The sequence below is a fragment of the Clarias gariepinus genome, chromosome 6 (genome assembly GCF_024256425.1).
Source record: "Clarias gariepinus isolate MV-2021 ecotype Netherlands chromosome 6, CGAR_prim_01v2, whole genome shotgun sequence".
NCBI lineage: Eukaryota > Metazoa > Chordata > Actinopteri > Siluriformes > Clariidae > Clarias > Clarias gariepinus.
This window is the reverse complement of record NC_071105.1, coordinates 17,123,798-17,361,056: the sequence shown is the minus strand read 5'-3', so window position 1 is coordinate 17,361,056 and position 237,259 is coordinate 17,123,798. Positions and strand designations below refer to the sequence as shown.

General features: G+C 36.8%; 11 protein-coding genes across 24 annotated transcripts; 3 read left to right on the top strand and 8 right to left on the bottom strand.

Annotated features, from left to right (window-relative positions):
* The first annotated feature begins 3,133 nt into the window (after positions 1 to 3,133).
* Positions 3,134 to 22,107, top strand: hemk1 (HemK methyltransferase family member 1). 2 transcript variants are annotated; one of them, XM_053499394.1, is made up of 11 exons: positions 3,134 to 3,297; positions 8,537 to 8,713; positions 10,698 to 10,789; positions 12,619 to 12,712; positions 12,909 to 13,031; positions 14,238 to 14,302; positions 15,255 to 15,304; positions 17,142 to 17,247; positions 18,303 to 18,398; positions 19,118 to 19,228; positions 21,457 to 22,107. In XM_053499394.1, the coding sequence occupies exons 1-11, from the start codon at positions 3,205 to 3,207 to the stop codon at positions 21,488 to 21,490; spliced, it is 1,041 nt and encodes a 346-aa protein (XP_053355369.1). In that variant the 5' UTR covers positions 3,134 to 3,204; the 3' UTR covers positions 21,491 to 22,107. The 2 variants fall into 2 exon arrangements, with proteins under 2 accessions (XP_053355369.1, XP_053355370.1); XM_053499395.1 differs by lacking the exon at positions 8,537 to 8,713.
* A 2,898-nt stretch (positions 22,108 to 25,005) lies between these two features.
* cish (cytokine inducible SH2-containing protein) lies at positions 25,006 to 28,734 on the bottom strand. The gene is made up of 3 exons (XM_053499510.1): positions 28,347 to 28,734; positions 27,574 to 27,731; positions 25,006 to 27,151 (listed from the first exon to the last, which is right to left on the bottom strand). Exons 1-3 carry the CDS (start codon positions 28,364 to 28,366, stop codon positions 26,661 to 26,663), a joined length of 669 nt encoding a protein of 222 aa, XP_053355485.1. The 5' UTR covers positions 28,367 to 28,734; the 3' UTR covers positions 25,006 to 26,660.
* Positions 28,735 to 33,491: 4,757 nt separating this feature from the next.
* On the bottom strand, positions 33,492 to 45,492 carry LOC128526912 (twinfilin-2). Of its 2 annotated transcripts, XM_053499136.1 has the most exons (10): positions 45,414 to 45,492; positions 45,195 to 45,321; positions 41,234 to 41,412; positions 41,014 to 41,109; positions 39,659 to 39,763; positions 39,507 to 39,521; positions 38,098 to 38,223; positions 36,962 to 37,112; positions 36,061 to 36,182; positions 33,492 to 34,469 (listed from the first exon to the last, which is right to left on the bottom strand). In XM_053499136.1, exons 2-10 carry the CDS (start codon positions 45,289 to 45,291, stop codon positions 34,302 to 34,304), a joined length of 1,059 nt encoding a protein of 352 aa, XP_053355111.1. In that variant the 5' UTR covers positions 45,292 to 45,321; positions 45,414 to 45,492; the 3' UTR covers positions 33,492 to 34,301. The 2 variants fall into 2 exon arrangements, with proteins under 2 accessions (XP_053355111.1, XP_053355110.1); XM_053499135.1 differs by having other exon boundaries at positions 45,195 to 45,491.
* Positions 45,493 to 47,969: 2,477 nt separating this feature from the next.
* On the bottom strand, positions 47,970 to 53,883 carry wdr82 (WD repeat domain 82). The gene is made up of 9 exons (XM_053499137.1): positions 53,499 to 53,883; positions 52,290 to 52,387; positions 51,470 to 51,536; positions 51,250 to 51,349; positions 51,048 to 51,164; positions 50,578 to 50,733; positions 49,966 to 50,035; positions 49,732 to 49,874; positions 47,970 to 49,041 (listed from the first exon to the last, which is right to left on the bottom strand). The coding sequence occupies exons 1-9, from the start codon at positions 53,657 to 53,659 to the stop codon at positions 49,012 to 49,014; spliced, it is 942 nt and encodes a 313-aa protein (XP_053355112.1). The 5' UTR covers positions 53,660 to 53,883; the 3' UTR covers positions 47,970 to 49,011.
* A 2,425-nt stretch (positions 53,884 to 56,308) lies between these two features.
* Positions 56,309 to 58,909, top strand: LOC128526232 (heat shock protein beta-7-like). The gene is made up of 4 exons (XM_053497857.1): positions 56,309 to 56,403; positions 57,071 to 57,187; positions 57,349 to 57,439; positions 58,819 to 58,909. The coding sequence occupies exons 1-4, from the start codon at positions 56,383 to 56,385 to the stop codon at positions 58,836 to 58,838; spliced, it is 249 nt and encodes an 82-aa protein (XP_053353832.1). The 5' UTR covers positions 56,309 to 56,382; the 3' UTR covers positions 58,839 to 58,909.
* cplane2 (ciliogenesis and planar polarity effector 2) lies at positions 58,630 to 62,451 on the bottom strand. Its single transcript, XM_053497855.1, has 5 exons — positions 62,288 to 62,451; positions 60,579 to 60,731; positions 59,453 to 59,577; positions 59,220 to 59,356; positions 58,630 to 59,014 (listed from the first exon to the last, which is right to left on the bottom strand). Exons 1-5 carry the CDS (start codon positions 62,394 to 62,396, stop codon positions 58,786 to 58,788), a joined length of 753 nt encoding a protein of 250 aa, XP_053353830.1. The 5' UTR covers positions 62,397 to 62,451; the 3' UTR covers positions 58,630 to 58,785.
* Positions 62,452 to 63,919: 1,468 nt separating this feature from the next.
* cadpsb (Ca2+-dependent activator protein for secretion b) lies at positions 63,920 to 156,178 on the bottom strand. 11 transcript variants are annotated; one of them, XM_053498503.1, is made up of 32 exons: positions 155,665 to 156,178; positions 135,142 to 135,255; positions 127,768 to 128,100; positions 116,709 to 116,789; positions 116,000 to 116,233; positions 109,963 to 110,084; positions 104,317 to 104,428; positions 100,873 to 101,012; positions 100,551 to 100,617; positions 100,254 to 100,362; positions 99,183 to 99,395; positions 92,534 to 92,670; positions 91,525 to 91,712; positions 91,091 to 91,195; positions 89,049 to 89,150; positions 88,853 to 88,916; positions 88,103 to 88,226; positions 85,859 to 85,927; positions 84,315 to 84,347; positions 82,593 to 82,699; positions 82,150 to 82,179; positions 79,110 to 79,266; positions 78,829 to 78,970; positions 77,566 to 77,727; positions 75,268 to 75,423; positions 74,890 to 75,037; positions 73,255 to 73,329; positions 73,043 to 73,126; positions 72,838 to 72,870; positions 72,634 to 72,741; positions 67,030 to 67,134; positions 63,920 to 65,275 (listed from the first exon to the last, which is right to left on the bottom strand). In XM_053498503.1, exons 1-32 carry the CDS (start codon positions 156,001 to 156,003, stop codon positions 65,099 to 65,101), a joined length of 4,170 nt encoding a protein of 1,389 aa, XP_053354478.1. In that variant the 5' UTR covers positions 156,004 to 156,178; the 3' UTR covers positions 63,920 to 65,098. The 11 variants fall into 11 exon arrangements, with proteins under 11 accessions (XP_053354478.1, XP_053354467.1, XP_053354473.1 ...); XM_053498492.1 differs by lacking the exon at positions 91,091 to 91,195; XM_053498498.1 differs by lacking the exons at positions 77,566 to 77,727; positions 91,091 to 91,195.
* A 14,968-nt stretch (positions 156,179 to 171,146) lies between these two features.
* Positions 171,147 to 175,012, top strand: synprb (synaptoporin b). The gene is made up of 5 exons (XM_053499295.1): positions 171,147 to 171,281; positions 171,984 to 172,102; positions 173,118 to 173,316; positions 173,901 to 174,092; positions 174,527 to 175,012. The coding sequence occupies exons 1-5, from the start codon at positions 171,258 to 171,260 to the stop codon at positions 174,848 to 174,850; spliced, it is 858 nt and encodes a 285-aa protein (XP_053355270.1). The 5' UTR covers positions 171,147 to 171,257; the 3' UTR covers positions 174,851 to 175,012.
* Positions 175,013 to 185,756: 10,744 nt separating this feature from the next.
* LOC128526093 (sodium- and chloride-dependent GABA transporter 2-like) lies at positions 185,757 to 194,908 on the bottom strand. 2 transcript variants are annotated; one of them, XM_053497669.1, is made up of 15 exons: positions 194,855 to 194,908; positions 193,501 to 193,703; positions 193,093 to 193,227; positions 192,794 to 192,934; positions 192,449 to 192,530; positions 191,387 to 191,519; positions 191,135 to 191,269; positions 190,910 to 191,013; positions 190,609 to 190,733; positions 190,294 to 190,406; positions 189,450 to 189,587; positions 189,202 to 189,304; positions 188,148 to 188,248; positions 187,592 to 187,759; positions 185,757 to 186,147 (listed from the first exon to the last, which is right to left on the bottom strand). In XM_053497669.1, exons 2-15 carry the CDS (start codon positions 193,694 to 193,696, stop codon positions 186,013 to 186,015), a joined length of 1,809 nt encoding a protein of 602 aa, XP_053353644.1. In that variant the 5' UTR covers positions 193,697 to 193,703; positions 194,855 to 194,908; the 3' UTR covers positions 185,757 to 186,012. The 2 variants fall into 2 exon arrangements, with proteins under 2 accessions (XP_053353644.1, XP_053353645.1); XM_053497670.1 differs by lacking the exon at positions 194,855 to 194,908 and having other exon boundaries at positions 193,093 to 193,162; positions 193,501 to 193,579.
* Positions 194,909 to 196,781: 1,873 nt separating this feature from the next.
* LOC128526095 (sodium- and chloride-dependent GABA transporter 2-like) lies at positions 196,782 to 208,970 on the bottom strand. Its single transcript, XM_053497671.1, has 15 exons — positions 208,891 to 208,970; positions 207,490 to 207,695; positions 205,799 to 205,933; positions 205,374 to 205,514; positions 205,172 to 205,256; positions 204,945 to 205,077; positions 204,526 to 204,660; positions 202,642 to 202,745; positions 202,133 to 202,257; positions 201,911 to 202,023; positions 200,560 to 200,697; positions 199,928 to 200,030; positions 199,677 to 199,777; positions 197,173 to 197,343; positions 196,782 to 197,017 (listed from the first exon to the last, which is right to left on the bottom strand). The coding sequence occupies exons 2-15, from the start codon at positions 207,689 to 207,691 to the stop codon at positions 196,916 to 196,918; spliced, it is 1,788 nt and encodes a 595-aa protein (XP_053353646.1). The 5' UTR covers positions 207,692 to 207,695; positions 208,891 to 208,970; the 3' UTR covers positions 196,782 to 196,915.
* A 2,300-nt stretch (positions 208,971 to 211,270) lies between these two features.
* LOC128526638 (sodium- and chloride-dependent GABA transporter 2-like) lies at positions 211,271 to 221,901 on the bottom strand. Its single transcript, XM_053498709.1, has 14 exons — positions 221,698 to 221,901; positions 220,629 to 220,763; positions 219,497 to 219,637; positions 218,152 to 218,239; positions 217,933 to 218,065; positions 217,685 to 217,819; positions 216,492 to 216,595; positions 215,133 to 215,257; positions 214,922 to 215,034; positions 214,636 to 214,773; positions 214,257 to 214,359; positions 214,037 to 214,137; positions 212,530 to 212,700; positions 211,271 to 212,416 (listed from the first exon to the last, which is right to left on the bottom strand). The coding sequence occupies exons 1-14, from the start codon at positions 221,897 to 221,899 to the stop codon at positions 212,300 to 212,302; spliced, it is 1,806 nt and encodes a 601-aa protein (XP_053354684.1). The 5' UTR covers positions 221,900 to 221,901; the 3' UTR covers positions 211,271 to 212,299.
* Between the last annotated feature and the right edge of the window lie 15,358 nt (positions 221,902 to 237,259).

Here is a 237,259-nt window from a genome sequence, read left to right as displayed (position 1 = left end):
GTTGCATGTGTCTTTTGGTTATGCCTTTCTTTTTGCAATGCTTGCTCTGAGAGTAATCATAGTTTATTGAGGATGATTTCTCCTAATAATTTTTTTTGGTCCTTTCTTTTTAAGACTTCAAACACTTTTTGGATATTTTTACTGATATTATTTGAAAATTTTACAAATAACCATCTGATTTCGATCCTATCAGGAGAAAGTGATGAAAATGAGTTTCTTAAGGAAATAATTTTAGTTTACATAACAAAAACATAAAATATCAAATTATGCAGTATGAACTTGATAAAATGAATAATCAAGTTATGCAATAAGTAACTGCTAAATGAAAGGATTGCATAATATAAAACCTGCTAAAATGAACATGAAGAACTACTAGGACAGGATCAGTGGACAACAGTCCTGAAGATCACAGAGGGACAAAAACAAAAAAGAAAGCGTGTTATCAGGTGGCCTGCTATATGGACCTGTAAACAAATGTACAATTTTATATTGTACAATAAAATTACAAAACACTAAAGAACAGTATTGTACTTTAGAAATTACAGAAAATTGTCAAAGTGTTTGCATGTTTATAACAGTGCAATGACCATAAATGGACAAAAACAGGCAGACCTAAGGAACCGAATCTTATAACACTTTCAGAATCTTAATATTAGGTCAAGGTTTGAAAAAGGAACCCTACTCCAGAACACTCACATGTTGAGACGTCAAAAGCCCCAAAGGGACCGAGAACCTTTACATGTTTTACACTGAACCTTTTCTCTAGGCATCTATATGAGTCCTAGTCAAATGTCAAATTTACACAACCCTGAGGAAGTGCAAAGGAGGAACTCTGTATTTGCTTTGTCGCTGCTCTACATTGATACTAACAATCATCAGAGAACAAAAGGTTACACATTAAACTCAAATCATCAAGCAAGGAAAGTTTCCCATCAGAGGAAAGGTGTATAAATTTAAAAGTGTTTTGAGATCAACAATCCTGTTTAGTCCTCTGCTTTTCCAATGTTAGAGTATTTATTTAGACTTCAAACACAATTAAGATTAAGTTCCAACTTCTGCACAATAAACCATTGCTAATAGTCTGTTAAAGACAGCATGATCTTTTAATGCATCTCAGGTTAGTCCTTCACTCTCTCTTTCCAATTCAGTATTTCTTCAGAGTAGTAAATTGTTGGCTGGAGGACTGTGTGCAGTAATCGACTCCTGCCCAGCATATCAGTGAAACATTTATATGAGAACTTTAGCAAATTCCCTGACTGTAATTACAAACAGCATAGGAGTAAAACCCAGGCACGCCTCTGTGAGAGATGCATATCAAATAAACTTTACACTTGATTCACACGCTTTCCTTAAATCACTTTTTTTCATTTTAACGTTATTAATTTCCTAAGCTTTTTCCTTTTTTTGCTTTCCTTTCTTGTCCCATTTCCTTCCTTTACTTTATTTCTCATTTCCTTTCATCTTTCCTTTACTTCCTTTCTATGTTTCTGTCACATTTCCTGTATATGTGTGTGTGTGTGTGTGTGTGTGTGAGTAAGCAAGCATTTATGTGATGTATTTGGAGTAAATATTGGCACTATAGAAGGACTTAGACAGAACAATACTGATTTTTTCACTTCACAACAACAATCAGTACTATCAGTACCATTTTTTTTTCTTACATCAGCAAATCATGACAGTCATGGCTGTTTCCATAGACAAAAGGAAGTCTTCCCTAATTCCCGTCTGCAAAGCAGTGCTGCATTTTTTTCCCCTCAAAAAGAATTGGAATTGCTTGATTTCAGTGTCGGGTTTTTGCAGTTGGTTTTTACTGCAATAACAGTAAGCATGTTTGCAGCTGAACTGTCAGTGTTCGTGTAGGCTTGATGCAATGACCCCAGGTTAGTCTAAATAAAATGTCATTTCATTAAGATTACTTCCTGTTTCTTGTGAAGTGTGTCTCTACTTATATTTTTAAGTAAAAATTTGGTTTGGACTACGGGATCATGCATCCTTTCATTAGACATTATTTATTGATTCACTTTTGTTCCTGGTCCACGGTGGCGTAGTAGTTAGCACTGTGGCTGTGCACCTCTAGAGTTAAGAGTTTGAGCCCTGCCTCGGGTCTGTGTGTGTAAGATCACATGTTCATGCTTGGTGGGCTTTCTCCAGGTACTCCGGCTTCCTACCACAGTTCAAAGTCATGCAGATTAGGCTAACTGGCGTAAGTGTGTGTATGTGTATGTCCTGTAATGGATTGGCACACTGTCCAGGGTGTATCCTAAGTCTCACCAAGCACGGGGAGAACATACACATACAAGTCCACACATAGACCTAAGGAGGGAACTGAACCCTTGATCCTGGAGCTAGGCCACAGTGCTAATCACTAAACCACCACACCGTGGGCAGACCAACCAGTCGATGTGAATTTGTGTTTGAATGGTGTTCTGTCGAGGACTGGTGTCCCATCCTAGGCGAATTTTCTCACCTTATGCCCATTGTTACTGAGACGGGCACCAAATCTTCTGCGACTGTGATAAAGCAGATACAGACGAATAAATTATGAGTGCGAACCAACCAAATGTTCCCACAAGGTCAAAACTGTTAGAATTGCCTGTCTTTTTGGATATCACTCACACACACACACACACACACTGATTGCTGTTTGTTATATAATTATTATTATTATTATTATTATTATTATATGCAGAACTTTCTGTTTTATTCTCTCTTCTTATTATTTTATTTATCTATTTATTATTATTATTATTATTGTTATCTTCTTGGTACTTATTTCTAAGCTTTGGCAATACTACAGTTAATATTTCTTATGCCAATAAAGCCCTTTGAATCTTAAATCTGGAAAGAAAGAGAGAGAGAGAGAGAGAGAGAGAGAGAGCAGCTAAACGCGCTAATGTGTTGGCGCCACCTGGCGTTCAATCACTAACAAGGACGGTATGGGTAAAGGTTTAATTGTTCCTTTATTTCATTTTACGTTCATAAAACTATTTTCTTGTCATATCATTTGAGATACTGGCGTTTATATCTCTATTTTTCTCGACTAGGTGTACGGTATTTGGTGTGAAATTCTCAGGCTTATATTTTGAAATTTGCTGGCGTTTAGCTTCCGTGTTCGAGTGTAACGCTGCGAGCGGCCTGGGCCTCGTGCTCCTCTAATCACACTGCCGTTTATTCCCATGTTAAGATGCTGACCTGCAGATGTGAATGATGTTAAGTTTGACGTCATTAATGAGCAGATCTGTCTGGACTTACAGGAGCCTTACTGAGCGAATAGGAAGAGGAATAATACAGCAGCAGGTGAGACAGAGGACCCAAAGCGTTAAAGTCTTAATTAGGCAATTTGCAATTCAACAAAACTAACGCCAATAACACACACACATGTATATAAAATCATAATCATTAGCAGTAGTACGAGCGGTGTCAAAGTCAAACCAGGACCTGGATTGTGCAGAATACCACAACACAGTTATGAGAGTAAAAACTCTTTATTTCTCTATACACACTCACCTAAAGGATTATTAGGAACACCATACTAATACAGTGTTTGACCACCTTTAGCCTTCAGAACTGCCTTAATTCTACGTGGGATTGATGTAACAAGGTGCTAAAAGCATTCTTTAGAAATGCAAGGCATGATGAATCCATGTTCTCATTCTGTTTACGCCAATTTCTGACTTTACCATTTAAATGTCTTAACAGAAATCGAGACTCATCAGACCAGGCAACATTTTTTTAGTCTTCAACTGTCCAATTTTGGTGAGCTCATGCAAATTGTAGCCTCTTTTTCCTATTTGTAGTGGAGATGAGTGGTACCCGGTGGGGTCTTCTGCTGTTGTAGCTTATCCGCCTCAAGGTTGTGCGTGTTGTGGCTTCACAAATGCTCTGCTGCATACCTCAGTTGTAACGAGTCTTTATTTCAGTCAAAGTTGCTCTTCTATCAGCTTGAATCAGTCGGCCCATTCTCCTCTGACCTCTAGCATCAACAAGGCATTTTCGCCCACAGGACTGCTGCAACCTGAATGTTTTTTCCCTTTTCACACCATTTTTTGTAAACCCTAGTAATGGTTGTGGGTGAAAATCCCAGTAACTGAGCAGATGTGAAATACTCAGACCAGCCCGTCTGGCACCAACGAACCTGCTATGCTCAAAATTGCTTAAATCACCTTTCTTTCCCATTCTGACATTCAGTTTGGAGTTCAGGAGATTGCCTTGACCAGGACCACACCCCTAAATGCATTGAAGCAACTGCCATGTGATTGGTTGATTAGATAATTGCATTAATGAGAAATTGAACAGGTGTTCCTAATAATCCTTTGGGTGAGTGTATAATCTCAATGTATCACTAGTGCTTTGAAAGTAGAAAGTTTTCTCAGCATCTGCTTTAAGACAGAAACACTGGCCTCCCACGAACTCCTTTAATGGCTCCAACATGTAGAAATGGCTTTTTAGTGAGGTCAGGACTGTATTCCTGTATGGTAGAAGTGGTGCTCCTGCTTGATTGTGTGTACAGATCTCACAGAAAGATGTGTTTCTTCTGCAAGTTGGAGACGAGTTATCCATCCAAGTTTCAAGGATCAGGTGTTCCACTTGCTGAATGTTCATGGGATGGACCAGTCAAAATTCACTGTGAAATGCACTGTGATTAATCACTGTACTGTATTTGAATTCTTTTTTTTTTTTTTTTTCTCTTTAAATTTAGTCCTGTCCAATCCTTTTTTTCCCCGATTTTCTCCCCAATCTAGTCGTGGCCAATTTCTCCCCGTCACTAGGAGGCTCCCACATTAAGGCTACTACCACCACTCAGTCGGGAGGACGAAAGCTATCCCGTGTTTCCTCCGAACCACGTGACGCGAGCCGACCGCATCTTTTCGAACTGCTCGCTCATGCACCGTTAGGGGCGGAGTAACACACTCGGAGGAAAGCGCTAGCCGCTCCTTACGTGTACGCGAGCTCACAGACGCCCCTGATTGGCTGTAGAGCCGTGGTTAATGTGGGAGCACAAGTACCTCTCATCCCTCCCCCCTGAGAGAGCTCGGCCAATCAGCTCTCTCTGTGCCTCCGGCTGTGAGAGGAAAACAGCGTCATCTGGGGTTCGAACCAGCGATCTCCGGATGATAGGGCGAGCGCTTTACCACTGCGCCACTCGGAGGTCCCGAATTCTTTTTTTAAATGGACATTTACCAGGAAGTTATTGTTCGGTTTGATGTGAACGCCCCTCGTAGTATGTAACTATGTGTAGTTATTTATTAACAAACAGTGGGCATTGGTGGGCACTGATCACACATCAGTGATACAGTAGGTTTTTCACCTGCCATGCGGAAGGCCTGGGTTTGGTTCCCAACCAGTGCCTTAACCCCAGCTACTGGATGCAGGGCTGGTCCAAAGCCCGGATAAAATAGGAGGGTTGCGTCAGGAAGGGCATCTGGTGAAAACTTGCCGAGTTGTGTGCAAAAAGTTGATGGTCTGCTGTGGCGACCCCTTTGATGGGAGCAGCCTGAACGATTAACCACATTTATTAACAAACAATATAAACAAATAAGTCATAAAACTCCAGGAATACAGTGCATACAGTTATGATAATTGTGTAGTATTTTTTTTTTGTGACACAAATGTGATTTAAACAGTAAAATTCATTAATCTAGATATTTCTAATAGAAACAATATGGTATAGTCATTCTTGAGAAGTCCTGTCCAGGCATTTTCAAATAGCTAAAAAAAAATAACATTTATTGTGTGCAAGGAATTCATTGAATTTTTTAACTCTAATCTTTAATTTGCTGAATTTGTGTCTTGAGTTTCTGTCAACACTGTCAGACATTTTTTGAAAATAATTCAGAATCTTGTGGTTCACTGAAACACTAAGGACCCCTTCAGAACTCAGTGTTAGTTCTATAACCAGTTTAGCTGCTCAGGTTCTTGTAACATTTATATATTTTTTTATATTTTAAAGATTTGACGTTGATGCTGCTATGGTCACAACCATTAAATGTTAACACCATATCTCCTAAATTACTTTAAATTTGGGGTAATTTGTTTAGTAATGGTAGGTCTCTCGCCTGCCATGTATAAGGCCCGGGTTCGATTCCCACCCAGTGCACAAACCTCGGCCGCTGGATTCAGTGTCGATCCCAAGCCCGGATAAAATAAGAGGGTCATGAAGTGCATTCGGTGTAAAAGCTGTGCCAAGTTGTTGTGCGGTTTTAATGTTCTGCTGTGCCGACCCCTCAATGGGAGCAGCCAAAAGATCACCAACCACACTGACGTACATTGATTAATTTCAAGTTTCAAGTTTTTTTTTAAATTTATTGTTAGTTTTCTTTTTTTTTGTTTGATTTATTGGTATGATTAGTATGATTTGATTCTGCATGGTTGGTAGCCTTCAGCTGTTCCTGTCTAGGGGGTCGCCACAGCGGACCATCCCATCTGCACAACAACTTGGCACAGGTTGTACGCCAGATGCCCTTCCTGACACAACCCTATCATTTTATCTGGACTTGGAACTGGTTGGCTGGGATTTGGGCTTTGGATGGGAATTCTGCTTAAAAGTTGTGAATTACAATTCACTCACTCTCTTTCACTCATCGCCTATACCGCTTTATACGCTGTACTGGGTCGCAGTTTATCCCAGGAGGCAGGAGGTGGGATACACCTGCCTGACAAGCCTACAGAATGACATAAAAATTGATGATCACATGTGACTTCCTGTGCAAACATCACCATCCTCATGGCCATGTACCATCCTCATGATTATCTATCGCCCTCTGCCCATGTACCATTCTCTATCTGTTTTTTTTTTGTATATATAGATGTCAATGCTGTCAGGTGGGAATTTGTGGTGTTTATATATTTATTTTTTAGTAAATTGTTCCTATAATAGTGTATTTATAATGATGTATACAGTGTGTAGTCCTTTATTAATAGAATGACTACTTTACGGTTTTTAGGTAAAAAAAAAACAACTTTTTTAAAAATCCTTTTTATTCTTATTAAATGCTATTTAAAAGGTAATGGTGTATAAAATTTTGAAAAAGTTTTATGACAGTTAGACAAAACATATGTTTTAAGAAAATAAATATAATTTAATATAATTTTACATCTTTTAATGTCTGAATGTAGTGACAAAATCCCGTAATGCACTCAAAAGGTTGTTATTTGTACAAAAATGTTCAACAGGGTTTGTGGCCATCCACAAATGCTTGGGTCATTAAGCAAGACATGTTTTTTTTTTTTTTTTGAGTTTTACAAATATGTTCTTTTTATACAGGTAATTAGTTTAAGTGTATAAACTAATTTTATTGCATGTCAATATTTCATTACATTTCACAGTAGCTTAGTGGTTAGCACTGTCACCTTGCACCTCTAGTGTCCAGGTTCGATTCACACCTCGGGGTCTATGTGCATGGAGTTTACATGTTTGTCTCTGTGTTTTGTGGGTTTCCTCTGAAATGCAGATTAGGCAAATTGGCAAATTGTTCGCAACAAACTGAACTTCATGGTCAAGTGTTTACAAACCTTTGGCCATATCATGTTGAAATCCATTAGCCTGAGCATTAGTCTTACTAAGTTGGAGATTTTAAATTAATCTCTCTCGTCAAGTTAAATGTATATATTATTTGAGCAATATGACAAGACAGATTTCTATTGAAATGCTTAAGCTGAGTGTGAGGTAAGATGCTCATTTAAGTGTCAGCACATATAGAATACACACAGAGGCGTAAGCAAGGTACAGTAAACGGGTGTGTGAAAGTTATACTCTATATCCATGGTACCCTGTCTAGGGTCTAAACCCCCCTCTAGGGGGCGCCAAGGATCACAGGGGGGAGGAAGGAGGGTGCACGATCCTTTGTCTGTCCTGTGAGGTTGTCAGAATGAGGTTCGCACATGTTAAATAAGATCAGAATTACACATGTGGTGAAAATTCTCAAAACATTATAAAGACAAGTAATTCATACATTGAGTAAGAGCAAAGTAACAAAGGTTTTATTTAAACTTCTGCAGAAGAACCAGTCTCATACAGCAAACAGTTGCAGCAAGGAGAAAGTTGATCTCTTTCTCTCAGCTGTTCTATTTTATACACAAACATCTCTGCTAACATAATCAACACCCTGTACATAAAGTTCCTACATTCAAACTCACAACTCTTTATCTGACCCAGACCGAATGTGCTCGCCTTATCATTTATTCAGAAGCAACTACAATCAGTTTGTTTCTGCTCTATTTCCGGCCTTGTCTTTCTATGTTTCATCAGACAGGTTTAAAGCTTCTATAGTCTACGTGGCACACTTACTACAAAGATCAGAAATAATACATGATTCAAATGGGATTTTTCCATTACACATACTTGCAGCATAATTAAAATTGTACATAAAAACTATTCTAAAATATCAGTGTATTATTTTGTTAGTTTGTTTGCAGTTTAAAGAGAAGCAAATCTTGTGCTGATGAAAATACATATAGTTGTATACAATTATAGAAACATTTTTTGTTGCATAAAAGCAAGGTAAATGAAAATATAGATAACAGTTTCTTTTCTCAGGCTCGGTTGTGTTTGCCGTGTGGAGGTGTAGGTGGCGCTCTTGCTCCTCCTGTAGACTGCAGTGTTACGGCAGAGCAGGCGGTGAGAGTGTGGGCGCAGTGCTTCCAGGAACATGGAATTTCTGAGCCTCTCCTCTCCTCACACTACATCATAGCTCACGTCCTGGGAAAGAAAACTGTAAGTCACACACGCTGTCTTTCTCTGTGCCACTGTCACCAATGCTTATGTGAGTAAATGAACACTGACTAATTAAAGGAAAACAAAGCCTTTATTTTTGATACATATATTCCAGCCTGTTATGAAGTTGGGGTCAGAGCCAACAGTGGCAACATGTGGGGCCTAAGCCCCTGGCCACAGCCTTAACCTGTGAAGGCACCACTGGCCTTGACTCAGGTGTTTATAGTATTAACTTTATAAAATGCAGAATATTAGCTTTTAGTTTGAGAGTATTTTTTTTATCAGTTTTGAGTGAAACATAAAGGAATCAAAGCTAATGATAAATGTCCAGATCCTGATTATGTGTGTTGCAAGAGTAAAAAAGTTTGATTAGTCTGGAGCAAACCGTTTGAGGTTATTATAAATGCAAGACAGCTGTCCTGTCTTACAGTTTCAATCCTATGGATTCATTGAACAGCTCTTTTCTGTCTCTTAATGTTTTTCTGTTTCTTATTTCAGCGGTCAGTTCTGCTTCTTGTATTCACACAAACCTATAGCGCATGTTGTTTATACTTTTTATATTTTAAATGTTAATCTGTCTCCTGTAGTGTAATAAACTTTTTATATAGCACACCACAAATTTGCTTTATATTTAAAATTTTAGAACAAAATAGGGTTGGGGACTCGGGGTTGGGGCCTCAGACGAGCGAGCGATTGAACTTCAGACACTTCAGATCAGCATTTCAGACGAGAAGCAGGCAGTCGGAGCATGGCACTGGCGTAATGAAAGAGGCACAACTGCGTAGTGGTTAGCACTGTCACCTTGCACCTCCAGGGTCTGAGTTCGATTTCCGCCTCATGGTGCATGGAGTTTACATGTTCTCCACGTGCTTGGTGGATTTACTCTATGTACTTCAGTTTCCTCCCACAAATATGAAGATTAAATTAAGTTGGCCATAATGTGTGAATGCGCAGGTGAATGTTGACCAGATGTCCCGGTCGTAAAATGGGAATAAATACAATGGTAATCATCATTGTCCTTTACAGTCCCTAGTTGGACTACAGAGGTTCCTAGATGGATGGGTATATTGTGATACATATAATCCATTATAGGAATGTTTTCCACAAATGTTATGATATATATTTTTGTCATATTTTTGTCAGCCCTGGGCAACAACTAGGTTAATTTTTCTCCCCATCCCAAATGTGGTGCAGTGGTGTATTTTCTAGTTAGCTTGGAAGAATATCAGCAGCGCCCTCTGGGGGTAGTTCTTATGCAAAAATAAAATAAAAAATAATTTCGTAGTCCACTCTTCGTTATTCAGGTGTTTTAGCATACCATTGTGTCATTAAGCATTTCATCTTAGCCTGTTCCATCTGATACACATTTTAGGCTTGCATAGTCGCTTTAACCATGGCAGTATTTTTTCAGGTACTTGGTAGTTCTTGAGTTAAGTAAGTATTTAGGATTGAATATGAAACATCCCTTCCCCGAAACAAAAAACAAAATTCCAGTCAGTATGAAATAATGGACTTATTGTTTATCCTCCATATCAAATGACCTAGCTTATCAGACTGCACCCAAATGAGAAACAGGACACTCTATGACCTTCATGGATGAGTGGGTATGACGCAACTCAGGACTGTGAATCTGAAAAAAGCCTCTATTTATAAACTCTGTCAGCTTCCTTTATGAGGCTTATGGCAGTTTTTATTTGCATTAGTTCATTACATTTTTACTGTGTTTTATTGTGTTTTAGTGTGTGTGTGTGTGTGTGTGTGTGTGTGTGTGTGTGAGAGAGAGAGAGAAAGAGAGAGAGAGAATGTGCGTGGTAAACAGCAACACACTCTTTTTAAAAAACACACCATGACCTTCTCTGACACAATTAGTGTATGTTTGTGCTGAAACTTCTAGGAAACAAATTATATTTTCAGCCACTATCACACCTCTTATGTTTTTTTTCTTTTTTATTCTTTGTAATACATCATCCTCTATGTGTTAAAGCTGCAATGCGTGAAGAAGAGGAAACTCCAAGACAGACTGAGTGACAAAGAACGAGAGAATGTGTGGGAGCTATGTTCCAAACGTCTGACAAGGTACTGCGTCCCGAGTCTCCCTTTTAAGATTTACAAGCCAAACAAAAAGCATGTTTACATGCACACTAGTAATCTGATCATAATATGATTTAGGCAGATTCCTGATTACCCAGCTGGTCATGGTGGACGACAAGCTGTGATCTTTTAATCAGATTGCAGCTGTTATCTGATAGGCATACATGGAGTTTGGCACAATAATTGGGTCATTCAGTGCATGGATATTGCCTATGTGTGTAAAATCAACAGAGAGAAGAGGGCAAGATTCATCCTGTCTGGAACTGTGAATCATAGGTGGACTGTTGATTCGTTTTCTTTTTCGATTTTTTCTTATTTTTTATTGGCTAGCACATACAGGTTTAGAGATATAGTTGCTTTGAAAATCTACAGATCAATTCAATAAGTAGAATTATTAATAAAAAAAATTTAAATTTTATTGCATAATCGATTGAATTAGAAGCTCTTATCCTGCCTGCTGTAAACCCCAGAGACGTCAGAGATCAGAAGTGTTGTTTGCGACGTGCTTTGCATGTCGGGTTAATGATGGGTTGGATTACATATTATTTAAATGTAATTTTATTATTACATACAAAGTTTTCTTAGCATCCGGAATTTCTGGTTCTAAGTATTAGATTGTTTTCTCTAACGAAACACCTGGGGAGTGTTCACCTTTAATAACAGGTTAAATGTGAAATAATAGGTTATGATTTTCTAAAAATACAAAATGCAAATTAAAAGAAAATACACATTTTATGTAAATCATTTCTTTTGTTCATATAGAATTGTCTGTAGACAAATAATATTTTTTTTTTGCCAAGCTATTATATACTGCAGCGTTGATTGTTGCTGTGCTACCAAAGAATTTCTCAGAATTTTTATCAGGTTCCTTGAATTTTGGCAGGATGTTGTAGTTGTTAGTGATTAGAATTCTGGCTCTCTAAAAAAAAATAGCTTAGCTCAGCCATAAGAGGCGGCTTTTCCGTTCCCAGACTGCTTTTTTTGTAGTGATACTTCTAGCTTTTAGAATTCAGCCAAATGTAGATCAATGTTTTGACCTATTATTGGTATGCGTGCACTTATAATCACTTACATTATTTAATATAATTATATACAAAATCTTAGAAATTCCAGAAACCATTATTTCAAATAATGTTTGGTTTACATGATTAATGTCCAAACATCTTACATCATTACATATGTTTAGTGAGTGTTTTATTTCTTTATTTACCTTTTTGGTAAATAAAGTGTTTTGCTACGAACTCTAAAGAAATAGTTTCTGGCCCAAGTGTACAATTCTAAGAGTTGTGAGATTTCCAGATTTAAATAAAACAAATACATAAAATAAAACAATAAAAATAATAAACTATTGAAACCGGATAAAATGAATCACACTTAAAACAAAACGTTCATTCAGTACGTGGAGAGCCTGTGATTGACCAGTGTGGTGAAAAGATCACCTAACATTCTGTAAAGTGTTTTAACAACAACAAAATCTTTCACATCTCACGTCTTTGCCATTATCAGTCAAGAAAAATGGCTGCGATTTCCTGTCTGACATCACAGTAGTATCACATGGGTGATGTCCCGGTGTTTCTACAAGTTTGAGAAAATGAGCATGGCAGCAGACCGGTAACACAATAACACAACGCACGATCAGCGTTAATCTTTAATTCGATCAGTTTATTTACAGACAATAGATTGTCTGTTTTTAACATGTCCCTACATAAACATTATCCAAGTTCAATCTGGAATGCAGTCGTTATGCTGTAATCCAGTATTTTATGTATCTCTTTGTAACACAGCTTTGTATGTTTGTGTATTGTGCGATTCAGGATGCCGGTACAGTATGTGATTGAGGAGTGGGACTTCAGAGATCTGACGCTGAAGATGAGACCTCCAGTGTTCATTCCCCGCCCAGAGACAGAGGTCCAGCATACTCGTGCACATTCCTCTGACACCACACGAATATTTCCCAACAGGACGCAGTGTCCTTTACAGTGTTTGCAAACACAGTAGTGTCACTTCTAATGATCTAGAAACATGTAGTGACTTATGGGATAAACAAACTGTCTATGTGGGCATACAGGTAGACGTGATCTTTGTGTGTGTGTGTGTTTTGCAGGAACTAGTTAGTTTGGTGTTGAAGCATCTGCGCTCACAGTGGAGAGAGCATCCTTTGCGATGCCTGGAGGTGGGCTGTGGATCAGGTGCCATCTCTCTAAGCCTACTGCAAAGTATACCACAGGTTAGCCCTCTGATCACTTTATTTATATCATACCCTGTTACCAAGGTGCCAACATTAACACTTTAGCCAAAGTATTTATAATGTTTGTCTCCACGGTGATGTTTTTCAGCTTGTTTACAGAAACGATTAGAATTATTGAACGGACCTGAAATGCCAGTAAACTTTGACCCATGAATTCACCAGCCTTATGTTTGTGAGCCAGTCGAAAACAAGAAAGTTGTTGAAAACCTGTGGTATTTTTGGGAAGGTTAAAAAGTGGAGAAGCTTCTTGCTATTTTATTAGTAGTATTATTTTTTTAATATTGTTTGGCGCTCATCTAGGGAAAAAATTGGTAGATAAAATTTCAAAAGCACATAAGCCTACACGTGTTACACGTGTTGTGTAAAAGCACGTGTTAGTCTACAGGCTAATAAAGAAAAGCTGAAGTCTGGAAAACAGAATCTGCAATGTAGGATTTTTTTTTTGTTCAGCAGTCTAATCTTGCCAGTCATCAAGGCAAGAGGATGGCAGTAAAAATTTGCTGATGACTCCAAACAAACCCCTCTTTGTCAAGCTTTGTACCGTTTCTTCCCCGGACGCTCTTCAGTTACTTACTGTAACCGCCCTGGTCCATAACCACTCTTACTGAAACACCTCATATATATACATACACACACGTATAATTTTTTTTTTGTATTGCAGGTCGTAAACACTGACATCATGTCTTATGTTTCAGACATAAGTTTCGCCTCCTATCTTATCCTACTTACTGCATGTTGCTGCTTCGTCTGTTGTTGCTGTTGCACTGTATTTGACATATTGTTGCACGCTGAGACTAAACCAAAACCATTTCCTGTGTGCGTGACTCATAAGCATAAAGTGTTTAGGATTCTGACTCAGTTTTTATTATTTTTATTTTTTTATTTGCAGTACACACTTTCTCATTTTGAGTGTATAAAGTCTATGTTTGGAAAAATTGGTTGTTTAATTTATTTGAGAATTTCCTGCTATGGAAGGCCAAAAATTGTTTTTTTTTTTTCTATTGAGTAATTACCAATATTGAGAATGCATTGCAATGCAATTTAATTAGCATTATTAGCACCTCTGCTCTCATTAAGGCAGCCAAAAAGAACTTAATTACCACAACATACCTAAATTATTGGTATTCATAATGGGTGTTAATATTGATATATGTCTCATAATAAGCTGTGTTTGTTGTTTCTAAGCTCAAGGCAGTTGCCTTGGACCAAAGCCAGGAAGCAGTGTGTCTAACTAAGGAAAATGCAGAAAGGTGAGTGCAGCTGCTTTAAGAGTTTATGATAAAAACACTGGAATGTTATATATTTGCTTCTGAAACACTGCACAGATACATAGAGACACTTCATACCTTGTCAGATCTCATAATATGAACATTTTAGTTATTAGTAGGCGTACGCCTACTGTAAACCAGTTTAAGTTTGAAGAAAGCCATAAGTAAAGGTATGATAGTGATAGTTCTCTTTAGTTCTAATCAGGTTAAACAAAATAACAAAGTTGAGACAGTCGTTTTTGCAGCATAAGTCCTTGACCAGCCAGCTGCTGTTGATATTCAGTAGGAGGGAAAAAAATCTACAGTGGAAAATTTTTCTACAAACAGAAAAACGTCAGTTCTCTGATATATTTGCCGTTAGCCAGCGCTTTGTTCAAATAATAAAAAAACCCACAAAACCCTCTTTCATCTTTATTACACCTGCTTGTATTTAAAACATGCCTCCTCCATCACTATGTTATGGATGTATCAGTGAAGCGGTTACTGCTGCCGTTAGTAGTGTTGGTTCAACAAAATTTCAAGGTGTTTGTTAACAGCAGATAAGCTGATATGGAAGCCAGAATGAAACATTGATTGCATTGAAGTCTAGTCTCCTTGTACGAGAAAGAAGGCTTGTCCTTGCAAACCTGTTTATATCCTTTTGTCCTTCAGCCAGCCTGTGGCGTCCTCGGACTGACATATAACCATCAATACTAATACCACAGTAACAACGTGCTAATACCATGGTCTTAATATCACTCTTTCCTGGTTCAGAGGTTACCACAGTAAAACCATACAGTAGTTAACAATAATTAACCATAGTTAAAACCATAGTTATTACTAGTAAAAACAAATGTAAATGGTATATTATTTACTGCAAGAGGAACTGTGTTTCATTCATGCATTTGATGCTAATTAGTTCTTTTGGTTTGGTTGGATTCTTATTTTTTAATAGACTTGGGCTTCTGGACCGACTGGAAGTTTATCATCTAGATATTATGAAGGGTAAGTTAGTGATGTGTAAACGTGTTGCATTTTTGACCACCAAAGTTTTACTAATTAAATAATTGACTGGTTTTCGAAGCATAGTAACTTTTCCAAGTGGACTATTATTCACAGTGACTATGAGTAGAATTGAACAGTGAGGTACGGTAGTAGTGTAGTGTATCTGGTTCTGAAGGCTCAAATGGCACTTGTTATTCTTAATCTAAACATGGATCAAACAAACAAGTCTGATCCAAGGAGTGCACCCCCTGCAATCCACCGCACACAGAGTTGGTCCATTTCCAACGTACTGGTGCCAGACCTCGTAGCACACCCATGTCTCAGGGTCCAAAGCCACCCCAGTGGCACAAGGGCAGCCCAAAACCTAGGTGGTTGCAATAATGTTTTATGGCGGACCGTTTCCATGACCGTGCCAACAAATACCTTTCCTGATTTGTAACAGACAAAATATAGCACTATTTCAACAACCTAATTCAAAATGGATTTTACAGTTCAGTAGCATATACATATCTACATTAGTGTTAGACAGTGTTAGTGCCTATCCCAAGAAACTCATGGCACATGGTGGGGGACACCCAGGTTGTGGTCCCAACTAGAGCTGTGCAGTTTAATTACTTAGGTAAACTTTTAAATGTTAAATGTACAACTTTTTTTTTTTACCAGACAATAGACAGTGCTTAAATCAGTTGTTTAATCTTCTTGTTCTTTTAAATGAACTGTGGAGCAGAATTTGGCAGAAAAAAAAAAGATTATTGCTTTGTATAAGACATGGAAAACAATAAACAACTCAAGATACACAATTTTGGTGCTTATTTTAAATTGTAATACTTGTTTGAAATCTAGCAACTTAAAAAAAAAGTCAGATAGTGAACTTTTCTTTATTGCAGGATTAAATAAAAAATGGCAAATTTCCAAAATCAAATCGAAATGGATTGGCAGTCTACCAATGATTCATAGGTCTAATGCCAACCAATCACAGGGCACCATCTCTCTCTCTCTTTTTCTCTCTGTCTCTGTGCACACACACCCACGTGCGCACACACATACATCTAATCATACTATGGGCAATTTGGAAATGCCCATCAGCCTTCATGTGGTAGAAAACCCGCATGCAATTTCCACAAACGCAGACTGGAGGCAAGATTTAAAAAATAAATTTAATTTGTGGTGTTTTAAATAAAGCCACTGTGCCAGTTGAAATTAATATAATTTTTTTTATTTGACCATTATGTTTGATATTACCATAAATATTTAGGATTAAAATAAAATAAATCTATGTGATTCAAACTACGTGTTATTCTTGATTTCTCCTAATTTCACATGTTGATCTGAGTTGTGTTAAGTTGTGTTTGGGTTAGCTGGGCCACAGGGCTCTTTCATTAAGTATTTAAAAAATGTATTTCATCATTTTAGATTCATTTTGGAGCAAAAGGTGTAATGGAGGATCTTTAAGGACTTGAAGGGCTAACATGTACTGACTCCTCTGAACGTATTAGAAAGGTATTTAGGTACTGTATAAAAAAATGATTTGTACACAGTGGGTTTCTGAAATGAACTTATTCCTGCTTTGTATTTCTCTTCGGTTGGAGTGTAGTGGAAATTTTGTCTGCTTGACTGGAATGACAGTAATTTCCAAAGCATTCAAAAGATGCAGCTGCTCCTGTTATTGCATAATGTTTCTGCAGACTCTGTTCTCCAACTGTTAATTTCCTCTTTACTATAAGCTCAGGCTGATTGTGTTGTCTAGGCAAGGTCAATTGGCATGTTAGTGAGGTGCTTTAATCCCACAAGCTCTGCTAATAAATATTGGGTAAATGTGTGTGTCTATTATTCTTAGATGCTGATTTGACCCTGAGAAGCTGCGCTCCTGTTGATGTAATTGTTAGCAACCCTCCTTACTTATTTTCTCAGGACATGGAGTCTCTGCAGGAAGAAATACTCAGGTACTCAAAGCACACACAGAAATACAGTAAATTATTTTTACATGTTAATTTGTGTCTTTTTAATTAGAAACACTTGTACACAGGCACGTTCATGCAATTATTTAATCAGACAATTATGGTGCGAAAGTGCAATGCATACAATCATGCAGATACAGGTCAAGAGCTCAAAATGGAGAAAAAGTAAATGACTGACCATAACAAAGTTCTTGGTGCCAGAGAGGCTGGATAGAATATATCAGCACCTGCTGTTCTCCTGGGATTTTTCAAAATCTTTACATTTTTACACAGAAACAGGAAGCAAACAAAAGCCTCTAGTTTGCAACAGTTCTGCAGATGGAAATGCCGTGTTGGTAAAAGAGGTTAGAGGATAATTGAGATCACAGGAAGGCTACTGTGTGGATTCTTTGGGGGCTGTGGGTTGCAGCATGGGGTCTCTGATGATCGGACTTGTTCATCTGGCGCATCTCATGGGTGCTCGTCTGGGTTGGGATTTGAGGAGTATGGTGGCCGGGGCTTGGTCCTTTACCCTGCTGTTGCAAAGCTCTGGGTGTTCTGCTGCCTTGTAAGCAAGTGTGTGCCTTGAGTGTCCATGACCGTGTCAACAGTTTGCTGGTGTATAGTTGGTGATCAATTTTGTTCACTCCATCTGATGATGGTTATAATGTTATGGCTGATCGGTGTATATGTTTGTGTACGCCATATTGCTTTATTTAGGGGTGGTAATATTTTCTTTAAAAAAAAAATAGGAGGATAACAATATTCAATATGTTAAATATTGTTCAACATAACAATTTACAATTTAATTCATCTATAGACTATGAATAAAGATAGACACAGTCTCATGGTATTATTTCAAAGCATTTCTTATATTAAATTAAGTGCAAATAGAATCATTTGTTTTTGTGTGTTTTAGTGGGTTTGGAATGTTGTTGTTGTTGTTTTTGTTTTGTTTTTTCAAATTAAAATTAAATGTTACAATAATTTTTGCCTAGTTTTTTTTTCTTTTTAAGCAAGCTGATAATTCTGATGCTGATTATTTATCTTCATCGCTGCAGATTCGAAGACCACTCAGCATTGGATGGGGGTTTTGATGGCATGTCAGTAATCAGGCAGATTCTAACACTAGCTCCAAGACTCCTTACAGATGAAGGGTAAGAGGAGGGGTGTGTGAGTGTGTGTAAATGTGTGGTTGTTTTAAGGATCCCCTGCAGTATGTCTTTTGCTCAGTGAATATGATCTGATGTCTGAGACCTAGGAGACAGCGTATACTTCAGCAAAGTATAAATAGAATGCTCTAATCTCACTAAGGAGCTTAACCAGCACTTCTTAAGTGCTTCAAGGAATCCTGATCCTGGTCACGGTTGTCCACACTTTCATGGAAGCGGATACTTGTGTTCTCAGGATTATAGGGCTCCTTTCCAGTAATTTGGCTCCATAATTCACAAAATGGTAAAGTGTGTTACTTGTTTATGAAAATAAGTTAAATGTCTAATTTTCCACCTTTTTGTTCCAAGAAAAGAAAAAATACACAACAAAATTGGCAATAATAGCTTGCATCTGTGAGAGTCTGTGCATGTGTCAGCACTGAATGTTTTCTTGTTTTAAGAATCTTTCTAAACATCTTGTTTGTCTCACAAACATTATCACTCTGTCGAGGCCACTAAATCTGAAGTCTGCATTCCTTTCCTAGAAAGGCCGCTTATTCTACGAAATCCAAATTCCATCGAATCTCACGTGTATTGTGACTAAAACTTTATGCTAAAAATATATATTACTGTGACTGTAATAAAATCTCCTTCTTATAATTGTAGGTCCTCTCAGCTCTCCTTCCTGCAGTTGTTCATTTGCTTTCTGTCTGCTTGCATTTCAGTCATTTGTATTTGGAGGTGGATCCACGCCATCCTCCATGCATAAAGCATGAGGTCGAGGAAAGCACGCTGGGGTTGCAGTATTTGGAAACACACTGTGATTTCACTAACAGGTCAGAACTTGTGTAAAAAAAAAAAAAAAAAAAAGTAATTTTATCCTATCTTAGGCAAATAAGGTAGGATAAAATAAAAATGTAATATTATTAGGATAAAAATGGCCTAATAAGAAATAAATAAATTATTGTGTATGTGCTATTATGAGTTAAAGTATTTTAATGTGTGGGGTTTAGTGTTCCCTTGGTGATCTGAGTGCTGTATTTAATACCAGTCTTCAGTCCTATAGTTTGAGTCCTTAAAGTAGCAGTGCCTGTTAACTTTTATTGGCATCCTGGTACGTGATTCCACTAAAAAATTATGAGGGCTGTGCTTAAAGTCCCAATTCCACAGAATGTTTATGGAGATGCCATCACAGACAAGGGCAACGTACACAGATAGATAAAGAAGTATAAAGAAGTGGAAACCAACACCTAAGATCATTTATGCGGTGGGAGACCATCAGCTGTGACAAAGGGGATTTTCAAAGTGGAAATGACGGGTGCAAATGCATCGCTTGTGATGGAGACTAAATTGAGTAGTACCTTTGTATAGAGCAGTGTTTCATAAAGTGTGAGTGAGACATTAGGTTACAGGTGACATTTTGTAATTAGGATTAAAATTTCAGTTTAAAACGTTACTAGAACTAATCGAACAAAGAAAACATGATATTTTTAGTTTCATGTATTGATCAGAGTTGTGAATAAGGCACAGAAGATTTACATTGATGAAGAGTTACATTACTAACATGTTTAATATGAACGACCTATGTCAGTTAATAAAAAAGTGATGTCCGGTTTTGCATTACGTCCATCTTGACCACATTTGTCATCTAGTACACTGGTATAAATTAAATTAAAAATTCCAAATGATTTACTTTACCGATCCTAGATGAGATAATCTGTTGGATAAATGGAGAAATTAATTGATTATGCATGCATATTCCTTACCGATCCAACATAATGTAGTATTTAATTACATTCCTCCAGCAGCCAAATCCAATGAGGTGGAATCAAAAGGTTTTGACATTAGTTCTGTTTTTAAGCTCTGTTTTCCCCGCCAAGTGTCGTCCTTCAGATGCCTTAAAACCTGTTAATAGAATTCGCAATTGACGGTCTGGCCTCTGGGGATGACCTCTTGATGCACAAAGCCGCGAATGTCGGAAAAGACGATGAGCATGCAATTGGTTGAACCTGTCTTGCCTTTTTGGTCTGGGAAAAAATGGAAAGATAAGGTGCTAGGGTGTATAATCCCTTATCCCACACACCAATTAGTGCCCTTGGTCAGGGATTTAGAGAACTGTTTGGGATTCAGCCTTGTGTTAGAGATTAGTTAGTTTTATAGCTGTAAATAAAAGAACACACATGGTTTACCGGCTATTTACTGGCAATTACAATACTTAGGATGACAAAGTTTTGTTTTTTTTATCACAAAGTTATCAGATGTGCTTTCTTGCTAAAAGTCCTTCTGTGAATGTGGGTTTCAGCAAGTAGTTCCCCTCTCAGTATTGACCTACTTTCACCCATGCTGATGACCGAGTAGTGTAATTATCAGTTATTGGGACACCTGTGACATGGAGCGATACAAATAGTTAAACCTTCCAGTGGTGTTATTGTCTATTATCACCACTTGTGAAATGCCTCTCGTCCAATCAGATTGCTCAGTCGGAACTAACTGTTGTATAATTGTTAATATGGCGAGGTCTTCTGTGAAAGGTTCATTTATTATTTTGGAAGCAGTCTCCAGTGCCAGTTCTTCATAAGAGTCTTAGCAACATGGGAATAGGTTTAGCAACATGGGAAAGTATTTAGAATAGAGGACTTCTCAAACATTTTGTATTTTCTTTTAACTTTTTATGTGAAAGAAAGAAGAGGCTGGTGAGGAAACAGCTATTTATAGCTATGCGTAAGTGTTAACAGGAACTGACTCACAGGACCGTACACAACATTAAACATAATTTAAAGTGGGTGAAAAATAGGGCCTGTCCTTAATGAATAAATAAAACTTTGTAAGAGGTAGTGAATTGCCACGGTTTGATAAAAGATAACCTACTTTTATATGTGGTGTTGTAGGAAACTAAGCAACTTCAGTGTGGCGTCTGTCCACTCCTTGCCATCGCTTTTTTTTTTTTTTAATAAGAGCATACTCTGTCATTATTTATTCCTTACATAGGCATCAGTACAATAAGCAAATTAGAGATGAAGCCTTTCTTAATGAGCACCGGCACTTTTTCTGGTTCCTTTTACAGGTTGCGGTTCTGCATTCTTCAGAAGGGAGGATGAACTAAAAGAGGAACCTGTGGACTTGAGGCACTTAGACAGCACATAGCTTGAGAGAAAGCTGATCTTAAAGTGATGGCTCAAGCGACATATGTGAAGAAGCGAATTCTGCACCGTTCTGCCAAAATGTATTACTTACACCACACCTCCTGCCATAGCGTACTGTGATTCTGGTGGGTGTTTAAGGTTTGAGTTTTATTCCCGAAATGGGTTATAATAGAAAGACAGACCTGCCAAAGCACTGAGATTTAGGCTTTTCAGCAGTTTCTTTATTTGCATAGTGTTGTTAGAAGGAAACCCTGACCATAAATGGTAGTAACACAAAAGTAAAAGTAACACAGTATGACCTGTTTGAGGGCTATTAACACTTTGAAGGTGTTGTCATGCTCGTAGGATTATTTGTTTAATAAACCTGTCTTGTTCATGGGGGTGTGTTCATGTTGTGGTGTAAGACTCTCTGCCAGGAATGGAAGCTGCTGGTCTAAATTCCAGTCAGTATTTGTATCAGATGACAGGCGACTCTAGTGTTTCGTCATTTCTTCTGACTACTGCAGTTATGCACTTGCATAAAAAATATGGTGTAGCCCAATGACTTTAAAAAAATAAATTCCTGAGCTCTATCTGTAATTGAATTTGCATTTATATTGGAATATTATTACCATTATCCTAAAAATACATAATTATATTTTATTATTATACTATAATATCATTGTGATCTTTTCAGACAAATATTTAAAACATTCAACAAAATTTCCAATGAAGACACAGTGTAAATTTAGTTTGTATAGAAATAAAAGAAATTGTGTGAATTGAGCTCAATGCTCTAAATATGACCTTAGCCACAGTAGGTCAAGTTGTCCCTCCCAAATGATCTCAAAAGTTTCCTTAAATATAGTGTGATTTGTGAAATCCAGCTTCTTCTTTTTTGTAGTAACTAGTAAGTCAAATGGGAAATACTTTGACGTTACATTTGCTTAAATCGCGTGACAAGCATCTGTGCTTTCTGCCGTTCTGATTGTTAAAATTGTTGAATGCTTCATTCTGCATATTGTATAATCGAAATCACTATATTGTAGGCACTTCACAATCTGTGTATAATTCATTCATTTATTATTATAAAAACAAAAATTAAATGAGAGAAAATCTTTTTTTTTTATTTGTTCCCAAATGTTTCCAAAAAAAGGGAAAACAGCTTATTTTCCAAATTTCTATTTTGAGCTCAAATCACAAAATGGAATAAACAGATGTAACACATGCCAACTTAATAAGAGCTCACAAGTGTAATACAAATCTGCAGCTTTTGATGTAAAAATCCCACAACACTTCCCAGAAACGTAAAAAAAACCCTTCTTAAATGTTTGTGGAAAATGTATTACATTTGTGGGAAATTTTTATTATGTTTGGGATTATCACATTAAAAGTTACAGATTCATTTGTTGATTTGTATAATTATTATTTTTATTACAAATGTTTTTATTAAAATTATTATTTTTACTTTCTTAAAAAAATATTATTTTTAGATTTTTTTGTCTATGATGCAAGCCAATTTTTGTGACATTTAAGGAAGCTCAAGTGTGAGTGTGAGTGAATGGCTGAGGTGCCTCACTACAAGAAACATAGAAGCAGAATTAATCAGCTACACAGGGCTTTTACGGGCATGGCTTTTATACATTTAGCATTAACAGCTCTGAAATTGTAGACAAGCGTCCGTAAGCTTTTCATCTGCTTACTTATAGGCCATTTGACATACTATACTATACTATACTATAGGTACAACAGTAATGCATTACTTTAGATAGTACATATATGTATAATTGTAATATATTGCATTGTTAAAGAAATGTAATAAGTAATAATAATATATTACTTTGACTGAAATAGTAACTTATTACTTTTACTAGTAACTAGCACAAGACTGGTAAGAGTGACACTGAACTCGTCTGCCATGTGTGTTTTGAGCTGAAGTCACACTTTGTTCAGGAGGAAATTCTGCAAAATACTCGCCTCTGAGAGTCAGGATCATTGATTGTGACCCTGTGTCTTTGATGTTTTATTACAGACTGAACTTGTAGTTTGAACTTTATGAATGACACTCTAAAGTTTGCAATTCCGTAATTGTGTAATTGTTGCTACTATTGTAGTGTGATCTATTGTGAACATGTATAAACCGAAAACTCAAAGCCTGTGATTGCTTTTAGAAATCCTCTGTCATGTAGAATACCTGGCAACCCAGATAAACACGATTGTTTATTTCCGTTGTTGTGTTTTCATTTTTTCTTCCTTGTAAACCTCGTTATGCACTGCTTCATACATTTGTGTATCTGGCTGAGGGTTCTTGCATGTGGTTATAGTTTATTGCGGTGAGACTGAGTTCTGTGAGCTTGTGTATGTGTGTGGAAGGGTGCAGTAGGCTGAAGGTAATTAGTTTCTGAGAACTTCCCCTCCCGATGCTGCGCTAGCCATTCCCTAGAAGCACTGCACACATTCTGCGAAACAGCTGGCGGCCTGCCACATGCTGACTTGCTCCAGAACAAACACACACACGTACACACGTACAGAGAAAGACATATTCTCTGCAGTACTGTTTTAAGTGTACACTTTGTTTTGTCTAACTGCCTGCCAGACATGCAGGTTAATCACTTGTTTCCTTTGTAGCAGGTTTGAACAATGCATTTTAAAACCCAGTGTAGCTGATGTAAATACACTTATGTTTACATCAAATACTTGTCATATAACCTTCAAAATCAGCATCAAAAGCTTCAGTTAAACTCCTAATAAAAACAAAACCAAAGCATCTAGAGTAAACAGAGGTATGAACTTTAAATATGCCTTTATTAATAGGGTTTAATTAAGTAGCTCAGCTTCAGGTTTTAGTGTGTGCGTATATACATATATAATAAAAAAAAAAAATTATGCCAAAACAGTGATTCCTATAATGCCCCCTAACACACGCAGCCTCTTTTAATTTGTGATTTTTTAAAATTTATTTTAGTGCCACATTGCTGTTTGTTTTTTGATCTAATAAGCTTTTGAACACTCTGTGGAAATACTCAGGTGAATAGGACTGCAGTGTGAATAAAAAGATAAGTTTTAATGGTTTCAGTTTTGTCAGGCTGGTTCTGTTCATGCTGATAAACATAATCTGATTGCGTGTGGAAAGCCAATTCGAACATCCCCGCAGGTGTTTACTGAGCATCTAGTACCCGGAATACAAGTGATTTGGCTAAGATTCTGTTATTTATTAATGTAGTTCAGCTCATCCTCTTTCCGAGATCTGCCTTGTTTTCCTAGAGCTCTCTGCTGGGTCTAGGAACAATAACGTGCAGCTCTTTATGCTTCAGTCTTCGAGCTCAGATACAGAGATAAACGTTAGATATAAATGTTAAATCAGTCTTAATACTGTCCTTATTATGCATAAAATGTCACTTTAAATATAGGAACTCAGATCAAAGTTAATAAATAAATATATTTATTAACATAAATATATTTAATAAGATCACATAAAAGAGCTTAAATGGTTCAGTATTTTTCTTTTATTACAAAATAAAAAGGATCTTTGTCCATAAATATATACAAACACCCACATTGTGGGGATAGAAAAAAAATAAATTATTCTGGACTGATTATATAGTAGTACGTACCAGAACGAATTTCGCATAGAAAAAAGTAAAAAGGAAAGAAAGCGAGACATCACAGTGCTTTGACTTTATGTTGGTTTGAATCGGGCAGCCATGTTGCAAGCTGTAGTGCTCACTGGCAGCCCCTCACCCTTGATTGTCTCTTTATTAAACTTAAGGACTTAAGGCCAAAAATGAAATGTACGCATTTTTTCATTAACTGTGAGCCCCAGAATTTTGTGTTTGCTCCTTGAGTTTTGTAGCTAACAAGAAAGACAGGCTAGTCGCTAGTTTAGCACTGTGCAAACGGAACTCCAAAATAATCGCATGCTCAGCAAAAAGGATATCTGACTAAGTAATGGTTCCTATAAACAAAAAAAAAATCATTACATGACTTTAAAAAATAACAATAAATTAAAAGATTACTATTAGATTTCAAAGTTTGTGTGAGCATGTTGATAATGTAAACAGTAACTAGCTGGCCTAAGTCAACTAGCTACAATTGTTTTGTTTGTGTTCTAAATACAAAGAAAAAAAAAGATTTTCAAAGATGTCGTCAGGATTCGTATATGTAATCATAAAAACACACCTAAATCTGCTGTTTTGTTGTTTTCTTTCTGTGAAATCTACCTCTGAGCAGTAAACCTGAAGTAAACATTGTTTATTTTGGTTTTATATTGGTATATCTATATATCCTGTTATCTTGTTTTATATGGATCACTTTTTAGCTAGCTAAAGTTAGCTAGTCCAAATCTAATTATAGTGCAGAGTGATATTCTCTGAGGAAAAAAAATCTGAGGAAATCGTGGTCTTCAATGTTTAAATTAATGTTAAAGGTTAAAAATTACTGTCTTCAATGTTGCAATGTCGGTATTTACTTATTTAAAAAAATAAAAAGGAAGAGAGTGTCATACAATGTATGAAATCACAGTACCAATTCTATTTCAAATGACACCATAGATTTAGGCAAAGTGTGCGATGATTTAGGCATGGAGTTTATGCCAAAACACCTCTATATGTGTCAGTTAATTAGCTATATTAACCTCTTAGCTAAAACCAGGGGAAAAACTGGGCAGTGTAGCTTTCTTTCTTTTCTTTTTTTTTTTTTTAAATCAAACACTGTAGATAAGTGATGTGACCGGCTATATGTTGAAGGGAAAATTGAACATACAGTAGTCTTCAAGTCTTTTAAAGGTTCAATGAGTTAAACCATGTCTATTTTTCTTTTAAATATTAAAATGCTGACATCAGTAAGCTAAAAACGTTCTTTTGGTTGTTGTTTGAAATGCTGTTAGGTTCCAGTAAATTTCCAATGTAGTCACCATTTGAGAAAAGAAAATATTATTTATCCCACAGGAAAACAAAGATTGTCCAAATCATAAATTAAGTACAAGTCCAAAGGAAAAAAGGTGTTCTTGAGCTTTAAATATAGCCACCAATATTGGTTAGTGAGCCAAAGCTCCATTTGTCTCAAAACGAGCTTTCATCTGCATCATTTTCATTAATGACATCAGCATCCTCTCTTTTATGTTCAAGTCGGTGTTTCCATGGTGATGTCAGAGCTTGAAAGGGTACTTCTGTAGGTACTGCAGTAATGGCTTCGGTAAAGGCAGCTTCTCAGGGAAGGCTGTGTACTGATTAATTGCCAAGCGTGCAAGATGCTGTAGAGATGGAAAAGCCTTGGGCTGGCGGAGTGGATGTTTCAGCTTGAGCAGCACAGCACACTCCTTAGGTACCGGGGGAGTTACTGGATCACACTCATTGTCCTGAGGTGTGTCACATCCCCTTGCTGAGGTAGCGTAATGCTGCACCAGACTCAGAACGTCAGGGAAAGAGAGGAGACGTGCTCGTGCTGGGGAACTCGAGTCGAGCTGGAAGCGCCCGTGATTGTACTCGATGCGCACATTAGTGGGGCCACGTCCAGTTTTGACAGATAGGGTCAGCATGTAGAGAGGATGACTGCTGTCCCTAATGAGGAAAGTACCCTCTGGTGCTGCCTCAAGGAGTGAATGGGCCTCGCTGGCTGTAATGGTGCCCCAGTACCACCCTAAAACAAAAAAGGAGCCAAAAAAACTATGAAGCTTTGTCACTTGGTAATTTAGTCTTATGAGTTTAAATTTTAGTACAGCCAGAGAAATGTCTAAACCCTTGTGCAAGACACTCAGGTGCTCAGTTTTATGCATGGATTCTGGATCAAAGACAATTGAATGAATTTAAGTGATGTAAATATAAGTTTTTGCAGGAGAGTCAATATTCATGACACAAAAGTGCCTACATCAAATCCAAGCTCTATGCTACAACATTTGCCATTTTGTCCATAAGTAACACTGCTTAGGCTGAACGAACGTGTAGCTCTCATTCCAAAACCTGTGGCTCTAAATGTGATCTGGAATACTCTGATATATTTCTCGAAAACAATGTAATATTCATTTGCAAAGAAAATGCCCAAGACCTTGTTAAAGAGGTTACCTGATGCATCGAGGTAACAAAAGTTGCTGGTGATGGTGCACAGGTCTTTGTTGGGGTCCCAGAACTTGGGGGTGCTGTGAAGGCAACGTGCTGATGACGACGAGATAACTGAAACCCCGAGAGGAACCACCTGAAACTGCGAGTCTCCTAACAGAGCTCTGGGATTAGAAAACAAAGAAGAGAAAACACGTCAGCGAAAGGGCGAGTGATCTGAAGATTACTTTAAAATGACACCGAGGCACATGCATTATTCACAGCTACATCTGTTGCTATTTTTATAAATGGAAAGAATCAAATCTGGCAGTAGATCATAGACGCAGAGAAGCTCTTTGTTCTTGAGCTGACTGTCTATTGATTTAGTGTGTTGGTAAGCTGAATGGATCGAACACAGCATGTAATAAGCGCAGTGATATATCTGATAAACAACTATATAAAATAAAGTTTAGGTAATATGTGATTATATATATATATATATATATATATATATATTACCCAAATTTTATATATATATATATATATATATATATATATATAGTGTGTGTGTTTATTTATAAAAAACTATTTGAAAGACCACATTTGTTTTTTACTACAAGTGACTGCAAACAATCAATAATTGTAATGAAATGTAATGGCTGTAATGAATACATCTGATAAAGCCACACTAATATCATACAGAATTACTACTGGGAATAATAGGAAGCAGTAGATTGGGTTGATCAATCAGTCAGTTTCTGTTTAAATCCCTTACATGCAGTTGATCTATCAGGACTCACCCTTGAACGCAGAGGATCATTGTATGAGTAAAAGCTTCAGTCAGGTTCCTCGAGAACTTGTGGTAAAGTTTCTCAGTCGCTCCTGAGCTGCTGCCGGTCGGGACTCGGTGCCTCGCCGCGATCTGAAACCCTTCCTGCCCCGAGGCGCATTAACAGGACCGCAGCTCTCTTTGAGAGAATCGCAGACGTTATAAATGAATAACACAGGAGCGAAGATGTGTCTGAAACGGCATCCGGTACGATTTGCGCTAATGAAGCGTGTTACCAGCCTAAAAGTGTGCAGTCGAAACAACTGCGGGCTCTGGTGTGCTGATTCCGCCTGAGTTCCAGGAACGACTATTCTCCGAATCAGCGCGCGCGTCTCAGCGCCTCTGACGCCATCAGTGACTGTCTCAGAGTCGCGCCCCCTCCCCCCCTCCCTCACCCCCACCCCAATAATTCCTAGTACAACTCCCATTTTTAGTCTGTTTTTATTTATTTCACAAAAGGTTCAAACCAGTTATGCGACTAGTTGAATCCTAAAAAAAAGTTTATTGCAAAATGTAATGTGTTTCCTTCCCCCCCCCTTCATAAACACCGCATAGATACAAGCCTTTCCTTTGAGCTTCTCGTAAAGCCGTTCTAAGAACTTTCCAAGAAAAACCGAGCGTTCTAGGGATCCTGACCAATCCCTGTGCGTGTTGCTTCCCTGAAGCCCCGCCTCCGCTCTGTTGATCGCACCAATCAGCGGCAGGCGCTCCACCTTCAGCGCTTCAGCTCTGTTAGATATTTACTAATGACAGGAATTCCGACTCGATTCGGTGCATCAAAAGAATCGGCTCAGCTCATCTATAACACCCGAGTGTTTACACAGTCGCCCAAACAGTTACCGTTTTCCCCCCCAAACGTCTGCTCGTTCGAAATCTTTTTTGATGAACGAAATATAAACAGAACATAAGCATTAAAATGACGTAATACTTGTCTTTGTGTCAAATCACATTTACTGCACACATTTCTTTTTGATGAAGTAAAATCTGAAGATGTTTCCTAACCAGTTATCATCATCACCTCCTTAATGCACGATATTATTACAACAAAAAGCAGTGCAGTCACACACACACACACATGCGCGGGCGTGCAGAGTCAACTCCACCTTCATTCTCACTGGAACTGACAAACTTTATACTGCATTATTAGAGAATCATGAGAAACACAACAGTATCATTTCCATTCCAGTCCTTTATATTGTTTAATAAATGAAATAAATAAATAACTGAATACATAAAGTAAATTAAGAGACAGCTTTTTAATACGCAAGTCGACTAGAAACAGTCAGCGTAAAATGCATCCATCCTTATGTAGACTAGGAGCGCCTGCTGCAGTGCCGAGTATCCAAGTGCAGTTTTTGTGATTTTCCGCCCCCTACCGACAAAAGTGTAGCAGTGCCTACGTAGATCACGAGAAAACGAGCAGCTGCAGTTTCAGGATTTGTTGAGATACTATTTTTGTGCAACCACTAACGAGGTGGATAATAATAATAATAATAATAATAATAATAATAATAAAAGTGCTCAAAAACAACCAAATAATAAGGATTCAGTCTAGAACTGCTAGAGTGCTCAGTTTGTAGTTTTTGTATGTTTTGGGGCTGAAGGAGTCAGAAGAATATCTGGTGGTGACACTATTGAACTTAAGCAATATTTTGATCAAGGTATATCTTACAACGGATTTACTATGACCTTAAAACACAGAGCATTTTAGACATTTTTTTGTTTTTAATATATAGGGCTCCAGATTGTGCAGTATAAAGTGACAGTCATTTTATCAGCACTACCCTGCCAATATGATAAACTGAATTAAATTTTAACCTCTGAAGCTTCTCCATTAGCACACATCAGCAAGCCTTCTATATAAGCACACACACACACACACACACATATATATATATATATATATATATATATATATATATATATAAATCATCATCAACCTATGATGTGTTGCTAGCACAGATCTGTGCTGCTTGGGTACAGTTCTCCTTATCTAAAGTTTATTGCTCTTTTGCTGTTATACCAGCCTCTTCATTCCACTGAAAAATCCCAGTGGGGATATTTTTAATATTTTTTATATTTTTAATATTTATGTTACATATGTTACATATGTTACGCCTGGCAGAAATTATGAAATCACCACACTTGTGTTCATTCAGTTTAAATGAATTCACTAATTAATTTGATGTTGGAAAATTGATGAGGATAGAATCACATTTATAAAACAAATGCAAGCATGAGTCTCAATGTTCAAATTATTCTGTAAATAAGTTCGAGTGCTCACAGACCTTAATTAGTGGGTTCTGCTAATTGAAAGGAAACTATGAGAAGGATTATAAAAGTCATAAAAAACAGAAATACAACACAGAGTGTGGCTAAAGATGGCTATTCCCAAAAATTTGCAAGTATAAACCAAATGGGAATTATATATACAATGCAGTCAAAAGTTTTGACACACCTTCTCCTATAGTATTTTTCTTTATTTTTCTTATCTTCAACATTGCACATTAATACCAAAGACACCCAAACTATGAAAGAGCATGTATGGGATTATCTAGTAAACAAAATAAGTGTTAAACAACCAGAATCTTTTTTTTATTTTAGATCCAAAATAGCTAGATTTAACTTTGAAGACAGCCTGGCGCACTCATAATATTTTCTCATCAGATTCACAAGCTAGTCACCTAGAATGTTTTCATTTCATGTGGGTGCCTTGTCCGTAGTTAATTTGTGACATTTCTTGCTGTTTTGTTTTGCCTAGTTGTTTTTTTACAGAAAAATAGTGCCCTCTTAGTGCTGCTACAACCATAACCATCAAGTGCTTTGGCTCTCTTGAGGAACACCCCAGGAAGGAAGACCAAGAGCTACCTTTGCTGCAGAGGATCCGTTTATTAGAATGACCAGCCTTAGAAACTGCCACATTACAGCATCTCAGATTAGAGCTCCAACAAATGCTTTTCAAGTGGCAGTTTTAAGACGCAGACATATTTCAACATCCAATATTTCTACGAGATTGCGTGAGTCAGGCTTTTATGGTTGAATTGTGGCAAAGAAACCATTACTTTAAAGAACAACAAGCAAAGGAGACTTACTTGGAACAAGAAACAAAAGGGCTGGACATTAGATCAATGGAAAATTATCTAATGGTCTGATGAGTACAAATTTGTGATTGTTAGACGTCGAAAAATGTCAAAGTGCCAGTATACCAAACAAAAAATTTGTCTTGAAAATAGGAAATGCAAATGAAGTAGAAATAGGAGTCACCCTTTGTAGCAGAACTGTAAAAAATCTGTCTAATAAAATAGGATTTAAATATAGAAAAGTCATAAGAAAACTAACACTAAAAACCTAACCATTAGGAAACAGAAGAAAAGCATTAATAGAGTGAATGGAAGAATGGAGTAAAGTGAAGCTCGGTAAAGAATCATGAACTTGCATTAGCTAAGGAGATGATGATGATGATGAAGATATCTGAAGACCCTTTTCCCAGTGTGATATGGGGTTGCATGTCAGGTGAAAGACCAGGGGAGCTGCCATCAGCAGGCAACAGTCAATGCACACAGGTACATTGAAATTTGGGAAACTTTTCTCATTCCATTGATAGAAAATAATTTTGGTGATAAAGAAATCTGGATAAGGAATTTTCAGGATGATAATGCATATTGTCACAAAGCAAAGACTGTTGAAACCTCTCTCAATCTGATTAAAAATTATTTTCATTTTTAATTTTGTTGAAGATATATGTTTCATGAAGCCATATATTCATATGTTCATATATATAAAAAAACTTTGCTTTGTATTATGTGTAATTTATATGCTACCGTACCAAGAAAAAAGATAGCACTTTTTAAATGTGGTGATTTCATAATTCTTAGCAATTAAATTAATAAGTGTGTGTCTGGGGCGATTACCAAACAATAAGAGTGGTGATGAATGTTGACAGTTCTACTGAAAATGACTCATATTGGATCTATATGGCTTTTAGACAGAAAATAAAAATTTTATGATCCTGATATAAAAGATAAGACAGTTAATCTTGCATCTTGACAAGCTTTGTGGGAAACCACCCAAACCTAAACAGTTTAAACAACCAGACAAAGACTCAACAGCGAAATAAATAATAATATTAAAAAAAAAAAATAAAGGAGGAGTTGGCCAAAATCTCTGCTGCCTACCAAGCACATGAAACTGGGCATTTACCACTTATATTTTAGACATTTACATGCTGTGTAATGTATCTGCAAAACCCGTTTCTAGGTATTTAAGACCAAGGCATGAAATTGACCCTGTGCTCTGACCCCAGCCTACTAACAAAGATGGGATATGTGACGAATTTCAGTGTGCAATAATGCATATGTGTCAAATAAAGGCTGAACTTTAGGTCTTTACTTTGGTTAAACCTTAATGGCGGTTTATTAATTATTTGATTTTTTTTTTTTTTAACTAACCTCCTGTGGGCATATTGTGTAAGAATGTTCCAAGAACTTTCACTTTTGTAAGGTTAGAGTCTAACACTATAAATCTTACCACAAATTACCTTTTGACAGTTCCACTGAAAATGATTCAGATTGGAGCTATTTGGCTTATAAAACAGGCCATTGTATTATCCTGATAAAAAAGATGACCAAGTTAATCTGTCATGTTGATGAGTTTCTTGGTAAACTAACCAAACCTGAATAGTTTAAACAGCCAGACAAAGACTCAACAGTAAAATATTTTTTTTTAACAAAATCAGAATGGAGGAGCAGTTGGCCATTATGCCATTAACCAATTAAAATGCATGTGGGGAACATGCAAAGAATAATCTTTTTGACCTGTTACAACACTGTGTACTTGTATCTGTAAAAAATACTAAAGATGGGCACAGGCTTTCCATCAATGCCTTTAAGCACCATGTCTGAGGCTTCATAGGTGATTTTCATGCAGGCTGCACTGTCCACCAAAACATTTTAAGTGAAGTCAATAAGTAATGTGATATTGTAGTTTGATATATAAGCATTTAATTTGCTCAATTTGAAATGTCACTGTGGCTGAAATTTTCAATGAAGGATGCTTTAAATTAGTCACATTTGTACAGTAGATACAGGGTTTTAAAAAAATGTCTACAAAAGTGTAGTTGTTTTGGTGAAAATTCATTAAATTATCAGTGATTATAGAGTTATCTGGAAAGGTAATAAATTCTCTGAGTTAAGTTTACATACCCTCTTCACATTTTCTTTCAATGTTAAAACATTGGTTTACATTATTTTCCTCATCATTATATGGCCAACTATCTTCATCCTAAATCATATAAATAATTTGTTCTTTAGTTCCTATTTTCATTTGGAACAGCTACAGTATTTGCACAAATGAATATGACACAAAACAGTGAGAAAGATTTACATGTCACTGAAATAAATATGCATACACGGTTTAGCTTTTCAAAGCCAATACAATAAAGCAAATTATCACCAATTCAATCAGTCATAAAACACAGCTGGAGTAAGTCTTTCTGATTCATACAAAATTCACATTCTACTGAGTCCAGATCTGCTATTTTTGGTAATGTTTTATAGTGCTGTGCATAATAAAATCAATAAACACATTTAAATATGAATTGTACACCAGTCCGCTCAGAATTAACTATCAAGTTATGTGTTGATTTCTAACTGAATAAAAAGTGGAAACAATTTACAAATATAGAATCCATTCCTGAGTTTTCTTTTTTCTTTATGCGTATACACAAATTTAAATAAAAGAAATATAATGTATGAAACTCAAGTTATTAAAGATAAAAGGCATTTTTTAAAAAAAGCATCACAATCAAAAGAATAAAAACAACTGGAAAGGACATTACAACCTCTTTCATCTTTTATGCCCTAACACAGCAAAATCCTCATATTTTTTGAGGGAAGAATGGGGACCTGTTCCTATTGTTAGTGCCAGTCTAGCTGTTCACGCCATTCTCTCCCACTCCTTTAATCAGCCGTTTATGTCCTCTCTTCCCTGCGGGACCACGAGGTTTGGCGAATGCCTCTTTGTGAGCCTGCTGCTTAGGATGGATCTCCTCATACAAGTACTGCTCCGTTAACTCATCCCCGCTGTCTATCTCCAACTACACACACACACACACACACACACACACACACTATTTATACAGCATATGCATATAGTATACAGCTTAGACAGATTGATGTTGTAAACGTCAGTACATGTAAGAACAACGCTAGATATTTAAGCTATTGCATATGGTGATGCTGGATTATTTAAATTTTAACCAGTCACAAGATGATTCTTGTCTTTTGTACAATTTAATGCATGCATGAATTCCTATATAAACTTCATGATTTTCGCTTGTAGACCTCTGAAGTAAGGTAAAGTATCAGTGAAAGTATGCTTGTGATTTTGTAATCTGTAGGCTGATTACCATGACTAGACCAACTGATCAGTCTGGTCAAGTAAGTAGGGGGACATTAGTAATTTGTTTCGGCTGATCAGCCTGCAAGCATGACAGAGTAAGTAAAAATCAAGTAATCAAAATCAAAATTAAGTTTCACCAAGCAATCACAAACTATTAAACAATTAAACACTGGCACGGAAATTCTTAGGAAACAAATGTTAAAGCTGGATTGCTTGCTCTTAAAGAATTACAGGAATTATTTTAACATCACCCAAGGCCTATCTATACCCGTGGGGACCAAAGGCCAGCACATCCAGCCACAAAAAGCCAATGCACTAAAAAAAGTCAACATTGACAATGAAACAAAGGTATCTGAACACCCAGTGCACCACAGCCTACTGCATATGGGGCTTAGCAGAAAATTAGTTCAAGGGTGTTGATCTGGTGTCCTAATTCCCAATCTGATTAAGCATTCGTGGAATGCACCGGACAAACGTCCACAGAGACCCCATTCCACAATCCACAGCACCCAATGGACCCGCTGCTATCTTCCAGGTTCCAGACCCCCTGAGGTCCCATGGGATCAGAGCGCAAGGGGAACCCCAAAACCTAGGTGGGTTTAATGTTATTTGTTTTAAAGTTATGGTTGATCAGTATAAATATACATACAGTAGCCCATATACTGCAGTCAAGTTCTTCCAATTAGAGTCAAATGTGTGTTCTATATGAATGGTTTACTATTGATTTGTGCTGATTCATTCCCCGCAAAAAATGAGGGTGAAATGATGGGTGTTTTGCAGATGAAATGTTCAGAATTTTAACAAATATGATTGCTTTTATAATTACTAGTTATGTTTCTCAATAAGTATTACTTTGACACGGACATTTATTTATAGATTTTGCAGTTCCATGTAATCTTGTTATTGTTGATTCCTGTTATATAAATTACCGGTAACTTTACACAGACCTAATTAGACTATTATAATATTTATTCTTTATCAATTCATAGCAGATTTAAAAGTATGAATGGAAAGAAAAAACACTTGGTCAGCACTAGCAATGCTTGGTCTATGATCATTTATGTCCAAGTATACATTAACATCAATATTGTTTCCAGCAGCTAGACTCAATCAGCATGTTAAAATTACTCAGCTCGGTTTTTCTAGTCCATAAACTTCTTTATTAAATTTAGAGCCAGCTGATTTTCACATTTAAGTGTTAGCCATGCAGTCATCCATCCCTGGCTTCTATCATTATGAAACACAAAAATGAGGCAAGTTTGATTGTTACACAGTGTCCATTGTACCTTTTTGACCAGCTCGATATGGTAGTCTCGCTCCACCTCCTCCAGCAGTCGACTCTTACAGCTGGAATACAGCATCCTCTCTTTCACGGCACAGCAATCGCCTGGCATTGAGTAGATGAACACTGATAGAGAAGCATAAAATAAAGGCAAAATAATCATCACAAGGGTGCACATTCATTAATACATTCTTGCTCAGTTTACCAAAACGTACACTATAGCTAATGTACACTCACTTTCCTATACAATAGTGCATTTATATTATGTAGCAGAGTTTACAATCAGAAACCCTAATTTTTAGATAAATACATCATGACTCTTCAGTTCATTTAAGTATATATAAATATATACGTTTATATATATTACTGGATTTGACTGGATAAATCTGGCTAAGAGGAAAGTCCCACTCTCACTCTCAGAATTATCCTACAGAGATAAAAATGTTTTTCTCAGGTGGATCGTTACACTGTCACTTAAAGGGTTTTTTGTTTTACTACAATTTAAACCACTATTACTGTCATGAACCAAACAAAAAATGAGCAATTAGATAATTAAATAAAGAGGGTTTTGCAGAACATATTAACTGGTCATGCTCAGATCCAGATGCTGTATTATAGCAATATTAATACTGTAATTAAATTAACTGTGACCATCTACAGTTAAATGTCTCATATACAGTAAGACAACTTTTTCCCCCAAATTTATTTAATTGCTAGTAGTTTGTTTGTTTACTTACTTAAGCTATCATATTCACTTAAATACTTACTTACAAACATACTTACCTACTTACTAATATTTCTGCTATGAAAGCTATGAGGTTATAAGAGCAGAGCCAACTATATTCTTAATTATTAATGCCCGTGGAAACTGCAAGTAAACCCTTGTAAAAGACATTGCTACTGACCAAAAGACTCTAGGTAGACTCCATCATGCAAGTGCTTATAGAGGAAGAAATGATAACGTGGTGTGTCTGTAGGAATCCTGCTGCGAAGATCATGTGTCTCTGTGGGTCGGGTGTGCACCAGCTCAATGGTCTCTTTCTCAGTGTCCAACCTCTGACATAGGACAAACAGACAAAATGTACAGTACATATTAAAAATTATATATTAAAATCTTTCGACAGCTCCAGGTTATTTACACAAGCTGCATTTTAATAAAAATCTAAATACAGTAACTAGTGCATTCAAGCCAAATGAATTTGTGGCTCCATCATGGGAAGACTGTGTATGTGCTAACTAAGTTATTTTTTGCTTTTCGGACATGCTGTACTAGAACAGATATTCAACAATGAAAATGACACAAGTACTGTAAAACCTTGTGAAGACTTATGGAAAACGTTTGACTTCTGTCATTGTCAACAAAGGGTACAGTATATACTGTAACAATGTATTAAGATGAAATTTTGTTATTGACCAAATACTTATTTTCCACCATAATTTGCAAATAAATTCTTTAAAAATCCTACAATGTGATTTTCTAATTTTTTTTTTATTTTGTCTCTCATAGCTGAGATATACCTATGATAAAAATTACAGGTCCTCTCATCTTTTTAAGTGGGAGGACTTGCACAATTGGTGGCTGACTAAATACTTTTTTGCCCCACTGTATTGTGAAAAATTCTGCCCAGAAACATGACTAAAAAAATAGGGAAAAACCAAAATCATTCCTGTCTAGCAGAATTATATTGTAAACCGGGGTGGCCAGATGTTTCTGCGTGTGCACTGAATTCTGTTTGCAAAAAAATAGAGCATGTTGGGCTGGAATAGGAAAATAATCTGTAGTAACGCCACCCTTTATCAGACCACCACAAGTTATAGTTTATTTCCTTATGCAATTTTTAAAGCTGGCAGAAATGCAGAAATGATTCCAACACCTCCTGTTTAAAAATGCAAGCACACCCTTCCGACTAGACTGGTAAGTAAATTCACACCCTTTCATATAAAATTCATGTCCATTCGCCCAAATGTCTGGGAATCTGTGCACTAGTGTGTGTGAATATCATTATGGAGAAAGTGTGTATCCTCTGTGTTGCAGTCTCACCAGCTGGATGTAATTAATGCGTTTCTTAGCAAGTTGCTGTAAAGCGTGTTTAGCCTCTGGCTGTAGCGGAAAGGCCAGGCCCTGTAAGGTCTGAGGCTTAGTTTCCACACTCATCTCTGTAATAACCTGCAAAGGAAGATAAACACACACAGATAGCAGCGATATGTAAGAATCATCCATCCACACTAATCTCTAATGAGGGCATGACTATGCTGTGCTATATGTAGGAAAGAACATATGCACGGCTTGTTGCCCAGTCCTTACGTTCATAGTGCACTTAATTTGCAGGATAAAATAATACCAGCCAAATAAAGCAGAATAATTCAAAAGCAAGCACACATACATTAGCAAACACGTGCAAACATTTCACTAGTACAAATTCACTTTAAAATAGGATATAATTGTGTTTATTTGTTTTTGAATACAGCATTGACCAATCATTTGGGATGTTAAAATATTGTCCCCCCAATGTGAGCAGACTGGTATATCATACATCAAACATGTGAACAGTTTTATAGCAAAATGAGATAAATCCATTTTTGAGGTTTTGAGATATTTCGGCAAATTAAAGCATGATGTTTGGTTAAATAATACAACAATAACATTAGTTGGGTTTTCACAGACTGGGTCACAAATGTTGGCAGCAATTTAGATGAAGCAGATGAAACTTGATTTTTTATGTATGCAAACTCCTTTTTAATTATAAATATTGTAGAAAATCATGAGAAACATTATAAGCAGTTTCAGCTTCACTTTGGTACTTAAAGACACGTCACTATCATAGTGCAGGTTCACAATGCTTTGTTAATTAGATAACATGGTGTTCATATAACATTCACTTATTCACAGAACATAGAGCATGCATTAAGAATTGCATACTTCTAATTCATTACTACTGAAGTGGCTGCAATAGAAGTAATAAAGTGGACATTGCGTTTTCTTGGTTTAAACATTCTCCAAAAATCGAGTAAACACATTTAAACAGTCACATCAGGCTGGCGTGTTAAACAGGAGTTATCTTCACTTTACTGACCATGTGACAGGAAGAAACCATGAGACTGACTCATCTTTTTTTTTGCATTTGCTTGAAAATGTGGTGCCTAACATGAAAGTTTAACATTTCTAAATTAAGGTTGTATAGCACTTTTAAGTTAATTGTTTTGTCATAGACAACTTATGTGGCAGAACATAATTTGTCAACATGAAAATGGTATTTACCGTTTCCTGCTGTCTAACTGTTCATATGTAAAAACTAAAAATAATTTCTTATTATTAAATTCATAGATTGTCTTTTAAATAAAGTGTTTCATTAAACCCACTTAACATGCATAAACTCTTGTGTCTTTCACACTCCAAAGTGCACAGTGAACTAAACACACCACTAAAGACAGGAACTTAAACCCACTCACCTGCTTAACTTTGCACTGGAACAATCAAAATAAAAACAGTTTAAATTAAATGTTCTTATAGGTCCAGTCTAAAAACATTCAGTAAACAGATCCAATGTTATTATTTCAACAAGCTAAAATAATGGATACATTTAAAAATCAAGACTTCTCACCTCTGTGGTTTTGATTCTCTGCAGCTCCTGCTCAGCATGTGTGAGAGGAGCAGGAGCAGAGATTGATGATACATGACGCAGGTAACCCTGAAGACATACATCCTCCTAATGGTGATGACACAAAACATATGCATATCAAAGCCAGATTCTAAAGGACCAAATGTCTTGTGTTTACTCCAGCTTGGCTTTGTATTTTGTGAACTATTAAGTATCATTGTGGTGCAAATACGTCTTAATTTTTTTTCATGGTATTTCTTTATGTTATGTTTTAAAGATAAAGATTATCATGCTTATACACACTGGGCCAAACCAAGTACTGTAAGTAAAACCAGGTAACTACTGTAGAGCACTACTATCCGTCCTGTGTCATGCCAACAGTAAAGTATCCTGAGATCATTTATGTGTGGGGTTGCTTCTCTGCAGAATGGGCTCACTCACAATTTCTGCCTAAGAACACAGCTATGAATAAATAAGGGTACAAAAACATACGCAGAGAGTGATTTTTTCCAACCATCCAACAGTTTGGTGACGAACAATGCTTTTTCCAGCACAATGGAGCACCTTGCCCTAAGGCAAAAATGATGACTAAGTGGTCAGGGGAACAAAACAGACATTTTGGGTCCATGGCCTAGAAACTCCCCAGGCCTTAATCCCAAATTAAATTAAAAACCCCACAAATTATGACAAACTAAAATAAAACCCCCACAGATTATGACAAACTTCAAGCATTGATTATACAAGAATGAGCTGCCATCAGTGAGGATGTGGCCCAGATGTTGAATGTGGCCCTGAATTACAATGGTTTTTAAAAAAAAGGGGTCAACTCTGCAAATATTGACTTAATGTAATCTGCAATAAAAGCCTTTGACACTTATGAGATGCTTGTCATTATACTTCAGTATACCAAAGTAAATGGTATACTGAACTATGGTATACATAGTAGAAAGATCTGACAAAAAGATCTAAAAACACTAAAGAGGCCAACTTTGTGAAAATGAATATTTGTGTCATTCTCAAAACCTTTTGCCACAGCTCTGTATACACACGCCAAGAGTGTGCCAAGGCTAGTGTAGAAGAAGGAGGAGTGTCCCGCACAGAACCTTGACCTCATCCCCACTAAATACCTTTGGAATGAACAGAGTGGATCCAAAAGTGAAGGTTACAATACCAGCAAAAGAAAACTAAATCTTGCATGGGACATTTAAATTGAGTCTGGTGTCCACATACTGTATAGTACTTTTCGCCACAAAATGCAGCTCAGTGTACCTTATTCATCATAACCTCTTTGTGACTTAGTAGCTTTGGTCTCTTTTGTAATATCTGTATAGAGTAATGGAATAATGAACAGGACATACCACCACATTGCCAAACAGCTCATCTTTAACATGTCCTCCGCCAAATTCCTTCTTTATTGTCGCACGAGTGGCAGCATACAGCATCTTCTGTCTGGTCTAAAGTAAGATTCACACACAATTGAGATCAAAACTGTCTGCACTGAACAGCGTTGTGATATATTCACTCATATATAGTATGTCAAACATATTTGGACAAAAAATTGTAATGTAAATTACACACTGGAGACTGGTCAGGTGACCAAGAAACAAAGATCCACTCGTATCCCTGTGCATTGTGGGAATCAAGGCGATACAGAATGTAGCAAGGCTCCAGGGGGTCAAGTAGAGGAAGCAGGAAGCGGTCATAATCTTTGTCCCAGGACTGAGATGGCTCACGGTATGCACCCAGAACCAGCTGCTCTGAAATAAAATAAATAAAAGCTCATATGACACACCTAATAAAAAGAAATGCATCCATTGATGTGTCATCCAGAACATTCAGGTCCCAGCCTAATTCATTGCATTGCCTTCAAATTGAAGCCTTTTTTTTTATTATTAGTTTCACTAACAAGTGGTTTTCTTATACCAATACAGCTGTTTAGTCCCAATCCTGTGAGTTCTCATCACATTGTGTGTGAATACACAGGAGTATTCATACCAATGCATTATAGAAACAAAGAGGAAAACCATTACCACCAAAGTAGCACGCGATATGTCAGCAAAGTGATATCAAAATATCTTAATTTATCTTTTCCGCACAGTGGTTAGCGCTGTCACCCTGCACAGCCTGGGTCCGGGTTCAATTCCCGGCCAGGTTTGATTCCCGCGTTTGTGTGCAAGGAGTTTACATGTTCTCTCCGTGCTTGGTGGGTTTCCTTTTGGTACTCCAGTTTCCTCCAATAGTCCAAGGACATGCAGATTATTGGCGCTCCCAAATCACTCATAGTGTGTATGTGTGTGTGCCCTTCGATGGATTGGCACCCTGTCCAGGGTGTACCCCCGCCTCGTGCCCTAAGTCTCCTGAGATAGGCTACAGGCCGCCCACAACCCTATCCACAGGATAGTGCTCTTTACTGTTTGAATTCAAAATTACATGTGATTGCTTTAGTTGGACTTATATGTAGGACTCCTATGTTTAAATATTACAATATCTCAAATAATTTTTGGTCCCATAAAATAAGTGAAATGTGTATACAGTTTACAATAAACAATACAATTTTCTTAAAATGTTGGAAGATAAATTTTGTATTGAACCAGATATACTGTTTTATGGTAGGTGGAGTGTGCCATAAATAAATAAATAAATAAATAAATAAAACAAATAATAAAAAACCTTTGCTTACTGTTTACCTAGTTGCTAGCTACTCATATCAGTGACAATCTAGGCTTCTACGCAACAGCAAAGAAAACTCAGTTAAATATAGACGGTTAATGTTAGTAGATAGTAAAATTAGTGAACCTTCCTTTAACACGTGGCTTATGCATGTTTAAATGCACTCAGATGGCTGTTAACTACCGTACATTGTGTATGAGAAGGACATTATTAGTGACAGCGATATCATTGACCCTAATTAGATGCTAAATTGAAACAACTGAATCCAATACTAAGCACATTGTAATGATAGGTAGTGTACAGCCTATGGCTAGATAAAAGAAAAAGACACCTTCAATATTTTTAAGAAAATGTGCAACTATTCAGTTTTGCCAATACTAAAATGCATAATAAATACAGCAATATAAAACTTAAGCATATTAACAAAGAACAATTTCTCAAGTATTTCCCCAAATGCCTCATTATGTAAAACAAATGAATCAAAAAATTGCAAAGAATATGCACTTGCATTAAAATAACCAGAGACTAAGCACACAGTCAGAGAGCTGTCCTAGCCTGTCAATACATGTTCATGTCATGCACACACAGGCAGAAGTGTGACCTTGGTGGGGGATTTCCTGAATGTCTCTTGCAGCAACTTCTATTCTAAGCCTGCACACATTCCAATTATCGGTACGGATGCATACTTTCCATTAGCCATTCATTTACCCATGAGAGCATGCTGGCACCCACACCTTTATAAAGTTATCTATGCACAAGCACATCTCTTACATTAATCATTTTGAAAAAAAAACCTAGAATGTCATAAACACACACACACACACACACACACACAACACAAGGTGCTGAAAGAGCCTGAAATTCTTCCTGCTCTGTGTCACACGTAAGCAAAGCCCCATATGATGGACGCCAAACAACAGTGTACTCTGTCATAGCCAATCAAATACCATTTACTCATATGACTTAAGAGATCAGCAAATCATAAGCGGTGTGACTGTTTCAGTCTAAATCTCCTACTGAATCACTCTGAAGCTACCTGTCATCAAATGGCTGTCCATGTAACAGATCAACACAGATCAAGTGGCAAACAAACACATCTCAGACAACACATACAAAACACCCAGAAAAACAAAAATCCAGACATGTACATCTGACACCAACAATCACATGGTGTGTCAAAGAGAAATGGTAGAGACAGTGTCTTCTGAGTCATACTTGCTTGAAGGCAGGACAATACCGGCAAGCATTTGAGTCTGATAAGACCTCCTGCATTTCAGTGCCTAGTTATCTGATCATTCTGAATAAACTGTCTGACTATCATAGTGTCCATGCAATATGATAGTGGCCTATGACATATAATCAGTCCAGTAAATGTTCAGAACACAACATTGATACCACATAATGTAAACGATACACAGAATGACACTCAATAGAAAAGTCAAACACACAGCATTCAGCCAGAAAGACATTTTATTCGCGTCTACTCTACTTGATTGGCACTTCACCTGACTATACACACAGACACACACACACAGAAGGCCCTCTGGTGTCAGACATTCACATTCTTGATTATCCACCTAAATCAGTGGATGAAACTACACAGTTACCACATGTGACTCAAAGAGGATGTCTTCAGTAACTCTCTCAGAAAATTTTTTGTTTTTTATCATTTGGGATTTTACTGTAGTTGCCACAAACCCAGGCACACAGAGGACATGGTCATTTAATCTTGCTGTGCATATTCTAGTATGGAATAAATCCGTTTTGGACATGTCAACCTCAGTGTCATCTGTTGTGTCACCTGACCTGACCTTACACAATCTAAGTACACTGATATATGTTTGTCCCTTACTACAAATTCCATCATCATCTTGGCTGTAAAACCCAAACAAGTAAACAAGAAATGAAAAACACACTCAAAGTCATGACAGTGAAAAAATTATTAAGTGTGTTGTTATTAATCAATTGACTGGATATTAACTAATTATACACATAACCCTTTATTTTTCATCTCGAGCTAGTAGATTGGGATAGTTGAACACAGTTAATATTTTTTTTAGGCCTTATTAATGAAATGTTGATTAACTGCCAATACTCATCTTTTTTAAATGATCTTATCAACTTTTTTAAATGGCTGTTTCATATAACTTTATTTATTCATTTATTTATTCATTTTATTACTTATATTATTGTTTTGACTTTTACATATCGATATATAATCAATCTTGCAGATCCTAATTGTCAATTATTTGATATTTAATGATTTTATTCTTAGTTCTTTATTAAATGCTCTTTTTAGTTTCTTACCTTTTAAGTCCAATGTAAAATGTCCTTGGGGGCTTGTAAGGCACTTATAAATAAAATGAATTATTATAGACTTATTTAAATGGTATGTGTGTATGTGTTGGAATGTGCGCTGTCATGCGTACGGAAAGGCTGTAACTCAAGAACATTAGCCATAACATAAGACAAAAACTATAATGTGTAAAAAAAATATTTAAGCTGTTAAAAGCCATTCAAGTATACATCTGCCCCAAACACATATACAAACATTTTTCAGTTGTACAGATAAATAGATAAATAGTTTACTTTAGGACTTGCCATTTTACCATCTCTTAGAGACCAACTTTAAAGTCAGGGTTTTTTTTATGTTCACCTTGTTTATCGTAAGTAATAAAATATGGTTTTAACATACATAACATGAAACTGACATAAAAAAAATCTTTACCTTCTCCTTATTGATAACTATTTGATTAAAGTTGTAGATGTAAAATTGACTGGTAGCTTAAACCACATTACCCCGTTGGAGATTGGACTTAACTGCTAAGGTTCAAGGTAATTATTCATTCTACCTCCACAGCTCACTCACCGTTTCGAATCAACACCTGGATGAGACGCCCAGTCCCACTCCGTGCCCTGGCCAGGAGCTGCCTCAACTCATCGGTCACCACCAAAACCAGAAACATGGCGGGTCAGCAATTCTACCCGCCAAGGAGCTACACGTGTGTACAAGAAGAAAACTGTGCAGTCAGGTGAAGGCCACCCTAAAGATCTCAACTGGAAGCAAATGTAAGAATTAAAATGAGACCTTCTCAAACTTCTCTCCAGAGACCGGTATAAAGCAAGAGTGTTTCACGTTTACAGCATGAGCGAGCAGTGTGTGTGACTGAGGGAGAGGGGTCTTGTAACTAGGGCAGGATTGGGTGAGCTGGGCAGAAGGAACCTGATCCTGTTGTCCCCAAATTTAGCAGTCACAGGCTCGGTGTGTCTGGTCTTGGGTAACAGAGCCATTAGACGTGACGTACAGTGAGCAATCAGAGAGGAGGCGCTAAAGAGAGAGCTCACCTGAGATCCATTAAAGGTTGATCTCATATGCATAAACATGTAACATTAAGCATTACTCTGAAATAGAAACATGATAACACTGTTGACTTGTGCTGAGGTACTCAATTATATTATTGAATTTTTCATCTACTGCAAAACAAGCGTACAGGTTTTGCATCTAACTTTGAGTAAAACAGGCTGGATTAAAAATGACTGTTCCCAATAAATTACTGAAATTATTATTATTTTTTTAAAATCACCACAAACAATTTACATATTCATCTATATATTAACATATGATCATCAAGAGTATCCCAGATTTATCATATAATGAATCTCTGAGTTTCATATACTACCTACTATAATCACACTTAAGGTCGTGCTGTTGTGCTGGATATCAGCACAGCAGTGATGCAGTTGTTTTTACCGCAATACCAAATGTGATTTTGCTTTGTTGAAATGTGCTTTTATATAACAGTTCCACAAATACCATTTAAGATCAACCGATTATGATTTGTTTGTTTATTTAACCTATTATTTTCCCTAAAAACACACATCCTTCTGGTGATGACTAATAGTTAGTGTAATTTACAGAATTTAATTGAAATTTAAATTCTTACTGATACTATGGTGCCAAAAGGTGAGGAGAATAAAACATGGAGGGTTTCTCCGAAGTTTCTCTTTATATACTGTATAAATTTAATATATAAATTTCTCTTTATATATAATATATATATTAGTTTTTCTCCCTACTTTAGTCGTGTCCAATTCCTCCCCGTCACTAGGGGGCTCCCACATTAAGTCTACTACTACCACAGTCGAGCGGGCCAAAGACTATCACGTGACGCCAGCCGACTACATCTTTTCGAAATGCTGGCTCACACACCGTTGGGGGTGGGGCATAACGTACTCAGACGACAGCGTTATCCGCTCCTTCCGCTTGCGTGAGCTCACAGACGGCCCTGCTTGGCTGTAGAGCCGTGGTTAATGTGGGAGCACTAAGTAGCTCTCATCCCTCCCCTCTGAGGGGGAGAGCTCGGTTAAATCAGCTTTCTCTAGGCCTCCGGCTGCGAGAGGTTACAGTTTCTCTTTATATTTTGACTGATATTCTAATGTAGAATGTCTTAATTTCTATGTTCCGGGTTTAAATTTCAAATAGCATTAAATGTAAAGCTAGTGTGCTAAGGTGTACAATTACTTGTTCAACACACGAAGAAGAGATTAAAGCTTAAAAAGAGATTTGAGATTCAGCCTTGTGTAAAAAGCTAGGTAGCTTTGTAACTCAGCTTAGGTGCAAAAAACAACAAGACTGCTTTTGAATGTGGATGTTGGCAGGTGACCGTTCTCTTCAGTACTGTGAACCATACCCCATGCTGCGTCCAAGAGTTAGTGTAATTAACATTCGTACAACACCTGGGACGCAGAGTTTATCCGAGTTAAGTTGTGTTGCATTCCGGAGACAGGTGTTATGCTCTAAAATGCCCCCCTGCCACGGATTGCCCCCCCCAATAAACTTTTCCAAATAATATATTAGAACATAAATTCATAGGTTTGTGGTTTACAAATTATAACAAACGAATTTAATTATAAAATAAGCAATATAAAAAAATGTTGTACAGGGGGAAAATACATAAATTATATTTTTTTCATATACAACATGTATATTTTTATATTGCTTAGTTTATAATAAAAATCGTTTCCTATAATTTTTTTTACCACAAACAATATTTATTTAGTGTAATTTGTGATAAATAATTTATTTGTACACTGACAAACCCCTGCAAAATAAATGTGCCATAAAATAATCATTTTGGGGGATTTGTATTAATCGTCTCGACGGCTATCACGTGCCTAGGGTTAATTATAATAGTAATAATATATTTGATAATAATAAACCTTTGAATGTATGTCCTAATATAATATTTGATAGAGATTATGTAGGGGGGCAATCCGTGGCAGGGGGGAATTTTAGCGCATAACACCGGTGTTGGACATCTCTACTTCTACGAGGTGTGCTCAAGTCAAACCGGGTTTTGTGGTGAAATTCTTTGTGAATGAAGTCATAAAACTGATTGACATTTACAGAAGACTTCAAGCACAGTACTGTGATGACCACTCCCAGCTGCAGTAAAATATATGAATAGTGCAAACACTTTAAATAAAGGCCTTACATCTGTGAGATTTAGTGAAACAAAGGCAGTTTTAACTCAATTGTTCTGCTTCTCTGCACAATCAAAAGATGAACTAGAAGGCCTGCAAGGACAACATACAGTACCAAACGAGCAGAATTGCTAAGCACAACAACAACAAAAAAATAATATAAATTTAATGCATTTAATAATATTGCTTTCTTTAACCTTTTTTTTTGAATGTCTGGACACATATTACAAATTCATACTTTGGACAATTTTCCCCACTTCCTGTAATCATAAAACATGAATAATGAAAAATGAGCCAGCACTGAGAAAACAGCAGTGTGCCACTCAAATAAAATAACACCATATTACAATCTACAACTTCAGCAGAAATTGTATACAAGTTTAAAACCTGGTGATGAATTTGCAGTAGAAAGTCTGCATATTTACATTTGCATAAATATAAATATTTTTGGGCAGTGTACTCCTGGTTTTATAAATTGATTTAGTAAGAAAGGAGAATGAGATTATAATCTTTAGCACGAGTTAAACACCAGGATGCACATGATTTTTGAGTCCTAAAGCAATGATTTGACAAAACCACAGAATTTACCCAGGTTGATATGTGATCAACTTTGTTTAGAAATCAGGGTAGGTCCACTGTTAATTCACCTGTAATGATGGAGGAGTATTTTAAGTATCTGGGAATACACCTTGCTGGTCAATTGACACACCAGACTATTAGAATTATGACATTAGAATTATTATTTCCATGGCTCAGTAAAGAGAAATAATCATAATACTTTTTGCCACTTCTTTATCCAATTAAGTTTTAGCCATTTTGGTCTAGAACATACCTTCCAAAACCAACATTCAGATTGTTTCTTCCATTAGTGTTCATAAATATTTATTGAGCACACGTCTTACAAAACAGTTCTCCTGACCGCACTTATTTCTGACACAAACCAAAACCCTTACCCAAGACCCGTTTGAGGGTAAACAAAATCATCTTAAATGAATGCACAGCACTGATAACACCAAATTTACAAAAGAACATGATTTAATGATAGAGGTATAAAATGGAAAAAAGCAACAATATGGCCTCAGGGTCAGCCTATTTACAGTCCACAAAAAGCAGTCCCAGTGATCCAGAGGCAGTGCAAATGCTGACATCTGCTGGATCACAAAAACAGTCAAACTTAAATTCTTCAGTGCACAGCTTCTTCATCAGTCATCTATTGTTGGTAACCAGAATGCCTGTGGAGGTAGGAAAGCAAAAACAAGTCAAACAACAACTGAAAATAAATAGATATTAAGTGTTCTATCTTGCTAGGTGTAATGTAAGGTACTAAAGGTTATAGGTATAAGGTTCTAATAATAAAATAAATTGAGGTAAAAAAAAATTAAATGCTGGGTACAAAAATGTAAGCTGCATCAAATATCAGAATATGACACTTAAGTTAAGTACACACTAACTCAAATAGTGCAGAAAAAATGGCATATATTTATTTTTGATACTGAAGTAAACGTAATATTCACTATAGGTTTCGTAATCATTATAATAAGTAAGACAGTGCCCTTTATGTGGCTAAATTATAAAACATTTATGAAGGAAATAATAATAATGATATTTTTGAAAGATGCTACTTATGATTAGACTGCAAAATGGGAACAATAGATGTTTTAGCCTGGGACGAAACCTGTAGCTCTTAATAAAAAGAAGCAGCAATTCTGCTACTACTACTACTACAAAAAAAAAGAATGTTACGCCAACCCCTTTAAAATAATGTAAACAACTAAATTTGATGTTCATGAAATTTTTCTTTGACAAACACATTCTCTAAGCTACTTGTTTCAAATTTCCTGATGAAACATAGGTGTAAAATGAAGAGGTCAAAAGACCATGATCTCAGGTTGTGACCTAGTACCGCTAGAACATCATCTCACCATGTTAGAACAGGCGCTGGCAAAGGTCATGAATTTGGGGTTAAACTGTAGGCAGGTGACGGGTCCTGTGTGTTTCCCATCCAACACTGCTACTTTCATTCCACTCTCCGCATTCCACACATGGATTTTACCATCCTCCGAACCTACAAAAAAAAAAAATAAATAAAAAAAAAAAAACATAAATTGGATGTATTTTTCCAAAACGGGTAAGTACTAACTTTCGTTTGAACTCACCAATCATGACAAACTGAGAGTCTGGGGTGAAGGAAGCTTCCAGAACCACACCTTTACTGTTGTTGTAGCCCTGCAAAGCAGAACAATTAGAACAAATTAAGACTAAAAGACTTAAAATGACTTATATTTTGCCTGAAAATATAAATCCCAAACTTTTTCATGAACATAAAATGTATTTTTGCATATAATAAATATAGTAAATAAAAACGCAGTGGCACAGACAAAAATTTTTTAATTTTTGATCCAGTCATGAATAAAGTGTGCACACGCACCCATTGCATTTTCCACATTAAATAAAGACTAACAAACTACTTGTAAGACTTTATAATAATAAAAATGTCGCTTTTAATAATTTCTCATATTTGTAAAAGTGGTAGATTACACTTTCATTAAATCACGGCATCTTTTTTTTTGGTCAAATGTTAAACGGACCGTAAAAAAAACATCCCGGTTTATAACATGCATTTGCAACTATGACCTTTGAATTATAATAAAGCTACAAAAAAATTATCTTAAACATAAGAAGACAAACATTTGTAAAATACTATTTTTTATTTATTTTATTATTTATCATTGGAAGAGGCTGCCTTCAGTAAATCACAACAATCTTACCGAAAATGAATGTAGCACAGCACCTTTGAAAGCATCGAGCAGCCTGAGTGTTCCACCATTGCTGGAGATCAAAATGAGTTTACCATCGTTACTGAACTTCAGGCCGGTCCACTCACATGAACGCTCGTACTGCAGCTTAAATGTAGCAAATGGGCCCTAAAAGAAACATTAAGACTATAAAACTATCTAGCAAGAGCACACTAGAACTGCACAGAACTGTTTGGTACACATGTTGCTAAAAGCTGCAACCAAAAATCTGAACATGAAGCTGATGCTCCTAGCATTCATAAGGGTTAAATGGAAAAGTTTATATTTGAATAAATGCAAAAGCAGATTTGATCATTCTTCACAGGTCTAAAGCATGCACATGGATACCCCTGTGACTAATTACATTTTAAACTGGCAAATCAGTTGTGCATTAAAAACATCAACCCACCCAGAAGGTGAATTTTTTTACAACAGTCTCTTACCTTATCGAATGAGCGCAAGTCATAGAGTTTGACCATCTCTGAATTAACTCCTGCAGCAAATATCAGACCCTCAGGATCAAATGAACACACTGGCTTCCCCTGAAGATGCATTAGACCCTGTGACAAAAAAGATGATTCAAATCAAGCTTCAAAATTATGAACCATCTATAGAGCAATAGCAAACAGCCAGCCTATGGCTTACCTGACAATTGGGAGAGCGAAGATCCCATAGCCGGATTGTTTTATCCAAGGAGCCAGAGATGAATGTGTCATCAACAGGGGACATGGACAGAGCAACAACCCTGGTTCATTCAAGACAAAAGCCATGAGCTCAACAAGAGAAAAACAAATATGACTTTTAAAAATTAAACAGTGATAGTTCAAAATCAATGTTGCATAAGCAACATGTGAAAATTCCTTACCTCTTATTGTGCCCAGGAAAGTAACGAATGTACTTATTGTCATGAAGAGACAAGTACCGTATTGTATCTGCAATAATAAGGTGAGAGCAGTCAGAACTAAAAAATTTACTCCCAACTAACTGTCAATCATGTGAAAGTCTGCTCCAACAATCATACATCATGACTGCTTATAATTGGCAGCCAAGAAATACCGCCACTTGTAGAACGTAATTAAATTAAATCCAAAAACAATCCAGAGGAACTACTACTACATTTAAATTGGTGCAGATGTCCAGGCAAGAGTCTGAGATGAGCGGGCAACACCCTGGGCAAGGCAGTAGTCTGTACAGTTAGCTCCTTGAAAGGGCAGAATCACAGACCCTCAAACTGTACAAACAACTACCTCAACCCAGAGCGGGCACAGACAGGCCTCCCTGCATGAAAAGCGAGCATTGTGAGAGGAGACAACCAATCCAAACATAAGATCAACGTTTATGGATGACGGAGATATACAGCTTCCTTACCATCATAAATTGACACATTTCTCTTTATCACGGTTAGCAATTCCACAACACCAAATAACACCTGTTGTTACTCATAATAATAATCAATTTAACAATTAGCAACTAAACATTTTTCTCTCATTTTTAACATATGAAATCATTGGGCTTATATATTTAAACTCCCATGTTAATACATCTCAAAGTTAATTGTGAAGCATAGAAAAATCTTAAGTATAACTGGTTCGGTCACATTATTATAAGTTACATTATTATACCCCATTATCAAACATGCTTCAAAGTCAACTTGAATGCATTTGGTGTTAATGAAATGAGCTTACCATCAATCTTGTTGGAGCTGTAGACAACCGTATTGGCGGCGTGTGTGTATCTGATGAGATCCACGCCATATTTCTTACTGTAGAGAGTTCGCTTGGGTCTGTGTTACAGGAAAAGACACATGTAAAAGCAACATTAGGTAAATATTTAGTTTTACTAATAGCTTTAGCTTCATTAAGAAGCACCTCTAAACAGGTAAATTACAAGAACAAAGACTAGGTTTTAAAAAATCCTGAAGTATTATAAGTATATTATCCTGATATTATGCAGTTATGCAAATGTTAAGTTGCTGATATTCTTTATCCCGTGTATCCCTGGCTTTACTTTTTGTAAAGTCATGTTTTGTAAACTAATTTAAAAGAAAGCACCACAGGCAGAAATAATGATTTTTTTGGTCATTAAATTGCAACTTTTCTCAATGGATTTATTCTCACTGCATTTTTTTTTTTTTGTAGGGAACTCTATTTTATTTTTCCACATCAATTATTCCCTTATCATATCGTGTACAGTTGTGCATGTGACTATTAAATTTGATTTAATGATTTTTTTTTTTTTACTCAACAAATTTGCAGTAGGCAGCGTCATCAACTTTTATACCATACTGTGAGGTAATATGTATATACATATGTATCTGGATATGTGCATATACACAGTATATAAAAAAATAACCTGTATGAGAAATTTGTTAATATAATTTATATTAAAATACATAATGACATAAAATTAATGAATAATATATCATTAATACGAATAAACAAATCGATGCAAAAAAGGTGCAATTTATCTTATCTGAAATAAATAAATAAATAAATCGAAAAAGAAAATCCAGAATTCAGTTGCATTCATGATCATTAAGACAGACTCATGGCCGGGATGAATTGAAAATTAAACCCAGATGCTGCAGTAAAGCAGTGGCGCCGAAGAAGCGCTAACTGTAGCCCCATATGCTAACAGCCCAGATTATTAGGATTTTGGCTGGCGATGATACTAAAAGAAATATGCTCTCTCAGACATCAGTGTTTTTGCAGCGATACCTGGCCAAATTCACCCTGGCACAACTTCTTGTACCATTTTCTCCCTGCACCTCGCCTAATAACGGAAGCTGTGTGATGAGCCAGCGGGGCGGACAGAACAGAACTCGAGGCCGAGGCTTTTCAAACTGTCAGGCCTCAACGCCGTTTATAATTAAAAACAAACCCTTGTTCACTTACTTCCCCTCCTGGCAGTCGTATAAGACAATAGAGTCGTCGTCGCTGCTCGATATCACCGTTTCGCCATTTGAACTGAAGTCAAAGCAGTTGATTTTGTCCGAATTCTCTCGGAAAACCTTAGCGACCCTGAAACTCCGCAGCACATTGTCTGTTAGCTTCATGTTGCCGCGCTGCTTTATGCCTGGCAAGGCGCAGGCTCCCCGCTCTCTGCCAACTCAAATAGACCAGGGTCTGTTTTAAACGATTTGTTTAAAACAATCGCACCGTAAAGTTTTTTCTGAAAATATTAAGCGCCCTATCGTATATATTTCATAATGTAAGGGAAAGCCCGCCGTACAAGCGTGTGAACTGGGTACCGGAAGTTGCCTACGCGTGAGGTAGGTGGGAAAAGAAGGCGTGTACTGCTGTACTACACCGCGTCTGAGGATCTTTTTAGTATGCACTGTAGGGTGTGTGAATGCACACATGCTGCTTCTCCCAGTAGTACACAACACCCAGACAAATCATTTGGTATAGTTACATCAGAATTGCGCGAGGCTGCTTTATTTAGAGTATGTGGCACAGACTCACTGTTCTGTGCGTGTGTTTTCTTTCCCTCATAAAAACATACCAGTTGGTTGATCAGCTATAATACAATGCCCCAGGTGTAAATAAGTGTGGGTGTTGTGCCCTGTGATTGACTGGTGTCCCATTCAGGGTGAAGACCTGGCACTGTCCAGGATAAAATGATAAACCAAACCTACATAAAAACAGGCATTCTGATTGTTTATTACCACAAGTTTGTGTGTTTTCGCACAGATTGTTCCTTTACAGGCGTGTCTTCATCTTCTTTGTTTTTGTTTAACGGCGGTTGGAATCCTGCAAGTTATTTACATGATCACCAACTGTCACTCATCAACACCATTGTCACTCATCATCCCGGCTTCTTAAAGCCGATTTTTTGCTGACCAACCTTCTTTAAAACTTACTTCCCTGATCTTGTCTTGACTTGTTTAAACTCTGTCTATTTTATCCAGTACTTCCACATGCACTTACCTCTCAGTACCACTCAGCATCTAGTTGGAGTTCTGCAGGTTGCCTCAACGCCATTCCTCAACTTCCCTGTCCTTTAAGCCCGACTTTTCAGTCCAGTCTACCACAAAAATAACATTAAATGCTTCCTTCCCTGATCAGTGCTGCCCCATTCAAGATTCTTAACATTGCTTTCTACTCATAGGCGTTTTTTACTGGGATGTTTTTTATACATCCTGTTCTAGATGGAGTCCATATCCTCCACTCCACAAAGCCTTTCCAGAAGAGTGGAGCATTAGTGAGGTCAGGCACTCTTTTGGGGTGTGAAAGCCTGGGGTTCTGTCCGCCTTTCAGTTCATACCGAAAGGAAGTTTATACTGTACCACACTTGGCAAACCATGTCTTCAAAGAGGTTGCTTTGTGAGGCAGGTTAGATAACTGTACCTGATAAACTGGCCACTATTATTATTTTTAATTCAAAATGTTATTGTGGCTTCCAAATGACCCTTATTAGGCCACATTGCAATATCATGTTTGATATAAAAATATCAAGATATGAAAATGAATCAGCCTGGCTTAATGTGTTTATTACATCCCACCTGTAAAAAGATGTTTGAGATCATTTCATTTTTTTCCCCTAATTCAGCTGCAGGGTATTACTAGTGCACAACAGGGTAGCATTTAGTAACTGAGTTTGCACAGTCTGTGAATTTTAGAGCTGGAGTCGCAGAGATACAGCCAGCTGGACATCCGTTCCACCTCTTCAATTTCATTCATTTTCAAAATGTTTATTTTTATAGTACATTTAACAATTGTGTTATGTAGAGTATGAGCTATCTGACACTGGCTAATTAAAGTAATATTATATAATGAGCCAAAGTGGACTGCATATACTGTAAATCTTATCATACAAAAAGATGCACTTTTGATGCATTATAAAATTTATTTTCACATGACAAAATTCATTTCTGAGAATATGTTTAAGAGTGATGATTGTTTTTCTGGGCTAATTTGCTTAGATGCAAGACATCTACAAGCCACACTGTCAATGGACAACTAATAACTGATAAAAGCATCACATTGAAAAAGTAAGCTATTTAGTTTGTCGCTAAATAAAAATAATCAACTGAAAATGTTTTTTTTTTCCCCCTGACCTGTGACATTTTAATGCAGCCACTTGGGCATTGCTGGCTTAATGGTTAAGACTCAGAGTCAGAGTTCAAGCCCCATCACCATGCTGAATACTGTATGCTTTTTGTGGTTTATTATTAACAACATTTCTCCTATGTTATTTCATAAACAACCATAGTGACAAGATAACAAAATGGTTGCTACCCAAAAAGGTTATCTTCAGAATAAAAGCTCTAGCATACTCCACTTTAGAAATGACTCACATCACTCTGCTACACTGAGCATTCCATTCTGTTTACAAGACAAGCCCAAAGTGATGCTTAATTAGAGCTGGTGTGATAAATGTCATGTGTGCAAAAACATTCACGTCACATAATAATAATGCTCTGTTGCACAATTGTAATCTTGCTGTATTTCGGTCCTTAAAGCATTTAGAAATTAGGCACACAACATCAATTCGGTAATTACAATAATGGCAATTTTATGAATAGCTTGCCATTATACATAATTCCTAAACTGACTACACAAACACAAGAAACAGATAAATATTATTAGTTACTTATATTCATTTCTCTCCAGTGTGATAAATACTACGCATGGACATCATAAGAATCTCAGTTATATAAACCCACCACCAAACTCAGGTAGTAAAATGGAGAACTAAAATGTGAAGCAACTGGACAGCTTTTTTGATTTTTAGTCTATTTAATTTTTTGGTCTATTCATTCTTTCCATAAACATCATGACAAGCAAAGACACAAAGGTAAGTTAAGGAGATTTTTTAGACTATGCCTAAATACATTTAGTACATACAGTAAGTTACACATATAATAAACGTGTTTAAATAAAAATATTTAATTTTTTGCTTATGTAATTAGTAAAAACTAAATAACATTCATTTTACAGTAATAGTTGTAGGTTACTGGATCTGTCTCATTGATTTTGCTTTTGATTTCAATAATTAATCCAGCCTTGAGTCTAGTAAAACCATTAATGTCTTTTATTTGCAACTGAATTTTCTATTGTGATTGGTGGTTTTGTGGAACATTAATACAATATGTATAAATACGGCACAATGTGTCTGTCATTAGTAATTATAATAAATTAGAATTTAGTAAATTACAAAATATAAATGGCAAGTGAAATAACACCTTAGGACATGCGGTTTTAAAAATAAATAACTTTGGGTTCATCAAACTTTCCTATTGTTAACTATGTTCCTATAACAGCATGGCCTGTTATAGGCATCTTAGCCCATTCTACAAGGGGCATTTAAGTTAAACTGGGACTTTTGATTGCAGAATAACAGAACCAATTTAATACATTGATAAACATTAACTAGAAATGTAACACAAATTACAGTTTGGCTAGAATGCCCATTGTAAATCAAAGTTTATTAATTTAAATATGCTCATCTATTTGTTTTAAAGGGGACAGTAGATGCTGTAGGAGACATGTACACATTTACAGCGGATCTAAGTAGGTTCTCACCAGAGCAAGTAATCGTCACCTCCTCAAATAATCTCATCCATGTTTCTGCTGAGAAGGTAAATATATCTATAGTACTGCATCTGCATTTGTATGCAGTTTTTAAGGTCAGTGTTTAAAAGACTAGCTGGTTTGTGCCATACAGAATGTATTTACTGACCTGTGTACCATTTATCATGTTGTGTTCATTTTTTCCAAATCACTTGTTGATGGGGACTAGTTGGAGTCAGACGGGACAATCGTGGACACGTTTTCACACAAATGCCAGTTTCCAGCAGATGCAGACCCCATATCTGTGACCTCGTCCTTGGGTAACAGTGGTACACTGACGGTTAGGGCTTGGAAACAGAAAGCTAAAGTTTAGACAGCAAATCCAGGAGTGTGGACTTGTAGTATTGGTCTCTAAAACATCTGGAGATTAATCAGGTTTATTTCACACACTAAAGTTAAATGTTTTCTTTTTGTAAGGGGGTCACAACTTATGCAAATATATTTCTCAAACTGAACTTTTCATTTTTTCTGTATGTGATTTAGATCATCTAGATTATATGCTTAATTAAATAAATGGTGCATCAGTATCCCTTTTAAAAATAGCATCAGCATATCTAATAAAAGTTTACACATTTAATGCATTATTATTTATAACAGTTTCACTTATGTAATAAGTGATTATGAACCATTAATGATAGTAAATATCTGTTGTGCGTGTTATTAATAAATTAACGATATAAATTCATAATATTGGTAACAGCACTGTCAACTTTTATTTTTGACTAAAAGTTGAACTGTATCTTTATTACACATGCCTACCTTGTATTCGACTAAAATCGACTCAAAATTACTTAGAAAAAAAAAAAAACTAAGAAAACCCAGAATTCTTACTCAGGAATAAACTTTTATGAATCCTGAGGTAAAAAAAAAAACTCACACCATCAACATTATGCAAATTCGCACATCTTTACTTTTCACTTTACAGTTATACGCAGTAGTGGCTAAAAGTATTGAGATGAAAGTGAAATTCAATACTGTATTTTAATGACAAAAATTTTTGTATATAATTTTTATTTTATACACTGAAATTGCTTTACAAAAATCAGTATTTAGTTTTCAGTATAAAGGTTTGACATCATTCTGACCTCCCACTTAAAAAGATCTAGCAGTCATTAAATTGAAAATAACATTATTAAAAGATGGCACATTGATACAGAAAGTAGTGCTGCAAGTTCATGCTCCAGTGATCCCTATTTACTCCTTGCTGTTTGTGTTTACATGCGAGTTTGCATACAGGAGCCCCTTTCCTTTTTTTTTTTTCAACCTCCTAAAACATTCCAAAAGTAACAGTGGCTACAGTAAACTGCCCCTATGTGTGAATGTGTGTATGTGTCATAATTTGCGGTCACATCCAGACTCATGCCCAGGGTTTCTGCGATAGACTCCAGATCCACTGTGAGCGTGACCAGGATGAAACGGTTACTGAAGATAAATACATGATTCTACTACATTTAACACAGTTTTTTTTATGTAATAGTAGTGCAATGCATATATAAATGAGGTATATTTTTAATACAGTACAAGTCTGTGAGTTGAAGTCCTACAAAGTGTATACTAGATTCAGTGTTTAACATGAACACAATCAATGTGCTTTACAAATATGAGCTTATACAATAATTTCTGGGCCACTGTGTCCTAGGTAAGATGGTACTGACGTGAAGGCATGCATACAGTCCTGGTGCCACAGGTTTTCTGCCAAGGCATTTAAAAGAGGTGCAATTTCACCAAAGCCTCCGCTCACATCACCTCCAACCCGAAACACCGGCACACCCCACACCTCCTGAAAGCATGTGATGTCACTGTCTGTCACATCTGTATGCATAAACAAGTCAAATCTATACAGTTAAGGTTGATATGTGTAACCTAAGCACATTGTACAGTAACATGCTAAGGTATAAATGAAGATTGTAAAAAACAAAAACAACAAGTCTGAGATTCTGGGGTCTGGTTGTTCATTTAATTGTTTACATTTATTCTTTAATCAGTCAAAAAATCCAATCTAAAATTTAAGTGTTAATATCAGCTTGGATTCAAGGATACTTGGTCCCAACCACCAATCTGACTAGTCTGTCTGATGGATCTGTAATCCGAGACATTTGATTGGAAAGATCCTCAAAAGATCCACGGTCAGTAAAGGAGAACAAGAAGAGAATGGCATCCACACGTTCCTTACAGGACTGTTGGAAAACCATCAAGTAAATGTTGGGTCGCAAAAAGGCATCAGGAATTAATTTGAAAATTAAAAAAATCATATACTAAAAAGATATAGTCACCGGCAGCATGTGGTCAAATCTGCGCATGGCATTTTCGCCACAGTCCCAGAGCTGGAAGTGGAAGTAAAGCACGCGGCCACTCTCCCTGAGCTTCACAGGCCAAAACCCCACGCACGTTTCCATGCCTAAAGAGGGCGTGGTTTATGGGTTATAAAATTCATTACACAGTTTCATTACACAACCACAGATATTAAGTTACAGTGGAACCTTGGATTACGAGCATAATTCGTTCCGGAAGTATTCAAGTTAAACTGGGACTTTTGACTGCAGAAAAACAGAATCCATTTAAATCAAAATAAAATTTTCCCGAAAGAAATAATGGAAATTCTAATTATTCGTTCCACCGCCCCAAAACATATTACATAAAATAATTAACACAAAATATAAAGTCAAAGTAAAAACAAATTAATCTGCACTTTACCTTTAAAAAAAAAAATCCTGAGGGATAAGTGTTTCCTTTTGTGCGTGCAGGCATGGTGTATGTGTGTGAAGCTAAAGTGTGTGTCTGAAGGCGAAAGAAGGAGAGGTGTGTGTGTGGCATGGTGTTCAATGACGTGCGCGCACACAGACACAAAGAGCAGGCTGATACAGAGAGAGAAAATGAAAAACCTTTTTAATGAGACTTGCTTTTGCTTTACACGCACGCATACAGAAACAAAATAAAATATGTTTTACGTGCACACATGGTCACAGTGTTGTAGTAAACAGTACACGCGTAGCCGATTACCCACAATTCCACAGCACAACAGAGAGAAAAACCTCATTTGGCATAGTTGTGATCATGTGGCGCTTGGCGTCAAAACAAGAAGCACATGCAGGATACATGACACTTGGTACTCGTAAACCAAAACTTGTTTGTTTTTCCAAGTCAAAATTTATTTTAAAATCTTTGCTCGTCTTGTGGAACACTCGCAAACTGCGTTACTCACAATTCACTGTATTTTCAAAATTAAAGATGTATAATAATAATTCAAAAGTGTTGCAACTCCAAACTGTCTTCCCATAATGGTGTCCTAAATTAGCATAAGGCATAAAAGTTTCTCATCTGTTGCTCTTTCATATTTCAAATGTATTCACACTGTGGGGTTTAAACAAATGTGTGCAATTTGGCACTTAAGTCACATACCTGTGGTCTCATAGTGTGTGTTGGGCATGTCTAGACCAGCAAGGCGAGCGGCTAGAGTCGTTTTCCCCACTCCACTTTTACCTGACAGGAACACTTTATAACGAACTATGTCTGCTTTCAAATGTGGAGGCATCGCAGGAGCTTCCAGCAGACCTAAAATAAAATATGAATTTTACTGTCAGTTATTGTGAGCGGACAGCATTCTGGTATATTGTGCAACATTGCCGTCACACAGTTTCAGGGTTCAATCCTGAGCTAGATGCTGGAGTTTCTGTGCATGTTCTTCCCATGCTTATGTGGCTTCCCTCCCATGATTACAGTACAGTACCAAGTACAATTATTACAATTGTAATAAACTCCAGTTTATCACTAGCTGTAAGTCAACACATACACGGCAACTGAGTTAATGACATTGCTTAATTAATATCCAAAAGATTACCCATGACTTTGGTCAGATGAAAGTGAGATTAAAGAAAGGTGGCACTATAGCCTGGATTGGAGAACAGTCCATTGCAGGCAATCACACACAATTTAGAGGAGTCAAACCAGCATGCTTTTGAGAGAAAATTTAAGAGCCCAGAAAAAGAACTATGCACACATAGTAACAGAATCAACCGGTGAGGCAACAACACAGGACTGTGGGTCCAGCGTGTGCATGGAGTTTACACATTCTCCCCGTTCTTGGTGGATTTCCTATGTGTACTCCAGTTTCCTCACACAATCCAAAGATATGCAGATTATGCTCACTGATATTTCTAAATGGCTTGTGTGTGCCCTGCAATGGATTGGAACCCAGTCCAGAGTTTCCCCGGATAGGCTCCTGGCCTTCCACAACCCTGTATACAGGATAAAGCGGTATAGTAAGAGAATAGAGAATAGAGTAAGTGAATAGAAGGATGTGAAACATAAATCATTAGCTACTGTATGTAGTTTCATTTAGAATGTGGTGATATACTTTGAAGACCAAATGCATCCTTTAGTTTGAGAATCTGAAGCGTGAATAATGTGATTAGATTAGACAAGATAGATAGATGGATAGATAGATAAACAGACTACAAAGCCAAAAGGTTTTAGACACATGTCCATTACACTTCCACATGAACTGAAACCAACAATTGTAGAGAATGCTTTTCTTTGCTCCTACATGTTTAAGCTCCTACCATGAAAACATGTCTGAAAAAGTCAAGTGACCCGCACTGAACTTGACTGAACACCTCAACCCTACTGAACACCTTTTGGCTGAATTGTAATGCTGACTGGGCACCGGGCACTGCTTCATCCAACATAAAGGATTGACCTCTGTAACACTCCTGTGGCTCAATGTGCACAAATCCTCAGCACCACACTTCAAAATCTAGTGAAAAACCTCCCTAGAAGAGTGGGGGTTATTACTACAGTAAAGGGGGCTTGATCTGTAATGGGGTGTTCCACACGTACATATTGGTGTGATGATCAGGTGTCCATAAACCTTTGGCCAGATAGTGTACAGACAAACACCCCAACAGATAGATAGATAGACAAACTTTAAAATAAAATAAAAAAGGATGAAACAATAAAGAGTCTCTGATCTATATAGAGATGCTTTACATCTCCCTTAATTCTAAACAAATACAACGAGCCTGAAGCTCGGCTAATCACGTGACAAACATACAGACCAATAATCAAACCGTCTTGATGGTATCCATGGAAACACCACGACGGCAACGTACCGAATTTTCTCCGCTTTTTCTTGTGCAGTATCTTGCTGAAAAATTCCCGGCTTTCGGGGCTTCGGTGCCAGTCTGACACCACTAGCGAGCCTGCGGCTACACACGCCATGTCAGAATGAGCTTATAAATCAGCATACAGACTAAAACAGCACACAGACTGACACACTTTACGACCGGAAGGAAGCACGCTTATGTTTATTTATCAAAATAAAAGTCCAAAAATGCGATATACCGCAAAGGTTTATTTTATTTAAATCGGTAGAAAAGAAAAGAAATGCGCATTGAAACTCGCTACTAAATCATCGAAAAAGATCAAACAAACAAATTGAATAATTGAATCTTAAAACAGTTATTAAGATAAAATTTATTTGTCACATGAACTTTACAGCACTGTGAAATTATTATTTTTTTAATATCAAAAGTTAGGAAGCTGTGGTCAGAGCACAGGATCAATCAGGATACAGATAGGGTTAAGGGCCGTGCTCTTAATCTCCCTTTATTTCTCTGTTTACCCCCCTGCCACACTTAAGCGCTTATCCCAGCATTTTACTATTGCCCAAATACTAACAACATAGAAAGTTTCCTCAGTACGCCAGAGCCATGATGAAGTATTTTGAATTATTTTGTAAATGTCAATTGGTTTTATGCCTTCATGCATGAGAAATTATCTCAAGTCCTGGTACTGTACAATGATGGATACTGCTTCATGTCTGAAATGCTGGCCTCCCAGGAACTCCTTTAATGGCACAGACATGTGGAAAGTGAGGTCAGTACTGGGGATGTGGCAATAACTCCTCGCTGTCCCTGTAATGGGCAAGTGCTGTTTGTGAATGCTTGACTAGACCATTCCCTTAGACAGATGTGTTTCTTTGGCAAGTTGATATCAAGTTATCTATTGATTTTTAAGGCTCATGTATTCCACTCAGGTGTTTATGAGAATGACTGTGGAGGGCTCTGAGCCAGCTTGGCCTTGTTCATTATTCACAGACATACATCTTGAATGCTTTTCAGTAAGAATAATCTTTCTAACTATAGAGCATTAAACTCCTAATTGTTTGGAAATAGTTTTTATAAACTTTTCCAGATTGATGTGCAGCAACAATTGCTTCTCCAAGACCATTGTATATGTCTTTCCCTCTTGGCAATGTATTAACATACACTTGAATGCTCCAGACTAACTAACTGCAAAAACTTCTGCTTTTATAGAGGTCTGCACACCTGCTGATGATCAATTAATCAAGGGCTGATGATTAGCAGCACCTTGCTGAATTTACCCTCTTACATCCTGTGGAAGCAGTAAGGGCAATAATAGCACAATAAAAAAAGTAATATGTTGTTTGTCTGAAGTGGTATTTGCCTAATACTAAGCTATAATCAGATGATTTTTTTATTGTTTTTAGACAAAAAATAAACGAAAGGGCACTAACATTTTTATATGCTTGTAGGTTCAGATGGGATTGTATATACTGTACACATACAGTGCATAGACCACATCCATAGCTTTTTAAGCCCAGAGTTATGAACTATAAAACAAATACTATTTGCCTTTCATGTCGGAGTTTGTGTATTGTATATGACCTAATATGGATGGACAATAAAAATTTTAAATCACACAGACAGAGGCACTGTGCGTATTTGTACAGTTATATTTATTGAGAGGCCACAGCTCTTGCATATAACAACTGTTGGCTTTAATAAGGCAAACGCAAGAATGAATCCACCAGCTAACTGACACAGAAAAGAAAAACGAAGAGCTTTCGGAGAAGGTGGAACCCACAGGCATGCAGTGATGGCTCAGAGTGCAATGTACAGCTGTGTATATACAAAACAATAGTGAGACCCCCCCAGAATGGCACATATCTCTGGCTTTTTAAGTAATAACCCAAAAGATTGCTTCGAATAAAACATAAAACAAACAAAAAAAAAGAGGCAAGAATCGCTTTGCTTTGTAAAAGTTAAACTGAACAAAAATATATTATTTGGTAGTCATTTCTGACATCTAAATAAAAGACGTCTCCAATGAGATATCAAAATGGAGCTAAGAGAATATTGCCTTTCTAGAATACCAATTTATATTATTTTTTAAATGAAGGTGAGACAATGTCTTGGTGAAATGCAACATAAGATTCTCGTAAGAGTCACAGAGCCTCAGCACAAGGAAAGAAAAAAAATCATTACATTTTTAATGAGAATGTGCAGACACAGAGGACATTTACAGGTAACAACTTTTAACTTAAGTACAGAGGATCATTTGCAGTTTTGAAGCAGTTGGCATCCACTTTAGAAACAGACAAGACAAAGAAAAGGATTCATACACTCATCTTTTACGACAATGTACCATAAATGTATGTAAGAGTACGTCAAAGAAGCGCCATATATGTTATCGCATTGGACAGGGACACACCTAATAATCTCACTCGACATTGTCAAACAAATGGTACTCCATATTGCTTAGGAACACATAGAAATAAATCCCCAAATAAATTAGTCCAAAAAATCTTTTTTTTGTTTTGTTTCCATTCTTAATTATATATCATAACACAGCTAAAATTTTTATTTAATTTAATTTAAAATTTAATGTTCTTCATAACTCTTTTTAACTTTTCTTTTTACTCATTATAATTACTAGATTTTTCTTGACTTTAGCTCTGTTTTGGGCACATCGAGCGGATGATGGAAGGTCCTAGGGTGGCTAACTGGAGTAATCAGAGTGGGTACATGCATCTTCTTTTACCAGGCTAAGGGGAAAGGGTAGGGTGGTGGACGGGTCAGGGAGGCTCAAGTTTAGAGCACATGACATGGCTTGGAGCTCTAATCGTCCTCCTCATCCTCTTCATCGCTGTCCTTCATGGTAATGCCCTGCATGCCGCCCTCTCGAACAGAGGCAGTCGCCTCTTCTAGAGTGAGCCGGTTCCGTACCGTGTCGTACATCTTGCTGTTCAGCGTTGAGTCAAGAACACCTTGCAGCCTAAAATCTCGGTATTTTTTCTATAAAGTACAAAAAAGTCCAATACTACTGAACACGCTAAATAAGACAGATGTTCAATATTACATTCATACAAATACTTCATTTACTTTCTCTCTCTCTCTCTCTTTCTCTCTCTCTCTCTCTCTCTCTCTCTCTATATATATATATATATATATATACACACACACATACACTCATCTAAAAGATTATTAGGAACACAATACTAATACGGTGTTTGACCCCCTTTTGCCTTCAGAACTGCATTAATTCTACATGGCATAGATTTAACAAGGTGCTGAAAGCATTCTTTAGAAATGTTAGCCCATATTGATAGGATAGCATCTTGCAGTTGATGGAGATTTGTGGGATGCACATCCAGGGCGCGAAGCTCCCGTTCCACCACATCCCAAAGATGCTCTATTGGGTTGAGATCTGGTGACTGTGGGAGCTAATTTAGTACAGTGAACTCATTGTCATGTTCAAGAAACCAATTTGAAATGATTTGAGCTTTGTGACATGGTGCATTATTCTGCTGGAAGTAGCCATCAGAAGATGGGTACATGGTGGTCATAAGGGGATGGACATGGTCAGAAACATTTAAGTGATGCCAAATTGGCAGAAAGGGGTCTAAAGTGTGCCAAGAAAACATCCCCCACACCATTACACCACCACCAGCCTGCACAGTGGTGACAAGGCATGATGGATCCATGTTCTCATTCTGTTTACACCAAATTCTGACTCTACCATTTGAATGTCTCAACAGAAATCGAGACTCATTAGACCAGGCAACATTTTTTTAGTCTTCAACTGTCCAATTTTGGTGAGCTCGTGCAAATTGTAGCCTCTTTTTCCTATTTGTAGTGGAGATGAGTGGTACCCGGTGGGGTCTTCTGCTGTTGTAGCCCATCCGCCTCAAGGTTGTGCGTGTTGTGGCTTCACAAATGCTTTGCTGCATACCTCGGTTGTAACGAGTGGTTATTTCAGTCAAAGTTGCTCTCCTATCAGCTTGAATCAGTCGGCCCATTCTCCTCTGACCTCTAGCATCAACAAGGCATTTTCGCCCACAGGACTGCCCCATACTGGATGTTTTTCCCTTTTCACACCATTCTTTGTAAACTCTAGAAATGGTTGTGGGTGAAAATCCCAGTAACTGAACAGATTGTGAAATACTCAGAAAATTGCTTAAATCACCTTTCTTTCCCATTCTGATATTCAGTTTGGAGTTCAGGAGATTGTCTTGACCAGGACCACACCCCTAAATGCATTAAAGCAACTTCCATGTGATCGGTTGATTGGATAATTGCATTAATGAGAAATTGAACAGGTGTTCCTAATAATCCTTTAGGTGTGTGTGTGTGTGTGTATATATATATATATATATATATATAGAGAGAGAGAGAGAGATAGAAAGAAAGATAGATTAGATAGAGTAATCAGCTTCAGAAAAAAACATTTGTCTTTATAGTGTCGGCTGTCCATATTATGATGGATAACAAAGAGCATATATGCAATTTTACATTTATATTCTTTTGCCTGAGAACATAAAATAAAAAATATATATATATATATATATATATATATATATATATATATATATATAATTAAGGATGACAATTTGTTTTAAAATGGCATCCTTAAAAAATTTAATTAAAATGTAATTTCAAATTAATTAAAATAAACTAATTTAAATAATAAAAATAAATAAATAAAAATAATACAAAATTGAAGCTCTCATAAGATTGCCGTAAGCGTGATATTTCTCAGTACACAGTACCTTTACAATCCTGATGAGGATTTTGAGCTGGTACACATGGAGCTGTTGGTCCATGCGATCAGTGAGCCAAGTCCCCAGCAGATTCATGGTGGCTGTATACCATTGCTGTAATGCACACAAACACAAGGTTCTCCAGCAAAACACACACACACACACTCACACAAACGAACCCATGCAAGAGACTATAATGTCTAGACATATACATATATATAGACGTATATATCCAGTAACATTCCATACATACACATAGACGTGGTCACACTACAGTACTCAGGACTAACGTAAATGCTCACTTTCGAAAACATACAGATATACAGGCACCCACACACCTCACACACACGCCTACAAAACACATACAGAGACAAATACACAGTCTCACACACAAAAAACACAAAATGCACACCAACACAGACACAGTCACACCCTCACTAAGCACTAGGTTAGTCAAGCAATTTAAACTTAATTTACAGAGGCAGCAATATGACCATCTGCAAAAAAGTACAAAAATCATGCATGAATTAATTGCATAATTAATAAAAAAACAAACTGCTAACTTGTATTATTATTAGTTTATATACAGCATAGTCTTAAATCTAAAACATGTTAGATAAAATTCTTTAGCTTTAAATAAGCATATATTATTTTATATACTCAGAGTATATTATCTGAATGAATGAATCAGATTCTGATCAGAGAAATTTGATTAAAATGTAAAAAGTTACAGAAACTATTTCTTCTTTTTTGGGGCGGGGGGGGGGGGGGCAGTCTGTGTGAACAGAACTATGCTGAGTGTTTACACAAAACCTTGAAATGAAATAATTTGTCCATGCTATGGGCTTTAAGTTCATATTTAAACATCTCCAAATTCAACAAAACATTCTTTCTCAAAGCAGTGAACTTCAATATGACCATAACTGGAAAATTGGAAATTAATATATAAGTGAAAATGAGAAGAATTTGCAGGCAAGGCGATTTGTACTGTTATCTTAAACCATTTCTAAGCTTATAAATATATATATATATATATATATATATATATATATATATAATGTGCAGTATACTGCAAATCTGAAAACCCAGGTGTAGTCAAATTCTCAGCAAACATTTTATGTATAGTTCAAAGAGAACAGCACAGGTTTTGTGTAATGGTTGATGCCATAGTTTCTTATGTCTCTTATAGTGAAAGGAGGAGTCAGTAGCAGGGGTCCTGTAGAATAACTTGGTATAACTGTGGCTTGTAATGTGTCTTTTCCCGTATAGTCATTGTCCAGTCAAGCTACTGTCTCTTGCTCTTCAAGATATAATCTCATTAACTGTCATTACTAACTCCAGACTTTCCATATCAATGCTTGCGTTCAGCAAATACTGTATATACGGTACAGTGCAAAAGTCCTAATTCATGCCTCATTTCTTCATATTTATTTAAATTATGAAAAGTAAATTATTAAAATAATTTTTTACTAGGACATGTTGCGAAGTACCTGAAAAAATAACATTTAAAAATTGGTTGTGTATTTACCAATCTCAGCAGCAACCTCATTTCCCCTCTCATTTGTTCAAACCACTTAGCATTTAGCATCAACAGTATACTAAACACCGGTCTGATTATCTGTCATCATATGCACCTGTTTTTCACTGGATCATGTCTTACGTTAGATCTTTATTTATGCTTAAATAAATGAGTGTTTTGTCTGTACATTGGTCAGAACTCGCTCTTTCAATGATATCTTAATCTTTATCTATATTTCATACATTGGACGCCTAGAAACCAGTCTCAGAAAAATTTCTGTCTGCCTGTCTGTCTGTCCAGCTGATTTTGTCACAGCCTCACACAAAACTGGTTGGACAGAATTAATAAAACTTTGCCAGTCTTTCTGTATTTGCTTGAAGTTAAATCTGCACCATAAATAAAGTAAATTTGTTGAGTAGAATAGACATTATGAGCATTAACGTGCCAGATTACGTCACAGCAGGCAGCGCTTCATTAGACCAATATAATGCTTTTTCCCTTAAGGGAACAGATCATTGTAGGTTTATTCTTCCTGCAGAAAGTTTAAAACTATTTTGTCTCACATGTAATGTTTAGCGCCACTATGAGATAAAACACGGGTCGTTAGAGCAAACATATCCGCAGCAGTCCGAGGTGAGGGCGTGTAAAATACCCGAACTAATATGGAGTATATTTGGCGACAAAAGAAGTACAACTTAGCGTAAACAAGGCATAAGATACTCATTTCCTTTTTGTTCTGTTTGAGGTGATAAGCTTATTTCTAAACTATTTTTTTTCTAAATTAACTATTTCTAAAAAACTCTTCACCCAGGTACTAACACCGATTAAAAATTCAAGAAAGTCTGGCTGTTTGGAAGCAAAGTTATGAAGATGAGCTGTGGCTCAAGACTTTTGCACAATACAGTACATTTTATATATATATATATATATATATATATATATATATATGAGCAGTACAGTACATTTTGTGGCTGAACTCGCACAATTGGTGGCTGATTTAATACTTTTTTTCCCACTGTATTATATATATACACACAAAATGTACTGTACTGCTTATATATATATATATAATACAGTGGGGAAAAAAAGTATTTAATCAGCCACCAATTGTGTGAGTGGTGTAGTGGTTAGCATTATCGCCTTGCACCTCTAGGGTGTTCGATTCCCGTCTGTGTGTTTGCATGTTCTCCCCGTGCTTGTTTCCTCCCACAGTCCAAAGACATGTAGGTTAGACTAATTGCCGTTCCCAAATTGCCCGTAGTGTGTGAATGAAAGTATATGTGTGTGCCCTGCGATAGATTGGCATCCTGTCCAGGGTGTACCCTGCCTCGTGCCCTAAGTCTCCTGGGATAGGCTCCAGGTCCCCCGTGACCCTGAATACAGGATAAGGCAGTATAGATAATGAGTGAGTGTGTTAGTTGAGGTATACCTATGATGAAAATTGAAGGCCTTTCTCATCTTTTTAAGTCGGAGAACTTGCACAATTGGTGGCTGGGTACTTTTTTACCCCACTGTATTACAGCTGCTGTACCGACATGATACAAAGATGACTGTTCTGTGTTTGCTGATGTCTGACCAGGCAGGTTTTTGTCAATGGCAGCAAAAATTATGGCATAAAAAAAAGAGAACAAATTTCATCTTGGATGTTTACATGTTTTTTTTTAAATTCAGTTTATAACTCATACCAATTATATTTGCGATGTCAGTGATTTTGTGTAAAAGCCATGGATTTTCCCAAGTTGTGTTTTTAGATATGTATTTATTTCCCGCATTTTCTTAAGTGTGTGTGTGTGTGTGTGCATGTGTGTGTGTGTGTGTGTGTGTGTTTGTGTGTATTTATTTTAAGAAAACAATATTTGATGGCTATTTGCTGATAAGTATTAGGCTATCTGATACTCCAGATTCCAATATCAGTATCAGGAAAAAAAGTGAAATTGTGCCATCTGTATTCCTAATACATAATGTCTACTGCTTAACTATTGCTTACAAAAGCACATGTCACTGATCTACTCTTTACAACCTCAGAATGTGTCTAAATTGAATTATAAACTGTTCAGATTGTATAATTCTATTGAAATGCCAGTCTTATTTCCAACAATTCCAAAACACATGAGCTCAGCAATGGTAGGCTATTTCAATGAGTGAATTATTTGAGTGATCAATGACTGCTTTGACCAGTAAAGGAAAAAACCTATGCCGGCATTGGCTGATTTAAATAATGATTAGGTACGTGATTGGTTGAGTTAATTAGGGTTGGGTGGTTTGGTTGGTCCACTTTAAGCAGTCAGTTGGTCCGAGCGTGCAGTGCATGCAGAAGGAGCAGGTGAGTCAGTGGGTAGGTGTTTGTGTATGATGTGAGAATTTTAGGAGGTGGTCATGCTAGTAGATGTACACAGGAAGATTATTTGATTAGAAATCATGCCACTCAACAGAATGTGATCAAACAGTAGGACATCTAGAGATAAGTTCCACTTTGTTATAAAAAGAGAGCATGGTGGAGGTGGTGTCCTTAGAGTAGAGAGTTAAAACATGAAAAGAGAAGACACAGAGAAGGACTGAGAAGTCCAGATGAGGAAAACTTTAAGACACTTGTTTATCACAAATGCGTTCTTGCTTCCATGCTAAACACTGTGTGTGTTTAAAGGTTATTAAATATTCTTGGCAATGTGTTGCTTTAAGCATTCTTAGCAATAATGATTTGTAGCACTTATTTAATTATCTCAAAGGCTTGGGGTGTAAATTATAGTACATCTAAAATAGGTTTTAAAGAGCAAGCAAGTACGCAGATTATGAAACAGTTTGTACATACATATATGAGATGCTTAAAATGGGCAGGGAAAGGTGTATGTCCTTTAGTGTCTCGTTGGAATTTAAAGATTAACAATCTATATATACTCCTACAAAAATCAAGGCTAAACCTTGAAACCTTGAAAATTCAAAGAACATTTTTTCTATGAGTAAGTCCATTGTGTATGTTCTGTCCCTTTTAGAACTCAGTAATATATTTAGTGATTGGCTCAAGATGCGCTTGTTTTTTTTTTCTTCACACATGGGTTATGAGATTAGGACTTTTTGGTTAGAGAATTCACCTAGGACATATAACCTCCCATGTACTGTAAATACCCCCATATTAATGAGATTTGAAAAAAAATAATAGTGAGATGACAATGGATTGTAAATGTGTTTTACAATGATTAGAAAAGTACAAGCCGACAAACATGCTTTAGCATATGGTGCTTTTTAAATATCCTGAAAACACGGCAAAAGTAGCAGCAGAAAAGCACACTAAACCTCTTTACAACAAACCAAACTCAGACACACTCACAAACACACTGCTCTCCGCTACAGACACATGCTAAGTGCACCTTAATGCACTGTGCTGCATTGAGTCAAAAATACAACCTTAACCACACTCATACACACTCGCACGTGCACACACTTGACAGCAAGTTCCGCACATATAAATAGCACAAATCTACTGGACATGGAATAAAACACCTCCCACTATACACATAGAACACTGTGCAAGACTGGAAGTAAGAGAATGATCCACCGAGGATTATTTCTAAATTTAACAGTGCTCTCCAGTTGGCATCAATATTTACATAACTTTTATTATCTAATGCCAAGTTACATGTTCATATTTCACCACAAATATGATTTAATAGTGACATAATTATGAATATGGAAAAATATACCAAGAGGTATATCATATTATTCAAAAATCCCATTGACCGTTTGAGAGCACTGCCGTAAATAATCCACTTGGTGGTGATAGTGACACTTTGCCTTGTGAGTTCTAAGCACAAAGGTCCAACAAACAGCTAATGCGACACTGGAGCACACAGGTGCATCTGGTTGTGTTTAATGCAAAGCCAGTGCACAGAGAACAAGAATTCACAGTAATGAGACACTGAGAAGTGAGAGCCTGAGAGCCTCAGGATAAGGCTGGCCATTATTTTTTTTAAATCATGATGAAAGAATTCAGAGCTCAGCACTCAAAATGTGACTTATCCCTCATATGCCCCATTGTTTTGCCACATTTTGGATGGAACCTCCCTTGTCAGGCATGGAGGAGACGGCATCTTACTTACATCAAATAACCTCTCTATATACACCTCCTCATTGACCTTATCTCGCAGTATGTCCTGAGAGTGACGAACAAAGGTCACATAACCATCAGCAACATCCATTCCTGGCTTCTGTAGAGGACAGATTGGAGATGAAGTTAGTTAAGACACTCCTGTGACAAAAAGACAGGTAGTAAATCATTTACATTACTTCTCTTAAGTACTTACGGGCACATCTACGTATTTTGAAGCTGCTTTCACCTAAAAATAAATAACCCAGGTTATAATGGGACCTACTGAAATAATAATGATACTACTACTGATAATAATGGACAGATAGATAGATAGATAGATAGATAGATAGATAAATAACAGAACATAGTTAATAGTATAGTCAGGGAAATTATTATTCTCTAAATCTAATTATTCTCACCGTGAAGGACAGGAAGGAGGAGAAGAGAGTTCCCTCATCATACCTAGAGATCTTGGCTAGAACACTTTCAAGAATCACCACAAACTGCACATGACAAAAAAAACAAACATCTAAAACAGGTCAGTGACCACACACCAACACAACTGGAATTATAAAATATTCACCATATTACACACTTGCAACAATATTACACTGGCAACTAAAACTTTTACCTTGGCCACCAAAAGTGCAATCATATCCTTCACACTCTCTTCAATGAGGTCATCGATTTTAGAGTGATACTGTTTCTGAAAAGTAACAACACATTTTCAAGCTAACTAACCAGTGAACTCTTGATAAAAGATGATCTAATATGAGTGATTTAACACTTCATGTCAGGGATTGTTCTAATGATTAAAGTTTTAATATACAAAGGTAAGTCAAAAATGATCTGCCTTCTGGATGTAGAATTTACTTTAATTAACCTTTAAAAAAACGAATACATAATCTTTTGACAAAATCTCCTTGCTTTTCATAGACTTTGCCAATTTGTTAACAAGCTTTCGTACTGCTTTGTTGTAATGTTGTAGGCTGAGCTGCCAGCCATGAATGCACCGCTGTCCTCACTTCATCAGAAGTTGTCTGAATCTTCGTCCTCATAGAGCTGTTTTCAGAGAACAAAACGGGTGAGTCTAAAAGGAGCAGGATAAGGACTACAGAGGATGCTTTAACGCCTAAAAAAAGATTTGGCAGAGTGTCGACAATATGAGCAAATGTGAGCGGACGTCATTTTTCATGAATGATCACAACGCCCTGCATTTAATCCCAAGTTTAGGCTTCAGCTCTTCAATAAGCATCTCACTATAACAAGCACTATTGATTGTTGAACCTTATTCCTGATAATGTTCCAATACTGGCTCTTGATAATCCCTTAAAAAACTGTAAGAATACAATTTCCAAAACTTTTGAACTTTTGCGATTGAAGATTTTTCAACTTCATATGTTTATTCTCTAGCTCATTTTAATGAATCCATGTCTCATCATCAGTAATGATTAACTTAAAAAAACTTTGACCTTGCCTAAGGTATTGGTCTGAACAGGTGGACACTTTCTCTATACCGTGCAGAATGATCTTTGATAAATAACGGCAACAGGACCACCCTCAGACCCCAAAAAATGAATCCCTGCACTCTGTTCTTCTTTCATGCAAATCACAAGTGGGGCATTTCTTGCTCTGCAGTTACAAATGATTTGATGTAACATGTTCACACCTGCACAGATGCGGCCAAAAGAAGTTTTAATATAACCAGAGTGCGGATCATTTTTGGCATAACGTCGTACATGTATATCAGTCAAATGCGGCTTTGAGCAATTTTGAACCTGTAATATTAATCTCAGTATATATTAGTATATATCTTTTTTTTGCATATTTTTAATCATCCACATTTGGAGACCACTGATACTAAGTGTATGAATGTAATGTTTGTGGATGTATGTGACTGTTATAATGTTCATTGTTACAACACTGTATAAATAGACATGGAACAAACTACCTCCCACTACACTCACAGAACACTGTGAGATTTTTTAAATACTTTTGATTAGCTAATATCTAATGCTATGTTACCTGTACATATTGCACCACAAATATAATTCAATAGTGACATAATTCCAAATAAAGAAAAAATATGCCAATTGGTATATTAGATTATTCAAGGATCCCATTGACTGTTCAACACAAGCTTTATTTGTGTACATGCTTTAGAAATAGAATCTACTGACTTACTATAGTACTGTAATCTTTATTTTTGTTCCTCTGCAGATCAATTAGATTGATTTTTTTTTAATTAGATTACACCTTTTATTACCTCCTGGCCCATCTCCATGGCACAAAGTTTAGCTGACTGGTCCTTGGCATCCACCATCACGTTGAACATGGTGCATAAGGAGAGTGGGATGCGGAAATCTGTAGAACGGCTACTCTTGGTCAGCTTGGACTCAAATGCTCCCCTGGTGCTAAAGACATGCAAAGAGTTGACCAGAAGAGTGTTAATTATTTTTTTTACCGCAGTATGAAGGTGCACCCATCATTGGTTGGTGGACACTTAATGTTTTGTGGTATGTTTATTTTCTGGTGGGCACGGTGGACTTATTTCACTTATTAAATTTCAAATAGCTGCTCAAATAATGACAGTATATTAATATATCTTTGCATCTTTCGTTTTGAAACTCATACATGCATGTACCGTTTAACACACGACTCAATCATGTCGCTGGACATGAGCTTCATCCGGTTTTCAAGGTGCTTGGCAAACTCCTCCTCAGGCCAGTGCAGGTCCCTAATGAATGTTTGCAGGGCATCCAGCTTCCAGAACAGATCCTCTGATGTCCCCGAGCCATTACTGCCAGGCACATTGACACATCAAGGGTCAGAGTCTTTATTGATAGGCAAAAGGGTGGCATTATCTGTATGACTCAACTCATTGCATTATATTTCTCTGATTATTTTATGCATACACTGACTGAAAGTCAATATCTGGTTAACTCCCAGGAATGTCTTTCTCATGTTCCGTCAGTGTATGGTAAAATAGAGACATGTTAATAACCTCGCACAGTTGCGTGGTTATTCCACCCTCAAAAGGGTCTGAAATCATGCACATGTTAATCAGTCACACTTCTCTAAAAGGGGGAAAGGCTTGGGAATGTCATGGTGAGAGAAGGCATGTAAGAGATCTAGACCGAAGATTTTGAATATTACTGGGTGACTAAAACCTGACACTATTGCTTTTCAGGAACACAGGAACACATACTGTACATCATTCATCTGCATACCTGCACAGGCTGTGTACTTTACTACTCTAAAACCCTACCATTATTTAGTTAGTGCTACACACCTTTCTGAGAGCCCAAAAACAATTTGATTTGCATGGACTTGAATTTCGAGTGAAAGAGGACACTATGGGAGTCCAGATGAGAAACAGAAACACAAAGATCAGGCTCTCTCTCACCACCCATGCCCGACGAGGTTGACGGAGTTCCTGAAGTCAACACACACCATGCAGTCAACTCTGAAGACGTTGCCATCCTGAGTGGAGATAGATGGGAGAGGAGGAGGAGGAGGAGTGTTGTAAGGGTCAGGGAGGGGGTGGTAGCCTACCATAGAGTTAAAACATAAGAGTGACTGGAGGTTCTCAAAGTATCTAACGGCAGCCATCTTGGGTAGGGTGAAAGCCTTAAAGCAGAATATGTCCTGTATACCACAATGAAGTGTTAAGAAATATTTGGATGGAATTTACCAGTCCAGGATCTTCAATGATCTCATGGTCTTGACGATGGAATTGAGTGTGCTTTTTGGGAAACATGTATAAATATCTGAAGCCTGCCCTTATGTTTAAACTCCACAAGAGTGGATTACTGCTTCAGAGTTCTTATTTTTTCTAAAGCAAAGACCAGGCAGAGAGGTCCACCAACCCACACCCACTAACCTTTCCTAACCTTCCAGGCAGACCTGAAATCAGTGTTGGCCCTTTAGAAAAACCCTTCACTTCAAGAAATGGATTTCTTACCTCAGATGCCAAAGCCAGCTATTTAATTCTTAAAAGAAAGAGGGCTATTATAGGTCATTAAGATTTGTCTTTGTCACTTCAAAGAGCTAACACAGCACAGGTGGGTAAGTAAAACTGTGGTCCTACTTGTAGACACCGTTTTAAATGGGGAAATTTTTTCTTTGTTGGGAACTTAAGACTGACTGATTGTAGGTTTGGGTTGCAATCCAGATCTCACCACCTCAGTCCTACCTCAATGGCATGCACATTGAGGAAAATGAAAAGCTTTTCAGTTCTCATTTCAAGTGAACAAACAACTTGGGATTGACCCAAATCTCTTGCAACCTACTTGGCATGAAAATGACTTGAAAGCCAATCACTGCTTTGTGCATGTGTTGCATTTTTATGCAAATCAAAACTGCCTAATTAGTAGATATACAATTTTTTAAAATCCTCCTTTGAGAGGCCAATGCATAATTTATATGGATATATTTGTATAAATATTAGATGACATACTGAAGCCTAATTATGAAAGCTTGACAAACATTTTTAAATCTCTTCTTTTTTTATGCTGTAGACAAATCATGTTGACTTTCACATCAAAGCTTGATAAAGATCAAACACCAACCTTCCACTAGTCTCTAGTGAGGTTACACATGGGAGACTCTGAAGTTAGATGTTTAACCTTAGATTAAGCTTTATCATTATAAAGAGAAATCATAGTTTGTATAATTGTTCCTTTATCATTTGTATGTTATTTGTTGAATCATAATTCCTGTCTGACTCCTTTTTACAATCCAATACATGTGGCATCTCTCTTAAGGTTATATTCCAATGTATTTTTAATAATGTTTGTCAAGACACTACTGTTTTGACTTTAAATCATTCCTCCCATTTACGTTTTCACCCCAGAGATAACACACAGCTTCAAGAGGACATCTTCATGCCAAGGATATATTTGAATTAATCAGATCTGAGGTAAACTCATTGAATACACACTCAGAGTCATAAATAGCAGTCATCCAGGATGGAGTGGAAAAGCTAGGCATTTGTGGAAGGTTAACAGATAGTCCTGCTACTGGCACAGGAAGATTTGGTACTTTGGGAATTTGGAGGTTCACATTTGGTAGATTCACATTGGGTAGATTACTTGTTAAACTCCTGCAGAAACAGACAAAAAAAGAAACAAAAAAATCCATAACAGTGGCAATGTGGAATGCTGCAAAAAAGCAATGTAAGACATACAGTAAAAAAGTAACAAGTAAGAAAAGTTGTAAAGGAAATGCTTTAGACATTCAAAAGGAGCAGACATAAAGGATCAGTTGTTAAATGTAGGGAAGGTCTCTAAAACATTTAAACACAGGACCTACAGTAAAACTGAAACATGGTTGATAACTGGGACAAGAGCACACATATACAGATAAACAAAAGAAAAGAAGCAGCATAGTTTAGCAGCTTGGAAGGTAAGACATGAAGTGGTGGGAAATTGAAAACACGAGACGTAGATGACAGACGAATAAAGGATCTATTTCCTGTTTTATTACTAAAGGGGACTTAGTAAAGGGCACCGTCCAGGTTATCAACACGCCTTTTTGTACAAGCCTACAAAGCTCTAAGCTGATCGTTTTCATGGTACATCTGTTGAAAAATATTGATAAAATAAGATTATTAAGGAAAAGGCTAGACAGCCCTTCATCTAGATGAGATTAGATTGCCTATGTGAAAAAGGGTAAAATGCATATGCAAAGGAAAAATCTGAGGCATGAAAGACAAATTGATTAGCACAAAAAAGGCATCCTATTTCCTTTAAGCGTGCGAAATGAGGGTTAATTTACAAAAAAAAAAAAAAAAAAAAGATGAGAACATGAAAGGCATTGACTGGAGTCTGAAAGAGCGAGTTTTCATTTGGCCTGAAGTTATCTAGTGTAAACTGATGAACAGCTTAATGAAAAAGCTTAAATGTTCTTGGAAATTAAATCTGCAATTCTTCCACCATATACTGAATATATAAAACATTTTTTAAATACTTTAAAACTGTAGGCAAAACTTAGGTGGCTGATTTGTTCTCATGAAAACTTAAGTGAAGTTTTTTAATATTTAACTGTGATGCCTCCGGACAGTGAAAATCTACACGTTGACTGTACGGTTGTCCTCACTGCTTGCTGCAGGAATAGGTGCCCTACATTTTTTATTTATCTCATGAAATACCCTGTGTTACAATCACTCCCAGCCCTGTGGATTCAGCAGGAAGTGGTGTCTTACTTTACAGGTTCCCAGGACTCGCGCTCAAAGCCCCTGTGAATGGACTGAGCAATGGAGGACTCCATTAGATCGACATATCGCACCACCAGCGGTGCGTACAGGTCCTGCAAGTGCTTGTGAAACTTTCCATTGCAAAGATGGTCTAGAACAGAAGGAGCAAGCAATAAATCAAGGCCATTCTCATTAAAGACCATCCCATGTAAATATTTTCCATGATCACACACTGCAACTGCTGTGTCGCCATTAATATTTTAATCATTTCTTATAAAAACAGGGCTTACAGTCCATCCGTAGGAAGTCATTGAGAAGCTGGAAGAGAGGGAAACTATCCCAGCTTTCAGGAGACTGGATCTCAAGAGCTGCATCCATATCGACACTGTAAAGGGATAAGAAGTGCTCGGCATGCTCCACCATCAGATCTGACCACCAGGCAAAGGCCTTGATTATTAGGAAAGGAGGTAGTGAGAAGGGAAAAAAAGGACAGATTGAAAGACTTTTAGAGTGAAATGAGGTAAAAGGGAATCAAACTGGTTCTTGCATGTGGTGTTTTAACTTTAGAAAATTGGAAGTTACTGAGTAAGTGGCTGATGGTGCTACGTTACCTGTATTAAATGACTATTTTCCCATCAAAAGCCTCTGAAGCATTTGTGCCTATAAACTCAATTATACTGTACAAGACATCCATATTGATTTTGCAGCAATTACCGTTTTGGATGGAAAACAAACTATCTATTAGTAAGAAATGACCACACTGCTTTACCCAGGGAAGAGATAAGAGATAATATGTTTAGCCTGGTTGACAAAACCGACAGAACTGATTTCTGCAGCAGAGGCCCTGATTTACTACAGATGTACAAACTTGATCACAAAGCTGATTTATCATAAGGGTCTAGGAGACTGTACAAAATAGCTCATCTTACCCATTTTGCACATTGATTTACTAAATGCTGTATGCAATTTAGGGCATTTCTGCCTAAAAAAAAACACACGCAAGGGAAGATTGTGGTTTTACTTGGCCTGAAAATTGAAGTTGTTTCATATTTAGTATTCGCTGCACATACATTATGTACCTCCCGTGTTAAAACCATTTATAGTGAGTCCATTAAAAGGTTTTCTTTCCATACAGTGTACCATATGCTCCAAGCACCTTTTCCTGGTATAATACATTATGTGTTTTATATATGTGGGGCAAGATTCTGTTTACTCTTAAAGAAATCCATTTGAAATCCACTGCAGCGACTGAGAACAACAGAACCATGCAAGTCCTCTTTTAAATATTGTCTTCTCCCCTTACTATGCATTAGCAAATTAGTCTTTGTGAGTACTCTGCAATATGCTCGACAGCTGCACTCGCAATTTATCTGACTGCACAACCAAAGCAGCTCTTCAGTGATTTATATGAGATCTTAGTAAATCAGGGCCTGAAAGTCTCTTTATCACGCATCTACACACTATTTCTGTACTGTGCAAAACACCTCATGTATACTTCCTTTTACTTTAGATATGTTATTTATCTCAAAATAGCCTTCAGACCCACTGATTTAATAGTAACTATAAATATGTTAAAGTAATAATTGTCTAATTTGTTATTATTATTATTATTAGTAGTAGTAGTAGTAGAAGGAGTAATCCTACACATTTTAAAAGCTTACATATGACAGTGGCATAAATACCAGAAGTAAATCACTATTTAATATTGTGTTGCATACATCCTTGCACATGGTGAGATTACTCCACTGTATAGCAACCTTTCCTTCATTTAAATCTATAGCCAATAGAGTCAAGATGCCAGAAAATGTGCAGTTCTCATGCAGGTGGAAGTAAAAATCGCTGCATGCTTTTGCTCTTCAAATGGAAGATGTATTATTTTCGACCATTCACATCACTGCATCCCTGCCATCAGGATGGGGATGTGACTCATGCAACCTTGCAATCCCTGGCATGCCTTAGACTGCAAGCATGCAACAAGCTTCATAAAAAAGGGCATTGTTTTTTATTATGATGTTTTAGTATTTCTTTTTTTTTAATTATTATTATTTTTATCTTTTCTCCAAGAGTGCTGTTCAGTTTAAGACACATGGCAAGATGGAAGAAAATGCAAAACAAGGTTCTGCATATAAACTGAAGTGTTAAAATTGTTTAGGGAACTGATCAGCATTGGAGACGGTTCATCCTTTTCTTCGGCAGTATGCTGTTTAGATGCCGTACCCTGTAAACACACTTAAAAAAATAATATAGCTGAGGATGAACTTACCATTTGCCTAAGCTTTAAGGACACTACACAAAGCGTAATGTCTTAGGTTAGGGACAAAAAACAAAGCATTCGCTGGAGCATCAGGGCAATGTGTATGGCCAAGGTTAACCAGACACACAAATAGAAGGAGAAAAAGATAGAAAGAGGGTAGCAATGTCAAATCCAAACAACTCCAAGATCCTTCCCCAAGTCCTTTCTTGCAGAACTATACTGGGTAGATCAAAGCAATATGGGAATATGTTGAATGGTTTAGTCTCTGTCAAATGACCATCATATTTAAAATTGGCAAGGCAAGCCAAGGGGAGGGAGCCAGGCTATGGCTTTGGATTATGATGTATAGAGACAAAGTAGACTTTAAATTTGAAAACATTAGCAGGAAGGGGCAAACTGACATAGCAAACTCTGACACGCTTGGGATGACAAAACTAGGGGGTGGGGTGGTGCGAGTACATAGACATTCCCTTTGGAAGAAAAAAAAACTTTCCATTAGACCAAACCCCTGAAAGTGGGAATGCAAGCCTTACAATTACCTCCTTCAAAAAAAGACTGGACAGAAACAGCGCTAACATACTGAGACGGACCATAGGCAGACATAATGCTTAAATTCCCCGAACTGAAAGGAACAGGGAATAAAAGGAATAAAGGTCCCACAGAATTCATGCACAAACCATTACTGGGGAAGAAAGGGGCTGCTTAATTGCATTCAGATTGCTCACGTACCTCTTTTCCCTGCCCAAGTACATGTGGATTGAATGGTAAGAAAAACATGGAAATATTGCTCAGCAGATAAGAGACAGGGATAAACTTAGACTTATTTGGCTCAATGGGATACTTTTGGACTGTTGATAATTAAGGTGAAGTTCACACTGATTGCAGGCCCTTCTGAATAATTGAGCTGCTAGATTTAATTTCATCAATTCCAGACCATGTCTAGATACTTTACTGAACCGCCCCATTCGCCCACCCCAAAATGACAGTTAAGCCTCTTGCGTGGCTTGGCATGCTTGAGGGGAAAGGTACAATATGTGATGAGGACTTGAGAAGAAAGGAAACAATTGATACTGTACCGACTGGTCTCCTGTACTTGTGACCGCAGCCTGTTAAGCATATTCAAAAAAATAGAATAAATCTATAGAACTCAGGAAGACCACGGATTATCTAAATAATCTAAATATAAACTCCATGTACCGAAGGCATGCCAAGCATGGACATCTCTCACCAGCTGGTGGATGGAAATAACTAATGAATCATGCAAAATATTATAAGTGACTGATTTGTTTTCCTGAATTGGCCACTTTTCATTTTACATGGTATGCTTTTCCAAAGCATAAATAAATAGAACAGGACTTGTTTTTAAGAGCAGAGACTGGAAAATCAGTGCGTGTCAACTCTGTCAAACACTATTTAACAAAGTTATAGAAGAAATGTTTGTCTTAAAAAGCAGATTTTTTTTTTTTACAGCATGAGGTGTGATAAATTGGCTGGATAAAAGACAGTAATGACAGCTCACCTCAGCATGATGGTCCTGATTCTGCTGAAGAACCTCAATGACTAACTCCGCCAGACGGATGACATGCTCCAGTTTTTTGGCAGGAGTAGCTAGGTTTGCTACATTCTCTGGAGCAGAATATTCAGACAGGACACAGATCAACAGCGGTGCAGTGTAACCTTCTGGCCAAATTAACTAGGGACATAACATCAAACTGCTTCATTCTGCATGCAGGAACAGTAATATGGTTGATGGCATACAATATATTAAACAGAAATTCCTATGTAAAGTTAGTAATGCTTAGTCGGGAAACTAATATGGCTTTTCAGAGTCTGCAAATTAGACTAACTAAGGGGCTCAACTACATGGCGTTGTAGAACATATGGTTGGAGGTAAATTTTAAAATAATTCCTGATGTAACAACAGATAAAGACTTGTTTACAAATTTTACTATATTTTTATTTCAGAAATCTAAACGAATAAGAAACTAGCTTTAAAAATCCTATACATCTTATTATACTTAAGACTTGTAATGCCACAGTTGAGACAAACAAACTGTCAGACATTTGATTTAATGAAATGAATGCAGGACAAACAATGCTTTGTGTTTTCACATATAGTACACAATTGTCTGAACACACAACTTTAAAAAGACAGGAGAACAAAATACAAAGTGATGATAAGCAGCGAAGTCCTCCTTTCCATGGAAATGTGGACCAGTTGATTAGTTACTGGATATGCAAGTTACATCCCCTGGCTCCGGGGTGTAGTGTGTGAGGATTAGAAGGGTGTAATAGTGGCTGAATTAGAAAATTATCCAGATGTTTTAAACTAATTTCATAATAAGACTTAGGGCACAAGGCGAGGTACACTCTGGACAAATTGGCTGGACAGGGTGCCAATCCCTCACAGGACACACTCACGACAATTTGGTAGTGCCAATTAGCCTAACTTGCATGTCTTTGGGAGGAAACCCACCACGCACTGGGAGAACATGCAAACTCCATCCACACAGACCCCAAGGCGGGAATCGAACCCAGACCCTGGAAGTGCAAGGTGACAGTGCTAACCACTAAGCCAACGTGCCACCATATATATGCATGGTATCACTCCTACAGTATAACACTACCGATCAGTGATTTCTGAGCCTTTAAAGTTAATTGTATACAAGTCACGATGCAATCAACACAAGATGATGAAGTAATGATAATCATGGATTATCATAATCCAGGTTCATACTTCATTCATATTCAGTGTGGTAAATTGTTTGTAGTTCTCAATAGTTTGTCTGTGGAGATACCCGGGGTATAGTGCATTGTGCAGTTAGGGTCGAAAAAAGGGTGGAAGAAATTATTTTTAAAAAACCCATTTGATCACACTTTAACACACTGAAAATACAGTCACTGCTATATTTGTGATAGATAGTATTGCACAACTGACCAGTCACAAAGAATCATTAGGACCCTTTGTTCATACCTTTAAAATAACAATACAATAACACAAATGTTGTGCAAGCTTTGAAAAGCATACTATCTTCACATACAGTTTTCAACATTCAGTATGGTGCAAGGAGAGAGACAGACCATGCCATAGTAGCACAAGGGAAATACTTGTGTCAAAGGGAAGTGCATGGGGTTTAGACAGTATGCTTGTATTTAAGTGTTATATATATATATATATAATGTGTGTTAAGATAAATGTTAGAGGGCGAAGGTCATAGGTCAATGTCAAATATAGCTTCACCTGGATCCCTTTGATCCTTTAGAGTTTTCTCAACTTGGAAGAGAGAGAGGGAGAGAGAGAAAGATAAAAAAATGAAAATAAAATATTTGGCATTATGCGGTGTTTAAGTCAGTGTCAGGAATCATCTTTTGTAAGCTGAATCTTCTGTGGACTCCAAAGGATTTTCATGTATTAATATGCAGACAAGTATCTTGAAAAAAATACGCACACAGTGGTAAACAAGGACACAGATGACAAACAGTAAAAAAAAAAGCACCAAAGAGCTGTTGATCCTCATGAGAAAAATAATAAAATATGCAGACAAATATAAAACAAGTCAAACATTTAATGACACACGTTAACTTGGCAGAAATAAACCTTGCAGTGAAAAAAAGAAAGACACACTTGACAAATAGAGCACAGGATTGTTGACCCTCACAAAACACTGATGGCTGCTCACGTAGTCGAGAACAGAACAAACGTATGACACCGGTTTAAACACACATGACTCATTGCTCCATTGCTCTAGTCCAGTTCTCCTGGAATCTGAGTCAGCTGCTGAAGTGCTCTGGAATCCCCAGTGAAACCAGCTAGTACAGTACAGCACAGACACACGAGCAGACGACTGAGGGAGATAACAAGTGAGAAAAGCAAAAATGCATTCAAGTCATGAGCATGAGCTTCAAACCAAAAAAAAAAGGACAAGAAGAAGCTGAACAGATGCGTAATCGTGTTATGTCACAAACAGATGTGGCCATAACCAGCACAACTTCCTGTCCACTCCATGGAATTATAATGGATTGCCTATAAATCATAGACGGTAATGCTAAAAACAGATACATTCATTCTATTGTACTGTATTAGCCTGGTCCAGCTTAAGCCTAATACTGTATATGCATGTGTGCAGCAGACTGATTTGTATAAGAAAAATGTTTTAAATGAGAAAGCAACTTTTTAAATCGGTTTGTTATTGGTGCCTTTCTCCAATAAATGTAGAAGATTTTGTGCCAGAGCAAAAAAAGCAATCACACTGGTTTAACACTGCAGAAGGATTGAAGAAATAATGAGCCAATAAAAAATTATAATGCGTATTTTCATATATGGGCCTGTCTCCCCTACTCTAATCATAACCACACGCCGCAACAAATGCTAGAGGGCTGTGACTGGACAGATTGCATTTCAGTGTAACAATTTTTGTCACTAATGAAAACCAGTACCGTTTGTTAATTGTATTTCCTGTTTTTCAGCAGTGTGGTTACTTTATGCCCTGAAACATGCTCTTCTCCATAAATAATTTTAATCTATAGAAGGTCATCTTGCTAATTTGGCTGATGGCACACCTGGTCTAACTACATTACCACTGCTGACCTGGAATAATCAAATTCTTCAACTTCGTTTGCAGTGAATGCTTCCTATAGCATTAGAAAATTGACATACTGTAAACATTTAATTTTCATACAATTTTACCTTCTATCTAAAAAAAAAAAAGGCTGGAGATATCATGAAAGACAGGATGTACAAGAGTGAAGAAAGAGCGATGAATAGGGTGAGAAGAAATTACTCACGGATGGTTAAATCCATCACTTGTGTAGCCAAGGAGTAGACAGGGTGATCATACATTTCCCTCTTTTTTCCTGAAGAAAAAGAGGATTTGGGCATGCAAGAGTTTGGGGTCAGAAATCAAGGGGTTAAGGGCTAATGATGGTGAAGGGCATGTCTGGTGGTCCTTATGCAAACTCATTTGTGATATATAATAGCACCAAAATTATTTTAACAAGGCAAAGAGCAGACAGTGCTCCAGTTTGCATACTTTTTAGTTCACCATTTTAACCCTCAAATATCACAAATTATAAGGGAAAAATATTAACAGGAAAGAGCCAATGATATATGGTATAAGGCAACCAGTTAAGGGGTAAGGAGAGTGAGGTGTGAGTTGGGATCAAAAGACAGGGGGGTACTCAATTAATCAGGACCCCATGTCTTTTGAAAGGGAAAAAAAGCCCAATTCTAAATAGACCATCATCATCTTCCTGTAATGTTCTTATAGCTGGCTCAACAGTAAAAACAATCTATCATCCCTGTCTTTTCTGTCCTAAATATCTGCCATTACTCACTATTTCTTTTCCTCTTGCCCCACTGTGTAATTTAATTCATCTCTATTGCTTAAGGTAGGGCACCTATTCCCCCAATACTGTACCAATGTAACAATACTGTTTCCCTTTCAACACTTTCCCTAGCCTAGACTTTGTTGCATCTTCCCTGCTTACCTTAATTAAGTCCCTTCCTTAAGTCTCTATCTAATAGAATGACTTCCTTAGTCTATGACATGGCTTGAAGGGAAGGAAATTCCATAGGGGCAATGAGTGATCTTGGAAGATTTACTTTAATCCAGCCATTGCAAGGAAGGATGGATCTTGGCTTTAGAATTGGGCAGAACTGTACACAAAGAAACAGAAAAGTGCAGGGTAATGGAAGATATTTTACGTCTTTACATCGTGTACCTATGCTTCATTTTCCATGTCACCTCAAGTGAATGGAAGGGATCAGAAGCTTTTTACTCTGTGAATTTGAATGCATTTTTACTCACAAGGTAATGTGCACAAAAGCATCTAAGCTATGAATAAACAGCTTGTAATTTGTTCCGAAGTCAACCATGATGATCTCTGAAAATACAATAGATACAGTGCATTCGGTAATAGTTTTTGTTGTTTTGTTACTTGTGCAAAAATATTTTCACGCACAGCATCTGGAGATGGACTAGTATTTATAGACATCCTTCGGAGTGAAAAAATAAATTTTCTGCAGGATTCCAGCAGGCACAGACCTACAGACATTTTAAATATACTTTACTTCGGTTTAGTCATTAATAAGTATATGAATCATTTATAATGTGTCTAAATGAAAACGTTGTAACTAACATTCTTACGGATCGATTCGGTATAAAGAGCAGGTAAATATTACCAGGAATTAAGATGGACCTATATACAAATTCCTTTACAGTTAACCTGATTATCTTGACATAAAGTTGGATCATAAAACAAGATGCTACATTAAACATAATTGATTTAAGGAAAACACTATATGCTATATGTATGTAAATAATCTATACATACATATACATATAAACACTGTGTGACCCCCAAAAAAGTCATACACTCCATAAGATTTTTTTTTCCAAGCATTGATCACGGTGCACAATAAGGTAGGCAATTTATGTGTGACAGTGAATCCTCATGCTCTCAGAACTACTCTTTTTCAATTTGAATTTGGGAATATAAAGTAAGTCTGGACTCATCAGACCATATGATCTCGCCAAAGTCAAATTTTATCCCATATTTAATTAGACTGTGCGTGTGGAAATGCCCTTAGTTTTACTATTAAACATAGGTGATTTCTCCAATAGGTTTTTTTTTTACAATCCAATTTAACCAAGCATTTAAGTGATCTCTGATCAGAGTCATTTATGATTTTTCTCTGACTGAAATTTCTTCCATAAAGTTGACGGATCAGCACTATCCTTCCAGGTTTTAATAATGTGTTGGAAATTTATTACACAATTTCCAGTAATGGTGACCTTCTTAAACGGTGACTTTTTTCTGGCCAGGCAGTGCATATGGTATATTTAATTAATGAACTGCGAACAAATCTTTGGAATATAGACTTGTTAAAAGAGCAAGAGAGAGAGAGATAGCGAGAGAGAGGTGTCATAGTACAAGGCAATCAGCTGCTCTTCCTACTGCATAGGTTAAGCTGGAGGATAAAAAGGTTAAAGACATAATAGTGAGAAACATAAAGACATTGATAGTCACCTTCCACTCTGGCGTACTCAGTAATGCGCTGGTAGTTGATTTGAGCTGCCTGCTCCAGGCATTTACGGATGACACCCTTCACGTCTTCCTGTGGCACTGGGGTCACAATGTCCTTCATCAGCACCTGAGAATAGACGGTATCCAGAGACAGGCTGTATATGTTTACTATTGCTTATTACTTTAAGAAGAAATGCTTTAATTAAAAAAAAATCACTGTTCTCCCTGTTCACATATACCGATCAGCCATAACTTTCAAACTATTACCAATAAAACCACCTAGGTTTTAAGTTCCCATTGTGCTGGTGGCTCTGGCATCTTGGGTATGGTTACATGGGACCTCTGGGGGTGTCCTGTGGTGCCTGTCACTGGGACATTAGCAGTGGATCCTTTGGGTTATGTGGGTTAGAAGTGGGCTCCCATGGTTGCTCAGTCAGAGTGGAATCTAGGGAATCTGGGGGCTGGGACACCCTTAAACTCGATTCCTACTATGCCCCTCTACATGGCTTCTATCGTGGCCAGCGTTTTATGGCGGTTTGTTCTGAATAAGCTTTTTTTGTAGGATTGGGTGGAGCTGGCTGGCCTTTGGACCCCACAGGTGTAGATAAGCCTTGGATGCCCATGATCCTTGCGCCAGTTTACTACTATATAATTGACAATCAATGTTATTCAATTCACCTTGCAGTGGTGTTAATATTATGGCTCATCAGTGTAATACAGGAATGTGTCAGTTGAAAATAATAGAATCATTACCCTCTCCAGCAGAGACAGTGTGGCTTTTAGAGCTCCCTCAGGACGACCAAATGGAAAGCAATACCTATGGCAGGAACAAAACCTCAGTGAGTAATATTGTGGGTGGTATATTTGTGTGATAGAAAAAAAAAAAATTAAGACAGCTAAATAAACTGCACTCATAAACATGCTATGTATCCTAAAAGCAACTAGTCACCTGAAGTTTGTAATCTGGTTCTCCAGCAAAACACGTAACCGTTCTTTGATGTCCTCGAAGCGATCTTTTTCTTCCACTATCACGGTTCCAAGACCATCAGGTCTATTTCAAAAAAGCAAGGTCTTTAGAGATCACGCAGGTTCTGCTGAATTAGGTTATCAGATCTTATATGTGTAGTGGTCTGGCAAAACCCTTTGCATGTTGGTATGGCTGAATTTTGTGCCAAAAAAGATCAGATTTTGAATAAATTACGTTTTTTTTTTAAGATTTTTTACTCCAAAAAAACATTGAAACACAGAATATATTTCAACAAAATTTAATTTTTTATTTTACCATGCCTAGGACCGTTTATCTGCGATGCCCCTGACCTATTACATAATTAAAACAGATTATTTCACTACCAGTGTGAAGTAAACAATTGAACAAATGTTCCCCAGTTTCTGTATGCCATGATTGCGTTTCTTCGCTAACACTTCAGATTTCCTTATAAAACACACACCCTCCTGCGTTTTCAAGTCTCAAGTTCGGGGGGTGTATTCATGTATGAGAGCCTCAGCATGAGGGAGAGTTCTAGCTCTTTTAGTTGCAAATAAAACAACTAAAGATATAGCAGTTTCCCTGTGTATACTGTGTCCACTGTTAATATCTTCTCCCATTTTCTATTTATCTACTGTAACCTAATTCAAACCTACTTGATCTGTTCTGTAATTTGTCCCAGGAGTTGAGCATTTTAGGGTATTATTGTTTTCAGCTTTATGAGAGATTTTTTTTAGGGTTTTTTGTTATGTTATATAGTTCACATGTAAAAAAAGAAATAAATGTCCAAAAAAAGAGAAAAGAAATAAATGTCCAAAATTGTGCATGTAAAGGGTTTTTCCCAGGCTGTCACACAAACTGACATAACACACCATATTTTTTTTAGGTCAAATTATCTGATGTGAATGGAATTTTAAACATTTACAGAACAAAATGGAAAGGTTTGGAATGAACAAAAAGACAAAACTGACTCAATATGAAGAATGTGCCCTCAATTATTAAACAAATCTCACAAGATATTAAGATTGCATGAGATGTTAATCAAAAACCTTTTTTGCATAACATGAGGAGAAAATCTAGTTAAAATGAAAGAATCATAAAGAATTTAACTTATTTCTTTCAAGTATTAATGGGATATAGGAACAAGTGCCTTTAACCATCAGGCATCACTCATACATGAAAATACGATCACTTCTTCACACACTCTGGGTATCTTATGTACAGCTATTAATGTGATTATTCTCATCTTCTGGATCATGTACTAGATTGCGGCGCACACTTCACCTGTATGCATTAGGCTTCAATTTAATTTACAATTTGGCCCAATTTAGATTTTTGTGAACATGTCTCCAATGTTTAAGGGATTGTGCTTTGTACCCCAAATCACCATCGAGAATGCTTACTAATATGTATTGAAATATATATATATATATTTAAATATAAATGAAGCCAAACCCATCCTGAGGGTGGCAGCAGAGACACATCCTTAACTGAGACATTCAATTAATGTTTTTTTCTTCTTCCTAAACTGCAGCAGTAAATTGAGTTTTCCATGAAGAACTGCATCAGTTTCATCTGCCTGTACAGACTGTCCATTAAACCTTTACCTAAGCTTCCTTATAAACGAACAAGTCATCACTAATGTAAAGACCAACAAAAAATATTCCTTAAAAAAAAAAAAAAAAAGATTTATTATTAGTGCTAAAAGTACTACATTCATTGTAATTTCAAAATTTTTTGGAATCCAAGGGGAGCCTTAAACCTGCATTATTTTCTTTTAATAACTCAAAATCAGTCCTATTTTACTGTTCCAAATGTATAGTGTAGGACTAAATATACTTTTCATTGACTCTTACATCGTTATTTTAATTCTGTTTTAAATTAACTTTTTGCAGACCATTTTCTTAGACCATTCTACATTCTGGGTACAGTATGTCTTGTATATGTATTTTTAAATAAAGGGTTCAAATGTAATTATAATTTCCTTGCATTTAAAGTCCTCTTACCTTTGGAACACTGGGACTTGGTGAGATTTAAAGCTCCTCTTTTTTTTAGACTCCGATTTCCCTTCCGGCTTAGAGCCACCCACTTGTAACTCAGACCCCCTCTGACTATCAGGAACATATGATGAGGTGAGCAGCAGTGAAGCAATACGATTCAGAAATAAAAACAATGAATGAAAAAATATGATGTCTTTATGGGTTAATGAAAACTATTAGGATAAATAAGAAAAAATGAATTAATGTCAGAAACAAAGCAGAAATAATCAATGAAAGAAATCATACATGGTATATGAAAGCAAGTAACGTAAAAATATTAATAAAAGGGCGAATACTAAATAAAAACTGATGAAGCAGCGTTGATGACTCTCTGGTAATGTATTCTTTTCCAGATTTCTCTTGAACCACCCCAGTAGTATCATCATGGACCATTCTGATACCTGTTGCCATGGACATGGGAGGCACAGAAAGCGAAGCTGTAGTGTAGCAGTGTTGGGTCAATCATGTGACCTGTGTCTGCTCGTTCCAGCAGGTCCCTAAGGTAGCACAAGTGCCTGTGGCATCCTCTCACACCATTTCGAGCACAGTATTCATCCAGAACAAAGACCTGACCTGGGCTAAACCAACCCTGGAAGCAAAAGGGAGTAGAAAAAGATTGAGGACTGGTAATGCTAAAAAAGCAAAAGGATGCTCACATGCCATGTGGAGTAATGATTGGTCACTCAATCATTCAGCAGTCATGCAGAAACACTGTAAGTCAATACACTTATACATGCAGAAACATTCTTAAATGATGTAAAAGAGTCCACAAACTGTCTCCCAAGTGGGGTGTCCTACATGAAGTTGACTGTTTTAAAATATTTTATTAGTATTTATTGATATAATGCAGTTATTAAAGGTGTATTGGTTGTTTTTCTAATAAATACATACCAAAAGCCATGCATCCATCCACCAATTCAAGCGTTCCTTTTTCATTAATCTATCTTTCCACCCACCCCTTCATCTATACACCTTTCCACCAATTGATTTATTCTTCCATCCAACAACTCATCCACCCACCCAGCCATCCGTCAATCAATCCATCCATCCATCCATCCATCCATCCCCATTACCCATTTATTGATCTATTTATCCATTCATTATTAATTAACAGGTTTTAGGGAAGGTGAAGGTAACCTGTTTTACATGTGATGCCGGACATCAAGATTTTTTCCCATAGAGAGCAAAGATCTACAGTACCTGAGCTTTTTCCACATACATAAGCTAACAGACACTCCTATTTGTCTAGTGTCATTGTGAGTGCCAGGGAACATCATGTATGTAATCCCTCAAAGCCAGAGAGCATGACCAAATTTGCTCCCTGAGCTCCCAGACATCGATGGCTAATAAATATAATTCTTGATAGTGAAGCTGGATATTTGGACCCTTCTGTCCGTCTGTGTCACTTACCAGGCATGCGAAGTTGTCATTGAGCCTGTGGTCCAGTGTGAGCCTCTGCACCATCTCGAACAGTGAGGCGTGGTCAAAATTACACGGGTTAGCTGAGATAAACTCATCCATGCCGTGTTTCTGTGCCCTATCAGCATCTGTCCAGCCAGTCACACAAGCCGCAAGGAGGTGTAAGGAAGATGATGTTAGCAAAACAGTCTATACAAAGGCCTATATTTCTTCAACATAAAAATTGCATCTTAGTCATCTACTCTAAAGCCAACCAAAGACTTTCAGCTTTCACATTGTCAACTTGCAGCAGAAGTCAAGGAGCGTTCAATCAGACCTAGCAATGTGGAACTGGGCAATGCTCAAGTTCAACTCATCAACCCACATTCAGACTGGATGGGCATGCATGGACAGATCTGGGTGCATTTTCTCCAAACTCTCACTAGGTTTGAGCTTGCAAGGACCCCTAATTATAACTTAAGGGAAAGTGGATAGTGGAGGAGTTCGTAATGATGAGCTGTAATGCTTTTTCATTCACATGAGTATAATAGATTCTGCCATTCGCAACGGGTTAATGTCATTCATTTAGAGAGATATGATGGATTGTGTGCTTGTAAAAATGGAGATGTCAGAAAACCTGGGATTTAAAAAAAAGAAAAATTTTATAATTTTATAGTTATTTTGTGGATACACACTTTAAAGGGTTAAAATGTCCAATGTTTAAGGGCAAAAAAGAAAAATCTTTTAATGCCATATGACAGTCCTTCCCAACATATCTTTAAAATATTGTTTATTATAACAATTAGCAGAGCGATCTTACTTAATATGTCTATCTCTTATTTAACATAACATTATAATATTAAAAGCATTACGATAATGTTTTTGAATTATATTTTTTATGTACATTTATTACTGGGGAGTTTTGTGTGTGTTAAATTTAATCATATTAATTAGTTTCTATTTTAAAAAGAAAGACTGAATAATATGTACATAAAAGTTTTAAGGGAGCTAGTGAAAGGAATGATTCCAAACTAGAATCCAAACTAGTGCGGTCATGGTTGTGTGAACAATGTGTGTAGTGTCTTTGAGCTGAAGTCTGTAAGTGTCAGCTCATCATGTTCTATTTTTTACACATAAACAGGGGAAAATGGTTATGAATGTGGTGACAGGACAGAATAATGACTTTTTACATAGAGAAAGAACAGACCTGTAAAAAGTTATCCTCCTTTTTTTATTTAGTCTTGGTGGATTTATGAGATTTTGTGGTGTATTACTTGCAGACTGACAATAATCATTTGTGTGTGAAAATCAGCATTTAGGTGATCCAGAATTATTCGTAAGTGACAAAAAAGGTAGGAAGGGAAGATTCCTTAATGAGTAAAAGTAGATGCAGAAAGGGAACAAGAAAAATGTGGAGTAAACGTAAGGAGGAAGAAAGTGTCATGGCAGTAAAGAAAGAGTCAACATAAAATACATTAAACATTAAAAACGATGCAGGAAACTGTGGAAAATGTTATAGTATGGGTCAATTAAGAACATAATATGTGAGAAAGTTACAAAAAGAACAGTAAAGCTTCTTTAGGGAAGATAGCTAGAAGATATATTTGGACAACAGAATAATAAAAAATAAATAAGAAAAGAAAAAGGATTTGAAAAAGGGGCTTATATCAGGAAAAGATGTATAGTAGCACTTCAGCTATGTTATTTTGCTGTAAATATGTATCTTCTAAAAGCTGTGATGTACAATAAAAAGTTAATCTGGTTAGCTCAATACATATTATACCAATATTTCCCAGGAGATTTTAATATCCCTGTTAAAGCCTACTTACTAGAAGAAGCATAATACATTATTGGTTACATTAATTAAATACATTTCCTTTGAACATGAGTGTATGTAATGCTCCATGAAGATCTAGAATCACATGCGGGAAGACAATGAGTCAAACCACTATGCTTTTCAGTGACATGCAGGAAAAGAATTGTTTATACATTTTCCACTAAAGACTAACTATTTGCATTCCTTCTTTTATATATATATATTTTTATTATTAGCATTTGCAAGTTGACAATACTTCAGGATTTTTCAGTGTGTTCACAACAGTTGCTGAGCACACTAGCAAGCAAGCCACCATGGTGGTACGCTAACAGGCTAGCATTACAGTTCTGTTGCAAGTACATAGGATTAGCATGAAGCCAACAGAGGCTAAAAGTGGGTCATTCATTCTCTGGGAAAACGGGGAACAAAAAAACTAACAGAAACAGAAAATCTTGCCCTTTTGTCACCATCTAAATGAACTACTGTCACATCTGAGTGCTCACCTACTCAAGCAATAAATGGGCAACCAGAACTCAAATTTAAAATGTAGTTTCTCTCTCATTGCTAAAAAAAAAAATAATAAACCTGGGCCTAGTAACAGTCTATAACAGACCCAGAAAATCTGATCAATATTAAAAAACTGGGAGTATTTCATGGAAATAAAAGATGGCAATACCTAGTCCTTGGCATTGACATTCAGAATACTCCGCTTACATATTTGCCAACTCTGGTGAACCGAAACCAAAATGAAATAAATCGGCCTAGAGGTAAATGAACCCTCAAGAGTAAAGTGCTACAGGGTCTGCTGGCAACAGCAGATGATTTAATTAGTCCAAGGTTGATTTGAAATTCAGCTAAGTTCTTTGACTAATAAATACCTGTAGGTCCAGAGATGTTATCTTAATTTTTTTTTTTTTCATTTTACAGAAATAATTAGTAGGATGATTATGAGTTAGGCATTTTCCCCCAGCATCCAATAGAATTGTTTGTTAGCATCTTGAATTATACTTTAACATGTCTTGTTTAGATAAATCCATCTTTCCTTTACTTTGAGGGGTCTCACACCAGTAATACTATGTACAGTAGAGAAGGCAATTATGCAAAACAAATCAGTCATAATATCTGTGCTTTGTAATAACAAGAGACGGATTAGAAATTCATGCATCCTAATCTTGCAAAAAAAAAAAAAAAAGAAGAAAAAAAGTATATTAATAGACCTACATCCATTAAATTAAAGAATCTACTTTGGTCTAAGGCATGGAAATATTTTAGAAAAAATAATAAAGAAATAAAGAAATAAAAAAGAAGGAAAAAAAAGAAAAAAAAAGCACATTATATTTGTCAGATAATGGTTTTAGGATTATCTGACTGGTTCTAGCTAACAGGGAAGCACTTACCCTTAAGTCCAGCTAGAAGACAGCAGGGTAAGAAGGGACAAATCAGAATAACATAAAGACTAGCAACAAGGCTGAAGGAAAAAATGCAGACACGAAAACCCTGACCCCACTACAGCTGCACGACTAAAGAAGGGTACAAGCAAAGCATGAACGAAGAAAAACACAATGTAAAAACGACGACCTGTACCGACATGATAGTGTAGTCTGAGCTGGTGTAGGACAATGTCAGAGAGACAGATAGACAAGGAGAGGGAGGGGGAGATGGGAAGAAAGATAAAGATTGGTGTGTCTTGTGTTGTTGTTGTTTTTTTTCATTGTTATGGTGCAGTTGGTTCTAACAGGATTCTTCAATGTAATATCTATATACGTGCTCTGTAATTTTGTACTGCCTAATATTCTTACCTTTTAGGAGTCCATATTGAAACAGAATCTAATATAATATATAATGTTATGCCAGTAACAGTGACTATGAGGATTATATGAAGGCACTGCATTAATTGAAAAAAAAAAAGGATCTACCTTGTTTAAATTTACTCTGACTTTCTCATTCAAACAATAATAGAAAAAAATGAGAATACTGCCATATAAAATCATCAAAATTAAAGAGAGATTTTAAAATAAAAAAAATTGTCTTAATGTTTTTAGATTTTATCACAATTTTAACATTGTCTTAAAGGAAAATACCACCCTAAACACTTTAAGGATACTTATATTCAAATATATTTATGATGAAATTAAGGATTCTTGTGCTAATACAATGGTTGGTGCTGTATTTTTATTTTTCCCATGAGAAGTTCAACAACATTAAACATAAGGTATAATGGTCAGGCTTTTCTGTTAGCTCCTAAAAGCAAAACAGCAACAGCTTTTTTTTTCTTACTCTTTGTTATTCAGCGACATTTAGTTTTATAATCATTAGAAGTTCAAAGATTGTGAAGACGGTAAATTCTAGACTAGAATGCTAAAAAGTTCTCAGAATGGCGTTGCAGTTACACTCAGTTGCGCTGAGTTATGGCACAGATTTAGCTCGGCTTGATGAGCACAACAGAGTCGACAGTGGTATTATTTTATCATACAGTGGAAGTTTTGGAACATGATAACTTTGAGTAGAGTGTAAGGATGAGAATATAAGATATCTGGACAGGTTAAACGACTACAGCACTGCTGCATTGCTTTCCTTTTGTTGAGATGAAGTGAGAGTGAGAGTTTCTTCTGCTGCCACCATCAGCTAGTTGTCGAACACCATTGTGGGTAATGCAGGATATTGTGGGCCGAAGTGAACACAGACGAAAAAATATTGATAAAACGTGTAAATTACAGATAAAAGTAACTGGACAATTCTCCCTGATGTCAACCATAGGTTTTCTGAAGAGTGGATTTGAAGCTCTACTGTGGGATCTCTGGTTGTTGCCATCGTGGCAGGAGCTGACTGCACCTAAACCCTGGTTAATTCATAAATTGCCATTCATTTTGCCAACCTCTCACCCTATGTTTCCTAATAGGGGTACTGTTGAAGTTTTGTCAAATTTCCATGAATGGTTTAAAGGCGGTTGTGAATAGCATATTTGACCCTCCTCCTTTTGTTGATGTTTAAAAAAAATTTCAGATATAAATATGAAAAAATTTAAATAGCTAGAGCACATCTATGCTTCCTAAAAGATTTTGTAAAGATTTGGTCAAATGCCCACAAATGGTTTAGGTAAAAAGTGTTGTGACAGAAGACGGATGATGTTGACTGATAGTGATTGCTATGTGTCGCCTATGCTTTGCAGGCAGGTGAAACCAAAAGTCAACTCAGAACTTGATTAAAAAAATACAACACTGAAGATATGCAAGTGATTGTCCAGGGTGTACCCTGCCTCATGCCCTAAGCCTCCTGGGATAAGCTCCAGGCCCTCCACGACCCTGAATACACGATAAAGTGGTTTAGACGATAAGTGAGAAGATATGCAAGTGTTGTAGGATGGATTTTTCCTCTAATTTCACCACGTTTTATATAAATCAATCAGAAAACTTCAGAACCTTTACAGCATTCAAGAATCTGTTTGAATCAACTGCACTGAATATTGAAGTGTTTCCTCTGTGTCAAGCGTTTTGTTTGTTTGAGGAATGTAAGTGGTGCATGTTACTTCTCTGTGTCATAAAAACCTATTACTAAGGTGAGTGTACAGTACATCTATAGTATGTGAATGCATTTCAGAGGGAAAAGCTATAATCTGTTTTAGATTGAAGAATCAGAATGACATCAGCTAAATTTGATAAGAACTGATCATAAGAACCATTTTCATACTGAATAATGTAATGTAGCTCAATGAGAAACAGCAAAAACTTGTTTGTTTTTCTTTAGAACAACCTTCCAAAAAGAGTGGTTTGCTTACAAGAAAAGTGCAAAGATGATAACATCTCAGTAGCTTTCAAAAGAAGATTCAGGAGTTTAAATCCTCAGTCTGAACCGATGCTGAGGTTGAAAGATGCACACCAAAAACATGGACTCGGTTCTGAATAGCAGGATCTATTTTTGTTTTGTTTAGACATTCTATTGTCTCTTCAAAATGCTTAATTTGCATATTATCAGAGTTAATTAATGTCTTATTGATAACATATTGTATTACAGACTAGTTGAATTGTAATTCTGGTTAATGTTATTTAGATTGCTTATGAATATGGTGCTCATATAAAGTTTCATGTTTAAAATGTAAAAGATAGAGCACTTTCAGATTATTGCAATCAGGCAAATTTTTAAAGATTTTGATCATTTAGAGGCCATAATCATTAGGTGTATTGATTCACTGTCCACTTTTAGTTGAATAAAGAGCTCTCTGAAGATATGTCTGCAATTAAAAAACTTAAAAACAAAAATAAAGATCAGGTACTAGTCTTTGGGGAAAAATTAATCATTCTGAAACATTTAAGGCATACAGTGCAGTGTATATACTCCGAAAGTGGCTCCATCTTTTTTGTTTTTGGCACACAGGCTAAAACCTAACACAGAAATAGGATACCTTAGAATCAACGAATCAACACACACTCCACTCTATACACTCTTTTCTTACCTTTTGCTACTGCTGCAATCTGTTAAGAATGTAACCTATTGTACAGGTGAGATATTAGATTCTCAGTCGTGACCAGTTTCTCGAATAATATAACGGATGACCTGGGTGAACACTAGGATATATTTAGGATGCCTAAATGGTGTATGCATGTGAGTGTGTGTGGCTATATGTATCACAGTGTCAATAGTGTATCAAATTAGCAGTAAACTAGCTTGTCATTGCTGAGAACTAAGTTTAAATTTATAGTACAAGACATTTTTTCATTTTGATCATAAGTGTAAAAAAAATGGTGGTTTATTGTTTTTTTTTTCATTTAAAAGCTTAAAATAAAATCTATTTTACACTTTTATACATTAATAGTGTGTCAAAATGTACATTTGTGGAACAGAACTTACAGAACTGAGAAATGGGTGCATCCATCTGTGCCGATGCCCCGCCCTTGGAATTGAGTTTTTGAACCTGGGTGGGCGGGACCGGCTTGTGCGATTGGCCGGTAGCCCGGTACATGGCCTGCACCCATAGGATGCGGTCCTGCTCATCATCGCTGGCGAAGATCACAGTGTCGCCCTCCTTGACAGCGTTAAAAAAAGCACGGCCTCCGTCCAAACCTGTACACGAAAAAGAAAAACACACAATTTAAACTGTGCCACAAAGGTTCAGTGATTCTACCAGTGATTCTAAATCAGAATATTTCCAATAAAGTGGTTATAAAAGATGAGTGAACTAATTGATTCGTTAATATTGTAGCCATTTTTAACATAAAGGGCCTTCTTTAAGTTTATTCAAAACACTATTTACTTGCGAAAAGTAAGTCATGCTCTCTGGTGGGTTAAACAGCTGCTTAAGTTGTTTTTCTGGTGCCGATTTAGATTGTGCAACTATACAGTATGTACGCCAACCACTGAATGCAGTGCTCGTCCCAAGCCCGGATAAAATTGGAAGGTTGCGTCAGGAAGGGCATAAAACGTGTGCCAAGCTTGTGTGCGGATCGGATGGTCCGATGTGATGACCCCTTGCCGGGAGCAGCCAAAACACCAAAAACAATTACATGTACTTTTCATATCTAGGATTGCTTGATTTTTCTTGTTCAGTGTTTCAGGTGTAGAAAATTTTATATAGTACAACCTGACCGAGCACTCATTTGCTACAGTATGCTTATAGCTTACATTAAACAAGAGTAGTTCATACTTTTATCTATACCATTCAATCCTCGAGATACGTAGTGTCTCAGACTATGATTCTGTAATTTTTTTTCTTTTTGTATAATAGTTTTTTAAGCAATATACATTTCAGCAAGACATACTGTATTGTGATCCTTTAAATGTCAGGTCAAGTCGATTCAAGGTCAGAATCAGGTGTAACGAGATGCACTTACAATATATTTTAAGTGGTTGTAACCCTATCTAAGCTCTGTCCTGTGTGAGCATATTTCACACAACTGTGTGTGTGTGTGTGTGTGTGTATACCTGGCTGTGGATCAGTATAATCCACAGTATACCCATCCAGCTGTAGCAGCTCCTGTGGCTCTGACTTCTTCTCCCGATAGCTGCACATGGCGAAGGTGTACTGGCTCACCTGCAACATAAAACACACATATATAAATATATACACATGAGGATTTGAGTCTTTGGTGCAGATTGACTTTTATTTCTCTAAAATAACATCATGTTCTGTGCCATATGTCATATTTTCATTCATCACCCATTTCTCTAGACATTTTTTCAGTTGCATGACTCACACAAAAGAAATCTCAAATGACTAACCTGGACCAGAACAAAGAAGCGCTTCTTCCAGCGCTTCCAAACATTCTTTCCAAAAGCCCATAAGTACCTATGCAGTAAAACAGATAAAGTATGGGAATGTGAATTGGATTTAAGGACAATTCATACTATTGCTTTGTGTAGTGTTCAAGTACAATATAGAACAATGTACTGTAAGTCTGTAATGGTGCACTATAAGAGCTCTGTTACAGATACATAATTATTAATTAATTAATTAATTAATTAATTAATTAATTAATTAAAAAAAATTTCAAGACCAACATGAAAGCACTACTCTGTTTTGGATCACCGGTTTCATCCATACCCGCAAGCCTTCATGTTCTGTGGCTTGTCCATGCGAATAGCCAGTTTGATCTTCAGGTCTTGGTCAGGGCAAGCCTTGGTCACAGTCATCTTATGCAGCTCAGACTGCTTTGGACTGTTAGGGGTTGGGTGAAGGACAACCTAATCAACAATCAGAAAGGATATTAGTGGATATTAGATTTATTATTTCTCTTATATGACTGCATGAGATTATGCCCACTCAAACAAAGAACAGAGTGTTTTCACATATGCAGCACTTTGAAGGGCACACAATATCATTCAGATATCTGTTTGAGCTGAGCTAATATGTACATGTTACATTTCCAGTCAGCACTTTTTTCTTTCTCTTTAAATCACAGAATTTTTACTCATCCTCCTGAACGAGGGGATTTGAATGTTGCAAGTGTTGCTGTTCCTAAGGCATCTTATCAGAAGGAAGCAAGCTTCTTTCTTATCGTATCTCATGTCGTCTTTTTCAGTGCACCTTTCTTGTCTGACTCCTCTCTCACCTCACCTTCTGAGCGCCTTTGATGAGTTAGCATAATCTTTGACTTTGCAAAGTTTAAAGAGCTTTGAGCTAGCTTGCTCCTTGGAGGAAACACATCACACTTCCCTGTTAATAGGCAAGTTCAAACTGCACACAGTGTTTCTGGAAAGACTTTAACCAATTTTCTGTGCTCATATTAATGTGGGCTAAAGCTGAATATGTCAGAACTGCTCATGTAGCCAAACATGTGAAATTGACGCTCAGTGGTAAAGAGTTCAAATTCCAGCACCACCAAGCTGCCAGTGTTGAGCTTTTTAAGCAAGGGGCTTTTCGCCTTAACCGGTCAGATGTCTACATGAGATAAATGTATAGTAATGCACAGCAAAATTCCCAGTGTTGAACTCATACCTAGAGGTTTCCATCCATCCATCTAGGAACCTAGGTAGTCCAACCAGAGAGCGTGGAGGCCATTGTACTTATTCCTATTTTGTACAACCATGGTAGGACCTCCACTCAACATTTACTCACACATTCACACACTACCGGCAATTTGGAAACACCGATTAGCCTAATCTGCATGTCTTTGAACTGTGGGAGGTAACCGGAGAATCCACAGGGAGAACATTTAATTCAATTTAATTCATTTCCATTTTATTTATATAACGCTTTTAACAATGGTCATTGTTTTGAAGCAGCTTCACAAAATGAAAAGAAAATTTATGGAAGTGTGTAAGAAAATTTATGGAAGTTTGCAAGAACATGCTAATTCCATGCACACAGACCCAACGTGGAAAGTTTACATAAGTACTCTGAAATGCTTAATCAGGACTATAGATGTTAATTAAACTCTGGGAATTTTGCTGCGTGGATAAGCCAAATGTAAATTTAAGCTTTGTCGTAGTAATCTTAACAGTATCAGTTTGTTTACACACATATATTTTTTTTAATTAAAATGTTCACTGATAAATGGTAATGCCTAACAGAAACAAATGCCAAAACAGTTTTCGATGACAGTTTAGTGATTTTATCATACAGGGGTCTAAGCAGTGAAAGTCACAGTTTGGGTATAAAGTGTGAACTGGACACGTCTCTCCACAGGGAGGTTAACTGAGTCTGAAATAGACCTTTCTACTGTGTGGGTGTTTGTGTTTATGTCAGCAGGGAGCTTAAAAAAAGACAAAGTGAAGTCAGCAAATGGACAGAATGGATAGACTTTCAGTTCGAGCTAAACAGTTTCCTTCCTACAGATGCTTTAAAAATCAAAGAGGGATAAAAGAAGCTAACCATCACTGCTGACATGCTCCTAAAACTGCAGTGTGCTTTAGCCCTTTATAAGAACCAAATATATGATAGCCATAAATCTGTGAATCTAAAATGGTTAAAGAATTATTATTCTTATGCATCATCATTACATTTATTTAGATTTCATACATCCATTTTCTTGACATGATCTTTTTCCACATTAACCTTTACACACTTAAAGAATGGTTAATATTTAATAACATATACATTACTCTGTCTTTATGTTCCCATTTATCTTACTAGACATTTATATCTTTATATTTCTTGTTGCACATTTTTATACTGTTCATATTTTCACTGTATAGAATTAACTGTATCTGTACTTCACTACTATTTGATTAGATGCTAAGCTGGTAAACTTTTACTTGCACCTGCGCTTTGCCCAGTGGTGGCCACAAATCCTGTACTTATGTAAAAACAGAGATTCCCTAGGGCAAGTATTACAAGATATCTTCTATTTACATTTGTACTTAAGTAAAAGTGCAAAAGTACTTATCTTCAAATTTACTTAAGTATCAAAGGTACTGGGTTTGTACTAGCTTTCTGCAAGCAGCTCTCCTTCTGATTTCAAACACCAGTTACTGTATGTTATTAGGGATGGAAAGGCAAATTACGCAGTTACGCATAATAGTCAGCAAATGAAGTATTTTAAAAAGCAAATTCCCACTTCAAATAATAAAAACTATTATGGTTATGTAACTTGATCCCATACAGAAATGTAGTGAAGCAAAAGTATAGATATTTGCTGTAGGATGTGGTGGAGGAAAAGGAAAAAAGGATCCTTCAATAAAACTACTTAAAGAAAAGCATAGATTCATGAAATATGAATTTGAGTACAGTAATAAATTGAATGTACATAAATTACTTACCTGTGATTGAACCAAAGGTAATATAATCCACCTGTTTATATTGGGAGCGTTTAGTGCTCCATATTTTTAAATCTGTTTCTGTATTCAGAGCATGGTCCAAACTTTTTGGTTTTAAATTATTATTAGTAATTTGAATGAACTCCACCACTATACCAAAAGAAACATTAGAACAAAATAGAAATGCATTAAATATCTTTGTTTACTTCTCTACTGTCTGGGATCAATAGGGGCATAACCTGAATTAATGACTTAAACTATTATTATGTTTTTCATATTGTATGAAAATACTGCTATTCAACAAATACTACAAGTTGTTCAGTCACTGCAGCAATATTAAAAGAAAAGTTGTGTTAGTTCAAAAATGAAAAAATATGTACATGTACTTTGGAATCCTGGGAATAGTTAACAAGATAATACCATCCCTAGAAAAACAATGTGAATATAAGACCACTACACAGTCTACCCAAGCTCATTTTTCAAATAGGGGTATGGGTATGATCAGGGGTGTGCTAAAAATATCTAAATACCTAATGCTGTATATATATAAAAAAAAATGTTTAGGAGCACCGATTTTCTTCAGGGTTGATTTACTTATATAATTACTTGTAATTGGTGCAATGACATATTATATAAATGTAATCAAATCACATGATCTTCTGTAGCGATTAATACATTTTCGAGATGGTGATGGTGTTTTTGTTTGCTATCACTTGCTATAAGTGACCTGACCTACCCAAGCCAGAAAAAAAACAGATGCTTCTTTAGCAATAAAAAATGAGATTCTTACCCTGCCCAGCTCCTTGTCCTCCAAGGCCAGCACCCCTGTACTCTCAGTAAACAGTTTGACCTTCACTGCTGGCAAAGGGTGAGTAGTGGTGAAATCTCCTTGAGTCCCCCAGCTAAAACACACAAACACACACCAAACACTCACACTCCACCTTGTCTGAGATATTGTAGCTCCAGAAAGACTTAGCTGATAAAGATTTTCTAAAAGGGGTATTCAAGCCAAACTGGTACTAAAGGCATAAAACTAATTGTGATTATGATTTACAGTAAATAAAGATAAGTAATAAAACAGTGAACATTACAAATGTTTTAAAGCAGGCCATACGTCCGTAAATGACAATTCCAGCTAAAGTGGCTCATTTATTTAGCGAGTCGAACACCTCATCTTTGAAAAGCGACCAAGTCGCCAATTTGTACTGAAGAAGAGATGCCATTTCTGACATCACTTTCCATATGTTTGGGCCTGTAAAGGAGTTCCTGGGAGGCCAGCATTTCAGATGTAAAGTAGGCAGTCCAATCACGACTTCAGCATACTGAACAAACCTTCCGCCTTGATGGTATTTCAGCATTAATGAAACACTGGGATAAGTGCATTAGCAGTGTAATAGGGGATTATATAGTGAAAAAAAGGCAGCTTTTACTGTTATAATTATGTTCTTTTGTTCTGTACAATCAAACGTCTATGGTCTGATTTAAATGTCCTTCGCATAAAAATGAATTGAGCATGATCAAAAAGTAATAAATACATAGTTTAAACAATAAGTAATCCATTTATTATAATGTGGCATGCAGTTTTGGAAAAATACAACAGGATGGCATGATGCATGCCCGATGCATGCAATGCCACCTTGAAGTTGTATAGCAATAACGGCATGCTTTTTTTTCTATGTCATTTACAGACAAAGAGCAACGTCCTCCATCCTGGAGACTCTCACGTGGTAGAACACATCCTTCTCGATTTACAAGACCCCTTGTGGTAAGGTTAAGTTCATTTGGCGTTACAAAAAAATAGTTTTTTTGGGGGGGGTTTTTACTTCAACACTTTTTAAAAATCAGTTATTATTATTGAAGCATACAGTGTAACTATAGTTCAAATTCCTGTGATTGAGCTGTTACTATAGAAACGATAATAATCATTCAAAGATTTTATCCAGACTCCAGGCATTTTATTTCACCTCCCTCCTCATCTACCCTGTTGTCTTTGTTTCTTTTTGCTTTCGTCCTAGCTTCATGCTTTATGCTTGCTTCTCCCCTTTAGCAGATTCTTCCTCATTCTGAGCGAAGCCATCACAAGAGGAGAAGCGCAATAAACGGCAGGCAGGCAGTACCTCACTGCTCTGCTGCAAGCTGGACGTATTATCTGGACAGAGTAGACTCATTTCTAACACTTATATGAATGTGAGATACTGCTACAGTGTGAGCAGACAGAAAGTGAGAGGGTAGGGTAGAAAACATGTAGAACATTTTGCTGCTACTTATAAAGACTGCAGTTGCAAGAGTGCGATTCATCTGATTCTGTTATAGATGCAATAATATCAGGCGGAATGTACCGTAGACAGAAAAGCGGCTAAATCACCACATACTGTATTATGTGGAGTGAGACAGACCATTTCCCAGTGCCGCAATTTAAGTTGGAGGTTTAATACAAGCTTAAAATCACATGTTTAGTGGGTTCACCTGAGCAATCATCCCTCTCTCAATGCATGTGCTTCCACAGCCTTCATAAGAAGCTGAACTGCCCCAGTAAGGAAATGAACACGTGACATCGTCTGCTGCCGTGGAAACAGGCTGCACGTGTCAGAGGCAGCAGTCAAATGAGATTGAGTAAGTGTGTGAGTGACAAAAATAATATGAAGAAATGCTTTAGTGGGAATCAGGAGAGTAGGGTACTGACAAATATAGAGTCTGCACAAAGAAAGGACATTCAGCAAAGACAGCAACCTCAGTCTACCTTCAAAACACAAAGAACTCTGTGGGAAAGGGTCCATAAACATCACCAGGGATCAGCCGATATGATATTATCACAATCATCACAGTATTATTGTGATACGACCTAGGTGTCGATTCGATTTGTATTGTTGATCTGCTAGTATCCCTATACTGTATATACAGAGTCAGACAAAAAATGTATACTCACTTTAGGAAAAGAAAAAGAATATAATGTATAATATAACTGTATAAATATACTCTTTTTATATTATTTTTATTATTATTATTATTGTTATGATATGTTCAGCAATAAATTTAGTTTTAAAATATTAAGTTTTTCTTTTTCCGAAGTACTTATACAATTTTTGGTTGATCTCTTATAAAAGTGAATAAAGGTGAAACTATTAAAAAGCTTTAAAGGACAAGTAGAAAAAATACATTAACACAACTTTATCTAATCTATGACAACCAACTGGGGCATTTGTACCTCAATAGAGAGAGAGAGCCTTAGAAATGTGTCTGTGTGTGTGTGTGTGTGTGTGTGTGTGTGTGTGTGTGTGTGTGTGTGTGTGTGTGTGTGTGTGGATAGGTGAAAGGTTGTGTTTGGTTGTACAGTAGTTAGTGAGGTAAATTGATGGTACTTGCAAGGAGTAATGTCTGTGCGCGAGGCTGTGTGTGTGTGTGTGTGTGTGTGTGTACGTGTGTGTCATTATCACTCTGTCTTTTTGGCTTTCTCTCCGCTGTTGGTCAGGTGGTGTTCATTCCTGGTCCAGAATGTTTGGTTCCTCTTGAGATGGGGTGGTTAACATTCTGGCAGCGAGGGTGCTGACACTGCAATACACTTCGCATCACAGTATTCTGTGTGTGTGTGTGTGTGTGTGTGTGTGTGTGTATGTGTGTGTGTGTGTGTATGTGCGTGTGTGCGCATGTGCACACCTTATTAAATAACACTGGCTTCCTTCTTTCTTTTGTCTAGCTTATTCAGATGGATTACAGTAAGGTTTAAATATAAACCGCAGGCATATATAGCCTATATCATTGTTTGGACCCCACCCCAGCCTCCTCTCGTTCTTTCTGTCTCTTCATTTCTCTCTGTCTCACACGGAAAGAAAGAGATTGGAAGAGAGAGAGAGATAGAGAGAGAGAGAAAGAATGGGATGAATAGAGGAGAGAGTGTCCTTGGTGCTACTTCATGCAGTTTGTCATCAATGCCGCAGACCATGAAGGTGACCTTGTGCGTGAAGCAAAAGAGTACTTTTTTAAGAGAACATTTTATATATTTTTAAGATAAATCTGTACTGTATGTCTTTTGTATGAAGCAGTAATATGTGTTTATGTGAAACTATGCGCTGCATGTGATGATGGATCAAACTAATTCTCCTGTGATGTCATTAGACTTCAGTCCTGGAGGCTTGCTCATTTTCACTCTCAATCTATTTTCCATTCCCTCATCTCTCTCTCTCTCTCTCTCTCTCTCTCTCTCTTTTCACACTCCCTCTGACTCTCTTTCTCACTCTCTCGTTCCTTGTTTTTAATCAGTTTCTCCACAGCTGACTGCACTTGTGATGGGTAAAAGAGGCTGTGCTCTCTCCTTCTTTCTTCCTTTTTCTCTCTCAGTTCTTTCCTTTCCTCCTCTTCCCTCTTTTCAGTTTATTATAAATTGGCACCTGATCCAGTGACAGAATAGGGAGCCCCGAAATAGCTCAAAATCATGTGCTCCTCCCCAGAGCCCCGGAGTGTCCAAATGAGTACAGGCTGGAACACACAGCACCTGAAGCTGCAGTGACGTACAGTATACATACATCCAGGCTGGGATGAGCTGCACTAAGCTAAACACTTTTAATACACAACAAATCTGGGACACTAATTGCAGATTAATTAAAAGTCATACTACAGTGTTATTTTTTTAACATTTTGCAATAAATAAATAAATAATTTTGCTAAACAAATGATTCATTAACAAAGTGTGTGAGCCAAAGACATTTAAATGTCATTCAATTAAAATTTATATTTTCTGTGTTTTTTTAAATTAGGTGAAAATTGCTGTGAGAAAAATATACAGTAACAGCACATTTTTTTTGGAAGTGAATAAATGACATGAATTCTGATTACTGACAAATTGCTCAGGTCTTTGAAGCAGATTTTATTTCTTAGAGATAACAAGCCTATAATTTGTCATTATGACATTATCTGAGTCAGAAATCTGGCTAGATCGTTCTTTCTGCTACTTCAAAGCCAAAGCTACAAAATACTACTGGTCCACCAGAGGAGAAACATCTTTGCATTTATGATGTAAGACTTTGTGCTACAACAACACAAGTGACACCAGAAAGCTAAAGCAGCTAAACAATTTGTCATAAACAGAAACAGAAATAAAATTCCTTCGAAGATCCACTAGAACGAGAAGGAAACAGGATGTTGTGACCCTGTGAAGCCATGATTTTTTGTCTTTTCAGTCAAAAGATATGGGTTTTCTAGCCCACACTGGAAAAAAAAAATTCTCCTCTTTGTCCATAATAATATTTATGGCAATACAAGAACCCATTGAATTGATTAAAAATGCAATTAAAGCTCTTATTCAAATGCATGTATTTAAAATGCATTCTTACGCACTATGACATTAAACACCCATGCGCTATTAGATTAAAACAACCTGCCTAGTATTATGTAGATTTTCCTTTTGCTGCCACAACAGCTTCGACCCGTTGAGGCATGGACGCCACTAGACCTGTGCAGGTCTGCTTGGGTATCTGGCACCAAAATATAAGAAGCAGATCTTTTAAGTCCTATAAGTTGTGAGGTCGGGACTCCATGGATCAGACATGTTTAAATGAGTTGCCAAGTCAACACCTTCATGTTCCTCAAACCATCCCTGAATAATTTGTGCAGAGTAGCAGGCCATATTATCCTGCTGAAAGACGCCACCACCATTATGAAATAATGTCCCCAGGAAGGAGTGTACGGTACTTGGTCTGCAACACTGTTTAGTTAGGTGGTACATGTCAAAGTAATATCCACATGAATGCCAAAACTCAATGTTTCTTGAGTTTTGCCAATCATGAACCTTATCCAGAACATCAAACTGCCTACTCCAGCTTCCCATAATGCATCCTGGTGCCACCTCTTTCTCAGACTTGTATGAATGTTCATTCTAGGATTTATTTTTTTTTGCCAGTGTACAGGGGTGTATCATAGCCAGCAATTTTTTTTCAACGATTTGTGCTGCAGTACCTCATCTATGGGATAGACTTCACTCCCCAGGCACCTTAGTGCTTTCTTGCAAATTAGTCATCCCTTTTTGGACCACTTTTGTTAGGTACTAAACACTGCTTACTAGAAACACCCCACAAGACCTGCTGTTTTGAAGATGTTCTGACCTTGTCATCTAGCCACTGCAATTTGGCGCTAAAGCCTCAGAGTTTTATGCTTGCACATTTTTTCCTTCTTCCAACACATCAACTTAGAGAAATGAATATTCCCTTTCTGCTGAACATATCCCCCATATTAACAGGGGCCACTGTAATCAATGATATTGCTAGTGGTAGTGCTAATGCTAGTGGCTTTTATATCACGGCTAATTGGTGTATGTTGTTGGTTTAAACATTACTTAAGGATAATACATTTGATCAGAGAATGTTACTGAAGAAATTAGAATAATAAAAAAAATAGTCTCAGCTGGTATGGCTTGAGGGTGTAAATAACAGTAAGTGTGTCTTACGTTGGTTTGGAAGCCTCGGCCTGGTCAGTCTGTAGCTTCTCTCCTCCCTCCACCTCCATAGTACAGTAGACGATGCGGTTTGGAGCCAGAGATTTTAGCCCCTGCACCTCCATGATCACTACCTACAGTACACAGGACAGTCACATTTGTCACAATTTATGTCAATACTAATTACTGAGCAGATGAAAGAACTTACTCTTAGATACATGTTTCAACACCCTACTAAACTGATAACTCAAGTATTAAAACTATGTGAAATGAGGGGAAACAGCTATTATGAATTCTTGGTCAAAATAATCATTCTTAACCAGCTCACTGAGCATTCTCCAAATAAAAAACAGTTACCCCTTTTTGGCATCAATCTTCATTAATCATAATACACTTAATAAAAAACGCCATCAGTGTTATCATTACTTTTCATCACGCCTTCTGGATTTGAACCTCTGAAAGTATGGTAGTTTCATTTATTTTTGCAAATGACAGTTACCTTCTTTAACCTGTATTTAAAATGATAAACAGTATCATAAAATATAGAAAAATGTTAAAACTCAAGCAAAGCTGCACTGTGAATATTACATTTCCATGTCAATATGCGTCGCCATGATTGTGCTTTATTGCTCCACTGAGGCAGGAAAACAATTATGTGAGACGATAAGCATACTGAGCAGGATAATTCATAAAAAGCAATAAGACTGACTTACTAAAAAGCTCTGTATACAGTAAATAACTTCAGCATTAAATTTAACAACAGAAGTTAAAGTATTACAATTATGTATAAACATATGGGCATATGTGTTTAAAATAAATATATAGATTTTAAATATAATAAATATCTGTCCTGCCCTGTGATGGATTGGCACCCTGTGCAGGGTGTACCCTGCCTCGTGCCCTAAGCCTCCTGGGATAGGCTCCAGGCCCCCCCACGACCCTGAATACAGGATAAAGAGGTATAGACGATGAGTGGGAGTAAGTGAGTGAGTGAGTAAGTAAATATGTGTCCTTCCTTCAGTCTTAACCACATACATGTTAAAATTACAAATTTCTCTAACGTTTTATTTTGTGGTGAAATTCTGTGTTTGAAAATGTTTTTGTACTGACTCACTAATAAAGTACAAGAAATCTATAACCAACTTTGTACAAAAAAAAAGGGTGCAAAGAACTTTTGCGCATTACTGTACAACCCATGAAATCACACATTGTAATATAATGCAAAAAACGAAACTAAAAAAAAACATTTATCCTGAACCAGCTGCATACCTTTATATTCAATGTGTGGTCACTTTGGTTAACGGTTTGGTTTCCTACAATAGCAGTGCCAGTGGACATTACATCATCTCTCCTGAAGGAGACAAGCAATGCTTTACTCCTTTAGTCTATCCAGCTCACTTATCTCCTCATCTGTGCACTCTGCTCAAACAGATCAGGTTACACGCTTTATTGCTAACACTTCCATCATTGTCGTTGTACTCATCATCTTGTACAATGCTAACAAATCAAGACCTTCTCTGCTATAACGTCAACATTGAGCTTAACATTGTGAAACTCTAAATCCAACTTTTGCTGTCTGCTTCTCCACTTCATTTCTCATTAGGATTGCTGAAAACTGTGAATGTAAAAACGAACTCTTGGTCTTTTTTTTGTAGGTGCTTACGGCAAAATCATAATTTTATCATTCATGTTTAAGATCAATGATCTTGTTTTTTTTTTATTTGACATTATTGTGTTTGTGAACAACAATTAATGTCAGAAATAATGAAAATACAACACAAACACATTAACAACACATAGATTCACTCACTCACTCATTCACTAACTCACAGGGTCATGGGGGCCTGCAGCCTATCCCAGGAGCGGGACGGGGTTCCAATCCATCGCAGGGCACAAACATGCACACACTCATTTACACACTACAGGCAATTTGGGGACACCAATTACACCAATCAGCATGTTTTTGGACTGTGGAAGGAAACCAAAGCACCCAAAGCAAGAAAGATATGAAGAAAAATTACATACTCCATAACCCATAAGCCACCATGCTGCTACACTTAGATTCACTCACTCAATGTTATCTATACTGCTTTATTCTGTATTCAGGACACATATGTATTGCATTTTAAATCTATATATTTATTTTAAACACATCTGCCACTACACTAAGTGCTACACTAAGGTGGTGTATCTAATCATTACTGTGCCACCCACTTAGATTCAATTTAAACATATTTAAATTCTTAAATATTATAAGGACATGAATATTTTCCCCAACTCTATTATCTATATATCCTTGTACAATTCTATTACCTTTTTTTTTTTTTTTTTTGCCTGGAGGCATTGAATAAGTTATTAGACAGAAATTATGTGGAGAAAATGTAATGTACATAAGTGTAGAGTCCAGTTTTCAGAAGGTTAATGGATTTTATAGTGTACTTTCCCTTTAAGACAGCAAGAGTTTTTATAAGAATGATATTGTGGTATTTAAGTTTGTTCCTTTTCACTCCGGAACCTGAACATAAAGCATGTGACGATTTTCTATCCAGTGCCCTTTTTATCAAAGCCACATGCTGTTTCAGCATTTCCCTGAGTAAGCGCTGTTCGTTTCACTGCTGAAAATCAGTTTGACAAAATCAATTTCCCCTCCACCCTTAGAACCCACAAAATCAGGGCACTGACACAAAACAGACATCTCATGTCTCAACCCTGTTTAGATCCATAAATCACTGCTTAGCCAAGTACTATCATGACTGCAGCCCTGCTGTATTATAATAAACAGCCAGGAGGACAATCCAGCAGAAAAGGCTTTAATTTTAGCACAAACGTGGGGAGGAGAATGCTTTTGGGTATTCAATATTCTCTGAGATCATTCATCAAAAAACAGTATTACTCTTTTTAATATACTGCGGTCCTGTCTCCTGTCTGCTTATAGCGCGCCTGTAATTCTACACTCAAGTGTGGAAATCTTGTGAAAATCGAAGTCTTATAAAGGTGTCAAAGTAACACTGTAGCTGCCAGTGTTGCTAAATCTATAACTGTCTCAGATTCTCTATCACAACTATGCTCTTCATGAATTCCTAATGAGGAGCGTCCAACCTTAAAGGCTGGCAGAGGACATTTTATGTAAATGAAGCAAAGACTGGATATTTAAAAATAGCACAGCGCATAGTATGGAAAGACAATCTCATCGGAAGCACCCATCACAGCAAATATTGATTTGCAGTCTACTTATAAATCAGGTTTTGCTGCAAATCACTAAATCTCATTCCCTCATGTATCTGAAAGACATGGCGTTTAATAGGAACAACATTAAAAGCACATTTAGATGATCTTTCCCAGTGACATTAAAAGCACATTTCTGCTTGGCAGAAGAGACGCATTGTGGGCTGTGAGTAATGAAATATTCTTATAAAATGGTCACTGACAGTGACAGAGAGTGACAATGCTATTAGGCTCTGCACCAAGACCACTCTACGTGGTAAATACAGTAATACTGCTTATAGGCCATACACTGGGCTGCAACATGACTCTGTATACAGTATGTTAAAGTTGGTTGTTTACAGCATGCCAAATTTATTTTAGAATAAATTACTAAATTACCGTTGATGCATAAATAATAATCTAAGATCATCATTGTTGCAAGTGCTTTTTTTTTTGTTTTGTATTTTTTAGAAACAACACCATTAACAGCAGATCCACAAGCAATGTAATATTCTTCTAAATTGAACCTACATTAAAAAAACACCTAGGTAAGATTATAATTGATCATATGCAGCAAGCACACATATAATGAGGAGGAGGTAGAGTGAAAAGGATTTTTTACTTTAAATAAAATATAAATGAAATGTTCAGTAAGTTCTAAAAAATAGAGCATGGTTCTTTAAGTAAGGAATAAAGCATGCGCTAGTAGAGTTACAAAACCAATAACAGTAAGTCCCACAATATTATTTTTCTAATACCATGACAATCTGACAATGATTTTGACTATTTTTATTTATTAATCAATGGCAGCTGTTTTACTGTTTTAGTTTTACAATGTGCAACTGACACAAGATAACTTATCACTTATTTTATAGCAGCTATAAACATAATCTAAATATAACAGTCATTCCTTTAATTTTCCTCTTGGGGTTTTTACAACTAAAAAGCCCCAGTTTGTCATGTTACTTAGAAACAGGGAAACTCCTCTGTTCTGAACACTTCCCTGTCAGAAAACTCCCACACAATTACAAAGCACAAAGCCCCTTCTTCCATAAATGTTAAATACCCTTTTAAATCAATAATTATATACATTCTTTTTAAAATAACAACCTGGGAGCACCAACTATGCAAGTCCCTCGTTAATAAGTTATTACAATAGAAAGAATACGTCTTCAGAATGGTAATAAAAACCTGTGCTTTGTCTTGTAGCTGTAAAGTGTTATTGTCAGGGTCATGCTAAGGTTTTATTTTCTAATCCATTTTTTACCAAGAAGAGGCATGAATTTGTCAAATATCGTAAATGTTTGTAACCTTTACATCTAATCAGGAGCCATGTCTCATGTTGTTTCATGCATGCATTTAAAACCTGCTGTTTATGAAGAAGCTGTTAGGGTGAGTTATGGTATAGTAATCATGAAGAAAATATGCCCAAAAAAATCCAAATACACCCAAAAACCATATATACCTAAAAGAAAAAAAGACATTAACTGTGACATTAATTTTTGTTGCTGAGGTGGTACCCTTAAGCGTGCACCTTTTAAAGCATATACTATACATTTATTCTATATAGAAATTTATAGTCTGCTTATGCACTTAAATTATTTATAAGAATCCATATATCCAGGTGAATGGTGCAAATTCAAGGGCAAATACCGTTTAGTATTCTTTAATCTTACAGTTGTATAATGTTTCTTCACAGTATGTAATGTAAAGCTTATGGTATCTAGGGTCGGTTTGAAATGTACAGTAGCCCATGAATAATAAATATTAGCAAGAGTAGACATAAAAACATACTGTAGACTGCTCAAAACAAAAATCTAAAATTTATCTCTTTTATCTTACTTGTGCTGCACAATTAATCACATAAAGATGAAAATCGCAATATGGACTATTGCAGTTATATATAATTGGGAAAGGCTGCAGTTTATTTCAGATAATAATGTATATACTGTAGTCTGGAATTCATGTAGAATATGTTGATGGAATTATTTGTCGATATATTATTTTTATTTATAAATTTTTGTGACAATTCCTAAAAATTCCAGGGAAGGAAGAAGTTAAAAAGATTGTAGCAGTGCGGGGGATGAATCTATTTAACGACAATGCAGCATCACATTCCCATGAAATCCTCAAAAGGAGGCAAAAGCAAGTGTTATTGAGATGTTCCTTGTTCAAGAGGTTTGCCAACTGAGAAGTGATTCCGTTAGTATGTGTGTGAGGTTGTGTTTATCAGCACGCGTGTGTGTGTGTGTGTATGTAAGTCATCCTATACAGTAGCTCCCCTCCCTCCTCCTCTGCTCTCAATCACTACAACTACAATTCTTTTCGAGTTCGGTGAAGTGAAGGTTAATTTTTTTTATTTTTACTTTATATTTTGTTTTAATTATTTTTATAACAATATTTTTGAGTTGTCAAACAAATCATCTAAGATCCTATATTTCGTGAGAGGAAATCTGCTTTGATATATTTAAGTGATTTGATATACAAGCACGTGTCCAGAACGAAGGTGTAACTGTTTATATCCTTTTAATAAGATCCTTTGTCCAGTTATTTTAGGTTAACATGTTTAAATGCAAAATGCCATATTTAATAGTTTACAGTTTAAACTGCAATCATATTAAGTGTCAGAATAATAGCAATGCGATTTTTTTATTAAATTCTGCAGTCCTTTAACTTACTAAGCAAATGATGACTCATGTAACTGTACTTAACATGTGTCTTTTGAACAAAGAGATCATTTTAAATAAACAAGAAAACTCATACTGCACTACATTCTTTGAGAAGTTAAACAGTGAAGTTAAGAAGTTAAGTATTGGGTTCAGCAGGTGAACTCCACACTCTTTACCTCTAGTGTAAAGGAGAGCACCACATCTGACTTGGAGAGCTGGTTCTCGTCCTCCTGGCCCATGTCGATGATGGATGTGTTGTGACCTCTTTTCAGTTTCTGGAGCTTGAACTCTCCTCCTTTGGACACGGGCATGCTCTCAAGGTTAGCCATGAGCTGGTTTACAGAAGACTTCAGCTCCTCAATGTACATAGCCTCCATCTCTTTTGACACAAACTTAGGAAACTTTCCTGCCTTTAGTATTAAAAGAAGTACAAAAAGGAGATGCAGCAAAAACGTATCAGTTTAAGGACCTCTGGATACTCTGGACACAAAGCTGTGTAAGCCTTGCAAGAATGAATAAAAAAAAAATGTAAAATAGAAAACAAAAAGAAAGTACATTTCAATTAGATGTTCAGATTAACAGTGCATGGTGTTTCTGTATCTAGTGGAACATGAAGTCGCAACACAGATTAAGCAGATGGTGTCCAGCATAAACATGTAGTGAGAAGTTGAAATTATGTCAGTATTAAATTTTCCAGGTAATGCATTTTGTATAGTGATAAGCTATCATCACATAATGTGCTACACAATAAAAATTAACTACCTTAGTACTTCCCATTTCGTAAATTAAAGTGTAAGCATTAGTCATTTTTCATATTTAGAGTGCAGGCTGATAAATGTGTACCTAAGGTGTGTGATTATGGACTGATCCAGTAATGAAACTCACCCTGGCAATCTGATCAGCCATCTGCAGACGCCCATCCAACTCCCTCCTGATCTGAGCGGCCTGCTCATCCAGATTATCCAACTATAAAACACACACACACACACACACACACACACATTGAATAATTCTTGTTCCCTCAGCGTGAATCAATCTGTTCTAATTCTAATAAGTTTTCACATCCGTTTATAACACAATTGGGGTTGTCAAAGGTCACGCTTCATTTTTTAACGAGACAGCAGCAGGTCTGCTGTTTTCAGGAAAAGATGGGAGGGTCAAAGGCCAGTTACAGAGTTTAATTTCTAATTAGGTCAGCTGATTAAACTGGAGTGTTATGAATTAAAAGATGGCAGCAGGTCTGATAAAGATACATCGAGAGCACATTCTCATAGGTTCCCACTGCCTGTTCTTTTCCAGTCTTTCAAAAAAAACTCCAAAACTACTGGTCAGGTTCTTACAACAGTTCTCAAAGTCAAAACATAATCTTATAGCTCTGCTCTAAAATAAAGAGAATTTTAATTAAATGATACTTTGATAGCCAACTCAAACAGAATCACAATTATGCTGCAATTATGACATTCACTGCAGATGGTCTTTAAGCAATCAGATGTGATATAAGATTTTGGAAATTCAGCATCAGCATATTATTTCAGCACAATTCCTGCACACAAGCAAGTAAAATGACCGGAGCAGATCTGAGACTGAAATGATAAAAGAAAAAGAAAAAAAATTGCTGCTGCTGGAGTCATATAAGTTCCATTTTATTATTGAACCTTAATCATTTAGTGTAATGAAACATTCAACAATATAATTTTACACCATCTGTGCTTCCAGCACCCCATGGTCTGGATCCTAAAACCTTTTAACTTTTCTGAAGTTGATAAATCTTGCTTCTTCTTCTTCTTCTTCTTTTTTTTTTTTTTTACCTAAATGCAAAGTTCAAATCGGTAATTTACTGGCTCGCAAAATAGTGTTTAAAATAGTGAAACCTAAAGTGATAGTGATAATGACTCTTTATGTCTGTTGTTGTGTAGATTTGCAAGCAAATAAAATACAGCATATACATAAACATACATTAAATACATGTATAAGTCTGTATCATCATGCACCTATTTTTTGAACTGAATTATCTTGCACATTTGTCCTGCCCAGTCAGCCGTCACTTTCTGTGCATGTCACTGTCTTGCTCTCACCCACGCAGGATCTAGGGGCTACAGCGACGCAGCAACCCATGCTGTGGCAACTGTCACTGTGGAGTGGGATACCCCATCACCGGCGGTAAAACACAGTCGTGTCCCCAGAGCCCGCCCTCTGTGGCCCGCTCCCCTGGGGCTCTGCTCTAATTAAACATGGCACGGCATCCACGGGAAACCCTGTGATGCTTTGTGTGTGTGTGTGTGTGTGTGTGTGTGTGTGTGTGTGTGTGGCTAATACTCCACTGAAGGAAAGGACAGTGCTGACAGTAAGTGGGTGGCTGAACTCTAAACAAGAACAGCGCTTGTGGCGAACCCTTACGAAATCTTTGACTTGATGTGAAATCTATTTCTGTACTTTTGTAACATGAGTAAAGAGACAGTGTGTAACAAACACTGCCTGTAACCTTGAATGCTTTTACCTTTTTTAGACCAAATGGTATGCATTAACCAGGACTTGCAGATGGAGTAGGAACATTTTAAATAATAAAACACCAACACCATTATCAAACTCATAAACATGCTTTACTACAGAGGACATCAGGACATGTCACATATTAAAAAAAATAAATAAAAAATAAGGATGCAAAACACATATTGGCATGTAAAAATATTTCTGCAATGCCATTTCCTAAGATGGAAGTCACAACTAATTTCAAACTACGCAGTGACTTAATTAAGCTACAGATGAAAGAAAAAAATGTTCCACTTTCTCTCTGCTCACAGCATGACTCCACTTTGTTTGCTGCATGACTGGCATGATATTTCGACTTGCTCATGGTTCTGGCAGGTGGCCTGCAGTGCAGCAGTATGGCGAGCTGAAGTTCTGCTCCTGTAGTGTACCTGAAGGAGCTGTCACTTGTCTTGCTCAGTTCAGAGACACAGCTGCTGTTTCTATGACGATAATCCACAAAGAAGAAGGCTGGGCTATGGTAAAGATGCACATAGACAGTACAGGGCTACAGTGCCTGACCCTTTTCTTCATATTACATTAAAATACATTTAATTATGTACATTAATGGAAAGAAATGGAAACATATGTTTTACTGTAACAGGCTGCAAAATGCATGAAAATACAATGTAAAAAAAATTGGTTGTTTATGTAACAACAACAGCAGCAACCTCATTTCCCCTCTCGTCTATTCAAACCATTCAGCATCACCAGGATACTAATCACCAGTATCCTGGTTACGCTGATGCAATACCTGATCATCTGATATTATCTCACTGTTTTTTTTACGCTTAAATGATTCATAGGTCACTTTATTAGTGGCTTAAGAAACACGAAATATTCCTTCAAGAATACATAAATAATCTTGGGTCTTTGGAAACAACATATGAAAAAATGAGGGGTGGCCCATGACTTTTGCACAGGACCATATAGCTTTATGAGCTAACACAAAAGGCAGAATTCATTATATTGTTTTTCCTGCCTTTTTAGCTTCTGCATTATAAATTATGAAAAGCTTGTACTACACAACTTACTGCAAAGTACTTACAGCATGCCTGAAGCGTCAAGCCTGATGTTGTAGCTTGCAATCGTGGAAAGCTTTATAAACTCAGGGAATATCTGAAAGGCCTAAGGGAACCTACTGTAGGTTACAGTGGGCATCAGTACAGTAGTATCTCAGTGCTGAGTTTGACTGTATGGCTCATTACTTTAGTAGGCGTGAGATGGTAGTGTCACCAGAGGGAGCTCCTGGCAGCTGTTAGACCAGTTTCATTCACATGGTGATGGAGAGCAGAAAGGCTCCTATGCATTAATAATGGATGCATAGATTTATATTTGCTGACAGCGGTTGTAAACGTGAGGAAAGAAACAACAGATCGCACAACCCGCTGTCTTTCTCAATCTCTATGACTCTTGCTAGGAGAAAGTCCTTTTTTTGTATGTGACCTGACTCACCAGAAAAAATATATCTGGGTGAATGAGAAGACGAGAGAAAAGCTGTCACATGTGTTTACTTCTGGTGAAACCTTTACTGTACCTTATATAGTGTCAATTTAAAAACACAGTACAGTATGAGCCACATTATAGACGATCAGGGTCTGCTACTTTGCTTACACCATCCCAACAATGATTTCTAGCTTAGAAATGCAAACCGGATACATGATATCCAAAAGACTGGGAGGGGTAAGTTATTTTCGACTCCAGAATCTGAGACAAATGTGGACAGGTAATGAGATGTTTTTGTGAAGTACTGTCACCAGTGAGGGTTGTAGAGAAAACCATAGTGTGTTCCAGTCGTGACGAGATTAAAAACACAGCTTCTCACTTGAACATGCCAGGAAACAAAAATAGCCTAACTGCTTTATGCACAACCTAGCAGAACAAAAAAGTTGGACAGATGCTGTTAGACAGATGCTGGAAGGTGGACTTGTTTCCTCCCAGTGTGAAAAAGAAACCCAGAATCTGTGATATTCCCGCAACAATGAAAGCTAATACCAGACTTGCATTGAAAAACTGATTCCCTGCTTACTTTGGATGTATTTTAGAAAAATGATAATGGAAATTTGGAAGCACAGTGGCTTTATGTATGTTATCTCATACCTCAGGCTTGGGGGTTTAAGTCTTCCCTTCGGTCAGGGTGTGTGGAGTTTTCATGTCCTCCGGCTGCTTGCTTGGTTTCATCCAAGTTACCCCACAGTCAAAAGACATGCAGTGTAGGCTGACTGGTATTTCAAAATGGCCGATAATGTATGATTGGGTGTAAGAGTACTGTATGTGTGCTTGTGCCTGGGCATGGGTTGCCACCCCATCCAAGATACCCCACTTTGTACCATGAGCCTCCCAGCCCGCAAAAGGTGTAGACGATTTAAAGATGGAAAGTTGTTTAATCTCTTTTAAGTTAAGTGAAAACCTTTGTTCTTAAATGTAGTTTATATTGTTTGACCAATAACTGTGGAAATAAGGTTATAAGCAATCGGTCATCAGTCATTTTAATTACTCACGTTCATGTTTGATTCGATTGTGAAGATGTTGAATAAAGCTTGAGAGTTATGACTCAAGATTTAAATTCAGAAAGCAAATTTTTGAAATATTAAATTGGAATATTAATAAACTTGTAATACCTACAAATCAGATCCCCACCTCTAAAATCTCTGAACTATTATCTGACATATTTCTGACCTACGGAGGTTGAAACAGATAGAAACCAGTGTAAGGAGGTAAAAGGGTTAAGGACAAAGAGAAGGATAGACAAAGGGGTGAGGACAGGGATAGACAGCTCTCCAAGTCACTAATGGTTTCCACATTAATAATTAAGTATATAGTAGCTACAATAATACCAAAACTACAGTAAATCACTGAGAGATTTACAGATGTGCTACTTTATAGAAAGGAACTCTAACAGAGTGTATGTGTGTGTGTGTGTGTGTGTATGCGTGAGTGCGTGCGAGCATGTGTGTGTCGTAACCCTGTGGTCCTCTCAGAGCTGTTGGTTAGTGGAGCACGTAATTAGCTCCAGCCACCAGCTGCAGAAAGTCACTCTCTTTTTTCTATCTTCTATCAAGTCTGCATCGATTCGTGCCAGCATTTCTCACTTGCACAAACACACTCGCAGACATTTCTTATGTCCATCATGTTGATCTTCCTTCTGGGAAATCAGAAGGATCCCAAACATACTCGGACCATCCCAAGTTATTAATGCACGCGACATAAATGTGTAAACACCTCCTTAAGCAGCTCAGCAGGTCCCTCTAAAGAAAGCAGGTGGTTTGTTTTTTTATAACGTGGAAGGCGACCCAGCAACCTGACTGATTTATTGACCCGTGATGAAGGACTGAGTGGAAGAGGGACAGAGTAAGGCATCCTGGATTCAGTGCTGGCACACATTTTCCTAATGCCTCTTCACGTACAGTAAGAGACTGACGTGTTCATTGCTCTCATGCTCCGTTGATGGTCGTTAACTAATTCAATCAGCACTAGAGTGCTGCAGAGAGAAGTGAGTTGCAAAGCGGATCTTGAGGGGAAATATTCAATGACAGCAGGGAGATGAGTGTGAATCAACCATTTACACACTATTCCACCAAGATATAATAGTATCTTTGAGGGTCAGGGCATTTCAACAAAAACAGTGTGTACGCTTAGAGTATTATAACACATATGGTGTTTAAAGATGGTTTGCACTTTCTATTTTAAAATCTATATATAGGTAGGTGTACGGTTAAATGCCTCTGCTGTGCTTGTTTTTTTTTTTCAGTCAAGGTTTAGTCAAAAACAGAAAAATCGACATGGTTAAAGGTTTACATAGTATACACCGCCTTATACGGCATCAAGTATAGAGTTTTAACAGTTACTGTATATCAACAACATTTAGTGACAGAAGATATATATACTGTAGCAGTGTGCAAAAGTCCTGTTAAACTTAAAGGACATACACTCTCTGCACATTTAATAAGGAACCCTGGCATAACAGCACACATGCACATATCTAACCACTTACAGCAATCAGCCATTACACCTTAAAACATTAAGCTCAATATTGCTCGGTTTTCTCTTGTACCACCAAACAGTTCGACTCCTTGAGGCATGACCCCACAAGACATCTGAAGGTGTGCTGTGGTATCTGGCACCAGAATGTTAACAGCAGATGGCGCCTCCAGGGATCAGACAAGTTTGTTCAGCACAACCCCTGGATGCTCGATCGGACCGAAATCTGGGGAATTTGGAGTCCAGATCAACACAGCAAGCACTGACTACTCTGATACCTTTCTATCACAGTCAGCATGAACTTTTGGTCCCCACATACACAGATAAGTTCCTGAGTGCCTAGAATCTATGTTGACTGGTATATAAATGATAATCAATGTTGATGATATTTGGTGTTAATGTTATGGCTGATCAGTGTACAGTATATCAGACTATTATGTCAGAGCAGTGCAATGCATATACAGATAATGCTTGATTAAACATCAGAATGAAGGAAGAAAATGTGATCTCAGTGACTTTGTGTATGGTATGTTTATTACTTCCAGATGGACGTACATTTATCCCCCACCAAATGTAAATGTTCGATGATTATTAACTGAAGCTTTTGAACTGTCTTTGCATGATTATATGCACTGTATTGCTGGAAAATGATAGGCTGATTATGTTATTGCATTAAGATTATGTATAAGGGTGTTCCTACTAAAATGACTAGTGAGGGTACATCTTATATTAAATGTTTGTAGAAAAGATCAGTAGAAAAGATGTTGGAGGGGGTAGAAGCTGTAAGAAGATTTACACTGTTAAAAAAAGGAGCATGCATTCCTGTTCATATATTAAAATAATAAAAAAAACTTAAAGCTTTGTATATAACCCAGAGCATAAGTAGAAACTGGAGAAAGTTTTGTAGATGTTTAGAACATCCATACCTAAGAAAACCTTCCTAGCAGATTCCATATAAAACTGTATAGCATATAAAAAAAATTATTTCATTATTTTTGAAGACATCATTGCTTTCACAATTTTTTTTCAACCGGTGCCATAGCCATTTGCAACATACCTCTGTGTATACAGTATAATGTCAACTGCATATTATAGCACATCAATTCAAACAGGGTTGTGTTATATCAGGCCGAGTACAAAAGTCTTTATGGTAATCCAGCAGGTTGTACGATATAAAGAGGATCAACAGGAATCGCATACAAGGACATTGCCTTGACATTCACGTGTTAAACCACAGGGGTGGGAAGTAGGAGTGGTGGAAACATTAAAGCCAAAATCCAGTGGGACTACCGGTTTGGGCCAAATGAACAAGCAGTAGTGAACCACCCAGGAATAGTGATGGATGATAAAGGGGGCAGAAAACAACTGTGTTTATAGAAATTACATTGCTGATAGCAACGTCAGAAGAAATAAAAAGGATTGACATGGGCTTGCTCCAGGGTGTGACTTCAAAACTAAAAGAAAGGCTTTAACAATGGCTCTGCGAATCGAGAAAAAGCAAAAATCTCCCAAGAGTGAAGTAAAAATGCCAGGGACAGGATAAAACAGGGTGACAGGTTTATATAGGTATCAATAAATGATTAAACTCAGTGTTGGTGGGTCCAGACTTACACTTCTATCTCCCACACCTATACCTGTACCTAATACCTGTTTTATTAATTTATTTATTAATGTCACTTCATCCTGGCCAGGGTTGCACTGACTCCAGAGTCTCAGGAACACTGGGCATGAGGTGAGAATACACTGGGCATGAGGTGAGAATACACTTTGGATGGGATCCCAGTCTATTTCAGGGCACAATGCATAATCACACAGATTAAAAACTAGGGGAAATTTGGAGTGTGGAGATGAGACTCTGCAGTCGTTTCATGAACATTCAGCAAGTGGAGCGTCTCATCCTTAAAAATCCATGTATAACTTTTTCGCCAATACTGTATGTAAAAGCGATCTGTGAACTGTCATTCACAAACAACACTTGCACATTACAGGAGTTTGGCTGGGAGTTATCGGCACATTCCCTGTACAGTCCTATCCTCACCATTTTTACATTTTTGGGGCATTAAATGAGTTCTTGGGAGGCCAGACTTTTAGAAGCGAAGCATGGCTCCAGTATACTGAGAAAACTTAATGGCTAGTAAAATGCTGGAGTAAGTGCATTAGTGTAGCAGGGGATTATATAGACAAATCAAGTTAGTTTTTACTTTTACACCTGTGTTGTATTATTCTCCAATCGAAAGTCCTGGTTTGACTTGAATGCCCCTCGTAAATGGAAATATTAATTCCTTGATATATTATTATTTGAAAACCTCCAACAAACAAACTCCAGAATGTGAATTAACTGTACTAGCTTCTAAACAATGTCGAACATTTATTCCGCTCTACTGCCTGCAGATGAAAAGTAATAAATGCTATACATCAGTAGGATCAGTAACTGCTGTTTGCATCTGGGTGGTCTCATTAGCTGGATATGTACGTCATCATCGTTACACTACCCTATCTCCGGTGAGGTGCCTCACCAATGGTTTATCTTGCAATATTCAATACCAAAATATACAGAGTCAACAGTAACATAAAATTGGCTCCAGCATCTCTCTCTCTCTCATAGCAGTCAGAAGCTAAAATTCCTGTTGGATGAAGAGTTTGTTAATGTAAGATAATAGGCCTGTTGTTTTATTTGTGATGTGATGTGAATGTGTTTGTGTGTTAGCGTGCGATGGGGCAGACATCAGTGCAGTTGCTCTGGCTGTGTGCACAGAGTGCCAGACAATTTCTGCCAATTACATGTGATTGTGCTTTCATTAAATACACTCCAGGTGGTGTATGAGTCTTCTATTGGCTGGCAGAGAGAAAAATCCTCCTACGCATGGCCTTGAGACCAACATAGGAGCGGGGGGGGTTAGGGGGATGAGACTGAGTGAGCTGTTTTCCACTCACAAAAAGTAAACAAGCTCAGTTTGATGAGTAGAAGACAGTTTGATGTATAAGGGTTACAGACATATTTCATGTGTTTTAATTAATCTTGGGGTGAGGCCAATGGATGACGGATGGGACAAACAAAGGTTTAGTTTAACAGTAGGGTCATGTGCATACAGTATATTATAGATACAGTATGTCTTAGAGCACAAGACATCAAACTGGGTTTCAGAAAGAAATTGCTCTCAAACCAAGTCTGACTTCAAACCTACAGTGTTAAATTATCCATTGCCGTGTTCTGTTGTTTGCATCTTTATTCATATGAACGTACTTAGCCTTAATAGAACACTAAGGATTTTTCTCTATAGTGCAGTCATTACAGTTTTATGATGTGAAATGCTTTTGCTGTCACTAACTGGCAGAGTGATGATGACAGCTAAGCCACTGACTCATCCCTGATGTCTGCCCAATGGAGACAAAAATAGACGCCTGGATTGTTTTATGCTTCAGAGATCTACAGAATGAAAACACGTTCAGTCTGGACCCGTTTGGGGAACTGTAAAAAAAAAAAGAAAAAAAAAAAATCATCCAGACTTTTAGCTGACAATACATTTTTGGGAGGCTGAGCATTGATTGAACTGATATTTCAAGAAAAGTCTGCTCAAATACATGTCACAGTTAATGAAATGTAAATTTGTCTTGGCTTCTTGTTTCATCACCATTTGACAAGGCTTCCTATCAATGTCACAGTTGAATAAATTAACAGTTTGTTTTCGACGGATCTCATTTTAAATGCTGCGAAACATGGTATAAGCATGAATTATGAACTTGATGGCATTAAAATTATGTTTCGTTACTGTTGTACATCACTATATATTCAACATGCATAATTACAGAGGTGGATAAATAGCCAGCACAACACGCACGACAAGAACATTATGTATTCGGGCTATTCGTTTTATTTTTAATTCATGGACAAGCATGTTCAGAAGGCTGGTGATATGTTAGTATGCAGTGTTTTTCTACTAAACGCATACATCAAACAAAAAAAACAATAATTCTGTTTTCAACTGACTTTTGCAAAAAAAAAAAAAAAAAAAAACTTTCATTTAATATGCTTGAACATAACATCCCAAAGGAGACCTTTTTTTTCTCAACATCTTGATGCTGAGGCACACACTAAACTTTAACAAATTTCTCCACATTCTGCACCTGACTCAAGAACTAGCATCTGTACAGATAACAGTATCTTTTTACCTCATCTTTTCCCTCACAGGTAATCTAAAAGTACTAATCAAGTAGTTTTTTTACAATCTGTATCCTTGTCAAACCTTTTCCGTAAGAAATTGTGTATTTACTGCGAATACCTACAGGACTGTGCATCATTTCCTCATATTAAGTGAAATTTAATTATGTACTGTAGATTAATTTAAAAGTAATGGGAATGTTTCATACTTTGACAGGCTGCAAAGTGCCTCAAAATACAATAACAAAAATCAGAGGGTTTATGTAATAACCCTAGCAGCAACCTCATTTACCCTCCTGTCTGTTCCAACCACTCAGCATCTCTCATCATCTGCACCTGTTTCTTACTGGTTCATGCCTTAAATTAGATGTTTTTTTTGTTTTTTTTTTTATACTTTAATGGATCATATTTCACCCTTTACGGAAAAAAATATGGCAACATATTTTACCATATAATGCAATATATTAAATAATAAATTTCCATATATAGAAAACTAGTGCTTATATTTATTAATATATTGCAATATATGAATGGACCATGTCCTTAATATATGAAAAACAGCAATTCCTTATGTATTTTTCAATATATTGTAATATATTAATACAATTATTCTGTATATTTTGAATATATTTTTGAATATGAATATCTTTTTTTCTGTTAATTATTAGTAAGTATCAGTTAACGTAGCAACGGGAAATATTAACATTATAAAATCATTTAAATTTACCAGTAGATCAAAACACTGTTATATATATTGACAGTTATTATATAGAGAAATATATTTTCTCTGCGTAAGGGACTATGTGTCTTACCAAACAAAAACATTCGTCTGAAACTGGTCAGGTTCAAGGATTGGGCTGAAAATAAAAGCCAAAACTCGAGCCAAAAAAGTTTTTCAGAAAGCCTGAAGAACTATTCCTCAAGACTGCATTAAAAATACAAGAAAGTCTGGCTCTGTGGAGGCAAACTACAGGTATGAAGAAATGAGGGGTGGATCAATAATATTGCACAGTACTGTATAAAACATGGTACTGGGCAGGCACACGCTGCCTTGTTGGCCTGGTTATTAGTTTGGATTTGGCACCCCTGGACTTACCCAGCCTGTTTTCTATGTACTGTACTATATATATAATAATTGTTTTCTTTATGTTTTGCCTAAAATATAAAAAGAAAAAATCAGAAAAGGCTAAATTCCCTAAAGCATGTTTGCATAATGTTCAATATAACTAAACTAACATTTGCTCGTCCAACTACTATAGCTCTATACATGACACTCACCTGACAGGCCTGATACAGCAGTTGGTGCTCAAATTTCTTAATGCCAAGGATCTGCTGGAACATCTCATAGAGCTGGTCTTTGCTGAGGATGAGCTCGGATGCGGCACTAGCGGTCATGCGCTGCTGAGCCTTGCGTGGGTCCTCATCCCCACGGTAGATGGTGTCAAACTTAGCCATCCAGGAACTTAGGACCGTCTCTTTACTCAAGCCGTCAATCTCAGGCAGGCTGCGGACACGCTTCTCAATGTGGCGCTTGAACACTTCACGGCAGTCCACAGCAGAAAAACCGCCGGTCTGGACCATCTTAGCCACACGATCGCTCTTCAGAAACACCTAGGAGTCACACGTCCAGATAAAATTAAAATTTAAAGTATGTTAATGAGATACCTCACAAAATATGTATATGTAACTTATATTAAATAAAAATTGTATGAATTTGCTTCGTATGGTGACACCCCGGAAACTAAAATATATGCAGTGTCATATGCTTATGTGATTCTGATAGATTGTTGTCCAGGTAAAATTGCAAAAGTGCTGCTAAACAGCAGTTTTTGTTCCTTGAAGTAATTACTCTTGAAAGGCATCACAGTCTGTTTGTGAACACGTCATGAACAGTGCAACAGTGCTTTCAAATGCCTCGACTCATCAAAGAGGTATGAAGAGCTAAAGTAACCTTAATTTTTAACCTTTGGATGCCCAAAGCCACATACCGACACAAGGACATGCCCATGATTGAAAAATCCTGTATCGTATGAGTGTCTCCGGGTGACTGTGTAGAAACATCTCTAATTACACATCCTGGATTATTTACTACTTCAACAATTTTATCAATACGAACAACATTAGTAATCATATTATAGTGATGTTAGTAATAGTAATATCATGACATTATAATAATATTAGCAATAATAATTTAATACTAATTCTAGCACCATTATTGGGTCCTGACATTACATTATGGTTGTGCAGGACAACATTAATCATCAAATGAAACAAAATTAACACACTTGTGCTAAAACTGTACTTTTATGTAATTTTTAGAAGAACTACACAATAAGCCATTGAGATTTTACAACATACAGTCATCCAGCATGTTTTGAGTGGTTTTAGACATACAGTACCTTAGTTCAACTGTGAGCTAATAACAAAAAACAGGGTAGCCAGTTTCAGCAAAATTTCCAGCCCAAATATGTCTCAAGAAACACACAAAAGCCCTTAAACTAGCTGTAAAAATGGCAGGTGCTGGAAAAGACACATTTTCCCTCTTTATGTGAAAAACATGGGTGTAGACATTTTCCACTCCACAATTCCCCTTTACCTCACACAGTCTCAGTAATGTATCTAACAACAGACTGGGATCTCTTTCAAGAGTACAGAAATGGTTCTGTACATCACAGATACCCTGTCTGCACTTACATTTTGCCTTCGTTTGTAAACATCTGTGTTGGGGGACCATTTATTTATTTATTTATTTTAAAAAAATTTTACATTACAAAATGACCGTCTTTAAAAAGTAATCAGTTACATTACACTGTAACTTTCTGATAAAAGTAACTACAGAGAAATCTTGGATTGCGAGTAAGGCAGTTTGCGAGTGCTCCGCAAGACGAGCAAAGGTTTGTAATAAATTTTGACTTGAAAAACGAGCAAGTCTTGGTTTACGAGTACCGAGTATCATGTATCATGCATGCACTTCTTGTTTTGCTGCCGAGCGTCAAGTAATAACAACTGAGCCAATGGTTTTTCTCTCTCTTGCGCTGCGGAATTGTGGGTAATCGTCTCATCTATTGGGTATTAGTACGCGTCTCTCACTGGTATAATTAACATCCGTGCACACGTGTACTGTTTACTATAACACTGTGACCATGTGTGTGTGTAAATCATATTTTATTTTGTTTTTGTAAGCGCGTGTGTACAGCGCACGTCTACTGTTTCTTATAACACGCGTGTGCGTGTGTGTAAAGCAAAAGAAAGTCTCATTACAGAGGTTAAAAATCGTGTGTGCGTTATGTGTGTGTGCGTGCGTAATTTGACACCGTGCCGGTTCACACTCTCTCTCTTTCTCTCTCTTGCCTTCAGTGTATGTTTGTGTGAAGCAGAGAGTGGGTGCTTCACACACACACAAACACGCAGACACACTAAATGTGAGAGACAGAGAGAGAAAGAGAGAGAGAGAAAGATGGTATCAAATTATGCACACACACACTCTGCTCTACACAGAAACACTGCTCTGTCGCGATTCGTTTCAAAGGTAAAGTGCAGGTTTATTTGTTTGTTTGTTTTACTTTACAGCAGTGATTCCTTAGTATGTGCTCACATTAGCAATGTTCCTTGCTAATTTTTCCGACAAAACAGTCTTTCCGTTAATGTGTATTTATGACATACACAAACACACACACACGCACACACACACACACACACACACACACACACACACACACACACACACACAAACATACAGCGCCTGCGGGCATAAATGGAAACACTTATCTGTCTGGATTTATTTTTCCTTTTTTTACGATAAAGTGCAGGTTAATTTGTTTTATTTATACTTTATATTTTGTATTGGTTTTTTTTATGTATTTATTTTTTGGGCTGTGGAATGAAATATTTGAGTTTCCATTATATCCTATGGGAAAATTAAATTTGGTTTTTACGAGTGTTTTGGAATACGAGCCCGCTTCCGGAACGAATTATGCTCAAAATACAAGGTTCCACTGTAGTTCACACACACACACACACACACACACACACACACACACACACACACACACACACACACACACACACACACACACACACACACACACACCAACGAATTGGGAATGACTGCTGTCTATCTGGCTCAAGGATTACATAAGTTGTCTGAATAACAGATTACATTTTTTAAAAAGTAACTAAATAACTAAGTACTTACTGTAAATGGCGGACCTAATGCATTAAATTACTTGTTACATCAAAAAAATAATCCAAGTACTCTACAGTACACCCAACACTGGTAAACATTTATTAGATTTAATTATGATGATTTGCTATAAAATGGCATCTTGATGGCCAATTTGATCATCTTTCGAAATCTTTCATCTTTGTCATTAATTGGTCTAAATATTCACAGCGTGATTTCTTTATAAAGTGAGTGCTTGATGCATTTCCCAATTTTGACTACTAGGTGTACTAATTACTCTATGGAGCTAAATAGGGCAGATGGGCTGCTATAGAAAAGTGGCCAAATCACTTGGTATTTGTCAATTTCTGAAATTTTTAAATAATTAAAAACTAATCTTTTAATAATATTTTAACCACATTTAAAATGTATGGAACGAACATTGACTTTTTAAGGATTAAAATGTGTTGAACAGCTGATACACGCAGTGGCTTCTTCAGGAAACTGCCAGTGAGTGTTACATAATTCTTCCAGTTCTATTCTTTCTAAATGATTATTTAAAAAAAAAAAAAAAAAAAACATATATATTATATCTGCAGATATATTACTGCAATGTTCGATCTCTATGGTCGTATTATTTGCATGTTTATCACCTGAAATACTGAGAGAATAGAAAGAAAATTAAAACTTGCGCTTGAATAAACCTTTGAGCGTTGCTTCTCTGAGAAGTGCACTTGAGTCAGTGTGTAATCTCCATAATGATGTTAATCAATAATAAATCCAGCTGCAATATGCCTGTGAAAATTGTGTCTCTGGACTTTGGTTTAATCTTCTACAATATGATGGATTTGCCTCCATCTATAGTGATATATTGAAATAATAATATAGCAAGGTCATTATAGCCATGGAAAGTAATGATGAGGATTATGAGAACAAAAATGTTATATTCAAAAAGCTACAAATTCTCCACCTTTCTCCATCGCTCTTGTTTTTTGAATTATTTAGTCTTAATTTTTTTCTTGTCTTCCGTTCTGAAAACAGGCAGAGGAAAAGAAGTGTGATTTGTTCTCTGCTCTTGCTGCAGTGGCAGTCGAGTGAGGTTTAAAGGGGATGACTAACATCCAGACTTTCCGTCCCCCGCCCCCTGAACCACACACACAAACACACAAACAGACACAAACATACACACAAACAGACACAAACATACACACAAACATACACACACACACACACACACACACAATCTTTCTCCTACCCATGTCTCAAATTGAGTTATATAGGCTTGCGAGTGAAATGTGATTTATGTCAGTTTTTTCCACATTGAGAAAGTCTGCTAGATCTGGCAGCTGCTTTTCCCTACTTTAAAAGTCCCTCTCCACTGCTGTATTCAGGAAGACGAATTGGGCTCTAAATTGCTGTCTGGTACCACTCCAAAAGCTGATTTGCCACATGTCGCTTTCTACCTGTGCATAAAGTGTCTAAGCTACTTTGGAAATTAACTCCAGATGAACGTGACTATAGTAATGGTTAGAAAATGCCATCCTATTAATTAAAAAAGGGTTTGATATTCAGATCAGGATAGAATTTTTGATTATGATTTCTTGTATATGATAGAATCATAGTCATATCATCAACATCTATCAAACCATTTATATTATTTCTGTAGTTGCTTTCTGACATTGGTCACAAAAGCCAAATGGTTTGCATGTTAATACTGTGGTACCACTGACGCACATGCACACACACTTTATGTGCAGTGATGCTGTAAAGTGATGGCCGATCTGTCATGATCACAGTGTGTGTTATTGGTGTGTGTGTGTGTCTAAGCTCCGAATACACTGAGTCCATAACCAGCAGAGCGTTGATACTGTAGGTCCTTACACCTCCTGTGTTACAAAGAGACCAGAGGTTTTTAATTTTATTTAATGTAACCACTTCTTTAATGATACAGGTGGCAATCATAAAATTATTATTTCTAAGAAAAATTAATGTAATGAAAACAAATGTTCTTCTCCAAACGATGGATGAGCTGTCTTTAATGAATCCTTCTTTTTGGCTATTGAGAAAAACTTCTACCTTAGTAATCACCTCATCGCCATCTTTGAGACACTTGCAACGAGGTGGTTTGTTTATCACTTGGTGTGGGATCGGGGAGTAAGGAAGGCAGGATTTTTTACCCCAAGTCAATCAGTCCATCGTAAAATCTCCTTCGCATTGTTTCTTTTTACATGCAAGAAATATCAAATTATATATATATAATAAATAAATACATATATATAGGGCTGCAACTAACGATTATTTTTGATAATTGATTAGTTGGCCGATTATTCGGATAAAACCTTAATGCTTCTTTCATTTGATGTTTTGCTTATAACTATAAAAAACATAAATCAGGGTATTATTTATGTATAAAAAAAAAACTTTTAAAAATGCAAAAGCCACATATAGAGTTTAATGATCTTTAATATTGACATTTTAAACCCTAAATGAAATATATATTGTTTAAAAAATACACTGACATATTCAGTTGTTAAGATATATACAGCTAAAATAATGTAATTTTGTATAATAAAATGATGTATGCATAAGTAAAACTTAGTTAACTTTGTAGTGGACTATAAAAAAACCTGTAGAAATGTAAAAAGCTAACAGTCACAAATGTACTGTTATTTGCATTCGCTGAAAACCACAACAATCACTAAATGTAATATTCTACTGTTATTCGCACCGTGTAATTTAAGCTAATCTAAAATAGCGCCATTTAACTAATCACTATCGCTCATGAGGTGATTGCGCAATGTGATGCTAGCGAGTAGCACATGAACAGATCTAGCGCGACTGTCCCGAAGTTAGTAAACAGTTTAAACAAATGAACTTAAACTATACAACTTTTACACGATGAAGAGATACAGTTTTTACTGACCCTGCTGCTGTTTCCCCATCCGTAACACTAACAAGTTTTCTTTGACATGCCATGAAAGCTCGGTCTTGCATAGCGTGCAGGTTACCGTCTTCTTAGACGGCTTAGAGGCATTTAATGTAAATTTCTCCCATACCTTGGAGGACTTGGGGCGCACGCTTTTTCCTGCAGGCGCTTCTGTAACCACCATTGGGCGAGCGGCTGTGTATCTGTGTGTATCTTTGTGTAGTTGTGCATCTTGTGGTCACGCTCCTCAGTGACGTGAGCAGCCCAACTAACGGACCGATAACGGACAACGACTAATTGACAACGAATTTCATTATCGATAATTAGCGTTTGTTTGTGATTAGTTGTTGCAGCCCTCGTACACTGTATACAATACACAATGGAAAATCTTTTCTTTTAAATGCATTTCTATCTGCATTTATGTGTGTGTCCTTGGATACTGCTCAACAAATTAAGGAAACACTTTGTCCCAGTTTGACTTGAACATCCCTTGAGATCAAAGCCATCCCTTAACTTTTTTGAGCAGTATAAATTTGTCATGTAAAATTTGTAAATTTATCACTCATCTGGAATTTCCTTTGGGATTTCTATCTATCTAGCTATCTACAGTAGCTAGCTAGCCATCTAGCTAAAGCAGCATTATAAGGGCTCTACATGTTGTTTAGAAACAGATCCCCCAGTGGTCAGTTACTAGCGCTTATATACTAGAAATTATATTATGGTTGACCTTGTTAAATGCCTGCTGAAATCTGATTAGCTGATGCTGGTCACGATTTAATGCAGACACACCATCTTAGATAAGTCTTAGTATAGTTTACTAAGGTAGGATTAAGGACTACAAACCTAAACAAGTGAAGCTAAATGTTTTTATGGCTAAAAAAATAAAATAAAAATAAAAGATTCCAAGCGCCTTGTGCTTGGACCTAATAACTATGCTCACAAAACAATGATGCACAATCTTCATATTTAAGCAAGAGCTGCACCATAATCCTAAACTCATGGTCTTAGTTATACAATCTGTGATTCTTCGACATGTTTATTAGCACAAGATAATTAGCAACTGTAGAAATCCAAACCAAAGCAACACCAGAGAATGACATTATGACATACAGTAGTGACAACTACAGCAATACTTTATATGCAAAACATGCATATGGGCTAAAAAAAAAGTCATTTGTATGCCATGAGGGCTGTTTAAAGCCGTTACCTCGATGCTCATTTTCTTATACTAAGTCATGTCATAACCCAGGTGTTTGCTGATGATAACAAAATGGAATGCAATTCTAACATAATAACACTATGAAATATTTTATAGTATCATAAAACATCAAAAGCTGTTTTTTAATTATATTGTTTAGTATATTCTATTGCACGGCACCATTATCTAGGACTATCTAGGCTGGAACCAAAATATAATTTTATATTAAACATCTACCATATTTTATTGCCAGACTAAATATCACAGGGTATATTTTTACTACCACACCATGGAGGAAGAAATATAAAAACAGTATACTGTTAGTATACTGATAAAGGCGAACAAAATGGAGGATTCTGTCTGTACCTCAAAGTAGCTCTGAACTGCATTGATGAAGGCCTCATCTGCCACAATCTGAGTGTCTCCTTTGAGAAAAGACTCAAAGCGATCCTTGGTGGTCTGAAGCTGCTGCTTGGTGATCTAGGGAAAAAGAGAAAACAAAACTGCCTCAGTGGCTAAGCCATGATAACACAAACACACAATGAGAGCGTGAGAGAGAGAGAGAGAGAGAGAGAGAGAGAGAGAGAGAGAGAACCGGTGAAAAGAAGAGTCTAGGACAAAATCCATGAATTAATATTTTCTTTACACATTGATTGGTTCTGTCTGCTATGGTAGATTTCATGTATATTTTTATGGATTTTTTTTTTAGGGGTTTGTAGTAATGTCCAATTTAGCCCCATACCAATGAGTTTGAAGAAGATGAACCCAGAAGAAGAAAAAAGATTTATGCAGTGATGAATCAAGACTCTCTTAATCAGTGTGGCCTCTTGTCAAAAAACAAAATACACTGTCTTGTTTGCCTCCAGTATGTTCTATTCATTTCACATCTTATAAAACCACATACTTTAACTCTGCACTAAAGAATCTCTTCCCCATTTCTTTTGTGCCAGAGAAGAAAAAATAAGAGATGGGTTCTCAGCACTGTTCTCAAGGGTGTCCAATCAGTCTAGAGTTTTCTATTTCAGCTTTTGACACATTTGAGCCAGCTATTTCCAGTACTGTTTGTTTACCTGGATCAGGTGTATAGTAAGTTGAAACAAGGCTCAAACATGAAGGCATTGTGAATTTTTAACAACAGGGCAGACGATAACAGTTATCCTGTACATTATATACTGTATATTATACTATATGTACACCTATCAACCATAACATTACAATGGAAATCATTATGCCCAGTGTTGTGTATGTTCCCCTTGTGCTGAGTGGCATATCTGGCCCCTTGAGGGTGTGCTGTGGTGTCTGGGACCAGGATGTTGATAGAAGATCCTTTGGGGGCTGTGTGTTGTGGGGTGGTGCCTCTGTGGATCGGACTTGTTTGTCCGGCATATCCCATGGATGATTGATTGAACTGGGGTCTGGAGAATTTGTAGGCAGACTTGGACTTTTTTGCCTTAGCCAAAATCTTTCGCCTGCTGGGTTATGTGTGCGTGGCAGGCTGTGGTGTACTAACCTGGAAAGGTTTTGATATCTTTGTATTATGATTGGCTTTTTCTACTGATTTGTGCTGCATTGGACCAGATAGGCTAGCTTTTGGTCTCCTAGGGCATGGGTGAGCCATGGGTGCCCATGATCCTGTCACCAGTTTACTGATATATCATTTATAATCAATGTTAATGTGTTAATATTATGTAGTGTAATTGGCTGATGATGGTGTATACACGCCTTACCCTTGCCAATTAGCATTAGCAAATACGACAGCCACACAAAATAATGCAGCTATCCTGGTGTTATGTAGTTAACAGCTTGACAGTAAACAGCATTTCTGTTTAAAATAATCTAGTAAATGTTCAGAACCATCAACATCTAAACCTTGCCCCCAAAAGAGAAAATTACATCCAGGTGCAAATAGGCTGTATAGTATATTACTCTAGGACACCACAAAATTATAATTAAACTGTTCTGTCAATGACAAAAGTTTTATATAAATCGTGAATGCCAGACTGCTGCAGTAGGCTTGAAACCATTTTGATTACAGGAAAGTTTTTCTGTAATATGTAACTGCCCTTAAAAGAGAATACACTAATGAGGGCTTCAAAAAGGCAACTAGGAGCCACTCTCTTGTTAAGATATACAGCAGCACAGTGTGCTCCAAGGGACAGGACTTCCAGTAAATAAAGTTAGCAAGTACAGATAGCAACAAATACAAACCATTCATATATCTGTTTTAAACACTGCGAGCTATGCTACTTATTTGGCCAGCTAAACTGCCACAGCACAGCATAATAAACAATAGACCTTACTAGCGCTTTACTTTACACAGCATGCTACAACTATCACATTACAGTATTGATTTTTCCCAGGTCCAATTGTAGCAGAAAGGTTAATGGACTTGTTTAAATGACTCATTATTTATTTGCCCATCTTTACAATCAAGTTCCCTATTTCACAAGGCAATTGTCACTTTCAAGCTTTTGGAAACATAGTTATGCTGGAAAACATGCCAAGTAACCAAAATCCAGTTTAACAAGTGTTTTATTTAACACTGCATGAATAAATTTAAACGTATTTAAAAGCAACTGAAAATATGTTGAATAGAATTAACCTTATCTACACTTTCTTAAATAAAGATCAATCCAATCCAAATAAAAGATTAATAGAATAATATTATATATTGTATTATACCAATCAGACTTTTACTAAAAATCTAATTTTAGCAAAAAAGAATCTTATTCTATTGGCAGATAATTTTGCTAGTTTTAGGAATTGATTTCTTAAAAGAAGGAAAATTCTCTGCCAATAAAACAAAACATAATTGCTCAAACATTTAGTAAAATTTGACTAAAAATAACTTATATTTAGATTGTTGTAAACTTATTATAAGAAATTATGGATAGTTTTAGCTAAATTAAAAAATATTTCACTTGCTAAGATGCTGTTTTTTTGCAGTAAAGTAGTGCTTATAGTTCCATTGCACCCAATCTTAACTTTACTTTACTTTAAGTTTGCAAAAAACATTCACTCAGAATTCATATATTTACAGACTGACAAGCAGAAAGATATGCTAATGAAGAAAACCGATAATTGCTAATGACACAGTTGAGCTCATCTGTTTGGTCTTAGAGTGTGAACAGGTTCATTAACAGAAGCTCATTTAAGGGTGGCTCATTAACAGGAGTTCATTAACTGTGCTTATTACGAAAAGGAGAAATAAATATGAAAAATAAATTACTGCAAAAACGAAAGAGAAAGTTAATAAGAGAAACAATAAGAATGTGCATAATAAATCAGGTAATAAACACACAGTGAGACAGCTGATAAACTGATTAACAGACCTCTCTCATCAGGTGTGTGGGAAAAAACAAGAATAATCCATATTACACATATCTTTCTAAATAAGATACATATAAATATATTTAAATATTGGTGTTTTCTTTGTTTTTCTCTATATTTTTCATAAAAAATAACTAGTTTCATATGTATAAATGTAAAGTACAGAAATTAACAATTGTTAGGTGAAATACCAACAACAGTAATAATAATAATACGAATTATTATTATTATTATTATTATTATTATTATAGTTATGAAACATTATGACCCGGAATGTGGTTCTCTTTTCAGAATGGAGATTCTGCTGTGTGATGTGCTTAAAATATTTGAAATTAAATATAAATAAAGGAAAATAGAAAATTACTGTGTAATAAGAAGGAAACTGTTTTGTGTGTCAGAATTAGGAGAATCGGAGTCATCCATTACGGTGCCTGCAGCGACTCGATGTTTAATTGGTTGTGGTCTAGTGTTCTCTAGAGAAATAAACATTCTGGGGTGTGTGTATTTGTGTGTAGGAGAACAGGAAAGGATGTGAGTGTGTGAGAGTTTGCATGCATGTGAGATAGATTCTGGTGTGGGAGGAAGGTGGAAAAGTACCATGTAGAGTGTGCCTGTGAGGCATTACAGCACCATCTGTGTGTTCATCTCTCTGCTAATGTCCTCGCTCTCTCTGGCATAGAAATGGACACACATGCATTATTAGTCCTCTCAGAGTTACTGAACCTGTCTCTGTGATGTGAACAGTGGAAAATAGCAAAATGAAAATGTAATTAATGGTCTCTTAGGTATGTTTTTGCTCTGGGAGATATGAATGAGAGAAATACAGGCTTTTGTATGAAAGTAAAAGGTTTCAGTCATTCGAGTTTTTCAAATGTCTACTAACTGGGTTTGTGCATCTGAGCAGTGCTCATTCACTGCTGCCTGGGAAAACACATGAAATGCCGCAGATTTCCGATTAATATATCTCATGTTCACTTCCCTAGTTTTATGACTATAGAACAAACACGCAATTTTTCCTTAGGGTATTGTTGTATATGCTTACTTGCACCTTTGATGAGATTCCAAATCTTCAAATTATTCCTTGTTCTTTTAATAATATTACTAAAACCATATGTAAGTAATAGGAGGTGGCACACTGGCTTGGTGGTTAACACTGTCGCCTTGCGCGGGTTTGATTCCCGGCCAGGTTTGATTCCTGCCCTTGTGTGTATGGAGTTTGCTTGGTTTTCCTCGCTGCGCTTGGTGGGTTTCCTCTGGATACTTTAGTTTCCTCCCAGAGTCCAAAGACATGCAGGTCAGGCTGATTAGCATTCCCAAATAGTCTGTAGCGTTTGAATAAGTGTGAATAAGTGCGATGAACTGACACTCTGTCTAGGGTGTACCTGGCTTGTGCCCTACTGTAAGTCTCCTGGAAAGGCTCCAGACCCCTGTGACCCTGAATGCAGAATAAAGTGATATACTGTAGACAATGAGTGAGTGAGTGACATGTAAAAAGGGTGCTTCCACAAGTTAAATGAAGTTCCACAAGTCAATTTTCAAGGATCAGGCATTCCACTCGCTGAACGACTGCAGTGGGCTGTACTGTCTTCTTTAAAACCTTTGCCCCATTCAGATTTTTAACTCTGGGTTTCATTATACTGTGCTTAAAGTATCTAAAATTATCTACATTATTTGTGGACACCTGACTATTTTACACTTTTGTGGTTCTTATACAGACTGTTGACACAAATTTGAAAACACCCAACAGGAGAGGACATCTGTAACATTACAGTTTTCCTTCAATGGAACTAAGAGGCCTAAGGCATGGTTCAGGATGACAGTACTCCATGAAGACATGGTGGTTCTGGAGAGGACAAATGCGAGTGACACTCACCTTAACCTCACTGAACACCTTTGGGATAAACTGAAACACTGACTGGGCACCACGACTTCTAACATCAATGCCTGACCTCACTAATGCTCTTGGGTAAATCCCTAAAGTCACACCCCAGAATCTAGTGGAAATCTCTCACAGAAGTGTGCAGGTTATTATAATAGCAAAGGGGGACTAAATCTGTCCAAAAGCACAAAAGGGTGTGATGGTCATACCGTATGGCTATATAATGTTTGGACATCTAGTGCATGTTATTCTCTCCAAAAAGTATCTAATGAAAACATTTTTTTTAATTCTCATGTATCTATCTGTAGGTATTAGTCTCACTGGGAAGCAAAAGTGTACATGGATGCAGTGAGTCAGAACAAAAGCACAGGTCACACAGGTTGCTTTCTTAACTGCGTTAAAAGCATGTGAGTTCCTATTTAGTTAATGATTTTCTGTCACTGGTTTCACTCATTCGTTATGTCTGGCATTGAGGCATGGCTCATGCTGCATCTCCGCCTACATCTTACCTTACGATCCTTTTTTTCAAAACAACCTTATTAAGGATTGCTCTAGCACAGCTAGATTCACTACACAGGACTAAAAAGGACAAACATAAATCAGCCTTGGTATGTCAGCACAAGGGTAGAGAACACATACACACATGCACACTTGTACAGATGGCCAGTCTCTGTTAGTGTGAAGTACACTGAGAAAGTGTGACTTACCATCACCAATTTTTTTGCTAAAAGTCTGACTATGAAGGCGGCCCCTTTAGTCAAGTCGGAAATTCTATTTTGATCCAACGTACACCAGGCACCCATATTTCTTTATGTAACCTAGCATAAGTTTTCACTCACACATACTTATTTCTTTTTATTTCTTGTATATCGCTTGGACTGGAAACAAGAATAGACAAGCCAAGATTTTGCCAGTCCACAGTCTGCCTTAAAAAGCATCTGACCAGGATTATTCTTTCCCTGCCCATATTCCAACAAATCTCCTTTGCTTAATATTCATCTTCATTTTTTCCCCCCAATCTGCCTTTACTCTTATTTAACCAATAGTCTATGGAAGCATGTTTTTGCCACTTGGAGGAAAAACAAATCCATTTATTAAGTCACAATAACAAGCCCATTTCCTTGAATTACAGTATGACTTAGTGGCCGAATAATGAGACGTTTTTTTAGAATTATCACCATGTTTTTAAAGTTGATTTACATTTGTTCGCTGCACAACTGCTTCACCGATGCCAAGAGAATATAAATATGCATTTGTAAATGAAAGCCTGTAAAATGGCTTTTATTTACATATGCAACAACACCAGCAAACACATTCATTGCAACACTTTTTTGTTTTTATTCTCGTTGTATTTAAAAAATATTTTTGATGGAGGTTATTGTCTTTAATCCGGTTCATTTGAGTCTATAAATGGCTGCAATGTAAATGTGTACTGTATGTGAGCGAAGCGCCTCGTTTTTTTCTTTGTGTTGTTGGGTCAAATCTTGGTTATGTTCTGTTACCAAGCTATTCCTGGGAGCACACACTTTAATAGTGAGGATCATTCAGGCTTTTTTATATTATCACCCTGAAGAAAATTAATTAATTTTTTTTTTTTTTTATGCTAACATGATATGAATCTGATATTTTTAGGGTTGTCTGAATGCACAAATTTGATATTTTGCAGATCAGATATCTATATCAGATATGTGTCCGATATGCTGGTCATGTGACTTAAATGAGAACTGACAGATCGGAATTCATGTGACTTTTTGCCTCTGTGCTAGCATTAGAGTGCTCGCTGACATCAGTGAGTACCGGCAGTGAGCGTATTTCATAGGATTGCTAGCAATAGCAGATGAAACATCTTAAGTGAGTCATCTGGTTTCTTCCTTCTTCTGGACCTCAAATACAGCCGACTAACTGTTTGTTTCCTCCAGAGCAAAATCCAAAGCATATTTTTCGTAAAAATCACATCCATTGTTTGAAATGAATAAGTGGTTGCATGAACTCATGACGTGTTTTAACCCAGATACATCAAAGTGCACTAGTGTGCCGTTTTAAAGGACAAATAAAAGTCATTTCTGTAACTGTGAATATAAACTGGCATTACATGCAACTCTGATCTGACTGATATTGATCAAAGTGGCTTGTAATGTGAACGTAGCTTTAGTCAGTTGCCACTCTCACTCACTCATCGTCTATACCGCTTTATCCTGTATACAGACAGGAGATGTAGGGCACAAGGCGGGGTACATACTGGACAGGGTGCCAATCCATTGCAGGTCACACACACACACTACAGGCAATTGGGGAATACCAATTTGCCTAATCCGCATGTCTTTGGACAATGAAAGGAAACCAGAGCACCAAGAGAAAATGCACCACACAAACAGACTGAAGGCAGGTATTAAACCCAGATCCTGAAGGTGCAGGGCGACAGTGCTAACCACTAAGCCACCATTCCACACTCTCCACCAGTCTTACTGGCAGAAAAAACAGTTTCACTCTTATAAGGCTATTCTTGTGAACATATTTGATCTTCCTTTCACACATGCTTTTATTACACATTTTTCTTCTGAAATAACACTTTCAGAAAGGGTTTCTGCTCAGTGGTTAAGGCCTTGGACTATAGTTCGGAAGGTCCCAAGTTCAAATCCCATGACCATCCCAGTTGTCCCTCATGATCCCTTGAGCAAGGCCCTTAACCCTCAACTGCTCAGATGTATAATAAGATAAAAATGTAAATCGTTCTGGATAAGTGTGTCTGCCAAATGCTTAAATGTAGAACAGGAACAATCTCAGCTAAGTTTGAGCTTTACATCTTTAGGACTCCTTACATGTTTATTTTTCCACAAGAGATTTTTTCTTACTGTACATGATTTATATCTATATGCTTTATCCTGTACTCAGGGTCACAGCATAAGGGCAAGAATAAGGCTTTCACTACTGCTTGGAAAATTAAGATATATAATAGTTACATTTTTAAGCATGCATGTTCATGGTTGTTGTGATACATTCTAATTAAATCCACATTTACCTAAAACAATTAAAACTGCAACTAAATTACACAGGGTTTGGAACCTTCTGAGATCAGACTCCCATATTGGCTAAGAGACAGAGAAAAAAGGAAGGAAAAGGACCTTTGCTAGATATTATGTAAGTACTCAATGGGTAATGAAAAATGAAGGTGCTTGCCGAATTTAGAGCTGAAGAAGCTGAAGAAGAAATGAGGGGGAGATATTATGAGCATGACGCACACACATTTCATCAAAGAGGTAGCCAACCTTGTGCTGGCACACAATTTCTGTCTGTTTTTCTGTTGTTTTGCGCTCTACTTTGCATTCTGAGTTTAAGGAGTGGCTGTACATTCAGTTGTACATATTTTGTGCTGTTGTGATCTGGCGTCCGGAAGAACATAATGGTGCATGTCAGGTTTCTGGTTTGGAGTTGTCATTTAAAACTAGCAAGCCATAGGAGTGTCTGTAAACGCCTACGCATTGAAATGTGATGTGACATAGAGCTTAGTTACTGGATCTCAGGGAGGTGCCACTGTAAAGCAGATACAGCATGTCCATATGGACCACTAAAAAAAGATACACCCTAAAATATATGCATATTAATCTTTATAATTCTAATGTAATCTTTAACAGCATCTAGGATTTATTTTGTAATAAAATTCCATTTATTACAAACATGCAATGCTTTTAAACAATCCCAGGAGACTTTGGGCGCAAGGGAGCGTATACCCTGGACAGAGTGCCAATCCATCTCAGGGCAAACACACACACACAAACACACATACACACACACACACACACACACACACACGCCCACACACACACACTCACTCGCTATTGTCTATACCGCTTTATCCTGCACACACACATTCACAATTTGGGAATGCCAATTAGCCTAATCTGCATGTCTGTGGGAGGTAACCAAAGTACGCAGAGGAAACCCACCAAGCACTGGGAGAGTGTGTTAACTCACAGACCCACGCAGATACTGTATTCGCATCAGTTAAATTGAGCCCTTATTTCTTTTCTGCCTTAAGGGTCTAATGCAGCCGTGCTTTAGTGCTTTATTTCCCTGATCTCTGACGCTCTGCTCAAGTACATAAGATTATACAGTCTCAGCTGTTACACTGATACTACCATCTATGCCACTCTCCTTGTCATATGTGACATGTCACATTAAATAAAGTATTAAGTCAAATTATGGGTGATTTAAATTATGCATATTTTTAGACTCCTGCTTCATTTTTATTCCAATGTTATATTACTGTATCATGTCCGGTTGCTGAGATATGGCCAGTGTGAGTTTGTTTATGAAAATATGTGAAATAGGATCCCGTGAAGTAATAAGATAAATGGCCACATTTTGACACCAGAATTTTCCTGCTAACTCTAAAAAATTTTTTACCAGTAGCGTGGTTTTATAGGAAAAAATGCCTGTTTTTCTATGACAACAAGAATAACCAGCTTGTATAGTGTTCATTAAAGTGTCTTAAAACAATGTTTTGGGTTAAAAGATTTAATATTTTTTTTTAAGGACAGGAAGATAAGGAATTTAATAATTTATTAACCGATTTTTGTTGAAATTGATACATTTCACCTACTGTACCGCAGTTATACATTGTAATGCACTGCATTGTGGACCTTTGAGTCTGTTGCGTTGCTTGATCACATCAAGGTTTTAAGGACCTTAAAGGAAAAACTAACTGTTTATCCATTGTGATATTATGTCTCACAGAAATCATCATAATCAAGTCTACTGATAAGTTAGCACCCGACTAAACAAGGACATGAGACAGATTTTTATATATTAACATTCAGTATTCGTGTTTCAGGGCAGAAACCTTTTAAAAAGGGAGCAGCAATCACAAAGCAGAGAGTACTTGGAACTCATAAAAGAAACATACTCAGCCACACACACAAAAAAAGGTCCTTGAATAAATAATACAACGAAACTCCTCCTGTATGCAGGTTCTGCAGGTTTTTGCAGTATTTACTTAAGGATATTTCAGCCACACAAGCGAGTCAAATACACAGTTCCACACACAGTGACCAGAGCAAACAGACAAGCTCTTTCTGTGGATACATAGCATTCAGTAGAGCATCATCTGCATCTTATTCATATCCAACAAGCTAATCAATATAGAACAAATGTCAAATAGATGCCCGTTGTGCTACACAACCCAGCAGCCTAGCGAGATCTCTGGGAGAACTGCACCAAGAAAGAAACACTGCGTTCCAGTTACTCCTCAGCTCCCTGTGCACCTTCCCTCCCTGCACCTCCCACCATTTCTCTCTCCTCATGATGAAAGTGCTCTGAAAGATCGCAAACCAACTGCTGAAGCGGTTTCAGTACACGCCGAGCCAAAAGCAAGACAGCAGAGTGGCTGATTTTCTGTGCAGGCGAAAAGTGCAAATCTTCTTTCTGGTTCTTTCAGTATTTTCAAACATGTCACATCTTCAATTTTCTTAAAAAAAAAAAAAAAGCAATTATGCAATCAATATTTGTACCATTTCATATTTTGTCCTTTTCATCATGAAATGATTTGACAAACCCCAATGCACTGCAAGCTTAAAGATACACAAAACACTTTGGTGAAAAACGCAACACGTGCAACCTTTTAAAAAGGTGCTGCAAATGCATAAAGGCAACGTAAAATCCTGAGTCCGTGGATCTCAGGTTAGTTTCTTTGGAAAATCTCTTTATGCATTTTTCCACTGGGTTTTCCTGATTACCTCCCATCTTGCAGAAACATGCCAACAGGAAGACTAGATTCACTAGATTGTGTGAATTAGTGTACATTAAACATCACACTAAACTTTCATTAAATCTAGTGTGTATTTCTATGCCTCTTGCCTCATGCCTCTGTACTATAAATCTTGTGTCTGATGTTTCTGGTATAGGATCTGGATCTACTGGCCTTCTGACATACACCAGGTTAAAGTGCTTACTGAAGATGAATGAAAAAATTAACATGTTGATTCAGCTATGAAGTTGTAGTATGGTTACAAAATGCTGCTCCAGTAAAATCATTTTTTAGAAAACACTGACAGGAGACACAATGCAATACAATGGAGCCATCAAAATTCTAATTCCAAGCAACCGGCACCCACTCTGGGTAAAAATGGCATTTTCTATTAGCCAGTGTGTTACTGCAACATATATGAAACTTTTATGATTGATAGCTACACAATCTGGTTGAACATATGTTGGCAACTAGTCATCAAGCCAATATGTTCTAGTTGAACATTCTTTTTCAAAGTTTTTGAACTCTTTGCTACTATAACAGCCTCCACTCACTCAAGTCTTTCCATAAGATTTTGAAGCAGTAAGATCGGCTGTGTGGATTTGCTCAATCAGGCATTAGAGCATTTGTACAGTCAGGCATTGATGCCAGGGGTGGAGGCCTTGGGTGCAGTTGGCATTCCAGTTTGTCCCAAAGGTGTTCAGTGGAGTAAAGGTCAAAACCCTTGAGTTCTTTTACACTACAGTAGTTTTGGCAAACCATGTCATCAAGGAGCTCGCTTTTGAAGTGGCTATGCCCTTGTTTTTGTCTGTTACCTGTTATGTGTTGTCATTGTCATTAAAGTGTTTAGTGATTTTGAAGCACAACTTTCCATCTGCATTGCGTTGTCTTTTTTGGGCCACCATAATCAAAGGATTTCTTTTGGCTGTCTTTAAACAGACTGTACACCCACCTCTTCATAATAAAATAATAAGAAAAAAAAACAATTGAATATTATTCTCTCTCTTATTCTTAGACACTGACCTATTTGTGCTAGCATACTTTTGGATATTTTAATAGAGACAATATTACACTTCTGTAAATCATTTTGCATTTCCCAAATGGTATATCTCCAAAAATTAATATGTTTCGGAAGAGGGACAGTAAACATTTCATGCTGTCTGAATGCCTGTAAATGTTACCTTTTTACACATTTTCAAAATTGTTTTCCATCTGTTATAAATCTAATTTTGCATGCTATATGTACTTAGAATAAACAGGCTCTTAAATACTAAAATATAAATGAGACATTCAGCATTATAATGTGCACTGTGAATTAGTGCAGTAATAATATATGAAAAGCAATCACAACTGTTCATATTATATAATTAGCTAGTCATGAAACGCCACATTTATTGCATTGTATTATGCAGTTTTTACTTTACATTCCACTACAGTCAGTCTATTAAAACCAGGTATCTGTAATCACTAAGAGAATGTACACTCTAGTGTGAGAAATGTCTTCCAAATTTACAGTAAGCTTTCAGAGTCCAATGAGTATGGCTTATTTCAAGGCATTTGATCTTACTTTACCTCTACTGACCTCTATGGTCCAGTTTAATGGTCCAGTCAATCTCTCATCAGTGAAATACTATAGGATATCATCTGTCTTCTGGCTGATTTTATCAGCTCATTTCACAGCAGATAGGTATAAGTTACAATCTTTTAAAAGTTATCATAGCTAATAGGATTACAGCAGATAAAAGGATGAACCTGCACACTGACCTGAGGCAAACAGCTGGAAGAAAGTCTCTAGATTCAAAGCAGGTTAATTGGGTGGATATCAAAAGATTTTCTTGTGTATATATATATATATATATATATATTAAAAAAGAAAGAACATTTTATTGTCCATTTTGTAAAAATGAAGCATTCGGATGATCCAACAGATAAAAGATTATGCAGTTGAAAAAATCGAATTTCCAAAATGTGTGTGCGTCTATATGATAAATCACTTGAAATATTCCCATGTTCTGGCAGCCTTTTCCACCAAGTCTTAAAAAACATCAGTAGCTTTTTTTCAAATATAACTGCATTGTAAGTGTAGGATGCATGCTTGTGCTTGGTCAAATGCATGTGTATTAGTGCAAATGTTATCGAATTTTACACCAATAAGAATTTAAGTAATTAGGAGCGAGAGATTTCTACATGCTTCTAAATTTACACTGATCATTTAACAAACTGTATGGACGATTCATAACATACACACCGTGTGTGCCTGTGAGATAAAAAAAAAAGAAACCCAACCATCGAATGATCAAATCTATGCGCTCTCTGTATCATCAAACAAGAGGATATCTCTGTGTGCGCTATACATTCCCAGTTATACACAGTTCTTAGACAGATTTTCACTGTGTTTGCATGTAAACGCCTGCACACGAGATAATATGTGTATCTGCAAGGGAGAGCTAATGTGTGTGTGGGGGAGTGTGAGCATTTGCCTGGAACTCTCCAATTCCAGCTAAAAATAAGGAATTGAGCCATATGACATGGCACGCTGAGCAAAATGGCTTCCTGTGACCGAAAAGGCGGCAGACAGAAGGGAAGCATGTCGTCTAGGAATCAGTGTCTTTTTTTCTCCTGCTGCATGCCCCTGAGGAGAACTTTACCATAAACACGTGTGAGACCATTGTCTGATGCTCTTTCATTTTCCTACTGTTAGCAAAAGAGACCTTGAGCAGAAAGCTGCATGCTATTCAACCTTGAGGATAAGGAAAGGTCATAAAAGCCTGTGCCAGCTGGGTGTGAGTGGGAGAGGGGGAGGTGTTGCTTAATGGATAATGAGATGTGGGAAAGCGAGATGGAATGTAGTGTCTGTGCTGATACATGAATGGGTGTGGATGGGAGGATGGAGTGAAGGAGCCAGTGGTCTTTAGAATAAGGCGAGCTGCTACTGCGCTTAAATGTGTGTGTTTGTATTGATCTTAAAACATCTGGTCTGCTGTTTTGCTTAATGATGAGAAGGCAACAGTCCACCTCTTCTTTCTTATGTAACGAGTGTTTTCCATTTGTCTTTTTTGGAGTTATAAGACAATATTTCACTTATTGTATTAGCGTTATCCTAAATAGTAATTTGGGAGTAATTAGTGAATAGACCGATATTTACATATTCATATTCATATTATACATCAAAATAAAAAATATTTATTTAACCCAAAAAAAAAAAGTCTCATACTGTATGACAAAATTCAAATACTTTTTTAAGTAACATCGCATGTGAGGATGTGCATGACCTTACGTGTGATACTGTATTGGTTTTAAGTTCCACAAACACCATGTATTATCAACAGATTATTATTTGTTTTTATACATGTATTACCAAATATTTTGCTCCACCATATCCTTTCGTGCCTGGAGGGACTAACTGCAACTGGTGGAGCTGGCGACCGACAGTGAATGACGATTCATGTAATTAAAAGAGGTAAGAGTAGTTCTAATATATTATTGATTTTATAAGAGCAGCTCATACACAGGCATCTGGAAGTAACAAAGGCATATGTATAACTGCTGTTACATACAAGGGTTTTTTTCACTTTTTAAATTTATAAAAGGAATTTTAGGTATTAACCTAGGTCACAGGCAACGCAGGTAATACTAAGTACCCCCTGACTGCTTTCACGGGATGTGCGAGGGTAATCATCAGCCCTTGATTAATTGATCATCAGCAGGTGTGCAGAAATATATATTTAAAAAAACACAGACGTTTTGGCAGTTTGCCGGTCTGGAGCATTCAGGTGTGTGTTAACACAATGCTTAGAGTGAAAGACATAAGCAATGATCTTAAAGTAGCAATTATTTCTGTTATAAAACCATTTCCAAACAATTTGGAGTTCAACGTTCTGCAGTGAGTAAGACTACTCACCTGGGCATCTTGCAGATATTGAGTCAACCATGAACTTCTCTGTATATCGATTAATTTGGTAATGCAGCAGGACAACAAGCAGAAGCATACCAGTAAATCTACATTACAATGGTTGGACAATAAAACATATATAATATGTAATTTGCTGTACTGTGCAAAAGTCTTAAACCACCACTCATTTCTTCTTATTTCTATTCATATTTTATTATGTAAATTAAACTAAAGAAATAGGAACAAATGTTTTATAGTAATACAGTATTAAAATTGCATGTTTATGTAACACCTAAAAATAATCAACCTAACAATACCACCAGTATAAAACCAGTTTACTAATCACTGGCCAGATTAACTTCATCATCTGCACCTGTTCCTCACTTGTTCATGCTTCATCTTGGTTTTGTATGCTTCAAGGTCTCTGTGTGGTTTACCAAACCAAAAACATTCCTGTGACAACGATCAGGTGCATGAACTGGACTGAATGTGAGAGTCCTTTAGTAAACCTGGAGAACATATTCCTCAAAGCTATATGAATAATACAAGGAAGTCTGGCTCTTTGGTGGGTCATCAAGACCTTTGCACAGTACTGTACTTACCGATCAGCCAAAACTGTTAATATTCAATCTACCTAGGTTAGGTTCCCCTTATGCCATTGTGGCAGTTATTCCCCCTTGAGCCATGGCTCCACAAGACCTCTGGGGGGTGCTGTGGTGCCTGGTACCAGGACATTAGCAGCAGATTCATTGGGTGCTGTGGGTTGTGAACTGGGTCGTCATATATCGGATTTGTTTGTCTGGCGCATAGCATGGATGCTTGACTGGATTGAGATCTGGGAAATTTGGAGGCCAACAACAACCTTGAACTCATTGCCTGTTAAACACCTTACTTGGCAGGATGTGATGCACTGTGTGTTCTGATACATCGCTGTTATTTTTATATATGTTTTTTTTTATATATGTTTTTTTCCATTATTTATATTTTTCAGTGTTTTATGCTTCATTGGTTGTTCTGTGGGATCGGGTTGGGCAGGCTGGCCTTTGGCCCCACGAGTCTGGTAGATGGGCCTTGAGTGCCTATTATCCTGTCACCAGTTTACTGGTATATAGTAATAATCAATGTTATTCAATTCACCTGGCAGTAGTGATAACATTATGGCTGATCGATGTATATACTCACACACGTTATACTGCTGTCTATTACTGCATTCGCCACCACTGCAATTTTCATGAACACCACATCTTTTAGCATCTTCTCTACCTGCCTTCTTTGTCTAATAAAATTCCCTCTTATGACAATCTTCTTGTTTAAGATCACAAGTCTCAGTTGTTGTTGTTGCTTAGACATGTCTAGAGCAGACTATATGTCATCTTTGACGCATATTATTTGTATTTTAAAAGTAGTCTTATCTGTGTATCTACATGATTGAAGACAGTCGTTAATACAAATTTCTGGCTCACCATATCTTAAGCTACTATAATGTCAGTATATAGTGTTTGCATAGTGTGCTGTCAACTCTGCCCTAATCTTAGACTCTGCTTAGCTCGACAAAATGAGTGCAGAGTGCAGCTTGTCATTATTCTCTTCTTAAGTCAGATGTTTCTTTGCCTGTTGAGTTCCTACAAAACCTGGCTGTTCTATAATGACATTTCTGTCCTTTCTGTATTCCTAGAAGATTAAATGGTAATATGCATCATTTTCAAATGTAGCAAAAGGCTGAAGGTGTCTGTTCTACCTCAGACACACACATACACACCTCAGTAAAAAGATCTGAAGGGAAAATCAGAGACGAAAGCAGGTGAATTTCCAAGACTGGCCACTTGAATACATTCCCACAAGCTTAACCACACAATCACACAATAATGCCCTGATTTGCAGCCTCTCATGAAGAAAGAGGTAATCATGTGGCCTGGGGTTTGTCTGCAACGGAGGGCAGTGCCGTCAGGCTTCATCACAAGCCATTTACTAGTTAGAGGTGCAAAGCCTGATTGAGTTACTCGTTAGACATTCAGTAAAGATCTTCATGTTTTAAATAGTCATTTGAGCATTCATTATAAGATTCCTAGCGAGTAGACGATCTTAGTGCAGATCTGTGCATTGAGGCAGTTATGGACGCTAGCAGTATGCCTTAAAAATTTGATTTTTTTCATTTGTTTGTTTTTATTTTTCCCTGATTTTATCCATAATTTAAACGTATTCAATTTCCACTTATCACTAGGGGACTTGCACTTTAAAGCTACTACCACACAGGGAATTTCCTCCGAACATCTTGAGCCGACCGCATTTTTTCGAGCTGCTTGTTCACGCATTATTGGGGGCGGTGTTACACATTCGCAGGACTCCGCTATCTGTTCCTTCTGTATGCCTGTGCTCAAAGACGACTATGAAAGGTCATAGAGCCGTGATTGATGTGAGAGTGATAAGTGCCTGCCACCCCACCCCGCTGAGAAAGCCCGGCCAATCAGCTCTGGCTGCAGGACGATAGGGTGAGCACTTCCACACAATGCCACTCGAGGGCCCAATATGACCCTTTTTTGTTCATTTTTACATATTTTTCTTTTAGTAAGACTTTTATGATTTTTTGTCTTGGTGTGCCCTACAATTTGTCTTTTACTTCAGTTAGCTGATTATGTTATTACTACAAGTATTTACCTGTAGACAAATGCAGTTACATACTGTACAGTAGATATCTAGCAAAATTTTGGTTTAATGTGGTCTTCTAATCAAAATTTTACTAAGTTAACTAAGTGGCTCAGGACTAAGGACAGAGGACTTGTTATTTCTTTTTTTTAAAAATGGCAAATTAAATTATGTCCTATCAGTAATATAATTGTTAATGAAACACTAATTGTGTTAAAAAAAGGTTTCACCACTATAAAGTGTGTAAGCTTGGAATTTTCCACTGACTTGAAAACTTTTAAAATAAGAAAAATGCTATTTTTAGTTATTTTTTAAAATGATAAGAGGAATCACCATATTTCCTATTTATAATGAGCAGTGCAAATTAACTTAAATGACAATGCTACAAAGACCAGTAAACAGTAATTGCCTATTACAGAACACATTCCTTCTGCAAATATCTGCAATTTTCTATTGTAGTCTATTGTGATACAAAGCAACCAGCAGAACCTCAGAAGCATGCGTATTTCACGCAGCAATGTCCATCCATAAATCCATCCATAAATGTTATACTTATTTACCTACAGAAGTCTTATTCAGGCTTACTGTAAACCTTTCCACAATCCTGTCTTGAGCTAATCACTTTTTTATGAAAAAAAGAGGATTAAAAAAAAAATCTAATAATGCATTTTAACTGTCCTAAAATATTTATATAATATATAAATATTTTATATCAGTAGTTTTATACTTTTTCTTTATATAATAAAAGAGAAAAAAAAGAATACAGTTTTGTGTATCGCAGCATCTAGATGCTGCAAATCAAAATTTCACATAAGACACTACGTCTTCACTTGACACATAATACATTATTATGACTATACTAAATGATCCAAGCCATGAAATAGAAATATCTTTAATGAAATTACGAATTATGATTACATATGACATTTTAATTAATGATTGCACCATTTTCTTAATATCCTTATTTTTAAAAAGTTAGATTATAACATATAGAGTTAATTAAAGCAGATTTTTCAAATGCTGCTTGTGATAATAATTAATAACATTTTAAATCAATTTCATTTAAATATTTAGGTGATTCCTCATGTCTGTGTAATTTTACTTAATTGGTAAACTTAAAATCTTTTAAGTTCAATTTAAATGTATGAACTGAATAATTCTAGCTAGTAATACCTGTATTTATTTTCATTAAAAAACAATTGTATGATGCCTATGGTCATGTGTAAAAGTTAGTGCCCCCTCTTTGGTGTAAAAACAATTAAAAAAAAAAACATACATTTTTTTCACCATCCCAATATTTATTTTTAAAAAATGAAGCCAACAACAAAAAAAACATGTGGGCCATACTAAGTACCCCTATGATTCCAAAGTTTGTGGACCCACTTTTAGCAGCAATAGCTGGATGTAATAATTTCCTGTATGACTTTACAAGTCTTTTTGTTTTGACTCATTGCTTCTCTAAGATCATTGCTTGGTTTTGACTCTTGAGATTGTGGTAAAACACACCTGAATGTTCCAGACTAGCAAACTAAAGTTTTATGTTGTTGTTCATCAAAGGTTATATTTGCCTAATAGTAATACCCATTACAATCAGAGGGTTTTCATTATACATGGCTGTAGAACATACATTGCCCAAGCGCTCAGTCCTTTACCATTTGCACTTGATGAATGCGCATGACTCCTTTAAGGAAATAATGCAGATGATAATTGATTGCAGTGCTTTTTTTTTGCACTTTAAGGACCTAAGCAGTGACTTAGCACTAAAATGAATTTCTATGACCCAAATATCAACAGGCATGACTCACTAAACTCATCTGGCTCCCAATGGGAGAATCAGAGGCTTGTTTCTGGTATAAAATTGAAATGGTCAAAGTTCACATTATAGCCTATGACAAAGGACTGGTAAAAAAGTTTTTCAGATTTTATTTTTGTATTTGAGACATATTACAACTTTGATACACTAATTATGTCCATAAAGGTCTTTTTTTCAAACTTATTTCATATAGACTATAATTGTTGCTTATATGCAGGCAAATATCTCCAAACTGAACCATTGTTGTTTGGACAGGTATGTTAAAATAAAGATCAACAACTGGTTTCAATTATCTGGCAGTGACAGTGGATGACTTGTGACCTCAAGCTGTTAGGACCTTGTTGTAAATTGTAAATAATCAACCTCAATCAATAACTGAGGGGAATTAGATGGGTGCTGTAGTGCGCCCATGCAAGATCAGGATCAGATACAAAGAGTGGAAACAGTATGAAACACTGCAGCATACTGTGATCAATAGCCTGAAGCTTTACACTAATACCGATGGCTCTGGAGGGAAGGAAGAAAGAAAAAACGATAGCTGGATTATTTATTTTTTAAAAATTCAATGCAGAGAACAGTCTGCAAGCACAGAGCAATACAATGAGCAAATAGGCTGGAATTCAATAGCATGTTTGGTTGTTCTAGATTTGAAAATAGACAAAGATTTAAAGGGAAAACCCCCTAGTAGGTCTGGTTTTAACCTTACAAATTGTAGTGTTTCCAAATTCTTAGGGTTTCCATGTCAGGATAGGGGACGCATTATAGCGGCAACTAAAGGGCCGAATTTAACAGACCTCATGCAGAGCAGTAAGAGTATTATCTGGGTCAGTTGCACAAGCTTAAAATCAAGGTTTAGACAGACAGACAGACAAACATATAGATAGATAGATAGATAGATGAAAACTATTACACTAGAGAAAAATACACACGTTCTAATGTTAATATCTGACACCTAAAGGTCATAATGACAGATGTATGAGCCAATGTGCAGAGACATTGTGGAGCATGGTCCCAAACCGCATGTTACAAATGGTTTGTCTAAGTAGTACGCCATCTTTTGGCGTACGAGGTGTAGTAGCCTATTTTGGGATACAATTTAAAACTGTTAAGCGATTTTGGGAATAGGTTTGTGTATGATCAGTCTGCCGCGAGAGCGTGTGGGTCACGTGACTCTCCTGAGGCCATGACGGCGCTTTATTTAGCCCAGGACCGGGCGCTCCGTCGCCCTTTCGGAGAACAGGCACTCAAGTCGTCGTGCGCTTTCATTGATGGATGTGGGACGGGCTGTTTTTTGGGGTCACTCTTAGCCTAGCATATGAATCTTTGTGCTTCTGCAGTCCCTGTTGGTCACACACCTCCCCCCATTTGTCCCACAAAACAGCATGCTGTGGTGTGACCTCATATCTTTATATATATATATATATATATATATATATATATATACAGTATATATATATATATAGTATAACTCACTAGATTATAAACGGTGCCAGCATTTCCTCAGCATAAATAAAAGACAAGTATGTGCCCTCAAGGTGAGATGAGATGAGATGAGAGAGGAGGCTGTACCTCTGCTTTCATTCTCTTACCTTCAGCTGCCTCCTCGCCATGTCGGTCGGCTGCTTGGCGTTGAACGGATACGCGACGCATCGCATGACGAAGACGTAGAGCTGCAGGCGCTTCTTTCTCTCCTCTTCCTCCCGCTGCAGCTTCTCGACATCCTCCTTCTCGTGCTCGCTGGCGGCGGACGGGCTCGGGCTGCTGGGGCGCGCGCTGCTCCCGCGGCCCCCTGGTTGCAGCCGCTCCGAGCTCTCGCTGCCTCTGCTCGGCGACACGCGAGAACCTCCGGACTGCGGCGCCAGCGTCTCTTTGCTTTCCTCCTCAACTATCCCGTCCGATTCTTCCTCGCTGGATGACGGATCCAACATTTTTGCTTCAAAGCAGGGACTCGACTGGAAACGAAAAACGATACCCTGTTTAAAAAAAAAGTAAAACCAGGGGCTCGGTTTGTTAGTGAAGCAGGGGATTGAACTGCGGAGCGATGGAGAGAGTCTCACGTCCCAGCGAAGAGGTAGCGGACGCCGGATGAGACAGACACCGCAATCTCTCCGCACGGACAGAGCGACGATGCTGACGCGCCCTGCCGTGGATTAGGTTGGCCAATCACGGCGCACAAAAGAGTAGGAGGGGGAGAGTGTGTGTGTGTGTGTGTGTGTGTGTTGGGGGGGTACCGGAGTGTTAAGAGAGTGAAGCAGTGTCGGGGGCGCGCAGGCGGGGCCGAGCACAGCAGATCTCTCTCTCTCTCTCTCTTTCTCTCTCTCAATGAAACGAACAGGCGCCGACGGCCACTTCCTGCCGAGCAGCTGTCCGTGGTGCTGAACGCGCTCCAGGCTCGCAGCTGTGAGAATACACGCGGCCTGAATGGGCAAAGGCGTATTTAAACGATTATTAAATCAGCGTGCTCTGAGACATACAGACTGAACTGAACCCTGTTCAGGAAATAAATAAATAAATAAACATTCATTATTATCCCTGAAAATGAAAGGCGAATTGATGGTGCAAGCAACTGGAATTAATCTGCTATTAAAAAGATTCGACAGCTCGACAGTTTTTTTAAACGGCTATACAATTGTGTTTACGTCACGCATTGTTTATTCTAAGGGCAGATGAAAAACAGTAAACAAGGTCATGCTTTCAAATACAAACCGAAATGGCGCTGTTACACCTGTTCAAGCAGCACAAGGACTGAAGTTCCACATTTTTCCTGTAGGGGAATATAGTTTTCATACAACACACTAGAAAAGACAATGCTGCCTCTGTGGCTAAAGTGACATTTCTAAAGGTCAGTTTGAGGTTAGAATCTGTGGCAGTTAGATAAAATAGAAGACTGTCTAAATGATATAGCTCTATGGAATGATGACTCACATAGCATCACCGGCCTAGGACACAGAATCAATCCACTTGACTAACTTCATAGTTTGAAATGGTATCACACAATTTCTATCTATAAAAACAGACCAAGCTACAGCCTTTATTTCAGTGTGCTTTTTGCTCTTCCTTCTCCACATATGGCTTCTCATATGCCCCCCCCATCTCTTCTTTCACACACGCACTCTCTCTCTTTCTCTCTCTCTCTTTCTCTCTCTCTCTCCGGAACATGCCAGGTTATTAATAGTGATCTAAACACAGGATTTATTGCCCTCAAAAGCCATTGCAAAATCATTCAAATGTAAAATTTAAATCGTTAAGAAACTCACTCATAAATGTATCATACATTTATTTTCTTTTGGTATTTTTACCTAATGAAACTGTGGATAAGTGCAATGGTGCAGATTTTATTGAAAATGTAATGATAAACAACCATTTTTTTGCCAGATGGTTACTGGTTTAAACAAAAAAAAAATTGTGAATGTAACATCATGCTTTGTTGTTGCTGTTATTATTATCACCAGTAGGTCTCATGTTTAGGCGGACAGGAAAGGAGGGCACTTTTGTTTCTATATCCCATATATGAAATGCTCCCTAAGCAGTGTTTTAGAATGCTCTAAAAAGTGTACAATATGAAGTGTACATATGTCTTTTTTATTTGTTGCAAAATAAAAAATAACATAATTTTTTTTTTTTTTAAAGTAGGAGAAATTTAACATTGTAAGTGATTCTTAAATTCCGCACATTAGGTCGTAAAGGGATCCCAAAAGGTATTGCACTAAGGACTATAAATATAAACATGTGACAGCTCAAGATACTGCAGCAGATGTTCAGTAAAAGGGTAGCACTTGAAGTTTAGTCCACATCTGCTAAGCATTCATATGTCTATTCAATAATTTCTAAAGGAAACCTACTTCTTTTTCTCAATATTAAGACAACATTAAAAAAGAAAAACAAAATGTATTTTTTTTATTGAGACTTAAAAGAATGTTTACTTATTTATCCAAGAAAAGACTAAGTAACTGAGTACAACATAGTCATGATGGATTTTGAATATATTCATAAAAAGAGTTTCTTATTTATTCATTTATTTATTTTAAATACTTGCTATATCCTGGTCAAGGTCACACTTGTTCTAGAGGCTATCAGTGTAACACTGTGCACAAGGAGAAAGAATACACCTTGGATGAGATGCTAATACTCAGTGGTGCAATATTCACACAGACACACACACTCACACACACACACACAAACAGACACACTGACACACATGCACCAACACACACATTTACACACCTTACCTCCACCCTGCATGTTTTGGACAGTAAGAGAAAACCAGAGAATCTTGAAGGAAACACTTACAAACAAAGGAAGAACACATGGTGTAACTCAGACAGAGCTCAGAATTTAATTGGGGTTTTGGAGCTGTAATTTAGCAACTCTATTCACTGTAGCATTGTACTGTCTGTGTTAAATATTTCACAAATTTTAAAATCTTTTGTAAAATTGTAGTGCCTTAGGTTGATGTATAAATAACCCTAAGAGAAAGTGATATGGAGGGATAACGCATCCATAAAAGGTTAGTAGCTCCAGTAGTCTGTTAATGTATGTTCTAAGTACACTTTAGTACATAATACAAATATACATAATTTATTTATATTTGTTGGACTACATCCATAAATATGTAAGGAGTAAAACATGATGAGGTGTGTCCACTATTCTGCTATGGATTATAGGAAATTAATCAGCATCAAGGTGGTGATAATTAGTTATGCTGTCATGGCTAGTCCTACTTGCACTCTGCACATAACGTTCACTAACTAAGCATACCTAATAATCTTTATTTCTCTTTCTTACTCTCTCTAACTTTCTCTCTTGCTACTCCAGACCCCTTCTGCTATCCCTGCCTGCCTGATCCATCTTGATGCCCTACTTCTGGTTAGAGGTCTCATCACTTAGAAACCATTCACTGTGCTTTGCATTCAAATCTCAATCATTGACCAGTAACTTTAAAATAGACATCATGATGAAACTATAATGAACTACTTGGTTACTCAATACATATTTTTTCAATAAAGGTTCACAAAATTGCATAATTCAGGATATTAAATGTTATACTTCTAATTGTGTCTCTAATGACCAAGCCATAGGCCACAATGAAAAAGGAAATCTTTCCTATTGAGTCTGACCACAGATTATGTCAATTCTTTTCCAATAACAAAATGTATTTTGTAACTAAAGCAATTTGGCATTAGTACAGTTATGTTTTTAATTTTACACTGGCATGTCATTAGAGTTATCTGATAAACTGAAGAACTGATGAACTGCTGATGTACTGAAGAACAACTCAAATCAAGTGGGTTCATGTTATCACTTAATTTATAACAGACATAAACAATTGCTTTTTTCCCAGCCATTTCCTTCCCTTCTTTTTTAAGGTAAATAAGGTGAAAATGTAGCTTGTCATGTTACAAATAAATTCCAAATCCCCTTAGTTATAAAATATATTCCAAACTGATCATTCCAAAAACTAAATCTGGACACCCTTTCTGAAAAGTCTGATGGCACATTTCTTCAGAGAATAATTAATTATATAAGCAATTACCATTTTAAAATATATTATTTATGTAATGAATCAACTGTAAAACTCAGTGTGTGATGTTACTAGGTAATTTACTGGTGAAGATAGGTTTTCCCAAAAATCTTATACGCAAACAAGCAAATACTGTAAAATTTGATAGAAACCTATGGTACTGTATGTTAAGAATCCCATCTTATTCCTATCCTGGACATGAAGGAAAAAAGCTCTATACAATCTTTCAGTTTCGAAGCCATATTGGGTCTGAAATAGAAATAAATGAAAAAATACTTACATTTAGTAGAAAAGAAAACGTCTGTGGTTACAAAATTATAGCACACCTTATCTAAGAAGCAGCATACAGTACTAATATTAACTTGTGAGTAACCAACACCATATGATTGAGCAGAGTTACAACTTTAACATCAATGTGGTTTAAATATACTGTTTAATGGCTTTGTATAAAAATAGCAAATTTCTGATAGTCTATTTACATTAACAGTGTGCCCTTTAACCCCTTTACTTATGGACAGCTTTGTATTTCATGCTGTAGTCCAATTGTGTTTAATACTTAAACTGAAAGTATTAAGTAAAATGCAATAAACAAGAATAGACAAATTCGTTGAGTGCACACAATACTACACTGTATTGGCATTTCACTTATTTAGTCAGGCTGGAAGGTTTCCTAAAGCTCTATTTAGAGAAACAGGGTGTTATCAGAAGGGTGAAACAAAAGCAAATTCTGCTGTGCACTGTAGAGACTATTTGTCGAGCTCATATCTTTTATTTTCACCTCTGTTATGCCATACTATCTCTGTGGACACTTATGGAAGCTGTGATTGCTGTTGTGGCAGTTTGTCCTCTTTCATACAGCACAAAACTATGATTTAAAGTGACACGCATATTTTCTAAACACAGTTCCTCAGTAGGGATAGAGAGGTGAGAATACTTTAATGAGTAAATAATGCTATCTTTATGATAATTTAAATGTTCTGTTAATAATTTATATTTGAGATTCAAAGTAAAAATAAAAAATGTTTTGTTTGGGAATAATGTTTGAAGTAATAATTTCCTTTAGTTTTGGCCTCAAAAACAAAGATGAGAAATGTATGCTGAGCTCATACAGTTACTAGTTGTTCTATACTATACTATAACTGTCCACAGCAGGGCTTTTTTGGTTTCCCTTGCTTCATCTGCAGGAGCCCCCCTTTGCATCTTAACCATTAATTATTAAAAGTGTCTGATTAATGACAGTTTAATACCTTACCTTGTGGGCCAGTCTCACATGTCTCCAACTGAAATTGAAACAAGCTCCAATCCCACACCTAAGATAATTAAATATCAACTTTTGCAGTTGCAACTAAGCTCTAGTTTCCATAGTTAGTCCAAAGTTTGAGTCTTCTTAACATTAATTATTCGACATGACATATGAGGCATTTTTTTCATAAACTGAAACTTGCCAAATATACCACACCAACAATAATAAAACCCTAATCATTAAAAAAAAACACATGAATAAGAAAAGATGCACTGGGGCTGTTACTAGAGCTTGCTTGCTTTACACATAATTTTTCATATATTAAGAAGAAATGGAAAAATAACAACAACAAAAAATAAACAGCCCAAACCTTATAAAATAATAATAAAAACAAGAGTATGTTTTTAAAGCTGCATATGAGGCTGTAGCCCAGATATGCAGCATTGTGCATGTTCTCCTACAAGCACATTGTTTCTGCTCTCTCTCCCTCTCTGTGAAAGGCCAATAGATCTTTAGAGAAACAAAAAGCAGGGGAAATTACTTCACTGGTAATCAATCACAGAAACAACCTTATTTGCATATTCATGAAGTTGCCCTACAATCCATTTGCAAACATCAACCAGGGGACTTAAAGCTGTATGTACAATACATGTGTGGGCAAATTGAACACACTCTGTGTGCTGTTAGCAACATGCATGACCCGAATTTGTTATACAGTAGGTACCCCTTTTGATTATAAATATTTTAAATGTTGAAAAAGGACAAAGGATAAAGATGTTATTAATATTAAAACATATAAAAATTTATATAATGATTTAAATAGTAGGATTAATCGTGTTTGTATAGTGTGTATGTGTTTTTGTTTGCGTGTGTACTTATTACTAATGATTTGAGTGATAGAGGTCATACACTGGGCAATGATACAGGCTGTGAGAGTGACAAATCAATGAAAAAAGGCAGGATGTGAGTCTGAACGCTTACTCTCACAAAGCAAGAGGCTCTTTGAAATATTAAAACATAGTGAGCGATTTATCCCACCCTCCCTCTTCCCTCTGCAAATATGAGATTGATGGAATAAGGTCACTGTACTGTAGTGTGATTTATCAATGCCGGATCTCCACACTACTGAAGTGCAGCTATTGATGTATTGGTCACATGCACACGAATGTGACTCCTATTGTTGGTGATTTCAAGCTACTGTGTACTGCACACACACACACACACACACACACACACACACACACACACACACACACACACACACACACACACACACACACACACACACACACACACACTCTGCAGGAGAGGTAGCTGTTGGTCTTCCTTTCCCGTGACACAGTCCTCATGAGATCCATTATCATTGTACATTTTTGATTTTTGTGTGACTGCATGTGGAGATACATTTAAAAATCTTGATATTTTTCAGATTGACTGACCTTCATTTATTAAAGTAATGATGGCCTTTCTTTTCTTTTTACTAATCTGAGTGTTTTGTGCCATACTATGGACTTGTACAGTAATTATAGTAGCACTCATTTGTTGTTTCTGTACCCACCCTTCCTCTGCACAAAACAACTGATGGTCTAAATCTCATCAAAAAGGCAAGAACTGTCACAAAATAACTCTTGACGAAACACACCTGTGAATTAAAAAACATTCCAGGTAACTACTTTGTGTATTTAATAAAATAATGCCATGAGTGTGGCAAGTTGTCATCAAAGTTAATATAGATACTTTGTACAATCCAAAATATTTTCCGGATTGTTTAACCTTTTTTGTTTACTACATAATTCTATACATGTTTTTTCATAATTTGGATGTCTTTAGTATTAATGCAATGCAATGTTGAAAAAATTTACACTTTTAACTATATACAGTATAATAACTCTTGCAAGAACATTATTGTCATGTGCATTTGCAGAACACATCCAGCAGCATGAATAAACTTGCTCTCAATTGTGACGATCTGGGGTTGCTTCTGTTGGTCAGGTCTTATTTCAGCACCATTATGTGTCCAAAAAATGAGGTCAGCTGATGACCTGAATATACCAATGACCAGGTTTTTCCCATTGATGGATTTTTTTTTCTTCCCTGATTACACAGGCATATTCAAAGATGTCAATGCCAGGATTCATATAGGCTTAAATAATAAAAGAATGGTTCTGGGATCATGAGACATCCTTTTCACACATGGAATGGCCACCACAGTGTTCTGACCTCAATCTCATTTAGAATCTTTGGGATGTTCTGGAGAACATCCAACTGTTCTATCATCAATAAAAGAAGAGAATGCAGAGAGATTAGTGTGACTCTAAAATGAAATTAATATTGTGACATTGTATGATTATGATGGCATCGCCATAATCAAAGCAATAGGCCGTCTAACAAAATATGTTTATATACAGTACACAAGGTAAGATGTATGTTGAGATGCTTTTCTTCTTATTACAGTTAAAAAGAGTGGTTATTTAAGTTATCATAGACTTTCTGTCAGCCTAAAACTGTCTGAACATTATCCTCTTTCTTTTTAGCAAAATATTTCTGCCTCTAAAAAAACTTACTAGATTTTTTATTTTATTGCTTATTTGTTGTTTTCCCACAAGTCTGTGTAAACTCTGGAGACTGTTACAATTTCTAAAATCTTTAAACCAGAATGGTTTAAAACAACGACTATGTTATGGACAAAAACTTTTCCCTATTCTGCTGTTTAATGTCAACAAATCATATCTACATGATTTTTTGCACTTTTTTTTGCTGCTGTCACATAACTATTTGATTGTACTGATGTATTAATGTGTAGATGTTTTTCTATTAAAATGAAAGATGAGTAGTATAATACTGTACCTCAAATATTGCGGAAATGATTTCACTTACAATGCTTATATGACAGCTTGTTCTCAGACTCCTTGGATGTCTTGGGAAGCTGTTACCTCTCTCCCTCAATGCTTCCCACCCTCAGTGAGAAGCAGTGCTGGTTTTGCCATCATTTCTATATATAGAGTTCTACCAGGCAGAACAGCACTGTCTGTGAAGTGCATTTTTGCTCCATTCTGAGACTGCTCTCTGGCTTTATAAATGCTTCAAATGATATATAAGATCCTTCCTCCTTTCAGTTCTTCTCTTAAAGCAAAAAAAAAAAAAGAAAAGAAAATGAGGTGCTGTTCAATACTCTAGGATATATCGTATTACTAAACCCTTGAACATTCAACCTGATTAGAAAATCACAGCTGATTCGGTGTTGTCACTCTGTTTTTTTTTTTCATCATCTGCTTCACAGGTTTGAGGGAGATGGAGGAGCAAAAAGGAGGCCAGAAAAAGAATCAATAATTATGCAGAGTTAAACAGCAGCTTTCCTAACTTCTGCTTGGTAAAAAACCTTGTTGTGTCAACGTGTCAGGCTTACTCTCCATGGGGACATACCGACCTTTTCTGCTTTTTAAAGCAGAACCACTAAGCAGTCTACTTAAATAAAACCCTTTAGCAAAAGCATCAATATGCCAGAGCCTAATGGAAATTATACCTGCTATCTATTTTAATGAGAGAAAACAAGCCTTGATCTGTAGAAATGCTTATACAGCGAGACTGTGCTTTAGAACATCTCCTAGAGTGTTTTCTTAAGTAAGAGTGGTAGGGTAATTCTTTAATATTAAATAAAATAATTAATTAGCAATATTTTGGCTGGGCACACAGGGATATTCAAATGTGCTAATATTGACACAATGATACTGATATACACATAAAACAGCAAAAAGCCTTAAACGGTCATAATAATAAATACACAAAATAGTTCTCTTGCACCTATTGTTAGTACATGCAGCTTCGCCAGTAAGACTGGCTTCTTTCCACACTACAGAAAAAAAATCTAGTCACAAATCTCTCTGGCATGTGCACAGGAGTAAGTGAAAATGAAATTAAGTTTAAGTGGTTCCTGGCATATAGGAAAGAGTGAGTGATGTTTAGTCTTTTAAAGAAAAAAAGTGCAGAGAACATAGAGACCAGCAATAATTAAAGAATTCCAATACAGGCAAGTTTGTGGTTCTGTAACTTTGTATTCTTAATTAAAGGTAATTAAAGTCAATTATGCTTTTGCAAAGATAAATGGCCTCTGCAGTCCAATTAACACTTGATATTTCCATAAGTAGTGCAACAGTTCATTGTGTTGTTGGGTACAGGTCTAGTAAACCGTCTTTTTCAAAACAGACATAAACATCAATACAGTATCTTTTTACTTTTTCTTTTAAGGGCTGGCATTTTTCTACTGCACATATTAGCTTAAATATGTGTGGTGGAAAAATGCCAGTGTTTTATTAATAAAATTGCAAAAATGATTTATTATACAAAAACCTACATGCAAAAACATAAATATTAAATGGTTCTCCATCAGAAAGATATTCTCATATAATACCATTTGAATTGGTGCTCATTTAAATGCTTGGTAAGGAAGTACTTATAGAGTGATTTAGTTGTTGGGATGGTCAAGGCAGGTTCCTGAGCTCTATGACAGAGAAAACCCCATGACACATTGTACCTTAAATGATGATAAATCCATCTAGAACATGTTGGAGGCTCAAATGGAATTTGCTTTAGAGCAAGGTGTGATAGGTGCCTTCAGGTAGCTGAAGGTTGGCTATTTTTGGCTTTGTAAGGAAGCAACAGTGATTTGAAATAATTATAGCAGGATACTTTTTGTGATTTGAGTATTGTAAAGGAAAATCATAAATTCTTAAACGGAAAATTCATCTCTAGGGATATACAGCAGCTCAGTTTTGCTCGGATTTTGTTTCAGATGACATCTATGATGATGTCTGCTAATGTCTGAAGGAGGAAATAAGAAGATGAGTTTGGGGTCAATACCATAACAGTGGTATGAAAACCCTTGTAAGGATATTACATCACTGAGAGAGCACGTATTGATTGAAATTGGAATGGAAAGGCTCTATACCAAGAATTGAGCTGCTCTTGCTCAGTCTCCAAAATCTCAATAGCTCCTCCAGTGGAAACCGAAGGTAGCATGTCGTATGCATGCCAGCAGGTAAGGAGTAATAACAGATAAATGAAAACCTAAATTTAACATCAATAAAACAACCATTAAAAGGTGTGTTCTTGTGAATATGGCAACAAAGAAGATTGCTGTACTGTACACGTTTGGTTCTGCAGAGGACTGAATTATACATGTCATAATACAATAATGTTACTGAAGGACAGGCTTCATGTCCTATTCAGTTTGGAACAGTAGATGGTAGCAGAGTGTAATGCACTGTATGCTAAGGAATGTTCTACTGTAATTACAGCTTTAAAAGGTCAGAAACCCTAAATCCCTAATCAGTTTTTCTTCATGTAATTTTGTAAATATGTATGCATTATTCTTTGAGTTTGAGTAGGTATAAAGGGAGAACACTTAAACATGTACTGTCATGTTTAAAAGTCAGTACCCTTTTTTTTTAATACTGTGTTTTTTAAATTAAAAAAATCATCAGATTGTAGTAGGTCTCATATCCTCAGACGATCAACAAGATAAAACTTTTTTCACTGTGCCATTACTTATTTAACAAAAAATTATGCCAAAACATGTAGGCATGAATAAGTACCCCCATGATTCAAATGTTTAGCAGCCATAACTTGAAGTAATCATTTCTCACATTGTTGTGGAGGAATTTTGATTCATTCATTTTTCCAACATTGCTTCAGTTTATTACGTTTTTGGGGGAATTTGCATATATGCACAGCTCACAGGTCCGGCCACAGCATTTCACTTTAGTTGAAGTGAAAGTTTTTGGTTTTGCTCGGAGAGCAGACACGGTTTCCCAGTTCAGAAGTAGACTCAAGACGCATCTCCTTCAACTGGCATACACGTAACTAATCCCATAACCTCATACTCCAGTACACCTATCCTGAAAGGCAACTACGCTAATTCTCTCCATCTGTTCTGTATTTTTCTACCCATCCCGAGGCATCTGTGCCATCTTCAGTAGACAAAGGCCAACCCTGCGAGGTTTCTGAGGCATCCAGAGAATGGCCAGCTCCAGCTGGATTCTGCTTTATGATGGTTGGAGCTAAGCATCCTGCTCCTGTGCTTCCAGTGATCCAGACCCCATCTGCCCTCTGCACCTACTGACTCCCTATGCTGAACTGGACTTCTTGTTAATTTAAATAACTTCTGTTATATTAAACTTTCATCTGCACAACACACATGATGTTATATCATTTCTATCTGTTATCACCCAAATGAGGATGGGGTCCCTGATTAAGTCTGGTTCCTCTCAAGGTTTCTTCCTATTACCATCTCAGGGAGTTTTTCCTTGCCCTCGTCGCCGTCACCCTTGGCTTGCTCATCAGAGACATTTCATTCATCATTCATTCATCTTATTATTATCTAGACACATTTTTTTACACATACACACTTCCATATATTTTCTTTTCTAAAAATTTTTTTCATTTTTGTGAAGCTGCTTTGAGCCAATGACCATTGTTAAAAGTGCTATATAAATAAAATTAAATTGAATTGAATAGTTGAGGTCTAGATTTATTGGTGTGCCTTCAATAATTACCCTGTTGCCTCACCTTTGCCTCTACTCTGGTATACAGAGGAGTTTGTGGTCGACTCAATGACTGCAAGGTGCCCAGGTTCTGTGGCTGCAAAACAAGCCCAAATCATCAACCCTTCACTGTTTGCTTGACAGTGAGTATGAAGTGTTTCTACTGAAAAGCTATTTGTTTTTTGCTAAATATGGCACAGGGCATTAAGGGCAAACTTTGGTTTCATTTGTTCATAGTTCCTTGTTCCAGAAGACTTGTGGTAATGTTTTTTGAACCTCAGTCATGCTTCTGTGTTCTTTTTAGACAAGAGATGCTTTTTTTTTGCAACATTTCTAAGCAAACCATACTTGTTCAGTCCTCTTCTAAATTTGCTGTCATGGACTTTAACATGTAACATGCTCAGTAAAGCCTGTAGTCTCTAAGATGTATAGCTCCTGGGTTTTTATATTTCTCTTGGCAACTGTCTTGAATGCTTTCCACTTGTAAATAATATTTCTCACTGTAGAACATTAAATTCCAAATTGTTTATAAATGTTTTTTACAATGGTTTCCACATTTATGTGCTGCAATTGCTTCTCAAAGGCCATGGCTTAAGGCTTTCCCTCTTAACAAACACCTAAATTAAAAGGTATTATTAATATTAATTTCTCCAGACTACTGCAAAACATCTGTTTTTATAGAGGTGCCCACCTATATAAAACACCTGCTGATGATCAATCAAGGGCTCATGATTAGCAGCACCTGCCTTTCTACCTTATAAGGGTTCCAAGTAGCATCTACTGCATTTAAGAAGTATAGAAGTCATATGGTCAAAGTCTTCATTAAAATCTTGTGTTTTTTAAAAATATACACTCTATGGCCAATTGTTTGTGTAAACCTGACCATCACATCCATATATGAGCCTTACCTAAACTGCCACAAAGTTGGAGCACACAATTTTAGAGGATGTCTTTGGATGGTGCACCTTTACAAATTTACTATTCATACTATTCACTTAAATATGTTTCAATATGACTGTTGTGTACACCTCAAGGTCTATGAAGCCATGGCTTACCAAAATTGGGGTGAAAGAATTTGAGTGTATAAACTTAAATTCTTGGTATACATTGGAATGCTGACTGCATCCTCTGTCTCTCCACCTCATATTGGTGCCTGACCTGAAACATTTTTGTGGCTAAATGGGCATATTCTTCCTATAATGTGTATATACTGGCCTAAAAAAAATGGTTAAACAATTTAACTTTAGCTTTGATTACTGCACACTATGTAATGGCCAGTTAACAAGAGAAAGTAATTCCTCATGCTCCAGACTCACTCGTAAAACACTTTGAGTTGTTGAATATTCCTGTGCCATCAGGGGAGAAAATGTCCACTGATGTGATAATTTACTGTAGTCCTTAAGTACATTGAGGTACTCCGCTGACTTTATTTTATTGCCACATAATGTTGCTGAGCCTAAACCTGAGCAACTGAAGCAACAGTAATCTGGAAAACTGAATGAATATGGTTCACACACTATGAGCAATTTGGGAACACCAATTAGTCTAATCTGCAAGTCTTTGGGCTGGGGGAGGAAACTGGAGAAGGTTAGAAGAAACCCACCAAGCACAGGGAGAACATGATAACTCCATGCACACAAACCACAAAGCAGGAATCAAACTCATAACCTGGAGGTGCAAGGCGACAGTGCTAACCACTAAGCCACCATGTCCCCCATAATATTTGTATATTTGTAAGAAATATTAATTAGCTCATACTACTAAAAAAGAAACAAAGTAAAGTAAAAAAGTCCACATGTTGGATCAGTATATGCTTTTCGTTGGGTCAAATTGTAAACTGAAAAGAAAAAAAATATTTACAACATATGCTGTGATTTGTGCGCCCGTCCAGAAGAGGGAGATCATATCTAACCTAAAAATAAAACACTCAGTTTGTCAGCTTCAGGGCTTGGATTTCAGTCATTTTAGTGATGCAATTAAATTTAAATAATATTCAACAAGACTGTACATTTTTCAAAAGCACAATAAATAAGGATTCAAAAGATAAATACAGTCATTTGGATGAATAGTATAATTAGTCGATTTATTGTTCAAGCTCTTACTGTGACTCTGAGGGAAAGTGGATGCCTGACTGCCTGTGACATTTAAAAGGTAAAGGTATAGCTGAGTAAGTAACATCTATTTATATCTGTTAATCACATGATTAACAAAAAAGGACATCATGTTGCATTCCTTCTTCACTTAGCTGAACTACATATGGTATACTAGAAATTGCATACAATGTTTAATGATAAACAAAAACATACTATTCTGTGAGAGAATTATCTTTTCATTTAGCCATCCTCTTTTGTAAAACAATTAAAAGAAAGCAGAAGAAAGTATAAAAAGACAATCTCTTATTTATCCATCCACATGTTTAAATAGACAAAAAGGTCAGTACACATCTTCACTAACAGGCAATCATTAGAGAGCTGAAAAGACCACATAAGCAACTAGAAGGTTAATTGGGGAGAAAAAACTTCCTTGATGCAGAATTACATAAAAATAAGTGGTTGGCTAGATTTTTCTCCTTACCAAAAGCCACTGCAATTAAGGTAATGCACAAACTTTTTAATGGAAGTCTTGTGGAAGTGGAAGTCTTGTTACAGTACAGAGCACAATAATAAACCACCACATTTTAATGCCAAAACTGATCGCGTCATCAAATTTTAAGCCTTTTGCTGAATCTTCCAGTTGGACACCCTCTGCATGCAAAACTTCAGAATGCAAAGCTTCTCCATTTTGATTAAGTACAACTACTTAGGCAAATAAGGCATACCAGATTTAGGCCAGCAAATAGGGCACATACTGTATATTTCTACTGAAAACCTGGTAGTTCTCTCAGTCTTTACTTCTATTACCTAAACTGTATACAAGTTTACAAAAAAACGATGACATCAATCCATTACAGTGGACAATGCAAAAAGAATTTGTGCACCATAAACAATTAGGTTAATTTTAACCAATACTTTTATTTCATAAGTGCTCAATTATGGAGGATATTGTAAAGCCTAAACTTGACAACTATATTGTTGAAGAAAAAAGGTGGCTTTCCTATAATCTATTATATCTACTAAGATTGTTCACCACTTCATTGTAAACATGCAGCCTTAAGATAAAAAAAAATACATATACTGTATACTGTGATAAAGAAACTAGTTATAATGTTTTATATATCTATGAAGAATAACATGACAAATTATGTTTTAAAATGCTTTTTTTTACTTGAAATATTATATTTTTAAAAGAGTGTAACCTACATACAGTATAAGCATAGGTCAATATCAGAGAACTCTTTCAAGAGATTAAATATTTATACTATGGTTATGGCTCATGCAATGTGTCAGTAATATTTTGTTTTTAATGCATATTTTATATATTGGAGTTTATTACTCTCAAGGTACTGTAATTCCTGCTAAAGTAACCTATTAATAGGATATTAATATGTAGCATAAAATTAAATAATCAAAACATAATTATGGAATAAAAAAAATTTTTTCTATATAAATGTCATTACCATATACAGTATGTAAGTCAGTCCATTTGTATATGCCAAATGTTTCATCACATTGGACTGCAAAATTCACCTCTCTCTCTCTCTCTCTCTCTCTCTCTCTCTCTCACTCTCTCTCTCTCTCTCTCTCTCTCTCAACTCTCTCTCACTCTCTCTCTGTTCCTATCTCATACACACAATACTGTACATACTCTGCCTAGTTCCAGTGAGGAAGCGTCTGTGGTTTGTGTAGTGGATCCTCAGTCACTATCTGAGGCTTTACATAGGAGCGAGCTTTCACTCCTTTACTGAGAGATATACTAACTGATGATCAGTCATCCTCCTCAATGTGCATGGTCATATTTGCTCCGGTAAGACTACATAAGTTTACTTACAAAGACATCTTGATATATATATTTTTTTTCTTTTTAAATAATTTGGTGTTTGTTGTATAACTGTTCATGGTAAAGAATAATATACAAACAAATATTAATAAAAGTACAATATTTTTTTTATCTTTTGTCATGTTCGTGTGAATGTTTAAGAAGGTCTGATTATTTAATCAGATTTAATCACTGTAAGGGGTCTCAGCATCTGGCTCTGCTGTTTGTAGTTTTTCCTTTCTGAATAATTTATCTGTTCTTTTTGAAAGATCGATGCTAATTGCTAACCAGTATTATACTGAGTACAGTATTTCTACATCTCTGATCTGAATATGTGTGTGTTATTACTATGATTCTGTTTTTCCATATATGACTTTAAACACTTTATTTTTTTATCATTAAGTTTATTTTCAGGTTCCTTTTTCCCGAGTTTGTACCTTCCTTTGCTTTTATTTTATACTTTTTCATATATACACTTTAAACATGATAATATTTTTAGTTTAGTAAGAACTATATTTCAGTGTAACTATATATCTCTTGGGGACAGTCACAAAACCACTTCTCCTCTAATTAAAACATATTGTAGCTTGTAGAGAGCATATTAAAAAGCAGGAGAGAGAGAGAGGGAGAGAGAGAGAATGAGGCGACATGAGCATTATATAGTAAGGTTTTTACACTTTGCTTTTGTAGCTTTTTGCAGTTTGCGCATTTGCAACATGTGGGGGATATTCTGGCCAGATAACGGTTAAAGTGGAATGCATGGATAAAACCCAAAGAAACATCAGCATCAGTTTTGGCTATCCATTCAGGTAAGCATAATGCTTTCTTTTTATGTCCTCAAAGTCACAAGTCAAAAAATGGTAGATAATTCTGTGTGAACATAAACGCATTAAATGCAATGAACAGTGATTTAAACACCACTCCCAATAAAGCAGGGGTTCTGCACTTGGTGGAGTTGAAAAATATGGTCATAACATCTAATGCCTCAAGGGAAGTGTGGGAAGTTTTAGCCCTCCCACTGCATTGTCTTGTGATATGAAGTGACAGTTGCAAGGGTTGATGGCTAAATTTAGTAAAAAAATAAAATAAAATAAAAAAGGTTTATATTTGGAGAAAACACCAATTCAATGATAGATCTTTCACCACCAAATAAAAAAACTAAAGTAATCTAATGCTTTTAATCAAATGCATTTATAAATAAATGTTATGTTTGATAATTTCATTTGCATAAAGTACTCTCACAAAGTTGACTGCTTTTTGAAGCCTAAAATTACATGTAAATTACAATTAAATTGAATCTGATGTTTTTTTTTATATATTTTATTCTATAAATTTAGGTAAAGTTGTTTAAAGATAATTCATAAATATAAATAAGTCAAATAATCAGACCTTGATTACCAGACCATGATTCCATCATCACAGGTAAAATTATAAAAGCATGAAGCAACCAAACTAACCAATCATTCTTACATTGCATGTTTTTTTTTTCTTTTTGTCCAGAGTATTTTGTTAATGAAAGATATCTATGTTTGACTCCTTAAAGTACACTAACAAGTGGTGGAGATGAGAAGCCTGGAAGATGAATGCATATTTAGTAGTCTTTTATATAAGAATGTACAGTATAAACATTAATTATTGATGTAGAGATCCTCAAGGTTGCACAGGGATTATATCAGCTTCACAGTGTGGTACGTGTCAATGAAGACATAGCACAGACAATGCATTGGCTCATAAATGGCAAAATTAATATTTTATGGATATCTATAGTAAGACTCTATTATGAAATGTTATACACCTGCAGTTAATCATATGTTGTTCCCCCAGACTGCAGCAGGTGCACTTCAGTGTCCCTCTATGTGAGGGTAAGAGGTATGAGACGCTCTTCCTCGAGGGAGACTACTCCTCGTCAACGCAATTCTTTGTTACTGTGTCTGTGTTAGCATTTCTCTACTCGCTTCTAGCTACAGTAGTCTACATTTTCTACCAGAATAAGTACAGAGAGAAGAACAGAGGTCCTCTAGTGGTGAGTGCCAATCAAATGATTGACAGGATCCCTTTCATAATATCACATACTGTAGATTTTACATTATTATGTTATTTCACACATGGACTGATGTGAATAGCATGTGATCACATGTAGATAATAAAATGTGTGCTTTCCAATGTCTTATGGTAAGAAATTGCATATGGGACATGTAAAAAGAATGATTCTCTTTTTAGTTAGGGGACAAAAAATAATAATTTAAATAATAAATGGCATAACTCATCTTTAATTGATATCTTAATTTAATTCAATTTCCCTACATGCAAAAAAAAAGATTAAATGTATTACCGTATAAAATATCATTTAAGAAACACATTTGAAAATAAAAAAATTGTAACAAAGAATAAACATTTTAATAAAAACATGTCCAAGTCCAATAAATATTAAAAATGTGTTTTATTCATTTATATCATTTGTGATGAAATAGGTAATTTTGTGACTTCTCTTTAAGGAAAGTGTCTATCAATAAATATATAACAAACAAAAAAATTGACAGGGACTAATTACACAGTTTGAACGCGTATAAAAGACAGTGTAATAATTACATTTAAAATGCTCCACAGGATTGCCTGGTGACTGTAATTTTCTCAGGTTTGTGGCTTGTGAGCTCAATAGCCTGGGCTAAAACGCTCTCCGGAGTGAAGACAGCCACTGATGTAGGTCTGATACAGATGCTAATGTCTGCCTGCAGAGATGAGGAGAATTTGTGTGAGACACTACAGGAGCCTACTTGGACCAGTCTTAATGTATCAGTGGTAAGTGATTATATACTACAATATGAATTTAGTAAGCATGGGTTTGAGGCGACTACAGCGGATATTGATTTTATTTACTATTGTCCAAGCTAATATCAGAATCACAACAATCTTTGTGAGTCTTAAAATAAGTCAGGAACAAACAATGGTAATGGGAACAAACCTGATGTCTGCAGTGAGACAGGTCTACTATCTTCTTGGGTACTGCAATACATTGTCTTGGTGCTTTAAATATGTCTGATCCATTGTAATCTAGTTTAATATTAATAGAGAAATATGACCATGAAGAATTAAGAAAACCTCAAAGAAATAAATAGGAAGTGTGACAACACTAATTATAATGATCCTTTATTTTAAAATGAATTAACTGCATTTCTCCTTACTGTAGCTATATCTTAGTTGTTTTTGACTCTGAACCATCCTTTTCCCCCCAGGCATTTGGCTTCATGAATTTCTCCCTCTGGGCTGGTAATATTTGGTTTGCTTACAAAGAAACAGGCTTACATAAGTCTGGTCAGCGCTACCCCTCCAGAACGCCCTCTGAGAAGCGCAGTGGAAGCATCAGGCAGTACAGTCAAAGCAGTTTTGACCAATCCGGAACAGGCTTTGGACAGAGGCTCTATAGCCAGCCAAGTTTTGACCTATCAGGTGGAGGACTCAGCCTATTGCAGACCAATCTGGGACAACCTAATGTTTACAGACAGATGGGCAGTCCTACGTCTAGAGGACCACTCATATTTGTCAATGAAAGTCAGTAAAATAAAATAATGCAGAATGAATATACATATGAGGGAGCTAGTCTGGAGAAAGCATGAGGAAAGCAATAGAGTAAAGATAAAAAAAAACCTTTGGATTGTGAATGAAAAAGAAATGGAATGAATGCAAGATACTATAGTGTGTGCAGAGACAGGAAGTGTAAGTGTTTCATCTAAATATTAAATGTTGTTTAAATATACACTGATTAGCCATAACATTAACAGCACATAACATTAACTTATAAACACGCTCATACAGGCAGAGACCTCATACATGCAGAGACCAAATGTCAGTCTGTCTGGTCCAATCCTACAGAAAAGCCAATGCAGCACAAATTACTGAAAAAAGTCGATGCTGGCCAAGATAGAAAGGCAACAGGACACCCAGTGCCCCACAGGGTCCCCCACATGCAACAGGCCCTGCAAACCTGGCCCCCAAACAATCCAAATCCCAAAATAATCAAGAAGCTATGGTATGCACCAGACAAACAAGTCCAATCCACAGAGGCTGACATCTTGTGAAGTCACGCCGTGAGGAGCCAAAACTGCCCCGGTATCTTTACTATACTGGGCATAATGTTTTACATAGTGATGTTATGGCTGATTTGTATAATTATATAGACTTTTTGTGTGATTTTTCTCATATTCTAATAATGGTATTTAGTGTATAATCTGACTTTAATAGGAAGAAACCTTTTGGGATTTTCACACTAAACAGTGTTTTGAGTTTGCAAAGAATGTGCTAAAAATAAAAAAGAAACATCTAGTTGGGGCTGTTCTGCAGGTGTATTTGCCTTGTTGATGAGAGAGGTTAGAAGAAAGTACTCAGACGGTTAAAGCTGACAGGAAGGTTCCAGTAGCGCAGCCTTTAAAACACATTGAATCTTTAGGAAGATGTTCCTATTAAAGTAACGGGGTCAGTAACTGTGAGTGGATGTAACAGATATAAATACATATTCCATCATCGATTTGTTTCTGCTACTGTAAATGGTGTCTCTGGTATTTTCATTGTGTATATTTTCAGATGTCTAATGAGTGCTTTATTGATATTCTTATTTTATAGGGCTTAACAATTAAATGAAATTAAATGACCAGTCTGATATTGGGCAGGGTCTGGGGGTATTAAAGTTATTGTTAAAGACTCAGTCTGTTCACAGTCTGTTCAGTGTTCAGTGCAGTGCAGAAAGTGTGTCACAGTCTATGCAAGTGATGCAAGTATGTGGTAACTTGTAAAGTTTAATGTTGATCCCTTTGATCTAACCTTGACAAAAGAGTGAATAGGAAACATCATAAATTCCATCAACTGACTGTCATTGCTGTTATGTAAATATAACCATATTTTTTTCATGCATCATTTTATTTGGATTTTTGTGACTTTCACTTGTAGTACGAAATACTAAAGTACAAAATTTAAATTTAAAATATGAATCATTTGTTTCTGTGTAAGTTGTAATATATCTTGCTGACAATGTACTGTATGCACCTTTACAAGATTATTACAAATAATCATTATATGTTATTACAAATAATGGTGCAGTACTTTGTAGGGATAACACTATGTGGCATATTTTTGTTCCTACATTCTGATTGCTTTGTTGCAGATTTGTTCTATCATTTAATATTACTTTAACTACATTTTTGTGTATTCATTGTGTCTTCTCTTGTAAATAAACACGTTTCTTCTCAGCTGCGGACTAAGCGATGGGGAAGCTGTTCGTTTTTATCACGAAGTCGTGTTAATGAGAGGGTATTAGGGTGCAATTAAGACCTCTAGGTCTGTCAGAGTCCTGGCCTGTCCTCATGGCTACAGACTGTTTAGCATTCTAAGACCCACTGCAGTGAAGCTAACTGCGTGCAGGTGCCGAGCCCCTCAAATTGCAGCTTGAGGTGGCTATAAGTCTATAGCTGATGTCATTTAGCTTATAACAGGAAATGAAAGGTTACAACTTAAGAACTGTCTTCAGCTGTTAGTAGGGTTCAATTACAGAACATGAATTCTGTGCGTGTGTGAGTGAGTGTGTGTGTGCGTGCGTGCGTGCGTGCATGTGAGAGTGAAAGAGAGAGATGGGTGGGATGAAAAAATAGAAGAAAAAGAAAAGGAAGCCTGTGAGTAATAATTACACTGTTCTTAAATAATAAACCATGTTGTTCCGAGCTGATGATGATGACATAATCAGTAGCCTACTGATAGGCTTTAGCCATATGTCAAAAAATCAAGTGAAAAATGAAATATGAATGCTTCCTTTTCTTGCTCAAGTAATGTAATAGACTTTGTCACTATGTACTTATTTAAATAAAAAGTTCTCTATGTTCAGTTAAAGGAATTTAAAAGAGAGTGTTCTTTGAGACAGACTGATTGTTTTAGCAGGTAGTTCATTCCAGCAGGGCAAGATTGGCATGGTGCATCATGGAAACTTTTTAATTGAGCTACAGAGAGCTGAGTATAAAAGTAATCCCAGACTCACGTGAGTGGATGATAAGACACCATGTTGTTAATGATTTGCTAGTACAAGTGTATGTAATGGGTTGGTGAGAATGACTCCTCCTTCCCCTCGTCCCCCTCCTCATTCTGTTCATCCATCTGGGCCGCCTGGCCCTTTGACAGTGTTTTTCTCACTGAGTATCATTAATCAAAAAAGCTTTGTAATATAGCTTTTAGATTTGTATAATTCTGGACCATAAATTATATGTCAGAATGAGTTGTAATGTATCACACATACATCACATACATTATAACATATTTATAGCAAAATTAATATCTAATATTCTACAGTATATTGAACAGTTACTAGCAAATGTATTTAATAAACACTGCTTTAAAATGAAAGACCCCAAAACACAATTAAGAAGTAAATAAATATGACACAATTTAATACTGTTAAGTAGAGTAGTTTCCTGCCAATAAATAGATCGCCCTTGGAGATGTATTTTAATTTTCATGCCTCAGTGGGCAACTAAATTTTAATGGCAGTTGTTTGTTGAATGTTGCTAGGGAGCTACTGAAAGCTACAGTAGGGCCGAGAAAAAAAAAATGCTACTGTGCTCTTAAACACCATGCACTCAACCTATAAACATTAAATTCCAAAATAATTAGAAATAAAACCCTTTATGGTATTTTGTGGAAAATGAAACATATCATAATACTGTATATGATTTATACAGTTGTGGTCAAAAGTTTACATACACTTGTAAAGAACATAATATCATGGCTCTCTTGAGTTCCCCAGTATTTTTACAACTGATACTTCTTTGTCACAAAAAACATTCATGAAGTTTGGTTCTTTTATGACTTTATTATGGGTTTACAGAAAAAAGTGATCACATCTGCTGGGTCAAAAATATACATACAGCAGAGCTAATATTTGGTTACATGTCCCTTAGCCATTTTCACTTCAATTAGGCGCTTGTGGTAGCCATCCACAAGCTTCTGGCAAGCTTCTGGTTGAATTATTGACCACTCCTCTTGACAGAATTGGGGCAGTTCAGTTAAATTTGATGGCTTTCTGACATGGACTTGTTTCTTCAGCATTGTCTACATGTTCTCAATGGGGTTTAAGTCAGGACTTTGGGAAGGCCATTCTAAAACCCTAATTCTAGTCTGGTTTAGCCATTCCTTTACCACTTTTGTTGTGTGTTTGAACACCCAACTGCGCCAAGACCCAACCTTCGGGCTGATGATTTTAGGTTATGTTGAAGAATTTGAAGGTAATCCTTCTTCTTTATTATCCCATTTACTCTCTGTAAAGCACCAGTTCCATTGGCAGCAAAACAGCCCCACAGCATAATACTACCACCACCGTGCTTGATGGTAGGCATGGTGTTCTTGGGGTTAAAAGCCTCACCTTTTCTCCTCCAAACATATTGCTGGGCATAATGGCCAAAAAGCTAGATTTTTGTTTCGTCTGACCACAGAACTTTTCTCCAGAAGGTCTTATCTTTGTCCATGTGATCAGCAGCAAACTTCAGTCGAGCCTTAAGGTGCCGCTTTTGGAGCAAGGGCTTCCTTTTTGCACGGCAGCCTCTCAGTCCATGTAGATGCAAAACACGCTTGACTGTGGACAATGACACCTGTGTTCCAGCAGCTTCTAATTCTTGGCAGATCTGCTTTTTGGTGGTTCTCGGTTGACTCTTCACCCTTCTGACCAATTTTTCTCACAGCAGCAGGTGATAGCTTGCGTTTTCTTCCTAATCGTGGCAGTGACAAAACAGTGCCATTCACTCTATACTTACAAACAATTGTTTGCACTGTTGCTCTTGGGACCTACAGCTGCTTTGAAATGGCTCCAAGTGACTTTCCTGACTTGTTCAAGTCAATAATTTGCTTTTTCAGATCCATGCTGAGCTTCTTTGACTTTCCCATTGTAGCGTTAGTGGGCGTTTGTATCCAATGACCCTATTTACTTTTAGTAAATGGCCTCAGAGAAGTCACCAGCTAAAGTCACTTATAATCACTCACAAGAAGTTAAGAGGCCATGCTATGAAGCTCATTTCACTGACACAACTTTCTAAGTCACCAAAATTGCTAATTCATGTTGCTGTATGTATATTTTTGACCCAGCAGATTTGTCCTCCACACTCCTACCCACATTCTCATCCTGAATTGAACTCCCTACAGACCCAAAACAATGTAAGTTGTATTTATTTTTTGAGAATAAATAAACAACATTGAACAATATTGTATGCCTTTAAATGGGGTAGATAAGGATCGCTCCAAACTACTATAATTCAGCTGTGTCTACGTAAATCAGTTGTGTCTTTGCCACACACTTCTCACCTGGCCAGAGCAATTACCAGGAAGATGCCAAGCCACAGCTTTAGAGATAAATATATATATATTTTTTTATAATTCATGTATAGACCAGAGTTGATAAAGTAGAGTACAGATTCACTTCTTTTTTTCTTTACCACTGCTTTTTACTGGAACATTGCACTACTGGTCACTGTACAGTATATGTTTAAGCAGTATAGCAAAATCCTACTTTCCAAGAACTGAAGGACTGAAGCCTTGAAACACTGTATTGGGGGAAAAAATGAATAAAATAAATAAATAAAAATCTTAAATTTGTATTGTACTATATTCCACATTGTATTTTAAACATGCATGATTTTACACAATTTATAATGATAAATATAATATGTATTATAATAATATAATAACCGAATATGTAAACATAAAAATTCTTAAGGGAGAATTTTGTAGAATTATAAAAGGTAGGCCTACTTACTGTAATCCCCAAATTATGATACCAAAAGAGACTGTTCAGAAACTGCAGTATAACATACATCGTTAATTATGTTTTTTTATTTTAACATATTAAACATGTGATGGTGAAATTTAACATAAACTTTGCCCTTTACTTTGAAGTCTTAAAGGAAAGTAAACATTGTAAAACTGACAATATCTTTATTTGTCCATTAGATGGAACTATTTTCCCCGACAGACGAGAATTTATTGCACTGCAATATATATAATACTTACAGAAGTTTTGCTAAATAATTGCCATTCTAGTTGCTTAGCTTGGCAGACTAAAGTGGCAGACTACTTTGACCTAGTTAAAGTAATGACGGCTTTTCGTAAAATTTAGCAAGACCACTAACTGTACCTACTGTACTGTACATAGGCTGAAAGATTCACTCCTTATTTTGATAAGGAAGTCAACAAAGAATCAATAAAACAGTAATGAAACACAATGGCAATGATAAATGAATAATGCCTGGCTAAAGTTGCAGTTAATTATTTATATTTAAAGATTAACTCATAAACTAATGGTTGATTACAGTTTGTAAAACATATTTTAGTGCATTTCAGATAATCAGTAGTAAATAAGTAGATTCATGAAAAGGTTCATTCATTTTGTATGTATCCATTCTTGAGGCACTCAATGTTACTTATTTTTTATAACAAATTAGTAAAAGCCCATGCAAGCATGCAATACTTGTAAACCTGAGAGGCTTTGAAACAAATTTATAGGAATATTGTATGAATTTACAGTGCTAACTTGACTGCAGACCATGTCTATGACAAATGTATACCAACTCATTGAAAAAATGTTTTTAAGTAAGAACATATAAATCTAAAATAAAAAATTTTACAGATCACTTCCATAGAAATCCATTCAATTTAAAATGGTCATTTTAAAAATGTTATTTGTAAGGGTCCTCCACTAGAGGTCACTGTTTTTATTTTGTAGTTCTTGTTGGCCGACTCAGTTTCCCAGCAGGCACCTCGGTCAGGTGATGCAGTGCACACCTGAACCGAGGTAGCCATCAATTAATCTATAAATAGCTGTTTAGACTGGGAAACTGGGTCGAGCATTTTTGGGAATACCACTGACTGTTATGTGGGCATTTTGGTTTGTTTTTGTTATTTGTTTAATTTGTACTTTGATTTTAGTTGTGTTGACTTGGGCTCTCTTATTGGCAATGTCTCTGTGTATGTTTTGTGTGTCTGTGTTAGTGGAGCTGATTCAGTCCTGTCCTCCTGTGTTCTTGTGGTTAGCTAGAGCAGGTAAGCAGTTAGGTGTATGTGTGGCTAGGAGCATGATTAGCTAAATGCTATGTTGAGTTTATAGTACAGTGACAGTACTAGCATGCTTCTAGCCATAGCCCCTCTGTTTCTCTAGCTATCCTGTGTTTCCTCTCCCCCGAGTTGCCCAGTGAGCCTAGCCTTTAGGTGTCCCCTAGCCTAGCCTTTAGGTGTCCCCTAGCCTAGCCTTTGATGTGTCCTGAACCTAGCCTTTGATGTGTCCTGAGCCTAGCCTTTGATGTGTCCTCAGCCTAGCCTTTGATGTGTCCTGAGCCTAGCCTTTGCTGGTCCCCTAGCTTAGCCTTTGCTGGTCCCCTAGCCTAGCCTATGATGGTCCCCTAGCCTAGCCTTTGATGGTCCCCTAGCCTAGCCTATGATGGTCCCCTAGCCTAGCCTTTGATGGTCCCCTAGCCTAGCCTTTGATGGTCCCCTAGCCTAGCCTTTGAGGGTCCCCTAGCCTAGCCACTGGGTATCCCTTGTCTGTGTTTCCTCTCCCCCTAGCGTCCCAGGGTGCCTAGGTTTAGAGTGCGGTCCCTCCGGGCTTTGGAGTAACGACTAGCTTGTGAGTGCTGCCTCGCTTAGCCTTGGAGGGCTGCCTCGCCTAGCCACTGGGTAGTCTTTGTCTGTGTTTCTGTGCCCCTATTCCCTAGTGTGTTTAAGCTATTAGGTAAGTATAGCTTAGTGCATGTTGGGGCTGAAGACATGCTTAGCTAGGTGTATGTGTAGCTAACTGCCATGGTTAAGCAATGCTTAGCCATGTTTAGCTAGAAGCCATGCCTAGCTGATTGCCATGTCTTTAGCCCTTGTCCTGTCCCTCTCTTGGTCTCTAGTGTCTCTAGTGTCTCCCGTGTCTCTAGTGTCTCTAGTGTCTCCTGTGTCTCCCGTTCTCTCTAGTGTCTCCCGTCCTCCCTAGTGTCTAGTTTCAGTTCCACGCCTCGTTTGTGTCTTGTTACGTTTGTCCCCTGCCTGTGTCTCGCCACAGGACGTGTTTTGTGTCTTGTTACGTTTGTCCCCTGCCTGTGTCTCGCCACAGGACGTGTTTTGTGTTTCCTCCTGCCTGTGTCTCGTCACAGGACGTGTTTTGTGTTTCCGCCTGCCTGTGTCTCGTCACAGGACGTGTTTTGTGTTTCCGCCTGCCTGTGTCTCGTCACAGGACGTGTGTTTGTTCCCCTGTCTGTGTCTTGCCAGAGAGCCCCTGTTAGCACAAAGTTAAGTATGGTTTAAGTTTGTTTGTTCCTTTGTTTGTATCTTTATTTATACTTTGTTTAACCTTTATTAAAGACTCTTTTTTGGTTAACACCACCCCTCTGCCTCTATGCCTGCTCCTTCCGCCCACGGCGTTCAACACCTTGCCACAACACCCCAGTCATGACAGAATGCTCGACCTACCAAGGCATAGCAGAGGGGGCTGGGACTTTAAAGCGGCAGCCTCGCGTGGAGGCCACAGCTGCAGCACCCTTCGCGCCTCACGGGGAGGCCACAGCTGCAGCACCCTTCGCGCCTCACGGGGAGGCCACCGCTGCAGCACCCTTCGCGCCTCACGGGGAGGCCACCGCTGCAGCACCCTTCGCGCCTCACGAGGAGGCCACCGCTGCAGCACCCTTCGCGCCTCACGCGGAGGCCACCGCTGCAGCACCCTTCGCGCCTCACGAGGAGGCCACCGCTGCAGCACCCTTCGCGCCTCACGAGGAGGCCACCGCTGCAGCACCCTTCGCGCCTCTCGAGGAGGCCACCGCTGCAGCACCCTTCGCGCCTCTCGAGGAGGCCACCGCTGCAGCACCCTTCGCGCCTCTCGAGGAGGCCACCGCTGCAGCACCCTTCGCGCCTCTCGAGGAGGTCCCAGCAGCAGCAGCAGCACCCTTCGCGCCTCGAGGAGGTACCAGCAGCAGCAGCAGCCGCCGAGCGCCTCGAGGAGGTCCCAGCAGCAGCAGCAGCCGCCGAGCGCCTCGAGGAGGTCCCAGCAGCAGCAGCAGCCGCCGAGCGCCTCGAGGAGGTCCCAGCAGCAGCAGCAGCCGCCGAGCGCCTCGAGGAGGTCCCAGCAGCAGCAGCAGCCGCCGAGCGCCTCGAGGAGGTCCCAGCAGCAGCAGCAGCCGCCGAGCGCCTCGAGGAGGTCCCAGCAGCAGCAGCCGCCGAGCGCCTCGAGGAGGTCCCAGCAGCAGCAGCCGCCGAGCGCCTCGAGGAGGTCCCAGCAACACCAGCAGGCCTCATGTGGAGGCCCCCCACCTTCGTCCAGTAGCCCTTATTCAAGGCTTACCGCCTTCGGAGCGACACCCCAGCACAGCGTCCAGCACCCGGCTTCGATGTCGGGCACCCACCGCGGCACGGCGGAGGAAAAGCCAGTACTGCATCGGCCGCCCGGATTGGGGGACAACACAGCACTGTCTTCAGGGGCTCTACTTCTCAGAGCAATACAGTGCTGCCCCCTCCGCCCGGCCCACAACAGCGATCTGGTGCTGCCTCCGCCACACAGTTGACTACGGGAACTAGCCCGTCGGGGTCGGGTGAAGGGACACCAGGGAAGTGCCTTGGGACCACCAATAGCGCTCCGGAGGAGCGGTTTAAGGGGGGGGGTACTGTAAGGGTCCTCCACTAGAGGTCACTGTTTTTATTTTGTAGTTCTTGTTGGCCGACTCAGTTTCCCAGCAGGCACCTCGGTCAGGTGATGCAGTGCACACCTGAACCGAGGTAGCCATCAATTAATCTATAAATAGCTGTTTAGACTGGGAAACTGGGTCGAGCATTTTTGGGAATACCACTGACTGTTATGTGGGCATTTTGGTTTGTTTTTGTTATTTGTTTAATTTGTACTTTGATTTTAGTTGTGTTGACTTGGGCTCTCTTATTGGCAATGTCTCTGTGTATGTTTTGTGTGTCTGTGTTAGTGGAGCTGATTCAGTCCTGTCCTCCTGTGTTCTTGTGGTTAGCTAGAGCAGGTAAGCAGTTAGGTGTATGTGTGGCTAGGAGCATGATTAGCTAAATGCTATGTTGAGTTTATAGTACAGTGACAGTACTAGCATGCTTCTAGCCATAGCCCCTCTGTTTCTCTAGCTATCCTGTGTTTCCTCTCCCCCGAGTTGCCCAGTGAGCCTAGCCTTTAGGTGTCCCCTAGCCTAGCCTTTAGGTGTCCCCTAGCCTAGCCTTTGATGTGTCCTGAACCTAGCCTTTGATGTGTCCTGAGCCTAGCCTTTGATGTGTCCTGAGCCTAGCCTTTGATGTGTCCTGAGCCTAGCCTTTGCTGGTCCCCTAGCTTAGCCTTTGCTGGTCCCCTAGCCTAGCCTATGATGGTCCCCTAGCCTAGCCTTTGATGGTCCCCTAGCCTAGCCTTTGATGGTCCCCTAGCCTAGCCTTTGATGGTCCCCTAGCCTAGCCTTTGATGGTCCCCTAGCCTAGCCTTTGAGGGTCCCCTAGCCTAGCCACTGGGTATCCCTTGTCTGTGTTTCCTCTCCCCCTAGCGTCCCAGGGTGCCTAGGTTTAGAGTGCGGTCCCTCCGGGCTTTGGAGTAACGACTAGCTTGTGAGTGCTGCCTCGCTTAGCCTTGGAGGGCTGCCTCGCCTAGCCACTGGGTAGTCTTTGTCTGTGTTTCTGTGCCCCTATTCCCTAGTGTGTTTAAGCTATTAGGTAAGTATAGCTTAGTGCATGTTGGGGCTGAAGACATGCTTAGCTAGGTGTATGTGTAGCTAACTGCCATGGTTAAGCAATGCTTAGCCATGTTTAGCTAGAAGCCATGCCTAGCTGATTGCCATGTCTTTAGCCCTTGTCCTGTCCCTCTCTTGGTCTCTAGTGTCTCTAGTGTCTCTAGTGTCTCCTGTGTCTCCCGTTCTCTCTAGTGTCTCCCGTCCTCCCTAGTGTCTAGTTTCAGTTCCACGCCTCGTTTGTGTCTTGTTACGTTTGTCCCCTGCCTGTGTCTCGCCACAGGACGTGTTTTGTGTCTTGTTACGTTTGTCCCCTGCCTGTGTCTCGCCACAGGACGTGTTTTGTGTTTCCTCCTGCCTGTGTCTCGTCACAGGACGTGTTTTGTGTTTCCGCCTGCCTGTGTCTCGTCACAGGACGTGTTTTGTGTTTCCTCCTGCCTGTGTCTCGTCACAGGACGTGTGTTTGTTCCCCTGTCTGTGTCTTGCCAGAGAGCCCCTGTTAGCACAAAGTTAAGTATGGTTTAAGTTTGTTTGTTCCTTTGTTTGTATCTTTATTTATACTTTGTTTAACCTTTATTAAAGACTCTTTTTTGGTTAACACCACCCCTCTGCCTCTATGCCTGCTCCTTCCGCCCACGGCGTTCAACACCTTGCCACAACACCCCAGTCATGACATTATTATAAAAAACAAACAAAATGATTGATTATTAAACCTTTTCATTAAATAATAATAATTGCTATGCAATATCAGTATTGGGAAACATAATATCTCTGGTCTTTCTATGTTCACATAGATTATGTATATCAATATACCGTATTGAATAAACAGTATTTAAGATACTGTTTATCTAATATTTATCTATTAATACATAAATGCTCACCTTTTGAATAAGTTACAGTTATAATAATGATAATAACTATAACCATAGAAATGATCTGTGATTGGCAGCCTGTTAAAGAGTGTTTCTGCGTGTGTAGAGTGGTGCGGTGACTTAATAATGCAAAGGTCATACATCTACAGGCGAGGGTTGACGTAAAGTTTGTAGATCTTTGAATGTCTCAAAAGTGCAAGAGGCGACGCCATCTTTACGTGGTTTCCGATTAAACAGATCTTCAGCAGGAGTACATAGGGTTTTCATTCTCTGTAAATATATATGTTTTTATTTAATCTCAGTTTGATAATTATAAAAAATTCATAAACCAAGTTATATTTTTTTAAATAGACCATTAAAGTAATAATTGTAAAAAATATTAGAATTCAGAGAGCTTCTTAAAAAATGTTTAAGACAGCAATATTAATCTTAAGCAGTGGTGGACTGCAATTGAATTCCTGCACTTGAGTAAAAGTAGGGATACCCTATTACTTCACTAAATGTAAACAAAGTCTTCTATTTAAAATGCCACTTGAGTAAAAGTACAAAGTACTTGCCTTTAAATGTAATTAAGTATTAAAAATAGAAGTAAGGAAATTTATTATAGATGTAAAGTTATTAATATTTTTGTGATTAGTCTTCTTGATTAGTCTATGAACCTCAAAATCAGATTACTCTCAAAATTTGCTGCCCAGACTTTATTGAGTTTTGTGGCGTGGATACACACTAAAAAAAAAAATGCTTTTGGATCACTATGGAAAAATTGCCTGCAATTTTTGCAAATTTACACACAAATCCAAACATCCCACAAAACAAAACTAAATTGACATAAACAAAGAACCAAGTCCGTACCTACAGTTCCTCTGATATAACTAAATACCATGACATGCCATTGTATTTGAAGTTGGAAAAATTCACTATGCATTATTCACTATGAGGCTATACAGTATTCACATTACCTACCTGAAGTGACTTAATTCCATTGTTTTCCCTAATGCGGCACAGATCAGATTTTAGGGCTGTCTAAACTCTGAAATCTGATGTTTTTCAGATCGTATCCAAAGGACTGTCCTATGTGGTTATGAATTGGATACGTATACGATATGTGGTCATGCAACTTGATTGAGTACATTCTGAAGAATTCTGAAATTCTTTGAAAATTAATTACTTTTTTTTATGTTGTACAACTTAAAAAAAAGTACAAATAAGGCCATGGAATTGATTCATTTTTCCAGGTGCTCAACATTGCAGGTTGTTAAAATGATTTTACTGTATAGTCGTAACATTCTGTGTTGGCTCTTTTAAATATATCTATTAGGTGCAGACAGCAGGTTAGTGCCAATCAGCCAACATAAAGTACTCAGGTTGGAAAATGAGTTGTGCTTCAGTATAGACTTTTTCATTTTAGACTAATTAAGAAAGAATGACAGATGCATTATTTTGTGGCGTAGAAAGTATTACAGTATATTCTACTTGAATTCCACAAAATAGGTAAGTACGTAATAAGTACAGTAATTCATTAAATTGACTTTGTTTATGTCCACCACCAATTATAATTAATATATTAATTTATATTTAATAATTATTTCAAAATATAGCCATTTTAATGAATAAACTGGTCTATTGAACTCAATGTGGCCCCTATTTAAGAATGAGTGGATGTGCTTCACTCTTCGTTTCATTTTAAATTTCTCTTTGTACTTTAGATATTTACCTGACTTAAAGAGCCAGGGGTCTTGCAAAATGCATACACCATCCATAAAGGCACCAGCATGGTTGAAGAGAGGGTGAAGAAGCCTCCGAGAGCATAACCCCACCAGGGGTACTCATATAGGTTCAACTTTAAAGGAGCATACTTAACCAATGAGAAGACAAACGTCCCCTGCAGGAAAAAATAAAGAGATGGCACAACGTGGGTCAGTGAAATGAATAGGGATGATAGATTTGGAGTTTAAACAGGCAGACCTTGTCTTATATAACCTAGTTTTAATGTTCTAAAGCAGTTAAAATGCTTATCTGTATTTTCAGAAAAACAGGCACTGATGACATGTCACACACAGACTAACTAAGACATTTTGATTGGAAATGGCTGATTTAATGCATGGACACTAAAGTGGATATTAGATTTTGTGTTGAAGTGGCATATATTAAATAGGTACAATTTATTCGAATATTCCATAGACCTAAACCTTAATGCAATGTCAAAAAGTCTCAACACATAAAACATATTGTTTTGTTGCTGCAGAAATGTTTCTCTCAATATAACTTACCAAACAAATAACAGGGGTCACATATTTCCAGCAGATCTTCATGTGGGGCCAGGGACGATAACCAATCATGTCTTCAACATTGTCGTATAAGCGATCTGCTCCTATAAGTGAAAAATCCCTTTAAAAAAGCAAATGCCTAGTCATAGCTTTCAATTATTACTGTATTGTTTGGAGCTAATGTTGACAGGGGCACCAAGGTTGCATGAAAAACCACTAATAATGTGTTTCAGTTTACATCTGAGGTGTCTGGTAGGACGACTTTCACACACACACACACACACACACACACACACACACACACACACACACACACTAAGGGGTTGAGAATGACTGCTGTCTGGCTCACGGATTACATCAATTGTCTAAATAACGGATTTCATTTTTGAAAAAGTAACTAAATAACTGAGTACTTAAACGGCGGACCTAACGCGTTAGATTACTCGTTACATCAAAAAAGTAATCCAAGTACTCAAACAATTTACTTTGTAACGCTTTACATTTTTATTTAACAGTCAAACTGCATAAAAAATATAATTTAATTATTTTTCTTACAAAAAAAAAACAAAAAGTGAACACTTACAAGCAAAACTAATGCTTCACATCTGTGCTTAACTTGTTATACTACACAGTAAAACAATGTACAGTATACATTACTGCACAGTGGATTTTATTTTCTCGCATATACCAGTGTAACTGGGGTCAGAGCGCAGGGTCAGCCATCATAGAGTGCCCCTGGAGGAGATAGGGTTAAGGGCCATGCTCAAGGGCCCAACAATGGCAATCTGGCGGAGCTGGTGCTTACTGTAAATTGCTGACCTTCCGATCAGTAACTCCGTGCCTTAGCCCTTTGAGCTACTTCTGCCCCTAAGCATCCTTTCCATACTACCAACTATAATAAGTATAACTGGTCAACCAATTATAGCAAATAGTATTAGTAAACACCTTTGTATTTACTATACACATGTACTACTATGCATATATGAACAACCTTAATTAAAAACATTTTTGGACATTCTCAACCCCTGTAACGTATGACACATTTGTGTATATTTACCATAAACCCATCCTACACAGATGGACTGAAGAATGGCGAAGGCCAGCAAAGTCATTCCACTGCAAGCGTAATAATCAAATAATTGAAAGATATACAGTCCACCCTTAAAGAAGAGAAAGAAGAAAAACAGAGAGAGAGAGAGAGAAAAACCACAATTCTCAAAAGGTCACAGGCATTCATTTAACACTACCATCGAATGCCATGAACAAGGAAATATAGATTTTTATTCAATAAACACAAGCTCTTACCTCTGTTACCATTACCAGGCCAACAAGGAAGCTGACTAGACAGATTAGAAGAAGTAGAATTTTACGTCGGTGTCCATTATAGAAAAACGATGGGTACATGTCTGAGATTGTTGTTACCAGGGCTTCATAATAAACAAACTGCACAAAAATAAAGTGTTCCCAAATTACAACCAATTAATTACCAAATTAAACAAAACAATAATATTCAGTATTCAGCATTAAGCTACAGTAACCAGACAATTCAGTATTTACACACAAAACCCACACACTGTGGCACGCAGTGAAATGCTTATTATGACTGTCTTTGATCAGATCTTAAAATATTCATTTAACTGAAAAAAATTAAATATGAGTAATCATAGTACAGAAAAATATAAAAGTATGGGTGGCAGCAGTAGTATAATTATCTTACCTGTGGCACTCTTTATTGTATTGTGGACAATATATTTTAGAGTGGATATAATTGCCACTTTTACCCATCAATCCCACCCATAATGAGAAAGTGAAGACAAATTTTCAAAGAATTTTGAACATTAATTAAATTTTTTTAAAGAGGTTTCTTATCCACAAAAGAACCTTTATTGAATACTTTGTAGAAACCCCTTGGTAGCAATTACAGTTACAATTATGGGTTATTAAGGATAATTATATTCATTCAAAATCAAATCCACAGCACAATAAAGGATGAAGAAGTTAAGCACTCAGAACACTTTCTAAACGCACTTTAAATGTTTATAGAGAAATATGTCTTTATGATAATATGTAGATTTCATGGTTTTACAAATACCCTTTTCACAGTAAAGAAAATACATTAAAAGTAGTACACAAAACATTGAAAACTTACCTCACTGTCCAGCCCAAGGAAAAGGATCATAATGAAGAAAAAAACTGCCCATAACTGAGGAAGAGGCATCATGGCCACTGCACGTGGGTAAGCAATAAATGCCAGCCCAGGACCTAAAGAAGTACAGACTGATGACTATACAAAGATCGAAAAAATAATTTAGACTCATAAACATATCAGTTCTAAAACTTGGCCATGTATAATGATTAATATGTTTTTAAGAGCATGTTTAGAATAAAAAAGTGAAAAGTAATTTTCATATTTATCCAGTATGGTATCTCAGCGGTAACCACTGGATCAATACATTTGCCATACCTGACTCTGCCACCAAAGAAATGTCCATTCCCTGTTCATCTGCCATAAAGCCAAGCACAGAAAAAATGGCAAAACCAGCCACAAAACTTGTCATACTGTTTAGCAAGCACAAGTACAGGCAGTCTCTGCAAACAAAAATACAAACAATCAAACATAAATTAAAAATAAATAAATAAATAAATAAATAAAGTAAGATGCAGCACATTGAATAGCACGATAATAAGTTTCCCAAGCATATTCTTTACATATACAAACCAAAGACTTAAAAAACCTTTGGTTTTCAAAAGACAAATATATTTACTTGTAACAGTTGTTGTCATATTTATTATAGCTTCCTAAAGCTGTCAGAGTTCCTGTGCATACTCCATAGGAGTAAAATATCTGGCTACCTGCATCCATCCACACCTGAAAGAAGTATATCATATACTGTACTGTATATATAAGATCTGCATTCAAAAAGTTCAACATCCAATGAAAAATGAAATAGCTTTTTAGGCCATGTCTACTGTAAATAGATTTTTGTTACCTGTGGGTCTGTGAGGCGAGTAGGATCTGGGTAGAGATAAAATGTAATACCACTAGTTGCTCCAGGCAGCGTCAGTCCACGCACTAACAGCACCATCAACATCAAATAAGGAAACGTTGCAGTGAAGTAGACGACCTGTGTGACACAGTACTCTTGCCATAAGCCAGGAAGCCTTTCATCTCCTATCATTCTATCGATCGTCTTCTGCCCTGGCCAGCACAGATTAAAATAATGTCAAGTCTATGGACTAACCTTGCCTGTAGACTTCACTCCATTAAACACACAGAGGTAGCAAATGGTCCAGACCAGCAGGAGACACAGAGCCAGCTCCCACCTCAGATTACCTATTTCTTCAATGCCACCAGACAAACCCAGAATTCTTTTTCTATAACCAAAAAAAAATTTGATCTCTATTTATCTGTGCTTTCTCATTAATTATGCGAAATATGACACTGATTTTCCTAAATAAACTGAGACATGTACAGTAGATTGGCACATACATTACCCAGACAAATAAAGGTTGCACAATCTACTATTTCATTGGACTGCCGCTGGCTGTGATTTTGGCTTTTGGCCTTGGCTGTGGTTTTAATAAGCTTATGCTACAGTATGTCATACATTTACTTCAGTCCAGAGTCGAATTAATTTCTCTCCAAGATCTTGTATTGATAATGGGGGAGTCGGCCTCTTCTCTTCTTACTCTGACGCACCCATCACTCTGGAACAGGGTAAGTCTGGACTTATCATGACTTTTTTCAAACGCTCCACAGTTCGTTCTTTATGCTCTCTAGCAAACTGAAGCCTTTTTTCCAGTTAGCCTGACTGATGAGTGGTTTTCTTAAGGCTACAACAGCTGTTTTTTTCCCAATCCTTTGAGTTCTCTTTAGATTATACTGTACATGTGGAAATAATGTTACTTTACTATTAATCACAGCCATAAGTTGTATTGTTTTTTTTTGCTTACTTCTTTTTCGATTTTAATTTCACTTCGTGTTTAAGTGATCTCCCTTCACGCACTTTCAGGATGTTTTTCTGACCATATTTCTTTGAAGATAGGGAATTACCCCAATCCTTTCAGGTTTTAATAATCTGTTTAATAAGGTGGTTTAAGAAATAAGAAGCTACTCACTGCATTGATTAAGTTAGGTAACTTGTTAATAACCTGAACCATATTAACCACTGCAGTAATTATCAAATAGAAGAGTTTTAATTTTTGCTTAGTTAATCTAGGTGGTGATTTTTTTTTTTTTTTGTCTGGGCATGTACAGTACATGTCCAGTTGTACTGTTTCCTGTTATAATTCCCAAAACTCACTCCCAGAATTCCACAACTGGGGATGTAATTTTGTCTGGAATATTATCAGTTGTGCTGTTCTTGCTAAATTCCATGCAATACTCTGTAAGACAACAACAACATAAAACACTTCATTACAAAGTTATTTGATGCCAGGAAACTGCTGTTAAAAATTGAATGTTTCAATGTTGAAAATTATAACATTATCAACAGCAAAAGTATTTGCATTCAGTAAACTTCTAGACTTTCCCTAAGAAATATTATTTGTGCATAGCTTATCATCAGCTTACTTAAAGTCTTAGAAAAGCACACAGTGTAACTTTAGATAGTTGTATGGCCAGTTAATGGCAATAGCAGCAGTATTACCTGTGTTCCAGCTATTCTTGCAGTTAGCCCATGGGAGTTCTGAGCTGAATGAGAAGAAAAGGTAGAGAAATGCCCAGGCCAGAATAATGATGTAATAGATTCCAGTGTACAGGATCACAATTTGGCTACCATAGCCCAGTCCTGAGGGGATTGGAAAGGTTAAGAATATATTGTAACTCACAATCAAATAATATTATTTATATTTTTATTCATTCATTTGTTTGTTTGATAGCATGTAGCTCTTTTGGAATTGTATCTTTTTCAAGTATTACTTGTCAGTGGGTCGTTTTTGTATTTACCTTCAAAAAGAGGGCAAATTTTCCTCCAGCATGTGATGCCACCCTGGCTAGTGTATTGGCCCAGTGATGTCTCCAAGAAGAAGAGAGGGATGCCACAGGAAAATAGGAACAGCAAGTATGGCACAAAGAAAGCTCCTTTAGGACAGAAAACCCCTCAATCTTATTACAGAAGTAACTAAACTCTCATACCAGGTATAATCCAATTAAATGATTTTTGGATTTAATTAAAAGTCAGAGAACCTGTACTTGTGACTATAATAACAACATATAACATTAATATGTCACTGTTAGATTTATAGTCAAATCAAAAAGTTGTCTTAATATATATGTTATTAGAATGCATGCAAAAAGAACTGTAGTACTGGTAAACTTTAAAGAGGCAGTGGTTTGGTAAGCAAGGGAACCTACCACCTCCATTCTTGTAACACAGATACGGAAACCTCCACACATTTCCCAGACCAACGATATGTCCTGCAACAGCCAGAATAAACTCCATCTTACTGGCCCACTGTTCTCTCTGCTGTGGTGAACCCTTGGGTGGTGCCATGGAGCCAGGTACATTCACCAGCTTTAATTTCACAGTAGGCTCAATGCTATCTTTCATTATGCAGCTGAAAATAAATAAATGAAGGGAAAACTAATATAATTATAAACATGTAGTAAACATGTATAACATGGGATTAATCACACTGTAAATGTGGGGTCTTATATGCTATTAGTAGGACCTGAACAGCATGATAACTGTAAGCTTGTCTTTCAGTGACCAAAAGTCACATGTAGTATGGTGTTATATAACTTATTAGTTAAATATATTCTTTACAAGTGTTGTGATTCTCACTATTTTTTTATACTGATTGTCACTGTTCAGGATTTCAGGAAGCCTCACTTATCCCAGTGGCCTTGGGGCAAAAGGCAGGGTACACCCTGGATGGGGCGCCAATCCACTGCAGACCACACAAGCACACACTCAATCATACACCACTGAAAATTGGAAATGGAAATGGCAATTTACCTAATCTGCATGTCTTTGCACTGTGGAGGAGAAATGAAAGTACCCAGAGGAAACCCAACAAGCACAGGGAACCCCAAGGCAATAGCGCTAACCATTAAACCACCATACAGAAAAAAATATATATAATTAAAAAATTATTTAATCAAATGTTATTTGTAAAGCACGTTTATTGATTTTTACAATAAACAATATATCATTTAAACTGTAGATTCATCAGTTATGACATTATATTGTTGACTGGCCTTATATTGTTGTACAATAAATGTAGTTGTCAGGTTGTTGTGAGGTCTCTCATAATAAGTGTTGATTTTCTAACGAGATATTGAATTGAAAAAGTAAATTAAATAAATGAAATGCTCAATAAACTGTATACTTTTATCTGCACACCTAACCTTATTCCCACAGTCACACAGGGTCATGAGATTCTTTACTTTCCATGAGAGTCAAACGTAATCCCAGACCCACATGTTTTGTAAATGAATAGTTATATATAAAAAGAGGTGTAATGTTAATAATAATAAAAAATATATATTCAACTAATAATCAATTTAATCAATTTGAGCCACAGTTTCGTAAAGCAGTACACCAGTTGGTTCTGCTGTAAATCATCCATAGCATGAATCTTCTTTTTTATACAAGTAAAATGTAAAAGAAAAATATGTCAGTAATAGAACGTGGAACAATAAAATTATGTTTCTTTTCTGCTGCTTCAGTTTATTGACAAATAGAAGAAGTGTAATCAAAATTTACCTGAAATTCTGTAGACATCTGTCTTACTGGTATGTCTCTGAATATGGTTGAGTCGTTTTAAAGCAATAGATCTTGAATGATATGTTGAAACAGCAGGAACGAGAAGAATTGAGGTGGAGCTTAGAGCTCTAAAGACAGAGGTAGATTTGAGGCTTTAACCTGAATCTGCTTTTGCTTTTTCCCCATCCATGACAATGGTATGGATTTAGAAAAGACATGCTGACCTTAAATCGGCATTTCCAGTCCTAAAGGCTTTTTTTAATCATTTCAGTATAATGGAAGATGCGCCTTATTTGTGGTCCATTGGGAATTTAAAAAAAGTATACTCTGTACACCTCTGTTTCCACCATTCTTTTCTCTCTTTTCTTTCTTGATGTTTCTTTGATTTAACCACACACGCCTCTTGTTCTTAATCAAAATCTGTTCCTCTATTGAATTAGGCGAAACCTGATATAATCGCCACTCCTCCATGCCCCTTATTTAAGCCTGTAAAACCTGTTTCTTTTCTTTTTTTTTCAGTAGACCATTCAGGAAGTACAAGGCAGTATTTGGTTTTTACACTACCAGAATGAAACTGCCCAATCATTTGTTAATCTCTATACCTAGTGTCTGAAAAAAAGAAACCTTCTGTTGAACAACAATGGTGGGAAAAGCACTTTGTTTTCAGGTTTTCAAATGACTTATTTACCTTCGACTGGAAGACCATTAACCTACACCAGTGTGCAAACAGCACTAAATTCTGCCCTCTAGTGCTCTAATATTGTAAAAAAAAAAATTTTGAATATTTTCTTTTGTTAATACTGTATAGTGTTTTTACACTATGTTGTTTAAGACCAGTGGTTCTCAACTGTCCTGCACATTTTAGTGCTTCGTCAGCTCCCAGGATAACTGATTCAACCAATCACATAATCAGCTCTTTCTTATTCAAGTGCATGTGGTAGAGCAGGGATAAACACTGCAGGGTAGTGGTCTTCCACGAATGAAAGACATTGCTTAAGATTGTGCTGAAACTGCAGTTAAACTTATTCAGTGGAATTTCATCTTAGATTATAGGCTTGCACAAACATTCCGATTTATTTTTCAATTTTCCTTGAAACAAATTTGTTTAACTATTCTCCATTCTGTTTGCCATTTGAATAATAATTTTATCATGATATATTTAAAAAATATATCAAATACATATGCGGATTTAAGACTGGCACAAAACCTTACTAGACATTTTTATACTATGTTTGTTTGATTTAATTTTCTTGCTGTCTGCATACACTTGAACAATAAGTGCCTTGTAGTTTTTATTTGTTTGTTTGCTTGTTTAAAGGTCATTTGGGAAAGGAGTATTTTCCTTGTGCAGTGATGGCTATATATTTACAGCTGAATGTTGTTGTGTAGACACTAAAGACATAAATCTCTGTCTCTATGCCTGCTTTCTCTTGCTTCTCTTTTTTGTCAATCGTGCAACTAACATGAACATCCATGCAGGCGTTCCCACCAATGTCTTAACCTAAGGCTTGAGCCCCCACCTTGAATCTTTGGGTTTTAATTTTAGTACCTGATTCCTCCAACTCTTCCACCAATTACTTTGTGGTTGGTTTGGGGTTCAGTCTAAACTTTCAGACTAAAGTCTGTTCATCATTTAGGGTTAACTTGTTCTAACTTGTTGAATGGTGTAGTGTGTGTGTGTGTGTGTGTGTGTGTGTGTGTGTGTGTGTGTGTGTGTGTGTGTGTGTGTGTGTGTGGTCCTATAATTTATTTTTTTTTTTTATATATAGATTTTGTTTAAAAAAACCTACAAAAATGGCAGTAATTATACATATACAGTAATATGTTTACTTACCAAAATGTCACTTTACATTCTTTTATACTTTAAATGTAAGACAATCTGTTTTTACTGTACACAACTTAAAACACTCTTAGCTTGTCCATCAAACATTTTTAATAAAACTGCTTAATACATGGAGCATGTAAAATTATAATTCGAGAGCTGATGCACAATGAGTTAAATAGACTACCACCCTACAATAAACAAGTACCACAAATCATCATGATCATCATGGTTTGGCTTCAAGGATGTTCTGGCTTTTGTGGTAAAGCTGTAAAGCCAGTAAAAGTTGAACCATTTGTCCCGTTGCTTGAGGTCAGAGGTGTGCAGAGAACATGTAGTCGCTAAGGATGTTCAATGGATATAAAATTAAATAGGCAGTTTTAAGTCATAATTAATAAGTTTCTTATGGTAAATAAATACAGTAAAAAGGAGTCTGTGAACAAACTCTGTCACAATGTAATCTTTGTTCTCATATTTAGTCTGGAATGGAACATACCTGTCTCAATGAGCCACTGGAAGTGAGAAGAGCATAAATCATCCAAAGAGGAACCAATAATGTTGAAGAAAGTGTGAAGTACCAGCCAACAGCGTAGCCCCACCAGGGATATTCAATTATATTGTTAAACTTCAGAGGAGTGAATTTAACCAGAGAGAAGATAAATGTCCCCTAAACGGAAACAATATTTGTCAAATTTAAGATCATATTGTCTGTACCTTTTATTATTTTTGTCATTTCTGTTGGGTTTGTGCTATTTGTCTGTTCAGAGAAGAATGAACCCCCTGTCAATGTTGTCAGAAGAGCACACTAGGGGCGCAGAGTCTCGTAAGGTTTTTGGACTTTACTAAGAAATTTTGTATTGTAGTTGTAGCACAAAAACAATTAAATAAAATAAATTCTTCTTATTCTTATTCTTATTCTTATTATTATGCAAAATATCTGTACAGCAGAAACTAAGGCAGCATATTATGTAAAAGACCACTTTCAGGCAAGCACACAAAAAAACCTCCAAAAAAAACAGGTTTTGTATGCATGAAAAAAAGAAGCAGGTGTAACAAGTTCCTCAGAAGGACTATGGCTGGCTATGCTGAATGTTCAGTAAACCTAAGCAGCTAATTTCCTTATAAATTGTCCCTGAAACTGTATTTTAAGCAAACTGTCATCACATCAATTATTGACTTTGTTTCATTAATAACTGAACACTGTTGAGGCAGTAAATAAAGTAATTTAGGTAATGAGTTATCAGGTATGCTAATGTAATTGCTGCATGGCTTTAAATACAAACATTGCACTGAAAAGTAAAAAAAAAAAAAAAAAAAGAGACAAATCAAATATTAGGATAGTATTTATTAATTGATAATGATCAAAATAAGCACGATTTTTCAAAATCAAATTATGTTTAATATGTTTTGAAAAATCCTTTTAAACATAGTTTAACATACTGTTTAAATATGTTTCAGCCTAGACTGCAAAGCAGTATAAACATTACTTTAAAGTGTCTATAGCTGGAAAACATGCCATGCATTCTTTTGCTCCTTGTAGTAGCATAATATCAGTTTAATTTACTGTTTAATTATGTTTTTATTTTGTTGCGAATGTTAAAAATAAATAACTTAATTCATTAATTCATTAAATTAATAAATGCAGTAAATCTAGCATGTAACAATAAATCATCACTGAGCTACACTGTGAATGTATATATGCATACAGGTTCTTAACAGAAATGAAAGCAGTGGATTTAAATGAAAATAACAGCTGGATGCCTAATCAACTCTCTGAAGGACTGAATAAAGGAATAAAACTTAATCCGAGATTTGGAGTCTGACTTAATTTCCCAAAGAACAGTGCAGCCTACACCGCAGCCCAATTACGACATGGACTAAGACTCACACCAACATTCACAGTCACCTGATTACAAATCATGTACACCTGAGTTCACATACATTAACACACTCAAGCACTCAAAATGTTTATACACGTTTATATCGTTTTATATTTCAGCCTCATTCCAACAGATACTGAGCTTTTGATAACTTTACATGCAGTCCTGGGTTTTGAGTCTGTTCTCATTTCCTTGTTTTTGTCCTGTTTTGTCTGTTTGCTGGAACTAAGAAACAAATTATAAAAGAAATAGCTGACAACAAATGCTAGTATGAATTAATCAGACTGTGATGTAAAGCATGAAATGATCCCTGCTTACACCACGTAATTTGAGTAAAAAAAATAATTTTGGTGATATAGTAAAGTGCAGGTAAATTTGTTTGTTTGTTTTACTTTATAGCAGTGATTCCATTAGTATGCGCTTACACAAGTGTCATTAGTGATGTTCCTTGCTAATTTTTCAGACAAAACAGTCTTATGTGTGTGCGCGAGCGTAAGTTGACACCAAGCCGGTTCATACACTCTCTCGGGACGGGAGGGGCTTCACACACACACACACACACACACACACACACACACACACACACACACACACACACACACCGTAAAACACTTGAACGGAAACACTTATCAGTCGGGAATTCTTTTCATTTTTTTAAAAGGTAAAATGCAAGTTAGTTTGTTTCATTTTTGCTTTATATTTTGTGTTAGTTATTTTAATGTATTTATTTTTTTGAGCTGTGGAACAAATAATTTAAGTTTCTTTCATTATTTTTTATGGGTAAATTACATTTGGTTTACGAGTGTTTTGGAATACAAGCCCACTTCCGGAATGAATTATGCTCATAATCCAAGGTTCCACTGTATAGGTATTTGCTGAATGAAACTCCAAAGATTTATCAGTTGGCAAACGAATTTTAATTTTACTTATAATTTGCATTGCTTAATGCCATGTAAGTACTTGGTCCCAAGGGTCATAAAATAAATACGTATTGCTTCTGTCTTGCAACATTTTTTACATGAAGCCATGTTTACTAAATTTACAGGCCCCAAGTCTATCACTAGCAGCAGACAATGTTTTTTCTAACCAAAAAAGACAGAACACATTTTAAGGTACTTACAGTGCAGACTAGAGGAATAATGTATTTCCAAGAGTACTTTATTAAAAACAGTGGTCGATAGCCTATCATGTCCTCAATATTTTCATATAGATGATTGGCCCCTATGAAAAAAAAAAGTAATAAATTTTCATGACCGTCCTTAACCTACAGAATATTTTACTCACTATATACTGTACTTACCTTTTTGGAAACTTAATCGCCAGCCCATAAACATGCACTCTTCTCAAACTACAAAAGCTTTATGTACTCACCATACACCCACCCTATACACACTGACTGCAGAATGGCGAATAACAGAAGTGTCATCCCACTGCAGCAATAGTAATCAAACAACTGGAAAATATACAAGCCGCCCTGAAGGATGAAACTGAGAGTCAGAATATGGGGCTTGACTTAATGAAAAAATTTATGAACCTTGGTGAGGAAATGTCTGCTAAATTAATTTTAATTGTATTATGTTTACAAGAACTTTTTAATCTAATATTTAATCTAGTATGTAGTATATCATTTAGAGCAGGTCCTGGAGGAATCCTACGCTAAAAATTTTACGCAATTCTCTGAATTTTTTTCCCATTCCGCCTGTTAATTAGTTGATTAGTGGAGCTGCGATTTAGACAAAAAAGTTTTGATTAAAAAATTTGTTCTGGGAGCTGAGAATACACTAATATGTGCAGAACAGAGGGTCCTCCAGGAGCAGGGTTGCAAACCACTACTTTAGAGACACTATTAACACTATTAATAGAACTAATGAGAATTTCATTATGGAATTTTGTAGACTTCAGTATATCTTACAGTACATATTTACATAGTTCACATACAGTAATCTATACTAGTAGAGTGCAAGATGACATTTTATCTAGGGTAATGAAAAAATCATAATGACCTCTGTTACCATAACCAGTCCAATGAGAAAACTCCCAAAACAAATGAAGAGCAAAGAAAATTCACGCCGATAACCACGGAGTAAATAGGAAGGGTAGAGATCAGTTATAGCTGTCATTAATGTCTCCAATCCCACAAACTAAACAGAGAGGTGCAAAACAGAAAAACATATAAGAATGTACTGTCACATATTTTACACATTTAAATATGGACAATCATAAAGAAAGTTTTAGATCCACATTTTTTCCACAATTGGTTATGTTTCACAGTCAACTTAAATTGATCTGTTTTCCCCTCAGCATTTGACACACAATTCTCCACAATGACAAAGCAAAAAGGTGTGTGGAATATTTTGTAATTCATAAAAAAAAAGAAAAAATGACGAAATATCCCATTTACAGTGCATAAGTATTCAAACTCATCACCTAGTACCACATTGTTGGGAGCAATGACAGTCTCAAGATTCTTCCATTCTTCTTAGTAGAAATATTCAAGATTAAATTATTTTCTTGTTGAAATATAAACTGACACTCCAGTATGGGATTCAAAGCATTCTGGATGTTTTCAATTAGCTCTTTATTTTCTGCATCCATTTTCCCTCTATGTTGAATAGTCCCCAATCACAGAAGAAAAAAAAAAACATTCCCAAAGCTTGATGTACCACCATGTTAGATGTTTTTAACTCCTAGCAAGTTGTTGTGTCTTTTAGTGGAGAATGGCTCTTATCTGTCCGAGGCCTGATTAGTGGAGTGCTGCTGTGATGATTGTCCTTCTATAAGGCTCCCCGTCTCCACAAGGGAACTCAGGATCTCATGTATAGTAACCCCTGGGTTATCCTTCTTGATGACCAAGGCCTTTTGTCTCTGATTACTGATTACTCAGTTTGGCTGGGCAGCAAGTCTCTTCCATTGGAGAATAAGGGAGGCTACCATGGTTTTGGGCACTTTCAATGCTGCAAAACATTTTTAGTATCCTTTCCCAGATCTGTGTCTTGACACAATGCTGTCTTAAAGATCTACAGATACTTCTCCTGACCTTATAGCTTTGTTGTCTACACCATTTACAGTGGCACATTATATGAAGAGGTTTGTGCCTTTCCTAATTATGTCTGAATGCTTATGTAAATGAATGCTTATGAACAGTAAGTATTACCAAATTATCATTTAAATGGGATAAAATAACGAAACACTCCAAACACCTGTTGCATTGTCATTGTGACTATTATGTGTAGAATGACGAAGGGAAAAAAGGATTTGAATCCATTTTAAAATGAGCATGAAACATAACAAAACATGTCCTTTCCATAGCCCAGTAAATAAGACTGCATTTAAATGAACGTTTCTTTTACTGACCTCAGTGTCCAAGCCTAACAGAACTACCATAAGAAAAAAACAAAAGGCCCATAGTTGTGGAAAAGGCATCATTGCAACTGCCCTGGGGTATGCAATAAAAGCCAGCCCTGGACCTAGGGAAACAAATTATACTGTATGTAAATGACATTTTGCTCAATACTTCAAAATTTCTGTACAGTACATGTTGGTTGGAATTAGTAGATAGATTATAACTTTAGTTACCTGACTCTGCCACTGTTGAGATGTCTGTGTCCTGCTCATAAGCCATGAAGCCCAGCACAGAGAAGATGGCAAAGCCAGCAACAAAACTGGTGGTGCTGTTCAACAGGCAGAGATAAATACAGTCCCTGCAAAGCACAGATACAAAAAGCTATCATTGACAATCTGAGCTATCTGGTTATATGTACAGATAATTAATAAAAATTTACAATGAAATTCCACAAAACCCCCTCCCCATTTAGAAAGTATGAATTATTTTCTTTTACATAGTTTTACATACAGTAGTTGCATGTGTGTTTGTGCTGTAATGAAGAAAGTAAGTATTGACTGATGCCTAGCACACATGACAATTATAGTTATGTGGAATGTTTATAAACTTTAATAAACTGCATGACTTCAAATTAAGGAAACTGCCTTAAGTATTTTGGCAGTCCCTATAGTTTTTCATGAACAATTATTAGGCTTTAAGTAAATTTTTAATTTTATAATTTTGAATGAGCTTATTTTCTCACTTGTAGCAGTTGTTTTTGTATTTGTTGTAGCTTCCTAGAGCAGCAAGGCAGCCCATACAGAGAGCATAAGAGAAAAAAATCTGTGTTCCAGCATCCATCCACACCTACATGTCATAAAAGCGAAATCACTCAGTAGTCATTTGCAGTGTAACATAGAAACTCTTTTATGCCCTATTGATGCTACAGATCATATTGTTTTACTGAACATGGCCCGTTTTCCCAATAATGCACATTCTTAGCGTGCTAAGGAGACTCTTAAGATACAGTATATCTTATGTAGGTTGTTTACTTGTGTTCCCCGAACTGTCCCTTAAGAGTCTTCTTAAGTTGCTGCCCCTTACGTCCAACGTTACAAGGCGCTGTCTACAGTGAAGGTACAGAATTAGCTGACATTGATTGACCTAGGAATTGATTTTTCACTCCTTTTGCATGACAGCGTTAAGAAAGACAGCACTTATTGCAGCACTTACTCTATGCAAATTAAACATTGTACAAAACTTTTCCAATAACGTTTATTTTTGAAGACTTGTTTGTACCAGAGTACCGACACTAGTCTGAGATAGAAATTATAAGTGGTTTAAAAAGGTTTGCTGTGCTTGAGGCAGAGCAGCGGCGAGAGAAGCTGTGTTCCAATCTTGCGACCTGAGTTCACTACCCATTGGATAAATCAAGATTAATCAGCAATATGACATTTTAGCTTAAACATCCAGTTAACTTTTGACAGAGATATTCTATTGTGTAGGCGTATACAACTTTAGGAGAAGCATGTCAGTGGTTGGGGTTGTATAGCGCACTTATGGAATGAATACGATGAAAAGACAGAGAAGACATTATAATCACTCAGAAAAAAATAATGGATACAGGGTTTGAAACTCCCAAGTTTATTTTCTCATTTAACTAAATCAAATTTCATCATAAAATTAAACATGTCAAAAGAAAACTCCATCCTAATGATGGCTAATGATCAATAAATCATCTTTTAAACAAAAAGCAGCAAGCAGCTGGACATCGGGACATAGAGCGCGTTGACCTGGCACGGGGGTCTGAGCAGGTCAAGAAGCTTCATAATCTGATGCCTTGGAAGGCAAAACTTAATTAAAATAGCCACCTCAGGGACCGCAAAATATGAAAAGGGCTGAAGTTTTGCCTAAAGAAAAAATTTATAAACCACACAGCTCCATGGACGGCACCGTCTTCGGTTTAGCACAACAACACGCTGTATCGCTGCCATATCTGTTGCTTTCTGGATGCCACCATGATTACCCATTATAGTATACGATCTTAGCCACTTAGAGCCAAATTGTTTGCCACCTGTTCAATATTAAAAGTAATTGCCAATTTTAATGCATTAGTCACATTATGAAATAGGCTAACTAAAAGTCAATCTATTAGTTCTAATATTAAATAAAATAAAATTATGAAACAAGCCTAAAGTATATTCCATCATTAATACGACTTTGATAACATGCCATAATGTGCATGCATACACTGCTGATTTATAAAGACTGCTGCTCAGTGGCGGCATCTAGCGTCTTGAGCTGAAACAACGCTAAGAGTGAGGTCCAGACCAACCTTACAAATGTGTGACTTACCTAAGATATACTTAGAGTATAAACGTTTCGGGAATCGCGTCATAACGTTAAGAGAGACATTAAGGTATAACTTAAGAACTACTTAGCGATAAGAAGCTTTCGGAAAACCGGGCCCATGTTGATTAATTGAGCTCAAACAAGTGAGGATTAAACTAAGAAATCTGGAATGAACAAGGTATAAAAAATCTATGAACTATCCGTTATTATTTGAACATGGTAAAATCATGAATATGTTTATCCCTGTCCATTGGCATGTCATATTAAGCTTAGTCAGAAATTTTCTGTATTCTACCTGTGGATCGGTGAGACGTGTAGGATCTGGGTACAGGTAAAATCTGATGCCATCAACAGCTCCAGGTAATGTGACCCCACGTACCAACAGCACCATCAACATCACATAAGGAAAAGTAGCAGTAAAATAGACCACCTGAAAGAAAGGAAAAACAACTGATAATTCCAAATCTTTAACATTCAACCACCTGCTTTTGAGTTATCAAGCTAATGGCAATCTGGAACAAGCAAACATATGGACAAGACGAATAGATAGAGTAAAGGGAAAAATATATATATATATACTTCCTCTCTCAGTGAAATGGTTCAGTTCAATATAATTTTATTTGTAAAGTGCTTTAACAATGGTCACTGTAAATTGCAAAAGTTGAATTTAATATCAATACCTTCTGAGTAAGTGTAATGAGTAAATTCTCTTACTTTGCCTGTAGATTTTACTCCCTTCCACACACAGAAGTAGCAGATGATCCAAGCTAAAAGGAGACACAGAGCCAGCTCCCATCTCACATTGCCCAGATCACCCATACTTCTTGTTAGATTTAACACTCTCCTCCTGAAAAACACAAACAATACTTGAGCTGTTACCTTTTGATTCATGCGATAATACAGTTACTTTATTGTCAGTACATTATAAAATAAAACTTTACTCCCAGAATTCTTCAGCAGGTGAAGTTGCATTTTCTGGTATACTCCAGTTGCTTAATATTTGTTTATCAAATTCAACACAGGTTTCTGTTAAGGATATTAAAAAGAAAACACAGCTGAATGTTTAAGACTTGTTTCAAGTATAGCACATGCACATGGTCACTGTACTACTTAAACCTGTTTTGTATGTTTTGTTATGTGTACCAGTGTTCCAGGCATTGTTGCAGCTAGCCCATGGTAGCTCAGAGCTAAAAGAAGAAAAAAGATAGAAGAATGCCCAGGCCATGATGATAATGTAGTAGATAACGCAGTACAACAGGACCACTGTGGTTCCATAGCCTAGGCCTACAGAATAGCAGGTGAAAAGATAAAACGTTCATAAAAATCAAATGTACACTAAGGACAGCTTGCGCAATAGTTTGTCACAAATGAGATGTTTTAGTATTAATTTTAAAGATATATTGTAGCAGTCATCTCCCTTATGGCATATTTGCACATATTGCGTATATTGGTTTGCTCTTCACTTAGGGATATTACCCCTTGCCCTGGCTAAGGAGATATCTAGACAAAAAAAAACAGTAGACATTAACTTGCTGGATGTTTTTAAGGTTAAAAGCATAAAGACTCACCTTGAAACAAAGGGCAGATATTTCTCCAGCAGGTGATGCTACCTTGACTTGTGTACTGACCTATTGATATCTCCAGGAGGAACAGTGGAATTCCACAGGCAAACAGGAATACCAAATATGGTATTAAAAACACTCCTGAGAAAAACAGACACAACCAAACTGATTTCTTAGCATAATAGTGATATATCTGCGAAATCTACTCTTCTGCACCTCACAGGTTGCACCACACCTCACTCCCAAGAATATAAATAGCTAATACAAATTACATTTAAGCAGCCAACAATGACATGAGAAACATTGCATTCTGGATGTACATTTGTTTTCTTTACAAGACCTTATACCCATCCAGTGTTGATTGTTTTGTCAGCTATCTTTCCTTCTCTTATCCCCCCGCATTAACTTTATTTATAATCAATGTTAATATGTTAATTTTATGTGATGTTAATGTTTCTTCATCAGGGACTAGAAGAGTATACAGATAATGCAGGAAAAAAAAGTTCTGCATAGAAACCTCTTCCAGACTGCTCAGGATTTCAGGCTGATGCAATGGTTTACATTTTAACAAGACAACGACGCAAATCATAGCACCAAGAATTTTTTTTTTTACAAGTCAAAAATCTAAATTAGTTCTGAGTACACAATTGTTTTGCATAGCCATTAAACAATCATTATAAAGGGGGGAATAGGAATTTAATAATTTGCACTCCTTCAAGTTTGGTTAGATTTGGTAGCTGTCCTGTAGTTTTGCAAATGGAGGCTCTTTGTCAGTTGATTGCTTTGTACTAATAGTGCAAAAATAAAATGTAAAAAAATATGTGGGTGACATATTATAATTAACATTAAATCACTGTATAACTGTACTGCGTATTTTACACACACACACACACACACACACACACACACACACACACACACACACACACACACCTCTTTATTTTATTATTCTTAAGCCACAATTATTGTCACATTACTTCATATATGTAAAAGATCGATCATATGGTAAAGTAGTGTGAATATGTTTATCTCTGTAGGACAACAACAGATGAAATAAAAACAACATAGAAAAATTTCTTATTATTTATATCAAAATAGATTATCTGATTTTGGATTCGTCGACACAAGTGCAAGGTTTCTTTTACTTAAAATGAAGTTTGAAACTTACTTAAGATGTTGACAACTTGTTGCACAGTTATAATTTGCTGATCAAATGCATTTTTTAATGCATAACTATGTGCAATAGACTGAGGTATTATTGGATAGATTTTTAATGTTTAACAGAAAGATGACTTATTAACGGCAGTACGGTGACATAGCATTGTGGCCTCACATCTCCAGGATCAAGGGTTTGATTTCCACTTCGGGTCTGTGGTTGTGTGGAATTTGCATGATTTCCCCATGCTTGGGAGGTTTCTTTCAGGTGCTCTGGGTTCCTCCCTCAGTCAAAAGACATGCAGAGATTTTAAATTGAAATTTGCCATATTGTGTGTGCATGTGTCTGTGCGCATCCTGCGATAGGTGGGCATCCCGTCCAGGGAATAACCTGTCTCGTGCCCAAAGTCTCCTAGGATAGGCTCCAGGCCTCCCGTGTACAGGATAAAGCAGTATAGAGAATAAATAAAGGATTTATTAGCTTCTTAATCATTTGCTAAGGATTTTTAATCAGAAATATAATGATCATTCTGTACACCTACCACCTCCATTCTTGTAGCACAAGTAAGGAAACCTCCACACATTTCCTAGGCCGATGATTTGTCCAGCAACCGCCAGGAGAAATTCTGTTTTACTCGACCATTGCCCTCTTTCTTTAGTTTGCCCCTTTTTATTAGTTCTTCCTGAGTTTGAGATTGACTCTGGATTAGACAGGTCCAACTCTGGAGTACTATGTTTTGCCATATCACTGCAAGAAGATAAAAGCAGCTTTTTAAGCATCTGTACCACATATTACAGGGGCATAAATGAAAAACTTTGAATAGAATGTAATGGAACCCTATTGAGGTCACAGAGTTAAGCACCGTCTCTAAATTAGTTTTAGTGTATATTTAAATTTGGCAAATGTTTTACTTACTGTAATAAAATCAAATGATTTGAATAAAATGTCAATGAGAATATAAAAATATACATACGCATTGTACTTTACATTAACTTATTTTTCATGTTTCCTTCCTTTTATCATCTATACAATACTGTTATCTGTTAGTTTTACAGTATATTTTAGTTGGCCTGAACTGCACTCAATCCACAGCAAGTGGTGCTTGACCAAGGCCAGGAAGATCGTGAAGGACCTCAGCCACCTTAACAATGGACTGTTCTCTCTGTTGGGGTCAGGAAAGCGATTCCGCTCCCTGAAGGCCAACACATAGAGACTGAGGTGAAGCTCCTTCCCACAGCCTACGTATATCGACTCTTAATCACCACATAGGACTTAACACTCTGATCTACAAACCTCACTACACCACACATTACATATGGCACATTTGCTCACCACAGAACTGTGAATTTTAAACTGTGACTTTTGCACATTACTTTGCACATTCTGCATATTGTCTTGCCTATAACTTGTCATGGTTTCTACATTCCACTTCTACTCTTCTTTAGTTTACTAAATTTTATTAAATTTTTTATATATTACTATTTTAATTTTATTATCTTATTTTTTATTTGTACATAATGTACAAAAAATGTAAAAGTTCTTTTTACAGCCAAAGTTTTTTCCCCATATTTTTCTATATTCCCATTTTTTTTAATTCTCATATTTCATCCCTTATATTCTTATTGAGAAAGCTACTTTTCTTATTTTTAAGTTTTTAGGTCATCAGCAGTTGTATAAGCATTCCACTTCACATCATACTGTGTATGACTGTGTATGTGACAAAATTAAAATATCTTTCAATTTCATTTGACAACAATTTTTTTTTTACATTTTCAGAACACTGCCATGTCACAATCTTATTCTTATATTATACATACATTATAATATTATAATGTGTATATGAACACTTTTAATAATTAAGTTACTAAAATTATTATTGAGCATAATTTCTATTATTATAAATGCATGATTAAACAAGAAAATTGCAAAAGGCTCAGGCTACCTGGTGGATGCAGTCAGTAGTTTAAGATGATGGACAGGTTTCTCTTCTCCTAAATGTTTAAAAAAAAAAAAAAGTGCTGCTCAGCTTCCCTGGTACGGTATAAAACATTAGCTGCCTCCTACTGTATTTTTCATAATATAAGGATCCTGGTTAATGAAGTAGGTGGGTACAATAGGTTCAACAACCTTTTATCTAAAAGACATTTGCTCATTTGGCAGCCCCCCTTTATTTAAAGCAGTTGTCAAAGTTTTTTATGCTTTTTAATTACATAAGAAGTAATATTTTGACTAATGACAATCAGTATCTTTAAAAGAAGAGTTTCATCAGTATATATATATATATATATATATATATATATATATATATATATATATATATATATATATATGAGATAAGACATTATTACTTTTATATTCATGTTTGAATGCTAACAGGTCACACCAAGAAAAATAGAAGTGCATTTCTCACAATTTTAATCTGCTAATAAAATGCATTTGTTAACACAAAACTATTTGTAAAAAAAATATTATATATTAGCCATTACTGAATAAATTTATAATGATTAACTCAAAGATGACTTATTGATGACAGTACGGTGGAGTAGTGGTTGGCGTTGTGGCCTTGCACCATCACAGTAAAAGGTTTGATTCTTGTCCTGGGTCCATTTATGTACGCATTCAGGTCAAGTGGGGTATATGTTGGACATTTAAGTTTTCAATGCATTCAAGATATCATGTGAAAATCAGCATCCAATAACTGCAATTTTCTGGAATGTTGCGACACACCTCTGGTCAGGAAACAATACTTTTAATTGGTCTGAGCGTGCATGATCTATTGTAAAAGGAAGTTTGCCCAGTAAAAGCACAATATTCAGTGACATGTGACAAATAACATTATTTATTAGGCAAGTATTTGTTTTTTCGAAAGAAAAACTTTTTAATGCTAAATCAGTTTGGCAAAGTGGCAAAGTATGATTAGGTAATGTGGGACATTGATTTATACTGCATTTTTTATGTTTAATGACAATAAAAGAATGTTTGCTGGAGACTCAATTTAATAACATGCACACATGCACAGAAATGCCAAACAGCCTAAGCTGCATGTGTTAAAAAGGGAACCAGAGTACCCAGTTTTCCATGCATGCAGACCTGAAGCAAGAATCAAACCTTCAACCCTGGAAATCATAACCCTGGGACTACAGTGCTAACCACTTTGCCTCTGAGCAAACACAATTTACTTAAAAAATAAATAAATGTTGAAGTCTGATATGACAATGATTAGTATTCATTTCGATATCACCAACCCATGATCAATGGTTATTCTTCTTTTAAATGTGATATTTGCATAATGGTTAATTTGCAATAAAAAAAGACATTTTAAAAAATTTACAACATACTTTGATTAGCTTTAAATAACATGATGCATGCTGTAATCAAATTTTCTGGCACTGAATAATATTATCTATTTCATGTTAAATAAAAAGTTGTGCAGTCACTGCAAAGTTTTAAAGTAGGCTGTTGCCCTATAAGTTACCCCCATAAGTTGCCCTACAATGCCTGAACAAACTGAGAGATGTGTGTCTTATATGGAATGAGTCTTATCAAATGTTATACTGTATTTATTTATTTATTTATTTTATTCCAAAGAATATGTGTCGACAAATTAATTAAGACATTTCTGTGGTACATAAATAGGTTTTGCCAGTATACTGGGGCATTTGTCAAAAAGTGTCCCACATTACCTAAAATCAAACTGAAACTGGTATTTTTTTATTTTTTTTTACATTGCATCAAATCACAAATAATTGCCTAAAACTCTAAACAGCATGCCACAACATGTATATTGCTCACAGAAACAAATTATTAAGGGAGCACAAAAAAAAGGAAAACATTACATGAATAGATTTTTTTTAATTACATAAAAAAAGCAAATGGTGTGGCATGTACAGTATATAGTGTACTACTGTACAAATAATTTTTTAGATTTTGCATGGGGCGATAAAAATACAGCAGACAGTGTTCGACAGGGGCCTTGTGTTTGATATGTGCTTCATAGAATCTAACTATAAATGCTCTTTTATTAACCTTGTCAGAGGCATTTTTAAATGCATATATCTAAGCTTTATACCTTCCAAAGACATTTGTGTGACTGACTCTATCATTCTTGTCTGATACCAGCATGTTTTTATTAATTCAAGAGCAGACTAGAAGAGTGTTCAAAATGATGATGGTTGAACCACTTGATGTGTGGAAATCCAGTCAATGCAGTGCACACACACACGCACACACACACATACACACACACACACACACACACACACACACACACACACACACACACACACACCTGTAACCACCTGTAAAGTTTTTCCCTCCTCAGGTGACTAGGTGTCTGGTTGCAGCTGATGTTCATGTGTGTAGTTGCTTACTGCACAATGTGTATGTGATATGCATAAAAACATTAGGATTCCTGGAAATGTTTGGCTTAAACCAACCGAGCAGCCCCTCCTTCAAACCCTGACACAAGCTTGGCCTTCACTCTTCAGAGCAGGTAACAGCTTGTGTTATGCAGATTTAGATGATCACATCCATTCAAATAACCCCCGGCCAAATATTACACACTGATCTCAGCTCCAGCGATTACAGTTTTTACAGAGCTCTGCACGTTTATAATAAAAAAATAAATTTCATCTTGTACACAACAGTAAAAAAAAAAAAACTTTCTACATATAATAAAAGAGTATGTTACAGTATGAATTACTTATAACTGATTATTTCTGGCTGGGGAGTTGTAGTAAGTGTACTAACCATTCACTAAAAATACTTGTTAACTGCTCTGGATAGGGAGATGTAGGGAGTAGAAAGAGGGGCTACTGATCTTGTTTGGGTGAAAAACTTTGTAGGTTTCAGGTATTCTAATATTTAGAAAGAAAAAGTACAGGGCAAGTATGAAATATTCCATAACCACTTTAAACTGAACTGGAGTGCCACAAACACTGGGGTCCCTGAATATTCTAGTTTTTTCACAAAAGAGAAGATTTTTATGTCATTTGCCAAATGCCCTGATCCTTTCACATATTCTATAAACGTTCAAGGAAATAATACAATGGAAGTATTTTACTGACACACTGACAAACACTAACAGTTGCCCCCCTCCCTTACATTCTAACATACATTGTTAGTTGCCAGTTTATATTCTAACAGAAATTATAAAAGTCTACTTCAAAACACAATCCTTGTGATTAACAGTGGAATAACCTATGTGGTCTTGTAATACATAGTGTAATTTAAAATTTCATAAAACTGCTTAACCAATGGCAGTGTGTAAAAAAATATGTTCAGAAGCTGATGTACACTGAGTTAAATAAATAAACCCACAAAAGGCTTAAAATGTACACCATGGTTTTCCTTCAAGGATCTTCTTGACTTTGTGGCAATGCTGTGAGGCCAATAAATGTTGAACAGTTTTCTTTTCTGCTTGAGTTCAGAGAAAGGTTTTTGTCTGGGGTGCAGAGAACATGGAATCTCTAGGGATGGTCAAAGATTATGAGTTGCAACAAGTAACAATAAGTAATAAAACATAAGTAATCAATTTAATTTATTTTAAGGTTTCTTGTGGTAGACATGGAATGGAACATACCTGTCTCAATGAGCCACTAGAAGTGAGGAGAGCATAAATCATCCAAAGAGGAACCAATAAAGTTGAAGAGAGTGTGAAGTACCAGCCAATAGCGTAGCCCCACCAGGGATATTCAATTATATTGTTAAACTTCAGAGGAGTGAATTTGACAAGAGAGAAGACAAATGTACCCTAAAGAAAAAAAAATTAAAATCAATATCATACTGTCTATAACTTTCTAACAAATAATGTACACTCTATATAATATGTAATGCTACCTTATCTTTTTCCCAGAATACATTATACTGTACAACAATGACCATGGACCCCCGCATCCTCCTTATGCAATACAAAAAACTCATGAGGAGGATCCGACCCGTAATGTCCCTAATGTACTTCAGCCATATCAGATTCTGTCCCCATGATAAGGAGTTCCAGAAAACCCAGCATTTGGAAGAGCATTTCAAATTCTGGTTGACAGTAGACAGATTAAAACTGTGTAACTTAGGGACAAAAGACTTATGAGATCTGTCTTAACAGCCACATTAGTCTCCTTGGCTAAAGGGAGCTCAGCTAAAGAACAGAGCTCAGGTTAGAAGCAGATGTCTTGTTCCAAGCCCAGTGCAAAGGACACAATGGGGGTAAAATAATATTTTGCTATATATTATACCAGACATATACCAAAATATTGTGTGGTCAAATATACATATGACAAAGTGGGGAAAATAGGCCATCTGACTTTAAAGGTCAAAAAATGTGTATAAGTTAAAATTTTATATTTAATGATTTTCTGCCAATGCTTCCATTTTTACATTTATTAAGAAGTTACAAAATCCCCCAAATTTTCCATATGGAGTTAAACAGTGGGAATAGTATTCATATGGGTGCAGTTTAAGAATAGACCAGGACCGCTGGGAGAAGACAGCACCAGTATTGCAGTATTGACCTGGTCCATACTAAGATTCTTCTGGGACGCCACAAAAACTAAAAACGAAATTGCAGTGATATGAAACTGATATTTAAAGTTTGACCTTAAGGTGGTTGTGCAAGAGGAGCTGATAGACACTGGCACACACGAACAAAATTCTTCTCCAACAGGTTGCTTAAATTGGGTTCAGAAATTATCGGAAAAAAAAGGTTTACTGGTTCAGAAATTATCGAAGAAACAAATGTGCTCCCGGGATGTAACACGTCCGTAAATCAGGGACCAGCTGTTTTACAGATTTAAATTTTTTGATATACTTATATTTAGCCTTCTTAACCTGTCAGAAAACATTGTCTCAGGCTTTGGTAAAAAAAAAAAAAAAAAAAAAACTATAGTTTGCATGACAACTTACTGGCTTGAAAAGAGACATAATCTTAAACAAAGGATTGGTCTACAAGAAAAAAAAAACACTGGAGTACATAAAACAATGATCATGAAATTTACAGACCCTGGGGCTATTATTACTACCAGATGTGTTGAGTCAGTAAATTATTTATAATAAGCAAAAAAAAAAAAAAAAGTCAGAAAACATAAGATACTTACAGTGCAGACCAGAGGAATAATATATTTCCAAGAGTACTTTATTAAGAACAGTGGTCGATAGCCAATCATGTCCTCAATATTATCATGCAGACGGTTAGCTCCTAAGAAAAATATATAATAATTATATATTTAAATAACCATAATTAAATACTGATTATGCATTACTCTTTATATACAACTTTCTGCAATCTGAATCTGTAGGCTTTAGATGTGCACTCACCATACACCCAGCCAATACACACTGACTGCAGAATGGCGAATAATAGAAGTGTCATCCCACTGCAGCAATAGTAATCAAACAACTGGAAAATATATAAGCCACCCTGAAGAGTGAAACCAAGAGTCAAAAACAAAACCATGGTAAAGAATTGTCTCTTTAAATACTTTTGACTGTATTATGTTTCCAGAAACTTTTAAAAGCTTATAGAGATATATTCAAGATTTGTTATACTAAAGATATACTATGGAGTATATAATTTAGAGGTGTTATTTTTAAACTAATGGAATTTCTGTGGATTTTACTAAAGTTTACATAGACAGCAACGAAAATACATTGCAAGTAAACATTTTATCTATGGTAATGAAAAAATCATAATGACCTCTGTTACCATAACCAGGCCAATGAAGAAACACCCAACACAGATGAAGAGCAGAGCGAGTTCTCGTCGATAACCACGGAGTAAATAGGAAGGGTAGAGATCAGTTATAGCTGTCATTAATGTCTCCAATCCCACAAACTAATCAGTTGGGGAGGGGCAGGGGTAGAAAGATATATAAGAATTTACAGCAAATTCACATCGCAATTTTTCCTTTAAAACATTAAAAATTGTAAAAATGATTTAAAATTATTTTTAACAACTTCTGCTAAGTTTTCCTTGTGCTGACCTCAGTGTCCAAGCCCAACAGAACTATCATAAAGAAAAAACAAAAGGCCCATAGTTGTGGAAAAGGCATCATCGCAACTGCTCTGGGATATGCAATAAAGGCCAGCCCTGGACCTGAAAAAATATTATATGTGGATGACACTTTGCTCAACAAATAAAATTCCCTTTAAGTGTTGGTTGGAATTAATAAATAGGTTAATAAGTTTAGACACCTGACTCTGCCACTGTTGAGATGTCTGTCTCCTGCTCATAAGCCATGAAGCCCAGCACTGAAAAGATGGCAAAGCCAGCAACAAAACTGGTGGTGCTGTTCAACAGGCAGAGATAAATACAGTCCCTGCAAAGCAAAGAAAACCAGATAATCACTGACCATCCATGCTATCGTGTCATGTGAAAAAATACACAAGATTTAATCATATAAATTCACAGAAAGCTGCTGAGCTACCACTTTGGACTCTTTACATTCTTTTATATACTGCACTAGCAGTTCTAGGGATTAAGCACTCTAGAAGCACACAAGTAACATGTTACTGTAATACATACATACATTCATGCATATATATATATATATTTTTTTTTTTATTTTATTATTATTTTTTTTTTAAGTAACTAGTAACTTAGAAAGTTGTTTATCAGTATAGTAACGAAGTAATATGAACATATGACATATTTAATAACTAGTAATACAAACGTGACTACCTTTTGCGTTCATGCTTAAGTCAGCTTAAGTAATGTAATATATTGTAATATAATTCTTGTTGTATTTATGGGTGCCACTAGCGTGAATGGCACACTAGGCATGAACTCCCCTTTAGCATCTCGTTTGAAAAAGGGAAAAGGAAAAAAGGACCAGTCTGCTCCAGCTTAGTCCAAATTATTTGTTCAGACATTTAAAGTAGATAACATAGCTGCATATATTTTGCCCCTTCCTATACTTCTTCTTTCCTCTTTTTTTCCAAACTAGTCACATGATGGCTTTGGAGTCAGGACTAAACCATAAAACTAAACCAAGGTAAACCATTTACCTTGGTTGTGTGCAAACTGGATTTATATTATTCACTATTATTTTGCATAAAACAGCGATGTTTAATTTGTTTCAGCTACATTATAAACCTCTCGCCCCAGGGCATAATGGCAGGTTAAGATGGGACTGCATACGACCTCTTCTTGGTCAAACTTAGGAAAAATTGCCTCTGGTTATATATTTTGGCACCCTCTTATAGCTGCTTCTGCATCACCACTGCATCCACTCTTGTGCATCATTGCTGCCATCCCGACTTATTTCGAAAAATTAGGCGGTATATTATCTTTTAAAAAAGACAGCATATTTAAAAATAACATGTTACCTAAGATATTAACTTGTAATGATAATATATTAAATTTATAGAAAAGTAATAAGTAGTAGTAATAGTAACTCATTACTTTTTAAAGTAAGTAGCACAACACCGCATATGTGTTAACGTAGGGATCAAGTTTTTCTGCATGGGTGTGTGCGTTAATTATTTGATACATTAATGACCAACCTGGACTTTGAAGTACCCTATCTCCAAAAATTTGCTTATTTCCCTTACTTGTAGCAGTTATTGTTGTACTTGTTGTAACTTCCAAGTGCAGCAAGGCAGCCCATGCAGAGAGCATAGGAATAAAAAATTTGAGTTCCAGCGTCCATCCACACCTGCGTACCAAGATGGCATTTACTCACCAGACATTTACAATATGACACACAAAAAAAACAAACGGGTTGTAGCTCTTTATTGATCAAATTAAATTGTAACAAGTGACTGATAAAATAATATTGAGCAAAGCAACTATTGTTGTTGTTTAAAATATTCCAATGTATAAACAAATTACAAGTAGTTGTCTTTTGAGATTGTACTCAAAGAAAATATATAAATATACATAAATGTAAACAAAGATTCTGAATGTACTTAAATAATGTGTGTGGGCATGTTTGAATTTGGGTGTTATAACAATTTTATTTAAATTATAACATATTGGACTAATGATAAGGATGACAAAAGAGAAGCTACTGTAACAGTTGCTTTGCAGAATGATCTGAAAGGACTCGGAGGGAAGGAACAATACAAAATAAACAATAGTCAATTAATTACACTATAATCATCTTTGTTCTAAAAACCCATGCAAAAATCCTATGCTAAAAAGAAGGCCACAGATGTCTGTCAACATTCGCAAATCATTTGAAAAAATCATAAAAAATTCTTAGCAAAATTTTGCCTTATCATGCTTGGAGAAAGAAAAAAAAACGTTTCATAGTAAATCAGTGAAGTAATCCTACTGTATATCACTAAAAGTTTATGGACACCTGACCATCACACTTATATATATGGGCCTTCCCGAAAATCTTTTGCCACAGTGTTTTAAAAAATGATGTAATAGTTTAGAAAGTATTTCTACCTGTTTGTTGCAAGATTTTATTCTCTGAAAAAAAAAAAAGACCCTAAATCTATTCCAGTGTGATAATGTGACCATAATAAATTTTACCACAGTATAGGTCCCATGGTAGTTAAATGGTAACTGTACCATGGAATTTGACAGTACCATGGTACAGTATACTGTATGGTACCACTCTATGGTGCATGGTCCTACCATGGTGCATAGTTTTGTACTGTAGTGAATTGTGAAGTCATTGAAGATTATTAGACAAAATTAAAGGCTAAAAATAACATGATTGGGTGTTGTGCCATTATGCTATATCCAATGCATATGCAAATATTTTTTACCTAAAATCTGCTTATATTTCTACCTGTGGGTCCATGAGACGTGTAGGATCTGGGTACAGGTAAAATCTGATGCCATCAATGGCACCAGGCAATGTAAGTCCACGCACCAACAGCACCATCAACATCACATAAGGAAAAGTAGCAGTAAAATAGACCACCTGGTGGAGAAAGAGAAAATTTGTTTTTTATGAACTTATAACAAAGAACATTAAATGATTACAAAGTCAGTCAATCATCAATTGCCTCTAAATAAGTCTAATGAGACACACACCTTGCCAGTAGACTTCACTCCTTTCCACACACAGAAGTAGCAGATGATCCAAGCCAAGAGTAGACACAAAGCCAGCTCCCACCTCACATGGCCCAGCTCATCCACACTGCTTGTAAGATTTAGCACTTTCTTCCTGAAACGCACAAACCATAGTTGCACCATTTCCTTCTGAAAAATCTAAAAACATGATTTATTGGAAGTACAGGAAAAACAACTCACTCCCAAAACTCTTGTTCAGGTGAAGTGGCATTTTCTGATCTACTCCAGTTGCTAAATTTGTCCTTTTTATCAAATTCAACACAAGTTTCTGTTAAGAACAGAAAACACAGCTAAAAATTTAAGACTTTTTTTGTAAAAAGCACATGCACACAGTCACTGTTATAGTTAATTCTGGGTGGTTTTAGTAAAAAAAATAAATATATATATATATATATATATATATATATATATATATATATATATATATATATATATATATATATATAAAAAATTTTAGTAAAAAAAAAAAATATATATATATATATATATATATTTTTTTTTTTTTTTTACTTAGAAATCATGAAGGGGTCTACAATTTTCAGCATACAGTTGGTGCATTACCACTGTGAGACACAGAATCTAAAAAGAAAAATCCGGAAATTTCATTGTATGATTTTTTTTTAACAATTTATTTGTGAATTACTGTGTCAAATAAGTATTTGATCACTTGCTTATCAGCCAGATGTCTGACCCTCAAAGTCCAGTTATTTTGCTTTTAAATAGTCCAGCTACACTCCGCTCATGATTCTAAATTAGTGGCACCTGTTTGAGGTCGTTAGCTGTCATAAAGACACCTGTGCAACCCACAATCAGCCAAAGTCTAAATGGATACATAGGGTATCAATGATGCTAAGAATTGTAAAGAATCAGCCCAGAACTACACAGGAGGGGTTGGTCAATGCCGGGAAGAGAGCTGGAACCATTGTTTCCAAGGCTACTATCAGTAATACACTAAAACGTTATGGTTTAAAATCTTGCATCGTACGGACGTTTCCCCTACTTAAGTCAGCCCATGTCCAGGCCCGTCTGAAGTTTGCCAGGGACCACCTGGATGAACAAGAGGAGTCATGGGAGAAAGTCCTGTGGTCAGATGAGACGAAAGTAGAACTTTTTGGTCTTAACTCCATTGGCCGTGTTTGGAGGAAGACAAAAAGGGGACAGGACGACTGCACTGTATTAAGGAGAGGATGAATGGGGCCATGTATTGTGACATATTGGGCGAAAACCTCCTTCCCTCAGTCAGAGCATTAAAGATGGGTTGTGGCTGCATCTTCCAACATGACAATGACCCAAAGCACACAGCCAGGTAAACCAAGGAATAAGAAGCATATGGACTATTAAAAAGCAAAATAACTGGTCTTTGAGGGTCAGAAATCTGGCTGATAAGCAAGTGATTAAATACTTATTTGACACAGTAATTTACAAATAAATTGTAAAAAAAAATCATACAATGTGATTTCCAGACTTTTCTTTTTAGATTCTATCACAGTGAAAATGCACATATATATATATATATAAACCATACCAGTGTTCCAAACATTGCTGCAGCTAGCCCATGGTAGCTCAGTACTAAAAGAGGAAAAGAGATAAAAGAATGCCCAGGCCATGATGATAATGTAGTAGATGCTGGAATGCAACAGTACCACTATAGTTCCATACCCCAAGCCTGCAGAAAAAAAGTGGAAAATACACTCATTGAACAAATTAATTCTGTCATGTTAATGCTGATGAGTGACCAAGAATTAGTCATATTTTTTTTCAACATGACAACCTTCTTAATAGTTTACCACATGTCAGATTTTTTATTTCTATTTTAAGTATTTCTTGTATTTTTCTTCCTAGAAAACTGTCTGCCTTTAATATATGGTGCAGAATTAATTTGTCATATATTTGTGTCTAATTTCCAAATGGCAGTCATGGCTCCCCACTGCTGTTTCAGGCTGAGCCCAACCAGGTTATAAAATTATGGCTACAATAAGGTTCCTCTAAAGGGTGTCTAAGTTTACTCTCATCAGTAAGGATGCGAATCTGATTAGAAGCATTGTTCGATCAAATTATTATATTTTTTGTTAGTTTAGAGATGTTGGAAAGAGAAAATCAATGAGGAATATCCTTTCTTCAAAAGCAAACTGATGAAGTGACCTGCAGTAGGAATTCATTGCTATCAACTGCAATCTAAGTAAGACTATTTTGATGATAATAATAACAATAACAATAATAATAATAATAATGATAATAATAATAATGATAATAATAATAATAATAATAATAAAGATAATTAGTAAGATAATTTTATTGTAAGTATAATAATACACAATACTGTGTGAGACAATACAGTATATACAGATAGAGATAGAAAGAGATTAAGAGAGTAGTCTCATCTAGTGTAAATCTTTTTTCTGATGATGTTGATTTATCAATTTATAGCAGGTTATTTTAAAATGGTTTCAGATTCTTTCTGATTCACTTGGATCCACAGAAGAGGGAAAAGTAGCAGTTGATGGTTTACCACAGCGAATAAATCTTTGACTTGATCAAAGATTTGCAATATACCTCCAATTATGGCCTAAGAAGTTTTTAACTTTTTAGACTTTTTAGACTTTCCATACTCAGGCGACGGGCTCCCTACAACTCTTTTTTAAACTGTAGTCACTCACCTTCAAACAAAGGGCAGATTTTCCTCCAGCAGGTGATGCTACCCTGACTGGTGTACTGACCCAATGATATCTCCATGAGAAACAGTGGAATGCCACAAGCAAACAGGAAAACCAAATATGGTATTAAGAACACTCCTGGGGATCATAGAGACAATTTTTGACCCTTTGAGCTTAAATGGTTTACATTCAGAGCAGCCTAATATACACTTTTTTATAACATACTGTATATCATGCTATACAGTGAGGTAAAATAAGTTTGTTTGCATTAACTTGTATTCAGACATCACAGTTTACCAACATTTTGGCTAATCCTTCCTGGCAAATCATTTTAATTTCCCTAATATTTTGTAGGTCACTCTAATGGAAATCATCCACAAATTATTAAGGGGGGATGATTCAGTTGATTGACTAGGTTATGCAAAACCTTTTGAATTGTTTGAGACACTGTCCTGATTTTTTTTTTTTTTTTTACAGATTCCATTAGTGAAAAATGAGATTAAATAAATTTCTGTTATGTCCTGGGACATGCTCCATTTATGTCGTTTACTCTGGACAATGCATTCTTAAGATTATATATCCACAAAAAATGATATTTTGTTTTATCATTTGTACTAAAAGACTTCTAAAAGAGATTTGTATGGGGTATAGGAATGGCAAGGACAGTTTATTGCTTTTTGTTTTCTGGCTTAAAAAACAAGGCAGTTCAAATTGAATTACTGTTTATCTCTTATTCCCCTCATCTATACCACTTTATCCTGTAGGGACAGGGAGGCAGGGGCTTGGAGCCTATTCCAGGAAGATTCCAATCTGTGTCTATGTATCTATTTATACAATACATTTTAAAATTTCAAACATACTCTGCAATTTTTAATGGGTGCAAGTTCTCCTGAAACTAATTTCCAGAAGATCTCCCTAGAATTTACTATAATTTTAAGAGAGTACTTGTTTGGTATCAAGTACAGAAAGTCCCCTTTCCAATTTCCAAATTATCTGAATATGATTCAGATGTAAGAATATGAATATGTAAGGATCTTTAATGAGAAATACAATGCTCATTCTTTATACCTACCACCTCCATTCTTGTAGCACAAGTAAGGAAACCTCCACACATTTCCTAGACCAATGATTTGTCCAGTAACAGCCAGGATAAATTCTACTTTACTTGACCAGTGGCCTCTCTCTTTAGTTTTGGCCTTTGTACTAACTGTTCTTGAGTACGCTTTTGACTCTGGATTAGACAGGTCCACGTCTGGATCATTGCGTATCGCCATGACACTGAAAAAGGGAGAAGGATATTTTTTAGCATCTACAGTATGTAAAATCAGAATAAAATAAAATCACAGCGATATTTAAAAAGTATTGCTTCTGCTGTTACTTTTGGATTATAATTTTTTATGTGGCACATTTAGAGACAAGTGACCACCGTTATAATCAAAGAGCTTGAAATAAAATATGAATAAGAACAAAACTATAAAAATCCTATAAAAATAATATAAAGATTTTAAAATATATTTCTTTCTTTCTTTCTTTTTATATAGCTAGCTAGTTATTTCGCTCGAATTTCCCTTCAGGGATTAATAAAATTATTTTGTGTAATAAAGCACCAGTGATCTTGCTTGTCTACTAAGCTTAAGTGATTTTCACAAAATGCAAATTCAAATCACTGCATGAAAAGAGGCGTATTTGTACTGAGAAACTCCTGTACTCGGAAGTATCTACTGTACACGTACCACTGAGTATATACATGATATTCCACCAAGCTAGGATACTTCCGGAATAATACCATACAGACATACTGTATGTACACGTACCACTGACCATATATATGAAGTTCCACCAAGTCAGGATACGTCCAGAATTATACTAATTTGGATGTATCTTGCTGAGATATCTTTTCATGGTACAGCCATTTGTTGCCATGGTATAATCCACTTAGGGATTTTGTCGTAGACATTAACACCTCAAGCTCCATATGCATTTCAATGCCATACAACTCTGCCCTGCCCTATTGGTTTTTTATCTTAACATTGATTGAACACTTCCAAAACCCAGACATCCATTGGACATTCCCCAGTCACTTTCCCGTTAATATTATTTGATTGGTCACATTTTTCATTTAGCCCAGCCCAAGCCCTCATAGCTTAGTGACTTTATTGGGTGTTGGGCGTTTACAGTATGTACATAGACCCTATACCCCTCCCCCCACCCGACTGTACTATACACCCCCACATCCTTAAATAAATGACAATAGAATTAATTCAGAATTGTCAGAAAGAGTCAGAAGCTGGAAACTAAAGGATGATGTGCAATGTTGTTAGTGGTTATGCCACACAGGTAGGATGTGGGTTAGAAGAGAAAGGAAAATTCTGAAGTGAGTTAGATAAAGTAATGCAGAGCATCCTCAGAGGCTCCCCAAAGTCCGCGAGCACGGAAGTGCCCGCTGGCTCATGATAGTATCCCCTCTTCTATGGACACCACCTAGCGTTTTAGCGGGTGCGTTAGGATGTTTACTGTGGAAGTCATCAGTGAGGGGTGGATCCAAAATGAATCTGGATCCCAACCAGTAAGTACTGGAAGCCTCTGTCTCGTCGTTGGGCCTTTCAAGAATCTCACCACCATCGATAATTTGATAAGGAGGAGCTGGGCGGGCGGGTGTTTTCAGTGGGCAAGAGACCAGAGGCTTCATTCGGGAGAGGTAAAAGGAGGGGTTTATCAAGTCTGACGGTGCACGAGATGATCACTCTAATGATAGTAAATCATCATCATGGGATACAGTGGTGTGAAAAACTATTTTCCCCCTTCCTGATTTCTTATTCTTTTGCATGTTTGTCAGACTTAAATGTTTCTGCTAATCAAAAACCGTTAACTATTAGTCAACGATAACATAATTGAACACAAAATGCAGTTTTTAAATGAAGGTTTACGTTATTAAGGGAGAAAAAAAACTCCAAATCTACATGGCCCTGTGTGAAAAAGTGATTGCCCCCCTTGTTAAAAAAATAACTTAACTGTGGTTTATCACACCTGAGTTCAATTTCTGTAGTCACCCTCAGGCCTGATTACTGCCACACCTGTTTCAATCAAGAAATCACTTAAATAGGAGCTACCTGACACAGAGAAGTAGACCAAAAGCACCTCAAAAGCTAGACATCATGCCAAGATCCAAAAAAATTCAGGAACAAATGAGAACAAAAGTAATTGAGATCTATCAGTCTGGTAAAGGGTATAAGGCCATTTCTAAAGCTTTGGGACTCCAGCGAACCACAGTGAGAGCCATTATCCACAAATGGCAAAAACATGGAACAGTGGTGAACCTTCCCAGGAGTGGCCGGCCGACCAAAATTACCCCAAGAGCGCAGAGACAATTCATCCGAGAGGCCACAAAAGACCCCAGGACAACATCTAAAGAACTGCAAGCCTCACTTGCCTCAATTAAGGTCAGTGTTCACGACTCCACCATAAGAAAGAGACTGGGCAAAAACGGCCTGCATGGCAGATTTCCAAAGCGCAAACTTTTAAGCAAAAAGAACATTAAGGCTCGTCTCAATTTTGCTAAAAAACATCTCAATGATTGGAAAGACTTTTGGGAAAATACCTTGTGGACCGACGAGACAAAAGTTGAACTTTTTGGAAGGTGCGTGTCCCGTTACATCTGGCGTAAAAGTAACACAGCATTTCAGAAAAAGAACATCATACCAACAGTAAAATATGGTGGTGGTAGTGTGATGGTCTGGGGTTGTTTTGCTGCTTCAGGACCTGGAAGGCTTGCTGTGATAGATGGAACCATGAATTCTACTGTCTACCAAAAAATCCTGAAGGAGAATGTCCGGCCATCTGTTCGTCAACTCAAGCTGAAGCGATCTTGGGTGCTGCAGCAGGACAATGACCCAAAACACACCAGCAAATCCACCTCTGAATGGCTGAAAAAAAAACAAAATGAAGACTTTGGAGTGGCCTAGTCAAAGTCCTGACCTGAATCCTATTGAGATGTTGTGGCATGACCTTAAAAAGGCGGTTCATGCTAGAAAACCCTCAAATAAAGCTGAATTACAACAATTCTGCAAAGATGAGTGGGCAATTACTTTTTCACACAGGGCCATGTAGGTTTGGATTTTTTTTCTCCCTAAATAATAAAAAACATCATTTAAAAACTGCATTTTGTGTTTACTTGTGTTATCTTTGACTAATAGTTAAATTTAAGTGTGACAAACATGCAAAAGGATAAGAAATCAGGAAGGGGGCAAATAGTTTTTCACACCACTGTAGTTTGTGGGACATGGTCTTGAGAGGGATATTACGAGCGGATAGCATGATTCTTTGGCCCTCTCTTTAAAGTGGTGCTTTTGAATAGCGCTGGTCGGCCTGACGTTTAAAGGCTAAGATGAACATGCTGATCTTTGACATTCAGCCACGTTCTCCGACATCAATGAATGAAAGCTTGGGCGGAAGGGACCGAATATCACAGGTAGCACTGAAAATGTAAGAGGCCAGTGGCTAACATAGGCAAGAAGATGTGGGCATATTCCCAATCCATGGTAGCATCCGGCTACAGGAATGGGGCTCCTTTGAGGTCATACACCAAATGGCTGTTTCCAGGTCCTGGTTGGCTCGCTCTGACTGGCTGTTGGTCTGTGGAAGATAACCAGATAATAGGCTGGGCGTGGCACCTATTAACTTACAAAAGGCTGGGCGTGGCATCTATTAACTTATGAAATCCTTTTCCACGAATTCTTAAACAGTTTTTTGCAATCCATTGCTTTTGTAGGTCTTTTGGATAAAAGCTTATTCTAAATGCATAGCCTAAATGTAACAAGACTAGCAGTAGTAGTAGTAATGGCAGGTTTATTAAATAATAATAATAATAATAATAATAATAATAATACAGTGGAACCTTGGATTACGAGCATAATACATTTCCGGAAGCAGACTCATATTTCACACCACTCATTAACCAAATCAAATTTTACCATAAGAAATAATTGAAACTTAAATTATTCGTTCCACAGCCCAAAATAATAAATACATAAAAATAATTAACACAAAATATAAAGTAAAAACAAAACAAATTAACATGCACTTTACCTTTACAAAAAAGTAAAAAGAAATCCAGACGGATAATGTTTCCGTTTGTGCAAGCTGGCTCTGTGTGTGTGTGTGTGTGTGTGTGTGAGTGAAACTAAAGTAAGGAGCCGCTCCCCCTCTCCTCCTTCTCGTCTTACACAGTTACCCTTCCTCCACTCTTTTTACACACACAATGGAAACACTGTTTTATCGGAAAAATATACAAGAAATCTTTATACTGACACTTGATTGAGCGACACACTAACGGAATGACTGCTGTAAAGTAAAAATAAAAACAAATCAACCTGCACTTTAATTTTGAAAGAATCGTGACAGAGCAGTATTTTTGTGTAGAGCAGTATCTGTGAAGGCGAAACTAGAAGGGGTCTGTGTGTGTGTGTGTGTGTGTGTGGCACGGTGTCCAATGACACGCAAGCACACAGACACAAAAAGCAGGCTAATACAGAGAGAGGAAATGGATTTTTACCATCTCTAATGAGACTTGCTTTTGCTTTACACGCACGCTGTACACACACGCATACAGACACAAAATAAAATATGTTTCACACACACACACGTGGTCACAGTGTTATAGTAAACAGTACGTGCATGCACGGATGTTGATTATACCGGTAAGAGATGAGCACTAAGACCCAGCAGGGGAGACGATTACCCACAATTCCGCAATGCAAGAGAGAGAAAAACCATTGGTTGTGATCACGTGATGCTTGGCGCCAAAACAAGAAGCGCATGCGTGCTACATGATACTCGGTACTCATTAACCAAGACTTGTTCATTTTCCAAGTCAAAATTTATTTAAATTTTTTGCTCGTCTCGCGGAATACTTGCAAACCGCGTTACTTGCAATCCGAGGTTTCACTGTAATAACAATAATGTGCTGATTATCACAAATTATCACAAGATTTTAATGTTCATAGTATTCTACCTCAAAGCTGCTAGAATTGATAGCTAGAGAATCACTGTAAGCATTCAGTTAAGACAGTTTGATGTATTACATTTAATAATCTAAAATAAAACAATATATAATAAGATTCATTAACATGTACCTGGGAGCTTCCTGTACCTCGAAAAAAGAGTTTATGTACTGTGGAAACAGATTGCGAAAATGTCTGCATGGAATTATGAATTTGTGGGTACAGATTACAAAATCTGAGCGCACAGATTGTTAAACTGAGGGAAGAGTTTAAGAATTTGTGGGAATGGATTATCAAACTGAGGGCATAAATTAGGTGACTTACAGGGCTCCGTAATAATCAGTATGGTAAATAAATAAAAGAACTTAAATATAATAACTACTCTGTGGAAATTGGCTGCTTCAAAAGTAGCATTTTCAATATTTGGCTGTTTAATTATCTTAAAGATATTTAGCCTATAACAAAAATTTTGCATAAAGTAACCTGTAGTCATGATTATACAATTACTTTATACCTGTATACAAACATTATAATTCCACTGTTTGTTCTATTCCTCTGCCATTCTGTTTTCAGGTCAGAGGTTATTTTTATCAGCCAATCACAGTCCTTGAATTGCTGCATCCTAGCAATGGGGTCAACCACACATCCAAATTAAAATAAGGGTTTTCGGACTTTCTTTACTCAAAGTTGCTCTGAGAAGTTTCCTAAATCACTTTTAGTCTAGGACTCCCAGCTAGGACTTTTTAAGCTAAGATAGGAGCTCTCTAAGAGAACTCTAAGAAGCTTTGTGAATACGGGCCCTGATGTTTAATTTAAACATTTAAAAGTCCAAATAATCCATAAGCAAAATACTATATCATGCATTTGTTTTGTAAATTATACTTGCCCTGAGAGAAAATATTAATATAGTTGCAGAAAAACTGGTTGCAAAAATTTTTTTTTTTAAATATCAAATAGCCTTCAAGAAACCCCTAAAATGGCGTTTCAATTTATTTATTTATTTATTTATGATTTTGATGAAACATGTCTTTTCCAATTGTTGTAACATTTTTTAAATGATCAACAACAACAATACACACAACAACTGACTGGCGGAGTAAGAGAAAAAAAACATGAAACAGAGGAAGTAACATTAAGCCACTGGCTAACACCATAGGCAGACCAATGTTTAATTATTTTTTGTTTTTCATATTTTTCCAACCTTTTAAAACTTAAGCAAGTGTGTCACTCTAACCAATGCAACTCTATTACTCAGATCAGAGTAAGGCAGACCATTTTCAAAGATTTCTTTTTTTTTATTTACATAACTAATTTTGTCCTTGACCTTGACAGTAATGCTACACATCCAGAGAAAAAGCTAAAATTAGCATTGATTTGCAACCCTGTTACTCGCAACTTTGTTTACTGTAATTAGAGTAATAGAGTTGCATCTTACTGAATTTATTCAGAAAGGGCAATATATTTTCTATATTAAAATCAGACTGCGTAAAATTATGTTTTAAAAGTATTTTAAAAACATACTTTTTTGAATATTTGTGGTTGTGGTTTTAATAAACGTGGTTGCCAGGAAGAGCACACAAACAAAATCTCATTAAAAAATGTACCTTTGATGTTTGAGCTGAACGAATTAAATTATTTGGTTGTTTATTAGTTGTTGGGTTTTTTTTCATAAATAACAGACATTGATAAAGGTTACATTTTTCAAATGTTCTGGTGCCTAAATTTGTTCTCGAATCCTGGAACGTCACCATTCAGCTGTTCTAAGTAGTTATTCGCTAGTAACTGTAGAAATAAGTAGCTGACCGAGTGTTTTAGAAAAATACCTCCATGGTCAGAAAAATAAAATACATGTACTCAAAATCGCGGGTACTGATTCATCTGAACCGTGGGATTCAGGAGATCCGCCGGACTCGTCGCAGCGCCTAGTTCATGAGTCCAAAGATTCGGTGGATTCTAGAGAATTCGTTGAGTGCCCTCTAGTGGAGGGACCTGACTAAAGCAGGCAGAATTCCCACATACTTAAGTTAAAGGACTCATGAGATCCGTTCAGTAGGTGATTTAGATAGATTATAATCCGTCAACAGATCCGGGTTTCCTATTTCTAATTTATAGATCTATTATAAAATCTTAAATTATGAAGTATCTTGAATAATTCGTTTCAATTTGTATGATTAAGAAGAAAAAGTGAAAAAGATTAGTTTAGGCTACCTGATGGAAGCTGTCAGAAGTAAAAAAAAAAAAAAAAAGTCACTCTCCTAACAAGAATGATTTCCAGTTGACATGAACTCCCAGATAACCTCACTTTGATGACTGAATCCTAACTGACAAAGTCGCTGTTAGACAGGAATCCTGATACTAAATATCAAAACTAGTGTTAATTATTACAAGTTATTGCTTAGCCTCATGAAAACATTAACTGTTCATCTAAGTTTCCCATTAGGTTTTCAATTGCTGAAGGAAATGTTAAAAACAGCCTGTTCTCTGTGAGTAAAGTAAAAGTCATGAAACTCCTTGTTGTGGAGAGAGCACGTGGTGTTAGCGCACTGGGTGATTGTCCTTATGCAGGGCGTGCAGAGGAGTGTCATGGGGACAGAAGAGCGTAGTGCAAACTTTTCGGGAAAGTTTCCTGTTCGATGACGACGTGGGTTTATTAATAAAAACTAAACAAACTAAAACACAAACATGAACGCAAATCTGCTTTGTCCTTAATAGGCAATGGGGACCTATATGCGTCCAGGTGTCATGTATTTTTTTTTAATCATCATCATGGGAGCGTTGCCTCAGCTGGCTGTGGGTTTGCCTGTCGCAAGACTCATGATGTTACACTTATAATGTGGAACCAATGTATGAATTTTAATATCACAACTGAAGGTTAATGTCTGGATTTGGACTGATGGGAGAATGTTATTTCACGATGTAAATAGTTTTTTAATGCATTTAAATATTCTTTTTTATTTTACTTAGATGCATACTACTCGTATGCCAAGACCTTGCTCATTTATTAAGTTAAAATGTATTAAATAATTTTGCTCGTCTTGAAAAGCACTCACAGACCAATCCAGACTTGCAATCCAAGGTTTTACTGTACTTGATTTTAAAGTTTGTAGTGTTAATGTTATTGATATAATGGACGGTATTTTGTATGTGTAAAGTTTTAAAAGTTGCGTGTAGTAGAAGAGGCGAGTTGCTCGGTCTGTCCGCTGTGCTTTGGTAAGCTTTACTGGTGCCAGGAGAGACTCAGTCAAACACACACACACACACACACACACACACACACACACACACACACACACACACACGTTGTCTGTCAGAAAGGTCTCTGTTTATTAACAGCAAAAGATGGAGTTTACTGTATATATGTTTGACCAAACGCCTGTGCCATAGACATATGTTACTACAAAGAACATGAACCATTGTAAATGTCCTGGTGAGGTCCCGAAGAATCAAAGGAGAGGAAGAAAGAGAGGTGTCCGTCCAGAGACAGATCACAAGATATTGGCTCGAGTTAGGGGGAGAGGGGGAAGGAGACAGAGGGAGATAGAGAGAGAGGGAGAGAGAATGGGAAGGTGAGCGTAGGAGCGTTCACACCTTTAAGAGCAGATGCAAGAGGAGACAGGAAGATAGCAGCAGGAAAGATTTAACAAGAATGAGGTTAATATCAGATCTATGAGGAAACTAACTTCCTTCTGCTAAATCCGGATAAGACAGAAGTTCTAGTCATAGGACCGCATACAGCTAGGAGTAAAATTTTAGATCACACCGTAACTTTAGATGGCCTTTCTGTTCCATCAAATGCAACAGTAAAAGACCTTGGTGTGATTATTGATTCCAGCCTTTCATTTGAAGCTCATGTATATAATATTACCAGGATAGCATTCTTTCACCTCAGAAATATTGCCAGGATAAGAAATTTGTTGTCGCTAAACGATGCAGAAAAATTAGTTCATGCTTTTATCACCTCTAGGTTGGACTATTGTAATGCCTTACTGTCTGGTTGTTCGGCTAGATGCATAAATAAGATTCAGCTAGTCCAGAATGCAGCAGCGAGAGTCCTCACTAGAACCAGAAGATATGAGCACATCACCCCTATCTTATCCTCACTACACTGGCTCCCTGTGAAATTTCGCATTGATTTTAAAATACTACTCTTGACATATAAAGCATTAAATGGTCTCGCGCCGCAGTACCTGAGCGAACTGCTAGTGTCTTACGATCCGCCACGCCTACTTTGATCAAAGGATGCAGGCTGCTTGTCAGTACCGCGTATTATGAAAAATACAGCTGGGGGCAGAGCTTTTTCTTACAAAGCCCTAAAATTATGGAATAGTCTTCCAAATAGTATTCGGGACTCAGACACAGTCTCAGTGTTTAAGTCCAGGCTAAAAACCTATTTATTTAGCCAAGCATTTTTATAAATAGATTTGCCATAGGTAAAGGAGCAGATCTGGGGGACTCATGGACGTAGAGTATTATGGTGAACTGGTATGTTTGGATGCTGTCTTCCTCACTCTCACTGATCACTCAGGTTTGCTGACAGTGAGGTGTTTGCTTTACATCTCAGGAAGCCCTCATGTTTGTGTTTCCTTCTGGCTCTCCCTTTTAGTTATGCTGTCATAGTTAGTCCTGCCGGAGTCTCTGCTTGCACTCTACAGTTAATATACATTCACATTATACATTGTGTGACTGTGACCATACCTAACTGCCATCTCTCCTCTTCTTCTCTTCCCCCCCCTCTTTCTCTTTCCTCTCTCCTCCTGTCTCCCCCTTTCACTCTTTCTCTCTCTCTCTCTGTCGAGCTACACATGTCGTTCCTGAGCTGCCAGTGATCCAGACTCCCTCTGCCCTCCGGACCTGTCTGACCCATCCTGGTGCCCCGCTTCTGGCTGAAGATCTCGTCACATGGATGCCCCGTGTGTCTCTCTGGGATGCGTCTGGTGTCTGGGGATGATTCTCTCTACCTAGAAAATGGTTCTGGCCTTGACTGGTGTTGGCAACTGTTTCTCTGGGGACTTGACAGTTCGATAGTTCAGGACTGGAACTTCTTACAAGTCTACCTGGGTCTTCAATAACTACCTGGTCTGCATATTAACATCAATTAACATCAGCTATTATAGCTGAACTGCCTCCCACCCTACACACTGTATAAATGCAGATCATTTACTGCTTTTTGTTTCACCCAAATGAGGATGGGTTCCCTGTTGAGTCTGGTTGTTCTCAAGGTTTCTTCCTATTACCATCTCAGGGAGTTTTTCCTTGCCACTGTCGCCCTCGGCTTGCTCACCAGGGACAAACTGACAAAATTGATTCATACAAATTCACATTTCATACAAACTTAAATAATTCTTTTGACTGTGTAAAGCTGCTTTGCGGCAATGAAAATTGCTAAAAGCGCTATACAAATAAAGTTAAATTGAATTGAATGAGGAAGAGAGCTAAAATAACTCCTTTATATATAAAATATATGTCTCATATAAGTATTATCCAACATAATGAGAACTGAGCGAACTTTAAGATGACGGCATGTCAGAACTGTTAAGATTACTGGACATGATAAAAACCCTGCGAGATTCTAACAAAAATAGTATGCCAGACAATAATGAACAGGAGAAATCGAGCTAGAACAATACAGTATGGCACGCCAAAAGTAAACTGAAATGCGAGAACTAACTAACAGACAGCGTATTGTAAACAATAAAACTGTTCTTGTTCACACAGCCTCAACCCCTGTTAACAGTCACTCTTGGCAAAAAAGACTATAAAATCTCAGGTCAATTTGGTGCATCTGGGCCAAAGGACAGAGTCACCTTCTTTATCCTGACCCACCAAATCGAGAATGAACTACGTAAAGGTTACCCTGAATTAGAAATACTGGATGTTGTTCTCCTGGCTATTGGATCAGGACTCCAACTACGGAGTTATCTGTAATGTAAAAGCAATCTGTCCCTCCCCACTCTTAGAAGAATTCTTTGCTCATATTGTCAGGAAAGAAATGCAACTGGGCTATACAAACAGCTTATGGCCGAGATCCAGAGCAGTAAAGAGTCCCCACAGAATGTCTCAATTAAAGCAATGGATTTATGACGAAAAAAAATATTGTTTGCGTTACAGGAAGTAGAATTTAATCTCAAATATGACCTTGCTCTATTGCAGAGCATTTATGCACAATATACCCACAGCCTGCAAAATGACAACATTAAAAATGATCTCCAAGCTTACCTGTTGCTACCAGCTACCTCAGATAAGTTACTCTTGGAAAGGCTTATGTGCCAATGAGAAAGAGAGGCAAGATAAAAAGAGACATGCAACACTACAGCGCCACACTGCTGTCCATGCAATTCAGTCTAGTGACGTAAATGCAGATAAAAAAAATCACATCCCAGCAAACATTGCCACCCTTCCCACAGATTTGTTGTCAGATTTCAAGGAAATCAATGCAGATATAGTACAGTTAAAGGATCTCAAGGTGGAGGTATTACAAATTAGAGAATCCTCCTGCTGGCAAAGAGACTGAATATGGGGCAGGCCACCATTCATGCTATTCCCAACCCTAGTTTGTGGCTTGGAATAAACAGGGTGCCACAGCTTTTAGTCGAGTGGACCTGTACAAGAGCATCAAGCTGTTAATAGCCAGTTCCAGCAGAGATTCGCACCACAAAGATATCCGCGTCACGGACAGAGATGTTATGTGTACCAACACCAAGGGGAAGTATATTCCTAAGTATTGAAAACTTTGTGCTGGACCACCCAGCACAGGAGGCGAGATCACTTTAAAACCGGTTGCCCCCAAAGTTCAGGGAGTGACAGTCAAAGTGACACAGAAATGCACCAGCTCTAGAGAAACTAAGGGACATCAGAAGTTTTAAAAGTGTTCCGTGTGCAAAAAACACACTATTGTTCCAGGGCATGTCAGGTTAGTCATTGTCCAGAAGATAAGAAAAACTGTAAACCTGTAAAATGATGACTGACAGAGAAAGAGACGTTGTCACAAAGGAACATTACAGTTACTGACCTTGCAAAGAAAAAAAATTGTCTATTGATACCTACAAGGAAAGGAAACCAAAGTACTGTGGGGCACAGGCTCATAGGTGTCTGCAAACAAGCTGTGGAAAGTTAATAGCTTTCAAGACTTAAAGTTCAGAGACATAGCAAAGATAGTTGACTCAAATGAACCCTTGCAAGTTGAGGCATCAAATGGTACGGAGCAGCTACTGTATATGTGGGGTTGATCACCACGATCAAGGAGGTGAATTTGAGAATCAGCTCTTCTCACAACTGAACAACTACTGCAGAGTGGCTGGATTGAGAACAACCCCTTACCATCTACAGGGCAATGGACAAGTAGGACATTTTACTCGAACACTAATGCAGATGCTTAAAACCCTCACCAATAGAGACAAGCTGAACTGGAAACACTCCTTGAAAAAGCTTATATTTGCTTATAACTACTAGTGTTAGTATCATTATAATACTGGGTGTATTAAGAATAGGTGCAGTTAAGCAAAGGGGCACATGGCTTCCTTTCTCCCAGTCATTACACATGTACAGTAAGCTGAGGAAAGTTGTGTCCAGGCATCTTTTATTCAAATACCTTCCTTTTTTAGGTATGAGACCTTCATAATTAGGTTAGGTTTAGTTTAGGTTTAGGTTTTGTTTATTTATATCGCATATTTACAACAGCCACGAGACTGACCAAAGTGCTGTACATCATCATAAAATAAAGGTACACAATTACAGCCTAAGAGAAAAGAAAAAAAAGACGAGCATGCATTTACCAAAAAGCATGGTCACCTTTACGCTTGAGTCTGGAATGTGGAATTTAGAGGAGGTACTGGTCACAGCATCTTAAAGTTCTCAGGGAGGTATATTGGTGCAGCAATTCAGATAAATACTGTAGATGGGTGCTTGCTGAGATTTAACGATTTAAAAGCAAATAAAAAAGTAAAATAAAAAAAAAATTTAAAGAGAAATTTAGCAGCGGCGTTCTGGACCAATTGAAGATGGGCAGTTTGGGATTTAGAGATGCCATAATAAAGAGAGTTGCAATAGTCGAGACGGGATGTACTGTAATAAAAGCATGAACGGCCATCTCCAGGGTCTTGTCAATGAGAAAAGGTTTAATTTTTACAAGTGTACAGAGCTGACAAAAACTAGATTCAATCACAGTAGAGATTTGTTGATCAAGTTTTAATGTGTCGTCTAACAGGACACCCAAATTCCGAACCCGTGAGAACCTAAAAGCTGATAAAGGTGCCAGGGGCCTTTATACTGTATGTTCCGAAGGGCCGAAGACTATCACCACAGTTTACTTTTCATTTAGAGATAAGAAGTTTTGAGATAACCAAGATTTAACTTCATCTAAATAAGATAACAAAGCATTCATGGCCAAGTGATCATTTTTCTTACGTAAATAGATTTGTGTGTCATCAGCATAAAAATGGACAGTTGATTGTACATTTAGTGTTCTAATTGCAGTATCTTGCAGTAGTTCTGTTTGTTTATCCTATGTTTCACATTATTACTTGGTTTCAGGGTTTGTAGCGTTAGTGTTATTGATAGAATAGACGTTATCTTGTATGTATGTTTTTTTTCTGCAATATTTACGTACATGTTGTTCAGAACACAGATACAGGTTTTGTTGCATTTAAGTATTGTATTTGATGAGAGAACTGTACACCGTGGCATTTGTTGTGCTTTTGATGCGCATTTTATGACGTTATGCTTATAAACCCGTCATTACATATTTTAGCTAAAGAAGCTGAGTTGTGTCCGTGCATCTTTCATTCATATCTAAAATATTAAAACATTATCATTTAAGCATTTGGCAGACGCTCTTATCCAGAGTGACTTACATTTTTTTATCTCATTACATAAGCAGTTGTAATGTGTGTAACAGTGGCAACTTGGTGGTTGTGGGGTTTGAACCTGGGATCTTCCGAGCCATGGTCCAATGCCTTAACCACTGAGCCCAAAACACCAGTCCAGGAAAAATCTTTTAAAAACTGTTTATTTCTCCAGTACAGTTCCAGAGACTCACAGATGTATACAAAATAGATTTATAATGCCATATTGTGATCTTTCCAATTTTTCCAATCCATTTTATTTTGTTTTATTTCTAAACATGTCATTTCTCTGTGAGTGTTTTACATGTTAGATCATCAGAAAACTGTATGCTGTTGATTTGATTTGAATTGTATAAGGTGTCGCAAAACTTTTCATAGATATGGGAAAGTCACACTTATTGACAAGATGCAATTTTGTTTAGAAAAAAACAATTTTATACGATTGTCATTTCTTTCTGAACACACACAAACGCTAGCATGCTACCCCACCCTCCCATGTTTGACCTGTGTTAACACACTTTGTATTACATGTTGAAAATCTTCTGTTAAAGTGCATTGAATTGCACCTTAAATTGTTTCTTTATATGTTTTTTGTGCCTCATGGTCTTCACATGCCCCACACATATAAATTAAGGAAAATCTCAAAGGCCACTCTGAGAAAGTAAACAGTGAACAATCCAAGAACTCTGAAAGTTGATTACAGGTTGATCTAATCTGACTTAGGTCATTATGCACTTCCCTAATCATAATGATAAACCTACTGTACTGTAAATTAATGATAAATGATAAACATAAGTTATGGATGGTGCAAAGATGGATAGTAGGTGAAGCAGAGTTATATAGACTAAAAGTGACAGTGCACTAGTGTAACTGTTAACATCCTATGATCAGCTGTTTTGAAAAAAAAAAAACATTTTTTAGTCTGTGCAGGCTTTGGGCACATGTGGCACCTACCTAATGGGAGAAGGGTAAATAGTCCATGGTCGATAATGCCAGGGTGGGTAGCTGAGTGCCGATGATTTGTTGGGTGGGTTTCATCACCCTCTGAAGGGCTTTATGGCCCGAAGCAATGCAGTATATTCACCACACTAAGATGCAGTTTGTTAGGATGCTCTCAATGGTACAGTGGTAAAAGAGCACAGGTGGGATTTTGTAATACTTCTCAAAAACTAAAGGTGCTGATGTGCCTTGATTTGATTTGAGAGTTGATTGAGCAGGTGAGGTCTAAGAGATGTCAACTCCAAGGATCATAAAGCTGGCTCAATAACAGCTAAGGTGATGTGAATAGGAGTGTGAGTATGATTGCCTGTTCATTTAATCCATGATGATCTCCTTCGTCTTCTTGGTATCGAGTTTCAGGTTATTGTCCTCACACCATGCAACTAGGTGCTGGATCTCCTCCCTTTAAGCCATCTTATCGTTCCCTCATCTGATTAGGCCTACAGTACCACCATGGTGTCATCTGTCAACTTAATAATGCTGTTGGAGGCATAGGCACGTACAAAGTCATATATACAACAATTCTATGCCGATCACAATGGGCCCAAAGTAGCATAAAAAAATGCTTTATCATCCAGATAGTTCGGTCTTCTATAGCCAATAAGTCTAGGAAGTAGTTTTGACATGTTCTCAGGGGGAAAGGGTAACATACTTGCACTGTCACATCAAGCCACACTAGCCACTAATCACATGGATACCACATCCCCATGTTCCTATTCTCTTCACGCATTGTAACATTGTTTTTTTTTCCTGTTTAGGTGTTAGTGCTGTTTTTTTGTTGTTGTTTTTTTGGGGG

What these genes read in the sequence shown, in the direction of transcription:
- LOC128526912 (XM_053499136.1), bottom strand. Translation starts at nt 45,291, where the DNA reads ATGTTTCTGGTTTTGGTGGTGACCGATGAGTTGAGGCAGCTCCTGGCC. An exon ending in GGTCACCTGACCAGTCTCCA is followed by an intron (nt 41,110 to 41,233) that starts GTGTGTAATTTA and finishes ATCTTACTTTAG; the next exon opens with ACCAGACAGAAGATGCTGTA. An exon ending in AGTCTACCTAGAGTCTTTTG is followed by an intron (nt 36,183 to 36,961) that starts GTCAGTAGCAAT and finishes CTTCTCTATCAG; the next exon opens with TGTTCATCTACTCAATGCCA.
- cadpsb (XM_053498503.1), bottom strand. Translation starts at nt 156,003, where the DNA reads ATGTTGGATCCGTCATCCAGCGAGGAAGAATCGGACGGGATAGTTGAG. An exon ending in TGCACCCATTTCTCAGTTCT is followed by an intron (nt 92,671 to 99,182) that starts GTAAGTTCTGTT and finishes CTGGCTGGACAG; the next exon opens with ATGCTGATAGGGCACAGAAA. An exon ending in CCTCCTTCCTGTCCTTCACG is followed by an intron (nt 72,871 to 73,042) that starts GTGAGAATAATT and finishes ATTTATTTTTAG; the next exon opens with GTGAAAGCAGCTTCAAAATA.
- LOC128526093 (XM_053497669.1), bottom strand. Translation starts at nt 193,696, where the DNA reads ATGAAAGATAGCATTGAGCCTACTGTGAAATTAAAGCTGGTGAATGTA. An exon ending in TGACCCCTGTTATTTGTTTG is followed by an intron (nt 187,760 to 188,147) that starts GTAAGTTATATT and finishes TTTTTCCTGCAG; the next exon opens with GGGACGTTTGTCTTCTCATT. An exon ending in CCCCTGGCTCTTTAAGTCAG is followed by an intron (nt 186,148 to 187,591) that starts GTAAATATCTAA and finishes ATATATTTACAG; the next exon opens with AGAATGAAAACCCTATGTAC.
- cplane2 (XM_053497855.1), bottom strand. Translation starts at nt 62,396, where the DNA reads ATGGCGTGTGTAGCCGCAGGCTCGCTAGTGGTGTCAGACTGGCACCGA. An exon ending in GAAAAAGCGGAGAAAATTCG is followed by an intron (nt 60,732 to 62,287) that starts GTACGTTGCCGT and finishes ATTTTATTTTAG; the next exon opens with GTCTGCTGGAAGCTCCTGCG. An exon ending in GATTTGACCACATGCTGCCG is followed by an intron (nt 59,357 to 59,452) that starts GTGACTATATCT and finishes GTTTTCCAACAG; the next exon opens with TCCTGTAAGGAACGTGTGGA.
- hemk1 (XM_053499394.1), top strand. Translation starts at nt 3,205, where the DNA reads ATGATGTTAAGTTTGACGTCATTAATGAGCAGATCTGTCTGGACTTAC. An exon ending in GAGGAATAATACAGCAGCAG is followed by an intron (nt 3,298 to 8,536) that starts GTGAGACAGAGG and finishes TTCTTTTCTCAG; the next exon opens with GCTCGGTTGTGTTTGCCGTG. An exon ending in TTCCCCGCCCAGAGACAGAG is followed by an intron (nt 12,713 to 12,908) that starts GTCCAGCATACT and finishes TGTGTTTTGCAG; the next exon opens with GAACTAGTTAGTTTGGTGTT.
- LOC128526095 (XM_053497671.1), bottom strand. Translation starts at nt 207,691, where the DNA reads ATGGCAAAACATAGTACTCCAGAGTTGGACCTGTCTAATCCAGAGTCA. An exon ending in CTCAACAGTGGCAGAGTCAG is followed by an intron (nt 202,024 to 202,132) that starts GTAACTAAAGTT and finishes TTGTTTCCCTAG; the next exon opens with GTCCAGGGCTGGCTTTTATT. An exon ending in GTGTATAGGGTGGGTGTATG is followed by an intron (nt 199,778 to 199,927) that starts GTGAGTACATAA and finishes TTTTTTTCATAG; the next exon opens with GGGCCAATCATCTATATGAA.
- LOC128526232 (XM_053497857.1), top strand. Translation starts at nt 56,383, where the DNA reads ATGACAAGCAAAGACACAAAG. An exon ending in TGACAAGCAAAGACACAAAG is followed by an intron (nt 56,404 to 57,070) that starts GTAAGTTAAGGA and finishes TTTGTTTTAAAG; the next exon opens with GGGACAGTAGATGCTGTAGG. An exon ending in TCCATGTTTCTGCTGAGAAG is followed by an intron (nt 57,188 to 57,348) that starts GTAAATATATCT and finishes GATGGGGACTAG; the next exon opens with TTGGAGTCAGACGGGACAAT.
- wdr82 (XM_053499137.1), bottom strand. Translation starts at nt 53,659, where the DNA reads ATGAAGCTAACAGACAATGTGCTGCGGAGTTTCAGGGTCGCTAAGGTT. An exon ending in ACTTGCGCTCATTCGATAAG is followed by an intron (nt 50,734 to 51,047) that starts GTAAGAGACTGT and finishes TGTTTCTTTTAG; the next exon opens with GGCCCATTTGCTACATTTAA. An exon ending in CCAGCGCCTGTTCTAACATG is followed by an intron (nt 49,042 to 49,731) that starts GTGAGATGATGT and finishes CTACCTCCACAG; the next exon opens with GCATTCTGGTTACCAACAAT.
- LOC128526638 (XM_053498709.1), bottom strand. Translation starts at nt 221,899, where the DNA reads ATGGCGATACGCAATGATCCAGACGTGGACCTGTCTAATCCAGAGTCA. An exon ending in CACGTCTCATGGACCCACAG is followed by an intron (nt 216,596 to 217,684) that starts GTAGAAATATAA and finishes CTTGGTACGCAG; the next exon opens with GTGTGGATGGACGCTGGAAC. An exon ending in CTCAACAGTGGCAGAGTCAG is followed by an intron (nt 215,035 to 215,132) that starts GTGTCTAAACTT and finishes ATATTTTTTCAG; the next exon opens with GTCCAGGGCTGGCCTTTATT.
- synprb (XM_053499295.1), top strand. Translation starts at nt 171,258, where the DNA reads ATGTGCATGGTCATATTTGCTCCG. An exon ending in GCATGGTCATATTTGCTCCG is followed by an intron (nt 171,282 to 171,983) that starts GTAAGACTACAT and finishes TTGCTTTTGTAG; the next exon opens with CTTTTTGCAGTTTGCGCATT. An exon ending in CCAGTCTTAATGTATCAGTG is followed by an intron (nt 174,093 to 174,526) that starts GTAAGTGATTAT and finishes TTTTCCCCCCAG; the next exon opens with GCATTTGGCTTCATGAATTT.
- cish (XM_053499510.1), bottom strand. Translation starts at nt 28,366, where the DNA reads ATGATCCTCTGCGTTCAAGG. An exon ending in ATGATCCTCTGCGTTCAAGG is followed by an intron (nt 27,732 to 28,346) that starts GTGAGTCCTGAT and finishes TTCTAATCCCAG; the next exon opens with AGCTCTGTTAGGAGACTCGC. An exon ending in TTGTTACCTCGATGCATCAG is followed by an intron (nt 27,152 to 27,573) that starts GTAACCTCTTTA and finishes TTTTTGTTTTAG; the next exon opens with GGTGGTACTGGGGCACCATT.